General features: G+C 41.6%; 4 protein-coding genes across 11 annotated transcripts; all 4 read left to right on the top strand.

The window, feature by feature from the left end:
* Positions 1–12,432: 12,432 nt before the first annotated feature.
* scaf1 (SR-related CTD-associated factor 1) lies at positions 12,433–57,006 on the top strand. 2 transcript variants are annotated; one of them, XM_033644451.2, is made up of 6 exons: positions 12,433–12,603; positions 21,815–25,349; positions 28,019–28,101; positions 31,992–32,225; positions 55,768–55,896; positions 56,174–57,006. In XM_033644451.2, exons 2-6 carry the CDS (start codon positions 21,914–21,916, stop codon positions 56,330–56,332), a joined length of 4,041 nt encoding a protein of 1,346 aa, XP_033500342.2. In that variant the 5' UTR covers positions 12,433–12,603; positions 21,815–21,913; the 3' UTR covers positions 56,333–57,006. The 2 variants fall into 2 exon arrangements, with proteins under 2 accessions (XP_033500342.2, XP_033500341.2); XM_033644450.2 differs by having other exon boundaries at positions 31,914–32,225.
* A 37,202-nt stretch (positions 57,007–94,208) lies between these two features.
* On the top strand, positions 94,209–115,422 carry snrnp70 (small nuclear ribonucleoprotein 70 (U1)). Its single transcript, XM_033645093.2, has 10 exons — positions 94,209–94,427; positions 94,826–94,979; positions 95,090–95,152; positions 102,023–102,077; positions 102,178–102,242; positions 102,354–102,416; positions 104,662–104,743; positions 111,515–111,616; positions 113,911–114,010; positions 114,097–115,422. The coding sequence occupies exons 2-10, from the start codon at positions 94,833–94,835 to the stop codon at positions 114,827–114,829; spliced, it is 1,410 nt and encodes a 469-aa protein (XP_033500984.1). The 5' UTR covers positions 94,209–94,427; positions 94,826–94,832; the 3' UTR covers positions 114,830–115,422.
* Positions 115,423–115,566: 144 nt separating this feature from the next.
* On the top strand, positions 115,567–158,670 carry lin7b (lin-7 homolog B (C. elegans)). Of its 3 annotated transcripts, XM_033645094.2 has the most exons (6): positions 115,567–117,247; positions 126,007–126,125; positions 143,439–143,510; positions 150,725–150,934; positions 156,900–157,063; positions 157,912–158,670. In XM_033645094.2, exons 1-6 carry the CDS (start codon positions 117,172–117,174, stop codon positions 157,931–157,933), a joined length of 663 nt encoding a protein of 220 aa, XP_033500985.1. In that variant the 5' UTR covers positions 115,567–117,171; the 3' UTR covers positions 157,934–158,670. The 3 variants fall into 3 exon arrangements, with proteins under 3 accessions (XP_033500985.1, XP_033500986.1, XP_033500987.1); XM_033645095.2 differs by lacking the exons at positions 156,900–157,063; positions 157,912–158,670 and adding an exon at positions 152,800–156,655; XM_033645096.2 differs by lacking the exons at positions 156,900–157,063; positions 157,912–158,670 and adding an exon at positions 152,800–156,655 and having other exon boundaries at positions 150,725–150,962.
* A 13,838-nt stretch (positions 158,671–172,508) lies between these two features.
* Positions 172,509–247,883, top strand: LOC117268534 (cytosolic phospholipase A2 gamma-like). Of its 5 annotated transcripts, XM_033645074.2 has the most exons (14): positions 172,510–172,738; positions 187,415–187,525; positions 194,038–194,180; positions 201,824–202,010; positions 202,099–202,204; positions 202,288–202,428; positions 208,985–209,050; positions 209,180–209,320; positions 212,684–212,830; positions 212,948–213,031; positions 222,802–222,956; positions 240,182–240,353; positions 246,848–247,016; positions 247,285–247,883. In XM_033645074.2, exons 1-14 carry the CDS (start codon positions 172,631–172,633, stop codon positions 247,301–247,303), a joined length of 1,749 nt encoding a protein of 582 aa, XP_033500965.1. In that variant the 5' UTR covers positions 172,510–172,630; the 3' UTR covers positions 247,304–247,883. The 5 variants fall into 5 exon arrangements, with proteins under 5 accessions (XP_033500967.1, XP_078017483.1, XP_033500965.1 ...); XM_033645075.2 differs by lacking the exon at positions 187,415–187,525; XM_033645076.2 differs by lacking the exons at positions 208,985–209,050; positions 209,180–209,320 and having other exon boundaries at positions 172,509–172,738.
* The last annotated feature ends 40,475 nt before the right edge of the window (positions 247,884–288,358 follow it).

Genomic DNA, 288,358 nt, shown 5'->3' with positions numbered 1-288,358 from the left:
GGGCTTTATTAAATGTTCTTCCCTTGCTTTCTTTACGATTTTTGGAATTACACTGATTGTCACCAATTCACATCGTACCGCTTCCATTCAGACTGCAGCCGAGATAGCGTTTGTATTCCCCCAATGTCAGTTTGTGCATATTCAATATGTACCTAGGAACCTTTTGCAAGCACTGGTTTCTTGTAGGACCCATCGGAGTGACAACTACATCCGGTTCATGGAAGCTAACGCTTTGGCTAACAACCGCTGTGTGTGGAGGCTGCAAATTTGGAGAAATTGTCCAATATGAGGTAAGCTGTGCTAAGGTAACAATATGTGCCAGCTTATTGTTTGCTTCTACAGCTGACATATTGGAATAGACTTCATGTGACGAATATTTTTTACATGTTTTGAAGATTTATGTTTGTCGCGAATTTGCTACATACACAGCATAGAAATGATTCAAGGATTCAAGGAAGTTTATTGTCATTACCGGAACATGTTGGTACATGAAGGCAACGAAAAGTGTACTCAGGTCCCGCTGAGGGAAACAAAGATAAAAGAAACAGTAAAACACTAGAGTAGAGAGAGAAAAAAAACAAGGCACTAAAAATAACTATCTATCAAGTAACTAACAATAGATATCAATAAATAATAACATAAATAAGTGTGTAGAAGTAGTGTGAGGATGTAGCACCATAATTGCACATGCCCATTAAGTGCATAGTTAAAAGAAAATAAATTTAAAACATAAATAAAACAAAAAACATGTAAACAAAATATAAAAAAGGACCAGCAGCATTTAAAACCAGCAGCATTAAAAGTTCTCAAGAAGTCTCACAGCTTCTGGAAAGAAGCTGTTTTTCAACGGGGTGGTTCTTGCCTTTATGCTGTGCAGCCTTCTTCCTGAGGGGAGGGGGGCAAACAGTCCATTGGCAGGGTGGGTGGAGTCCTTCATGATGCAGAGGGCCTTCCTACCTGGTGGCATAGATGGGTACAGGGTGGGTAGGCTACTGTCAGGGTGGGTAGGCTACTGTCCGCGATCTTCTGGGCAGTCTTCACCACCCGCTGTAGAGCCTTCCCGTCTGCAGCAGAACAGTTTCCGTACCACACTGTGATGCAGGAGGCAAGGATGCTCTCCACTACACACCTGTAGAAGGATGTTATGGCTGAGCTGCCAAGTCCAGCCTGTTTCACTTTCCTCAGGAAGTAGAGGCGCTGGTGGGCCTTCTTGATGATGCTGTATTTAGATGGATTTCAGCACTCATATGTGTTTTCTTTGGGATATGCCATTCTAGTTAATTCCTATAAACATTACAAAAATAGCATGCTGGGGTATAAATGAAATTTCTGTGCTTTTTCACAACACAGAACAAAATGAATGCATCAATGTTCTATAGAGTACCGAAGTCAAGCCCCTTCCGGTGAAGCTCATGGGACCTTAGATCAGAAAAAATATGAATGGCAGGAATGAGGAGAGAAATTATCTTTTGAAATATAAGCTCTTGAAAAAAACGTAATTAGAAAAACTACACAGGAGGCGGTCGCGTATGTGACGTCATAGCTTTCGCTCGCTTCCTGCAGCTTGGAGTGACTGCAACCTGGCACAAAACACACAGACGTCTTCAATCATAAATCGATTAATCATAAAACAGTGGAATTTCAGCAAGGAAGCTAAGCTGCAGGAAGCGAGCGAAAGCTATGACGTCACATACGCGACCTCCTCCTGTGTACTCTTGAGTCTTTCTAATTAAAAAGCTTATATCTCAACAGTTTTACCACAAAGTATGACTTTCTTGACCTTAAAATGTATGTTTTAAATTCATTAACAACATATTTAGATTTCATGTCGCAACTCAAATGGGAACAAAAGATAATATTGCTCTCCCCATTCACTGCCATTCATATTTTTTCCGATCTAAGGTCCCATAACCTCTACCGGAAGGGGTGTGACTGTCTCAGTGACAGTGGGGATAGTGATGGACTACACTCCTACATCAGGTGATGAAAATGGCAGTAACAGAACCGTTGGCCCTATCCACTAAGCTACCGACACGTGGTTTCATCACCTGGTTAGGAGTGTAGTCTGTACGCAGCATGCACAGGCACCATGCACAGAGGCACCGCCTCACCGTAGCGGTCGCTGGCTCGATCCCAGCCTGCGGCCCGTGTCATTCCCCCATTCTCTTTTTCCCAACTTCATGCTGTCCTAAAGCAAAAGGCCAAATAGATAATCTTATTTAAAAAAACACAGCAGTAATAATGCTATAATTTTGTGTAGAGTTTCAGCTTTTGCCGTTTACATATGGCCTTATATTTGTGAATGTAACCATCATCCACCAGTTCCTGGTAGCTACTAGGCACACTTCCTCTCGTCCATGTGCTCTTCCCAGGGCACTGTGAGCTCCAGAATGATCAGCTGCTTGGTGGAATCGGACACGATGATCATGTCTGGTTGAAGCCGTGTTGGTGTTATCCTGGCTGGGAACTTCAGCTGTTTGCCAAGGTCCACTTCCAGTCTCCAGTCAGTGGCGGAGGTGAAGAGGCCTGACTTTGCCCGTGGTTGTATGTTGGGCTTCTCTTCAGCTCTGTGGAACATGATGGTCTTTGGCTTGTGGTAGCCCTTGATGGTGTTGATGGCCATGGATATGCTGTCAGCAACTGCTCTAAGCACCTGGTCATGGCGCCAGCGATAGCGCCCGTCTGCAAGCACTTTTGGGCAGCTGCTAAGGAGGTGTTCCAGGGATCCCCGTCCTGAACACTGAGGACAGGATGGTGTGTAGGTTTTGCCCCAGATGTGGAGGTTGGCTGGACTTGGAAGGACATCATAAACAGCCTGGACTAAGAACCTGATGCGATGGAAGTCTGCTTTCCAGATGTTGGACCAGGTGATCTTGCGTTGCAGAACATTCTCCCATTTGGTCCATGCTCCTTGTTGCCCCATTCCCACCATCCTGCTGGCTCGTACTTCCTCCACGCCTGCCCGCACTTCCTCCTGAATGAGATGTTGCCGCTCTTTGCCTTTAGCCTTGTCAGCCCTAGTTGCTGGGAGGTAGCCAATGCCTGCACACCCTGTGGCTATGAGCCCCACCAGAGCCTTCTGCCTCAGCCTTGACTCAGCCACCTCCAGAGCTTTGTCTGCCCTCCATTTCCGGCCTGTTCACACCTGGATACCAGCCAATGCCACCTTTGGATCTCTGGATTCCCTGTACTGCAATGCTTCCCGTGTTCTGGACACCATCAACTCTTCGGTGAGGCCGCTGATTGGGAGCTGCAGGATGTTGCTAGTGCTATACAGGGCGGAGCTGCTCAGACTGCGTGAGAGACCGAGCCATCTGCGCAGGTAGCTGCTGATCTTTCTCTCCATGGCCTTGACTGTTGTAATGGGTACTGTGTACACCAGCAGAGGCCACAGGATCCAGGGCAAGATGGAGTGCTGGTAAATCCAGGCCTTGAACCTCCCTGGCAGGCCTGATTTGTCAACCCGACTCAGCCAATCCTCGAGCTCCTTGCTGGTTTTCTGGTTGGAAGCAGAATCTTTGAGGCTGCAGTCAAAGTACTTCCCGAGGCTCTTAACTGGCTGCTCTGTGATAGATGGGATGGTGGCTCCAGACAGTGAGAAGCGGAACTCGTCCACTACTTTTCCCCTCTTGAGCACTAGAAACCTTGATTTTACCGGCTTAAAGCTCATCCTTGCCCAGGTGATGAGCTTCTCTAGGCCTTGGAGGATCCATCTACTGCCCAGGACGGACGGGGTGGTGACAGGTCATCCATAAAGGACCTTATTGGGGGCTGGCGTACTCCTGTTTTCGTCAAGGGACCCCTGCACTCCACCTCTGCTGACTTGACTATCATGTTCATGGCAAGAGCGAAAAGGATGACTGAGATGGTGCAGTCTGTTATTATGCCTTTCTCCAGCCTGTGCCAGTCCAATGTGCCTGACCCAGCAGTGACTCTTAGCCTGAAATTAAAGTATTATCATCAACAATATTACAAACTCTGAACGTGAAATCAATAAATAATGCTCTCAAACTGATATACCACTCTCTTGAATAAAGATAGGGATAAAGCTCCAAGCTCCATACAGCCCCAGCCATCACAGTCCTCTGAGGTTTCCTCTTAGCTGGCTGTGGGGAGCAAGGCATGTATAGTCGATCCATGCACTCAGGTGTCGATCAACCAATAGGCGAAAAGTTCACCCCATGACACACTTTGGACAGCCCCCTCATTTGCATTTACATTTCTTCACGTGGCAGAGTAAAAAAGTAAATGCAGATGAGGGGGCTGTCCAAAGTGTGTCATGGGGGTGACACACTTTGGACAGCCCCCTCATTTGCATTTACATTTCTTCATGCCTTTCTGCATGCATGAAGAAATGTAAATGTGAAAAGAATTCAGGAAGGAATGTAAATGTATAAAGTGTATTAAATGTCTGAAGGAATGTAAATGTACAAAGAATGTGTGAAGGAGTGTAAATGTATGAAGAAGTGTAAATGTATGAAGAATGAGTGAAGGAATGCCTATGGGCTGAAGCTTATTTTCCTGTCTTTTAAAGTGCTTGATATGTTTTCCATTGTGATTTATGTGCCACTTCTTGTCTTTTACTGTGTGTGTTATGCCTTCTTTTCTGATCCATGTGCTTTTATATGTGCTGTATATTTTATTATTATTACGAAATGTCTATTGTAATGTTTTTTTCCTTTTAGCTGGCATTTAACACCTTGCCTGGGGACTGCAGTTAGAAACTAGCTACACAGCTAAAACTGGCACATTTACAGAAATGTTCATTAGTGTGCACGGTCCCTGTACAAATAAACAAATACATGAAATGAAATGAAATGAAATGAAATGTAGGAATGTAAATGTACAAGAATGTGTGAGGGAATGTCAATGTAAAAAGAAAATACGCATTTTATCAGTTAATTAATGCCTACATTTATGTTTTATGCATTTTTGGTGCAATTTAATGGCATATGAATTTATTTATTGACTCATTTTTTTATTTATGTATTTATTTTTAATTTTGGCAGTTCCAGTTCCATTGTTGTTGTCTCTCCTTGTTGTTATTTATTACGTTGTTTTCTATTGTACAGTGATCTTGTCATGATCCTCATCATGGCAGCCCCTCCCTCTCCCTCATGTGTGTGTGTGTGTCATTCCCTGTCTGTATTACTCCTCCTGTGTTTCTCCCCCTGTCTGTTCTGTGTGTGTGTGCATGTGGGCGTGGCTTCCTTCCACAGGCAGTGCCAGGTGAATCCACTCCAGTAATCAACCTCTCCATAAAGTCTCTGGATTCCTCCCTACTCGTCGCCAGATCGTTTCATCAGTCTGCGTGGTAGTTTGTATCCTGGCTCCTCTGTGTTTTTGCCCTCGTGCTTTGTTAGCTTGTGTAGCTAATGCCTCTGTGTTTCTTCCGCCTCAACTCAGATTGCTGTGCTTGCCTCGTGATCTCGTGTGTGCTACTTCACTGCCTGCCTGTGGACCTTCCTGCCGCCGTCAGCTCTCCTGTGTTTCACCTCGGAGTGAGTACGCTCGAGAAGACGGAACCTACTGCGCCGTGCCGCAGCACCGCCGCCATTACCACGTGGCGGACGCCACACCACGGACACTCTCAATCTCCTCCTCACCGGTGCCTTCACGGAACACGTCGGGATCCTGGGACCACGCTCCACCCCTCCCCCTTGCACTATTCTGCACATTCGAACATTAAAGACTTGTTATTCACTGTGTACCTGTTTCCTGAGTCGTGCTTTTGGGTCCAGGCTTTAAACCAAATCATAACAGAACGATCTGGCCATGTTGGACCCAGCCGACTCAGACTCAGGTTCACCGGTGATGAATCTGAGACATGCTGTTTCATCCCAAGGGATAATGCTCGGACATCATGACCAGACGCTGCGAGAGATCATAGACTCCCTCTCCAATCTTACCTCCGGTCTCGCTCGAGTTGAGAACCAGCTGCAAATAAATAATCCACCTGTGTTTAATCTCTCCCCAGCAGTACCAGTGGGCACACTGCAACCCCGTGAGCCGTACATTCCTGCCCCTGAACGTTAGACGGAGCCTTAGGTGACTGTAAGTCTTTTCTTTTCCAGTGTTCCCTAGTGTTTGAGTTACAACCACAGACTTACAGTTTTGACAGATCCAAGATTGCCTATGTGTTGGGTTTGCTCACGGGGAGGGCTAGAGCCTGGGGAACAGCCTTTTGGCATAATCCACTCACTGCTCAAGCTACTTTTGAACGGTTCTCCAACGAGATGATGTCTGTTTTTGACCATCCCATTACCAGTCATGACACCAGTAACCAACTGTTGAGCCTGCGCCAGGGTTCTCTTAGCGCGGCCAATTATTCAGTCGAGTTCCGTACTCTGGCGGCTGAACTTGGGTGGGATGACAAAGCACTCCAGAGCATTTTTTTGAGAGGACTTAATGAAACTGTTATAGACTGTCTCGTGGGTAGGGCAGAGCCCAAGAGTTTACAGGAGCTAATCACGTTAGCCATTAAAGTGGACAACAGGCTAAGAGAGCGACGCAGAGACAGAGCACAGGTTGTGAGATCCCCTGGTACTGCTGCTTCACCTATTGCTCCACGTTGGCCTGTTGAAACTACTCCTGCAACTAATAACCAGTCTGTTGCTCCCACAAGACAAGAGGAACCCATGCAGTTGGGTCTTAACCGGCTAACCCCAGCCGAGCGCAGTCGGCGCTTCAAAGAGAGACTATGTATCTACTGTGGACAGCCTGGACATCAACTCGCCGCATGCCCTCAATGTTTAAACCCAAGTGCTCACCAGTCGCAGTCGGGGTTCTGGTGAGTAGCACTGTGGTCCCTATGTTACCCCGTAAACGCATTAACATTGAAGCCTGTATTTTGCTAAAAGGTGAAACCTTTAAACTGGAGGCTCTAGTTGATTCTGGCTCTGATTCCAATTTGCCTGATTCCCAGTTTGTTGAACAAACCCTGATTAATACTTTCCCCATTGACACACCTCTCGTGGCTAATGCATTAAATGGGGAGTTACTGGCTCACATCTCCCATCAAACAGAGACACTATCACTGTTGCTGGCCGGTAATCATCGAGAACAAATATCTTTTCGTATCATGCCATCCTCTCACGCCCCTCTAGTACTCTTTTACCCTGGTTCCAAAAACATAATCCAGTCATCGATTGGGCAGCCGGTAAAATTACAAGTTGGAGTTCATTCTGTCACACCTCATGTCTCAAGTCTGCTCTTCCTCCAAGCTCAAGTAAACCCAGTACAACCCCACCAGAACCTCCAGACCTCTCCTCAGTACCATCCGTGTATCATGACCTGGCTGAGGTGTTCAGCAAACAGCGGGCTCAATCATTACCACCTCACAGACCTTACGACTGCGCCATTGAGCTGCTGCCCGGAGCCCCCCTTCCCACCAGCAGGCTCTACAACCTCTCCGCACCTGAGTGAGAAAGCATGGAAACCTACATAACAGATTCCCTGAACTCAGGTATCATACGACCTTCCTCTTCTCCACTTGGTGCCGGTTTCTTTTTTGTGGGAAAGAAAGATAAGACCCTGAGACCCTGCATTGATTATCGGGGCTTAAACAACATCACTGTCAAAAATAAATACCCATTACCCCTCATTAACTCTGCGTTTGAACTTCTCCATGGTGCAACTATCTTCACGAAGCTGGACCTGCGTAACGCCTACCACCTGGTGCGTATGATGAGTGATGAGTGGAAAACGACATTCAACACACCCCTGGGACATTTTGAGTACCTTGCGATGCCGTTTGGTTTAACTAATGCTCCAGCCGTTTTCCAAGCATTAGTTAATGATGTTCTGAGAGACTTCCTGAATCATTCTGTGTTCGTTTATCTGGACGACATTTTGATTTTCTCCCGCAACCTCGAGGAGCACATTGTGCATGTGCAACAGGTTCTGCAGAGGTTGCTGGAGAATAAGCTGTTTGTGAAGGGGGAGAAGTGTGAGTTTCATGTGACCTCTGTTTCCTTCCTGGGGTACATCCCAGAGAGCAGGCAGGTGAGACCAGATCCCGCGAAGATCCAGGCAGTGACGGACTGACCCCAACCCAAGTCTCGCAAGCAGCTCCAGAGGTTCCTGGGCTTCGCGAATTTCTACTGGCGCTTCATCAGGAACTACAGTCAGGTAGTTGCACCTTTAACCCAACTCACTTCTTCTTCTATGCCTTTTGTCTGGTCTCCTGTGGCTGAGGATGCCTTCAGGGAGCTGAAGAAGTGCTTCACCTCGGCTCCCGTCCTGGTTCAGCCAGATCCTGCCCGCCAGTTCGTGGTTGAGGTCGACGCCTCTGACGTCGGGGTGGGCGCTGTTTTATCCCAAAGAGCTGCAGGAGACAACAAGCTCCATCTTTGTGCATTCTTTTCCAAGAAACTGTCACCTGCGGAGCGAAACTACGACGTGGGAAACCGGGAGTTGCTGGCTGTCAAGTTGGCTCTGGAGGAGTGGAGACACTGGCTGGAGGGAGCGGAATCACCTTTTACGGTATGGACTGATCATAAAAATTTGGCTTACATTCAAAGTGCTAAACGATTGAACTCTCGCCAAGCCCGGTGGGCTTTGTTTTTTGGCCGGTTCAACTTTAACCTCACTTACCGGCCAGGGAACAAGAATGTTAAGCCTGAAGCCTTATCTAGGCAATTTCACAATAACGGAGGCAGCCCACCTGTGCCAGACACCATTCTCCCCCCATCCTGTCCTGTTGGTTCTCTGACCTGGGAAATTGAGTCCGTGGTTAGGACTGCTCTCCGTACTGACCCAGATCCTGGTGGTGGTCCCCAGGGTCGTTTGTTTGTGCCTGTCTCTGTCCATCCTCATTTCCTCCAGTGGGGGCACACATCCCAGTTCGCCTGCCATCCTGGAGCCTTCCACACCCTGACGCTCCTACAACGCCACTTCTGGTGGCCCACCATGTCTTCAGACACCCGTGAATATGTCAAGGCCTGTACTGTGTGTGCCCACGGTAAAGCGACCCATCGGCCACCTGCTGGACTCCTCCGTCCGCTCCCAATGCCCGGCCGTCCATGGTCTTGACAAAGCTAAAAACTTAAAGAGCTTAGGCATCTTCATCAACATCATCCCTGAGGCTGTACGGCAAAGAAGAAAATAATTACTTCCAGCAGTGAAGGCAGCTCGGCAAAGAGGTGACATTGCATACTTAAAATATAACTCATTGTCCATCCACCTGACCGAGACCAACAACGAAAAAAGTCAGGATAACAATTTGACACTATAGGCTCTTTACCATGAATTAAGCTATGACCCTTGACTTTTTTTGTCTCTTCTTCTTTCTAATTATACACCATATTAGAAATTACGCATATTATGGACTACAACAAATCCAATTTTGAAAGCCAGATTTTTAATCCTTTTGATCACCTTAACTTTGACTCTTATTGTAGGAATATCGACCAACGGCCTGTATAGGTCCGGAACAGTATTCTTGCACTGTTCCTCCTTGCAAAATTTGACAGGATGTCAAACAGGGAGACAGAGAAGGACAACATGGAATTCAGTGAGGGAGAGGAATGGACGGAGGGTGGTTGGGAGGTTGCGAAAGACAGGGGAGAAAGGAAGAGTCGCCATGAGAGAAGGAAAGAAAATCAAAGCTCAGGTGGAACTGAGAGTGAGAGGAGTGAGAGTGAGGAGGAGGGATCGAAAGCAGGAGTAGGCCTAAGTAGGTGTAACTGTCGTAGTAGTGAGATTTGAGGGAGAGGGAGGAGTAAAGAAAATTGATCCATTGAAGCTAACAAAAATCATCAAAGGACAAGTGTGAAGTATGCAAGAGTTTTGAGTGATGGAAACTTGCTGATAGGATGCAGTAATCAAGTGCAGATGGAAAAGGCAAAGAAAATGAATACTGTTGGAAAAGTTAAAGTATCCAGAGTAATAAGAGTGGGAGAGAAGAGGGCTGAGGGTGGATGTAAGGGGGTGATTTCTGGAATACCTCTGTCAGTCAGCATGAAGGATTTGGTGGAGAACTTTTTTTTTTTTTTTTTTTAATTTTATATACTTTATTAATCCCCGAGGGGAAATTCAATTTTTCACTCTGTTGTCAATTACACACAGGTCCGAACACACACATGCACAAACTGGACCTATACATGCACTAAGTAGAGAGATGTCAGAGTGGGCTGCCCATGACAGGCGCTCTGAGCAGTTGGGGGGTTCGGTGCCTTGCTCAGGGGCACCTCGGCAGTGCCCAGGAGGTGAACTGGCACCTCTCCAGCTACCAGTCCACGCTCCATATTTTCGGTCCGGACGGGGAGTTGAACAGGCGACCCTCCGGTTCCCAACCCAAGTCCCTATGGACTGAGCTACTGCCGCCCCCAACTTGGGGGAACATAATAGTCTAATCAAAAGTGCTAAAAGAATGGCTAGGGGAGCAGAGAAGAAAGAGACTGAGACCATCTTGATAGAATTTAAAACAAAGGTTATTCCAAGTGAGCTACACTGTGGATTCATGAAATACAGAGTTAGGGAGTTCATTCCAAAGCCAATGAGATGCTTTAATTGAATTTGGGCATGTGGCTATGGTATGTAAAGGTAAGAAAAGATGTGCTAGCTGTGGAAGGGAACATGAATATGGGATGGGACATTTTTTTTTTTTAATGTTAAGTCAACAGTTTTAAGTTAATTTGACTAAACTGTATAAATAAATTTCACCTTATTAGTTCAAGGTCAATTAACAACACTATCATTGTACACTTAACATTGTGGCGTGTTTGGGCTAAATGGGTGGAGATTCCCAGTATGCCGTGAGCCAATGTGTTTTAAAGCCATAAGCCGAATGTATATGTATTACACAATGGTTCTAATGGGCTACAGTTAATGGTGTGGTGAAAGACATTTTACACCATGAGTGAAGTTGTATACACAGTTAGGCACAACCCGCCTGTTAGTATTAGAGTGTTTACCATAAAGTTATTCTGAGGTGAATTAAATAGAACAAATAGCCTTATATTCTAACAGTCTAATAATCAAGAAACCAAAGCTTGATACACTATGTTTTTATAGATCCATGAAAATAAAAATGTTGTAAAATGTGTATACTCAATGTTGTTATGTTCATATGACATAGAATTAAATGCTCAAACAACAACAACAACAAAAGTTACGGTAAACTAACATAAAATGCTTGTCAGATAAGGGTCATGTTACACATTTATTTTGTGCCTGGTGTACTCAAAAATTTTGTTACTGTATTGTAGTAAACTTAAAGTTTTGAGTGCAAGCTGTTTCCAGAAAAATTAGAAGTTGATTGAGCAAGTTAGGGTTTACTGGGTTGTTTGGTACCTACAGTATATATACTCACATCGATTAAAACAAACAGAGGTTATCAGTGGAAAAAAAATGCGAAATCAAACTCAGTTAGATCTCGCACTCATTTCTAAAGGCATCATATAACTGCATTAAAGTTTTTCTACAGTTTGGATCTCACAATTAATAGCAGCACATCAACACAATTTGACCTCTGAATCTATCAGAAGTTGCACATTGAAAAGACTCCAGATGTGGAAACAATGAATTGCCTCTTCGGCACCACTTAACCAGGTTTCAATAACTGCTCCAAATATCCTAAACAAAACTCCTTTCTTCTTTCCCGGAAGCAAAGCTGAAGCTTGAGTTAACTTTTAAATCATGTTTGAAATGTCAGTGTTTCCCATAACGGGGAGGAAAATAGCAACAAGTGGCTTCACAGTTAAATATTTTGTGTAAAAATATTAATGTGCCTGATTTAAAATGCATGGTATTTACATGGCTTAAACAAGCATCTATTTACAAATGCATAAGGGAGAGCAATGAACAGTTGTTGTTTTATTTCTAGAACTTACCTTTCTTTTACACTTGCCCCAAGAAGTGGCAGAAGTGAAATGTTCCTGTAACAGGCAGAGGGTTAGTTGTAACACTTGCTGAAAAAGTCTGTTGATCATGATTAATTAAAAACCATTCTATCTACATACTATAGTTCTAGTCTCTTTATAGATCTGTCTATGATAGAAAGGCTGTCCAAACATTTTCCATCCCTCATCTAACCACTAATGCTTCATGAATGGAAAGGTCAACACATGAATGAATAAGTAGTATGTGTGGATATGATATCGTTTTCTATTCTCTCTTTTCATCCATGATAGATTGATGGATAGATGTTTGTCGATACCTATCTCTCCATCTACTTCGGGGTAAGGATAGGTAGGCCTATCCATTAGGGATCTATCATAATATGGCATGTCATATAGCTCAACTCAAGCCCCTGAATTTTAAATGTTGTTGTTTTTATTGCCTCAGGTAAATAAAAAAAATGCAAAGAAAAAAATCCATCGCAATTTTCTTAGTGTGGACATCTCTAAATTGAATTAAACTAAAATGTGATTTTGCAGATAGCGCTGATGACTGTGACTTGGCACAAAACTCTATTTCCCATCGCCCTTTGCTGTCCAGTGTGAGGGGAAGGAAGATGGCGGCGATTGATGGAGTGGGACTGCTGCTGTTGCGCTTTTAAAACGACAAAAACAGAAGCAGTTAATGCTGAATTTTAGCGGTTGATTAAATGTAATGCAAGACGGTGGCATTGATCTGAGATTGCACATTACCGGACTAAAGGTAAGGCTAATTCATTAGCACACAGCCCACTGTTGCTGCCTTTGGCTAACAACGTTAGCTACTTTAAGCGAAATGAACAGTGAAGCTAATGTAAGCTAGCTAGCTAGCTTAATATCTGCTGCCGACACGTCTTTACAACCATTTCACAAATCAGATGTATTAGCGAGAAGCGATCCAGTTGGATTACAGATAATACAATGCATGTGGCGTTAGCTGCAAAGATGTTCATTTTGACAGCCTCCGTTAACCCTAAAGCCTTAGCATCAAGGCTCATCTTAACACTGGCTAAGACTCAGCACAGAAACGATAATTGTACAGAAAAGTATTGAACACGAAAACACAATGTTTACTTATTTATTTCCCGTCAACGAGAGCCAGAAATTACACATACACTGACAGTGTACGGTAACGTCACACAGAAAAAAGAAAAATTGCTAAAGCTTAATAAGAGTGTCAGTTAAAAGTCAATGGCTACACAACATCGCATAATGGGTTATAGAGAATTAACGTTACATACATTTGTTAATACACTCAAGAGCAGTTTTTGCCATGATGCACTGTCCAACATTGGATTTACTCTCTGCAAGCCGTCTTGAATAGCAAAGATAAAGCATGGATTGCTCATATTATTTGATATTAATTACTAATTCAATGCTGGCGTGCTGCTTCGATCTGTTCCTTACCTCGCACATTTTGCAAGCTTTATTAGAGTTTAACTTGCATTGAAATCTTAGTTATAAACAGAGTGCAACTGGAACTTCTGTCTTTGAGTAAATGGAGATCTTCAGACTTAACCTGTTTGATTTTTGGTGTGTCTAAGGGACACTCATATTGAAGTTGCTATATCTGTAGAGACCCTGTTCCTTAGATGCAAATAACCTATTAAAGGCAAACTATGCCCAAAATTCATACATGTTATTTCTATGATCTGACTAAGACAGTTCAAATATATCAGTAAACATGAACATCTCTCTCCCAGATCCAAAAACTATTGTGATGTCATTGGATATAAAGTTGGGAGATTCCCAAATAGACAATGAATAGACTTAATCACAATGTTTATTCATTATCATCACTATTTCTGGGTAGAAAATCCTTGTGTCACATACATTGTATTAAACAGCGCTGAGCAAACCTGACTCAGTTAGTTAGCATTTAGCCATCTAAAAAGGCCTATCAAAAACAATCAATGTCAGTTTGAAGTATACGCTATATTTAGAATAAATATTCAAAGCTTTACCTTGCCATCAGACAGCCTTTTCAGACGGGGAATTGACCCTGAATGCGGACAGGCCAATCATTGTGTAGCATCAGCCAGCTCCAACAATGGTCCAACAACATCAAGACTGTGCTCCATAGACTCTTATGCAGTTGTTCAAGATTTTCTTCATTTTCACACTAGTTTTTTGTGGATTTCAAGTTAAACGTTGTGTCATTATAATAGTGAATAAAGACCTACTCTGCTCTACGGGGACCAGTGAAGGGAAGCAGGGAAACTTGTGTGTCAGATGAACTGGTTTGGCTTTGCCCAGAGCTCCTGCCTATCTGGTGGCGGAGGTCCGGTGGTGGATAAATAATGATATGATTATTGTATTTTTTGATAATAATGTCTGAAGTCATTAAGCCCTTCATTTAGTGCTGCACGATTAGTCTAATCGCAATCGCGATGTCAGGCTGTGTGATTACGTAACTGCATAAAAGGCTGCGATTTGCGATTTAATGTAGGCTAAATAAATGTTAATGTGTGTGCCTGTGAACGTGACTGCCTCTCCTGTAGTGTGTGGAGTTTGTTGACATCACGCCCACAAGCTATCCTGGTGCGTGCAGGCGGCATGCAGCAGTGACCAACACAGACGCTGAAGAAGAGCATGAGCTCGACCCCGAACAGGCTGAGTTGGCGGCGAAAAAAACGTCTGTTACATGGTGGTACTTTGGATTCAGGTACAGCGACGTTGAACAGAAAGACGTGCTGTGTAAATGTAAAAGTTAAAGTCGCCACGTCCCGTGGCAACACGACCAATCTATATCAGCACTTGAGATGGGACGTGGCGACTTCAACTTTTAAACTTTTACACAGCACGTCTTTCTGTCCAACGTCACTGTACCTGAAAGACGTGCTGTGTAAAAGTTTAAAAGTTAAAGTCGCCACGTCCCGCGGCAACACGACCAATCTATATCAACACTTGAGACAGCACAGCACAGGGAAAAGTAGAAAGAGTGCATGCGAGAGAAAGCCGAGCCATGTAACATTAAGACAATGAGACAACTGAAAGCCGCCAGAGCCTCATCCAACAACAAAACAACATTCAAGCACAGTTAAGCAAACATTTGTAAGTGTCACAGGGAAATCATGGACTCCATAACAAATGAAAAATTGAGCAATTTTGCTGGGGTTCGGCCCACTCGACATGCTGCTGTGTTGTGCTATGACGCTGGAATTTGTCATTTACGTGACAACGCCTGAACGCAACATATACTCGCTCCGCTGTGTTTACAGTTCTGTGCTGCGCTGCTGTGTGAGCAGCATGTTTGACTGTGCTCAGTCTGTTGATGGTCATTGACTCACTGTCTGTCCATAACAATAACTGTCAGGTCAGTGCCCCCCTAATATAATGTAGGGGAAACACTGAATCAAGCAAAAAGACTCATGATACCATTTATTTATTACATTTTATTGTAATTATATTGTAATCGCAATTGCAAATCCAATTTCAACACATCAAGGAACAGGCTGCAATCACAAATCGCGATATTGTCCACCATAATTGCAATCGACATTTTTCCCAAATCGTGCAGCACTACCTTCATTACACTACTTTGAATGAGCCTAAGTTTTATCATATACATTTATGAAACAACCGTTAAAATAACCTTTCTTCACTTTATTATTTTTTTTTTAAATAACTGCGTCAAAAGCCTTTGTACCATATAAGATATATCATAATTTCCACTCTAGTTTTTATCTTATATTGCTGTGAAAACCAACACATTTCTTTTTCAAACAGCTGTATTTATTCAAGTTTCTCACCAAAAGTACATTTTACAATATCACATTGAACAAATCATGAGATCGTAATAATTTACGTCCACCATAACCCTTAACATAACTCATGCAACAATTCCGGGAAGAAGGGTAGAAAGAGTAGAAATCACGGCGTTGTATCAGTGGGTTACAACACCTAAACAATAAAATCAGGTCTGCACCTGCAGAAAGGCTCAATAGCTGATTAACTATCACAGAACATGAGGATGATTGATTAATTTCACCGAGGTGTCCACAGTTGGCATCCAAATATAATTGCGTGAAAAAAAAAAAAAGATACTGGTGAGAATTACAATTCTGCAATCATTGAAAAGGTCCTTCTTAAAAGGACAAGTCTATGTAACTCAGTGTAACCTCTGTTAGCTGTTAATTGTGGCCACTAACTGCTAAGTGCTAACACCTAATGTTAATTAGTTCTCCACCTGCCAATTTCAACACATCAAGGAAACAATGGAGTGCGTCCTCTGACATGAGGATAATGAGTTTACTGAGTCCTTTTGTCCTGAAAGTGGCACAGGGAAGATCTCTGTTCTTACGAAAACCTCTGTCTTTTATTTAATTTTATGATTATGATTATTATTATTATTATTATTATTATTATTGTTTTAATTAATTTATTACTTTTATTTTTAGGGCTGTAGTCAACTAAAGAAAATCTTGGTCGACTAAAGTCGCACATAATCTTCAAGTAATCAATTAGTTGTGGGGGAAAAAAATCTGCACGTTATTTTTACTTCTGCGGTGGTGTGTCTGTGTCACTCTGCAGTTACACATTAAATGTGGCTTAATAGAGACAATTTCAAACACAAGTATGCAAACTGGCTTCACTATAAACCACAGAACTGACAGACAAACACTTGTCTTTATCTGGACACATTTCCCCCACCAATACAACATGCTAACGTTATTAGCACAAGTCTATGGTGTTTACATTGTATAAATTAGCCTAGCAGCTAGCGATCTTTTCCTCTTCTCATATAAAACCAGGGACAACAGCAGCATCTAACAAAGGTAACGGTACATAATTTGGCTCCATTACAACTCACAACATTCACCGAAAAAACAACTGTCTTATACTTAACACGTTTTCCAAGCAAATACAACATGCTAACATTATTAGCGCCAGCCTATGGCATTTTACATTGTATACATTAGCCTAGCGACGAGCGGAGATTTCCTCTGCTCATATGAAGCCAGGATAAATCCCGAAGTATAAATCCCTGAAGGATAAATCACACACACGACTTAAAATGCTATTTTAGTGGAGGCTTTATTGTCTTCACAATTTATTGTTTCTTATCAGTGAAATACAAGTAAATACAAGCTCCGTTTCCACTGAGGGAAATGGTGTCAGTATACAGACAGGAGGTCTGTGTCATCGCGGCGCCAGAGATATTGGATAAAGCGAGATACCCCACCGTAGGCTTATCCAATGTTAAGAAAATGGTTACTCTTCCTGTCTCCTAAGTGGGCGTGGTTAGCTCTCCCTCCAATCAGAGCCTGTTCTCCCTCAACCCCCCCCCTCCCCACCACTGTGTTGAACAGAGGCTCTGTGGATGTCTGTGTATGCGGATCGAGAAGCAGGTGGAATGAAAATACATTCTTCCTATTATTGCAGCCTATTGCGACACAAAGCTTGGACATTTTTTATTTATTACTAGCGGTAAATAACTGTTTGTAAGCTAACTGTGATTTTACCGCCTGTTTATCAAGATCACAACATCTCACAAGAACTTGTTTTCTGAGACGGACAAGTCTCAAACAAAGTTAATTTTCTCTTGATCTGTGCGGATGAAAAATGCAGCTTTAGTGTCAGAATGTTGCTAAGATGTGTGGCTTGTGGAAAACGAACCCAATATTTACTTTAGTGACTATAGGGCGAAAGAATTGACCATAAATTGTGATCACGTTCATTTTCCTCATTGACGATAATACATTCAGAGCTGCCCCAAGTCTCCTACGGGGGCGTGGCGCTGACGTCACTGAATCAGGAAGTGAGCTGAGTGGGGTATCTCGCTTTATGCAATATCTCTGGCGGCGCTGAGCGTGAGGGTGGGCGAGTCCAACTTTCTGTAAACAACAGGGGTGTTTTGAAAACACTCCCATTTTCACAGGTAACTTAGCCTGTCCCCCCGCCGCAGGAAATAATGGATTAATCCTGGAATGCTGTTGATGTAGCACTTTTCTCCTTATGAAAGTAACACAGCGATTATTTGACTAATGAGAATTTGGTCGGATGACAGCATAGCGACCAAATAATCGACTAGTCGACCAGGAGACTACAGCCCTATTTATTTTATTTTTTATTTTGTATGTATGATTACTGTGTATTTATTCATTTATTTTTATTAATCTGTCTTCTTAGCTGGCATATTCTTCTATTCTGTCACTTATTTATTTATTTTAACTTAATTATTGACGGATCTAATTCGAATAAACACAAGAAGTTTGTGCTCTAGAAAAGGATCAGCACTCAGTCAATAACCTCCTAAGCCCTATGATAAGCTATTATGGCAAGGCTTAACTATACAGACCAGTGAGCAGTGATAACTAACATGTCTTTGGGGTCATCGGGTGGGAACCTCCTTTCACCAGTGTTTCGTCTAGTTGGTCCCACGACACCTCCAGGAGGCTAGAAAGTGATCTCTGGTGCCCCAGAGACACTCCCCTAATGCCAGGTCTCACTGCTCCCCACACCAACCCAATAACCTCCTTTACCTTACTTACACATGGCTTTCTCAGCCCAAACAGCACTGCCACCTTCAACCAAACCCAGGCTCTGTACATGCGAGCTCCAGGTAGAAGCAATGCTGATACTACCTTTCCTAGCACATTCACCATACTCTATTTCACACGCTACATAGCATAACTACAATATAAGCTAAAGTTAAAGGAGATAAATAAACTTACAGGATCAGCAAACACACTCACCTTGCAGCATGGTCTCAAACAAAAGGGATTCAAATAGGCCACTCCCACATTAAATAACCTTCCTCTTCCTGAATTTCCTCCTTACTTACACATGGCTTTCTCAGCCCAAACAGCACTGCCACCTTCAACCAAACCCAGGCTCCGTACATGCGAGCTCCAGGTAGAAGTAGTGCTGATACTACCTTTCCTAGCACATTCACCATACTCTATTTCACACGCTACATAGCATAACTACAATATAAGCTAAAGTTAAAGGAGATAGATAAACTCACAGGATCAGCAAACACACTCACCTTGCAGCATGGTCTCAAACAAAAGGGATTCAAATAGGCCACTCCCACACATAAATAACCTTCCTCTTCCTGGATTTCCTCCTGAGAGGAAGTGGATCTCTCCACCTGATCTCAAGGAGTGATGTACTCTGCTTAGTAGTTCCCCCTGCTGGTCCCCAACTGACATTATTTCTACGCTTCCAGATCCATTGGCTACACCTAATTGATTCATCTGACATTTCCTTCACTGTCTTCCTCAAACTCTGTCCCCGCACTCCGAGTTCCCCCAGGAGCGAGACAGCTGATCTTGCTATGAATCCCCTACACCCCACTTCCACTGGACAAATCCTAGTCTTCCATCCTCGCTGCTCAGCTTCTGCTCCTAAGTCTGCATATCTAAGCTTTTTTCTTTCATAGGCGTCTTCCACTGAGTCTTCCCAAGGAACTGTCAGCTCAATGAAATAGACTATCCGTTGACTCACTGACCGCAACACTATGTCAGGCCTCTGCTTGGTACAAACTATTTCCTGGGGAACAACAAGCTTTCCCCCTAAATCTACTTGCATTTCCCAATCACAAGCACCTTCTAGGCGGCCACACCCTTGCCTCCTTACTAACTTATCCCTTCTGTATTTCTCTCCCTCACAGACAAACTGAATTCCTAAACTCCTATCCTTCTGAATTCACCTGTCTTCGTTTCCCTTCGATGCCTGCAGCTAAACATTTCAACACCTGGTTATGTCACCATGTATATTGGCCTTGTGACAAGCTAACTTTACAGCCTGACAAAATATGCTTTAAGGTTGCGGTACCTGAACACAATGGGCATGATGGGTCCTCATTTACCCACAGTTTTAGATTCTGGGGGGTTGGTAGCACATCGTATGTAGCCCCTACCAGGAATCTAATACGATTCTCCTCCATACTCCACAGGTCCCTCCAACTAAGCTTCCTCTTCTCTACACTTTCCCAATTCAACCACTGTCCCTGTTTAGCCTGGGCCACTACCTTTGCACCCCTTACTATCTCCTCCTGTCTACGTATCTGTTCCACAACCAGCTTTCTTTTATCTTTGAGACCTGCTGTATTCCATACCAGTTTGCCTTAGCCAAGCCCCAGGCCTCCCTGGCCAAACTGAACATTACCAACATTAACTAACTAACTAAAATTGTTCTATTCTATTTTAAGTTTTTATCCTGGGTCTGGTGTTTCCGCACTCATGATAGCATTTCCTCAGTTCCTCCATTTCCTCAGTTCCTTAGTTCAAAAAGCTTGTTATAATTTTAGTCCTTACAATTACAGTCTTTAAATGTGTGTGTGTGTGTGTGTGTGTGTGTGTGCGCGTTTGTTTTTATTGTGTGAAGCACTTTGTGTTGCATTATTTTTGTATGAAAAGTACTATATAGATAAAGTTTGATTGATTGATTGGGACGACAGGATGCTGTTAGTCATCAAGTCCCACTTTTTATCTTGATGTGACACAACAAAAAAAACACTGGTCACTGCCATCTGTGAATGTCATCTTATTTGCTGACAGGCAGAGGGCAGTCAACAAGGCAATTATTGGCCGATTAATTGCTGCACCCCTATATCTCTGGTGAGCTAGTATGAGCCAGCAGCATTGGTTTTGCCAGTGTATTGGTTGAGCTTTGATATGGACAAACTGGATGTCACTCATTATCTAAAAAAAACCCCATTTCATTTCCTCAGTTGTAGTTGATCCAAATTAACCAGCTTATATCCCTGCAGAATCATTTTCACACTCTAAAGCACTATTCGGACGGGATTAGTTTTACATGGGCACGTGGGGTAATGTCACTTTACCACAGGACGTCTGTAATATTAATGGCCGATTCGCACGGGATAAGAAGTATCAGTAAAACTACCACAAGTGGGAGGGGTAAATCCATTCACGCACCACCCCTCCTGCCATCATGTGCGTATGATAGGACTGTCACAAGCACCATGAAATTGAGTTAGAATATTTTCAAATTAATTTAGTAAAGCAAATAATATTAGAATTTATTATTATTATTATTATTTATTTTACTTTTTTTTTTTTTTACAAAAAAAAACAAAAAACAAAAAATAAGATGCTTATTGCTGGCGCAATATGAATGTGACACTCAGATGAAAACACCCGTTGTGACCTCACTGAAGTGCCAGGTATGATCAACTTCTGCCTTGTTATTTGAGCAATGTTTGGATACTTCAGTGCGCCTGTAGTTTTCCACCACAACAGTGGATCCTGGCCGGCTCGTAGTGGTGTCTCATTCTGGTAACGTTTCATCTCTTCTTCAAAAAGGGTAGGCAGGGAGGCAGCAGGTGCAACACTCTCCCTGTATGTCTCCCCGAACAGGTCACACATCGCGGACAGCGCAGTGGGAGGTGTTGGTGCAGCGGGCTCCCCCGCCCGCGCCTCTCCCTCCATCACTGCGTCCCTCTCTGGCCCGGCTTGTGAGCGAGCCATTTTCGCCCGAACAGGATTCGCCGTGATATACACCATTATTGATAGTATTAATTTATTAATTATTAATGATATTCGAAATATCAAATTTAGGTTAAAACTTATAAAAAAATATATAGGCTATATTCGAATATATTTCTAACGTCAATTTTTTTTTTTTTTTGACAGCCCTAACACACATATTTACTGCTGGTCTATTTGCACGGGATTAGTATTACCTGAGGTAATTGTCCGGGACCCTTTTACAGAAGGTAAAAGTCGTAGTAATCTTTACTGACATCGTGCAGTAATGATTACTGACATGGCACATTCGGACGGGACTAAAATCTCTGGTAAGTATTACTTTACCCCACGTACCTATGTAAAACTAATCCCGTCCGAATAGGGCTTATGTGTTCACAAATGATAACCCAGTCTACATCAGCCTCTGTGCTTTTAACATTTCCAGTTAGATTTTCATTAAAATAAAGACTGCACATGTTCTACCTTTTCTGCTAGGTTTATTCCTGGATGACATTATTCCGGCGTGGCCTTGCCCATCGCTGCTGGCTTCCAGGACCTACTGTGTGAACTCTGCACTACTAGTATTCCTGGCCCATGGACTTAACTCCAGCATCAGGCTTCAAAAGGAGGCCTGCTGCCTCCTCTTCCCCAAGTGGAGTTAAAGAGATTTCCAGAAGCCCTCTTGCTTGCTCTCCCTCCTTGTCTTTGTCATCTCCTTCATCTGATCCATCTTCGCCCCTGTCTACATCCTCCTCTGTTTGTGCCAACTCGTCAGTTTATCAGAATCATGTCAAAGGTCAGACACAAGGGACAGAGCTGGCCAGGGTATCCTCTACTTCTACCTCTGTAACAATGCAGTCTCTCTCCACACCCAGCACCACCTCCTCAGAATCCTTTCCTCACACGTCCGTGCAGCCACCCGTTGATTGTGAAGAAGAGAAAAGAGAGATGTATGATCCTTTCCATCCAACTGAGGGAGTGAAGGGGGAAGATGGGGATGGGGAGAAATATGACCCATTTGACCCCACTGGTTCCCCAGCGTCAGATGCTGATGATGGAAGTGGTAAAGTGAGGGGGATGAAAAGAAATGCTGAGAGAGGAGATCAAGAGGAGAAAGAGGAAGAACCTCCAGATTCCACAGACACATTGACTGACCTGCCAAGCCCCTGTCTGACCACCCAGCATCCTCTAAGGAGGAGAGTGGACTGTAGCACTGCCAAAGCTGGAGAGCAGAGGGAGAGTGCTGACTCCGATCACTCCGAGATAGAGGAGGGAGAGATAGTTGGGGCTGCTGACAGAGATGGAGGCAACAAGAGACCTGCAGGAGAAATCCTCCCCCTGAATTCTCCCAGCGTCTCCTTCTTTGGTTCAAAGCCAGAGCGCATCCTCCGGGTGCTGGATGGGGATGGCTTTGTGTCAGTGCGTGCAGAGAGCAACTGGGAGGTGGACAGAGAGCCCAAAGAGGAGCCTGTCGTAGGAGTAGAGGATCTGAGAAGGAAGCTGGTCAGCAGACGGAAGGAAAGATATCTCTCCTTTCCTGCTTCTTCCCCACTCTCTCCTCAGCCAACACCTCCTCCCTCCCATCCTCCAGCTTCTACACCCTCTCCCCCTCTCACACCTCCGATGGAGCAAAGCAGCAAGAACCGCAGCAAGTCCTCCAAGAGCTCCAAGGATCGTGAACAACAGAAAAGCAAGGATAGGAAAGCTGGGGAGAAGGAGGAAAGAAGAAAGAAGAGTAGAAAGGACAAAGAGGGAGGTCGGGAGAGGAGCAGAGAAAAGGAGCGAGGGCACAAGATAGGGAAGGAGGTTAAAGGAAGGAGGAGCACCAGGAGCAGTAGCCGAAAGAGGAAGAAAAGACAGCACAGCAGCCCAGAGGCTTCACAATCCTGTAACTCTTCAGGAAGAGGCAGCCACACTAGACACTCCTTTTCCAATCTATCAGAAGAAAGACACAGAGAGAAAAAAAGAGATAAAGACAGAGACAGAGGAAGAGAGAGAGTCAGGGAAAGGGAAAGGAACAGGGACAGAGACAGAATGCAACACCGGACCAGTAGCCATAGAAGAGATGGAAGAGATCGAGATTCTAGCTCCAGAAGGGAGGAGGGGGAAAGGAAGGGAAGACAACATTCAAGCAGCAGAGAGCGGGGCATTTCAAAGAGGTCCAGAAAAAGCAGGGAAAAGAGGGATGGTGATAGAGACAGGCAGCGTGAGAGGGAACGCCGACGGGATGGTCGTCCTGTTGTTCCACCATCTATCCAAGACCTCAATGGGTCTGACCTCTTTGCCATTAAGAGAACTATCACGGTCACCACCACCACAACCACCACCACTGTACCTGGCTCCCCAAGACTTGCCCCAACCTCCCCGTGTCGGCCCACACAGGACTCTGACAAGCCCCACAAGAGGAAGAAGAAGAGAAAATGGCACTCAGCTGGAGAGATGGACGACCAGGGAAGTTGTCACAGCCAGTCACAGTCACTCTCACCACCAAGGTATCACAGCTACGAGTCAGACCGCTATTCAGACAAATTGGAGATTGACGTGTTGTCTTTGGATGGTGAGGCTTTGGACTCAGACTACCCATCTTTGGAGGATACACCTCCCGCTGCCCTGCCTCCAGAGCCACTCATCCCCAGCCCCAAAATTAAAACTACCCCAAAGACTGGACGACATCACCCAAAAAAGAAATCTCGCACAATAAAGAAAATTGGTCAGTCAGAATCCTCCTCCTCCTCTTCCAATAGAACCAAAAGCAAATGCCTCTCCTCACTGACAGTCACTTCAGGCTCTGCCTCCGCCTCATCTGGTTTTCCCTCAGCAAAGCGAGGTAGGAAGATGGGAAAGGACAAAGACCGCGACAAAGGCAGCAGAAAGGATTTGGGTCGCTCTGGCAAATCCAAGAAAGAGAGCAGCAGCAGTCAGAAAGGCAAGCTCCAGTCGAAAGTCTCTGTGCTGGTACGTGAGGGTGTGAGCAGCACCACAGGGGCTTCTGTTGGGTCAGGAAAGCTGGGTATGGACCTCCTAGGACCAGGAGGTGCAGGGGGTGTTGCTGGGGGCTCTGTGGTGGGTGGCTCAATAGCGGTAGTCTTCTGCAGGGACAATGAGAGCAGGTCTCCATTCCTCAAACCTTGCTCAGAGCCACTGTCACTGGGCAGCCGCAGTAAAGATCTGGCCAGTATGGGAAAGCGAAGTAGCCTGGTTGCACCACCATCCTCCTTAACCAGTCCTGCAGGACTTAAATCCAAAAAAACAAAACCAAGCTCCATCACATCCACTTCTTCCTCTGCCTCCTCCCCATCATCAACTCTGGCAACCAAGCGCCGTCGTCGTCTTGCCAAGAAGACAAGAGAAAAGACTGTGGCTGTAGGGTTGACAGCTGGAGACGACAGCCAAACAAAAGCACTGTCTGAGGGCTGGGGTGGAGCCTCCTTAGATGTTCAGTCAGCCAGTGGAGATGGGAGCAAGTCAGTCAGTCCACATACTAGCCAAGCTGGCCCTGCGCCCTGTTCCTCCTCCTCTTCCTCCTCCTCTTCCTCCTCTACCAGTGTACTTCCACCCTCTTCCTCGCCACCCCACACACCTCCACCGTCTATGGCTCCAATGCGGGACACCAGGGAGTCTTCGCCAGACTCTCAGACTGTGGACAGCAGCTGTAAGACCCCAGACCCATCATTCCTAGCCGAGGACTGTCCAACTCAAACCAGCCCCACACTCCCGGCATCCAGTCCATCCAGCCTTTCCACCCCCCAGGGATCTGGCCTCGGCATTGCCTTGTCTACACCCTCTGCCAAGCCCTGTACTCCAGATGACGCAACCAAATCCCTGGCCTCGCCCCCGTGCACATCCTCTTCCGCAAGCTGTGGTCTCACTTCCGTTTCCCTGCCTCTATCATCTTCATCAGAACCCTCTTCCTCCTCTGTGTCTTCCTCATCTGCTAGTAAGCCCCCCCCCCCCCCTCCTCCAGCAGCGCCTGCCCTCCCCTGGAGTCTGCAGACCGGGGTGGACTGCACAACTGGAGGAGTTCTAGCATGTGAGTTCCTTCCAGTAATGTATACCATTGTTATTACCAAACATTTACACCTTATTTGGGCATACAAATGACTACATTATAAAGTGAAATGAGTACTTCACCCACAAATCAGTCATGTTGTTTTACCTTGAATTTGTGAAGAAAATGTTCTTTTTCTCACATGACTTCATAAAAATGGCAAACGTGTTGATTTATTGATCAACTGGGGACCACTTTTAACTACAGCAGAACTATATCAAAACATCTGTTTACTAACTCGCACACAAAGATTTTACTGGAACATTTATTTATTTATTCATGTGGGTTATCTTGCACCAGCTGGCACCCAGGAGAGAGCCATAACTGTTCACAGGTTTCTTCAGTTTTGTGAACAACAACAGTAACTCAGAGTGAGATTCAGTTTCTGTATACAATATTTATAGTTTGACAAAATACAGTCTACGACAAATTACACATTTAAACAGTTCCCAAATACAAAAATTGTCCCCTGGGATAAATCAACAGGCGATTTTCTTCTCTTTCCGTTTTTCTTTATTTTCCTTTTTTTCCCCTATCTGGACCTTTAAGCTCTGCCATTTTGCCTCTGATCATCACGCTGTAACCTGTGACAGGCTGTGATGCTATGATAACTGCTGCATGTTCACATATATGTAGTTGTTTGTCGAGCCACATGTAGGTTTACATTACATAAGATTTAATCACTTGAAGACACTGACTCCTGTGTGTACATGGCAAGAGAGGAGAGGAAGAGACGCTGTGCTGCTGCCGGCAGAGTCACTGAATGAGTTCACTCTGAAGTGAGGGTAACTCGGGGTAACTCGCTTTAGAGTCTGAGAAGTCCTGGGCTGTTCATAAAACATCCAGGACGCCCAGGCCTGATGACGCCACAATTAATTCCATGTTACTGAAGTAGCTCCTCTTTTTGGAACCACCGTGGAGTCAGTAATTATTTTGCTTTCAGCCATGCTTGTTGTTGCCGTGGGTAACAGTATGTCGTCAATATGTCAACAAGTCAAAATATTGTGACTAGTATTGTCACGATACCAAAATCTTTGTTTCGGTACCAATACCAATATGAATTTCGATACTTTTCGATACTCTTTGGTACTTTTCCTAAGGAACAGTCCTTTTGGATACAAACCTTTAGAACAATAAATAGTAGGGGAGTAACTGTACCAAAAAAATCATGGTTCGGTAAGTACCTTGGTACGGACGCCACGGTTTGGTAACTCAAATGTTCCACCAAGTTTGTGTTGTCTCGTGTTGTCTCCCTTTGCGAGGCAGACTTTCTCTTGTCTTTTTTCACGTGCGCCAGCTGCGAGTGTTGATACAGGTGTTGTCATACACACAACTTGCGCAATCTGTGCTCCAATAGGAACAAGAAAGGCGTTTGCATGCATAAATGAGTAAAATAAATTAATGAATTGAATCAGTTTCAAAGTACCGGTATTTTCCAAATGCAGTATAGTACCGTATGGAATACTCTAGTACCGTGGTACTATTTTAGTACCGGTATACCGTGCAACACTAATTGCGACTATCACACAATGAATTTTTCATATGATATTAAAAATTATACGAGTATTGTCATGAATGAGATGATATGGCCCATTTCTAATATGGATATATTGATATCGGTTATTGGCAAAACGAGTTGTTATTTATTGGCATATCGGATATCAGAAAAAAAAATTCCAATATCGTGCATCCCTAAAAATAATATGAATTCTTCACGAATTCAAGGTAATGCGGCATGAGTAATTGATATAAAAACGGTCATTTTGTGGGTGAAGTATTCCTTTTTATACACTTTATTTTATAGACAACTACCAGATTTAGGTCATTTCATTTTTATCATATAAATAAACAATGTTCAGAGGCTTGAAATGGACCCTTGTGACAGAAATTCATCTTTTCAAGTTTTGTTACCTTTGATCTTTGAAAGTGTTTTTGTTATTACAGTGTGGTAATGCACTGCATGAATTTCAGATTAATATGCACTTTGAACTTGGAGTGACCGATGTGTTTTTATCAGGGCTAGTACTATTTAATAATCAAGGGGACCGATAACTGAACTGATATACATTTGCAGTAAAAATGAAACTCTTAAAGGAATAGTTCAGATTTTTTGAAGTAGGGTTGTATGGGGTACTTATCCATAGTCAGTGTATTATATACAGCAGATGTCTGTCAGTACGCCCCTAGTTTGAAGAAGCAGGCTGGAGTCTGACATGGAAGCTCAGCAATGTACTGCTGTGGAGGGGTCAGCAATAGAACGTATATTAGCCACCTAAAAGATGACTATCTGTTTAAGTAAGCTATATTAAGAGTATTTTTTAGCGCTTTACCTTTCCATCAGACAGCCTGGTCGGACGCAAAAGCAGTTAACAGCTTTAGTTCCCTATCTATACTCTCATCAAAGCCACCAGCCTCCATGGACAAAAACCTTCTATTGCTGCTTTAATTAATTAGTTAGTTTGTGTTATTTTGTGACTTTGGTGAATTTGAACTAACCCTTTTAAATGCCAAAGTCACACAACAACACAAATAAACTAACAGTTGGAGGCAGTCTTCGACCAGCAGCTCCTTTGTTCAGCTATGTTAAATCACCGTTTTTCTCAATAGAGTCCTTTTCATGACATAATGGTCTTTCTCATTCTTCCTCTCAGTGACTGCTCTGCTTTTTAAAATGGAGGAGGCCAATATCGCCAGCAGGACGAAAGCACAAGAGTTCATTCAAGCAACCAGCCAGGTGAGAAAGTAATGCTGACTGACTGTCTTAACCAAGGAACAAAATTAGGTTCAAGGTTCAAGGTTTCTTTATTAATACCGGCTGGTAAATTTGTTGTGCAGACAGGCACTCGGCGATGCCAGTATAAAAAAACATTCACACCCAGACATCATGACAGACAAATCACAAATAAAAAAACACAATATAATCAAAATACGTGGTCATAGTCATAGGAATAGAAGTAAAAAAGTGCTTCTACATAGAAAAGTGCTTCTACATGTCCCTGGGGCCAACTAAATTCAATATGAACAAGATCACCTTGTGGCTTTACTGTTCAGCATTACAATTGCTGTGGGTATGAAGCTACTTCTGTACCGTTTTGTCCTGCCCTTAGGGGCCACAAAACGACAGCCAGAGCGAAGGAGCTGGAACTCGCCATGCAAAGGATGTGAGCCGTCGTTACGAATAGCGCTGGCTTTATGCTGCAGCTGTGTGTCATAGAGGGCTGCCATGGTGAGCTGAGGCTCACCAATTATCCTACCAGCCCATTTGATAATCTGGTTCAGGGAGTTTTTGTCCTGCAGTGACAAATTACCAAACCAGGACACCAGGGCAAAAGATAACATGGACTCAATAAAAGCTCGATAAAATAGCCTGAGCATAGTTTTGTCAATGTTAAAACTGGACAATTTCCAAAAATTAGCACCATCCTCCAGCCAAAACTGGTTAATTATGCCACAGGGAATGGCTGGTAACATTTGAACAGTCTCTAGCCATTAGGGATGTCCTGATAAAGTTTTTTTTGACGCCGATCTGAGTCATTTGATATGGAGTACCTGCAGATACTGAGTCCCAATCCAATACTTTTTTCCGAAATAATACAGCTGCGAAGTACCTTAAAGTTATTAAAATCATTCCGATGTATATGTCTGATTGAATAGCTGCAGTGCAGTGCATTTTTAAAAAAAAACAAAAAACCTGCATTTAAGCTGCCCTTGAATGTTTCATTTTTCCTTTTATTTTATTTATTTTTTATTTATTTTTTACAAAAAAAGTATAAAATCACAAACCTTCTTTTTAATCTTTTTGGCCTTGTCACTGTCTCAAGGGATTTTCTCCTCCCTTTTAGAGAGTATCCTTTAGTGTTTGTTGCTTCAGTGCAGCATTTGTTACCTGACTGAAGTGTATTCTGTTGACTGTGTTCTTTCGTCATCTGTTCATGCATTACATTAATAAATTAGTCTGCTCTTATTGGCTCTTAGCTTGTGGGGCTTTTGTTGTACTTGCAGTGGCGTGTTGAGTGTGACAGACCACTGTCTGTCTCTCCTCCGCCCACGGTGAAACATGATGCTCTGGAGATGCCACAAAGTAAAAGACAAGAGACTCACTGAAACGAGTGCTCATAATTTTGGTAAATAACATAGATAAACATCGTGTTTTGCTGTTGTTTATGGTGTGTGGTGTTTCGCTTTGGCCGAGGCTCAGCCCCTGCTCTTACATATACAGGAGCTCAGCAGAAGGGAGACAGACAGCGGAGACTTGAAGACTTGTAGACAGCTCCACTCGTTGCCCCGCTGTGCATGAAACCATCAAGGGTAAAAATACCTGCGTAACAGTTAATGTTAAACGAAGGATCAGATCAGGCTCTATATAGCTCAATATAGCTGATCCTGATCAGTTAAAAAGTGCCTTTATCGGCCGCGATACTGATATTTGAGATCAGATCATCTCTATAAGCCCTTTGGCCAGTGGACAAAATTTTTTATTTTGTACCCAGAGTCTTAAGCCATCATTCACCTCAGTCTTCATTTGAAAATAGCTTTTAATGTAACCAAGAGGAACCTTAAGGGCATTAAAAAAACAAACAGTATGTCTGTAATTTGGCTGTTTTCTATTGTCGAAAAAAAGCAAAGGCAAGTTTCAGAAACACTGGCCTTCATTTATGAAATGCGCATACGAAATTTGAGTCAGTGTGGACTTGCAGTGCAGCACAATTAATCAGGCTGAGTTGAAGTACTGTTCTTGAACCACAATCTGACTTGTATCTAAGTATTTGCAGCTACATATTATTTACTTAAAAATGTATAGTCGCTATATGGAGGTGCTCTCTATCATAGCTGGCAGCTGCCTGGCGTTGTGGGACTATCTCTAGGCTGACGGGAGGTTGGACACCATTGGTGGCTGGCTCCAATATATCTAGGCTATTAATGTTTCTTTTTTTTAACACTGACAAAACCAAAGCATGTGTAGTTCATTTGTCATTAAAATAGCACAAAAAACTGCAACAGAGTAATTATTTAAATACTAGTAGTATGGATTATTACATTTGTACTGTTGCGGCGGCTCAGGTGGGTAAGACACAGGTGGTAAGTCTGTCTCTCCTCATTCACTTGTTATGCTGAAATGGAAGCAGACCCTATATGAGCGGCCACACTCTTCTAGGTCTGGGTCAATTATAAGCTTTAATATGAATTACAGTTACAACAATATCAATATTACATAATATATAGGCTAGTATTATGTCCTGCCAAACAGCATTCCTTCCTCTCTTTTGCTTGTATTATTTTGCTGTGCAGTTATAAAACAAGAATTCGAACATATTTTCTTTAATATGCAGGGCTGTACAGTGCGACATATATGTTGCACGTGCGATGGAAAAAAATGTTTGTGTGATGAATTTATTTGCCTAGTAGCATGCGTGCGACAGACTGCTTGCGAGCTGCTTGTGTGTGTGTGTGTGTGTGTGTGTGTGTGTGTGTGTGTGGTCCGTTTTTTTTTCTCGTGTTTTTTACAAGAGGACAAGAGCGTTCACTGCCGTGCATCGTCTGGCAGCCAGGTGAGTTGGTTCATTAGCGTAATGAACGGAGGGAAAGCTCTTGTCATTGAGTGTCTTTATCTCTGTGGGGAAGGCGGGGCTATGGGCTACACACACACACACACACACACACACACACACACACACACACACACACACTGCGATCTTCGTGAGGGGGAGACAAGGCGGAGAAAGAAAAAAACAGTTGAGCGTAAGAGAAAGACAAGGAACTTGTTCCTAAACCAAATGCCACGGCCCCTGTGTGGGAGTGTTTTGGATTTAAACCAAATGACAGAGTGGAGCCCATTAATTTGGATGAGCCGGTGTGCCGGGTTTGTTCTAAAACCATCTCAACAGTAAGAGCGAATATGACCAACTTAACTGCACACCTGAGAGTGAGAGACTGACAGTCTATTTTTTTGTATTTATAAGGTCTTTATTTATTTTGGTATTTTTACATGTTATTTCAGATATTTAAATTTTCTTGTTTTGCATTCATAAATATTGTGAAATAAATGTTCATTTCTCTTTAAAAGGGTGTACTTGCATCATTATGCCTTTATTATCATTATATAAGTTTAAAAAATGGTCTAAAAACAGCAAAATTACAACAATAATAAAAATGGTCTTAAAAGCACAATATTGCGCAATATTATCGCCTATCGCAATAATTTCTGACGCATTTAATCTCCCAGCAGAATTTGTTCTTGTGACAGGTGCCTCAAACTTTCTAGCCTGTGCTACAAAATTATCACCCTCTGTAGCACCAGTGCTATGGGCTAAAAAAGTTAACGTACAGCCCTGATATGAGGTCAAAGCCATCCTCGTTCTCAGACTGGCATGACAAGGACAGAACATTAGAGCCTCAGGATTTTGCATAGCAAAATTCGGTCAGATTGAAGAGGGTGGGTCTCTTTGTTAATTAGAAGCAAATGTGTTTCGTCCTATTCCTCAGAGAAATGGACAGGGAGTAAAATCTGGTATGACTGTACTGCTTTGTCTCATGTCTCTCATGCAGATTCTCACACAGGCCAATCAGAACCAGTCCCAGCAGCTTGCCCCTCCCTCATCAGCCTCCTCCTCCTCCTCCTCACAGATCCCTCCCCCTCCCTCTCTTCCTCCGCCTCCTGGTCTGAGCCCAGCCCAGTTCATCCTGCACAGCTCTCTTCCATTGGTCGGCTGCACCAAAACTCCACCCTCTCTCCTGCACCCCTCCATAGGTGGTGGATGTGCACAGACCCCGCCCTCCATCATGCCTGTGGGGCTGTCTGGAGTTACTGGGAGCTCTGGTGACACTGGTTGGGACAATGAGAGCAAAGACCCTGATAAGGTAAAGTAGAGTTTGCTCTCCTGTGTGTCATGCAGTATCTCACATAAGTGAGTACACCCCTCACATTTCAGCAACCATTTTATTATATCTTCTCAAGGGACAATACTATAGAAATGAAACTTGGATATACTTTAGAGTAGTCAGTGTAAAGCTTGTATTGCAGTATAGATTTACTGTCCTCTGAAATAACTCGACACACGGCCATTATGGTCTAAATAGCTGGCAACACAAGTGAGTACACCTCACAGTGAACATGTCCAGATTTTGCCCAAAGTGTCAATATTTTGTGTGAGCACCATTGTTATCTAGCACTGCCTTAATCCTCTTGGGTATGGAATTCACCGGAGGTGCACAGGTTGTTAGGGATGCACGATAACTTTTTTCCCCCACCGATACTGATGCCGATAACGATAACCGATAACATTTTTCATAGTTTATATACACACCTGTGGTAAAGAAAGGCAAAGATGTAGTGAGTAAAGATGAATTTAACATTATAACTCTGCCTCTGACTTATCAAAATAATGTAACAGATATCACTAGGGTTGTAATCACAACAAAAACAAGAAAAGTTATGACTAAAATAAAAAACATTTATTTTTGCTTCACTCAGCTGCATCAGTCAATAAAAAAAGACTTTACAGAACAAAAACTCTGCAAAAATAAAGTGCATCACTCTCCATACAAAAATAATGACTTCTAACAAAAGCCTTGTGTTCCTTGAGAACAAAACAAAATCATTTTTCATTTTAACCCAAATAAACAAGGTTTCCCTAATCCACAACAAGCCTGATTAGGTCTACATTCCCTCATAGAAGAACAGGGGTTAAAGTTCTCTGGCACAGCGCCGGATTTCCGGCGTGGCGAAGTTTCTGTCCAGCACAGGCAGAAGTGCTCTGCAGTGCGAGCATTTCACTCGCATTTGCCCCTAAAAATATATATATGTGCGAACCGGGAAAATGATTTAGGCGCACAGTGTGCGAGTAAACACAACCTACTGTTTACCATAATCGGCATCGGGCGTTTTTTCATCAATAACCGATCAAATAAATGTATTTTAAAACTCGCTCCTTTGGCTCTGATACAGCCGTCTCCCTGCCTGCAGTCCCCACTGCACTGGGCTTTGTAACAATGTCCTGCCTACAGCCCCCTCTGATTGGTTACATGGCACAAGTGATAGCCAATCAACGTCAGTGTTGATTGCCTGTGCATGCTTTCACATCATGTCACATTGAGACACAGAGCACAGACGGAGCGGGAGAGGCTCCAGTAAGCCAGCGGTAATTTTGAAGGTAAGGTAACAGGAACCAGACAGAAACAAAAGCTGCAATAAAAATCCTCTATGCTGAAGTTAAAAAGTCACCACCACAACATTATATGATCCATTTCAATGATGACATGCTTGCCCAGAGGCGAAATTTCGACTTAACTGCCTGTTTAATTCACATCAAGCGCAATACAATTTTGCAAACAGCCTAAATGATTTAGTTTCTAAAAATAAATAGCACCAAGGCAAAAAAGAGTCAAAAAGTCTGGTAACCACTGAAAGTTTAATCTTTATTTATAAACTCATTATGCTATAAAAGTTTAATCTGAAAAGTAACTACTAAAGCTATAATCTTTTTGTTCATTTTGATAATAAACACGTTCTTTTGCAACACATACATTTCTATTTCTTCATTTTGTGACCGCAACACCAAGCCCCCTGGCTCCGGAAAAGATTTCAGATTTCAGGCACACAAATCTTCTGTGCTCCACATTTCTGGCACAAAATTTTTTCTTACTTTAACCCCTGGAAGAACCTTTACAAAGTACATTTTCAAATAGTTTTTCTCTTAACTTTAGTTTAGTTCCTGTACAAGGATCTCTCATTTACTGGCTTTTCTTTCTTTCTTAATTGTGGGTGGAGCAAGGGGCGATTTTTCTTGACAAAAAGTAGCATCTCTGCCTTCTCGCATACAATTCGGTTTCTTTTCTCATCAATTACGTGTGCAGCTGCAGAAAACAAACGCTCGCCATTGATGCTAGTGCAAGGTTGACAGGTATTTATGTGCAAGTTGGGCCAGGCTTGGGAAACGGGACTTGTTAGTTCTCCAGTATTCCAACGGTGTCTTGGGGAAGTTCTCGGGGTTCCTGGGAAGTGTGGGCTCTGACAGATATCCTGGTATCTAACAGAAGAACAAAATCACATTATTAAGATCAGGGTCCAAAACTAACACTCGCCACTCACCAATTACGGGTAGATTTTGTCTATGGCTGGTAAATTTTTAAGACCACTCGCCACTCTGGCGAGTTATTTTTTTACCAGCGAAAAATGCATTTTTTGTTACTGGATAACGATGCTGGTATCGGCTGGTTTCCTGGCAGAGTAATGTGTATTTCAGGCAGAGACGATCTTGACGATCATGTAAGTGCGTCAGTCATAACGCCATCACAGCGTGCCGAGGTGGATAGCTGTTGTTGTTAATAGGCTCGTTCGAGATGAACTGCGCCTTGCTTGGAAAGTAGACGAGAGCAGGCAGCCGCAGCGGGGGGTGGTGACAAAAAGCTGCGGTGAAGTCGGACAGTTTCCCGACAGTTTCCAGCAGCCTTCAGTCCGTACAGGAAGTCACAGACACACTTACATCCTGTCTCTAATGATGTCAATTCATTAAAAAAGTGATCAGACCCATATATCAGTTTGTTTTCAGTCTCCAGTTCTTTTAATTATGATAGATTAATTTATTAAAATACTTTACAGGTGATCTGTAGTTTATGTTCATGGTTTATTCTCCATTTGACATGAATTCTCCTGTAAATCAGCATCATATCAGTTTGACCTGTCCCCTCAGCTACACAGGCTAAATAAACTGTGTTTGACTATAAGGTTCATATTTTCAGAGGAAAAAAAATACTAGACAACAGCTTTCATTAAGGCTCAGTCAGACACTTCACATCTGTACACATGTTATTTTAAGAATCCTCACATCCCACTGACCACAAGTCTCTGTGTTGCTAAATACTTCAATAATTAAAAAAGTCCAGTGTTAACATACAGTAGACTCTGTATAATTTATGATAAATGTATTTAGTCTCTGACAACTAAACTTCACCATCAGTTACACAACATGTTTTCTGTTCACAGAATAAACCTTCAAACCAGACAAATACAATCTTAATCTCTAAAATTCAACAAAAATAAAAAGTGTATCTAAAACGTCATATTGTTAAGTCAACATCTGAACCAATCAGCTGTTAGATCAGGTGAGAGCCAGGCGGTGCAGTCAGTTGAGAGCAACTGCAGCGCCTGGCTCTGAAAACTGCGGCCGCCTCGCTCTCGCGGTTTTATCACGGTCCATTTTTGTAATACGTCAGAGCAAGTTGGAATGAAGTCGGACACAAAACTAACCAGCATGTATTGTGCACCAATTGCCGGTGATCGAATCTGCGCAGGCCTGGCTCATCTCGAACGAACCTAATGTACCTCCATGCTCTGAACCCCCGTAGAAGAAGAAGAAGTAAGAAAAAGTATCATGTGGCGATGCTAGCCAGGTATTTTGGAGCCTCCCGCAAAAAAACTAAAGCAAAAGAACCTGCTGAGGCTGAGATTTTACCGACCGAAGACCAAGAGACAGAGGTTAATGTTGCTGTTGCTGCTGCTCCCGCTCCCGCCACCACCGCCCCCCAGTCTCATCCACCGGCAGCATTAAGTGACTTGACTTTTTTTCCTTTAAATTATTATTATTTGGTTGGCTGGTAAAATATCTGCCTGGCTGGTAAAAAATTTCACTTACCTTTGCTAACACACATTTCACATTATTAACAGCAACGTAATGCACTAATTACATTTATGTGCTTTTTTTTTTACCACCCACAAAATTTAATAAGTGGCCTTACTTTTTAGATAGACAAAATATTTAAAATCTCTTACCCTGTGCGTCATGGTCCTCCTGCCTGCTCTCCAGCTTCTCCTGTAGCCGTTCCCTTTCTTCTCGTTTGGATGCAGGGCTGAAGTAATGGTCCTTATATCTCGGATCCAAGAATGTTGCGAGATAATACAGGGACGCTGCATCGATGTAACCAAAACGATTTTCAACGGCCTCTAACAGGGTGCTCTCTTATCTTATTTGTATCTTATCTTATCTTAAAGTTTTCACTCCGTGGTCTGTTGGAGCGGTCTTGTTTAACAGCCGCTTTAACACTTGGATAGCGGGGATCACGTCTGCAGCTGTGGCTTTAGCTTTGCTTATATCTTTGGTCAGCTGTTCACACGGATCGAGAATGGACAACATGTTTTCAATTAGGGTCCACTGGTTTGTGCTCAGAATTGCAAGCAATTCATATTCTGCTCCATAAGCTGCAAGGGATTGCTTTTGCTACAGCAGACACCTCAGCATATAAAATGTACTATTCCATCGTATTGGCATGTCTTGTTGGAGCCGTGCAGGTTTCATACCCAGTCTTGTCTGTAACTCAGCCAGACGGGAGGTAGCTAGCTGAGAGTGCTTGAAATGACCTACTATTTTCCGCCCAATTGAAATACAGTCACTTACACTCCTTTGGCTTATCACAGCCACGTGTACGGCGAACTGTAATGTGTGCGCCATACAGCCCAGATGCGCAAGTCCACAATCATCCATAGCCTTGATGATGTTAACGTCCATTGTCCCTCAGGACAACGTGCACCATCTTCTTGGATATATTCCATTGTCGAAACACAGCCTCAAATGCCTCGCAGATTGCTGCTGCTGTGTGCAACCCCAGAAAACTCCTGCGAATGCAGTGTTGTTTTGATCATGTTATAATCTCCGTCCAGCCACTGCGCTGTCAAACTTAACATGCTGACTGGACTTACAGTGCCACCAGAAAGTATTCACACCCCTTCACTTTTTCCACATTTTGTTATGTTACAGACTTATTTTAAAACTGATTTGAGTATAGTTTACTTTTAAAAAATCTACATAAAATATCCCATAATGACAAAGTAAAAACACATTTTCAGACATTTGTGTAAATTTATTGAAAATGTAAACATTTAAACATAACAGGTACATAAGTATTCACACCCTTGGCTTAATATTTTGTTGAAGCACCTTTGGCAGCAAACACAGCCTCAAGTCTTCTTGGGTATGTCTCTATGAGCTTGGCACACCTGTTTTGGGGCATTTTCTCCCATTCTTCTCTGCAGATTCTCTCAAGCTCAGTCAGGTTGGATGGGCAGCGTCGGTAGACAGCCATTTTTAGTTCTTTCCAGAGATGTTCGATTGGATTCAAGTCCGGGCTCTGGCTGGGCCACTCAAGGACATTCACAGGCTGCTCCTGAAGCCACTCCTTTGTTATCTTGGCTGTGTGCTTCGGGTCATTGTCGTGTTGAAAGGTGAATCGACGCCCTAGTCTGAATTCCAGAGCACTCTGGAGCAAGTTCTCTTGAAGAATCTCTCTGTATTTGGCGGCTGTCAGCTTACCCTCTATGCGGACTAGTCGCCCAGTTCCTGCAGCAGAAAAACACCCCCACAGCATGATGCTGCCACCACCATGCTTCACAGTAGGGATGGTGTTAGCCAGGTGATGAGCAGTGCCTCTTCTTCTCCAGATATGACGCTTGCAGTTCAGGCCAAAAAGTTCTATTTTGGTTTCATCAGACCAGAGAATTTTGTTTCTCCAGGTCTGAGAATCCTTAAGGTGCCTTTTGGCAAACTCCAAGCGGGCTGCCATGTGCCTTTTAGTGAGAAGTGGCTTCCGTCTGGCCACTCTACCATAAAGGCCTGATTGGTGGAGTGCGTTAGCAATGGTTGACCTTCTGGATGGTTCTCCTATCTCCGTAAGGGAACACTGGAGCTCCGCCTTAGTGACCATAGGGTTCTTGTGCACCTCTCTGACCAAGGCCCTTCTTCCCCGGCTACTCAGCTTGGTCGGACGGCCAGATCTAGGAAGGGTCCTGGTGGTTCCAAACTTCTTCCATTTCCGAATAATCGAGACCACAGTGCTTTTCGGGACCTTCAGTGCTGCTGAAATTCTTTTGTATCCTTCCCCAGATTTGTGCCTTGACACAATCCGGTCTCGGAGGTCTGCAGACAATTCCTTGGACTTCATTGCTTGGTTTCTGCTCTGATATGCACTGCCAACTGTGAGACCTTATATAGACAGGTGTGTGCCGTTCCAAATCATGTTCAATCAACAGAATTTACCTCAGGTGGAGTCCATTCAAGTTGCAGAAGCATCTCAAGGATGATCAGTGGAAATCAGATGCACCTGAGCTTAAGTTTGAGTGTCATAGCAAAGGGTGTGAATACTTATGTACCTATTATGTTTGAATGTTTACATTTTTTATAAATTTACACAAATGTCTGAAAATATGTTTTTACTTTGTCATTATGGGATATTTTATGTAGATTTTTTTAAAGAAAACTATACTCAAATCAGTTTTAGAATAAGTCTGTAACATAGCAAAATGTGGAAAAAGTGAAGGGGTGTGAATATTTTCTGGTGGCACTGTATATCACTCGTCCAAATGTTGGTGATTAGACTTATGTCCTGTGTGTTGTTATGGATGACCGTTTGAATGTGTGTTGTGAGTACATTATATAGTTCAGGCAAGTAGTTTCTCAAAAGAAGCGGTGGCTTGGAAGTTTGTAGCGCAGCTCCAAATTGAGAAGCTGGCAAAATCCTGGTTCTTGAACTACGGAGAACGGCTGGTCGTCCAGCACCATAAACTCAGAGATTTTTCCGTTAATTGCCTTGGCCCGTGGGTCGTCTCTCTCAAATGGCTTTGTTTTGTTTTTTTCAAATGCCATATCAATAGGCAGAAGACCTGACACTCTAGACTCCTTCTTGCTGGCTGGCGGTGCAGTGTTAGCCGCAGCAGTCTTCGCATCCTCATACTCTCTCCATATACCGTCGTTTCGATGGTGAAACTTTAAGTGGCTAATAAGGTTGGATGTGTTGAAACTGGTAGACATTTTACCCCCTCTCAGCACTTTGGCTGAACATTTATTGCATACTGTAATCGCATTGTCTTTTTCAGAATCAGTGAAAAATGCCCACACTGGTGATGGCGCCGCCATGTTTATGTTTGAGGTGGCGCATCAATATGACTGTCTCTTCACAAGAAAGCAAACAGAAAAAATAACGCTGACAACCAGTAAAGCCAGAACTCAAGGTGGATGTGTGGCAGTCAAAAAAAGGATTTATTTATCTTTGATCAAATAAGTGAACAACAAATGAAGGCTTTGAAATGTGGGGGAAGGAGGAACTGTGGGGGTTGTGCCAAACAAATGAAACAAAGAACAACAAAATAGGGCCTAGCTCAGCTCTTTCTGTGTAGAAAGGAAAAGAAAACAAAAGGCCTGACTACCTTATCTACAAAAGTGACTGAACACAAAATTACAGCGGTGGCATCAACCCATAACCTAGTTGAGTAACAGTTACTTTCTATGTGTGTGCAGAATGTACAGGGTACCCCAGCCTTACCTCAGTCCTACCTCACCACCACAAACCTTCCTAGTATGCAAATCAAGAGAGAGCACAAACAAGGAGCTAGAGAGGCTTTAAAAAGGTTTCCTCTATCTCTGATTGGCTAACTGGCCAGAGTGTGAGCCAATACTTCGCTCTTCTGGAGCTCACAGGTGGCAGCCAATCTTCTAATTCCCACCTGCAGGAAAAGATGAGGAGAGAGAGACACACACATAAAACAAACAAACAAACCTTCCACTCTATACACGTAACACCCCCACCCATACAAGTCCAACCAAAGGTTTGGACAATCAACTAATCCTGTTTGTCACTATAGTGCACGAGACAAGGCGTCGGCAAGAACATTTTCAGACCCTGTTTTATGCACAATCTCCAGGTTGTAGTTCTGAACAATCAAGGACCAACGCATTAAGCGCTGGTTATTATTGTACATCCTGGAAAAGAACACTTGAGGGTTGTGATCAGTGAAAACCTTTATAGGTTTAACACTGGACGCAAGGTAGACCTCGAAATGTTGCAAAGCATACAACAATGCAAGAGTTTTTTTCTCAGTCGTTGAGTACTTGAGTTGGTGTTTGTCAAACTTTCTTGAAAAGTAACCTACAGGATGGTCGATGCCCTGGAGATCCTCCTGCAGGAGTACAGCTCCAGCCCCAACAGCACTGGCATCAACTTCGAGCTTAAAGGGCAAGGAAAAGTTTGGAGCAGACAAGACAGGATTACAACTGAGAAGGCACTTAAGATCGTCAAAAGACTGTTGGCACTCACTAGACAAATCAAAGGGCTTCAACGGACTGGTTAGCGCAGTCAGTGGGGCTGCCACAGTAGAGAAGTTTTTGCAGAACCTGAGGTAGTACCCAGCCATCCCAAGAAACCGTCGCAACTCCCGTCTGGTGGTTGGCACAGGAAACCCAGCAATTGCTGTGATCTTTGCATCCGCAGGGCACACCTGGCCTTGACCAACCTGCTGACCAAGATACAAGACAGAACCTCTCCCAAATTCACATTTAGGATGGTTGAGAGTTAGTGAGGCATCAACCAGACGTTTGAAAATGTCCCTCAAGGTAGCTTTGTTTACTAGTTTCTGAAATGTAGCAGGCGCATTGCACAGACCAAAGGGCAGTACTGTGTACTAAAGAAAACTGTCCGGGGTGACAAAAGCTGAGATTTCAGAGGCATGTGGTGTTAATGGAACCTGCCAGTATCCTTTTAGCATGTCAAGTTTGCTGACATACATTGCTGGACCAATCTCATCAATACAGTCATCAATAAGTGGCAAAGGATGTGCATCAGGGACAGTTACAGAGTTCACCTTACGAAAGTCGGTACAGAATCTTGGACTGCCGTTTGATTTCTCATCCAGGAGGCATGGTGAGCTCCATGGACTGGAGCTGGGCACAGCGAATCCATGTTCCACAAGGTAGTCCACCTCTTTCCTCATGCTCTCCCTCTTCACAGGATTAACCTGGTAGGCATGCTGTTTGATGGATCTTGGGTTAGTTAGGACAATGTCATGAGTAATGACATTAGTTTGAGAGGGAATATCATTAAACAAGCATGGGAAATCAGAAATTAGTTTCTCAACATCACCATGATGATCATCAGGAAGGTGAGCCAAGAAGTGGGACAAATCAGAAAGCAGCTCAGAATTCTTCAGTCTTACCCCCTGCCGTGTGGCATTACGCATAACCAGCCCATCCCCTTCAGCGGAGCTCACTGTTGAGAAAACAGCTACTGGTGACACAACGTCTTTTACCTCTGGGACTACCGACGTTCCACTTCCATCCTCTGGTGTGAAGTATGGCTTCATCATGTTCACATGACACATTCTGTTTTGCCGTCTGCGATCAGGTGTCTGAATAACAAAGTTAGTGTCACTGACTTTCTTCTCCACAACATAGGGACCAGAAAATTTTGCAGATAAAGCAGACCCAGGGATAGGAGAAAGAATCAAAACCTTGTCACCAGGTTGAAACGAGTGGGCAATGGCTTTCTGGTCATAGTGTTGCTTCATTTTTACCTGAGAAGAGGATAGAGAGTCTTCGGCTAAAGAGCAGGCACTCTGAAGACAAGCTCTGAGTTTTGTAACATACTCAGGGATGTTATGGACTTTCCTCCCTTCTGGAGAGAGAAGCTGTTCTTTTAGAAGTTTTAAGGGGCCACGAACCTCATGCCCAAACACCAGTTCGGCAGGACTAAAACCGAGTGACTCCTGTACAGCTTCACAAGCAGCAAACAAAACAAATGGCACAGCATCATCCCAGTCCTTTTGAGACTCAAAACAGTGTTTCCTGAGCATGGACTTCATGGTCTGATGAAACCTTTCTAGTGCCCCCTGGCTTTCAGGTTGATATGGGCTTGAAGTTACATGCTTAATGCCTAAGGTTTTCAATACCTGGGAAAACACTCGGGATGTGAAATTGGTACCCTGGTCAGTCTGAATCACCTTAGGAAGACCAAAAATTGTAAAAAATTTCACAAGTGCTTTAGTGACAACCGGAGCTGTGATCTTCCGTAGCGGAACAGCCTCTGGGAACCTAGTGGAAACACACATAACAGTCAGAAGAAACTGGTTGCCAGATTTGGTCTTTGGCAATGGTCCCACACAGTCAACAATCACTCTTTCAAATGGCTCACCCATCACGGGTATGGGACAGAGTGGGGCAGGAGGAACCACTTGGTTTGGTTTGCCAGTTACCTGACACACATGACACAAGCGGCAATGGCGCACCACATCAGACTTGAGTCCTGGCCAGAAGAAATGTCTAAGGACTCTGTCATAAGTCTTCGTGACACCCAGATGTCCAGCCCACGGATTGTCATGAGCCAGAGACAATACCTGAGAACGATATGCTGTTGGGACCACAACTTGGTAGGTCGCATTCCAGTCCCCACCTTCCAAGACATCACCACTCCAATGGCAAATCAGCAATCCATGGTCTATGAGGAAAGCCACCTACTTTCTCTTTGCCTCCTCAATACTAAGAACAGAAGATAAACAGTTTAGTGTTTCATCACTCTGCTGGGCTGCAATAAACTCATCTCTTGTGGCCGGCAGCTCCACTGCCTTGGTACTTGAGAAACCAGATGGCTCACGGTTAGGTTGAAACACTGACTGATCCTTAGACTCTGGAGTTTCAGCATCAGCCGACTGGTCTGCAAAGAGGAAAGAGTCAGACAGGTCAGGTCCATATTTCTTTGTCTGAGCCCTTGTGACTGCACAAGCAGGAAAAATCTCAGGAGATTCCTGGCTGTCACCAGCAGTGTCCAGAGTTTCCTCTACATGAAATTGATCGTGGCGCACCACCACGGCAAAATAAAAGCTGCCACGCCTTCAGAATGCTGTTTTTTTCCTTTTTCTTTCAGATGTTAAAACAATGTAAAGTATATTGTATGAATAGTATATATATTAGGGCATTAACGACTTTGATTTTTTTCAGGTTGCCTTATCTGTCAATAAAGTCTAAGTCAAGTCGACAAGTCATTTGATGATGTCATCACATTGACAGATCACATTGGCGGAGGAAAGTATCTCCACATGTGATGTGTATCTGTCACTCTCAAGGCCAGAACATACTTGAGCACACTTCCGCGTTGTAGTTTCCTGTAAAAATGTCCGTGAAAAATCCCCGCGATGTGAAAAATATATGCCGAGCAGTCACTGGTGCGCGGAGCGGAGTCTGCGTGGTCGTAAAATCTGAGCTTTGCGCGCACAGGGCTTGCGGACGTCCGCTTTGAGTCTGCGCGGAGTCCGTTCCGTGTACGTTCCGCCCGAGTATGTTCGGGCCTTCAGGCATTGTCTCAGGCCTATCACCTTCTACGTTCTCTATACGTATACATATATACATATGTATATTAATTTATATATACATACATATATATATAGTACAGGCCAAAAGTTTGGACACACCTTCTCATTCAATGTGTTTTCTTTATTTTCATGACTATTTACATTGTAGATTCTCACTGAAGGCATCAAAACTATGAATGAACACGTGTGGAGTTATGTACTTAACAAAAAAAGGTGAAATGACTGAAAACATGTTTTATATTCTAGTTTCTTCAAAATAGCCACCCTTTGCTCTGATTACTGCTTTGCACACTCTTGGCATTCTCTCGCTGAGCTTCAAGAGGTAGTCACCTGAAATGGTTTCCACTTCACAGGTGTGCCTTATCAGGGTTAATTAGTGGAATTTCTTGCTTTATCAATGGGGTTGGGACCATCAGTTGTGTTGTGCAGAAGTCAGGTTAATACACAGCCGACAGCCCTATTGGACAACTGTTAAAATTCATATTATGGCAAGAACCAATCAGCTAACTAAAGAAAAACGAGTGGCCATCATTACTTTAAGAAATGAAGGTCAGTCAGTCCGGAAAATTGCAAAAACTTTAAATGTGTCCCCAAGTGGAGTCGCAAAAACCATCAAGCGCTACAACAAAACTGGCACACATGAGGACCGACCCAGGAAAGGAAGACCAAGAGTCACCTCTGCTTCTGAGGATAAGTTCATCCGAGTCACCGGCCTCGCAAGTTAACAGCAGCTCAGATCAGAGACCAGATGAATGCCACACAGAGTTCTAGCAGCAGACCCATCTCTAGAACAACTGTTAAGAGGAGACTGCGCGAATCAGGCCTTCATGGTCAAATAGCTGCTAGGAAACCACTGCTAAGGAGAGGCAACAAGCAGAAGAGATTTGTTTGGGCCAAGAAACACAAGGAATGGACATTAGACCAGTGGAAATCTGTGCTTTGGTCTGATGAGTCCAAATTTGAGATCTTTGGTTCCAACCGCTGTGTCTTTGTGAGACGCAGAAAAGGTGAACGGATGGATTCCACATGCCTGGTTCCCACTGTGAAGCATGGAGGAGGAGGTGTGATGGTGTGGGGGTGTTTTGCTGGTGACACTGTTGGGGATTTATTCAAAATTGAAGGCACACTGAACCAGCATGGCTACCACAGCATCCTGCAGCGACGTGCCATCCCATCCGGTTTGCGTTTAGTTGGACGATCATTTATTTTTCAACAGGACAATGACCCCAAACACACCTCCAGGCTGTGTAAGGGCTATTTGACCAAGAAGGAGAGTGATGGAGTGCTGCGGCAGATGACCTGGCCTCCACAGTCACCGGACCTGAGCCCAATTGAGATGGTTTGGGGTGAGCTGGACCGCAGAGTGAAGGCAAAGGGGCCAACAAGTGCTAAACACCTCTGGGAACTCCTTCAAGACTGTTGGAAAACCATTTCAGGTGACTACCTCTTGAAGCTCATCGAGAGAATGCCAAGAGTGTGCAAAGCAGTAATCAGAGCAAAGGGTGGCTATTTTGAAGAAACTAGAATATAAAACATGTTTTCAGTTATTTTACCTTTTTTTGTTAAGTACATAACTCCACGTGTTCATTCATAGTTTTGATGCCTTCAGTGAGAATCTACAATGTAAATAGTCATGAAAATAAAGAAAACGCATTGAATGAGAAGGTGTGTCCAAACTTTTGGCCTGTACTGTATATATATAGCAAGGGCCTTGCTTTACAGAGGTTGCCATCTTGCGCCGCCATATATGTACGGCAGCCCGAGCGGATAATCCAGCCAGCCAGAGAATGCGTTTCGCATGTATAAATAAACCAGCGAAGACAGCGGAAGGAAGGAAGAAGGAGGAGGAAACAGCAGAGAGTGTTAGTAGTTCGTCGATAGAGAGTAGTGAAAGGTTTTTTAGTTATAAAGTTTGCAAATGGACCACACTTACCACGCAACAGGAGAGAATGAACCCGAACCGTCATCTGTGAGGAAAAGAAGACGCAACTTCACTCCTTGTGATGCACTCTCTGCGGCGCTTTTCCTCCTGATGATATATCTCCCCAACGATGGTAGCACCGAATCCCATTCTGTGCAGCAAAATGGGAGTGGAGGATTCAGCCTCTCTTCTCGCCCGCTCATCATCCAACACATGGAGTTCCTCATCTGTATGCTCTGGCTCAAACAGGTATGGCTCTAGATCTGTGTCCGCTACAAGAAACTCTTCAAAATCGCATTCAAAGTCGTCCATTCCAGCTACTATAGTCCGGAGATATTGCTAGGCTAAATAAACAGCTGAGTTTTGTTTACAGGCTACGCTGTCAGTCAGTGTGCAGGCTAAAGCAGAGAGGGGAGGGCTGCCCCGCTGGGTACTGTAAACGAGTATGTGTGTATGAAGTGTGTGTGTTACGCTAGAAGAGTCAGAGTTTGGGACAGAGTCTTTTATGTGCTATCCCCTGGAGTGTTACCGGAGTTTTTGGAGTGCTCAAATAAACGGGCCTTTTTCCCGAACGCTACTTTGGTCTCCTGCTCGTGAGTAATTCATTACAATATCGTAACATGGTTTAGATTTCTAAATAAATATTCACCTCGTTGTTAGATAGACCTACTCCTGAAAAACTTGTGTCTGCGCAAGGCTTTTTGTCCCTACGAGGCCACCGTCATTTACCCGACGAGAGGGGTGAGTGAGTGAGCCCTGCAATCTAGAATTTGACCACTGATGTCACTGTTTTCAACGGTTTTCAACCCATTTTACACACTGGCCCTTTAACATTCCTGCTGTCTCTTCCTGTCAATTTCATCACGCTGTCATCATCTGAGCAAATGGCATTGAACTTTTCCGTGCTCTCATAGCTCCTTAGCTTTGTTTTAAACTCGGTGAAACTTAACTTCTCATCACTTTGTGTAATATGGATGGAAAATGGCTTAAATGAGTCCGGCAGGCCCGTCCCGTCCCTCTAACTGTAATTATGAGCCCGAACCTGGTTTAAACCCAACATTTTTTTAAGGATACGAACGTGGACATTGAAGGCTGACTCTCGTCTTTCTTTGCATGGCAAGCCTTTGTCATGTGCCTCTGAAGTGTTGAGGTCCCCGTCTTTTTGTTGTCATATACCAGCATTGTGCTGCACTTGGTACACTCGACGAAGCCTAAACACACATTGTCACCGTCAACAACTCACATGTGCACGGCCAGTGGCGCCGTCAAGGGGGGGCCATTTATTAATTTGCAACACCGGCTACTTGTTTACTACGCCCCCCCCCCCCCCTCCAGACAACCTGGTCAGTGTAAGAGCACATTCAGGATCAACAGTATTCGACACACTTTTAATTGTTTTTATGTGTAGGTGAGGACAGACCTGAGGAACAGGCAGCATCAATGGGCCACCTCATACGACAGAGCCTTAGAGCTCTTTTTGAGAAAAATCAAGAAAAATGAAGTGCTCTCAACCAGGCTGCAAACTGTGCCATTAGATTAGGCTACAGTTATGTATATAGTTGTGTAGTGAACAAATAATGTATTTATAAAAACATTCAGTTTTAAGTTGTCATAATTTCACATCAATACCCCCCGTCCCCACCTGTCATCACCGCTCTCAGACTGTTCAGTAACAAGTGTTTTAATCAAACCTACTTCCTTTTGCTGAGGAACTGAGGGTAACTGCTGTTTTTGTTTCAATGACAGACAGTTGGCAATGACATGACCTCTTTTGTGACAATAGAAACACTCACGGATCTCTTGTGGAGGTGATGGGGGTCCTTTGGCCTTTTCAGGGGCCAAATGGCCAGAATCAAGCCTTGCAGGACGTGAAACAGAGGTTCTGTCAGATCGAGGGGAAGATACAAACACATTTTTATGGGTTAACACAAACTCATCTGCAAGGACAGCAGCCTTGGATAATGAAGACACTTTCTGTTCATTCAGAAACATTACCACTTTCTCTGGCAAAGAGCTTTTAAAGTCTTCCAATAGAACAAGCTGACGAAGTGACTCAAAATTGTTTTTGACATCATTAGCGGCACACCATTTATTAAAGAGGATGCCCTTCTCCTGTTGCAAACTCAACAAAACTCTGACCATTAGATTTCCTGGGGTTCCTAAACTTTTGTCTATAGGCCTCAGGAACGAGCTCATAAGCACACAAAATGACCTCCTTTAACACATCATATGGCATACTGTCTTCTAAGGAAAGGGCAGACACTACCTCTTGTGCTTTACCTATCAGCTTGCATTGGAGGAGGATAGGCCACATGTCTCTTGGCCAGTCGAGTGCTGAAGCTATTCGTTCAAAAGCACTGAAATATGAATCAACTTCTGCCTCTCGAAATGCTGGCACCAAAGAAATATTTTTACTCACATCAAAACCTTGTTTACTGGATACTGAAGAGAGTTTCAGAGCTTCAACCTCAAGTTGATTTAGTTTTACTTCTTTCTCTGCTTCAGTTTCTAACTTTCGTACCTGTAGGCGGAGATCATACTCTGCTTTACGTACCAACTCCTTTTCCTGGGCCTCCAGCTGAAGGCGGGTTAAGCAAACCCTGAGCTTAGAATCCAGACTGAACCCCTGAGACCAGGGCGTAAAATTAACACCCGCCAAGCGCCAATGGCAGGTAAAAAATGAGTTTGGCGTGTAAAACAAAAACACACACCCGCCAGTGGCCAATGGAAAATTTTGAATTGCATGTGGGTTTTTTATGTGCTTCGACCATTTCTGCCAGCTGTGTCCAGGGACGGTTTTTGCTATGGGCAATGTGGGCGACTGCTCAGGGCAAAAAAAAAAACTCGCCAGTTTTCTAGACTACCATTCATTTCCACGTCAAGTTAGTGGAGTGGGCGCTGGGCACCCCTATTATCACGTTTCAACCAGCAGCAGAAAGGAAAGGCGAATCCTGGTGGTTGTGGGTTGAACGGGGGTCGCAGACAGGAATACGGCAGAGGCTCATAGTGCTCTGCGGAGAAGATAATGGCTTACCGGCGACAGAGAAGTCCGATTCCAGGTCCAGTAATTTCGTCTTTCGTTGGTGTCATGACTGCCCAGTAGTACCTGGACAACCGAGCTGTGGCGACACACAGGTATGTGGCATGTCAGAGGAGAAACGAGCTGTTCACATTTCTCTCTTTGCGCCGAGGGATGGTTCGCCCAGGGCGTAAAACTAGCCAGGATCGCCTCTGGGTGTCAGACTATTTTGACCCTCACAGCTTATTGTACATGTGCCGGGAACGCATGACGTCAGCTACCGGAACTTGTTTCTCGGGCATTCTATGGTAACTTCTGAGCAAGATGTGGCGACACATTTCTGCCGTGAAGCCACCGCCAGAAAAGAGGAAAAACGAAGATGAACATGTTGGACTTGGACAAGAAGAATAGACAGTTAAATGGAGTACAAATGTTGCATGGCATTTTATTGAAAAACAGAAACTAGACGAGGCTGGCCAGCCGCGGTCATGGCTGACCTATGACCCACACACCAACATGATGAGCTGCAGCCTTTGCCGCAAGCACACCAAAGAAACACAGAGGACAGGGTTGGATTTTCATACTAAAAACGTAAGGTAATTATTTTTCGTCAAATAAGGCACAATTTTTTTATTTGGCCGGTGAAAAATATGTTTGGCCGGTAAATTTTTGGAGGTCACTAGCCAATGGCAAATGAGGTAAAATGTTAATTTTATGCCCTGCCTGAGACTGTGGAGGAGAGAAAAGGTCAAAACGAGGTAGAGTAGCAGGAGCAGTTCTCCCAGCCTGGTCTGCAGGAGGTGTGACTAATGTGGCTGCCTCCTCTATATTTTGAGACGAAACACCTGCTGTAGTAGAAGGGACATCATTAGCTGAAACCTCAGGGCTGGGCAGGAATAAGGACATTTAGATCAACCAACTTTTCTAGGACCTGTTTCTTGATTTCTTTCTTAAGACCATACTTTTGAACAGGAATGTCAAAGTGTGCTGCAATACACAATAAATCATCCTTGCGACACACATCGATCTTTTCAAACGAGGGATTGTCAACAAAGTCTTGCAAACTCATTGCCAATCACATGCCAAACAAACACCATGAGTAACTTCCTATTGATTGTCAGAAGGAAAAACAGGAAGATATCCCGGACGAGCCCCCAGTTGTTACGTTTCTCTTTACAAGAAAGCAAACAGAAACAATAACACTGACAACCAATAAAGACAAACTCAAGGCGGATGTGTGGCAGTCAAAAAAAAAAAAAGGATTTATTTATCTTCTTTGATTAAATAAGTGAACAAATGAAGGCTTTGAGATGTGGGGGAAGGAGGAACTGTGGGGGTTGTGCCAAACAAATGAAACAAAGAACAACAAAATAGGGCCTAGCTCAGCTCTTTCTGTGTAGAAAGGAAAAGAAAACAAAAGGCTTGACTACCTTATCTACAAAAGTGACTGAACACAAAATTACAGCGGTGGCATCAACCCATAACCTAGTGGAGTAACAATTACTTTCTATGTGTGTGCAGAATGTACAGGGTACCCCAGCCTTACCTCAGCCCTACCCACCGCAAAGCAAGAGAGAGCACAAACAAGGAGCTAGAGAGGCTTTAAAAGGGTTTTCTCCATCTCTGATTGACTAACTGGCCAGAGTGTGAGCCAATACTTCCCTCTTCTGGAGCTCACAGGTGGCAGCCAATCTTCTAATTCCCACCTGCAGGAAAAGATGAGGAGAGAGAGACACACACACAAAACAAACAAACAAACCTTCCACTTTATACACGTAACAATGACGTTATGCGCACGACAACAGCAGGCAGCAGCAGCAGGGCAAACAAACGGTCTAAAAATGAGCAAAATCAAGGCAGTGTTGTCTATTTATAATTGGATCTAGTTATCGGCAAAAAATTTCATTATCGGACTTATCTGTAGCCCTTTTTAAACGGGAATTGTGCAAATTTGCAGGAAAGCCCAATCAGTCTTCTTTCAGCATTGGCAGTATAAAAACAAATCAGGGAGTGCAGCAAAATGCTGCCTACCTACTTTTGTTTATACAGAATGCGCCTTTTCCAGGGCAATGGGATGCGTGAGCAAGTAACAAAACGTGTAGCTCAGCGTGTGACGTCCAAGATAACAGGAAGATTAAGGAACATAATGAATTAAGGAGGGTGTCTGTCAGTATGTTTCCTTTACAAGTCTTTTTGGAATAGAGATCGCTATAGTACTTCTTGAAACAGCTCTGGATTTCCTGGATTTTATATTTTAACTGTTTAGTAATTGGGTCTTTAATTTTATATATCACACTTTCTGTTTTTTGCTTTTTTAGTTTATAGGCCTAGAATTTGGTTGATTTTACTACCATTTTCGTAATATCTTTGTTTCATGAATACCAGTTTCTTTTGAATCTGTAGAGAGTGTAGATCATTTATTTGATTTTTTATTTCTTTAATTTTTTTGGGTCGTATCAAGATTAGTTTTGTCTTTGTTTTTTCTTTCCAGATTATTCAGTTCTAGTTCTAATTTAATTTTTCTTGTCTAAGGTCTTCTTTTGAAGTGCCAATTTTGCTACAATTTTACTTCCGATCTAGGGCTGTCAACGAATATTTTAAATTCGAATTTGAAAAAAAAAAAAAATGGACCTTTGAATGTGAAACTTGATATTCGATTGTGGAGGAAAAAAACACCACCGCAACTGTCCTCTTTGCGAGTGGGCATTGGCCTGGGTCGCTGCACTGAACGTACTGCATAAGGCCACATCGCCCGCGGAAGTGCTGCGAAGCGCAGCGCACCGAAATATAATATCGTCAAATATATGTTTATAAAATGACCATTTAGTGGCTAGAGGTACATAAACATTTAGCAGGGTGACCTCCGTTCCTTCTAGTCTGAAATTATGTAAAAGGGGGGTGGGGGGGTGGGGGGGCGAGTGAGAGGTCTGCGGTCGTTTATAACGTAATGTTATAGATAATTGTTTTATGTGTTTTAATGTGTAGGTATGTAAATGTTAGTAGTTATGTTTCCTTGTATTAATACATATACAAGTATGTTTCCTTGTATTTGCCCTCTTGTGGACATAATGCGAAAAAAAAAAATTTGAATGGTTCGAACCTGAGTTATTTTTAGAAGGAATATTCAAATGTCATTTTTGAGCAATTTTGACAGCCCTACTCCGATCACAGCTTTACAGGCATCCCAAAGTATGGTCGGGGAAACCTCCCCATTGTCGTTTTCAGAATTTCATTCTCCAACTGTTGCTTTGTTGGCCCTTTAAGTATATTAGAATTCAATATCCAAGAAAAAGTGTTAATTTTATTTCTAATGTCCAAGTCCATGTAAACAGGGCTATGATCTAATATAGATCCATCACTCCAATCTTACAATTTCTTGTTCTACAGATGTCTTTGTTGTACATAAAAAAAATAGTCTAACCTAGAATAAAATGAGTGAGGCATTGAGAAAAAAGTATAATCCCTAGTAGTCAGATTAAGCTCCCTCCACACATCACAAATTCCCATTTCCTTTAACAGCCCTCTCACTTTCCTACTTAGCGGATTGTTTAGATTGCGACCACTTCCTGAAGCATCCTTCACTGGATTTAGCCTTAAATTGAAGCCCCCCCACATATTATTAATCCTTGGGCCCGGGTTATCATTAAGTCAAATATATGTTTATAAAATGACCATTTAGTGGCTGGAGGTACATAAACATTTAGCAGGGTGACCTCCGTTCCTTCTAGTCTTCCAATAACCATATTATATCTGTCCTCTTTGTCTTTAAATTCAGAAAGTTTTTCAAATGCAATTTTTGCAGATATCAGTGTCGCTACACCTCTTCTGCGCCCTGATCTATACGTGGAGGGGAAGACCTGATTAAAGCCCTGTCTTTTGAGTTTAAAGTGTTCTTGTTCTGTAGAGTGGGTTTCTTGTAAATACATAATTTCTGCCTTATCGTTTTCATTTTCTGTAAGATTTTGCTCCTCTTAATGGGATTTAGGACACCTTTTACATTATATGTTACTACTCTGACTGGTACATGTTCCTCCATTCAATCCTGAATTTCAAAGACATTTTTATCCATATCTTAACCCCTTTTGCTACTCTTGTGTACACTGAACAAAAAAAGAACAGAACAGTTAACAATGAAACAATAAAGTGATATGAATATGAAAAGTACAACTTCTTCTGTTGGGGTCTTCTTTGTGACCCTTACCGAGCCATGATGGAATGATGGCTCGGAGGGATTTTCTCCGCCCCGTTCAGGTTGAGGAGAGCCCTCCCCTGTTGCTCCGTTATGTCTATGCATATAGTCACTCACTTAAGCCCCAACAGTGACCCTTAAGTGGCAGTATCTTCAAGTGTCTGGGGAAACATCTGCATGCAGTTTCATAAATGTCTTTTTCACCACAACAGAGTTTGTGAAATTTTTAACCCTTTAGAGGTTTTTAAAACAAAAGTCAGAACGAATTTTAACTCGGTGTGGTGAAACTCCAGTCTTAAAGTAATGCATGTCCAACATTAAGATTAGTCTTTTTTTAAGGCCTCCTTTTTCTTTTTATACCTCATCTGCAAAGTTTCTGCAGGATTCACCCCTTTTTTTTGAAGCCTAGACGCTGTTCCACATTAGAGTTTTGGTCTTGTCTGGCCAGCTTGCGGGGGGTTTACAAACGGTCAACTGGAGTCCTCATCTCGCCATGTCTTTAGTGGCCTCAGCTGCTGAGTTATAGACAGATGTTTCATTTTCATCAAATACTTTCAGTTTGGCCAGGAACGGTGTTTAAAAAGCGCAGTTTATTCTCCCTCAGTACCGTCTTAGCCTCCGTGTATTCCCGGTGCTTCTTGAGTACTTCAGGAGCATAATCGTGATCCAATATCACTTTTCTTTCTTGATGGGTGAACCCCCTTTTCTGCCAGGCTAACTTTAAGACGTCCTCTTTGGTTTTACAACTCGCGAATTTGACCACTGTGGATCTTGGGGTGGTCTCCGGAGGTGGTTTTGGACCCAGGGATCAGTGTGCTCTTTCAATAATAAGTTCAGTGGTGACAGGAATCTACAATTTCTCCCTGAGCAAGTTTTCCACAAAAGTGGCCATCAACAGGGAAATCTCCTCCGCTCCCTCTGCTACGCCGTGGAGTCTTATGTTGTCCCTGTGGGAGCAGCCCTCTTGATCGGTGATTCTGGCCTCCAGCTTCTCCTGTACTTTTAGCAGCTCCAGTAGGGCTTCTTCCATCATTTCCCTGTAGGTTGATTTGTATCCTACAAGTGGTAAAAGCCATTTATGTGCTGAGCTACGCCCCGTCTAAAGTTCATTAGTCAATATCATCAAAATGCAATGACATATCAAAAAGTCTTTGATAACTTTTTTTGACGTTCCATCCCATGATGATCCACAGAAAGTTTGGTACAAATCAGACCTACTTTTATGTCTGTTGGGGAACTCTGGAGCGTAGACATGGGATGGTCTTACAGAAAAAGAGATAAGAGTGTTGCTGTATCACCTCTGTACATATACTACTACACATCCACAAACACATCTGTATTTATAACTTAACTTGGATGTGGATATCAACCAAACTCCTCTCCCCCAGGGTTATGTAGAAGCTGTGTCCTTAATCAATCTTGGGAACCGTTGTATAACTGGTGTCCATTTACTATTGAAAACATCAGTCCTCAGTTGGAGCTTGGCCGTAATGCTTTCCATCAAATATATACTCCTTCATCTTTCCCTCTGTTGTTGGACACTTGGTGGTTTTACATTTCTCCACATTACAGTGATAATTTTTTTGCAATCAACGGCAACACCCGAAGCAAAACCTATTGGTTTTTAGTGTCTGTATCTTATTTTTAGTGTTTTTAGTGTCTGTATCTTTTTATGTCTCCCAGTATAAAGAATGCTGGCCCTAGAGGTAGATCTACCCCCATGATTTGCTTAATCTCCACCTGGATGTCTTTCCAATATTTCTCCAATTTGGGACAATCCCAATAATATGGGTGTGGTCACCAATTTTTCCACATTGTCTCCAGCATAATTCAGAGGTGTTACTGTATCTTGCTAACATAAGAGGGGTCTTGAACAATCTCATTCTGCATTTCCATTCACACTCCCTCCAGGTAGGGCTACTTGTTAGCTTGTGACCTTCCTGGCCTGTTATTTATTTTATAGAATTTTTCACTTACATGTTATGCAGCTGTATATTCTCAAACAGGGAAAAAATCCCTGTCTTTGCATTATTTGATCACAGTCTGTTTTATCAGAGTGCTTGTGACATCTCAACTGTGGCTTTGACATGCAAATGAACATGTAGCCCATTTTGGAGAAAATACCGAGATATATATTGTGTGTTGTCATTCTGGCTGAAAAGACCGAAGTATGAATATTTGTCCATATCACCCAGCCCTAAATACAAATTAATCAAGCTGACCTATACTACTGCTATAGCAGCTGCCTAAAAAACTGCAAAAAATTATCAGTAATGTCTGTGTATCAGCCGATATTGGTACCATCTGCCTTTTGTAATTTATTTTGAGGAACAAGTCACTTAATTCAATATTCAATATTCAATATTTTATCTAAACATCATCATAGATCTATAAATGTTTGAACCCGTTTAGTTGGGGGCTTAATGATAAAGTCCACCCCTGATTACCATGATTGTTCTTACATTTTCTCATACAGGGTAAATGAAAGGTGTCACTTTTACAGTCAGGGCTAGTCCTCAACTAAAATGGCCCTCTTAAATCTTTAGGCTCAAAAGGGACTGTCTGAGTTGTGCATTTCAAATAATCCTTTATTTTATTTATTTTTCTAAGATTATCTTTTTGGCCATTTTGCCTTTATTGGACAGGATAGCATGAAATGGAGGGAGAGAAAGTGGGGGGATGACACGCAACAAGGGGCCACAGGTTGGAGTCGAGCCTGCAGCCCCTTGCTGCAGCGAGGCAATGCCTCTGTGCATGGGGCGCCGGCACTATCCACTGAGCTACCGATACCCTGGAAAAATAATCCTTGATTTGAGATGATATAGGTTAAAATGATCTGCTTTAGAAGTTATTAATTCCTTCCTGTATTATGTGACAACTCCACCAACTAGTGGTGCTACTGAAAATAGCTACTGTGTGTAAAATGAACAGGTGAGATTGGAATTAGAAAGTTGTTGAGGCCGTTTCATTCATCCAAACTGTCTGTACTTTGTTGCAGTTGTTAGACTATAAAGATGGCTTTGTGAATATTAAGAATAGCAACCCCATCATCATCATCATTATTATTATTATTATTATTATTATTATTATTATTATTATTATTGTTGTTGTTATCATGAATTTAACATGTCTGTTACCTGAATTGCCCAGTACCTGAAAAAGCTGCACACCCAGGAGCGGGCAGTGGAGGAGGTGAAGCTCGCCATCAAACCTTACTATCAGCGAAAAGACATCAACAAGGATGAATACAAAGACATCCTCAGGAAAGCAGTGCACAAGGTCAGCCTCAGCACACACATCAAGGGACACATGTACAGTAGCATAGCAAAACACCGACTAGTTAAATTAGTGTGTGTATCTTAGTGCATATCTCACTTAATGTAGTTCACAATAGACTCAGGTTTACTACATGCTTTTTGGGTAATGCTTCAAAACAAGCCATGGCTAATAAAGCAGCAGTAGTATCTATTCCTACTATATAAATACATAAACAAAATAAAAACGAATGTCTCTGGATTGAAACAGCCTATTTAATCACACTATGTCAATGTCTCAGATCTGCCACAGCCGCACTGGGGAAATCAACCCTGTCAAAGTCAGCAACCTCGTAAAGCTGTATGTTCAGCGCTACAAATACTTCCGGAAACATGGACGTAAAATGGATGAGGAAGAGAGGGATGACAGGGAAACAGGAGCGCTGCAGTCCTCTGCCTGATAGGAGACTTTTAAAAATGTTCCCCTCACCATCTTGATTTGGAAGATCTGGGCAATCCACTGATTGTTTTTGTCTGATATTTTTATTGTTTCACAGCCCACCTTGTCTATGCTTTTATGTGATCTTTCTGAAGCTTCTGCTCTTATCTCTATGATCTCACTGTAAATATGTCTCGCATAGAAAATGTATCATCTATACAGTGTTCAAAAAGTGGATACTATCGCACACCTGTGTGATCTAAAACAGTTCAGTTAACCAACCCTGCAATAAATCCTGTCTTTGTGAAGCTTATAGTTTTTAAATTTTGTTGACTGTCCATTGAAAGTTTCACAATGGTGGCACTAATTGCAGGGCTTTTTTTTTTCAATAGTATTGGATTAGGTGTTGATGCTGCTTTGTCTATCCCATCACAATGTATATCAACATCCAAGCCAAGGAGAGATGTAATGCCCAGTTACATAACCAAAATATGTTGTACTATAGTGTAGGGATGCTACACCACATTTTCCCTCCCTCCCCTTGTCTCTGCAGACAGTATGATGGTACAAATACATTGACATCTCTCAGTACTTTGATTTAGCGATCTGTTTTGTGTGCATGTTAGGTTGAGAAAATTGCTAAATCTCTTTATAAAAAGACTTGACCAACAAGATATAAATGTTGCTTGAAAACCAGTATGCAATAGAATGACCTTATTTATTTAGTCTGTCTTTATTTATTTTTTTGTTTTCCGGCCACAGCTATTGCTGGTGCAGGGGCGTTATTATTTCTGGGTTGTCCTTCCGTCTGTGCCATCCTGAACATGTTATCTCAAGAACACCTCAAAGGAAATTTGTCACAAATGTCCACTTGGACCCAAAGATGAACTGATTAGTTTTTGGTGGTCAAAAGTCAAGGTCACTGTGACCTTGTCTGGCATTGTTGTAACTATCTCAAGAATGCCTTAAGAGAATTTCTTTAAATTTGGCACAAACATCCACATGGATTTAACGATGAAGTGATTAGATTTTGGTGGTCATAGGTCAAAATTCAAGTACATGTGACCTCATCTGTCTCATTCTTGTGAACATGATATCTTAAAAACATCATGAGGGGAAATTCTTTAAATTTGGCACAAATGTTCACTTGGACTAAAGAATAAACTGAATTTTGTGGTCAAAGGTCAAGGTCAGTGTAACCTCACAATATGTTTTTGGCCATATCTCCAGAATTCATATGCTAATTATGACAATACTTAACGCAAATGTCTAATAGAATAAGGTAATGAAGTGATGACATGTTATGTCCAAAAGGTCAAAGGTCAACTTCACTGTGACATCATAATGTTCTACATTAAACATTTATTTCTGGAACAGAAGGGGAAACATTTGGTCAGATACTTAATTGGTGGCACTCATCTTGCGTGTCCACCTTGAAACTCTGCTGATTGTATAGATCTGTGCTGTTGGGAGGACAATGGGTGTTAAACATCCATGTTTTCACAGATATGGATTGACTGCTGTGCAGAGGCATACAACCGTGGGGAGGTAATTCTAGTCTATATTTGCATTTCAGGTCCTCTAGGACTTAAAGCCCCATTTCCACCAAAAACTTCAGGTATAGTACCTTTAGAACTGATAGTCCCTTACGGACATGTACCTAGACCCTAGGTCTGTTTAGTGTTTCAACCAAACAAACAGTACTCTAAAATGTGGGCAGGTTTCTTTGTTACTCACTGCTCCTTCCAGCTCTGACTGTATTTTCTCTTCAGTTGTGATACAGAGGGAGGTCTGTACCTCATTTATCGTCCACAGAACGGGGTTGCATGCAGACGTTTTCAGAACAAAAAAGAACAGAGTGACATTATGACATTATGAGAGTCTCTCTCATAATGATATTTAAAAATAGCGGGTTTGCGCATTTAGTCCTTGTCAGGCAAGAGCACGGTTGTAGTGCTGCTGGAGCACAAAAGTACGATGTTCGGCCACATTTTTTCACCAAGTGAGGTTTAGAATATGCTGGGTTTCCACGGTCATGGAAAATCTGTGGAAGGTCATGGAAATTCACAGTCACATTTTCCAGTCCCAGAAAAGTAATAAAATTAGTAAAAATTTGTCAAAGTTTGGAAAAGTCATGAAATAATGTGAGTAATGAAATTGTTTTAGTATTCTTCTGTGGATAACCTTCTATATAATGTAACATAACAGCAAATTTATTTTTTGTATGTGCTGACATAATGTAGCTCTAATATGCATCGTTGTGTGAGGTTTTCTTTACCATCACATACGTTTCTTCATTTTCTCCCTGCTTTGCGTCTCTCAATTTATGTATGCCAGCTAACTGAAATTAGTTTGAAAAAACATGCATATATGGTATACATACATATATACATATATATATATATACATATATACATATATATATATATATATATATATTCATTATATTTATTATATTTATTATGGGTCCTTAAAAGTCATGGAAAAGATTTGAAATTGTGTCCATGAAAATGTGTTGAAACCCTGTATATATGCAGTCTCATAATCTGGTCAAAATTCAGATATTCATTTTAAACACTCAGAAGAAGATCCAACCATCACAGGAGAGACAGTAAAAACAAATGGTCAAAGTTGTCATATTGACATTTACGGTGTGCTGATGGAGTCATGTCCTCAGCTCATGCATTGAGTAATATTACAAGTAAATGTTCTACCTTAAGGGTTGCCTACAGATGGCCCAGTAAATTAAATAATTTTTTTCTCCATCTGTAAGTTGCTACTAGAAGCAGCAAAGCATCCTTTCATTTTATAGTATAGTTTACTAATGTATGAACAGAGGTTACTTAAGCTTCAAAACCAGCCAAGACAGACTGTGCTCTATTGACCAATCAACGGACTGCAGTGTTTCTAGCTCCACCTTTTAGTAGCTAGTAGCTAATTAGTATGACTCACACATGGAATCACTGTCATTTCAAAGTGATCCGTATTTTCTGTGTGTATGACCACACACTCCGCTACAATTATATGAGTAGCGGATCTGATCTGATGAGCTGCTTGTGGAGACATTAATCCAAATAAATGACATATTTATCTAACACCTCCCAAGCTCTGCTGGCACAGGTTTCATTGAAGAGGCCCCACCCTCCCTTCCAGCAAACTGTGTGCAAAGCATTGTGGGGATTTTATACCTGCAGAGGATCCACACATGCATCCTTGGAATTTCCCTGAAAGAAGGACTCAGTCCTTTGTGAAACTCGGAAGGATCCTTGACATTGGAACAGTCCTTCGGTGGGGTGGATTACGTAGCGTCCTTCAAATTAAGCTGTTTGAGTGAGGATCCTTCCTTGACTTTGAGAAACACCCAGGGTGTTGTTTGTTTGTTTTTCAAAAATTCAAATATATCTGAAACACATTACACATTACCACAAATCCAATATGTTAGCAAAGATGAATCAGTCTGTTTATAAAAAGCTATTTGATTTACAGTACACAACATTATTGATATGCTAACTGTTGTCCATGAAATCCTTGGCAATCGTGAGCTAGCTAGTGCCAAATCAATGTGCAGACACTTATTCATAACAGCAAGGTGAACCAGAAACATTTATGTACTACTGAAACATACTGGCCAATTAACTGTAGGCTATTATTATTCCAAGTCTAAGACAGTCCTGTGAGTTGCTTGTAACTTTTTTAGCAAGACTCTGAAATCACTGTCTAAAGTGCAGAGGGTGAATGCACCAATCCATGTTACAGCTGCTGCTACTGACTCAGCAGCTACAGGCAAGCACAAATGTGAGAAGACCCAAAAGTATTCAGAGAATTATCACAAGTTTAACTCAGTTTTATTCCTGCTCCATCCCTCTCTTAGGTAAGGTGTCCTTGGCTTGAAAAATGTTAAAGAGCCCTGGCCTAGAATATATAATATGGTGCAGACTAATACATGCTCAATAGAGTATAATAAATATTAGTATGTATAAAGTTGTGCATTATTTGCAGATCAGTGCAATGGACAGACAATGGAGAGGGACACTAGAGTGGGTCTCACGTGCGCCAGGCCCTGTGGAAATTGTGTGTGTTAAGGCATGCTACCACCTCAGCACACCACAGCAAGTCAGGACAAATTATGGTCATTTTTTATTGTGGTTCTCCCATAATGTAGGTCAGGTGCCACTGACACCTCTCTGGATCTCACACCTTAACTTGGATTGAGAAGTAAAGATTTAATGCACACATCAAATATAGAAAATAATATACAAAAAAGTAAAACTATTTTAACAGCTGGCTTCAAAGAGACTTATCTATATGTGGATGCATTCTGCTTATGAAAATGAAGTTTATCCAGATGTATCTGCCCAGCCGATTTATTAGATATACCAGACAAATTAATCAAGAAAATTAATCAAAACAATTTCAATTTTGTACGGAAAAATATACATCATTATATAAGAGAGAGTGATATTTTAAAATCTGTTGATTAAGGGGGTATAAATGCCACTGACTTTGATCAAATAAATGGCACTATTAAATTAAAATGGTTCCAAAATTGCCTTAGAAAAGGTGAGTGTTTTTGATTTGATTTTTCATCTAAAATCTATAGGAATTTTGGTGGTATAGATTTCTTATTGACATGTGACTTTGATATGTCTAAAACACCTATTAAGCTATTTGCCTTTCATCAACAAGTCCTCCGTTAGGCTATTGGAAATTAATATATTAGCATGACTTTCCTCCTCATCTATCTTGTTTGTATTGACAGGCAATGTGACACAGTAATTAAGGCAATTCCACAGCAATGATTTAGTTAATTAGAGGCCTCCTGATTTATTCTACAGTTATTCCACAAGAGCCATAGCTACAGATGGATGTGGATTTTTAGATAAAACTGCAATAATAAATTCTTAAGGAATGCTCTCACTTCGTTTCCCAGCACCCTGAAGGGGTGTTCCAAGGATACGTGTTCCAAGGATACAGCAGTAATTTCACAGGTAAAATGAGAACCAGATACCTGTCTTTTTCAATTCCACCTCAGGCTGACCACTTCCCCTAGAATTTTGGTTTAAACCCCCATCAATGCTGAGTGCTGGGGTACGTCCCAAGCGGTCCCAAGTCTCTTAATTTTATACTGCTAACTCCTAACTCCTTACTTGAACCGGAAGTCGTTCGAGGTCCGCCATCTTTAAGGCCATCTCATGTCTCTTATTCTTGCCAGTAAGGAGTTAGCGTTAGGAGTTAGGAGGGATCTGTTAGGTGCGATGAGTAAGGCCCAATTCCAATCCGGCCCCTAAAGACTCAAGCCCTGAACCCTCACTGACTTAACTGACGTCAGCTGTAAGTGATTGAGTGTGAGAGTCTGAAAGGGCTCTGGATGCTATAAATAGGAATGGGACAACACTTAAGGTAACACGAGAGGTTCCTAACAGGAAGTCTTTTTCAGCTTGAGGCCCTGACGTATAAATACCCGCCCCCTACATCTGGCTCATTTGAACGAGATGGCGGAGAAACAGCGCAAGTGTACCCGTTACATGCATTCTTTGCAATGAAACGCTGTAATTCACATGCCTACGTGACTACAAAGAATAACGTTAATGATATTTTGTGCAAGACTGTCATGTTGTAATTAAGTTTATTTCATTCACAACCCGTTGCGTTGTTCAGTGGACTGTCGGTGATGTGTGGCTGTTAAATGTGCAACTGCTCATGTCCAGAACCACACGTGTTGATATAACACCACACACACACACACACACACACACACACACACACACACACACACACACACACACACACACACACACAAACAAACACACACACAAACACAAACACAAACAAACACATTTGCCCATCATTAATTGTCCTGCATGTCATGTGAGTGGAATAATGTTTAATAGCTTGTAGGTAATATTAATTATTAATATTAATTAATATTACTTTCATTAATGTTGTTGTAGGCTACTGTCATTACCGTCTGTCCTGCATCTCTCTGTCTCTGTCTCTCTCTCTGTCTCTCTTTCTGTCTCATTGTGTCATATGGACTACTGTTAATTTATTATGTTAATCTGTTCTGTACGACATCTATTGTATGTCTGTCCGTCCTGAAAGAGGGATCCCTCCTCAGTTGCTCTTTCTGAGGTTTCTACCGTTTTTTTCCCCATTAAAGGTTTTTTGGGGAGTTTTTCCTGATCAGCTGTGAGGGTTGTAAGGACAGAGGGATGTCGTATACTGTAAAGCCCTGTGAGGCAAATTGTGATTTGTGATATTGGGCTTTATTAATTAAATTGAATTGATTGAGGTAGACTGACAGGTCTGATATGTCTTATTCACTCAGCAGCTGACTTGTTGAATGATGGCGAGTGGATTTAATAATAGTGATAATAATGATGATGATGCTCATCACAGTGGCAGGGCTACAGGCCGTTCTTTAATTGCGACAAACTTTGGCAAATGACTCAATAACAATGGTAATACATGCAAAAGTGTGTGACCAAAGTCATGACGGCAGGGGGTGGGGGTTACGGCTTTGATCAGCGAATATAATGTGACTTGGGATGTACGCCATACACTGGCTCCTTTATGCAGCAGATCCAGCTGTGCCGCCGTCATCAGAAAAGGACATTGCTTTACGTGACGCTTCAGAGTAAGGCCGTCTCATGTCACGTGCCTCACAGGGCTTTACAGCATATGACATCCCTCTCTCCTTAGGACCCTCGCAGGGGATAAGGAAAAACTCCCCCCAAAAAACCCTTTAACGGGGGAAAAAACGGTAGAAACCTCAGGAAAAGCAACTGAGGAGGGATCCCTCTTCCAGGACGGACAGACGTGGAATAGATGTCGTACAGAACAGATCAGCATAATAAATTAACAGTAGTCTGTATGACACAATGAGACAGAAAGAGAGACAGAGATAGATGCAGGACAGACGGTAATGACAGTAGCTTACAACAACATCAATGAAAGTAATAACATTAAGTAATATTAATATTAATAATTAATATTACCTACAAGCTATTAAACATTATTCCACTCACATGACATGCAGGACAAGTAATGGGCAAATGTGTTTGTGTGTTTGTGTGTGTGTGTGTGTGCGCGTGTGCGTGTGCGTGCGTGGTGTTATATCAACACGTGTGGTTCTGGACATGAGCAGCTGCACATTACAGAATTACAGCGTTTCATTGCAAAGAATGCATGTAACGGGTACACTTGCGCTATTTCTCTGCCATCTTGTTCAAATGAGCCAGATGTAGGGGGCAGGTATTTATATGTAAGGGCCTTAAGCTGAAAAAGACTTCCTGTTAGGAACCTCTCGTGTTACCTTACTCATCGCACCTAACAGTTCCCTCCTAACTCCTAACGCTAACTCCTTACTGGCAAGAATAAGAGACATGAGGCAGCCTTAAAGATGGCGGACCTCGAACGAATTCCAGTTCAAGTAAGGAGTTAAGAGTTAGCACTATAAAATAAGAAGCCGTCTCTCAATACACAAGTTCAGCAGTTCGGACTTGTGGACTTGGCAAGTCCACGCAAGAGTCCAGACTTCCCAAGAACAGGAGGATGGGAGGACGGGAGTACAGTCATTTCTGCTCGCCTTGGCTGTTGTACTGTGTTGTATACATGCATTTAGAATAAAACAATATGAACACAGCCCAGCCCTGCATCTTTTCATAGACATTGTAAGAAATTAATGTATATATGTTTTTAACGTTTCAACATATATAACTGACACACAAAAACATATAAATAGCCAAAATAGTTTCATAAAATATCTTATAAAACCTTTTCCCCACAGCTTGATCATATTTAATCTATAGCCTATCCAATTCCCGCACCTGGCCTCTGATAATAATCAAAAGTCAGGTGCGGGGGGAAAGTTTGTGGAGAGTTGGTGGTTATTGTGATCGTGAGCATTGGTGAGATGAAAATCAAAAATCAATAACGGACATGGATCGGAGAAGGCGTCTTGGTGCATGTTATTGCAGCAGCATTGCTGTACCTGCAGGCTGACGAGGAGGCTGCCCAGCTGAGGAGGCGGATCCGAGAAAGACAGAGGAGAATGAGGTGGAGAATGAGGTGGAGGATGAGGATGAGACGTGATGAGACGAATGACATGAATGAATGAAAAGTTTAAAAAAAAGTTAAAAATTACTCATTATGCAGAGTGACCCAATGTCAAGTGTTATCATCATAAACATTCTTACTGTCCATCACTGCATTTGTCTCATCATTATGCTTTCTGTCTACATTTTTATGGAGACTTGACAGTTTACTTGGTACACCTAGAAAAAACAAAAGCAGTTTAATATTGTATTAAGTCTAACATTTTATTGAAGCGTTGAGTTGTAGATTGTGGTGCTGTTGAACTGTACTGGATTATACTGACAGCAGTTTCTCATTTAGTCTGTCCTCACCAATATAAATGGATCAAACAGGTCAGATGTTAAGAGGAAAATTTTATTTAGCCACACTTCAGACATCAGGTATACAATTCATATCAGATAATCAATATTTAAAATGCTGTTGAATAAATACTACAATAAATACAATTAATCACTAAATACAATAAATTAATTATGTTGGGATTCACAGGACCACAGATGATTTATTGTTTGATAAAATCTAAATTGGAGATTTAAAGGCTTTTTCCTCTGCATGCTCTTTGTGTTCAAACAAAGAGGCCGTTTACACGTTGCCGGCTATTTTCATAAACGGACATTTCACCGTCTCCGTTTTCAAAAAGATCTTCGTTTACACTTACCTGTGTATATATACACAAGAGCATGCCAAACCTGTAGGTGGCAGTGTAACGAGAAGCTCAAGCCTTCCATGTATCCATTGTCACCATAGCAACATAGGTCGCACTTTTGAGACAGGCACAAGTTCCGGCGCATACTGTGACGTCGGCTGCCTATAACTCCGTTTATATCCGTTTATCTCAGTTTACATGCAAACACGCAACCGGAGTTTTCCAAAATCTCCACTCTGGCCAGAGTTTTTAGAAAGACTCGTTTTCAGAGGAGAAATCTCCGTTTGCGTGTAAACGAAGGGCACAAACGAAGGAAGATGTCTCCGTTTATCAAAATCACCGTGTACGTGTAAATGGCATCAAAGAGAGCTAGGTGACACCCATCTCCACAGGAGGTCTCACCTCACACCTCAGTGAGACACAAGTCTAACAACTTGATCGGACAGGACTTTTACAGTGACATGTGACTCTGTGATGTCACAGGCATCTATACAAGGTCTGCTCCCTCCAAGCCTTTTCTCTCTCTTGCTCTGGAGCTTCAACAGCTCACCCCTGTTTCCGGCTGGGCCTGGAACAGCACAGAGGCCCAGACCCTTGCTCCGTAGCCCAAACCACTAAAGGGAGGGCAATTGATCACAGACTCTCTTGCAAACACAAGGTTTGCAACTAGCTTTCCAGCAACAAGGAACTAAGTGAGTTAGCACCCAGCGTCTAACTCTGCTAAACCCTGAGCGACCAGCTTCCTCTGAGTTTCACCTTTGGAACAAAGGACCCAACAAAGACTGCACCCAGAAAGGACAGCTCTTCCCAGCTTTCTTCTGCCGGCTAACAAAGCAGTACACCACCAAGTGATTCTTTCTCCCATCCATTCAAGGATCGGTAATGTAACAACTGGGCATAGCGTATCACAGCTTTACAGGCTAAGCAAAACGGTTTAACTTGTTGTATGTGATTTGATGCTGTCATTGAGTTATTGTTGTGATAGGTTGCAGTTAGGTCATTGATTAGTTGGCTTCGCCAAAGCTAAGTGTTTAGTTTGCTAATACTGTTCACAAACAGATTCTTGCACACAACTAAACAATCTCTGCACTAATCCAGACCATTTGCAACACATATCACATTGACATAGACTCATTAACAAATAGGCTTTCAACAGAGCTACACCCAAACAGGCATCTCAAAGTTCCCGCTTCTTTTCCTTTGTCTTTGTCCTGACCACACAGTCAGACAAACACCTCCCCCGACCTGAAGCAAGCCTTGATTTGGCCATTTTGGTAGTTCTCTGTTGTCAGCCATTTTGTTTTGTAGGCCAAATGGCTCTTTGATCACCACACCCGCCTTTGTCTTTCTTTCTTTCTCTTCTCTCTCTCTCACACACACACAACACACATATACACACCAAGCTTGTATATAGTTAGTTAGAATTTGTGTGTTTTTGTTTGTTTTGCTAGTTTGTGAATAAATATAATTCTCTGGAATCATGCTTGCTGTCTGTTTAATGTTGCACAAGAGTGAATGAATAGTCAACCTCTGCTGCGTCAAGAACTCCGAAATCCTTCAGGCATTACTGTTAATTTTGGTTGTTGTCATTAATTTAATTATTAATCAAAACTCCAAATTAATAGTTTAGCCTATTTTATGAGACTGATATCTTTAACTGGCTATCATTTTTCCCTTTATGGGAATGGTGCCCCACGAGGTGATTTAATGTTAATTAAGTCACATTATTTAACATGATTATTAATTATTGATAATAATTATTAATTATTTCCGATAGCCAATTGAATCCCTACATATTTGGTGCCCCTTGGTGAGACCAAATGTGTTGACCCCAACATATTTGGTGCCGCCGTGTGAAGCCCGAATTTATGTTCCCAACATTTTTGGTGCCTCCGTGTGAAGCCTAATGTGTTGACCCCAACATTTTTGGTGCCCCGTGTGAGGTGTAGTACTGTTGACATTCATTCATATTTGTGCAATATTAATATCAGCATACATTTTTGGTTCACACCAAAAATCTTTGATTCCATTCTTGGACTACCCAAAAGTCTTTACATTCACCATTAGTCTGCTACAGCAGTAGACATTCAGCTGTACTTACAAACAAGTACATTGTGGTGAGAATTATTTTATTCACAAAGACAAAGCAATTTGAGAGACATTGTGTAACTGATCACCACTATTTTAAGCCTCATAGTGTTACACTAGAGTTGCCATTGCTGCTAGCTTTTCAAGTTGACCTACTCTGTAGAAACTTGTAAGATTTTGGTTCAGCATTTGAATACCACATATTCAATGCAGTCTGGTCAAGCTGTCAAACTTTGCAGTTGATGCTATTGTTCCTGTTTTCCTTTGAAATTCATCACAGCGTGCCACCGGCCCTGTGACACAGAGAGTTTACATGAGAACTGGCTGTTACTGCCAAGCATTTCAGCCTAAGTAAAAGATTGAGTTTGTACCTTGCTGTTACGATCTAAGTTCCAGCTTGAGTTAACTTTAAGAAACAACTCTCTAACTGATACTGCCACGCATTTTAGTTAGTGCATGTTGTTATCTTTGCAGGCAAATTTACTGGCCAATCAGGGCTATCCAGATTTGCCATCATTTCATGTCCTCCTATGTGCCTGTATTTTATATAAATTTTTATATCAATGAAAAAAACAAATCTGTGTGACTAAGTTCTTACATTTTTACATGTATCTCACCATAGCAAGTTGGAAGAAGACATATTCTGCCATATATGAAGAGGGGAGACTCTCTGGAATCTGGCAATATAAGAACCATGATGGTGGGACATTCTGTCACTTCACAGCTGTCCAAAACATATGGTTTGTGCCAGGCGGAAAATGATTGCCAGTATTTTTTCATTATTGCAAGAAATTCCATTGAATCATTCACAAGTCAAAAATGTGTTTTATCTGAAGGAAACATGCAATATGACATCTAACATAATAGAAAAATAGTCAACCAAGTGCAATGATGTCCTCCAAGATAATATTTGCCACTTTGTTTGCAGTAAACAAAGTTTGTTGTTGTTTTTCAGTTTCAGTTATATATTGGGGGGCATTTTGGGCATTGGGGGACACACATGTCCCCCTCAATGTACATGGTGACTACGGCCCTGTCGTGCATGCATAATTAGGCTGCAGTTGTCTGGGTGCGCAAAGGTGAAGTGGCTGGTCTTGCCATACAAAGTTTGATGGAGTGTCAGCTGGACAATATGGAGATATTTGCATCTTGAAAGCTGGACTACAAATGTGGATAGACAGGGAGAAACACACGCAAGCCTAAGACGTGGTAAGATAAGATATTCCTCACTATATGAAGTGACTGATAACAAGATCTGGATGATGGATTTTGAAGAAATTCGTCAGGTTTTTATTTTGTAGACAATAAATCTGGATTTATAGCGTGATGGGATGACAGTACAATGATGTGTGTGGCATCACTGGAAAGCTCTGCTCCTGCGCTTTCATGTGATATGCGTGGCATTTCTGTGCCATGCTGCATTCGCGAGTAATCCATCCAACAGTAATGTGTGTGCAGAGCTGTATGAAAGCTCTGTTATTCATCATTTTAGTGTAATTTTATCATTGTTTTCGCTATGAAAACATTGGACTACCGACAAGTGCTTTGTCTTGTCGGAAAGCTACAATTTCGCTGTTTCACGTGATATGCGTGGCTTCTCGCTATGACGCACGGTCGCGGAGAAAATCAATAGAGAAGAACAGGTGTGAATTTGGACGCACAATGCGTCGTTCGGGCCCATAGGTTAACATTTGACTTGTACTATGATGGACTGAGAGTCTCATCCTACTCTCTAATGTACTATGTGTGAGCTCAGTCCTGCGTGTTCTTTAATGAAGCAATAGGAGAAGATATTCGGTCTCAGTTAATGTAGTTTATTAAGCAGTAAAGGAATAAAATTACAGAGCTCTGGGTCTCAACTTCACGTCCCTGACGAACAACAAAGGTGTCTCAGTTCACGAAGTCTGACCTCCTGTCCTTCCCCTGACCCAGTATATTTGAGCGTAACAGAGTGTCATTGTGCACGCAAGGCGTTGTCCTCTTCTCATTGGCAGTTCCACTTCCTCCTTCACCACACCACGCCCCTGCCTCGTGTTAATCTGACTCCTTCCCGCTGGCGGTGGGGGCGTGGTTCCTGTTTTGAAAGACAAGAGAACAACACAACTCCCTACACTTGCTGTACCTTACTATCTGTATATCACTTTCTATTCTTTTTACCATATATGAAACTAATTATCTAAGTATGTGCTCCTCAGACTTCATGTCTCTTCCTCTCCTGTACTTCTCCACTTCTGCAAAGCAAACACATTCAGATCAGCTGAAATCATCTCAGTATTCTCATTGTTCACACATCTAAAACTTATATATTGAAACACAACTTATAGTAAAACACGTAACATCATTCTATTCCCAACAACTAATACAACCTGTTTTAGCCTTACCCTCCTTTTAAGACCTAACAATGGCGAACCCCTGTTTAGAACAGTTTATTCATTCCATTGCACAGAGCCTAAACTCTGGCTGTCCAGAACTCATCAGCAGACTGAGTTTCGGGGAATGCAGGGACGAGAAACTCTCTACTCAGCGACAACTGTGATGCGCAGACTGCATCCAGTGGTACATTGTTAAAATGCTTGCTTCTGATCTTTCACAGGCAAACCACCCTTGCCTTTCAGAGCAAATCAGCCTTAGAAAAGGAGGTAGAAAGTTTAAGGCCCTGTGTCCACATAGCGTCCTTTTCTGGCAGAAAGGCGCTGGAAGGGTGCCGCTGTCACCTTTTCAACACATCAATATCTTCGGATTCCATTAAAGTAATAATGGTTATAATAATAATGTCAAAATATTATTTACAGACTGATTTAACAGACGATCACTGCTGCCATGATCACTGGAAAGTCTGGGCCAGAGGCTTCCACAGAGGAGCGCCCAGTTTGCACCAGCTTTCTAGCCTGGTTCCAGACCATAGACCCCGCCCACTCAACTGAGTAGGCTTGCATCTCTGGTCTTGCATACTTCAATGAATTTGCGATTTATCTTGTCCAAACGCTGGACGGACCAATGAACGCCGGGGGTCTAGCGATTAGCCAATCAGCGCCATGCTAATGTCAAGCTGTACGCTGGTGGGTAACTGGTGAGGATAGCAACAATGGCGACCACTACAGATCCTACAGACCACATTAATGATACTATCGAGGTATTTCGCCACTACTCGCGTTAATGGAGGACCAAATTAAGGAAGCTGCTAAACTGGATTTAACGGCAATGCAGCTGGGTGTGCACGACGACGGAGACATTTTAAACGGGCAATGCTCGCTTGTTTATCGGCACCCCCAAGGCATGGATACTAATGACGTCAGATTCTGGGTGAGTCGTTGATCTCTACTGATTGGTTAGGGAAAAAATCAAATTCCCTCCCCCTTGTAAATCGCCTTCAATGGAAGCCATGTCAGACTGAAGGTTCTGGGAGCTTCAGTCTGACACTCAGGCTACCAGCTTTCTATAGACGTTATTTACTTCACTCAAACTGCGTGTGTGTGGCTATTAGCGCTGGTGTTAGTGAATTAGACGTTGTTTATCAATGAGCCTCATTTGCATAGAAAGGGGCAATTTTTGCGCCAAATATATGCATATTACCTCATTTAAATATGTGCAAATAACACCGGAGCACCGAGACACAATCTGCTTGGCAGCGCAGTTAGTGGAGCATTTCACCCTCTGCGCGTGCTTTGTGAATTAGACGGTATCTGTTTGCTCCATTTTTACTGGTTTAGCGGCCGCAAAAGCCACGCAATCCTTTTGTGAATTCGGCCCTCTGTTCCAAGTAAATGCCATGTAGTCATAATCTTATTAAAGTAAAAGTGCAAAAGTATTAGCATTAAAATATATATTACCAAAAGTAAAAGTATTATTGCAGAATGGCCAATATCAGAATCATGTTCAGACTCATGTTTTATGTATTACATAACTGGTTTATAGTGATACATATACTGTGTTAATCTTTTAATGCTACAGCTGGTGAAGTCATCATCATGTTTTATTATCTTTATTATTTTTCTCTGCCTTTCTTTCCTTTCTATACTTATCCCTTAAATATTTCCACTTGGACTGGCAACGTTCACCTATAATCAGATATTAACAATAAAAGGAAGCACATTGAAACCAACGGCAATAACGTAAAAACGTTACGGTTAACGGTTAATAATGTTAATGGTTGGCTACAGATAAAAACAAGCGTACTGCGTGTAGGGTGATAAAAGCACAAAACTCACCAGCAACATTCAATGTGCGGCCGATCTCCTCCCACAACTGAGCTTTTTGTCTCTGTTATGGTAATGTCTGTGTGACATGTCATACAACTCCGGATAGACGGACACGGCCAGCACCAGCTTCTCCTCCATTTTTTCTGGTTACCAGGGTGACAGATTCCGCGATATGATTGGTTGCCTGGAAAAAGCACCGGTGACGACACCAGCGCCTCTCTGAAAAGTTCAGAGATTTTCAACTCAAAACTACGGTGGCCCTGAAAGGTCACAGCACTGCAACTTAAGAAAACACATGCAAAAAGACAAAACAAGCAAATTTAGAAAACATTTTCATCAATTTGACAACACGTGCGCAGCATTTAGAAAACGCGCTGCAAAGACCACAACACAACACACTGAAAAAAGCAATGCAAAGACCACAACACAACACATTAGAAAAACACGCTGCAAAGACCACAACACAACACATTAGAAAAACGCGCTGCAAAGACCACAACACAACACATTGAAAAAAGCGATGCAAAGACCACAACACAACACATTAGAAAAACACGCTGCAAAGACCACAACACAACACATTAGAAAAACGCGCTGCAAAGACCACAACACAACACATTGAAAAAAGCAATGCAAAGACCACAACACAACACATTGAAAAAAGCGATGCAAAGACCACAACACAACACATTAGAAAAACGCGCTGCAAAGACCACAACACAACACATTAGAAAAAGCGATGCAAAGACCACAACACAACACATTGAAAAAAGCGATGCAAAGACCACAACACAACACATTAGAAAAAGCGATGCAAAGACCACAACACAACACATTGAAAAAAGCGATGCAAAGACCACAACACAACACATTGAAAAAAGCGATGCAAATACCACAACACAACACATTAGAAAAACACGCTGCAAAGACCACAACACAACACATTAGAAAAAAGCGATACAAAGACCACAACACAACACATTAGAAAAAAGCGATGCAAAGACCACAACACATTACAAAAACGCGCTGCAAATAGACTGCAACACAACGGAAGTGTTTCCAGGGGACACTTAAATGTGATGCACACGTCCGGACAGGCTTGTTGTTGACGCGGATTTCGAGTCATAGCTCAGCAATAGTATCCAGCTGCAGCCCCGGAGCAAGTAGCCCCTGACGTGACACAAGCCTCTGGCTTGTCGGAAGTGCCCCTGGCGTGACAGAAGTGACTTTTCTCTTTTTTAAAATAACTTTTTAAAGTAAAATTGCTTAACATAGCGTCTATGAATTGATGAATTGTCCATTTATTTTACCTTTATTTAATCATACAAGTCAACTTTGTTTTTTGTTGTTTGTTTTTGACCACCACGCGATGTTTAAACCATCAATAAAAGAAGCTGCGCTCAGTGGACGCTCCTTCTATATTAATATTCATATGCTTCGTTAACTACGACCTTTATTTATTTAGGTCGGACCTTTCAAACTACAAATATTTCACCATTCAATGTGAGAAATCAATGCTAACATTCAAAAATAGCTGACTGTTACCATATTTCGTGTGTAAGTGTGCACAATGAAGAGACAAAAGTCAATTTGACAAACTTTATTTACAAATTTCCACAAACAATATCTGATGGCCAGTCCGCTTCTCCTGGCAGCCAGCAAGAGACAGAAAAGACGATGAGCACATAACTTCAAGAAACAAATCCAAACTTCACCGCTGTATTTTTTTTTTTTGTTTAGCATTTCAGCTGTCTTTTAGCCAGATTGAAGGCTTTGGGTCCGTCACTCTGCTTAATTTAGTGTTGTAACGGCCTGACCTCCGCGGTCCTCTTCGCTCCCCTCACCCACACTTGAGCACCCGTTCTGGGATACACAGTGTCGGCCCGCCCGGCCTGACCTCCGCGCTCCTCTCCACTCCCCTCACCTACACTTGAGCATCCGTCCAGGCCGCGGAGGTCAGGTCGGAGGGCCGCGGAGGTCAGGCCCGGGCGGGACCATAGGTGAGCCCTGCCCTCGCCACTCACCAGGGACCTCTTCTTACGGTCACAGAATAAACAACATAGCTATTTTCTGCCAGTTTATTCCAGTTAGCTTACCTGAAACCTACTGCGTTGAGATGCTATGTCCTGCGAGCTCAGTTCCACACAAAGACCGTGACAGTACTATCCAGCAAAACACGTCACCTCCGTCATGCTAGGGGCACTTCCGTCAAGCCAGAGGCTTGTGTCACGTCAGGGGCTTCTGCTCCAGGGATGTAGCTGAATCCGCGTCAACAGGCTCATTCGAGATGAACTGCGCCTCGCTTGAAATGTAGACGAGAGCAGGCGGCCGCAGTGGGGGGCGGTGACAAAAAGCTGCGGTGAAGTCGGACAGTTTCCCGACAGTTTCCAGCAGCCTTCAGTCCGTACAGGAAGTCACAGACACACTAACATCCTGTCTGGAATGATGTCAATTCATTAAAAAAGTGATCAGGCCCATATATCAGTTTGTTTTCACCATCAGTCACACAACATGTTTTCTGTTCACAGAATAAATCTTCAGGTCAGACAAATACAATTTTAATCTCTAAAATACAACAAAAATGAGTAGTTTATCTAAAACGTCATATTGTTGAGTCGGCATCTGAACCAATGAGCTGTTAGATCAGGTGAGAGCCAGGCGGTGCAGTCAGTTGAGAGCAACTGCAGCGCCTGGCTCTAAAAACTGCGGCCACCTCGCTCTCGCGGTTTTATCACCATCCACTTTTGTAATACGTCAGAGCAAGTCGGGATGAAGTCGGACACAAAACTAACCAGCATGCATTGTGCGGCGATCGCCGGTGATCGAATCTGTGCAGGCCTGGCTCATCTCAAATGAACCTAACAACACGCCTGTCCGGACATGTGCATCACATTTAAGTGTCCCCTGGAAACACTTCCGTTGAGTTGCGGTCTATTTGCAGCGCATTTTTGTAATGTGTTGTGTTGTGGTCTTTGCATCGCTTTTTCTAATGTGTTGTGTTGTGGTCTTTGCATCGCTTTTTTCAATGTGTTGTGTTGTGGTCTTTGCATCGCTTTTTCTAATGTGTTGTGTTGTGGTCTTTGCAGCGCGTTTTTCTAATGTGCTGTGTTGTGGTCTTTGCATCGCTTTTTCTAATGTGTTGTGTTGTGGTCTTTGCAGCGCTTTTTCTAATGTGTTGTGTTGTGGTCTTTGCAGCGCGTTTTTCTAATGTGTTGTGTTGTGGTCTTTGCATCGCTTTTTCTAATGTGTTGTGTTGTGGTCTTTGCAGCGCGTTTTTCTAATGTGTTGTGTTGTGGTCTTTGCATCGCTTTTTCTAAATGCTGCGCACGTGTTGTGAAATTGATGAAAATTTTTTCTCAATTTGCTTGTGTTTTGTCTTTTTGCATGTGTTTTCTTAAGTTGCAGTGCTGTGACCTTTCAGGGCCACCGTACAAAACGCTCGGAGCAGCCGCACAAAAAAGGAGGAGCGCTAGGAAAAAAGAGGCGGCCGCATGCAGCCGCAGACTCTCTCTCCTCATTGGGAACAATTGAAAAAAGAACTGGCCTTCTTCTGGCGCTCAGAAAAAGGCACTATGTGGACATAGGGCCTAAGAGCGCAAAATGCTTCCCTTCTCCATGAAGCACAGATGACTAACAAGAAAGCCATGCGCTATATAGATGATTTGCATTCAGCAGAGTTAGACCTCTGCTCACATAAAGAAGAACTGTTTAGGCTTAGATCAGAACATTGTGATTCCAGCTTTTCTGATTCCCACTCCTCCCTGGATGAGAGGATAGCACCTCCTTCACTAAGTAAGTGGAAATCTTTCCCACTAGACCCTAAGTCTTTGGGAATCAAGCCAGCTCCCCAACCTCCACCAACAGACAGAAGTAGGATTTTCTGTCCCATGTATTCCTCTGTCCCATGTATCCCCCCCCCCTCCCCCACACACACACACACACAGAGTCAATATAGTCAATAACATGGCTGGGTACTGAGGAACCAGGTGAGGAAAGGACCACCTATGGGGAGCTCATCCACACTGAGAGGTGCCACAGCCTACGGCCACAGGGAGCGCCACCACAGAGACCACCCCGACCCAGACAGACTAGGGTGGACTCCACACATAGTGCAGAGCCGCCCAGTCCTCTGGACCTGTGGGATCTCCAGGACGACGTCCCCGCGGGCAGACCAGGTACACCTCTCAGTGTGGAGGCCCCCCATGAGGAAACACTGGAGCTAAAAACTAAAAGACTAAAAGGCAATATAATGAGATAAAACAAGTATGAGATAAAATAATAATAAACAAATAAATGAAGATTTAGAAACTTAATAATAATAAAATGCATAAAGATTAAAAATAAATCATTTAAAAGCATTAGAAATTAAAATAACATATAAGAATTAAAAGAGTAAAAGAAATCAGTTAAAAGCTAAATTAAAGAGGTGAGTCTTGAGCCTCCTCTTAAAAACATCAACAGTCTCTGCAGTACTGATGCTCTCCGGCAGGCTGTTCCATAAGTGAGGGCCATAATGGCTGAATGCAGCCTCCCCGTGGGTTTTTTTCCTCACTTTTGGAACAATTAAAAGGCCGGTGCTGGAGGACCTCAGGATCCGTGAGGGTTGATATGATAAAAGCAGGTCAGATAAATAAGATGGCCCAAGACCATTAAGACATTTAAAAACTAATAAAAGAACCTTAAAATTGATCCTGAAACACACGGGGAGCCAATGCAGCAATTTTAAAACTGGTGTAATGTGCGCCCGCCCTCTGGTCCTCGTCAGCACCCGTGCGGCTGAGTTTTGAAGTAACTGCAGGTTAGAGATACTCTTTTTGGGAAGACCAGAGAGCAGGGCATTACAGTAATCTAAACGACAAGAGATAAAAGCATGCATCAGCACCTCCGTGTTAGCCTGAGAGAGAAACAGGCTTCTTAAGATGATAAAAATCTATCTTTGTTACATTTTTTAAAAATCACACCCAGGTTCTTCACACATTGTGAAAGTTTAAAATCTTGTAGTTTTGGTAAAAGTTTCTCTCTCTTGCCTTCAGGACCAATAATTAAAACCTCTGTTTTGTCCTGGTTGAGCTGTAGGAAATTCACTGCCATCCATGACTTGATATCTAAAATACAGTTTAAAAGCGTATCAATCGGCCCTGTGTCATCAGGAGACACGGCGATGTACAACTGTGTGTCATCTGCGTAACTGTGGAAGCTGATGCTGTGCCTCCTGATGACGTCCCCAAGGGGAAGCATATATAGATTAAAAAGAAGTGGACCTAAAATTGACCCTTGGGGCACCCCACACCTGATTTCATGCATTCTGGAGGAACATGTATCCATACTTACAAAGAAACAACGATCTGTGAGATAAGAGCTGAACCAGTTAAAAACAGTACCAGAGAGGCCCACCAGGTTTCTGAGTCTGTTTAATAAAATGTGGTGATCTACTGTATCAAAGGCAGCGCTTAGATCCAGTAGTACCAAGACTGTGAGTTTTTGTGAATCTGCATTAAACCTGATATCATTTAAAATCTTTAAAAGGGCTGTCTCTGTACTGTGGTTCATCCTAAAACCAGACTGATATTTCTCTAAAATATTGTTTCCTTTTAAAAAATAATTTACTTGGTTAAAAACCAGTTTTTCTAAAATCTTACTTAAAAATGGTAAGTTGGATACAGGTCGTAATTATTAAAAGTGTTGGGATCTAAATTACTCTTCTTCAGAAGGGGCTTCACCACTGCCGTTTTGAAGTCAGTGGGGAAGACACCTGTCTGAAGAGAGTAATTTACTATATTTAAAATCTGTTCCTCAAAGAATCCATAAAATGTTTTTAAAAGTGATGTGGGAATCGGATCTAAAAGGCAGGTTGTTGGGTTTATCTGGGAGAAAACTCGACCAAGTGTCCTTGCATCAACCAGGGCAAAACTCTCCAGTGTCTGCAGGTAAAAGCAATGATCCAGGTGTGTTAAAAATTACATTCTGTTGGTATAAAAGACTGGATCTGATGTCATCGATTTTACTTCTGAAGTGGTCTGCAAAGTCCTCGCAGAGGACATCTGTTGAAATCTTGGCTGTATTTTTAAAATTGGTGCTAGTTAAAAGATCGAAGGTGGAGAAAAGGAATTTGGGGTTGTTTTTATTATCTGTAATGAGTTTTGAAAAGTGGGATATTCTTGCCTGTTTGACTGTATTATTGTAGGTTTTGAGTTGTTCACATAGTATTTCATAATGAATAGTCAGTTTTGTTTTTCTCCACCTCCTCTCTGCACTCCTGCATTTTCTTTTCAACTTTTTGATAGCATCATTTCTCCACGGGGGTGTAGGTTTTGTTTTTATTGTTTTTGTTAAAAGTGGAGCCACTGAGTCAAGTGTTAACTTTAATTTACTGTTAAAATTGTCCACAATAAAATCACAGGGTGCAGGTAAAATTTCAGCAGGAGTGCTCTGTAAAATCTGGATAAAATTTGCAGCCACTTCAGAAGTTAGGTAGCGTTTCCTCACTGTTCTCACCGGGGCCTCCTGATGGCTAAAACTGGTGATGTTAAAATACACACAGTAGTGGTCAGACACAGCCAGGTCAGCAACAGAGGATAACACCAGTGGACAGGCCATAGGTTATGACCAGGTCCAGGGTGTGTCCTCTGTTGTGAGTTGGCTGCGTGACGTGCTGTTTAAAATCCATGCAGGTTGAAAGGTTTAAAAATTCTCTTGACATTGTATCCGAGGTATTATCAACACGTAAATTAAAATCACCAGTTATTAAAATCCTGTTGTAAGTGGTGTGTATGATTGATAATAACTCTGAGAATTCACTGATAAAAGAGGTAGAATGGTGGGGTGGTCTGTAAACTGTAATGCAGAGAATAGGAGGACTGCTAAAAACAAAGGCATGATGCTCAAATGATGAGTAACTGTTAAAAGAAACTTCATTTGAGTGCAGTGTGCTTCTGGTTATAGATGCAGTTCCGCCTCCTTTTTTACCCCCCCCCCCAGTAGAGAATAAAAAGTTAAAATGTGCTGGGCAGGCCTCGGTGAGAACAAATGGTGCGTCAGTGCCAAGCCATGTTTCTGTTAAAAGAATACTGTCAATATTATTGTCTAAAATCAGGTCATTTATAATAAAAGTTTTATTTAAAAGAGAGCGCACGTTCAGCACAGCCAAGTTAATGTTGGTGCCGAACGTGTGCTCATCACCTGAGCGATGTATAGAAGTGGGGTGCAGGATGTTATAATCACGAGGTTTGCTGTGTGGACGGGGTGTTCTGTACCTTATGATGGTCTCTATCGGGAATGTTTCTGGTGAGAGTGTTGGTGACAAATGAGGCCAGTAGGGGAAGCTGGCAGGGGGAACAGTACTCGGTGCCGCTACTGATGCAGGTAGAGGTAGAGTTTCCGTGGAGGGGGCGTGTGATGTCAACAGTCAGTCATGTGGAGCAGATTGAACAGCGTGCTGAATGTTTGCGGATAGCATGTGGCTACCCAGCCTGTTGGGGTGAAGTCCGTCGGTCCTGAAGAAGGAAGACCGGTTCCAAAACAGATTAAAATTGTCAATAAAACCAAGGCCACGGGCACTGCAGGCGGACAGAAGCCAGATGTGGAGAGAGAGAGGGGGTCCGCGAGAAGCGGCACGCTCCACGCCAAAGTGTGGGGATCGGGCCGGAGATAAAAACGGACTTTCCACAGCTGCTTAAAAAGTTAAAAAGGGCACTGAAATCCTTTTTGGTAAGCTCAGATTGTTGGCGAGCTAAATCGTTCGTCCCAACATGTATAACCACTCGGTTAATGGAGGACGGTAGTGATCGCAGCAGCCCCGGCAGCTTATCCAGGAGGACCGGGACTGTGGCTCCAGGGAAACAGCGAGTGGCAGCGTTAAAGAAATGGATGTTTCTCACTATGGAGTCCCCCACTATCAGTGTGTTTGGGGGGAAGAGGGGATGAGGAGAGGATGGCTGCGGCTCACTGGGGGAAGACGCCGGGGGCGGGCGGCGTCCGGACCGTATGCTGGGGTCACCAGGAGAGGAGTCGGAGCAGACGAGTGTTGCGGCGAGACAGCGGCACCAGTCCCGTGAGGAGGATTATCTCCCGGTTTAGGGCAGTGGGGACCTCCAGAGCGTCTCAGCACAGCCTCCTTCAGGATCTTACGCCGAGATGCGGAGGTCGTTGCCCGGGAAGACAGCTGCCAATGTGGCCCATCGGCGGAGCGGAGAGCTACCGGCCGAACATCGCCTGCTGCCGGTGGAGAGGAAGCGGTGCTTGGAGAGGGGTCCAGGTCGCGACGAGACGGAGCCGGATCATCCCCAGACAGAACCGCAAAGCGGTTGGAGAGGCTCAGGCGAGGAGGCGAAGCGGTCCCTTCCACCGCTGTCTTACGACCCCAGACTGCCACCTCGGCCCAGGACAACTGATGGTGAGGTGTCGAGCAGGAGGAAGGCCGGGGACAGGTGGAGGGGTCCCACGGAGCTGTGTCCTGGAGGGCTGCGGTGAGGGAGACAATCCATAGTGACTGCTCGTGCGCCACATCTAAGCAGCTAGCCAGAAGCGACTCCTTGTTTTTCAATTCATCCGAGAGCCGGCGGATGTCCTCTTTAAGGTCAGTGATTGTTTTGTTTGCTTTCCTCAGCAGCAGATCTTCTTGACGTTAGCTGTTCCGGCTAGCTTAGCCATCAGGCTTGATGTGTTTGTGCGGCGGGCTTTCCAGTCCACAGGCTAGCTTTTAGCTGTTTATTCAAAAGCATTTGTCTCTGCACACTGGTTTGAGGTGGTTCCAAAAAGAGGAGCAGCTTCCGTAGTGTAGAATAAACCGGACTTCTCAGACTCTTTTTGTGAGCTCTCTGTGTTGTCGTTGATATGTTGTACACAAACCTGCAGTTACACCTCCAAAACTCAACACCGAGTGGCGTAACCACTTCAACCTCGGCCTTCCAACCTCAGAGACCTGCAGCATGCGATTCACACCTCCTTAGTGTGGTAGGACGGCACAGTCCGTCTCCATTCATGTTGGTTGTGTGTATGTGTTGGATCGGTGTGAATGGCGGTTTAGGCTCACTCCTTTGCTCCCCGCCCATTGGATGCTGCTGAGCTGGGAGCAATTATCCTATTCCACCTTGATTACTGGGCGGTGCTGTGACAAGCTTTATCTGGGGGAGAGCTACGCAGCTCGGATGTGCGTCATCCTACCTCTTCCTGGAGCCTGAGTTTCGCGTCGGCAGCGTGTTTGGCGTGGCTGTGTTGGATCCACGTGGCTGTCTTGAGACGCTTGTTGTCGGACTTCCTCCGTTCATTGTTGCAGGTATGTTCCGATGAGCTCGCTGCCTTTCTGGGTAATATTGGTGGCATGTCTGATGCGCTTTCTGCTTTCCAGCAGAGTCAGCTTGTATTCGGGCCGGAGGTTGGGAGTCGGGAGTGTGCTAAACTAAGCCCTGGGTGTGCATGCTTGCTGCTTTGCACACCGGGAGTAACTTCCCTTGGACGAGAATTGAGTGTTGCACCGTATGTGGTGTTGTCTCTGTAGAGGAATTAAACGCAGTGTAGAATATAAAGCTGCGCTGGAAAGACTGATCCTCATCAGCTAACCTATCAATCTTTGGTTAACTATTGTTTTTTTTTGTATTGTAACTGGATATTCCTTGTTATTGTTTGCAGATTTTGTAATCATTCATTCATTTATTATTTTCTGTAGATTTCGTGTTTAGTTATTTAGTTATTTTTTTTGTGTAGAATTTGTTTTTTCTTTTCTTCATTTTTTTGTTTTGTTTATTGGGTTAACTGTGTGAGTGTGTGTGTGAGTGGTAGTTAAAAGCACAATCAACCTTGGTGGTGACCTTCTGGGCCCAGTATAGTGTGGTGTCGGGGCAGTTTATTTTAATTTTTTTCTTGCCCCTTTGCCCTGACTAACAGTTTGCTTTCTTTCTCTTTGGACAGGAGCTGTTGGGCCAGGGTGTGCGAGTGACTGACTGATCCCCGCGGTGGTGGTCGCTTCACTTCCTGTACAGTAGTGCACATGGGTGTCATTCAACGGTGTGGTTTTTTTTCTTCACGTGTGGTGTGTAGCGTCAGGACCCTTCCCCTTCCCCTCAGTTAGTCATCTCTGCCTCTGCCTCTGCCTCAGCCCTGTGCCAATTTGCTGCACTCTATTAGCAAACTTAACCAAACCACTAGGAGGCCCTAAGGGATTGTGCAATATTCGGCCACTTATTATTATATTCTTTGTTTGCCTCACCACCAAGCGATTTTGTCCAAGGTTGGGAATTTTAAAGTGTTGTTAATAAAACTTTCTTGTGTATAAATTTATCTTGGAATCACGTCAGTCTCTTGTGTTGTTCGGACCTGTGTGACCTTATTGTCAGATCTAGAGTGTTGGTCCCCTCTAATAGATTTGCTGGGGTTGAAATTCCCCTAGGTGGTGTTGTTGGACACTGGTTAACTAACAAAAGTAAATCTAACCCTCGTAGCTTTGCCACATTCTGAATGCTAATTTAGTCTTGCCTTCACCAGAGAGGACATCTGACTGCTCTTGCTTCGAAGTGCTTGAGTTTTTAGCTAAAGACATTGAACTGTTTGATCCAAACAACTGTGATCAACATGTTGATGATTATTTGAGAGAGCTTGACAACTGTCTAGTTGACCTGCCCCAGGCAACTGAAAGGGAGAAGATTAAACTTTTGTGGAAGACCAGCTCCAGAGCTGTCCACAAGTTTATTCAGTGCCAGCGTCCCAGTGTTAGAAATAACTACAGAAAGCTCCGTCAAGCAGTGACAGAGGAGTTTTCTTCTACTGCTGACGAGATCGATTCTATGGTTGCAGTCCTCCAAATTAAACATGGACGTCTTGAGAATCCTAGGGAATATTACAAACGTTTGAGACACACATACATTCAGGGCAAGAATGCACCAGGCTTGGAAGAGAACCCAAGCTTCAAGTCCTTGTTCCTGCGTAACCTGCATCCTTGTGTACGCACTCACATTGTACTCATGACCTGTAATGGTATCCCATCCATGCATGAGCTCAGGAAGTTGACACAGGTAGCTTGGGAAACTGCTGTCCCTTCCAAAGCCACAGGGATACCAACCGAACCTGCTAGTTCAAATCCTGCAGTGTCACACAGATCTTCTGCCCCAAAACACCACCCTCACAACAGCTCGAAGGGGGTTGTGAAAAGACAGCAGGGAGACAAGAAGCGTAACCGCTATGTCCCCCAACTGCGTTGAGATGGCCATTCACACAACAGAAGCTGTAGAAGGCCATACTCAGAGAGCCCAGAACTGTGACCTGCCAACTGACCAGTCACATGATGAGCACAGCATCTCTGACATGTCTGACCACAGTTCAGACGACAGTCAAAATCTTTCAGACAGTGACAGCACCTCTGAATGCCTCTCTGCCTCTAGCTATCGGGAGCGTTACAGCCCTGAGCCACCAGCTAAGCACAGGCACTCCAGAGTTCGCCCCTTGTTTAGTCCACCCCTGTACTGATAGTAACGCAAATGCTAATCCAAAGTACCTTGTTTCTTGCAGTTAGGCAGACTTGAGTTGCCAGCAACAGCAGCAATCTCAGTAATTCTCAACTGTAATAGCCAGACATCCTGCTATTAGTTTAGGTAGCCTATATTCTGATTGGACTGAGACACCACTGTCCAACTTTGCAGGTACACTTGGATTATTTCTGTAAATTCTTGTCAGTTACACCCCTAGTTTCAAAACACTAGGTTAGGACACCACATTATGACTTCACACACATATTCATACACACACCCTTCTCATTGTAGGTGACTCCCTCTCTCCATCTCACCTAACACATTTACATAACTAACTCCTGTTCTCACTAACACCTACTGAGAAACTCAAGTTAGTTATTTTACACCATGCCAGTGTCATTGTTGTTTATCTGGAGTTGTTCTGTAACCTGAAGGTTTTGTTTTGTACTTAGAGACTATTCTTGCTTAGCCAAGATAGATAGTACCAACAAATGCCCAGTTGGTTAACAAACTGCCCAGATGTTACAATGTGAATGGACTGACAAATGAACTTTTTCAACTGTGGACTGAAGATGTTTTGCCCTCAGGATCACACATCAAGTGCAATCCTCACACCAAAGGGGGGATGTTGGGATTCACAGGACCACAGATGATTTATCGTTTGATAAAATCTAAACTGGAGATTTAAAGGCTTTTTCCTCTGCATGCTCTTTGTCTTCAACCAAAGAGAGCTAGGTGACACCCATCTCCACAGGAGGTCTCACCTCACACCTCAGTGAGACACAAGTCTAACAACTTGATTGGACAGGACTTTTACAGTGACATGTGACTCTGTGATGTCACAGGCATCTGTACAAGGTCTGCTCCCTCCAAGCCTTTTCTCTCTCTTGCTCTGGAGCTTCAACAGCTCACCCCTATTTCCGGCTGGGCCTGGAACAGCACAGAGGCCCAGTCCCTTGCTCCATAGCCCAAGCCACTAAAGGGAGGGCAATTGAGTTAGCACCCAGCGTCTAACTCTGCTAAACCCTGAGCGACCAGGTTCCTTGGAGATTCACCTTTGGAACAAAGGACCCAACAAAGACTGCACCCAGAAAGGACAGCTCTTCCCAGCCTTCTTCTGCCGGCTAACAAAGCAGAACACCACCAAGTGACTCTTTCTCCCATCCATTCAATTGGTAACGTAACAACTGGGCCTAGCGTATCACAGCTTTACAGGCTAAGCGAGACTGTTTAACTTGTTGTATGTGACTTGATGCTGTCATTGAGTTATTGTTGTGATAGGTTGCAGTTAGGTCATTGATTAGTTGGCTTCGCCAAAGCTAAGTGTTTAGTTTGCTAATACTGTTCACAAACAGATTCTTGCACACAACTAAACAATCTCTGCACTAATCCAGACTGTTTGCAACACATATCACACTGACATAGGCTTTCAACAGAGCTACACCCAAACAGGCATCTCAAAGTTCACGCTTCTTTTCCTTTGTCTTTGTCCTGACCACACGGTCAGACAAACACCTCCCCCGACCTGAATCAAGCCTTGATTCGGCCATTTTGGTAGTTCTCTGTTGTCAGCCATTTTGTTTTGTAGGCCAAATAGCTCTTTGATCACCACACCCACCTTTGTCTTTCTTTCTTTCTCTTCTCTCTCTCTCACACACACAACACACATATACACACTAAGCTTGTATATAGTTAGTTAGAATTTGTGTGTTTTTGTTTGCTTTGCTAGTTTGTAAATAAATATAATTCTCTGGAATCATGCTTGCTGTCTGTTTAATGTTGCACAAGAGTGAATGAATAGTCTGTTAGGATTGCACCTGGTTTTTTCCTTTCCCTCTTCCCTTCCCCCCTCCTTTTTGTGTGAGTGTGAGCAGGTGAGGCAGGCTGCAGCAATCATCTCCACACCTGCAATCATTCAGCAATCCACCTGGAGTATTTGAGACCGGCTCTTCTCTGCAGTCGTCGCCAGTTCGTTGTCAGCCTTTGTATGTTTGCATCTCCGGAACTTCAGCTGCTGACCTGCCTCACCTGCTGCTGTCTGTGCCCGCTGCAGTCCAGCCTCAAGCTGCATCCTCCTCAGCCTGCTCTCCTCCACTGCCTGCTCCACTCCTCTGACACCCAATCCTGCCCTGCGTTCCAATACCCATACTACCATACTATTTAGTATGCCAGAGAAAGAATTAGTGTGTCCCAATACATAGTATGTCAGATGCAGTATGCCAAAAGTACCAGGATGTTCTACTACATCCGGTCATATTTCGCAGTATGCATGTCAGCATGCTTCTTTGGCCATTCTGACCCACAATCCATTGCACAGCGGAAGTTACGTCGCACTGACTGAGCTGCGTGTACAACCAACGCCCACACTTCCTTTCATACATGGTTTATTTAATTTGAGATACTAAGACACTACATATTAGGACTGCAATGATCTGATTATATACTGTCACATATCATACAGTTTTGCAAGAACTCAGTTACAACATTCAACTTTATTGTGATTATAGTATGATCAATGTTAGGGTTCAACTATGACTACAATATAGATTCTACCAGTATAGGCAGTGGTGTAAGTGTGGTATAAATAATGAATGAATATGACTAAATATGAATACACTATGGGCCAGGTATGAGCAGTATAGACTAGTAATATATAAATAGTAAAAGTCAAATACATATTAAGTAATGTAGTAAGAATATGCAAGTATGTTACACTACAAATAAAAGTAATGTGAATGTAAGGCTGCTTCACATGCAGACAGAATATAGTGCCAGCAGCTACATAGCTGTAAATATATTTAACAACAAACATCTGCCAGCAACAGAGAGCTATGTGTGAAGGGGGTTAATATGCCTACTGGTGACTAGTTTAATAGACAGGTCACTAATAATAGGCTTGGGACTGTTTACGTGAACACGTCAGTTTATTAGAAACAACAACATACATTACGACATAACAGCAACAGAGCTCTCCGGCACCTCCGACGGTATGCACGACTCTGGCGAGCTCGACGAGAGGAGATTCACTGCATCTCCTAAGTGCAGCAAAACAAAATATTCAAATGTGGCGCTACGGACGGCGGCGGAAGTGAGCAAGAGGGTCGGAGTTCAGGGAGCACTGTGATGGCGGATATAGTGTGTCCCAATACTATGCATACTGCATGCATACTGCATGCTACACTACATACTTTTTAAGGGCAGCTGCAGTACATACTAAAAGTATATAGTAGAAGTATGCAATTTGGAACGCAGGGCTGGATTTCCCCCACCCTGCCTCAGTCCAGCTCCGTCCTCTCCCTGGTCCTCCTTATCTGTGGTACCAGCTAGTGAATACTACTTGTCCATGTGGCCCAACAGCAGTGTTGCTGCCTTGCATGCAGAAGACCTCGGTTCAAAACCCACTCTGGAATACTAGTATACTACTATTTTATGAGACCGATATCTTTAACTGGCTATCATTTTTCCCTTTACGAGAATGGTGCCCCACGAGGTGATTTAATGTTAATTAAGTCACATTATTTAACATGATTATTAATTATTGATAATTATTAATTATTTCCGATAGCCAATTAAATCCCTACATATTTGGTGCCCCTTGGTGAGACCAAATGTGTTGACCCCAACATATTTGGTGCCGCCATGTGAAGCCCGAATTTATGTTCCCAACATTTTTGGTGCCTCCGTGTGAAGCCTAATGTGTTGATCCCAACAATTACAATAAATTCTTAAATTACAATCATTATTGAATGGTAAGAACACATAAATAAGCAAAAGAATACATACAAAGAACAATTACATTAACTATGTTACAACATTTAATAATATAATAATATATCTTATATACTGAGACTGAATGTTGCCCATTAGACAGTCCCCAAACGAATTACATTTCATATTTAACCACTACAGAGATATCAGTGACAAATTTAAAAGGACTACCCGAGAGAGGCTGCTCTCGGTGGGGCAGCCTGAGCGCTCATACATATATGTTTATTATGTATGAGTGCTGACACCGCTGTCATCTAGCAGACCTCACATTCAAGTGGGCTCTGTATTAATACATCAACCATGGGTCTGAAGTTTAAACTACTCATGAAAACACTACGTTCCCTGAATACACAACAGTAACATATCGGTAATTATGGCTTACAATTGTGCGCCTTTCCCTCACTTGCCATTTCTGAAGATTGTTGCGAAATGCATGCTGGGATACCTGACTGTCTGAAGTCCACACAAGTCTGCTCCGATGCATCTCCGGTAAAAGGGGCGTGGCGAGAACACATCCGGGCATTTGGACTGAACTTGGCTAAATGTGAACTTTGAATTGGAACAGTACTTGGGCTGTGACTGATGACGTGTCACAAGTCCACAAGAACACAAGTCCGCACAAGAACGCATATTGAGAAACGGCTAGAGACTTGGGCTGCGGTGGGAAAGTCTTTTTTGCTTAGGAAGGTTCCTAGCTGAGTGAAATGACCCAGAAGTATTTTAGTGGCCGCCATGATAAGAGCTGTTCGAATTCTCTAAACACTAAGGAAAGGAGGTTCAATGCTTCCTTTCAGATCTCCTTTAGCATAGGATACATTGGCCCTTCCTAAGTGATAGGAAAGGAGATAATTTAATCCCACAATGCTTTGCGGGAGCAATATTTAAAGCGACTGACCATTCATGGAGACAAACGAATAAACCCAAAGAAGTAGGAGAAGAAGAAGAACGAAAGAAGTGACGAAAGGAAAAGAAAAAGAACAACCGGCTCTCAACATGACTGAAAAGTCACGGAAATCACCATGTAAGTCACCGTTACATGAAGCTTTGCCCATCTCATGCCATAACTTGATAATATGCGTAACGTTATATGTTCCAGACTCTCAACAATATGTTAAACCCATGCGAACTATAAACGTCACGCTACTGTTACCCAATTCAGGTTAATATTGTGGTGTAAGATATGCTCAGTGTGCATTAATCATGTCACTATTTGAGAGTTGTTGAATCGCCAGCTTTTAGCAATATCATTCATTCATTTTTCTTCAGTCACAGATGCTGACATCTCTGCACTCATACGGGCACGTGTGCGGCTGGAGCACCTCTTCAGCGGGAGGAGGAATGCGGCCAAAGCCGGCTGGGATTAAGTAGTCATACTTGTGGGTCAAAATGTTGATATAGCCTAATGAATGGTGGCAAATTAAGCTAATTCTGACCTACAGGCAGGTGGTGAAAGAAATAGGGTTGGAGGGGCAGGTGTCACCCATGCAGGTGGCAAAAAAATGGGATAACTTAAAGACAAAATACAAGGTAAAGCAAATCAGGTGGCTGGGAACTGTGGTAGGCCAGTGTCTGTGGGTATTATGTTGCACACTAAATTGCATTTCTTGTACATTTTGTATAGTATTTTGTTCATATTTCTTAGCTATATTGTAAGCCCATATTCTTTACATTTCTGCCTCTTACTATTTCTCACTATTTCCATATTCATTTATTGTTTATTGCTGCCACAAGAACTGACATCTCTGTCGTGGAGCTAATAAGGGAATCTTTAATTCTTTAATGGCCAGTAACAGTTAGATTATTCCATTATTGGTCACTATACGTTCTACCCCAACTGCCCTTTCACTAACATTGTGTTAATCATGTTAATAGGAGCTGAAAAACCCACCCACAGGCACGGGCACAGACAGGGGTGAGGCAACAGCAGCTTCCTAGCCATGGTTCAGTGACAAGCATGAAGCACTTGGGGGGAGGCCATCCATTCACCCTCCCTCCCTTGTTGCCTCATGCTCAATGCCACACCATGGCCAGGCTGCTGCTGGAGCCTCATCCCCTGTCTGTGCAGAGGCCTTGCCAGCCTCCCTCCCCCCTGAGACGGACAGTGAAGAGGAGGAGGCTTCTCCACCACCATCCACATCTACCTGCTCCCAGGCATCAACCAAGAGGCCAAAGAGGGGTGGGGGTGTATTGGCCTTCCTGAGGGAGCAGGCCCTCAAAGATGAGGCGAGAGACCAGGCTTTCTATGAGCAAAATGAAAGATTCCTCGCAGCCCTGAAAGACATGCATAATAATGAAGGAGCCTGGGCTTGGTTGAAGTTGGCAGTGCTGTTTGGGCTGAGATCACTGTCCAGCCTCCTGGAGGTGTCATTGTTGTGAGGGCTCGTCCTGGGGAGGTAGACTGTACAGCCTAACCCGGCGGGGGAGTGTGATAGCCTAACAAGGCTTCCTTCCCTGGGTCTACCTCCTCTGTGGTAGTATAGGTAAGGTAAAGGAGGTTGTTCGGTTAGTGTGGGGAGCAGTGAGACCTGGCATTAGGGGAGTGTCTCTGGGACGCCAGAGATCACTGTCTAGCCTCCTGGAGGTGTCGTGGGACTAACTAGACGAAACACCGGTGAAAGGAGGTTCCCACCCGATGACCCCAAAGACATGTTAGTTATCACTGCTCACGGGTCTGTATAGTTAAGCCTTGCCATAATAGCTTATCGTAGGGCTTAGGAGGATTATTCACTGAGTGCTGATCCCTTTTTTTTTTTTTTATTAGAGCACAAACTTCTTGTGTTTATTTGAATTCATAATAATAAAGACAAATAAAAGAAAAGTAAACCTTTGAGTCCTGTTGTGTTAAATGCAAGTGAAAACAAAGGTGTTCAGTTACTGAAAAAATGGACTAGTAATGACCAACACATTGCATCAGTCGCCATAATGCCACTTTATTATTGAGGTTGTAGTGGGTGTTGCTGGTGTACATTATATTGTAAGGTGTTAAATATTTTACCCACTCTGTTCCTAATGTTTTGCCCCCCTCATGTTAATGGAGTGGGCAATATATTGGGAACAATGTTAAATCTAGCACACTCCAGTACACCACCACCACCCACTGTGACCTCAGTTGTAAACAAAGTAGAATTATAACTTTCTGACAATGTTAGAACTGAAAATGTATAGCCTAAGCTTAAGAATAGACGGAGTTAAATTCTGGTTTAAATACTCGGCATGATCTTAATACCTATGAATTATGTCATGGTGTATACTGATTTGGAGAGACTTCAGTTTTCATTGTCCTCTTAATATCAACTTTGTTTTATTTGATTTATTCCCTGTGAAGAAATTTGATATGTGGGAATATGAGTTCTATGTATGGATACTCCTCAAGCTGGTGATCAAAATAAGGAAAATATAAGAAAAAAATAGACTGTGGCAGAGTTGTATTGGTTTGCACAGGTGTACCTGATAAAGTCACAGAAAGATCTACTATAATATGACAAACACTGTGTGAAAAAAACTGAAGATGGGTTCACTGGGATGGATAGAACTCAGCTGGGAAGATGGGTGATTGCCCAGAATTGAATGCAGTGGTGTTGGGCCCTTAACTGCCTGATAGTAGCCTAATATCTTTGGGGAATCAACGTCACATTACATATCCACAGTCTGTATCAACCATAATAATTTCAAGGCACAATCATGTCAACATTTCAAGGTGTTTACTGAGTTTTGTGGTCGTTTTTAAACTATTGTAAGCAAATGACAGATGATGATTGATTGACATATTAACACAGAAGTTTGTGTTTCAAGAAAAAGGGATATGAAACGTTTTTATTTAAATGTTTTTAATTCAACATGTTTGCAACTTAAGAATGATATGTACAGTAGTAGATTTGTAAGCCTAACATATTTGCCTCTCTTGCATACACTTGAACATTTGTCATAAATAATCGCAATAATTCAGGAGGGTGAGTGTGAGCAACCATTTTCAGCTTTTCAGTTTTGTGACTGTCTAGCTATCTTTTTTAAGTCATATTTTTCACTGTGCTGTCCACGTTTATATATCCTGCATGAAGCAACATGGTAAGTAGGCACGGGGCGGAGTATCTGAGATGCGCTTTTTGTAGTCCATCTTCGGTAAACTGTAGCAAAGAGCATAGATACCAAGAGGCGAGGCTCCGTTGAATTTTTGCCAACAGCCACTAGGGGCGCTGCGGTAGCGCTGCCGCCATTTTGGACTGTTGAGCTTGGACTGTTGTTGGACATCTAAGATGTCAAGGAGAGAGTAGAAAAAAAGGAACAGTGTAGTGCAACTAGAGAAGCAATTTCTGAAGAAATTGCGGGTGTGAATGCTGCGAGCTGAAGCCACGCTGCAATGCTGCCTTGAATACAATGAAGTTTGAATGATTTGAATGTTTGAAAGTTTGTTGAAAAGCTGACTCCACACTGAATAGCTGCCTTTAATAAAATAAAGTTTGAATGATTAGAATATTTGAATGTTTTACTGAGATTTATGAAATCCAATATGGCCGCCGCCTAGTGACGCCACAATATGCAAATTAGATGAGTTAATTTACTCCCATCAGATTCCTCTTCCTTTATTTTGAGGATGAGACAACAAAAACAGCACAAAACAAAAGAAATGTACTGTGTAAACATGTTCAAAATGCTGTTTTACTGAGATTTATGAAATCCAATATGGCCGCCGACTAGTGACGCCACGATATGCAAATTAGATGAGTTAATTTACTCCCATCACAAACTTTGGGTCATGATGAATAGTTTTCTCATTTACAGTATGCCTTTATCTCTAACCACTTTCATGCGAAAGCCTTTTGAAATGTTGAAATGAATATTTTCCTCAAATAACTCTGGCAACTAAAGGGTTAAAATGGAGATTGTGCCCCTGTCATGTCTGCATGTAAGATGTAGACACACACACACATCATGTTTCTGTGAGTTTGTGTGGCACAGCGGTTGCCATGGTAATAAACTAGGTGCACCTGGCAGAAGAGCAGAGAGAGACAGACAGAACACAGAGAAGAGAGCTCTTTTAGAGGAGATTTAACTCCTCGAACAAATTCTTCGCATACCCAAAGCGTTGGTCCCATCATGAAAATAAAGTGATTGTGAGAGACAGCCACTTCTCGTGAACGTACGTGTTGTGTTTTATATTTCTCGAGTCCAAAATGGAGTCACCAGAGTGAGTTACAAATGTGTTGCACCTCAGCTGTTTCCAGAAATTTCTCCTCTCAGATTACATGGGAGTGAATGAGAAAAAAATCGGCGCTCCCTTTGCTTTGGAGCCGCTCAGCAAAAATGTGTACATGTGACAGATTCCATGTCAACATTTCTGTGAGCAGGACAAATTTTCCTACGTTTTGTGGTATAAAGTGTATGTACAGTGAAAATTGTGGCCGTATGAGCAAGTTGAAGAGAAAATTCAAGTATGAGTAGAGGGCTGTGTGTGTGTGTCTGTGTGTGCAGCCGTTGCCATGGCGATTCCTGACTTGCCTGCACTTGAGGGGCACACACAGACAGCTCATGAGAGAGCAGATGAGCAAAGGCTGTTTTTAATGGGTTTTCACTCCTCGAACAAGTTCTTCCCATACCCAAACCGTTGGTCCCATCATGAAAATAAAGTGATTGTGAGAGACAGCCACTTCTTGTGAACGCATGTGTCGAGTTTTATATTTCTCGAGTCCAAAATGGGGTCACCAGAGCAAGTTACAAATGTGTTTCACCTCAGCTGTTTCCAGAAATTTCTCCTCTCAGATTACATGGGAGTGAATGAGAAAAAAATCGGCGCTCCCTTCGCTTTGGAGCCGCTCAGCAAAAATGTGTATGTGTGACAGATTCCATGTCAACATTTCTGTGAGCAGGACAAATTTTCCTACGTTTTGTGGTATAAATTGTGTATGTACAGTGAAAATTGTGGCCGTATGAGCGAGTTGAAGAGAAAATTTCTTAATTAATTTTCAGCTGCTCTTCACTCTAGTGATGACATCACTCACTCTAGCTCACGCAATACACACCCATTATAAAGTCTGGGAAGGGCTGAAAACTTTTAAAACTTTTTTTAACTTTTTTTTAAAAATTTTAAACTGACTTTGTAGAAAAATTAAAAGAGATATTGAAAATTTGAATTAGTTCCTGAAAGTCGACAACAGCGTCAACATTTGAGAGTTGGAATGGAGTTTCTACGTCAATGTATGAATTCGTGATGTGTGGGTGAAGATGAGTGAGTTTGAAGGATTTTCTCATTGACTTCCATTATAACAAAGTTTCAGAAAACGCTGAATATTTTTGAAAGTTTGAATGGGATTGAAAAGTTGAATCATATGTAAAATGTCAGCAAAATGATGAATATTTTCCATTTTGAATGGAGTTTCTAGCTGAAAGTATGAATGGGTAGTCACAGTTTGAAAAAAGGTGAATTTTTTAGATTTTTGAGGATTCCGTAATGCATTCCCAATGGGAAAAGGATTTGGGAAAAATCGGAAGTATCTCGGAAAGTATGAATTTTAGGAAAAAAGTGAATACATCCGTGAATGTCCTAATTCAGCTGAACGTTTTCATGTTTGAACGGTTTTAATCGGTTGAAGTTTGTAGAACTAGTAGAGGTCCAACCGTTTTTGCTCCATCCGCTTTAATAGAAGTCGGAATTTTAACGTTGAATTCCCGGGAAAATATGAAGGTTATGGAAAAATTTGAAAGTTTCCGATAATGTCCTAATGAAGCTGAATCTGAAGAAGTTTGACTGGTTTGAATCGGTTGAAGTATGTTGAAGATAATTGATGTTGAAAAACGCGGCGGAAGAATAATAATAAGAAGAAGAAAAATAAAGAATTTTGGTAGTAGAAGAACATAGGTTGTGAATGCTTGCAGCATTCACACCCAATTAACTGCAACAACTATCAGTGGAACACCCCGCACCTGGCCTTCCACCGTAGGATCCCGACATGTAAGAATTCATATATATGTATATATATACGTCGCCATTAATGTGTTTCTAGTTAAAATATTGATTTTTTTTATTTTTTGGTAGATTGGCTTATGGGGTGATTTTGAAGGAGTAATTAAGTTAATCTTCTCATAAGTGGATGTAATATGTAGAGATGCCATCTCGGCCGTTTTTCTTCGTTTTCTTTTAAGTCTATATTTTGCTTTACAAAAACGTGAAAAAGCAGCTGTGACCAAGCTATCACGAGGTGAGTAGCACTGTCAGCATAGTTTGTCTGTGTGTTTTTGTATGTAAGCGGGTCTGCTGACAGTCCAAAATGGCGGCGGTAGGACGAAACCATGGGCGACTCTGTTGCTATGGGGCGTTCTATTGAGCTTCACCTCTTGGTATCCATGCTCTTTGTCCATGCTCTTTGACTGTAGTTTCACCGGTCGACCTACGTCCCTGACATCCGCCGTCGTATGATGACGTAGCCCAGCGTAAGTGCGGTCGGATTCTCTCAGCTCCGCGGTTCTCTTTTCCTAAGTCCTTATGAATTCTCCTACTCATCTTTCCTTGACCTCGTGACGTTTCCCACCGAGGTCAAGGAAAAGTGGTTAGGAATAGACGATAGGAGGGACTTTCCGACCGTAGCCTTGGGACGTACCCCAGGAATGATTGTCGCCGCCGCGGTTTACGTCAGTTGTTGTCGTTTTACGGCATCCGGCCATTTTATTTCTTCAGAACAGAAGCAGCAGGTTGCACACATTTCACTGTTTTGTCTCCGCACGGCCCGGGCACGTTGAGCAGACCGCCTTAACTAAGTGTTTGTCCGCTTATGTGAGAGTAAGTTGGTCTAGGGGACCTATATGTATATGAGGCGCATCTTGCTTTGGTTCATGGTCTGACTTTGTGAAAACGGTGAAGGAGAGAAGGTAAGAATCCCGCTGAGGCTCCTTGTTAGCATTGTTAGCTTGATGGCTAATATAAAAAGCTCCACTAAAGTCTCAACGCTACACTGTAGAGATGATAGCTGGAGTGATAACGGTTAGCAAATTTTATTATTATAATTATTATTATTGTAGCGGTCACACTGTTTGTATATAACATTAAAGAATTATGTTTGGTCAAGTTATCAAACGTGTGCAAAGTGGGGACATGCTGTGGGGAAGTCGTTTTAATGAAGACAAACATTTGGCACATCAAGCTAACGTTAACTGTCTTGGGAGCTTCCACTCTTGGTGTTGGCTTGCTTTTAAACATTACTAGTAGATTTTTGCAGCATGTCAGATATTTGTTATAGTAACACTTGTACGTGATATTGGTAATTCAGGTGAAAGATGACGCAGTTTTTACCCCCGAATTTGCTGGCCCTCTTTGCACCGCGGGACCCGATACCCTTCCTGCCTCAGCTGGAGAAGTTGCCCCACGAGAAACATCACAACCAACCTTACAGTGGCATTGCTCCGTTCATCAGACATTTCGAGGTGAATATTAAACCTTCTGAAATATTTGTTTGCTTTCATTTATGTTAACATTTCTTCTTCTGCGCCACATTTCCCATGTTTTCTGAATTAATCTTTCCTTTTGTGATCAGGATCCTAGAGATGCTCCTCCACCAACAAGAGCCGAGACTAGGGAGGAGCGTCTGGAGAGAAAGGTGAGATGAAATGAAGGACCTTGACATGTGCTTAAAAGGGGCATTTTAAGACTCCTCTCTTCCATCTGTGAAGATGCTAGTTCTGATTTGGGCTGCTACACGAGCCTTTGTATTTGACTCCCTATAAGACTGTGCCTGGTGCTGTATTCAAAATGAGACAAAAACAGAACACAACAGAAGTCACTTGAAGGGCCAGTGTGTAAGATTTATGGGGATTTTAGTGGCAGCTTGCTGTGCGGATTGCAAATGTAAACAATGGCCACTTAAGACATTCTTTTCAGGGAGCTGAATTATCCACAGAGGTCTCCCCAAAACAAATGAACCAGGTGATTAAAACAGGTAAAACACTGCATAAAGCATTATCACATTACAAATCTCTGTCTCCTACTGTGTCTGGCATGTCATAGATGGCCTGCTTGCACAGTGACTGCTGATGTTTTGTCTGATAACTTAAACATGGTAGTGCAATATGGCAGTATCCATAAATTGAGACCTGGGGCCTCATTTATAAAGCTTTCTTAAGCACAAAACGGGGCTTGAAAGTGGCGTACGCCACTTCCCACGCAAAGGTTGTGATTTATAAAAATAAACTTGGTGGGAGAATGTGCGCACCTGTAAGTCATGCGTGTGCACATTTTGGAGACACTAGGAAGTGGCGACGCAGATGGCGAGGTGGAGAAGTGGAGTCAGATTTTTATTGACGTCTCACACAAATTTAATGTCACACTATATCCACCTTAGATCCACGTTATCATTGAAATTAAATCCAGCAGCCTTATTCTGCGCTTGGAGTGAGTGATAATTGTTTCATAAAAACGTTGTAAAATCCAACTCAAATCCTGAATTGAAATTCTTTCTAAATACGTATTTAATCCACACTGCCTCTAATGTCTCATTGTCCACTCTGTGAACGCAGGAGGGGGAGAGGACAGTGCGACTGCATGGAATATATTTATTTAGCTAAATATTTCCAGTGCATTTATCATGTCTCGAAATACAGCCATGAAGCACAACGGTTACACTCATTTCATCAACCCTACTTAGACATTTGCTGTCCATGACAAAACCGGCATGAAGAAACATGTTCGCCTATTACACTTTCATCTTTGAATTGTATTTCAAATTACATGTTGTATTTTGGGACAGGGATGCCACTGGTTCATGCTGTAATTCAGGCCGGGAGTCTGATCAGACTAATTGCCATAAACATATAAATACTGCGGTGACCCTCGTGTGTAATTGCACAAGATGGCACTGGCACATACTCCCTTTTGCCTCCACCTTTAATAAATATGATTCTTTATGTCGCAATGTCAAACATCCTCAAATTTAAAAGCAACACATTAACTACATGTTGGTAAAGGAGTAGAAATATTTGGTGTACCTTTAGATCAGACCACTTTTTTTTTTCTCTGTCACTGTCCGTGCAGTCCCACAGATATAGCAGACAGCATCAGCAGCGTTGATGTGTTGCCACTTTTTTTTCGCTTTCTTTTATTAGTGATCCCGCTGCTATGGCCAGCAAATAAAATCTTTCTTCAGTCCTCCACTTCTCGTTAAAGGGTCTCTAGCTCAGTCTCGGAGAAATTCCATTTTTGGTTTGTTTCTCACACCTGTTGCCATGACTCACAACGAGAGAACACTCACATGCCGGCTTATTATTTGCAGATCGCATTCATGAGGTGATTTGCATGACCATTTATGGTTGAACTAGAGCGTGTAGAGGGCGGAATATGAGGCTGATCTGGGTGCGCACAACTCCAGGAGGTCTGTGATTTATAAAGAGAACATTGCGTGCAAGTGTGCGTGCGCACGGTTTTATAAATCAGATTATTTTTTGGCGCACGCCATTTTCAGCTTTTGGGCGCACGTCAATTTTTAGTATGAATCCTTAGCACTCTTTTATAAATGAGGCCCCAGCTCCCTACGTAGATACAAAAGGTTCATTTTGTGGTAATTAGAACAAAACAGTTTTTATTTTCAGATGATTATACCCTAAAGAAAACACAAAATGGTATTGTATTCCATTTGTGCCAATATATCCCCCTAAAATCCTACACCCTGAACATTTAATATAAAACAAATCCTTGGCTGTTGTATAACTATATGTTGTAGCATGGTCAAATTGTAGTTTCACTGACAGTGTATAAATAGACGCTTGGATTGATCATGGTCAGCAAACACTTGGATGAAGGAGCTACTTATTGAATATTATTCTCTCTTAAAACAAGTCTGAAATCAGTTATGGCATCCCTTTGTGGGACAGAAACAATAATTTAGCGTTACCACTTTTGGCTTTGACATAATTTAAGTGCTGTGTTGAAACTCACTCATAGCCAGCATTTGTTTTCAGATTTAAAAGCTGGGGTAGGAAGAAATCTGGAAAAGACACCTTTTCCCTGCAGCTCTCCCCCTCTGTCCTAAGCCCCTCCCACCAGACCCCTTTGAGCATGTGCACATCCTTCATAGGTAGATTTTCACTCCTGTCTCATCCCACTCCACAAAAAAATCCTGTTCTGTCCCAATCCTGCTCTCGTGTGGTGTTCTTAAATAATAACGGAACTAACATTTATTTGTCTTAGAACTACACATTAATTTTTAAAAACAAAGCATATTCAGTCAACTACATAGCACAATGCTGAAATTACTCCTCAAACACAACAGCTGAAAGAGCTATATAGTAAATATTTGTGACATTGTAATATTTTTATAGTATCTTTTTCATGTTGTATTGTAATTTTTCCATACTATATTTATGTTCCTGACTGTTGCAGTTCTTTGCCTTTAATTTTATTTCCCCCTTAATATGTTTACTATATGTATATTGAATGTACCAAACACCAAGGCTGATTTCCTTGTAAGTGAAAACTGACTTGGTAATAAACCTTATTCTTAGTGGAAAGCTTAAAGCGGATTTATAGTTGTGCAATGGCTCTACAGAGAGCCCATCTTGGTGGTCTACGCTGTTGTTAGCATTTCTGCTTGCGTGGCAGTGTGTCTGTCACCCTGCACCTCCAAAACACTAGTTGGCAATGGGGTTTCTGTGATGTGCTGTAAAATTTGACTGATTCAAAATACACCTAAAACACATTAAACATGGCTTAATAGCGACAGGCTCAAACACAAGTACACAAATTGGCTACAGTATAACTTGTAGGATACACAGACAAACACTTGTCTTTTACTGGACACATTTTCCTCATAAATACAATGTGCTAACATTATTAGTAAAAGCCTTTTTGGCATTTTCCATTGTAAAAATTAGTCTAGCAGCTAGCAGAGTTGTCCTCTATTTATATGTACCTGGGGACAACAGCAACATTTAACAAAGGTGAAGTTACAAAATTCAGCCCCAGTACAACTCACAGGGTTCATCAACAAAACAACTGTGTTATACTAGACAGGTTTTCCCCACATATACATATGCTAATGTTATTAACATAGGCTTATAACAGCTTACGTTTTATAAATTAGCCTAGGGGCTAGCAGACTTCTCTTCTACTTATGTGAAGCCAGGATAAATCACACACAGGATTTAAAATGCTATTTTGTGGGGGCATTGTTGTTTTCACAATTTTTTATCTATGAAATATAAACAAGTAAAAGCTTTGTTTCCACTGAGGCAAATGGTTTCCAGCTTATAAAATAAACAGGTCTGTGTTGCTGCGACATGCAGTTACGTCTCTGGGGATGTGCATGTCAGGCTGCAGCGTAGGGTAGGGATGGGTCACAATTTTCGAATAGTCGTTTTATTTTGAAAAATCGATTTTTTTTTAATGCGACTATTACTATTCGCCGTCTTATTTCCCCCCTTTATTTGACATGCAATTCAGCTCCTAACCGCACGAGGACAGTATAGGATTGCTACAGTGGTGTGAGATGGGCTACCAGCTAGTTTGATGCTCTTCTACAAACAAGAGAAACATGCAGAGACTACTACAGTCATCAAAAAGTTCCGTGTGGAACAACTTCAACAAAATAAACGAAATTGAGGTGCAGTGCAAACTCTGTGAGGCAAAGCTTGCGTATCACAAATCTACAACAAGTATCCACAGTCATTTGAGAGCGAGGCACGCAGGAGGCGGCGAGGGACCGTACGGCCGGGCTCAGCGGCGCGACACGTCTGCAGCGCAAGTCCCGTAGCAGCTCACCCCCCTGTTAATCAATTACAGCGGGTCCCCCGGCAACGGGAGCAGCGTGACAACCCCCGGCTGTCGCGCAACAACTCTATTTTACGCGGCTCTTCTATTTTTGTCGCGCTACGCTCCCCTACGCGACCCTCCAGCAGATAAAAACTACATGAAATAGTGTGCTACACGAGCACAATGTGTTTTTAAATTAATAAACCATTATCAGAGGTGATATGTGATGATTTTTTTTTCATGCATTTACCCATGTTTATCCGTGACATTGTGTAAATGTCCGTGGCGGACATTTGAAAGCGAGTAGATGACAGTACAGTAAACCTGTAGATAACTCAAATACATGTAATAACTTAGGTGGAAAATGCTTTAACATTTCATGCAGCCTACATGCAACCTCTCGGCTCAGCAAACGGTAAACAATCCCGCTGGCTTCTCTACGTGTCGCTTCCGTACGCAGTCAGTGGAGCCCAAATGGCGATTATTCGAAAAATCGTCGAATAGTTGCCATGATTTTCGAATAGTGTTTTTGCTTGTGCTGCCCATCCCTAGCGTAGGGTACAATTCTCCGCAGAGCCTATACCATTGGTACAATGTTGATTCTTCGATCAACAGAGTTTAGATCGGGCCCAAACAATCCAGCCCGACCCCGTCCGAGCCTGTGCATGTTCTGTCCGGGCCCGGCTTGTCCCTTTAACTGTAATTATGAGCCCGAGCCTGGTTTAAACCCGACATTTTTCCTTAAGGATATGACTGTGGACACTGAAGGCTGACTCTTGTCTTTCTTTCCATGGCAAGCCTTCGTCATGTGCCTCTGAAGTGTCGAGCCCCCCGTCTTTTTGCTGTCATATACCAGCATCGCGCTGCACTTGGTACACCCAACGAAGCCAACACACACGTTGTCACTGCCAACAACTCACATGTGCGTGGCCAATGAAACAGTGACACTGTGTCCCAATAGCAAACAAGCGGCCAACTGTCTAAATCTATTGAATCTATTGAATACACACTTATGTTACATCATGTATACGAAACATTGAATTATCAGCTGTGCACTCGGGATCACACTGGAGATGTAACCAACTAAAAAGATGGGTGTGTAGCGTCAATAAACTGACATTTGATCAACACATCACCGACATTCACAAAAGGTCCCAGCAGAGACTCCATGTCATCCGCAAGCTCCGTGCCCTCTCTGTTGCCCCCCACCTTCTGTCACTACTGTACACCAGTGTCATTCAACCCATCTTTCTGTACTGTTCCCCCTGTTTCTACAACATACTGTCCACCACTAACGGGAACAAACTAACAAAAATAACACACCGCATCCAAAATCATAAACCATCCCACACCCAACCTCACAGAGCTCAACCACCGAGCTGTCACACGTCTCGCACGAACAATAACTAATGACTCAGATCACCCTCTCAACCCACACTTCACACTGCTGCCGTCTGGGCGCAGATACAGGACCCTGAGGTGGAGACGGGCACACTTCAGCAAGAGCTTTGTCCTGTCTGCCATCTCTGCACTCAATAACCTCCCCCAATAACCTTGTATGGACCCAGCCCTCCTGAGTGTGATATGTGTGTTGGTTGTTCAATGTCTGGTGGTGTTTTTGCATTGTGTGTGTGTATTCATATGTTGTTCAATGTTTGGTGGTGTTTGTGCATGGTGTTTGTTGGCAGTGTTTTGTGTATCCAAATGTGACAGATTGTGACAACAAATTTCCCCATGGGACAATAAAGGCTATCTATCTATCTTGGTACGTTCCTGTGTTTGTAATGTTAATTTTTAAAAACAGAAAACACACGGTTTTATAATGTAAAATGGAATAAAGATTCTTGAACTTGAACTTGTGATAGAAAACACAGGTCGAGTCGGGCTCGGGCAGAGAATCTAAGCTCTAGCTCTCATTTTAGTGTAGAGCATGAGACTGAATTCACTAACACGCCATGTCAGGTCACTCACTCTCCGGGACCGCAAGTGTTACTTGAATAAGTAAACACTGTCGTGTTTTGCCTCCAGCTAACAGATTTAAGTCATTGTGACGTAGACCCTAAAAGGGTATATAATTGAATTAGGTACCATGAGTGTGATATTATCCTAAACCATTCATTTAACTGGACATGCTGAACATAAAACAACATGTGTGCTCATACTTACAGGCAGTGTGTGAAATTCACTGTTTGACTCACTGACCAAGGGGGCTGGTAGATTAAAAAAAAAATTTCCAGGCATGTTTTTTATTAGCCAAAATAATAATTTGCGGTTTTTTGTGTCACATATACAAGTTTTTAATACATTTCATACAGATAATAAGGTATTTTGTTGAATACAAATGTAAAGAGGCAGCCAGAGCAAAATATGAAGACAGTTATTTTAATATATTGAACAACTCATTTCCACAATCTCAGCATGTGAATAAGTTCCCAATGGTAAGAAGTGATGTAGTGTAGGGATTTTATTGTGAAATTTAAGAACGGAAGGAGTGAAGCTGTTGACACTGTGGGAGGCAATAAAGAGTTTGCCATCTTAGATCAGACTGCGGAGCTTCTGTGCTATTATTTCATCACCTTCCGAAGTATGTGCACAATGCTAGCAGCAGACTGGGACAGTAATTCTAAACCAGCACTAGCATTTTCCTGAGCTTTGCCATTTACAGAGAGCCCTTACTGAGTGGTTGTTGAGGTTTGACCCTTACCTGCTAAATGTTTTGCTTTTGTAGAGGCGAGAGAAAATTGAGAGGAGGCAAGCAGTGGTGGAGACAGAACTCAAGCTATGTAAGTTTTCACAGTGACATACTGTACACTGCAAGCTCTTTTTACTGGATATGGTTTCCTGGCTTAAACTAATTCTGCTTTCATATTTGCATTATATCAGGGGACCCTCATAATGACCCCAATGCACAAGGAGATGCCTTCAAGACATTGTTTGTTGCACGAGTGGTATGTTAAAATCACACATTAATTTGTTTCAAGTGTCCTTACATCAGGCCTGAAGAGACAGCTAATGGGATTATTTTGTTGATGTCTAATTTTATTCTGTCATTGCTGTAGAACTATGATACTACAGAGTCCAAGCTTCGTCGTGAGTTTGAGGTCTATGGCCCCATCAAACGGGTAAGTTTAGCTGCTGTTTCTCATTTGTATAGATCTGTTCACATGCTTACAATAAGAGTACAGTCCTTTAATTTCACCCTCTGTTTCTATGATCTGAAGCCCTATTGGTTAAAATCTCAGTACAGGTACTGTATCCCTGCCTACCTGCAGGGCCTGGAGGTCTTAAAAATGTTCACACTGGTTTGATATTAAACCAAACACCTGACCGAACCAGAATGTAACATAATGACACCATGTCCCAACAACAAACAAGCGGCCAGCTATCAAAATCTGTTGAATACACACTTATGTTACATCATGCATATGAAACACTGAATTATCAGCTGTGCACTTGGGATCACACTGGAGATGTAACCAACTAAAAGATGGGTGTGTAGCCTACTTGGTACGTTCCTATGTTTGTAATGTTAATTTTTAAAACAGAAAACGCACGGTTTTATAATGTAAAACGTAATAAAGATTCTTGAACTTGTGATAGAAAATAAACACAGAGTGGCCGTGCTAACATGATACACCAGTTAAACAAAATAGAAAGGCATACTCCTCTACTTGATATGGGAAAGAAGTCTGTTGCCTGGTTTTAGCAATTTACCCGTGTTTAAAAAAAAGCCTGTGTACACACACCACTTTTGCTGGAAAAGGATTACAAGAAACACTGCAAATGGTCAGGAATGATGACCATGTAAAAATTATAAAAATATGCAAGTCACTGGAAAAATAACTGTTCAGTGTAGCTAGGGCTGCACGGTATATGCGGTAGACGGTAGAAATGATATAAATTTGGCCCACGGTAGAGATTTGCGCTCTACCGTCCTATCGTCGATGACATCATCGCCCCTGCCTCAGTGTGAAAATGGCTGCGAGCACAGAGACAGTGGAGCAAGAGGAGCTGGTTCACGTCCGTGATTTAGCGTAGCACGTGCAACATGTGTTGCTGGAGTGCGTGAGTTAATGTCTTAAGAACAGCCCCGGACTTCTCAGACTCTTTTAGCGACTTAACCGCTCAGAGGGAACTCATTCAGTGTCTCCTCTGGCAGCAGCACAGCGTCTCTCCCTCTCCTCTCTCGCCGTGCGCACACGGGAGTTGGTTTTCGGCAAGAGAGTTTGTCATAAACCTTTGGTAATGTAAACCTATGTGATGCTAGGGGCTCCACAAAAAACGGCATATGTGAATGTGTGATAGTTGTGGTATCATAGCAGCCTGTCACAGGTTACAGCCTGATGATTAGTGGAGAAATGGCAGAGCATAAAGGTCCAGGTGGAAAAACACAACTCAGTCATTTAGGATTTTGCTAAAAGAAGGAACTTACCTTTTGATATAGATCCCAGGGGACATTTTGCACCATAGAGTACTGGGTTTTAATTTTGAGATCTGCATTCTGCACAATAAATGCTCTGAAAAATACATTATATCTTTGCTTTTGTTATTGTTGTTTTTTTTTATCAATTTAGCTTTGCTAAGGGACTACAAAACCCATTCAGAAACACTTCTATTATAACTTTTACACTTAAATTTATACCGCGATATATACCGTTACCGTGAAGGGATTCGATTTATACCATGATATGAATTTTAGGTCATACCGCCCAGCCCTAAGTGTAGCATAGTGTCTGTGTAGCTGACTTGCAATAAATAATATAACTAGCAGTAGTTGGGTCCATGTCATTGGTCCGACAGCCCATTGGTCCAACATCCCATTAGTCCGACGGTCCGCGGTGCTGAACGGCTCCCGGCGGGCGTATTTCTGCCTTGACGGTGCACCACGACCGGCTCTGGGTCAGTTGGGAAAGGCTTGAGGCGAAGCAGGCTCACAACTTATGTGTTTGTCACTTTCTTTTTCATTTTAACCCACACCATGATCTTTTCCTAACCCTAACCAAGTGGTTTTTGTGCCTAAACCTAACCAGACCTTAACCACAGGGCATCATGATGATTTCGGAACGGACTTCGAAACAATGGGTTTAATATAGTCGGACCAATGGGCTGTCGGACCAATGGGCAGTTCCCCAGTAGTTAAGCATGACTGACCTGCAATAAATAGCGCACGTATGAAGCATATTTCTCATTTTTTGTTAAATGTGTCAGACTGTCTGATTGAAGTTTGTGGCTTTGGATCGCATGACACTGTGATATATGCATACAAACACAGTTGATGTGGCCTGAAAATATATTGAAGTTTGGCAGGTCTGTTTGTATTGTGATGATTCCACTGTCAACCAATGTCTCCATCCTTGTTTTTTCCAGATTTACATAGTCTACAACAAGAGGACGGGAAAGCCACGGGGCTATGCATTCATTGAGTATGAGCATGAGCGCGATATGCACTGTGAGTACCAATGTAGATTACTAAACCAAAATTCATTCTTTCTCTCTTCACATATTCATGAAGACTGATCTCTGTGACATGCAGGATGGTTCTTCAGTTGGTACCTTGTCCTTAATTTTATATAGATATTTTGGTGATGATACTGGGGTGGCAACATTCTCTCACACTTTAGGAGGATGACTATTACCTAATGAGAAAGTGGATGTGTATGCAATCAGAGGTATCAGAGTACTCTTAACGTGTTCTGCAATTTGCATGTTGAAATCCAAATGTGGTGGTTGTGTGATGTGTGTCTGTGTTTGATGCGTGTCATCAGTTGACATCAGTCAATAGTCTGCTTGAGGAGGGCAACCACTTGATTCAGTGGGGCATCCTGGGAAAAGTGTGAGGAACAAGAGGTAGAACTGTGTCTTTCACCTGTCAAACTGAACATTTTTCCTGTCAAAGGGCACATTGTCTTTTAACTGTTAGGCGTTGTAGCTCTGTGGAAGAGCAGCTCTCCTGGTTGGACTGTAATGGTAAGCACAAGGTCACCAAGCACTGAGTGGGGTTTTTTTTTGCTAGAAATGTGTCAGCAACTATGGAACTCCATGTTGTGTATGACTTAGCTATTGCGCTTGTTTGTTTTTATTGGTGGTCTTCAACCCTGGTCATGGTGAGATTAGTTCAATTCACCACACTAGCAAGAGATTTTAAGCCGGTGGTGATCCTACAGTGAATAATGGAGTACTGTCTCATTAGACAAGGGAATGGTGCCATCTAACACAGTGACACCATTCTAGGATATTAGTGTGATCGGCTCTTCAAGACCAGAGTTGCTGAATCACAGCAAACATGTAGTCCAAGCAGGGGGTGAACTGAGGGGGGATGTGGGGCTAAACAGTATATTAACTGTGTGTTGTTCTCATTGCCACTGCAGCCGCCAATCTGTGATGGCTATTGGCCAGAGCTGGCTGGCAGATGATGATGGTTATGATACATCTACACCCTACTACCACAGCTCAGTATATGGTTGGTATAATGGGTTTGTATGATGGGTAAGATTTCTTTCCACCCTCCATCTCCTACATAGGGAAGAGGAGCTACGTTCAATGGGTAAAGCATCTTTTTTGCAAGCCCTGAAGAGCTTTCAGTGCAATTACTACTGTTTGGATCTTAGGCTTTGACCATTGAACGCACCCCTGACCACTAGTGTATAGAGTGTTTCCCAATGATTCTGCCCTTATGTCAAAGCCTCCTCAGGTTGCTCAAGGCTCATGCTTAGCAATAGCAATGACATAGCTGGGCGTGGGCGTGCGCGCGCATAGAGGCAGAACAGAGATTAGAAGAGAATTGTAGATGGCGCGACCATGTAGAGACAGAAATGACATGCCGTCGTGTAAATAAGATAAATAACATAAGGCTATTTAGTTTGTTTAATAAAAGGACAAGGTATAGACCTGTTCTATAGGACAGGTAACCTTAAATGACTTCTGTTGTGATCTGGCGCTATTTAGAAAATATAATTAAATAAAATTAACCTGACCTTCAAGGGGGGGCGGGGCGCCCCTCTAATATAATGGTAGGGGAAACACTGCATCCTTTTGGACCATAGGATGAATTGATTACAGAGACATTTGGTCAGATACTTCATTGGTGACGCTAATCTTGGGTGTCCACCTCCAAACTGAGCTGAACTGTATAGCTCTTCTCTGCTGCCGGGGGGAGGATATTTGTGAAGCATCCATGTTTCCACAGACTTGGATGTTAACTGTAACTGCAACTTGACTGGTGTGCAGAATATAACCGAGGAACAGTATTTCTGGTCTTCAGTTATTTATTTATTTTTGTTCCATCATGCGGCCTGTACACTGCAGACTAGATGCACTACCCACTTTCACATGAGTAGGAGGAGTGCCATTTCCGCCATCAATGCTAGATTCAGTGTGAATGGTAACATTGGAAAGTGATCATATCGCCCCATCATGTTGTTAGGCTTGTGCTCTGCTATATATCAGTGCTAATCATAAAGGCACTGCAAGATGTACAGTACAGGCCAAAAGTTTGGACACACCTTCTCATTCAATGCGTTTTCTTTATTTTCATGACTATTTACATTGTAGATTCTCACTGAAGGCATCAAAACTATGAATGAACACATGTGGAGTTATGTACTTAACAAAAAAAGGGTGAAATAACTGAAAACATGTTTTATATTCTAGTTTCTTCAAAATAGCCACCCTTTGCTCTGATTACTGCTTTGCACACTCTTGGCATTCTCTCCATGAGCTTCAAGAGGTAGTCACCTGAAATGGTTTTCCAACAGTCTTGAAGGAGTTCCCAGAGGTGTTTAGCACTTGTTGGCCCCTTTGCCTTCACTCTGCGGTCCAGCTCACCCCAAACCATCTCGATTGGGTTCAGGTCCGGTGACTGTGGAGGCCAGGTCATCTGCCGCAGCACTCCATCACTCTCCTTCTTGGTCAAATAGCCCTTACACAGCCTGGAGGTGTGTTTGGGGTCATTGTCCTGTTGAAAAATAAATGATCGTCCAACTAAACGCAAACCGGATGGGATGGCATGTCGCTGCAGGATGCTGTGGTAGCCATGCTGGTTCAGTGTGCCTTCAATTTTGAATAAATCCCCAACAGTGTCACCAGCAAAACACCCCCACACCATCATACCTCCTCCTCCATGCTTCACAGTGGGAACCAGGCATGTGGAATCCATCCGTTCACCTTTTCTGCGTCTCACAAAGACACAGCGGTTGGAACCAAAGATCTCAAATTTGGACTCATCAGACCAAAGCACAGATTTCCACTGGTCTAATGTCCATTCCTTGTGTTTCTTGGCCCAAACAAATCTCTTCTGCTTGTTGCCTCTCCTTAGCAGTGGTTTCCTAGCAGCTATTTGACCATGAAGACCTGATTCGCGCAGTCTCCTCTTAACAGTTGTTCTAGAGATGGGTCTGCTGCTAGAACTCTGTGTGGCATTCATCTGGTCTCTGATCTGAGCTGCTGTTAACTTGCGATTTCTGAGGCTGGTGACTCGGATGAACTTATCCTCAGAAGCACAGGTGACTCTTGGTCTTCCTTTCCTTCGGTCCTCATGTGTGCCAGTTTCGTTGTAGCGCTTGATGGTTTTTGCGACTCCACTTAGGGACACATTTAAAGTTTTTGCAATTTTCCGGACTGACTGACCTTCATTTCTTAAAGTAATGATGGCCCCTCGTTTTTCTTTAGTTAGCTGATTGGTTCTTGCCATAATATGAATTTTAACAGTTGTCCAATAGGGCTGTCGGCTGTGTATTAACCTGACTTCTGCACAACACAACTGATGGTCCCAACCCCATTGATAAAGCAAGGAATTCCACTAATTAACCCTGATAAGGCACACCTGTGAAGTGGAAACCATTTCAGGTGACTACCTCTTGAAGCTCATGGAGAGAATGCCAAGAGTGTGCAAAGCAGTAATCAGAGCAAAGGGTGGCTATTTTGAAGAAACTAGAATATAAAACATGTTTTCAGTTATTTCACCTTTTTTTGTTAAGTACATAACTCCACGTGTTCATTCATAGTTTTGATGCCTTCAGTGAGAATCTACAATGTAAATAGTCATGAAAATAAAGAAAACGCATTGAATGAGAAGGTGTGTCCAAACTTTTGGCCTGTACTGTAAATGATGGAAGCTGGCAGTTAACTCAACTGCCATACTGTTGATACTGTAACACATTTTCCTCAAACTGCCAATTTTCTGAGTAAAACTTTGTAAGGCTGGCAGTAGGGCCTACTTATCTTTATACAGTTAACCATAACATTTACTGCTAAAAAGTTCAAATCTCACCTGAGAGGTTGATGCATAATACTGTCCAAACTAACAGGTCTGAGCTGGCTTTAATAAAAATGGCAGATGAGGGAAATTTTCTTTAATTCAGCTGAATGGGCTATTCATACATTATTTATTCACTACATAACTAAAGGTAGATAGTAGTTAGCCTTGCATATTAAGTCATAACAATAGTAAGTAAGGTCAAGGTTTTTTAAAGAGAGAATTCCTACAGTTTCAGTTTATGACATGTAAGTTAATAAGTTTAGACACTGGACTATTGATATTTCAAGCCACTTTATATCGAAGACGTATCAGCGAACATGACTTCATCGAATTCTAAGTGGGGGAAGAAAAAAAAAGATTTTTTTTCTCATGAGTTGTTTGGGGTTGTGGTAAGGCAACTTCTGTAAGAATGGTGGCCCTGATTTTTTTTTTTTTTAAATTTCTTTTTATTTTATTTTGTATTTACAGTTTTTTTTTTTTTTCTTCTCCCAGTTTGTGAGTTTTGGTAGGACTGGTGGGGGTTTGGTAAGGCCCTATCATTTGGATGGGATGTTGTCATCCTAAGTAAACACAGTGAATGAAGGGGTTCTGGTAAGGCCCCCGGTAGTAGTGTTGTGATGGTATGTGTGTTCTGGTGCTGGAGGATTTTGGTAAGACCCTAAGACTGGTGCAGAGACTGTCATAAGGCACATGAGTGAGGGAGTTTGGTAAGACCCTCAGAATGTTAATGTGAGGATTGGGTAAGGCCCTCAGACTCCATGCTATAACTGGTGGGTTTTGGTAAGGCCCTCTTCTTGGACCTAAGAGTTTTACCCTCAGGGATCATCACTTCATCAGTCCAGTGTAGCAGCCAGGATGAGCCACCTGGATCTCGCCAAGTCCACTTCCATCATTCAAGATGGATCAAAAGACTATTGTGTGGTGGGATAAAGTGTAGGATAAAGTCTGAATGTACATGAGGTAGGAAATAAGCTATGTCACATGCTGGAGACCCCTGGTTGATGAAAGCTCCTTCATTGTTGGCTGCTTCCATCATGTTGACCTCACAAAGCTGGTAAAAGGTTCCAGCAGATTGGAGCTGCTGTCACAAAACATTCTATGGCCAGAATATTATTTGTTTGCATATCCTATACTGTGAATAGTGCAAGATACATTTGATTTACCTGACCAGTATGATGCTATTATGGGCACAGTTGTGAATTTAAATAATAAAGGTCAAAATCAATCGTCTGGACTTCAGTCCATAGATTTCAGTCCTGCATAGATTTCAGTTATTCAGAGTGTGCTTTACTGCAATGATAGAATTTTGAGATTGTCAAAGAAGTTACAGTTCACCTGTAAGAAAAATTCTTAGTTGTCGCAGGTGTAACCACACTGTCAACTGTCTTATCACAGTGCGTAAAAAATATACAAATGCAAATCATAAATGTATAATGAAAAGGTGATTTATAACGGTATGCCACATGATCTGTAGTTCAAGGTGTTAAAATTTGTCAAACCTGTGTGAGAGACTTTATGGAAACATGACAGTCCCTCTAGGATTTCGTGAGCTGTTTTGGGGATTGTTAAAGCCTGATGTCTCATTTCATAGTAGCTTTTCTAAAAAAAAAAAAATACGATTCATGTTGACGTGTTCATAGATGTTATTGCCGCCATGCCAGCAATAGCCATGGACTGAGGCATTATGGTTTTGTGTTTTCTGTCCATCTCGTTCTTGGGAACGTGCAGCATGTGAAGAAACCCTCGAGGGAAATTTTTCAAATTTGGCACAAATGTCCACTTGGACTAAACAATAATCTGATTAGATTATGATTGTCAGAGGTCACTGTGACTTTACAAAAAAATTACACAAATGCCTAAAAGGTCAGCTTCACTGTGACAGCATGTTTTCTGGCCATCATGGCGAGGGGGCGATCAGCAACAGCTGATTGCTGACAATCAAAGCAGTGTGTAAGGGCCATCTCCGTGACCTGCTCTCTTTCTACTCCCTCTAGGTGTGAGTGTGTGTGAGTGAGTGATTTGGTTAGTGTGATTTAAATGTCATCATCCTCCCATGTGTGCGCATGTGAATGTGCAGCGCATTTTTGTGACCAAACGGACTGTAGGCTTAGCAAGCGCATCGACTGCGCATGCTCCTCACTCCAGTTCAGTCTAAAACGCTGCTTTTGACCCTGCCGCAGGTGCCTCACACATTAGTTTTAAATGTGATATTTGACTTGACCTTCACTCCAGGCCCAGCAGCATTGTTTAGTTTCACTTTCACACCTGGCCCTCCCATTTACTGCCTGGGGCTGAAGTGGACAGAGTATACTTTGAATAGAACCGCATCTGCATGACCAAGTGGATGTTAAATGCAGAAGGTCTGTCTAAGCCTTGACTCTGTCCTTGGCGAAGAGCTCTTACTCCCACAGCGGTAGTCTCATGATGAATCGAGAGGGAGAGCTGGGAAAAGAGGGGTTAAACAAATAGATGTGCTGCACGCAACTCTTCAATGAAATGAGATTTTACCCATTTTAAAAAGACAGATGTTTTGGTAAAGGTTCTGTATTTGGACAAATTGCAAGGTCGCGCAGAATTCACAGGGATTTGCAGAGTTTGCATTAATTGTTGTGATCACAACATCCCAGAGGGGCTGATTTGAGCAGCAGTTAAATCCACATGATTATCCTTAAGACAACCTGGACGACTTTACATTGCTCCAATACACTGCTATTTAATGTAGACAAAAAGTGAAGCTGAGTATTTAAATGATGCAGTTTAAAGTGTAACATACTTTATCAATCATTCATCGGGTGGAAGGAAGTCTGCTCCCATTATCCTTCGGCTTTTACCCAGAGAGCAGCCATCTCGGCCTCACCTGCTCCTGGTCAGTATAATAATGCACTGTTTGTTTCCTTGGCCACATTGATGCAGCTGTACTCCCATCTCACCCCTGTCTTCCCTCTCCCCATTCGTCTTCTCCAGCTGCCTACAAGCATGCAGATGGGAAGAAGATTGATGGCAGAAGAGTGCTGGTGGACGTGGAACGAGGACGCACTGTGAAAGGATGGCACCCTCGTAGGCTAGGTAAGCTTCCTTTTTTTTATGTTGAGTTTCAGCGCTCTGTAAAAAGCAAGTCTTCACCCAAGACTAACAGTCCCTCAACCAAGAAAATATATTAAACGCAACCAGAACTAAGAGACAGTGCTGAACGCAGCCTGAACCATGAGCCTGTGGTACCTGCTTTGTCTTTTGTGTTGAGATTCAGTGTTTCCCCCTTGGTTGATTGCTTTGTAGTGCTGGATAGGCTCATGAGGGGTGTAAATCACTAGTTTCTAATCACTGTTGTTATTGATTATATTGACTCCAGTAATACATGGCTTAACAAGAACATTTTTCACAATTTTATTTACTTTTGCACCTAACCTCACCAATATCAGTCCTATAGAGTCAGGAGTGTTTTCTCTCTGACAGCTAAAATGGATCAAAGCCTTTTTGTGATCAGAGCTGCTAATGCTCTGGCTAAGACTGCCTTCTGTCCTGTCGGCAGCAGAGCTGCTTGGATCTTCACCACTGTCACAAATTCATGTTGGCCGGTGCATTTAAAAAAAAAAAAAAAAAAGATACATTAGCTTGGTTTTCAGACATTTGGGGCAGTCAACATTGTTGCTCGTAATGTAGCAAGTTGTTGACTTGAGTAATATTCACTCACCTGTCTCTTCTCCTGTACTCTACTACTAGGCATGTTTGTGGATGGGTGAAGCCCCGCCCTTGTTGAAATGGGGAGGAGCCCATAAATTACACAAAATGCAGTAAAGACTCTCACACTGAACTAAACTGAAACAAGAGCACATAAATTAGGTTTCAGGACAGTGCCACACAGAGGTCCCACAAAGGCAAATCACTGATTTCTGAATAAATGAATATTACGCATTAATTTGGGCATTTAAAAAAAAAAGGTTTTTTTGGCCTGGCGGGACGCCTGTTGGCCGGTGGCCAGTCACTGTGTCTGTTCATGTGCCAGCTGAATTGTTGTCACCTAAAAAGCGCCAGCAGATGGCAGGAGCTACATTTGAAGTACCATACATAAACATAAAAGTCACTGATTTCGTAGTTCACTGAGTCACTGAGTTCCTACAAATGTTTCACAATAAAAGCCTTTGGAGGGATTCTCTCAGCTGAGGTTATAAGGGGCTTTTAATTTGAAACAAGTTTAGGAAGTATTGAGTTTGAAATGATGGCACGATGTGTTAACTTTATAAAGACAACAGGAGCGGCTAAAAAGTAAAAATAAAAAGATACAGAGCAAATAATCAATAACGGCCTGTTTATAATGTAGTCTGTTTCAAATGAAGCTGGTAGCCTCTGCAGTTGTGGTGAGTAAAAGCCCCACCACTATTTTTTAATTTTCTTACTTTAAGTCTGGTGAAAATTCTTGTATTTTTTAATATCGCAATATATATTGCAAAAAAAAAAATTGCAATGTCAGTTTATTTCAATATTGTGCAGCCCTACATTCTACTGTAGCCTTTAAAATGTCTTTATTTTTACCAAATTGTGTGGCTGCACTTTAATCTGTGTCTTGATCTGTGTCAAACACTTGATGATAATAAAAAAAAGTTTTATGGCATTCATTCTACTATATACTACGTATTTATTTCTTAATATTTTACATAATTTTAGGAGTTGAGACATAAAACAATTCATATCCCATCAGTTTTTAGTTTACACGCTGGTATCAGATTGGTACTCGGTATCGGCAGATACCTAAGGTTCAGGGATTGGAATCAGTATGGGGAAGGAAAAAGTGGTATCGGTACATCTCTATTCATATCAAACTATCATAGAGCACTCATAACAAAAATCTAATGTAAGAATGGGCATGTAATGATGTAAAGTGATGTGTGACATTATGTTTACCATCATGTACATGCTTTCATTTTCTCCCTGCGTTCTGTCTCTCCCTTCATGTATACCACCTTGCTAAAATTATGTTTAAATAGAGCTGAATTGGATGATGTTACGGAAAAACACAGAGCAATTAGGAAAAAAAATATTATGGAAAGTTTTTGATACTTTGTCTGTGAAAATGTGTGGGCACCCTGTAAATGTTGAACAGGTTTGATGTCCATATTAAGTTCTCTTGTACTCATGGCCATCCCTGGTTCATACCCACTGTCTATGTTTCTGATCTGGGTTAATTTATATTAACTGTAGCTATGCAACCACACCAAAGAAGCCTTATGTGTTTTTTGACATAGTGATGTTTGCAGTGCTCTTTCTGAACACAGCCTGATTGCTTTAGTAACAAGTGTAGTCTGGAAGTCCAAACTAAACGTAATTTGACTTGATCTTATGTTTCGCTTGTTGTTCATAACTAGGTGGTGGATTGGGTGGCACAAGGAGAGGTGGAGCTGACGTAAACATTAAGCACTCTGGCCGAGATGATGCATCACGATATGATGATCGTCCCTTGGGAGGGTGAGTACTTTCAGAGATGCATTGTTTGGTATGTTATTGAGTACTGCTGAGTATAACAGTCCTCACTTTGTTTTGACTGCTCATAGTGATCGGGACCGTGGAGAGCGGAGGGAGCGCAGCCGGGAGCGCGACCGGGACAAGGACAGAGACCGCAGAAGGTCCCGATCCCGCGAACGGCGTCGACGTACCCGTTCCCGGGAGCGAGAGAGGGAGAGAGACAGACAGATTGGAGGGGAGGACAGCAGCAGTAGTAGCCGCCGTCGAGAGCGGGAGAGGGACCGTGGGGGAGCAGCAGGAGACAGCAGAAGTAGGGAGAGGAGTCGAGAACGGAAGAGAAGGAGCAGGAGCCGGGATCGCAAGAGAGACAGGGAGAGAGGCAAGGGGCTGGATGGGGAGGAGGTCAGCCAGGGAGACGCCGCCCCCGAGGGTGGGGAGCGGATGCTGGAGGAACATGAAGGAGAAGTAGGTGAGGGCATGGAGGAGCGTAGAGACAGGGACAGAGAAAGGGACAGGGACCGCAGGCGTAGTCACAGGGACAGAGATAGACGCAGGGGAGACCGGGACAGAGACAGGGAGCACAAGAGGGAGCGGGGGGAGAGAGACAGGGGGGACCGTAGAGAAGAGCGCCACAGCTCCCTACGAGATGACATGGGTCCCCAAGATGACATGGGCAATGAGGATGAAGGAGGAGCGCCGCCACACATGGAGGAGTATAGTCAGGATGGGATGATGATGGACCAGCAGTCAGTGCCATCGGCCGATGGCTATGGCTCCAGTGAAAATGGCTACAAGGTGGAGGCACCAGGAGACGAATACTGAGATGGCCCCTCTCCCAACAGACGCCCACTCAAATAAGTTGTATCATAATATATTTTAACTTTCTGCCAAGGCACAGGAAACCTTAATGATGTCGGGGCCTCAGTACCAGACATCTAGCTAGCTTTCCTCATGTCTGTCAAAAATCTGTTGGAATACTCCACTTAATAATGTCGCACGCATGGTTGATGCATATAAATGATTTGATCTCACTAAAGTTGCATCTTTCCTGCATTGCCCAACTAATCTGTGCCAGTAAATTTTAACAGATTATTTAGTGATTAAAGCTAGGTATGTATTTTTTTTCTTTTCACTTGCTTTGGATGAACTGTAAAAACACAAACTTCATTCTTTTTCAGATGGATAGAGTGTGTTGTCTTTTGTTTCCAGGTTCATAAAGTTAGATTGTGCACTCATTTGGGATCAAGCGACAAATTTCTCCACAATTTATTTGAAGTTGAAGGAAATGTAGTATTGCGTGAAAATTGAGGGCTGTTCTGTTTATTCATTCTGGAATCTTTTTTTTTTTAAATTGTCTGCTGGTTGTATGTTAGATTGGCTAGTTCATTTGAATAAAGATGTGACTTAAAGCCAGAGCTCCTCTATATGTAGATGCCCTTGACTACATATCATGTGACTGTTTTTCTAACCTTCAAGGCAACCATTCCAGTCTTCACCACACAGTATCAAAAAACAGATATAGACATACACCGATCAGCCATCACTTGAATAACTGATCATTTTGTTACAGTGCAGTGCCCTGTTAGAAAATATTGGGTCCTGGCATTTATGTGGATGCCACCTGACATCCTCCACCCACCTAAACGCAGTTTGGGCCAAGTATGCCCCCTCGTGGCAATGGTAGTCCAGATTTTATTTGTACCTCAAGCAAATGTTCCAGATCCCATTCATGGGACGGGCCGGTACTTCTGATCCACAGTGGGGGCTCCTTGGATCAGACTTGGTTCTGACCAATCAAGGCCTGGACACAGGACCTCTGGCCATGTCCTGTGGTGTTGGCCCCGGAGCATTGTTGGCAGATCGTGGGAGTCTTGTGGGTTGCATCGTGAGGTACCAGCACGTTCCAAGAATGCTCCAATGGATTGGGATTTTGGTAAACTGAAGGCCAGGTCAACTACTTGAGCTCTTTATCATGTTCCACGGGTCATTCCTGAACAGTTTATATGGTGTAGTGTGACACAGTGTCGTGCTGGGGGGCCACTGCCATTGCGCAGGGCCAGGACGCATCAAGAGACATTCACCTCTCCCAGCTCTCCTCCTTTCAGAGGTGAGTTGGGAGAGGGAAAACAGTTGGATATGACCAGGCCGAGGTCACCAAAACATCGCTGAGGTTCTAAATGGCAGGACTGTCCTGGTACATTGGATGGGTACCCCAGCACCTGAAATGCCAGCTAGTGTGTGGACAGTGGTTTTAATGTTGCTGTTGGGCACTGATAATCATTAGGGTTATGTAATTTTTACATTTAATTTTGTCATTGAAGTTGTTGCATGGTAATTCTGTTGTAATTGGAAATTGATTTTTACCCTGCATTAGTAATGCGGCTTTTATGTATTGTCTTCACTGTGATGGAGAATTTCATATATCAAGTCCCCATAATAACGAGGGAAAAAAATAGTATAATGTAAAAAATTATTCACTGCTGATTATTGTTGCACAAAAAAATTATTGTGCCAAATCCAAAATACATACTGGATATGGAATATTATTTGTCTGAACAGATTGACAGTCTGTGTTTGTGTAAACACCTTACAAAAGAAATATCAAAATTATTTTGCAAATATGACAGCTGCAAAAACAAATTCCACCAATAAATAATACATTTAATATATTTACAAATAAATGAAGAGCATTTTTATTTCTTTTGATTTGTGGAAGAAGTTGTTTATTCGCAAAATAATTCATGAGTTTACAAACATTTTTTGTATTAGTGGAAGTTATTTTATATTTACATTATACATTTACACTGACTGTTAGTCTCCACACATAATACTGACACTAGTCTATCTCCATATAAAATACCCTTGTAGTTAATTAGCATCTGTGCTTTCAATGTGCGCAGTAGGAGTACTTAAAACATACGTAGAAGATGCTGAGAGGGCTGATGATACAGTCACGCACTGAGCTGTGGTGAGGCTGCTGCGTCAGGTTATACTGGCTGGTCCCCAGTCCAGCATCCCAGTTCTCACTGACACATCTGCTGCTCTCCTACAGTCCGCTCAACATGTCTTCATAAAAGATGGTCCACGCATCGCTGTAAACCAGATTTTCTGCTCTTGGTCGCACTGTGACATAGGTTGACAGCCTGGACTCGGGGGAGCTGAAAATGATGTCCTCTTACTACCACCCTGTCAAGGAAGCAGACATGGCGGCCATGACCGAGCCGCTCTGCCTGGAAAGAGGTAAACGGAGTCTAATAACCAGACCGCTCGACACAGCCCATTAGTTTATGTAGCCTACATGTAGTTTACACATCTGTGTTTTACTTAATGGGTGGCATTGATGAAGTGTTTGTTCTTTGTCTCAAATTACCTAATAACGGCGTTCTAATGTAAAATATTTAATATTTGTAAAACGGAGTTGACAATTTATGTTTAGGTTATTCTTATGCAGATGTTTGAGGGGATGTGGCGCGACCCGCAGTTCAGGCACTGGCACGTTTCTTACTATAGTAAACGTTATTAACTGTAACAAGCTTGGTATAGTCCAGTTTACTACCCGTAGGCCCACATCGACTGACGAACGAATAAGTATCAGACGTGCCTTCGACAGTATGCTTGAACTATGCATAATTCTGCTGGGTGTGAAATGTGGAATTGCTGTCAGTGTCGCACCGTGAAGCGCGAGCGTATGTGGTGAGAGGAGCCGGGCGCACAGTGCGATAAGGTGCGGTCAAGCCAGGGCGAAAAAACTCTCATTCCTCATTGTTCATTTGAATGAAGGAGAAGCAAACTGCATTCCCATTGTTCTGGAAAGCGTCCAACAGTTAACCCTTTAATGTCAACACTAAGAAAAAAAAGCAATGAAAACATTTTTTCCTTGCACTTTCCTCCCTGGGCAATAATAACTAAAACATTTTTTTTTCATTTTTAACAGGCTATAGGTTTTTCTAATATCAACCTCTGCCCAAAGGGTTGAGAAGTCATTTCAAGTTATTTACAAAACAGAAAGAAAAATCCAAATTGCAATCCACACACTGTGATAATGCAAGTAATATTTAACATATATCATTGTGTTACCATGGAATTGGTATTACCAGCATTAGAATTATTTCCACATATTTAATGTAGATATTTACCATCACTTTACTCTGAAAACATCTCAGAAAGGGTGAAAATCACACTGATATTATTTTCATCAAATACAGAATGCAATAACATTAAATATATAGTATTTATTTAATTTTCTTTCTTTTATTCTTTTTTCTAATTTTATATACTTTATTAATCCCCTAGGGAACATTCAATTTTTTCACTCCATTGTCATTAACACACAGGTCTGAAACACACACACATGCACAGACAGCACCTATACATGCACTACGTGCAGAGATGTCAGAGTGAGGGGGCTGCCATGGACAGGCATCCCAAGCAGTTTGGGGGTTTGGTGCCTTGCTCAAGGACACCTCGGCAGTGCTCAGGAGGTGAACTGGCACCTCTCCAGCCGCCAGTTCATGCTCCATATTTGGTCCGGACGGGGACTTGAACAGGCGACCCTCCAGTTCCCAACCCAAGTCATCCTTTTTTTATTTAATAAAGATTGTAAATTTATTATCCTAGCATAACCAACATAATCCATAGACTGTTGAGCATGGCTTTAAACAGTAAAGTTTTAAATACACAGGATGTGATGTTAAGATCCAGAGTGTTGGGGACTCTGCATGGCAGAGGCGTCCTTCTCCCTGAGCCGAGCTTGCGCCTGACCACATACCAAGTTCAGGAGTAGGTGTTACAATCCTTGCATATACCTCAAGAAACTGTTGTGAGACAGATGGTGACATTTTGGGGTTGGGTGGTTGAAGGAGCTAACAATTTCACCGGGGTTGTCAGGTGGGCACCGTCCTTTGGTGTTTCGTTGATGACACCTCCAGAGGGCTCAGCAGCATCATTTGGTGTCCCAGGTGTGCCCCCTCCACTTTAGCCCCTTCCACCTCTCATTCCCCCAATGACAGCATGCTGTTATTTCGGAGCCCAGGTGCTGTCTCCCCTCCTGATCCAGAGCCACTGACTGGCCCTTTCAGCAGCTCCGGACAGGGCTTTGATGGCTTGACATTGTGCCTGGCCTCGGATTCCCATGTCCTTGAGGAGCCTTGTTGTTGACTGGCCGACGAAACCTCTGCAACCAACTTCAACTGGGAGAACTGTGGCTTTCCAACCCCGTTGTTCTGCATCAGCTGCCAGCTCAGCGTACTTAAGCCTCTTGCGCTCATAGGCCTTGCCCACAGCATCCTCCTAGGGCACTGTGAGCTCAATGATGTACACGCTTCGTATTGAAGGGGACCAGAGCACAAGGTCAGGTCTGAGGTTGGTCGTGGCATTTTCCGTTGGGAAGCAGAGTCTCTGCTCAAGATCAGCGAGGAGCCTCCAGTCTCTTGCTGCACCCAGCTGCCCGGCCTCTGATGTTGGTGTGCGGGTCCTGGGTAGCTTCTCACCTTCGCGGACAAACTGTCTTGAGGAAGTAGGGTGGGAGGACCGCGGAGGAAGGGCATTGACAACCCTCCGTCTGCTCTCCAGCGTAGCTGCCAGACACTTAAGTACCTGATTGTGCCGCCGGGTCTATTTGCCTTGTGTCAGGCTTGTCTTGCAGCCAACCAAGATGTGCTTCAGGTTAGCTGGAGATGGACAGAGGGGGCATGTAGGGTCTCCTCCATACCATTGGCTAAGATTCTGAGGAGATGGTAGGACATCGTATATGCCACGTATGATGAAGCTTGATCGAAATGCTTCCATGTCCCTAACTCCTTCCAAGAGATCTTTCGCTTTTTGCTATATACATATATATACATATATATATATATATATCAATTTTCAATCAATTTTATTTATAAAGCCCAATATGACAAATCACAATTTGCCTCACAGGGCTTTACAGCATACAACATCCCTCTGTCCTTAGGACCCTCACAGTGGATAAGGAAAAACTCCCCCCAAAAAAAACTTTAACGGGGGAAAAAAATGGTAGAAACCTCAGGAGGAGCAACTGAGGAGGGATCCCTCTTCCAGGACATGCAATAGATGTCGTACAGAACAGATCAGCATAATAAATTAACAGTAATCTGTATGACACAATGAGACAGAAAGAGAGACAGAGATAGATGCAGGACAGATGGTAATGACAGTAGTTTACAACAACATTAATGAAAGTAATAGTATTATAATTATAATTCTGGCTACTGTGGTACAATATGTTGAAAGTATATATTAATATCTGACAGTATACATATGTGACAATAATCATATGTGTATAACAGTAGAAGTATGACTAATGATAACATCAGCAGCAGGAGGCATCTGGAAGGACCACGGCAACAGCACAACCACACACGTCATGCTATCCAGGCACCGCTGCGATATGAGTTAACCTGAGAGACAGTGGGGCACAAAGGCTCCGGAGAAGAAGCCCAGTTAGTGACATCCAGAATGGCCGAGTTAGCAAGATGCAATAATAGGATGAGAGAGAGAGAGAGAGAGAGAGAGAGAAGGAAAGAAGGTGCCCGGTGTATTATAGGGGGTAAGTCAGCCTAACTAGGGGCTGGTACAAGGCAAGCCTGAGCCAGCCCTAACTATAAGCTTTATCAAAGAGGAAAGTCTTAAGTCTAGTCTTAAATGTGGAGACGGTGTCTGCCTCCCGGACCGTAACAGGAAGATGATTCCACAGGAGAGGAGCCTGATAGCTGAAGGCTCTGGCTTCTGATCTACTTTTGGAGACTTTAGGGACCACGAGTAACCCTGCGTTCTCAGAGTGCAGTGTTCTGGTGGGATAATATGGCACTACGAGCTCTCTAAGATATGACGGAGCTTGACCATTTAGAGCTTTATAAGTTAACAGTAGGATTTTACAGGAGAAATATGATCTCGTTTCTTAGTTCCTGTTTGTAGACGTGCACGTGTATATATGTGTGTGTGTGTATGTATATACATATATATATATATATATATATATATATATGTATATATATTTCTCTCTGTGTGTGTGTGTGTGTGTGTGCAACCTAAATAAATTAGAATATCATCAAAAAGTTGATTTATTTCAGTAATTCGATTCAAAAAGTGAAACTCATATATTATATAGATTCATTACACACAGGCCGATATAATTCAGGTGTTCATTTCTTATAATTTTGATGATTATAACTGATAGCTAATGAAAACCCAAAATTCAGTTTCTCAGAAAATTAGAATTACTTAAGACTAACAGAAATATTGGACTACTGAAAAGTATGAACATGTACAGCACTCAATACATGGCTGGGGCTCCTTTTGCATGAATTACTGCAATAATGTGGCGTGGCATGGAGGCGATCAGTCTGTGGCACTGCTGAGGTGTTATGGAAGCCCAGGTTGCTCTGATAGCGGCCTTCAGCTCTTCTGCATTGTTGGGTCTGGTGTCTTGCACCTTCCTCTTCCCAATACTCCATAGATTCTCTATGAGGTTTAGGTCAGGTGAGTTTGCTGGCCAATCAAGCACAGGGATACCATGGTCCTTAAACCAGGTATTGGTACCTTTGGCAGTGTGGGCAGGTGCCAAGTCCTGCTGGAAAATGAAATCCACATCTCCATAAAGCTGGTCAGCAGAGGGAAGCATGAAGGGCTCTCAAACATCCTGGGAGACGGCTGTGCTGGCCTTGGACCTGAGAAAACACAGTGGACCAACACCAGCAGATGAAATGGCTCCCAAACCACCACTGACTGTGGAAATTTTACACTGGACCTCTGGCAACACGGATTCTGTACCTCTCCTCTCTTCCTCCAGACTCTGGGACCCTGATTTCCAAATGAAATGCAGAATTTACTCTCATCTGAGAAGAGGACTTTGGACCACTGAGCAACAGTCCAGTCGTTTTTGTCCTTAGCCCAGGTAAGAAGCCTTTGATGTCGTCACTGGTTCAAGAGTGGCTTGACACAAGGAATGCAACAGTTGAAGCCCATGTCCTGGATACGTCTGTGTGTGGTCCTTTTGAAGCGCTGACTCCAGCTGCAGCCCACTCCTTGTAAATCTCCCCCAAATTCTTGAATGGGCTTCATTTCACAATCTTTTCAAGGCTGCGCGTTGTCCCTGTTGCTTGTGCACCTTTTTCTACCACATTTTTTCCTTCCATTCAACTTTCCATTAATGTGCTTGGACACAGCACTCTGTGAACAGCCAGCCTCTTTAGTAATGACCTTTTGTGTCTTACTCTCCTTGTGCAGGGTGTCAGTGATCATCTTCTGCTGTCAAGTCAGCAGTCTTCCCCATGATTGTATAGCCTACTGAACTAGACTGAGAGACCATTTAAAGGCTCAAATCAAATCAAGTTTATTTATATAGCACATTTAAAAACAATCACAGCTGTCCAAAGTGCTGTATAAAAGAATGACACACAAATATATAGCAATATAACATGTACACAAATATAAAACAGAATAAAACTGATAAGAACAATTACAAACATGAAAAGATAAGATGAAATGCTAAAATATCAAGATCACTACAGACAACCAAAGGCCATTGAAAACATGTACGTTTAAAGATTTGTCTTAAAAGTGTCAATGGAGGGGCAGCATGTGATTAAGAGGGGAAGACCATTCCAGAGCTTTGGAGCAGCGACTGCAAAAGCACGATCTCCCTTACCCACCAGCCTCGATTGTGAACAGTTAAAAGACAATGTCTGGAGGATCTAAGAGGTCGGGAGTTGGAGTAGGGGCTCAGGAAACCTTTGCAGGTGTTTTGAGTTAATTAGTTGATTAGAGTGTGACACCATTAGTCTTCAATAATGAACTTTTTCACAATATTTTAATTGTCTGAGATACTGAATTTTGGGTTTTTCATTGGCTGTTAGTTATAATCATCAAAATTAATAGAAATAAACTGTTGCAGCCATTACATGGTATGAGTTATTTGTTGATTTGTTATGTTTTTTTGAGCACTGGGTGGTGTATGTCTGCAAAAAGGTATGTAGATGGGCTCACCTTGACAGGTGGCAGTGATTGGGGATGGAGTGAGCACAAAGTTTTTGACCGTGTAGCTATGCACACGCTGTTGTTTGTTGTTTTCTTGTATAATAAACAGTCCAGCAAATAAAATCTTTCTGCAGTGAGTACACGTGTCCAAACTAGTTTCTACCCAGTGTAGCAATCACTCCGTGGCTTTTAGGAGCAATAGTCACCACATAAACACTTGAAATATATCAGTCTGTGTGTAATGAATCTATATAATCTATATAATAATCTATAATATATGTTTCACTTTTTGAATTGAATTACTAAAATACATCAACTTTTGCAAAGCGAGACGGTCATTGGATAAATGCGACAAAATCATCACTTCCAGGGAGGCTCAACTTCCCTGGGACCTAATGGAGCGGTGGGCGGGAGAGGACGCTTGGTGTATGCATGATGATTGGAGGAATTGTCTAAAAGGCTGAACCCCTTTGTAATTGACAGCGCTTTTGAAACACACACACACACACCGGCATCGTTGCATTTCGAGCTCAGTCCCATGCAGATATATCTGTGAGGTTTGTTTTGCTGTGGTTCTATGGCATGAGTGGGGTTGAAAAACGGTTTCAAATAAATGCTCCTTTTATAAGTTACTGCCTCGCTACAATATGACAAATATAGGGAGACCATATTTTGATTTCCAAAAAGAGGACACTCGGCCGGCCACGACATAGCCTACTTAAATGATACTCGCAGTTTACTCAAAGATGCCTTATAATTTTAATATATTTAAAATTTATATGTATGGATAGAAAATTCAGTTATATTACAAAATAATATCTCTCAAAGACAGAAATTCAGATAGGCCCCAATAGGGGACACACACACTAGAGTGTGGCGATCCGAGCCCGACGGTACCCGACGGGTCGGGCCGGGTTTGGTCAGAAATGTAGCTATAAATTGTATTCGGGCTCGGGTCGGATTCGGTCAGCTTTCAGTGAAAATGTAGTGTAAAAATAAATAAAATCCTATTGTCTGTCCTGTTTATTGCTTGGGCACTGTTATTTACGTGACAACACCTGAACATAACACACACAGACACACATTGGCTGTTTGTTTCTACCTCTCCCCTCTCTGGAAGTCTCGGACCTCCAGGCGCCCGCCTCCGCCTTGATTAAACGCTGAAAATAAAATAAAAGAGGGAGACAGGTTTTTTCTATATTATCTTATTTTGTTTTATTTCTCCATCTCCTCCTGCTAGAAGCGTCGGACCTCCCGCCTCCCGCTCCCGTCTCAAACACGGAGGTCTCCCTCTCCGCAGCTGAGCACCCACGGCGCACGCCCGGCCTGTTAAATAGCCTGTAACCACTGTGTGACACAAACTCAGTGCTTTGGTCATTAAATAATGTCGGGCTCGGTTCAGGTTCGGACAGAAATATGCTGCCCGTGCCGCACTCTAACACACACACACAAACACACGGAAAACCGGACATTATCATCAGTTTATAAAAAACCCCCGGACGCCCCGGACGGGATGTGAAAAGTGGACATGTCCGGGCAAAAGAGGACGTTTGGTCAGCCTAAAATATTATGATGTAAAGTTAGAGTGAGCTTCCCCTGTTTGAAAGACCAGCAACCGCCACTATATATATCACGCATCTCTTAAATTGTGTTTTTTTTTTGTTTTGTTTTGTTTGTTCCCTTTGTCATGACCTGGCTCTAAAGCCAAGACAAAAAGGCAAGGGAACGCAGGATAAATGCCAATAATAATTAATTTATTCAAACAAAAGTTAAATCATTTAACATAAGTTGAAGCAATGGAGTGTGGATGTCAGTGAAATCAGTAGTGAAGGTGTGTGTATGCATGGGTGTATAGTGTGTATAATGTATAGTGTGTTGAGAGTGTTGGATGCCTGAAAAGAAAACCAAAGAATCAGCAACAAAGAATGATGGCAAGACAGAGACTGCCAGCCAGGCCAGGCAGCAATAGCCTATAGAATCTGGAAGTACCGGGCCCATGATGACCCCGCCCACGTACCTGCAACTGACAGAGAGGGAAAAAGATAAACAGAAGCAAAACAATATAAGACAGGCCAGGGGCCCTCACACCTTTTTAATTTTTTTTTAATTTTACAAAGTCAGTTTTCAATTTCCCTTTCTTGGGGTGCAGTGTACATTGGTGATCCAATACTATATGTAGTGACTCATTCAGCTCTAACTGCGTTTCAAGACAAATAACAGTCCAGCAGCAGACTAAATCATTTTGCACCTTCAAGGGGTGAGAGGAGCCTCAGAGAGCTTCCACAATGTTTTTTTTTTTTTTAACAAAGTTCAGTTATTCAACCGACTTATTAAGCCAATTTTAACTTAATTATGGCACTAGTTTCTCAGAAATAAAAAAAATACTATACATACACATATTCATACTATTTAAAGACGGCAACATCTAGTGGATTTTTTTTTTTTTTTTTTAATTTTGCTTAACATGTCTTAACTGAATGGTAGAGATAGCTCAGTCAGGTTGGGTTAAGTTCAACACATTTTTTCATTAAGCTAAGGTGACTCAAACTGTGCTCTACCAAACAGTTGAGCAGAATGTTAAAGGACTCTTGCATCGCCTACAGCTGCCAGGAGTTGATTCAATGTGTGGCCAAGTTACAACTTCACACTGAATGAACACCTGAGGGGTGTTTCATGTAGGTGGCCCAAAAAAACATGGCTTACTGTGAAAAGCTGTTCATGAATGAGCATAACAAACTTCTTCTACAGTTACAGGCTCTCATGATTAGGTAGGAGCCACCTCAAAAACCTTTTCATTGTAGTTTTTATTGTGCTTTAGTGGTTATCACTAGATCAAGCAATTGATCAAATTACTTTAAAGTAATTGTCTAAAATACTAATAGTAATTGCCATGCAGTGAAACTGGGGCCTGTGGAGCCCCTAAGGATCTGGGGCATTCAGGGACAGTTGTGTGCTTTTCCCTGTTGGTAATCCAGCCTTCGTGTGTGTTTTGTGTGTGTTAGATGTGTGTAGGGTGATCGAGCTGCTGGACCGGCTGCAGCGGAGCGGGGAGCTGCCTCCTCCCAAACTGCAGGCCCTGCAGAGAGTCCTACAGAGCAAATTCTGTGCTGCCATCAGAGAGGTACACATGTACAGCAGAGTGTGAGGGGAAGGCTGGGGCCAAAATTATTGGTAGTGCTCAAGCCGGTAACACTTTACAATAAGGTACACAAAATTAGAGTAGTTACTGAGGAACTAATGAGTAGTTACTGAGGAACTAAGGTACACAAAATTAGTAGTTACGGAGGAACTAATGAGGAACAAATGAGTAGTTACTGAGGAACTAAGGTACACAAAATCAGAGTAGATACTGAGGAACTAATGAGGAACGAATGAGTAGTTACTGAGGAACTAATGAGGAACTAATGAGTAGTTACTGAGGAACTAAGGTACACAAAATTAGTAGTTACTGAGGAACTAATGAGGAACTAATGAGCAACGAATGAGGAACTAATGAGGAACTAATGAGTAGTTACTGAGGAACTAAGGTACACAAAATCAGAGTAGTTACTGAGGAACTAATGAGGAACGAATGAGGAACTAATGAGTAGTTACTGAGGAACTAATGAAGAACTAATGAGGAACTAATGAGTAGTTACTGAGGAACTAAGGTACACAAAATTAGTGTAGTTACTGAGGAACTGAGGTACACAAAAATAGAGTAGTTACTGAGGAACTAATGATGAGCTAATGAGGAACGAATGAGTTGTTACTGAGGAACTAATGAATAACTAATGAGGAACTAATGAGTAGTTACTGAGGAACTAAGGTACACAAAATTAGTGTAGTTACTGAGGAACTAATGAGGAACTAATGATGAACTAACTATTAGTTTATGGTCAGTTCTTCAGTAACCCCTGATCAAATTTCAGAATTGGTCATCACTGCAAGTGGTCATATATGGGAAAAGATGGTAACCTCTGTCTCTGAATGATCTCTGTGAATCCTGGTCGATGACCTTTGACCTCTTACCAGTGGATGCTGTGAAGTGTCTCTGTTTTTTTTTTTTTTTTGTTAACTTTTTTATTGAGTTTTCAAACATAACACAATACAAAAACAAGGCTTATGGTACACTGCATCAACCAACCCCCTCACCCCTTCAGGGTTCTGGCATAGACATTACAATCCATGATATCAAAGAAAAGACATGTCAGACATAAAGTAAAATAAAAGTGAAGATGGTTTATAAGCATGGAAGTAAGAAGTTCAGTTTACAATGAGAAGGAAAGGAGTCTTCTGCCTCCACAGAAGGTTCTTGGTCACTCCTGAGATCTAAACAGAGACTTTATCAGTCATTATGTGAGTCCAAAAAAGATCCCAAGAGGTAGTCCCATCCTCCATGTTGCCTTTTATCCTGTTAAGCATAGACTCATAGGACGCAGTTTCAACCATTGTGTTAACCCAGTCTTTCAAGTCCGGACATTTAGCTGTTTTCCAGTGTCTCAGAATAATTCTGGAAGCTGTGATCAATCCGACCATAATAACAGAAAAAGTACCTTTTGTTGTGTTTGGGATTTGAGCTCTGTCCCCTAACAGACATAGAGCAGGAGTCAGGGGTTGTTGATCCAAACCAGCTGCTCAGGACCTCCACAACTTTAACCCAAAATGGTGTCACTAACGTACAGTCCCGTAGGAAAGTTCCTACTTCTGTTTTACACTTCCAACATAAATTGCCTTTCATCAGCTTCATTCTATGAAGTCTTATTGGAGTGTGGTAATATCTATGTATTATCTTGTACTGTGTGAACTTCCCCCTTGCTTCTTTTACATATTTTCCACAATCTGGCAGAATATCCAGCCATTTACCTTGTTCAAAATCTGTTCTCAAATCTCTCTGCCAAAACAGTTTCACATTGGTTAGTTCACCACTTATAAAACAGTCTGTTAACCTATAGAATTGTTAAGCAGTGTGGCATTCACATGACATGCTCATATAGTTCAAGATGTGATTTTCTGAAGTCCCATAAAATCTAGCTTACACAATTTCTCATTTGTAAATATTTCCAAAAATTTTGTTTGCCCTTAAGATTGAATTGACATACTAATTCCCCATAAGACATAAATTTATCATCTTTATACAATCTCCTATAGTATGTATGCCACTTAAATGCCATTGCTTCCAATATACAGGTGCTTTTCCAATACAGATAACAGGATTGTGCCATAGTGAAGAATATTTCTGTACATAGTGTGATAACTTATACATTTGGTGTATCTTGGTCCAAACTTCTTTATTTATTTTTTATTTATTTATTTTATTTTATTTTTTTTATTAGTGAAATTACAAGACAACAAACAAGGTGATACAGGACGAATAATAATGCAAAACAATGCAAGCAGACAAGAAAATAACAAAGACAAAACAAACGAAAACAGAAATAAAAACCAACAGAACAAAACAGATAGCAGCTGACATCAGTTTTTGAGTTTGGGGAGGGAGTATATAGGTAGGTGTGTGTGTGTGTGTGTGTGTGTGTGTGTGTACAACAAAACAAACTTAATAGGAGTGTGCTATAACATTGAATAAGATAATATGACAATATGATGATATGATATATAAATATAATATAGTATAATAACATAATAACAAAACACAATCTGATATAGTAAAGCATGAAATAGAACTATAATAATAATAATAATAATAATGATAATAATAATACTGAAGTAGGATAGAGTATAATAATAAAATAATAGATAATAATAGTCATCTTCATAATCATAATAATAATAATAAGAGGAAGAAGAAACAAACAAAATAAATAAATAAATTATTAATAATAATAATAATAATAATAATAATAATAATAATATGGCAAAGAGAGGAGGCAAGGCCAGACCGAGGTAACAGAGAGGCGAGCGAGGGGTCCTCCACCAGGCTCCCAGTGGGACAGCCAGAAGCCCAAGCAGGAGACAGGCGAAGCGGGAGCGAAGGCACCTCTGACCTCCCAACCTCCCTGCCCCCCTCTCCCTTTCTTTTTTTTTTCCTATTTTTTCTTTACCAATGATCCTTTTTTATTTCTTTTTCTCTTCGTTTAGTTTGAATTACTTTTCATTTTAGGGGCGATCCTGCCTTGAGCCGCATCCAGACCTTTAGGTGGATGCCAGCAGTTTGTGTTCCTGGCCACCGCCCTCAACTCCCTTGATATCATCATTTGCCCTGATATTAATAGCCAGTGTTTCTAAAAAAAATTATAAACAACAAGGGGCTAAGAGAACAACCTTGACGGGTCCCACTAGACAGGCTAAAAAATTGTGATATAACCCCATTCGTTATCACTGCAGTCTTTGGCTCCTTCTATAATATCTTAACCCAGTGGGAAAAGTGAGGACCAAACCCAAAATGTGATAAAGCGGTAAAAAGAAAGCTCCATTCCACCTTATCAAAGGCCTTTTCGGCATCTAAAGAAACAGCAGCTATTGTTACATTTTCAGATTGACTCGGCCGCATTAAGTGTAATAATTTTCTTATATTATCAGAGGAGGATCTGTTCTTCATGAAACCCACTTGGTTGGGATTTATAATGTTGGGTAAAACTTGTTTTAGATGTAAAACCAGCACTTTTGTTAAAATTTTACAGTCTAGATTGAGTAAACTAATAGGTCTAAAGTTAGATGGGTCAGTTAAATCTCTGTCCTTCTTAGGGATTAGAGATATCAAGGCTTCATTAAATGTCGGTGGAGCATGACACTTTTCAAAAACCTCTTGATAAACCTTCCGCAAAACTGGAGCAAGAATGTCAACATATACTTTATAATATTCTGCAGGAAACCCCTTTGTAACCTGGTGATTTCCCAGTTTTCATTAGTGAGACAGCTCTCTTTATTTCTTCCTCAGTTATAGGTGACTCCAACTTCTTATCAATGTTAGAGAAAAACAGTTGTTGTTCCTCTTGGATGCTGCTGCAGGGTACTGTTGATGTATATAGCCTCTTGTAATATTGTTGGAATACCCCATTAATATCTTTAGCTGAGGTTACTAGTTTATCACCCTGTTTAATGGCTGATATTACATTTGAGACATTCTTTTCTTTCACTTGTCTAGCTAATATTTTCCCAGTTTTTTCCCCACCCTCGTAAAAGTCTGTTTTTAATCTATATAACGCATATTCTACTTTTTTATTATAAATTTCGTGCAACTTAAATTTGAGCCTACAAAGTTCTTGGTATTGTGAGTCAGAAAAATGTTCAGATAATTGATTTTCCTTTAATTTGATTTCATTCTCTAATTCTTTTATCTTGTTTAGGCTGTCTCTTTTCTTTTGAACTGCATGTGCTATCAGTTTCCCCCTTATGTATGCTTTAGATGCCTCCCAGACTGTTGTAATTTCTTCGGTGCTGCCAATGTTCAGTTCAAAAAATGATTTCAAGTCTTCACCTAATGATGTTCTGAAGGATTTATCCTGCAATAATGAAGTATTCATTCTCCATCTCGTCCTCCTGCCTATGTCCAATTCTGCAGTCACACATAGTTCCACTGCTGCATGATCTGTAATAGCAATAGTTCTTATGTCACAACTGATTACACTATTTATTAAAGGGCTTGCAATTAAAAAGAAATCAATTCTGGAATGGGATTTATGACAGTGAGAGAAAAATGTATATTCCCTCTTGTGAGGGTTAGTAAGTCTCCATATGTTGATAAGACCCATACAGTATCCTCTTTTAGCATATGAATTGCTTCCCTGTCTTCGGTCATCAATATATCCTTAGGCCTGCTTTTGTCTGGAACGGGATCCATCACTTGGTTAAAATCACCTGCCAGTATTATTTGCCTGTCCATGTCTCCCAGGACCTTATTTATCTCATGGAAAAAATCTGGGTCCCCTTTGTTAGTTGCATAGATGTTACATAGTATCACCTGTAATCCTTCTATTAGTGCTTGCACACATATCATCCGCCCTTCTGCATCTTTAACCTCTTTCTGCAACACAAATTGTATATTCCTATTAACCAAAATCATTACACCATTACGTGAGCTCAAAAATGAGCTGTGGAAAATATGTCCTACCCAGCCTGTTTTAAATTTCACCGCCTCATCCCCATTTATGTGAGTTTCCTGTATAAAAATTACATCTGCCTGATTTGTTTTCAAATATGTCATTATCATCCGTCATTTAACCGGATGTCTACTTCTATTAACATTCTAGGACATATATTCAATACATTTCTTAACCATACTTATCCCAGTAGCTCTCCTTACCCATGTCTATTACACTAGTATAGTGTAGTATTTGAATATATCTGGTTGTGACGTCTACACCTCTCCAAGTCATTGATCGTCAATAGGCCTACTGTGTACCCCGCCAAAACATGAACATGTAGTTTGAAAAATGAGCATTTCCAACACAAAAAACACATGAAAAACAAACATCTAACTAAACCAGAGTCCTAACCAGACGATGTCTGGCAGTCCTGCTAAGCTGTCTCACCCCGCAACTTCTCATGTTCCAACTGAAACTGCAACCTTTCCCTTTCCAGTGTGAGCTTCTCCCTCTCAAGCTGCATATACTGCTCCACAGACAGCTTCACACGTGTCCCTGAAAGCTCTACATCAAAATCTTTACCCTGCCCAGGTCCCAAAATACCCTTTGACTCTGCCAAGTCCTCAACAATGACCCTTAACTCAACCTTTTTAGGTACCTGCTCAGGTTTTTCCCAGCCTAAGTACAAAGCTAAGTCAACAAAATTGGCCTTTTAAATTGAGATAGTGTATTACGCACAGGACGCTGCAAAAACTCAGCAACCAACGGATTACTATGTTCACATGACATCCTGTTGACAGAAAAAGGAAAAAAAATTACAACCAAAATTCTGTTTACAACACCAGCTGAAGCAAAACCATACTACAACTCAAACAGTACACAACCATAGAGAGGATTTATCAAGAAAGGAGCCTCCCCCCTGAACTGCCTAGCCCAAATCTAACTAACTCAACCCTAGTCTTCGTATGCGTACTGGTGGTGGGTACTTACGCACCTAAAAACTGCTTGCATTGGGGAAGGCTAACTGTCCCAGCCAATGCTACAGATGGTGCCCCCGAGACAACTGCTGCTAACCACATGGACAACATACAAAAATAACAAACAGCCCTGAAAAACAAACTCAACAATCCCTCCTTATGAGGAGCTGCTGCTACAGCCTATCTGGGGGAACAAACAAATGCTCCAGCCAGAATGACAGGACTATCTGACCAAAACCCTCCTACAGCCAAACACTGTCTGAGCACATGCACCGTTCTGCAACTACAAAAAAAAAAAAAAATTACCCTAAAACACCAAACTACTGCTCACTGAAAACTAGGGTCTACATTTTCCTACCCTCCAGACCTCATTACACAAAGCAAACCATTATCAAACAAAAGCAAAACTACAAGCTACTATGGCACCCCCCCCAAGCATTATTTTTAAACAATTACTCAACCTTGCAAAAATCTAGGGTCCCACACACATACACACAATTATATCTTTAACAAAATACCCCGGCTGTTAAACTGGACGAGCCCCCATTTGTTATGACCTGCTCGTTTAGGCCACAACAAAGAAGGGAGGGCCACACAGAAAGCTTAAGTTTTAAACAATGATTTTACTTGAAATTATAACAAATAATTACAACTACAATAAAAAGGTATGAAATGTTAAGTCAATAATCAGTATGAGATGGAAATGTTGGATGCAATGAAAGCCGTGTGTGTGTGTGTGTGTGTGTGTGTGTGTGTGTGTGTTACAAAACAAAATAACCAAACCTAACAGAAACTGGCAGGATCTTGGCTGTCCAGGTAAGAGAGGGAATGAATTGAGGAAGCCTGCTCTTATAGACTTCCTCACAGGTGTAGCCAGCCAGCAATCTCAGATAGAGGTGGAGCCTCCCAACAAGCAGAGGTAGAGCTTCCCAGCAACCAGGAAGGCAAATGAACAGGAGATCAGCACAGCAGACAGCAGAAGGCCCTGCAAAGCAGCAGTGAAACCAGCCCAAGCCCAGCACCTGTAAAAGACAGCAAACAGCCAGCCAGACAGGAAAACAAAACACGGCCATGGCGTCACAGCAGCTATAAAATTAAAACAAAACAAAAAACCTTGTCTGGTCCGTGGGTTACTGCTCTACCTCCTTTCTGGATGGCAACTCCCTGAGGTTCATCTCCACTCCGACAAAGTCTAACGTTATACTGTATGTCTATGACTCTCCAATGCAGTTACAAATATCCGCTCCCCTCCCTCGTTGTATATTCAGTCTGCACTTTCACCGTTGTCACTGAGAAATTTATCCGCCACTGTTGCTGTGGTAAAACTCAGGTTCTTCTCTTTCCATTTGAACCGCAGTGTCGCTGGATAAGCCAGGGTGTATTTCACGTTGAATTCCTGTAATTTGCGCTTCACCAGGGTGAAAGCCTTCCTCATTTCCACTAGTTCCCTGGTCATATCTGGAAACACAGAAAGTCGGCATCCTTCCCACTCGAATCCCCGCTTTTCTTTTGCTGCAGAAACCACCTTGTCCCTCGCAGACTGTCTCAGGAACCATATAATCACTGGCCTTGGAGGTCAGCCTGGATCCGGCACCCGCATGAGCATTCGGTGTCCCATTAGTGCCAAAAGTCTCCTTCAAACCTATCAGTCGCACGTTGTTCCTTTTGCTTTGATTTTCGAGGGCTTGGATGCAGTCCCACATCACTTCTATTTGTTTGCCTCTTTTGCCTTCATCAGCGTGTAGCCGCTCTGAGGTTTCCTCTAGGCGGACAATGCATGTTTCGGCTTCCGCTAATCTCTCCTGCATGGCCACCACCAATGTTTTCAACTCGGTTGTCGTCTCCTTGATAGTAGAGACATCAGTCGCGACGCTCTTTAATGTGGTGTTCATTTTAAGAATTTCTGAAAATAAACTTTTGAGACAAAGATGCGTATTGTCTGTAGCGTCTTCTCCGGGTGGTCATACAGCCTGTGCTCTTAAAATACTTGAAAGACGCTGACATCTGAATTTAATTTTCTTTCTTTGCTTTCCAAAACGGTGTCAACTTTTGTCTCAGCGAAACGGGGAAAAAGCGTAGTAAAATATGAGCCACTTCCATCAATTTTCTTGAACTTCACATGTCAAAGAGCGGAGAGTCCTTAGCCAGCAGCCATCGTGTTCGCCGTACCCATGTGACTCCCCAGGTGTCTCTGTTTTTGATTTTCATTTGTCTCCCGCCAAGGGTGGAAAACTACTAAAGTGGGTCAAGTACTGAAATCACAACAAATTTATGTAGTCAGCCCAGTAGTTGTGAATCTTTAAGGTCATTAACTAAAACCAAATACTTAGCTATACAAGCTCCCAACCACCATGCAAAGACACAATACCTTTTTCAAGTGAACTGCAGAAAAGATTATGGCAACATGAGAAGGAGACATTATGATTTGGACTTAAAGAGAGGATTTCACAATAATTTCAGAATTGAATTCAATTTATTTTTGTTTTATAAAGCCCAATATCACAAATCACATTGTGCCTCAGAGGGCTTTACAGTATATGACACCCTCTGTCCTTGGACCCTCACTGCTGATAAGTAAAAACTCCCCAAGAAACCCTTTTAATGGGAAAAATGATGGAAGAAACCTCAGAAAGATCAGCTGGGAGGGATCCCATGCAATAGATGTCGTTTGTACAAAACGAATCAACAGAATAGATTAAATGTATTCAAGTTAGGGATGTCAATAGATAACCGTTATTTGGTCAACCGCCGAGAATATTTTTGACCAGTTAGGCATGTCAGGCTATAGGTTAATATTACTACTCTTCGGTTTACTGCACTACACACCTCTGGGGTAATGTTATGAGCAGAGCAACTCATTCAGCTATTACAGCTAGTAACGCTGTCCTGACCCAACAGTTTTGCTGTGGAAATATTGTGCCCACCCTCCAGTAGGGTTGCAACAGTATACTGGTTTCAAGGTATACGGTGATATGAAAATTGACGGTGATCATACTGTGTAAACGGGCTTTTCTACGATATTGGAAAAAAAATGTAACTGGATGGAGAATCTCCCTTTGATTTACTTATTTTTAAAATTAAATCAAATCAAGTTTATTTATATAACACATTTAAAAACAACCGCAGTTGGCCAAAGTGCCGAACAAAATAAAAGAATGACACACACAAATATATAGCAATATAAAATGTACACAAATATAAAACAGAATAAAACCGGTAAGAACAATTACAAACGTGAAAAGATGATAAAATACTAAAATATTAAAGCCACTACGGACAACCAAAGGCCATTGAAAACAAGTTTTAAGATTTGTCTTAAAATTGTCAATGGAGGGGGAGCATTCGATTGAGAGCAGAAGGCTATTCTAAAGCTCTGGAGCAGCGACTGCAAAGGCACGATCTCCCTTACCCACCAGCCTCAATCGCAGGCAGTTAAAAGACATTTTTCGGAGAATCTGAGGGTTCGGGAGTTGGAGTAGGGGCAGTGAAGTTCAGCAATATATTTGGAAATCAGCCCATGTATGGCTTTAAAAACAAATAAAAGAACCTTAAAATCAATCCTGTATTTGATGGGCGTTTAGACGTCTAAATGATTAAACATCTGCCACCTTGCTAGTCGGCACCAGAAATATTAGTTGGTTAAACCCATTAGTGTTTTTTTCATGTACAAGGTTGCATAACTGTCATGCAGCCATCCGCCACTAGTGGGGGCTACAGAGCCGTCAGACAGCAGTCCCCCTCCCCGCAGTAATGCTCGAGTAGACAGGAGTTTTAAAACAGAACAGTGGGAAATTGGAGAGAAAACCAGCGCGGTTTGGCAGTACTTTGATCTAGAAAATGAATTCAGCAGCAATGAATCTTTTTGAGACGTTATATTATTTGTTAACTTTAAGTGAGTTGTTGTCAGATAATGTGCAGGGTTTACATTCATACTGCACGGCGCAAAATGCCTCTCATTTCAGTTGAAATTTAATTATAAAGTAGATGTTGTTTTATTGAATTTTAAGTGAATTGCTATACTTTATGTCTGATTATCTGCAAGGTTCATTGTGCCCCACATTTCAGAGGCAGTTTATTTATTAGGGCCTGAGCAGGTCACAGACCTGCGAGGTCCCTATTGTTTTTCGAATGATTATTAAGGCCCGAGCAGGAGACCTGCGAGGTCCCTATTGTTTTTCTCCCGATTATTTATATATATATTTTTTTTTTTTTTCCACCCATATGATCGCATTTTTCACTGCCTGAACATACACCAAAACTCACCAAACTTGGAATATAAGTCACACCTGGCGAAAAATTTTATAATCTATTGTCGTCCTGAATTTCCACCACTAGGTGGCGCTATTATTAAGGAAAGTTTGTTTTGGCTCATAACTCCCATATACTTTGTCGCACATTCAAAAACCTTATATCCACGCGCATAGGCGGCCTTACCCATGTTTCAACCGTTTCAGTTGAAACGGGCCCCGGCCACCAGGGGGCCCCCAACTGACTGACAAAAAAAATAAATGCCGCAAGGAAGACACAATAATAAATCACTGCCCGCCATCACCTAACTAGCTAGCTAACATGAAGGTGAAAATAAAGACCTTTCTACTGAAACAGCTGGTGATAATGATGACCAAACATTATCGTTTGAAGCACCACATGATGATAGTCCCACAACTGAGACAGGTGAGGGAGATGCCACCACCAGCACTGCAGCCAGGGAGAAAGTCCCACTGCCATTCACAGAGACAGACCCGGCATGTTGGCCAGAGCATATTACCAGTGATCAACGGATCGATATTGTTCGGAGAGGTCCCGTTCAGATAGAGGACTTTAACTTCCCACAGAGCCAAACACGCCGCCGTTTTACTAATGTTTTACTAAAGGATGAAAAATGGAGAAAAAAATATGCAGGTCATGGTTAGTGTATTCAAAATCATCAGATTCAGTTTTCTGTTTCTGCTGTACTCTATTTGGCAAGCGAAATCACAGTCTCACTGACGGGGGTTTCAGAATGTGGGAATGACTCACTCTCACACTCCAGGATCATGAGAAATCAAATGCACACCGTTCCAACATGGACAGCTGGTGCGAGCTGGAGACGCGCGTAAGAACGCACAGTGCCATTGACAAAACATACCAAGAAATACAAATGCTGGAGAAAAAAACACTGGAACGACGTCATGAAAAGGAAAATTGCAATAGTCTGTCACCTTGCAGAACGAAACCTTTCTTTTTTCCTCCGTCTGTCTCTGTCTTTTCATGCAGGTAATGAGCTGTCCATGGTGCTGAAATGATGCGGAGCACTCATTATTTTTGTTGTTAATTTAAGTTGAGAATTTTGAATTTTTGATTTTTTGGCTGAATTTTGAAAACAAATCTGTAGAAAGTTGTTTCTCTTTTATTTCCGTTTCTCTGACCGAGAGAGTGCTCTGACCACAACTGGACAAAAATAATGCGGAGCACTCATTATTTTTGATGTTAATTTAATTTGAGGGGATTGTAAGGGACAATAAAGTATCCATATCCTTATTTGTTGCAAACCAACCTGAATCCTCGCCTTTTCTGCTGAGTCCCGGTTTCTTGCCCTGGTTATGATTTTAACACTTGGTCACAATGTATCATTTTACATGGGAAAATATGTGCGTCCTTGGGACACATGGATGACTTTACTGCGTTCTTTCAGCTTATAATGCGTCACGGACACAGGATGTGTAGCTGGCAAACATAATTATGTTTATGTTTTATGTGGTAGGGCCCCATATTAAGTATTGAAACGGGCCCCCTGATGCCAAAGGCCGCCTCTGTCCACGCGTTCAGTGAATTGTGCTGAATCTTGTGGTATAGGCCACGGCCATTTCCGCCTACCGTTTTTTTCCGCAAATTCGCAAAATGTCACAAACCTACTTTTTCGAACTCCTCCCAGGCAATTTCACCGATTGGCATGAAACTTTGCACACAGCATCTGTGGACCCTCTCGACAAAAAGTTATTAAAAGAATTTCGATATTCCAAACAATACTTATTAAACAATAAGTTATTAAATAGCAAATTCCTGCAGATTTCGATCTAAACAGGAAGTGCTGCATATCTCCACATTGGTGTATCCGAATGACATGAAACTCAGGTTATCACTTCCCCATGAGCCCCTGAGGCTCTGTGCAAAATGTCAGGCGATGACCACCAGGTGGCACTCTTTAAATTGAAGTATTTTATATCTCAACATTGGTTGGGCGGATTAACACGAAACTTGGTATAATTATTGTCAATGCCCTCCTGAGGATATCTGACAAAGGACTTAACGATCCACCACTAGGTGGCGCTCTGGTGGCCGTCTAATTTAATATTTGGCACTGTGCCAACACCATAACACTCATGGAAATAAAATTGATAGGGGTGGTATACACTGGCCCCTGTAACTCACACACCAAAAATGACCAGCAGGTGGCGCTATTTTCAATGCAAAAGCGTTTTTGGCTAATAACTCCCACATAATATGTCGCACATTGTTAAACCTTCTATTTACGTGTTCTCTGAATTCAGCTGAATTGTGTGGTGTAAGCCACGCCCACTTTTGCAGTAACTCTCCATTTGCTAAATCGCGACAAATGAAAAACCTACTTTTTCGAACTCCTCCTAGGCAATATGACTGATTTGCACCAAACTTTGCATGAAGCATCTGTGGACCCTTCTGACAAAAAGTTATTAAAAGAATTTTGATAGTCCAAAAAACGCCCAAAATATAAAACAACAAATTCCTGCACATTGTTTTCAAAACAGAAAGTCTTTCATATCTTGACCAAATACAGTCTGATTACCACAATACTTTTGTTGATTTTATTCCACGGCCCGGTGCAAATCGGCCAATAGGTGGCCTTCTGGTGGCAGTCTAATTAGTGTGAATGGAAGTAAATTGGAAAATCTTCAAATCCTCTTCAAAACTCATTGACTTTCAACCTCTTCTTGTCCCTCATACTTTGAGCTAGAGACACCATGTCAACTTTTAAAGAGTCAGAAGACCTTGAACTATTGGGCATGTATTCAGCTTCTACTTTTTGGAAAAATACATGCGTGGGTTGGGTGCCTACCTGTATACTGGAAATGTAAGTAAGAGATAACGTTTATTTTTTTATTTATTACAGCTGACAAGACTTCTAGGTGCATGCCCCCCCGACGACAGCATGCCCCGACGCACGTGGACTGCAACGGCCCGTTCATCGCTGCTTGCAGCTTTAATTTTAGATGTTATTTTAGTGGTTAACTTTTGACTGAGTTGCCGTTATGTTCACATTAATACCACACGGCGCAAAGTGTCTCGTACTTCAGCGGCATTTAAAATCTGACGTGGTTGTTAAAGATTGTGATTAAAGCCTTCAAAGAGCTCTTAATGTACACACTATTTTTTGGGACAATGTTACAAATACTTAACAATAAATTGTGCTAAATTTGGACTGTTTTCTGAGTGTTTTCCTTTTTTAGACTAGTTGACTAGTCTTAATTAATATTTTCCTTTAGTCGACAGGGAAATTAGTCACTAGGAACATCTCTAGTAGCCAGTGCAGGGACGCTAGCACTGGTGTAATGTTGTCTCTTTTTCTGGCACCAGTAAGGAGTCTCGCTGCAGCGTTCTGCACCAGCTGCAAATGAGACAAAGATGACTGGCCGACACCCAGGTACAGAGAGTTGCAATAGTCCAGCCTTGAGGTGATTAATGCAGTGGTTATAGTTTTCATCTCATTGTGAGAGCTGATGGACTTGAGTTTTGCAAAGTTTCTAAAAGGGAGACTTTTTATTAAAAAATATTTTAAGTTTCAATAATAGTAATAAAACATTCCTTTAAGGGTCATTCTGACTGATAATAATAATTCTGTCATACCATGCTACTGTGATATTTTCTGATGGTTATTGTACCATGAAAATCTCATACCGTTGCAACCCTACTCCCCAGGCTCCCCCCAGCTTGTGCCAGTGAGCAAGAGTTTCAGTATTGAGCTACAAACCCTCTTTAGCATTGTTAACGAAGATATGTTATCACTGATAACTCTGTTAGCACTTTAACCCTCCGGTCCCGCTCGGACGGAAAACGTCCTTTTCAGTCATTTTTCAGTTTTTATTTTTTGATAACTTGGCTGTGTTCATGCATATAGCATGACATTTGGTCAGAAACCTTATTTTTGGTGATATTTTGAAATTTTAAAGCCGCTCCTAAATCAGGCCTAAAATACACAGATGGCAACCTTTTACAACACCTTGCCCTCTCGGACGAAAACCATCCCCATTGAAACCCATTAAAACGACATTTTTTGATTCCCCTTCAATTTACATAAAAAACATGATTTTTTTTTTCTATCTCTGGCAGTCAGGTTGGTTAAAGAGACCCAAGAATGGTAAAAGATAAGATAAGATAAGATAAGATACACCTTTATTGATCACATAATTGAGAAATTCCAGGAAAAAAAGAAAAAAAACCAGATGGGGCCAATTTCCATTTTTTGGGCCCTGCTGTCTTTTCAATACAATTCCTGGTTTGGCACTTGAAGCACTATAGGCCCCTAACAGGGTGGGCAAATGCAGAGTAGGTCAAAAAATGGTCTTGCTGTGCTCATAAGGATGTGATAGTGTGGTCTGTATAAAAATATTGCAATATTAGTTTGTGTGCGTGTGTGTACATGGACTCAAAATACGCAGTGTAAAATCCCTATGTGAAAATATAGCTAAATGTAAAACCATAAATTCTGTATTTGTTCATCACATCCTCATGGCAACTTAGAAACATGAATTTGATGATATTAGTCATGCATTCCAGAGTTAGGGGATCAAAATGGAAGTTTTTACTAAAATCCAGCTGAATCATACATTTTCTCCTGCTTCCCCAGCAGAGCAAACACACACTAAATAATAAGCAGTAAAATTGCCTGTATTTTTCTTCTGTGTTTTCATTATTGTGGTTTGGGAGCCATTGTTGCAAAAAAAAATTAAAATAAATGCTAGGTTAGTGTTGATATGGATGTCTGGGGGCTGTGGCTGTATGGATACTAAAGAAATATTGTGTGTGTGTGTGTGTGTGTGTGTGTGCATGTACATGTGTGTAATTGTGTAGCTAAAAATTGCAAATTATGAGCTGCAGGTTGCTGCAAGTTTACATTACTGTTTTCTCCATCTCTCTCTCTCTCTCTCTCTCTCTCCCTCTCCCTCTCTCTCTCTCTCTCTCTTATACACATACATACACACACACACACACACACACACACACAATGAATATTTGGTATGTATAATCTGAATAGGAGTTGGTTAAAAGATTTAAGCAAAAAAAAGTAGAAAAAAAATATTAATATTTAATATTGTTATGTTGTTTTTCAACAAGGACAGTGTCGGTGTTTATTGAAAAATTGAAACTGCACAAAAAATAATAATGCATCAAAATTGGTGTTGTTATTATTAATCATTCACATATCCCAGACTGTGATAATTAGAAAAAAAAAATTCCATCCAACATTTATTATATAGAAAGTAATTCATAATTCATGTTTTTTTCATAAAAGTAACAGTGAATTCATGTAAAGAAAATGGCATATAAAGGGTTAAAAATCCTCAAAATGAATGAATATTTGATATGTATAATCTGAGTATGAGTTGGTTAAAAGATTTAAGCAAAAAAAGTAGAAAAAATATTAATATTTAATATTTTTATGGTTGTTTTTCAACAAGGACGAAAAACATCCCGAAGGGGACAGGTGTGATTTTTTTATAAGGGGGACCGGAGTTAAGCAGTGTCAGCACAGCTCATGGTGCTAACATAGTCAACAATGTTAAAGGGGGTTTGCAGCTCAAAATGAAACAGGGGTGACCTAGGTGGAGACCAGAGGGTGGTTACCATGTTTCCACAGCAACTCCACCCCACATTGGCACTGGCATTTACAGTATTACCTCCTGTAAATGCCAAATGAGCAGTGCCTGCTTACCACTAGACTAGAGTGGTAAGCAGTGCAAAGTGGCCATGGCTACTGTCAGCTAACAAGTGGAGACTGAAGGAGGGGCAGCGACAACTGTGTTTCACATGTTAACACAGCTAGCCAGTGGTCCATCAGCAGAGCCAGCAAAAAAGAAGAGACAAAATATTTACACCACAAAACATTAAAATATTACCACTTTGAAACAGAAGGTGCTTTGTAATGTGGTGCTAAAGCTCTCTTATTCAATGGAGCACCTGACTAAAAGCAAAGGCCTCTCATATTTCATTTCATTTTGCTTTTTTTTTTTTTTCACTTAAAAATGGACCCGATTAGTTACTGGTTGATGGATGTTGGGCTGTTGAAAGCAAAATGAACCGAAACTGACATCCATAATTCAAATAAACAAGTATTTAATCAGTTTAAGTAAAATAATCAACAAATAAGATATAGCATGTTAATTAGTGAGCTTTAGTGCATTACTTTCTCACTGTGGACAGAGCCAGGCTTCATGTTTCCTCCTGCTTCCAGTCTTTATGTGAAGCTGATGCTAACCACACCCTGACCTCAGCTCTGTGCTCAACATACAGACATCAGACTGATATTCATCCTCTCTCCTCACTCTCCGAATAAAAAAAGCAAGTGACTGTGTTTCCAACTGTTTAAACTATTACCTACCTAACTATTAACTACCTCTTTAAACCACTGTTAAATGGATACTTTGCTGATTTTCAGCCAGCTATGTATCATAACAGACTGGGTAGTATGTGGAAATGAGCTGTGGTAAACTTCCCTCCATCTTGCCCAGCTCAAAGTCGGATTTTCCCAGGCTCTAGGAGTGTTGCTCCAAATACAGATTGTACCTCTGCATGAAGAGTATATAAGTAGATCGAGAAAGAGAGATGCCCCTCTCTCTCTGTCTCAAACTCAGATCAAACTGTAAAACTTAAAACATAAACCAAGATTCTGTTACTGCATGGCTTATATCTCACTTCAAACCTTTAGCTTATTGTTTAACCGTAAGATGAGATTGTTTATTACCAGCATCTCACATTACATCCCCCACCAGCAGGTGTTTATTGGTCTAGTGTGGTGCAGTGCATTCTGGTAGTTGTAGGTTTTCTGCCTCTTTGGTATAAGTGAATGTCACAGCTCCATCTCTGTTTTCTGTGGTCATGTTGCACCAATTACAAAAGTATTTGCATCTTTCGACTGCACAGACAACCCAGCCCAGCCCAGTTTTAAGAAAAGAAAACCTTCTCTTCAGCAGTGAAATACTTCTTTAACCTCATATTTATCATGAAAACTCACACATCAAAGTACTAATCATTAAACTTCTTGGGCCAATATACAGCTTTGTTACTCAAAGGTTTAACTCTTTGTCTTGGATGTTGGTGATACTGTGTGATAGATGATGACCTGTTTATCCATTATATCATTTTACTGCACTCATATGTTGGTCTGACTCATCTGTGCTCTGCCCTGTCGTCCCCCAGGTATATGAGCAGCTATATGACACTCTGGACATTGCTGGAGGACCAGAGGTGCGAGCACAGGCTACTGCCAAGGTATTGCACACAAACTGACAACTGAAGAGCACTTCACTATTACACAAGAGGCATTGTTTCAGAGACATCAGATCCTATTTTAGTTGAAAAAGCACAGCAACCAGCACACAGTGGTAGGTCTTTGGTGCACTGGACTATTTGAGCATCTACAAGCTCGCCTACTATTTTGGTTTAGCAGCACAAATGCAAAAGTGCTGGGTGTAGTGGAAAAACTCAATTTTCAACTCAGCTCAGTTTATTTATAAAGCACATTTAAAAACAACTCATGTTGACCAAAGTGCTGTACAAAAGCAATAAGTTGCTAAAAATACATACATGAGAGGCAACATGACTGTCAGGTATACAGCTCATGCATTTAGAGACACTACACACACAGGCACAGGTCAGCTGACCTGAGGGACCTGGGGGGAAAATAAGGGGTTAGGAGCTCTGCGATGTAGGACGGGGCCAGGCCAGTAAGGACTTTGTAAACAGACAGGAGAACCTTAAAATCAAAAGAGATCAGAGGGTGTGGTGATTAATATATGTACTCTCGCAGAGGTGTGTGTGGTTATTGTGTAGCAGCCTGTTGTCATGTGCATGTGATTTAATCAAGGTAAACACAGCAGATGTCACTGTGCTCTGGGGCTACAATTCTTTATTTCTTTAGGAAACCCACTGACAAAAACATTCATTCAGTCATTCATTCATTCATTCATTATTCGAAACCATCCCGGGGGTGACCTTGTCTAAGGCTTATATTGTGCAGGGGGAAGAAAGAAGAGAAGCTAATGCGCTGCAGCTGACAATGAGGGAGGCAGTTAAGAGTTTGCCATTTTGGTTCAGATTACGAGGCCTCCATGACATTTTACCCTCCTAAGTATGGGTGCAATACTCACTTGGAGCAGACTGGCTACAAGTAATAATTTAGTGGATCATCAGGAAGCATTATGTTATCGGTATGTATATTCATTCGTCCTGTTCTCGTGAACGCGATATCTCAAGAATGCCTTGAGGGAATTTCCTCGAATTTGCACAAACGTTGACTTGGACAGGGGACGGACATGGCCGCCATGAGGTATAGTGGCTGAATCAGTTCAATCAGCTCGTCCCAAATTTAACATATATTGGCTGAGAAAATGACGCTCTATTAGCCTATATGTAAGTGGTGTCGTTCAACGTAACAACAACGGCGACTGGTAAATTAAGAAGGAAAGAACAAACTATATTTATGCTCAAAAGAAAAGGTGAGCCTTCAGCCTTTGTCTTGCGAGCCCTCCTTTTACAGACGCCGTAGGATGCCGCATGGTTTAAAGTCTCTGCGTACGCTACACTTCGGCTGTGCCGCTAAAGTTTTGACTTTCATCTGATTTCTTGAGATGGGGAACAATGCCAAGAAGTAAACAACCGGATTCAAAGCGAGGCCGAGATATGTTGACCTCAAGTGACTCAGATGATAACTTTACTTTTACTGCCGAGGACCGAGAGATGTTGCATGGTATCTCTAACCAGCTTCAAAAACTGGATATCTTAAAGGATTTAAAGTCTGATGTCTCGGAGCTAAAACAGTCAGTGGAGTACACCAACGCTCTCATGGAAGAAGTTAAAAAAGAACAGAAAGTACTGAAGGACGGCATTGTGCATTTCAAAAATGTAACAACAACCCTGGCGAATGAAAATGCAAAACTCAAGCTGACGCTGTTGGACCTTCAGTGCCGGAGCATGAGGAACAACCTGCTGATTATGGGAATAGAAGAAACCCAGAAGGAAACTTACAAAACGTCGGAGGTGCTTGCGAGGAATTTCATGCAGGATCGACTCGGTATTCCGGAGGAAGAAGTTAAAAAAATCCAGCTGGAACGAGTACACAAGCTTGGACAACGTAAAGATCAAGGTAAACCGAGACCTCTCGTTAAATTCATCAACTCCAAGTTTAAGGATAAAGTCCTGGGGCTCAGCAGAGAACTAAAAGGTTCCTGTTTCTACTTGAGCAATGAATATCCAGCAGAAGTGGTTAAGAAGTGACGCAAGCTTATTCCAGTCATGAACTCCTTAAAACAGAAGGGACAAAAAGTTTGTCTTGTGGTTGATAAACTCTATGTAAATGGCGAACTTTACAGAGGTGATGGATCGGGGTAAGCACACAGAAAAGGTGCAGGTCTATGATGTCACCGCTGCCTTGTGTTAGGATAGGTTAAAAGTGTTGTTTACACACCATCCCCATAGTAATACAACCACATGATGAAAAATATCTTAAGGATATGTTTAAAACCACGCTAGATGAGAGCTTTATTTTGGATGCTTCATCACTTCTTTTTTTTTTTTCTTTTTCATTGACTCAGTCTTTTCTTAAATGTTGGACTATAATCTATATTGGGACTGAGACAAGAGCTAACCCATGGGAAATGGACTGCATTGTTTTTAGATTAGGTGTTTTGTGTTAATGTTTTTGTCACTATTAATGTTTTATGTTTTTGATTATTCAGGATGGTGCATCAGGCTTAACCAAAAGGGAGAATTTGAAATTTTGTTTTTGTTATTCCTTTATTGTTATTTTTTGTATCTCTTTCCTCCTGGGGAGAGAGGGTAGATTAATAAAGATATACTAGAACATAAGTACTTAATGAGTTAGTATCGTTAATGAAGAAATAGGAATTGCCAGCTATAACTGTAATGGTCTTTCAGATCGTAAAAAAAGGGTGTATTATTTTTTCATGGCTCAAGGAAAAAAAACAAGATATTTTCTGTTTACAGGAACGCATTCTATCGAGTTAGATGAAATTAGTTGGAAGAAGGAGTGGGATGGCCCAATTTACTTTTCACATGGTCAGAGAAATTCAAAAGGTGTTATGATTGTTTTTAAGAAGCAATTTAATTTTCAGTTATGTTCTATATGCTCAGATTCATTTGCTCAGATGTAATTGTTCAAGGAGAGAAGTTGTGTATTTTGAATTTGTATGGACCCAATACAGATGATATATTTATATATATATTTAATAAGTTGCAGGATATAGAGGAGAAAATTATTATGGTGGGAGACTATAATATAGCTTTGAATAGCACGGTAGATCGAAAAGGAAATCCGCCAATTAACTCTCATCCACATGCCCTTAAAAAAATTCATAACCATATGGATGCTTTAGATTTAGTTGATATTTGGAGATTTAAAAATCCAAATTTAATAAGATATACTTGGAGAAGGCAAAATCAGGCGAGTAGAATTGATTTCTTCTTAATATCCTTTCTCTTACATCTAAAGTAACTGACATATCAATAGAGGATAAATTACGGTTTGATCATAATTGTAGATTAAATCTTTTAATGTGTGAAAATGTACGTGGACCAGGGTATTGGAAGTTTAATCAAAGTCTTCTTCAAGATGAAGAATTTGTTAGCAAGACTAGGAGATTTATTAATGATTTTTTTGTATGTAATATCGGTACAGCAAGTCCTTTATTAGTTTGGGAAGCATTCAAATGTTGTTTTAGAGGACATGCAATTGCTTATGCTTCCTGGAAAAAAAACAAAGGAGATTGAAAGAACAAACAATAGCTGCAGAGATTGAAAAGTTGAGTCTTAATATCGATAGTTCAACTGATGAAAAAATGAATTATATGATTTAGTGGGGAAACGTTTGTTAAGAAGTTATGATTACAAAAGGGCAGAGTGGATGGAGAAAGGTGAAAAATGTTCAAAACTTTTCTTGAATCTTCAGAATATCTAAAAAAATATCTCCAAATTAACTTTGAATAATGGAGAAGTACTGTTCACACAGACAGATATTCTAAGTGAGACAGAAAATTATTTTACTAAGATATTTTCATTTCAGTTGCAACCTCTGAGTAGTTTTCAAAAAAATTTTCCCACAAATCTGTGAAAGAAAATTAAGCATTACGCAGAAACAATCATGTGAGGGTTTGATTACAGAAGAACTTTTTTCTGCTGTAATGGCCTTTAAACCAGGGAAAACACCTGGAATAGATGGAATACCCATTGAGGTCTATCAGAAATTTTTTGATTTGGTTAATGAACCATTACTTTCTTGTTTTAATTTTTCTTATAATGCTGGGTATTTGACTGATTCTCAGAAAGACAGGCTTATTTCCTTGTTACTCAAGCAAGAACCCAGTGGTCAATCCAAGGACCCAGTGAATCTTAAGAATTGGAGACCAATAACACTCCAATGCTATGATGCTAAGATACTTGCTAAATGTATAGCTCATAGAATGAAGAATGTGCTGACAAGCATTATTCATCAAGATCAATCAGGATTTTTACAGGGTCGCTATATTGGTAATAATATCAGACAGTTGTTGGAGATTATTGAAAACTATGAGTTAAATAACAAAAATGGGTTAATATTTATTGTTTATTTGGAGAAAGCCTTTGATAGATTACTTTAGATTTTATTTTTGAAAGCTTGGACTTTTTTAATTTTGGAAAATCGTTGATTAATTGGGTTAAAGTATTATATAAGGATACTAGATGTAGGATTATTAATAATGGTTATATTTCTAAGTCAGTGCCTTTATCAAGAGGAGTCAAACAAGGATGCCCTTTGTCACCATTTTTATTTATAATTGCTATGGAAATACTAGCCATTAAAGTAAGGTGTAACGTGGACATAGAGGGGCTTGAAGTTGGAAATATGGAAACAAAAATATCAATGTATGCAGACACTAGCTTCCTGCTAAGTCCAAAACCTTCTTGTTTGCAAACTCTTCTTGAATTTTTGCAACTTTTTTCACAGTATTCTGGTTTGAAACCAAATTATGAAAAATGTAAAATACTTAGGATTGATGGACTTAAAGGTACAAATTATAAAACGGCATGTAAATTGCCAATTGTCTGGACTGATGAGCTAGTTAATGTTTTGGGTGTTGTGATTCCAGAGAAACTAGACGATGTTTGTACAATAAATTACAATAACAAGTTGAGCAAGATAGATAAAATCTTACAGCCATGGAAGGGAAGAACATTAACACTTTATGGGAAAATTTCCCTAGTTAATTTTTTGATTGTGCCACAGTTTATTTATCCATTTATGTCCCTCCCAACTCCATCGCGGTCCTTTTTTAAGTGTTATGAACAGAAGATTTTTGAATTCCTCTGGGGTAATAAACCAGAGAGGATCAAAAGAGGAGTCCTTTATAATAACTATGAACATGGTGGGTTAAAATTATTAAATCTGGAGGCCCTATGCTTCTCTTTGAAGGCCTCCTTTGTTAAAAAATTATATTTGAACGAAGACTGGTTTTCATGTAAATTACTGGAAAGTACCCATCCATTGTTTCAAAAACGATTATATCCTTTTTTACAGATTCAGCAAAATCATATACATTGTGTGAATAATCTAATTGGAAATGTATCTGTGTTTTTAAAGGAAGCTATTCAGTGCTGGTTATGCTTTCAGTTTCATCCTCCAGAAAGTCAAGATGAAATCTTACAGCAAATAATAAGGTTAAACTCAAATATTGTAATTGAAGGGAAACCAATATTTTGAAAGAATGTTTTTGATCATGGTGTTTGGTTTATAAATGATATTGTGTGTGAAGAGGGGAAACTTATGAAGTATAATCAGTTCATTGAAATTTATGTGGGGATGTTGAAAAATATTAGGAAAGGTGGGACAGGTTTATTGAAGTACAAGGCTGGTAATAGTTTGTATTGATTTGAAATATGTTTTATTTTTGTTTTGTTTTTTCTACCTCTACTGTTAATGGTTTTTGTTGCTTATTTAGGTGGTTAGGCCTGCTGATATACATTGTCATGATATATGTTAAGGCGTGTGTTTGTTTTAGTGTGAGTTATGTCTGATTTGTGTTTATTTATTTTTTTTATTTGTATTTGGTGAGTTATGTATTGTTTTGTCTAAATAAATTAAAAACAAAACAAAAAAAAACGTTCACTTGGACTCAGTGATGAACTGATTGGATTTCAGTGGTCAAAGGTCAAGGTGACCTTGAATCTCTCTCATTCTCATGAATGTGATATCTCAAAATCACCTTAAAAAAATCACCTTAAGAGAAATTTCTTTAAATTTGATGCAAACATCCACTTGGACTGAAAAATAAACTGATTTGTATTTTGTGGTCTAGGGTCAAAGGTCAAGGTTAGTGTGACCTCACAAAATATGTTTTTGGCCCTAACTCAAGAATTCATATGCTAATTATGACAAAACGTCACACAGATGTCTAATAGGATTAAACAATGAAGTGATGACATTTTATATCCAAAAGGTCAAAGGTTAACTTTACTGTGTCATCATAATGTTCTGCATAAAACATTTTTCTGCGCATTATTCAGTGTCTCTCAGGAACAGAAGGGAAAATATTTGGTCAGATACTTAATTGGTGACACTAATCTTGGTTGCCCATCTTGAAACTATGCTGATTTATCTTCTGTGTGTGAAGCATCCATGTTTTCACAGCCATGAATGGAAACTATAAGAGAAACTTGACTGGTGGGTGGAGGCATACAACCGTGGGGTGGTAATTCTAGTCTTAAGTCTGTCTTAACTCTCACACAACTCTGTAGATTAAAACCCTTTTTGCTTGCTGTGATCATAAATCTTGTTTGTACCAGTTAACTGTGAACTAAACAGACTATAACTTTGGGAGATCTCCACTTGATTTGTCTAACTTCAGCTTGACTGTGGATTTGACTTCATATTATGAAGGGATCTGTTTATAGCTAGAATTAGCAGGGTGAAGATTCCCATTGCACTTATGGGAATGAGTATTGTTTTAAGACAGACCTGAAAAAATGTCAACCTATCCCTGAAGCATGATTCCATCATTGTTGCACATTTGCTGCAAGTGCTTTCTTTGACAAAAGCAGACACTTGGTTGTGAGACGTCTATTCCAAGTGCAACTTCTAAGACTCAGTTACCACCTAAATACCAACAGTTTACTTTGCACCACCTAATTTGAATGAACCTCCTACCTGTTTGTTCCTCTCCTCCCACCTCTACACTGTAAACTCTGTGCTGCACACCAAAATACCACACAGAGAATTCAAGATCAAGAAAATACCAAACTGTCAGAGTGCTGCTTGTGATTGTTGTAGCACAAACAGAAAATGAGATCCATTATGTCCGAACCATTTTATCTTATATTCATTTGAAACAGCTTTATGTGATACATTCTTTTGTGTAACTGGAGATTAAAGGCACCTAAACTCTTTTCATGACCATTTTTATGTGAAACATTTTCTATGTTGCTTCTTTGACCAGGCCACAGTGGCAGCCTTTGCAGCCAGTGAGGGCCATGCCCACCCAAGGGTGGTGGAACTGCCAAAGACAGAGGAGGGTCTGGGCTTTAACATCATGGGGGGCAAAGAGCAAAATTCCCCCATCTACATCTCCAGAGTGATCCCTGGTGGGGTGGCCGATCGCCAAGGAGGGTTGAAGAGAGGAGACCAGCTGCTGTCTGTCAATGGAGTGGTAAGAAGCTCAGACCCACTGAGAGGAGGTACACACACTCATTTTCAGGCCAGTTTTTCTAAATAAAGTAACAAATTTGATGTAGACGAATATCTGCATGCTGTTAGCAGAATACTTTGAGTAGATCAGTGATACTAATCATATGGCCTGCAGGCTGACTCTGGCCCTCAATAGAGTGCCGGGTTGGCCCACCTACCATTTTCTGATTCACAGTAAAATAAACTGATTCACACTGGGGATTTGTTTTTGTAATTTGAATGTAAGTAAGGTATCACAAGTGCATATTATGCCTGGTTCACACTACACGATATCAGCCCAATTCTAACCCGACACAGCGATGTATGGTGTCGGCATGGATCGTGAACTACGAGTGTCGTACACTGTAATCTATCGTTTCGTCTCGTGTCATAGTAGACGACAACCGATGCCACGTCTGGGACGCCTCACGACGTTCCAACAGAAAATCTACCTCAAAAGAGCCAACAACATCGCAATAGACTCCACACACCCTGGCCATAACCTGTTTCAGCTGCTGCCCTCAGGCAGACGCTACCAGTCCATTAAGACACACACATTCAGTAACAGCTTCTTCCCTCAGGCCATTACTGCACTAAATTCTAAATAAGCACTGAATACATGCATATTTTGCACATGGACTCACCCAACTGTATATTGCTGATTTGCACTTTGCACAAATTGCACTGAGGACTTTTTTATGTGATGTCTTATTATTGCTGATTTTAATAACTGATGTGTGATGTATGAATGACTGTTTTTATTTATGTGGAATGTTGAATGTGTGCACTTCTTGTGTCTATGCACCATTAGGAGTAGCATCTCCAATCTCGTTGTGTATGGCATACAATGACAATAAAGACTTCTATTCTATTCTAGCATGTTTGATTTTCTTTTTCTCGTTCGCGACTGCTCCCGTCACAGCTGTCACTTTGACCAATAGGAACACAGAGCAATCTGCTGCCATGGAAACTGTATGGCAACAACACTCCAGGGTTTGATATTACCACTGATGTTACCACACAGAGTAAAAAGGGAAAAATTATGGTGTGAAACAGCAGAAGCTCTTTATCAACCTGGTGAGTGCTGTTATCAGCATCAAGCCAGCAAAGAATGTTATTTCTTCATAATGGAGACAGACATAAAGTAAGAAAATTAAAAAATAGTGGCGGGGCTTTTACTCACCACAACTGCAGACGGGCCATTATTTGTCATTCCCTCTGTGTTTTTATATTTTTACTTTTTATCCTTTCCTGTTGCCTTGATATAGTTAATGCATCGCGCCGTCATTTCAAACTCAACGCTTCCTGAATTTGTTTCAAATTAAAAGCCCCTTATAACCTCGGCTGAGAGAATCCCTCCATTTTCTAAAAAGGCTTTTATTGTGAAACATTTGTAGGAACTTGTGGAGGATTCAGTGGCTTGTATGTTTGTGTACGGTACTTTAAATGTAGCTCCTGCCATCTGGTGGAGCTTTTTCGTTACTACAACAACATTTCGGCTGGCACATGAACAGACACAGTGACTGGAATAATAGTAAAAGTAATAAAAATAGGACAAGAATAACCCGATGACATCACACACATTGTGAAAGATGACCGGGGATAATTGGTGAGTACCATCGTGTAGTGTGTCATGTCTGTCGGCCAAGTCACGGCACGATTTTATGACTCCACAATCGTGTAATGTGACATAGTGACTTTCAGAAAGGGCAGAAAAGTCGTGTATTGTGAACCAGGCATTATACTGCTGATATGCACTGTTTCACTAACCTCTTTTGATTGAAAGTTATATGTCTGTTAGACTTGTAACCACAGCCAGCATTAATCTACACTTCTGTGTCACTGCAGAGAAGGAGAGCACGACCACCAGCAGTCACCAAAAACAGCTTCAGCTGGTGTAAGGCATCGATATTGGCCAAAACCAGACATGGACAGTGGTTTATACCTCAATGAGTGCATTTTCATGCACAAAATATTTAGGTGTTTGCCCTTATTCTGAAGAAGACAATATTCCTAATTCCATAATTTCATTGTACCCTGTACATTGACAATAAAGTCTGTTCTATTCTATTCTATTCCTACTAAATTGTTTACTTGGCTAATAAAAATTAATATTTGACTGTTTACATGCAGCTGTGCATACTCAGATTACGGTAATCTGATTACAGTGCCCAAACATGTCATTTATCACATCAAAATTTGGAAAGGTGGAACAGCTGGAGCCATTTGTCATTTTGCCTCTTAATATCAAAGCAGGGTTTTCTTCAAAGTTTCCTACCTGTGGCAGACTTTCACCTTGTGAACACAGTCTCCCTTTTCATTCCTTCAGCCTCCATTCTTGAAAAGGTTGGCATTGTGTCAGTGTGGGTTTTCTCCAGGTTCTCTGGCTTGTTCCCACAGTCCAAAGACATGCAGTTTAATTGGTGACTGGAATCTGGCCATAGGTGTAAATGTGAGCATGAATGGTTGTCTGTCTCTGTGTGTCAGTCCTGCAATAGTCTGCTGGTCTGTCCGGGGTGTTCTCCGCCTCTTGCCCAATGTCAGCTGGGATAGACTCCAGCCCCCCCGTGACCCATAACAGGATAATTGGATACGAAAAATGAATGAATGAAAAAAAAAGCAATTGAATGGAGAATCTCCCCTTTATTTTAGTTATTTTCAAAGGGAAGAATTTTTACACACACTTCCAATAACAAAATGGTTTGAAGTTTCAATTACAGTAATAAAACATTTACTCAACCACCCTTCCTTCATTCCTTTAAGGCTCATTTCAACTGATAATATTATAGATTCTGTAATACGGTGATACCATGAAACCGCAATATTTTCTGAGATGGTTATGGTACCATGAGAATCTTACACTGTTGCAATCCTAGTTGGTTTGTGTTACAACAGGGCTGATCATAAATAGGCAAGAGGCCATGTTTGGCAAACTGTGGTAAAAACCCCAGTTGCAACACATAAGGCCCGTTTCCACTGAAGAAGTTCCTGGTACTATTTGGGGGGCAGGAACTACTACAGGAACGTCCTCTCACTCAGCTCTCTCAACCGCCGTGTCTCCACTGAGAGAGTAGAGTAGGAGGAAGGTTCCTGTAAAGTTACGGGCTCTGGATGTGACGTAATCGTTGTGCGACCATTTTGACCGGGGCGACGTAGGGACGTTGTTAGCTGTTAGCCGATAGCGGTGTCTGTAATAACTCAGTAAATGGCCCGTGAAAAAAATATTTTTTCCAGCGGATGTCTTAGTTACAACATGATTGAGTTAGCTGGAGTAGTTTCATGTCGTATCCGACAACGGGAGGCTTTTAACAGATGCTGTTGTGAGCTGTCCCTGTCAGCTGCAGCCACTACTGATGCTTTCTAGACATCATGATTTCCCATAACTGAATAAATACCACACATAGCAACACAAAACTGCTTTGCTAGCTCAATCATGTTGTAACTAAGATATCCGCTGGAAAAAATATTTTTTTCATGGGCCATTTAGTGAGGTTTTTTTACATTGCGGCGGAAGCTATATGAACGAGCTAACCCTCGTCGGCTGAGTTTTAAAAATGCCGGCTATTTTGTAGCTTTCTGTTCACGTCACATCCCTCCTTAAGTATATCCAGTCAGCACTAAGTAATCCCCAAGCCCCAGCCAGGAGTCTTTTGGGGCCGTTCTGAGTACCTACCCCGAGGCAGGGACTTGTTTAGCCCCTGTAAAAGTTCCGGAACTCTGTCCTTAGGGGGTGGTTCCTGCGGTGGAGACACGCACCAACGGCCCCGGCCCCGTAAAATTACCCCGAAGTTCCTGCGGTGGAAACGGGCCTATATTTTAAATGCACGGTATACATGTACAAATAATGCTATTAAAACCTAAATAATACAGACATCTCTCGCATGTCTTAAGAAAATGCTTAATTCGCAAAAAGACCTAACTCGGAAAATCCAAACAGAATATGCTGTTTACATGACCTGTATCAAATTCAGAATATTGTCAGATTCTGAATAATAAGGGAATATTAGTGTGCATGTAAAACTGGAGTTAAAAGCCTGGTGCGTCTAATACAGACACTAAAAGGAACCTACTGCATTGGTATCAGACCTTGAGGGGCGTGACAAAGTGGCAGTATTTGATTACCTGGGACTGAGACTAGAATGTCGTCACGCTTTCTCTTATTAAAAGCAACTCCAGATACAGATACACTTGAATTTGTGTGATGTGTGTAAATGAGGCCAAACCTAGATTGAAATGTCCAACTGGGCAGTGTCCTGTCTGACATGGTGGTGAGTAGCACAGGAGTGGGCTGGAAGTAATCACCTGTTGCTGAACGTAGCCAAGACTAGGGAGATGGTGATTGACTTCAGAAGGAAGAGGACGGCTTCTCAACCCCTGTGCATACGGAGAGAGGACATCACCATGGGCGAGGACTACAAGTACCTCTGCATCCACATAGACAACTGACTGAATTGGAAGGCCAACACCAATGCTGTGTACAAGAAGGGGATGAGCAGACTCTAGTTCTTGAGGAAGCTGAGATCTTTCAATGTGTGCAGCAAGATGTTGAAGCTCTTCTACCAGTCTGTTGTAGCCAGTGCACTTTACTTTGCTGTAGTCTGTTGGGGGAGCAGCATTGGAGCCAGTGAGACCAACAGACTTAAGAAACTCATTAAGAAGGCTGGCTCTGTGATTGGCTGCAAACTGGACTCATTTGAAGCAGTGGTGGAAAGGAGGACACTGAACAAACTGTTATCCATCATGGATAATCCTGACCACCCTCTTCACCACATAGCCTACTGGACAGACATCAACAGCTCTCCAACAGACTGTTACAGTTTCGCTGTCACGAGGACAGATACAGGAAATCATTACTCCCCCAAGCCATAAAACCTCACCTCTGTCTGTCAGAGAGCACTCACAGCTCTCTACAGTCTCTCCTCTATAGCTTAATAATAATTTCATTACAACCATTTGTTTGCACTGCTGGTAATAACCAATTGCACCATTTTTCTTTCTTTCTTTCTTTCTTTCTTGCTTTCTTTCTTGCTTTCTTTCTTTCTAAATCGGTCTGTTTTTCTGTTAGCACTATTTCAGAGCTGCCAGTTTGTCACCCCTGCTCCCCCGCTTTCCCTGTGTTTTTCCACTCTACCTGCCAGCCACGCCCCCCTCATCAAGACAACTCCACACAGCTGCTTCTCATCAGCAGCTGCTGCCTTTTCCTCAGTGCCAGATTGTTCTTCAGCTCCATGCAAGACATTCCAGCACTCATTCTTGGCTTGATTCCCCGGTACCAACCCTGCTTGTTCCTGACCTGTCTACGTTATCTTTTTCCTGGTAAACTCACCAGCTGTCTGTCCCTGACCATGAGTTCTGCCTCTGTGTGTCTGGTTTCCATCTGCCTGTGGCTGTGTGGTGTTTTCCTGCCATGACTTTTCAGCATCCTACTTCCCTGCTGCTCATCCCTCGTCGGCTCTGCTGCTTCGCTGGACTGCTCCTCTGGTTCCAGGTCCCTCCCCTTTTCAAACTATGCCATCAGTAAGCCCCTCTTTATTAACTCTGCCTGCTTGCCAACTGAACTGCTCAGCCTGGTCCACTCCCTGGCCCCTGAACCTAGAGATTGTGTGTGGGCTCTGAGCCCTGAAGAATGAACTGCTGAACTGAATCTTTGTCAGCTCAAGTTTCTGGTTATTCTGTGTTTAAATAAAGGTCATTACCAACTGTCTGCCTGCCTCTGAGTGCTGCATTTGGGTTCAATCACATCCGTGACAACCCCAAAACATGATCATTAAGAATGTTAATCAAAAGATGTTTTTACATCAGAGCGGACTTAACTAATTCACTTCTCAGCTGTGAACACTGGTGTCTTAATCAGTGAAAGGAACCATGTAGTGACTGGAATAGTACCCTGCAGAGCTTTGGCCCCTCACAGCATGTGGTCTGAGGCTGAGGTGTTTGTGTCCATGCAGAGTGTCGAGGGGGAGCACCATGAGAAGGCTGTGGAGCTACTGAAGGCCGCCCAGGGTTCAGTCAAGCTGGTGGTCCGCTACACCCCAAAGGTCCTGGAGGAAATGGAGGCTCGCTTTGAGAAGATGAGGAGCGCCCGGAGACGACAGCAGCACACCAGCTACTCGTGAGGCTGCTTGTTAGTCTGTATCCAGTCGCCACTATTTAATTAAAGTACATTTGCTGTTATTAAGTGTTGTCCCGATTCTGTCTGAATTATGATCAGATTTCAAAATGTAAATAACATGGGGGGAGCTAACTTGTTTCAGGTATGTGTTGTAAGAAAGTAATCAGTACATGACCCTTTCATGCTGCAGCAGTCCCCTTAGAGTTACCTGAAGGGATGTATGGGCTCTACTTATTTTTCATGTGCTGTATCTTTTTAATGGATAGCTTGAGATTATAGGAAGAGGCGGAGGTAGGTGATCACCTCTTCTTAGGAGTGTGGCTAAATTTAAGTCAGTTGCCACCATGTACCATAGCAACACCATGCTATCTCCGAGACAGCGTTACTAGCTGGCTGGCTGTCAGCAAAGCTGACAACAAAATAAAAGGCAAAATATTTACATCACAAAACATTAAAATTTCATGTACTAAATGAAACGCACCCTGGTACTTCACTTCATTTTGTACTCTTTTTTTCTTAGAAATATAGTGTTTGCTGGTTAATGGGTGTTGGGCTGTTGAAAGCAAAATTAACTGAAACTGACATCCCTAGAGTGGATGGATATATGTACTTCTAACATCTGTGGAAAAAGTTCCACACAAGGACTGACACACATTGTTGGTTATTTAGCTCATGTTTAGTGGGTGAACAAATCATCAAGAAACACATTTGAAAGCAGACAATAAGTTTAACATTGATCATTAACATCTTAACCATAACAACTGTATGTTGTAGTGGCCATATGTGTGGCAGTTCTTGTAGTGTATTTTATCAGCATGCAGCATTGTTTTCTTTCTCTCTTCCTGCAGATCTCTAGAGTCCAGGGGCTAGCTAATCCAATGCCTCCATCCACCTCATCGTCCAACCCTCCTGACTCTTCTGTTCTAGGGGGAGGCAAGACCATAGATGGAAAGCAAAAAACCAAAGTAGCCTACCAACACCTGTTAACCTGAACTTCTTCATGAAGCCAACGCTGCAGTTTAGGATTTTCTTCCCTGCCTCTTTCCCTATTTCTTAGAGAAATGCAACAGTAAGCTTGTTGTCAGACCATGCTTGTATTTTCACCTTTCCAGTGTGAAATCATCCTCAGCATCCTGTTACATAAGGGCAATACATTCTCTTTAGTGAGTGGCTTAACTAGAACCAAGTGTTCACGACTTGAAAATTAGAGTGGTTTTACCTTTGCATTCTCATGTAGTGCACTGCACTCCTTAACCGCACTGTCTGCAGTTAGAGTTGAGTAGCAGAGGAATTATGTGGAAACTGAAACCTTCAGCCTTCACCACCATTTCTCCATCAGATGTCGGAGCTAGAGGGCTAATCATTAGCATTATATCAACTACACAGGAGTCAGTAGCTGGCAAGTGTCATCTTATAAAGTTTATTTGTGTGTTCATTTATTTGCATAATTTATTCATGAAATAAAGTCTGTGTAAATTGAATGCGCTCATCTTTCCTGCTGATGTTCCAAAATCCTCCTCCAGCTGAAGCTGCTCAGAAATTTTGGTGTAGCATTTTTGATTGTATGAAGAAGACAATAAAAGCCTAAAGACTTTTTTGAAAACAAATTTGTGAAACATTGATTTTTACAAAAAAGGACGAATCCAAAGCTGCAAATTGGAAACCAACGTCCGCCTCGTTATTTATTGTGCAGTGGAATAGTCAGGGGTAGGGCTGGATTAACTCACCATCAGACCCAAGGGGCAAGAATTAGCTTTGGGCCTCTATTGACCCCCCTGTTTCTCCAACTCTGTGTGTTGTGTATGCATTAGTTAGCATTTAGGCTTCAAGCCCTGAGGGGGCAGAGCCTTATTATGTTTGTACCAGTTTCAATTCAATCAATCAATTTTATTTATAAAGCCCAATATCACAAATCACAATTTGCCTCACAGGGCTTTACAGCATACAACATCCCTCTGTCCTTATGACCCTCGCAGCGGATAAGGAAAAACTCCCCAAAAAAAACCCTTTAACGGGGAAAAAAAACGGTAGAAACCTCAGGAAGAGCAACTGAGGAGGGATCCCTCTTCCAGGACGGACAGACGTGCAATAGATGTCGTACAGAACAGATCAGCATAATAAATTAACAGTAATCCGCATGACACAATGAGACAGAGAGAGAGACAGAGAGAGAGGCAGAGAGAGAGATGCAGGTAATGACAGTAGGTTACAACAACATTATTGAAAGTAATAATATTATAGTTATAGTTCTGGCTACTGTGGTACAATATGTTGAAAGTATGTATTAATATCTGGCAGTATACATGCGTGACAATAGTCATATGTGTATAATAACAGTAGAAGTATGACTAATGACTAATGATGGCAGCAGCAGCAGGAGGCATCTGGCAGGACCACGGCAGCAGCACAACCACACACGTCACGCTGTCCAGGCACCGCTGCGATATGAGTTAATCTGAGAGACAGTGGAGCACAAAGGCTCCGGAGAAGAAGCCGAGTTAGTGACATCCAGAATGGCCGAGTTAGCAAGATGCAGTAATAGAATACGAGAGAGAAGGAGAGAAGGTGCCCGGTGTATTATAGGGGTGTCCTCCAGCAGACTAGGCCTAAGTCAGCCTAACTAGGGGCTGGTACAGGGCAAGCCTGAGCCAGCCCTAACTATAAGCTTTATCAAAGAGGAAAGTCTTAAGTCTAGTCTTAAATGTGGAGACGGTGTCTGCCTCCCGGACCGTAACAGGAAGATGATTCCACAGGAGAGGAGCCTGATAGCTGAAGGCTCTAGCTCCTGATCTACTTTTGGAGACTTTAGGGACCACGAGTAACCCTGCATTCTCAGAGCGCAGTGTTCTGGTGGGATAATATGGCACTATGAGCTCACTAAGATATGATGGAGCTTGACCATTTAGAGCTTTATAAGTTAACAGTAGGATTTTAAATTCAATTCTGGATTTTACAGGGAGCCAGTGCAGAGAAGCTAAAACAGGAGAAATATGATCTTGTTTCTTAGTTCCTGTTAGTACACGTGCTGCTGCATTCTGAATTAGCTGGAGAGTTTTTACGGACTTACTAGAGCTACCTGATAATAGAGAGTTACAGTAATCCAGCCTTGAGGTAACAAAAGCGTGGACCAATTTTTCTGCATCTTTTCGGGTCAGGATAGGCCTAATTTTCGCAATATTACGCAGATGAAAAAATGCAGTCTGTGAGGTTTGTTTTAAATGAGAATTAAAAGACAAATCTTGATCAAATATTACTCCGAGGTTTCTTACGGTAGTGCTAGAGGCCAGAGCAATGCCATCTAGAGAAACTATGTCATCAGATAAAGAGTCTCTGAGTTGTTTGGGGCCAAGAACAATAACTTCAGTTTTGTCTGAATTTAACATCAGGAAATTGGTGCTCATCCAAGTTTTTATGTCTTTAAGGCAGTTATGGAGTTTAGTTAATTGATTACTTTCTTCTGGCTTCATCGATAAATACAACTGAGTATCATCCGCATAACAATGGAAATTTATAGAATGATTTCTAATGATGTTACCTAAAGGAAGCATATATAGAGTAAATAGGATTGGTCCGAGTACAGAACCTTGCGGAACTCCAAAACAAACTTTGGTACGTAAGGATGATTCATTATGAACGTCAACAAACTGAAAACGATCAGATAAATAAGATTTAAACCAGCTTAGTGCAGAACCTTTTAGGCCAATTAAGTGATCCAGTCTCTGCAGTAGAATTTGATGGTCATTTGTAATTTTAACTAGTGCTGTCTCAGTGCTATGATGCACTCTAAATCCTGACTGAAATTCCTCAAATAAATTATTATCATGGAGAAAATCACACAGCTGGTCTGCGACTACTTTCTCAAGGATCTTTGACATAAAGGGAAGATTAGATATTGGTCTATAGTTGGCTAACACCTCTGGATCCAGGGTGGGCTTTTTTAGTAGAGGTTTAATTACAGCTACCTTAAAAGACTGTGGTACATAGCCTGTTAATAAGGATATATTGATCATATCTAATATAAATCCAGCTTCATGCTTCCTTTAGGTAACATCATTAGAAATCACTCTATAAATTTCCATTGTTATGCGGATGATACACAGTTGTATTTATCGATGAAGCCAGAAGAAAGTAATCAATTAACTAAACTCCATAACTGCCTTAAAGACATAAAAAATTGGATGAGCACCAATTTCCTGATGTTAAATTCAGACAAAACTGAAGTTATTGTTCTTGGCCCCAAACAACTCAGAGACTCTTTATCTGATGACATAGTTTCTCTAGATGGCATTGCTCTGGCCTCTAGCACTACCGTAAGAAACCTCGGAGTAATATTTGATCAAGATTTGTCTTTTAATTCTCATTTAAAGCAAACCTCACGGACTGCATTTTTTCATCTGCGTAATATTGCGAAAATTAGGCCTATCCTGACCCGAAAAGATTCAGAAAAATTGGTCCACGCTTTTGTTACCTCAAGGCTGGATTACTGTAACTCTCTATTATCAGGTAGCTCTAGTAAGTCCTTAAAAACTCTCCAGCTAATTCAGAATGCAGCAGCACGTGTACTAACAGGAACTAAGAAACAAGATCATATTTCTCCTGTTTTAGCTTCTCTGCACTGGCTCCCTGTAAAATCCAGAATTGAATTTAAAATCCTACTGTTAACTTATAAAGCTCTAAATGGTCAAGCTCCGTCATATCTTAGAGAGCTCATAGTGCCATATTATCCCACCAGAACACTGCGCTCTGAGAACGCAGGGTTACTCGTGGTCCCTAAAGTCTCCAAAAGCAGATCAGGAGCTAGAGCCTTCAGCTATCAGGCTCCTCTCCTGTGGAATCATCTTCCTGTTACGGTCCGGGAGGCAGACACCGTCTCCACATTTAAGACTAGACTTAAGACTTTCCTCTTTGATAAAGCTTATAGTTAGGGCTGGCTCAGGCTTGCCCTGTACCAGCCCCTAGTTAGGCTGACTTAGGCCTAGTCTGCCGGAGGACCCCCTATAATACACCGGTCTCTCTCTCTCTCTCTCTCTCTCTCTCTCTCTCTCTCTCTCTCTCTCTCTCTCTCTCTCTCTCATCCTATTACTGCATCTTGCTAACTCGGCCATTCTGGATGTCACTAACTCGGCTTCTTCTCCGGAGCCTTTGTGCTCCACTGTCTCTCAGATTAACTCATACCGCAGCGGTGCCTTGGACAGCGTGACGTGTGTGATTGTGCTGCTGCCGTGGTCCTGCCAGATGCCTCCTGCTGCTGCTGCCATCATTAGTCATTAGTCATACTTCTACTGTTATTATACACATATGACTATTGTCACACAAGTATACTGTCAGATATTAATACATACTTTCATCATATTGTACCACAGTAGCCAGAACTATAACTATAATATTATTACTTTCAATAATGTTGTTGTAACCTACTGTCATTACCTGCATCTCTCTCTCTCTCTCTCTCAATTTTCAATTTTTTTCAATTTCAATAAGCTTTATTGGCATGACTGTAGATTAACAATATTGCCAAAGATATTAAAAATTTACAAATAAAGTACAATAATAAAAGTAAGTCAGAAAACTATAAAAAAAAAAAGATTAAATATATGATATATAATACAAAATACACCAATCTACAATACAATACACCAATATATAATATAGAAAAAAAAATGAATAAAGAAAAATGTAGGTTGTGAGTTACAAGGACTGTAAATATAGACAGGTGTGTCAGGTGTTGTGATGGTTGTCCCTCAGGCTGTGGCATAACCTGACATATTTTGCTGCTGCTAAGCTGCTGACTCTGTTCTCTCCAAGGATGTGTTGCATTTTACTTTGATCAGGCAGAGAATCAAAGTCAGTGACTTTATGTTTTATTTTTGAGAGGAAGTCGGCTCTGATGTGTTCATACTTGCTGCAGTGCAACAGGAAGTGTGTCTCTGTCTCCGCTTGTCTGTGTGGACAGAGCTCACACAACCTGTCCTCTCTGGGCAGCCAGGTCTGCCTGTGTCTGCCCGTCTCTATGGGCCAAGCTGTGGTCACTGAGTCTGTACATGGTCAAAGTCTTCCTCAGTTTCTCATCAGTCACGGTGCTCAGATATTCTGCCACCGTGTACTGTCTGTTTAGAGCCAAATAACACTGAAGTTTGCTTTGCATTTTTGTGGTCGATGTCCAATAGTTAATGTAATGTTCTTTTTGTTTCTCTATAATTTGGTGGGTCCAGATTGTGTGAGGGCTGTCCTGAGGTCTTGTGCTGTTAGAGGAGCTGAGCCTCAGGACCAGCTGGCTGAGGGGGCTCTTCTCCATGTTCTCCTCTTGGCATTGCAGAGCTTTGTAGTGGTAGGAGTTGGGGTCACTTGTTTTAAGGTGTTTATAAAATTTGATGGCTCTTTTTGAATTCTAATTAAAAGGGGGAATTGGCCTAGCTCAGCTCGGCACCCGTTGTTGGGGGTGTTCCTGTGCACTCTGAGGATGCTCTTGCAAATCTCTGTATGCAGGATTTCGATGGGGTGTTTGTCCCATTTTTCAAAATCTTGATTTGCAAGAGGACCCCACACCTCACTACCATACAGAATAATTGGTTCAATTATAGATTTGAATATTTTGAGCCAGATTCTAATGGGTATATTAATGTTTGAAGATTTCTTTATAGCATAGAAAGCCCTTCTTCCCTTCTCTCTGAGATCATCAACAGCCAGGTTAAAGTTTCCCGTGGACATGAGGTGTAGTCCTAAGTATGTGTAGTCGTGTGTGTGCTCCACCTCATGAGAGTTCTCTCTCTCTCTCTCTCTCTCTCTCTCTCTCTCTCTCTCTCTCTCTCTCTCTCTCTCTCTCTCTCTCTCTCTCTCTCTCTCTCTCTCTCTCTCTCTCTCTCTCTCTCTCTCTCTCTCTCTCTCTCTCTCTCTCTCTCTCTCTCTCTCTCTCTCTCTCTCTCTCTCTCTCTCTCTCTCTCTCTCTCTCTCTCTCTCTCTCCTCTCTCTCTCTCTCTCTCTCTCTCTCTCTCTCTCTCTCTCTCTCTCTCTGGTTAGTTTTTCCTTATCCGCTGTGAGGGTCTTAAGGACAGAGGGATGTCGTATGCTGTAAAGCCCTGTGAGGCAAATTGTGATTTGTGATATTGGGCTTTATAAATAAAATTGAAAATTGAAATTGAAAATTAATATATGAGTGTTAACTAAAGGAAAGACCTCCTTAAGTAGCCTAGTTGGGATGGGGTCTAAGAGACACGTTGATGATTTAGATGAAGAAATCACTGCTGTCAATTCTTGAAGAGAAATTGGGGAGAAGCAATCTAAATATATATTAGGTCTTACAGCTGTGTTTGAGGTTAGATAGGTACTATCTGAGGACAAGAGGTCATGAATTTTGCCTCAATAGTTAGAATTTTGTCATTAAAAAAGCTCATAAAATCATTACTGCTAAGGGCTAAAGGAATACAAGGCTCAATAGAGCTTTGACTCTCAGTCAGCCTGGCTACAGTGCTGAAAAGAAACCTGGGGTTGTTCTTGTTTTCTTCTATTAATGCTGAGTAATAGTTTGCTCTGGCATTGCGGAGGCCCCTCTTATAAGTTTTGAGACTGTCTGTCCAGATTAAACGAGATTCTTCCAGTTTGGTCAATCGCCAATTCCTTTCAAATTTTCGCGATATTTGTTTTAACTTACGGGTTTGAGAGTTATACCAAGGAGCGAACTTTCTTTGCTTTTTTAACTTCTTTTTAAGAGGAGCTACAGAGTCAAGTGTTGTTCGCAGCGAGCCTACGGCGCTATCGACAAAATGATCAAAGTCGGTACAGGAAATCTCTGTTACTGAGGGACTTGGTATTGAATTTAACGACGGAGTAATCTTTTCCTTGAATTTTGCGACAGCACTATCTGATAAACATCTAGTATAGTAACTGTTGCTGAGTGGCGTGTAATCGGGTAAAAAGAAATCAAAAGTAATCGGATAATGATCCGATAGCGAGGGATTCTGTGGAAAGACTTTTAGGTTATCAATTTCAATTCCATACGTCAGAACTAGATCGAGGGTATGGTTAAAACAATGAGTGGGTTCATGTACACCCTGACTGAAGCCAATGGAGTCTAATAATGAGATAAACGCGGTAGCCAGGGAGTCATTATCAACGTCGACATGAATGTTAAAATCGCCTACAATAATAACTTTATCTGATTTAAGAACTAAACTGGATAAAAACTCTGAGAATTCAGATACAAATTCAGAATACGGGCCAGGAGCATGGTACACTATAACAAATAAAAGTGGCTGCGAGGTTTTCCAGGTCGGATGTAAAAGACTAAGAACGAGGCTTTCAAATGAATTATAATCTAGTTTAGGTTTAGGGCTGATTAACAGACTAGAGTTAAAAATGGCTGCAACTCCCCCTCCTCGGCCGCTGCCTCGAGGAATGTGGGTATTATTATGACTGGGAGGAGTGGATTCATTGAGACTGACATATTCATCTTGACACAGCCAGGTTTCTGTGAGACTGAGTAAATCAATATGATTATCTGATATTAATTCGTTTACTAACACTGCTTTAGACAATAGAGACCTGATATTTAACAGTCCGCATTTAATTCTCCTGTTTTGTCTTTCTGTCACAGAAGAGGTTTTAATTTTTATGAGGTTGTTATGCACAACTCCTCTTTGTTTAATTTTAGATTTAAATAATGTAGGTGGTCGGGGGACAGACACCGTTTGTATAAAACTATGAAAACTATGGCTGGGTAGTTACCCAGCCATAGTTTTCATAGTTTTATACAAACGGTGAGTTTTTTATATATGCGTGAGTGAGTTTATATGTTTGTGTGTGCGGGACACACACATCGTTTTTTGATATAGCATTTCAAGCTCAGAGAGGCGTATAGGAGGCGTATAGGACTGCGTCTCCGAGTCCTGGTCTCAACTCTGGGTTGTCAGGGATTTAAATTACTAATAAAGTTTGCCAGGTTCCTAGAAATGAGAGCAGCTCCATCCAAAGTGGGATGAATGCCGTCTCTCCTAATAAGACCAGGTTTTCCCCAGAAAGTTTGCCAATTATTAACGAAACCCACATCGTTTGCTGGACACCACCTGGACAGCCAGCGATTAAATGATGACATGCGGCTAAACATGTCATCACTGGTCAGATTTGGGAGGGGTCCAGAGAAAACTACGGAGTCCGACATCGTTTTTGCATATTCACACACCGAGGCAATATTAATTTTAGTGACCTCCGATTGGCGTAACTGGGTGTCATTGCCGCCGACGTGAATAACAATCTTACTGAATCTACGTTTAGCTTTAGCCAGCAGTTTTAAATTTGACTCAATGTCGCCCGCTCTGGCCCCAGGGATACATTTGACTATGGCCACTGGTGTTGCTAACTTCACGTTCCTCAGAATAGAGCTGCCAATAACCAGAGTTTTATCCTCAGCGGGTGTATCGCTGAGTGGGGAAAAGCGGTTGGAAACGTGAACAGGCTGGTGGTGAGCCGTGGGCTTCGGCTTAGAGCTGTGCTTCTGGCGAACCGTAACCCAGCCTCCCGGCTGAACGGGAGTTGCCGGAGGACCGCTAGCAGAGGCTAAGGCTATGCTATGTGGCTCCGCACCGGCTACAGGGGGCTGGCTAACTACCGCAGCTACTGAATGGTTTTCCATGGTGTGGAGCCGCGCTTCTAATTCACTAAGCCTCGCCTCCAACGCAGCAAATAAGCTACACTTATTACAATTACCACTGTCGCTAAAGGAGGCAGAGGCATAACTGAACATTTGGCACACCGAGCAAGAAAGAGCAGAGGGAGAAGCCATCTGCTCATTTGGCACACCGAGCAAGAAAGAGCAGAGGGAGAAGCCATCGCTAGCTGTAAAGCTAATGTAGCTACCAAGGCTAGTAACGTGCAAACAACAGCTAAGAGATTAGCGAGAAAGTCGTAGAAAGGAGGAGAGCTATAAGTGCTTAAACAGAACCACTGTGGGTTAAGACTTGAAGTAGACGTTAAAGCAACTGAAGTGAGAAAGCAGGCTAGCAGAATTCACCAGAGCAGTACAGAGACGCTGTCACAGAAACACCGGAAATGACACAACTCGCTTACTGCAATACGTCAGTTTATTTTTATTTTTTAATCAGGGACAAGTGTCAGTCAGGAAACTAAATAGGGGCAGAGCAGTAAGTTTCTGGTGGACGGCTTGGAGGCAGAGCAAAAAGGCAGAGCAGATCTGGGGGGCGGCAGGGAGGCCGACATGACAGGCAGAGCAGATCTGGGGGGTGGCTGGGAGGCCGACATGACAGGTGAAGCAGATCTGGTGGCTGGTCAGGACTTGCGACTGCTGCGGCCCAGCGGGAACAGGAACTGGATCGTGCTGCAGCTCAGCAGGACCGCCGACTGGGCTCGAGGAGCAGGAGTTGGCCTGACCACCAAATGGACTCAGGAAGCAGGTGTCAGCCGGACCGCTGACAGGACTCAGGGAGCAGGCGTCTGCTGGCCTGCCAACAGGACTCGAGGAGCAGGCTTCAGCCAGGCTGCTGATGCAGGAACAGGATTGGCGTCTGCTGGGACCCCAACGCCAGAACAGGAGTAGCGCCTGCCGGGACCCCGACACTGGAGCAGGAGTGGTTCCTGCCGGGAACCTCAATGCTGGAACAGGATTGGCATCTACCAGGACCCCCTACGCCAGAATAGGACCCCCAATGCTGTAACAAGAGTGGTGCCTTCCAGGATCCCCGATGCCGGAGACTGTGGATTGCTGATGACCTGGGACTGGAAATTGGGCTGATTTATGGTGACTTTGGACTTGAGCTGGTTGCCGGTGACCTGGTACTGTAGCTTGTGGGAACTGGGAGGACAGAACCGAGACTTCTTTATGCGTGACCTGGGAGTCTGGTAGAGGCTCCGAGGATCCCCCAGGGCCAAGCTGGTTCCAAAGAGTGGGTTTACAACTGGAGTTAGCTCTGCTCTGCTGGGTCCAGCAGTACGTTTACATGCAGGCAGTAGTCCAGCTAAGCTCATAGCTCGGCTAATCAGTCAAGTCAGACTTCTTGTCTTGTCTGAGTATAGATGCAGAAGGGAAAATGACATTTCTGACCAAGTACATCTGACTCCGCCCTGATAGGCAGCGCTGTGTCCTTTTTAATATAGTGCGTATTGAACTAGTAATTAAAGGAAGCTAAGAACGAATGAAGATGTTTAGCTCCTTTAGCTGTTGGAGCAGAAATGTAGTTTCCTCATCCGTCCAGAAGTGCGTCTTCTGCTTCTCGGGCTCCATGGTTTTTGTTTGTTTGCTTTTCCGAGAATTACTACACTGCTGCAACATTATCTCGTCTTCTTCCGGGTGAAAGCCCGCGAAAGAAAAAGTGGTGCATGCGCAGAATGCAGAGTCTGACTCCAGTCGGACCAGGAGGATACACGCAACAATAGTTTGATTTTCAATCGAATTATCTAGGTGTGTTAGTCGAGCTATGGATAGTCCAATTTCAGTCGGACTAAGCTGTTTACATGCATTTAAAAGTCTGGTTTCAGTCAGACTAAGCCAATCATTTGTTTTTCTCAAACTGCATGTAAACATACTGCATGTTTTGGTTAGTATGTTCTGTCATGTAGCAGTTCAAGTAGGACCCAAATGCAGATTAACAGGCCGGTCGAGGTGTAAACATAAGGTGAGCTTTAATACACCCAATAAAAAACATCTAGATACAGCAGGAAATTGAAATCTTGATACCAACCTGGACAATATGATGGACTCAAACCCAAAATCCAAACAGAACACCAGGCAGGAAACACAGGGGTGAGCACAGGAATCAATGCTGGAATGAATGCAGGAATGAACCCAGGAAAAACACTGGCCAACTGACAAAAAACAAAGGGAAACACACAGGTATATATACACAGAAAACGAATCACAAGAACGAGACACAGCTGGATTAGGAAGACATGGGCAAAAGGAAGAAAATGGAGATTGGCTAACAACAAGGGTCTGGAGGTGAACGCTAGGGTGGAGCAAACAAGACTAATACAGAACAGGTGTGAAGGGAAGACTCTAGGAACAGGAAAGGACTAACGAGACAGGTGTGACAGAAAACAGGCAGGAAAACACTCAAAGACAGGAAGTAAAACCAGACACGACACAGGAGGAGAGAATCTACAAAATAGAACAGGAAGCAGATTAAACATTGTTGTGGCAATTTTTAGCTGATCTGCTTGGGAGTCAGCAAGCAAGACTGAATAGCTTCGTGCACGAGAGTTTATTCTCTATAGAGAAGGCGCAACCTCAGGCTCAGAGCTCAGAGGTTGTGCCAAGAACAGTGAATACAGGGCATCTTTATACCTACACTCAGATGACAAGATGATGAGAAATCAATCATAGCTTTCTTAGGCTTTCCTGATTTAATTATGTTCTCTTGATTATATCAGAGGAACATACCTGTTGCATTCTAGCATAGATTGGCTGTATCTGTCAGACAGTCAATGCACTGTCTTTGAAAGCGAGATTATAGTGAATGTTAATTTCTTGATGATGTCAAGTAACGCTAGATGTTTACAAGAGGGGAATGCAAAGGCCACACACTTACAAACACATGGGAAGAATGAAACAATATAAGCATATGCATGAAGAAGACAAAACAAAGTCTATAGGATAATAGAATATAAACAAACCCAGGATCATGACAGCAGCTCAAATTGGAATGAGCTACGAACATGAAACTTGGCCCCAATAACTGAAAATGATGTGAAAGAAATGTGACTCAAAGTGACCTTATGGTGCCGCCATGATGGATTTTTTGCTAATTTGCATAATGTGAAAAACAGTAAAATCAATAGACTTTTCTTAATTTTGACTCTAACAACACCAACTTTGCTACAAAGCCTTATTGGACTGAAAGATACATTTCTATCATAAATGAGCAAGATTGGTTAAAATTCATGGCTTCCATCAATCAAAAAACTTTGTGGGCAGGAGTAAATTGGCCATAACCACGTCAAGCTATTTTGCTGTCTCTGTCGAGTAGCTGTCTGTTAGTCACTCACTCTACGGACAGCAAGTAGCCATCTGTTAGTCACTCACTCAACAGCAGGAAACAGCATTTCAGAATAAAAACTCTTTCCTGGAAATTCACTGTACTTAAACAAAACTGTTTTGTTTTTTTTCTCTACAAACTTGACATGTTTGCGAGTTACTTGCGGTCCATTCAGAATGTAAGTGCAAGTATTAACCAAGATCCGATGTGTTCTTATAATTGGTGCATGTGGTCGTAGCCTAGTTGGCATTATTTGTCATATAATGCCTTTGCTCGACATGTGAAAATTAGCACCATAACTGGAAATGGTGTTTTACAGATTTGCTTTTTATTCCATTACCTCAACTAGTTGCCACACTGGAGCCCAGGCCAGTTGATGATGTAGCCTCGTTGTTTGTGAGAGGTAGTTATTGCCATAGAGCTAACTCGTGTCATGTTACAGCATAAAATTGCTGAATCATGGTAAGAGGGCCTCCCCTGTACAACTCAAAGGGGTCACTGCAACCCCCATACCCTTTGACACGTGAAGAGGTTCAGACTGATGAGTTGTGAAGATTAGAAGACTGTGGTAAGTCTCAGTGTCTTGAGATCTGCTGGATGGAGACCTGACTCTATTCTCTAGACCAGGTCTTTAAAAGAGTTATACACACTCTTTGAGATTTTGTTTTCTTGAGTTTTATCCAGCCTATCAGAGAAGTTTTTGATCAAGCAAAACCTGTGCAGCCACTCTTGTGCAGAATTTGCTTCTGCACAATACATTAGAAAATACATTCATTGAGACAATGGAGGCTGACCAGAGGGTTACTTTATTCATTCTGACCTGAAAATACAAGTTGATTCATCAGATTTGACTGTCTAGCAGTGGATGAGAGCAATAGTATCAAATACACTGCACTGCTTCTTATTTGACTCATCAGCCAGAATTTTGAATGAGGAACATTAAAAAGGACAGACGAAGAACAATGTGACAGGAGGTTTTTGTGAACCACAGGCAAACTTTCTACCTACACAAATGCAAGCCTACCTCTGCCTGCTGGAACAGAGTTATTTCCTCTCATGCAGACGCAGAACGTACGTGCTAGCTGGCTGTTGGCTGTGGTCTTTGCGATGCGTTAATGTGCAACTTTTGGAACACAAAGAGCAATAAAACTTGGACACAAAGCCACAATGTACATTTGTCCAAAATATAACAGGTTCAAGTACAATCCACGCAAGATAAATAAAATGCCAGAAATAAGACCATTAGAGGGTTTAACAAACTCACCATCACCTCTGGAATGTTTTTATTTATTCAACATATAATGCACATAACTGTACATATTTCGTCATTGTTTTTATTCTATTGATGTAAATTGGAATGGACATTATAGCATCATACATTTTATATTTCTGAATGCAACACCAGTTTATACAGTGTAATGCAGCACAAAGCACATATCTGTATATTTTTACACACTTACAGTCAGCACAGTGAAGATATTTTTATCCATGATATCTTCAGTACTACTGTTATACATTGTAGCTTAATGCACATTTTTATTCCAAATTCTATTCTATTTTATTTTATGCCATAATATGTACATACTTCTATTTCATTTTCTTTTCTTACTTCCTATAATTCCCTACTCTTTACATCGTAGCGGCTGTAATGATTCACAATTTCCCCTCGGGGATCGATAAAATATTTCTGATTCTGATTCTTATTTAAAAACGACAGTGCAGAGTAAGCAAGGACAAACAGTAGTAACTGTCTGTCCCTGTGCCAGGGCAAAGTAACATCATGTATAACTTCTGACCAACTCACATAACCTCGTTTAAATTTTTTTCATTGTTTGCTATGGTCTTGTCTTGCTTCAACTTTGCTACACTGCCCGCACAATTTTCAGTGGTGTACTGCTTGGTTTTGTCTGTATCCATAAGCTTTCAGAAATATGGACAACTTGAACACAGAGTATGGACAGAAATCGCTGTCTGTGTCTGTATATGTATCTAACATTGAGCATAACTGAGCCTTTAATTAGTTTCTCAGTCTGTCAAACAAAGCTAGACAGTTCTCTGGGCAGGATTCAAATCTGCTTAGAGAATCTTTATTGATTAATTGACTGATGATTCCATAGACTCTTCAAATGATTATGCGATGATGATTATGCGAGACTACAGAGCCACAAAACCCAGAGTGAGGCTCTCAGAGCCCTCCAACATTCTGTAGTGATAACAGCATTGTGAGAAGAAAATAAAATATGTTGTTTTTCAGACAGCTTTGAATTTAACATCTGGTAATGAGAAATACCTTCCTCAGAAGCCAACACATGGAAGAAATCAACAAGCTTGTGTTTGAATTCTGTATGTGGGAAAAACTGACTGCTTGTGTGAATTATTTCTGGATTTACTGTTGCCCAATCATGTACATGCATGCCTGTGTCTGCCCACATGTGATGAAAGCCGGAGCAGCTCCATAAAAGGAGAAGCCACTGAAAAACCAGCAACACCTGATCAGTGAACTGTAACTGCAGAGAAGTCAGGAGGAAGCAGGATCTACCTATGTAATTTTTATTTAACAGTGAGCATTGTTTATACATGCCCAAACATGCAGACTGGAAGTTGTTCCATCTCAGTGATTTTCCTCTGGCTTGTGACTTCAGCAGTGCTAGCAAAAGCAGTGGACAACATGGAGGGAAATACAGCTGCCTCTAAGGTGAGAGATGCATGGCAAAGGATTTAGGCTGTATACTAATAGCATGATGTGTATAATCAACAGTCTATCTAATGTCCAGGAAATGGCACCATGTATCAGGCACCCCTGCCCTGATACCATCTATGTCTAAAGGGGAAAATGAGGCACAACCTTTGGTTTTGTTATGTCATGTTTTTATACCAGTAACATACACATCTCTGCTACAAATGAACACTTGAAGTTTGTTTGTAGGATCGAATGTTCTTGTACAATTGGCAGAAGTAAAATGTTACAACTTACCTCATGGGCAGGGTTAAATGTAACAGACAGAGGGTTAGCTAGAAAAGTCTGTTGGTATGTAATTAAGAAAAAAGCAATACACATAGATGGATAGAAATGGATAGAAAGACAGGATGTGAATATTATTGTATTGTACACATGCAGTGTCCAAAATGAACTTTTGGACTCACTGGCCAAGTGGACTGGTAGATGAAAAAAGGAGAGATGAGATAGTAATGTATTATGTTGATTATAAACTTAAGAAGAGGCCAGAGCAAAATCTGAAGCAAAAGAATTATAATACATCAAACAACTCATCACCACAGTCTCAACATGTGAGTAATTCACCTCTGGTAAGCAGTGATGAAGTGCATATGTCTAAGGCTTTTATTGTGCAAGGGAAGAAAGAAGCAAAGCTAATGCTCTGCAGCTGACAATGAGGGAGGCAGTTAGGAGTTTGCTGTCTTAGTTCAGATTACGAGGCCTTCATGTCATTTTATTGCCCAAGTATGGGTGCAATGCTCACTCAGAGCAGTTGGGCCGCAAGTGATAGTTTAGTGCAGGCATGTCCAAAGTCTGGCCCAGGGGCCAATTGTGGCCCGCAGACCAATTTTAATTGGCCCTTGGCTTGACTTCAAAATATACCATATGTGGCCCTTTACATAACAGTGGTTAATCGAGAAAGATCACTTCACATTTTTACCCTTCACCTCACAATGATAGGACTATCATACGGTTTGTAGACAGGCATCACAAAGTAATAGTTCATTAAAAGGTAAAAAAAATGGTTGCATTTGTTTTTTTAAACCCATTTGATGCGAGAATCAGTTGGCCCCCGGGTATTTTCACATTGTTTTATCTGGCCCCCATTCAAAAAAGTTTGGACACCCTTGGTTTAGTGGATCTGCAGGAAGCAATATATTATCTGTATGTGGGTCAAAGACGTGGCATGTCAATTCTGGTGTCCAAAGCATATTTATAATGTTAAAAATATATAAATATTTCAAAACACTACATTATGTCACTCAACTCTCCCTATTTACTTACTCATATGAGTATTCACTATAAGAAATAAAAATTTAATGAGCTATTGAGCTCAAAAGTACCAAACTGTCCTTCCTGGGTAACGTCCCCGCTTAAATCTAAGTACGAAAATATGCCAAAAATGTCAGAAATCTTAATAAAAGCATTAATTATCTACTGGGGCATAATTGTGTTAATGTTTGCAATGACATCTGCAAATATAGTAACAATGCTAAGCTTATCTACATTTTAACGCAAGAAATACTTTTGTCTCCATATTTGGATTTCCATAATGTCCTTCCTGGGTAACAGACTATAGTGGCTATATATTATATATTATATTTTGATGTGGATAGTCATGTGACAGACTGTTGCATCAGCCAGAAGATTCTGAAGGACCCCCAAAACACATTACAAGGTCAGAAAGTCTCTCTTAAAATGTTGATATTTTGACCTTTTCGGTCACTGGTGCGTTATGTCCTCAAATCATGTGTCTTTCTGGATAACGCTAATAAAACATTTATGATGTTTATATATTTAAAAACTACCTATTTCATGTGAAATATGACATTGATGTGTTGAAGTTTAAGTTATAGTTTTCCACAGTAGGCCTAGTTAAAGCTTGATTATAAAGGGAATTTTTTTTTTCCTTCCTGGATAACAGTATGTCCTCCCTGGATAACAAAGATCTTCTGTTACCCAGGACATGTCCTCTGTTATCCAGAATGGACATGTTTATCAATGCAGCTTTGTATTAGTATATAGCTTTTTAGGCACTGACTTGATATTGTTATATTAATAACAATATTATGTATTTTTTTTAACTTTTATGGCATTTTCTGTTATTTATCTTGAATTCATCTGATTCAATGAACACACAAGTTATTGTCCAAAAATGAACCAATAATAATGCTATAATCTAATATTTATGTTTTTAATAAGGTTTTAATATAGTTTTTGATGTTTCAGGGTCAGTTTTGTTCTTCCAGATGCCGCTGTCCAATAAAGAGAGGCAGAGAGTATACAGGGCCAGGAAGAATGCTGATCCACAAGCTAGGGCTGAGTATCTTGAGGAAAAGAGAGCAAGGTATTGTGATTTAGTAGTGAAGGCAGATCAGTAAAAAGGAAAAAAAAATATCAAAATAGCAAAACTCATTGCAAAAGGCTTAGATGTTTTAGTTAACCTTCCTGTTATGTTGTGGGTCAAACTGACCCGTTTCAAAGTTTAAGAACACAGAAAACATGTTTTTATTAAGTTTTGGAGCATGAAACCGTTTCTGCTGGACTTGATTAGTGTAATGAACATGTAAATGAAAAATGACTACTGACACGGCAGTGATAATGGAGGATGGGTAAAAATATCACATTTCTTGCAAATTGAGACACAAGAGAAGAGAATGGCAGCCCAGGAGGCTCTGGAACATATCCTTGATCAGGATAGTGAAGATGAGGAGGAATTGTCTGAAAATGAAGATGATCTTGAGATCAACTCTGATCACGATGATGAATTTTCAGGCCATCAACTATAACGATGATGTGAAGGTGATGAAGAAGTCTCCGATGACACCATCTTGCTTGCATAAAAAAAGGTTTATTACAAGAAGTACAGCATCTAGAATGCTTGAGAGAGAGTTCTAAACCAATATGAACTGCTCTGAATAACGGCTCAATTTACCCTGCATATATAGGTCGGTTGTTTTGATGAACTTTGAAACAAAATGTGACAAGTGACAGAGAGACAATCTAGATGGAATCCAACCTTTCATCTTACTTATCTAACCTTGACCTAAGCCATGATAAAATCTTGACCTGGGCCCCTAACTGATCATATAAGACCCCGGTCGTCACATAACATGTGGCACGTCAGATACTACACATTCATATCAAAAAATGGCCAAATAGAATATTGAATGCCTCATTTTTGCCAGTGTACTAAAAGAAATCAGTTTGAAAGTTATTTTTTAATGAAAAATGAGTGAATTCTCCTAAGTAAACCATGATCTGTATGGGGTGAAACACTTGATTACATTAAATAATGATTACATTAATGTCAATTGAGCTAACGATAATGTTTATAGAGAAAAATATATTTACCTCCGCCAAGGAGGTTATGTTTTCGCCGGCGTTGGTCTGTTTGTCTGTTTGTTCATTTGTCTGTTTGTTTGTTTGTTTGTTTGTCTGCAAAATAACTCAAAAAGTTATGAATGGACTTTGATGAAATTTTCAGGAAAGGTGGATAATGGGAGAAGGAACAGATGATAAAATTTTGGTGGTCATCGGTTGAAGCAAAGTGGATAAAATAATAAACAAACATAATAAACAGCCTCAGCAGCAATTAAGACGGTGAAAATAGCGCCATCTGGTGGCCGGAAAGCACGTCTTGTTCTACTTGCTAAATATTGTTGTACTTCTAAAGTTGAAATTAATGTTCTGTGTTGGAAAAAAGAAAGTGAAAAATACAAAAAAACATTATATTCTGTGTTGGTACAAAATAAAAACGAAATAAATACACCACAGTGTCTCCATGGTGAAGGCATATATAACCTAATAATGATAGTGATGCAAATAACCTAATTGTGATGCAGGCTGCAAAATCTGATGCAGAGGGGGAGGGAATATCACTTACTTGGCGGAGGTCTGCACTCTCTGAGTGCTTTTCTAGTTTTCAGCTACTTTCAGATGGTTAAATATCCACTGGGTCAATTTGACCCAGGAAAAACATTACATTACTTGATAAATGAGTTACATTGTTGCATGAAATGAATGATTAAAAAACATCTTTTCAGATCTTTAACAGCTGTCAGTCTCTTTGTATTATGTATATTTGTTGAAAAAATGATGTTCCTGAGACAGCCTTTAATGATAAGGGTCCATGTCATTGGTTCGACAGCCCATTGGTTCGACATCCCATTAGTCCGACTGTCCGCGGTGCTGAACAGCTCGCAGCGGGCATATGGTGCGCTGCGACCGGCTTGAGGCGGAGCAGGCTCACGGCTTATGTGTTTGTCACTTTCTTTTTCATTTTAACCCACACCATGATCTTTTCCTGACCCTAACCAAGTGGTTTTTGTGCCTAAACCTAACCTAAGTTGAGGATACAATAACAACCCTTTTACCTTTATTATAAACATTTTAAGACATTTTCCATCTTTTTTCTCTTTTTGGCATGGAAAATTGTGTGATCAACAGCAAATGAACCCATTTCAGTATAAATATCCAAACATATTACATTAATTGTGATGAAAATGTTGTTTTCTGAGCAGTAATTGTTTGTTGAACTCTAACTATTATCTATAAACTTTTATATGCCAACAATGATAGACATTTTAATTAATTTTCAATTCCATTCCCGTTACCCAGGAAGGACATTTTCCATGGGATTATCCATATGATTGACTGAAAAATGTTAATTGCATTTTTAAAATGAATTCTTTTTGTTGAGTTGTATACAGAACACTCTAATAAAGATAGAAAGTGCCTAAATTGCCATTTTTAGCCAATTTGATTTATTTTCAATTTTGAAATCCTTATTCATCTTTGACCCATGTACATCCGTACTTGTGAATGGGATATCTCAAGGACACATTGAAGTAATTTGTTAAAATTTGGCACAAATGTCCACTTGGACTCAAGGATGAACTGATTAGTTTTTGGGGGTGCAGGTCAAAGGTCAAGGTCAATGTGACCTTATCTGTCTCAATTATATGAACGTGATATCTCAAGAATACCTTGAGGGAATTTCTTTAAATTTAGCACAAATATACTCTTGGACTCAATGATAAATTGATTAGTAGTGATGTCCAAATGACGCTTCATGACCTACCAGTTGTATTTGCTGAAGCCACTAGATGGCGCTCTTGGTGCAGTGAAAAAGGCTCAAGGGATGGCAATGCAGTTTGGTTTTAACTAGCAATGGCTAAATAACACTTTATGAACCATTTTCTTAATTTTTTGGGTCCACTCTGGCACTCTTTGCTCAACAAAGGGTTGAAACCAAACTGCATAGAGACAGAGCACAACACGTCATAATCTGAAAGCCACACCCCCAAAGGGGGAAACGAGGCCCGCTTTCCCCTCACACTTTCCCCTTCCATTTCCAGCCTGTTGAGTTTTCCCTAAATCCAAATGCCGAAAAGTTGCTGTGTGGTGGGCTGCATGGCCAATAAGGCTAAAAACCCAGAGCTTAGCTTTTATCAGCTGGCGAGCAGAAAAACGGAACCATGTAGAAGACAAAAGTGGATACAGGCAATAAAACGTGAGGCTTCAACAGGGAAGAAATTGTGGGATCCTGACACTTGGCATACCTATGTGTGCAGCAAACACTTTGTCAAACCCTCCAAATGTATTTTTTAGAGTAACAGTTAACTGTATTTATGTATGTTTAGCTAAAGCATTGACAGTATGAATGCAACTTCTGTATAATTGTGCCCAGCGCTCCGCGATTCAAGCAGTCCATTCCAGCAGTCCGCTCTAGCGGTCCGCTCTAGCACATTTACCAGCATGTAGAGACATGTCTCAAAACAGCAGTGTGTGCCGGTAGTAGGAGCAGGCTGACAGCTGAGCGTGCCGAAATGCTCATCTTCTTAAAAAAGAATCTCCACATCATGCTCTGATTTCTGCTCATGTTTTTTCCAAGACGAGCAAGGTACGGAGAAGGGACACTGAGGTAGACCGGCAATATTAAGCTTATCAATATACCGTTGCCTCTCTGGTAGGCATAGCGTGCTAAAATAATCCTTTCCCATCTTATTATTAGCTAATTATTTGCTAGCTAGCAATTCAGTCATGGAGACTTGAAGGCGTGGCTGGGGAGGCAGAATGACAGCAAACGAGGGAAGAAGCGGAGGGGAAAGCGGGCCTCGTTTCCCCTTTGGGGGCATGGCTTTCAGATTATGACACGTTGCGCTCTGTCTCTATTGCCATCCCTTGAGCCTTTTTCATTACACCAAGAGCGCCATCTAGTGCATTCAGCAAAAACAACTGGTGGTTCGGTGGTTCATGAAACTTCCTTTGGACATCATTACTGATTAGAATTTGGTGGTCAAAGGTCAAGGTCACAGTAAACTTTTGTACATCTCATTTTGTGAATGTGATATCTCAAGAACGCCTTCATGGAATTAATCCAAATTTGGCACTAAAGTTCTCTTAGAACTCAAGGATAAACTGATTATATTTTGGTGGTCAAAGGTCAAGTTCATCTTGGCCTTGCATCTGTCTCAATCTTGTGAACGGGATACCTCAAGAACAACCTAAGAAAATTTCTGTAAATTTAGCACAAACGTCCGCTTTGAGTCAAGGATATATTGATTAAGATAAGAACGACAGTTAAGGCAGCGTAAGACCAAGTAGGGCAGGTGGGGAGGGGTGGTGTAAGGGTCCAACAAACAGACTTTCAGAAGATTATAAAGCTAAACCCTGTTCTTTTTTTTTTTTAAACCTAACCACGTGCTTTTGTTGCCTAAACCTGACCAAGTGTTTTTGTTGCCTAAACCCAACCACGTTCATCAGTAAAAGTCATTATGCCTTGTTGTACTAACGAGGTGCATTTATTGAGAAAGAAAACATAAGTGTAATTTGAAAGAAGACAATGCATGTAATGTAACATGGAGTCCCAGAATGTCAACAACCAATGCACCCAGGGTACCTTTCACGTTGGATCTAGACATGAAAGGTCCACGACCAGACTTTGATTTGTGATGAGGTCGGAGTGAGAACCTTGCATCTGTCTATATTTGTGAAAAAATTTCAACTACTATCTGAAAAGTAAGTATAGCTATCAAATACGTGTAGCTTGAGTAGAATGTACAGTATTTCCCTCTAAGTATAAAGTAGCACAAAATGGAAATACCAAAAGTAAAAGTACATCAAATTTGTACTTAAGTACAGTAGCTACTTGAGTAAATATACTTAGTTATTGTCCATCACTGCATTTGTCTCATCATTATGCTTTCTGTCTACATTTTTATGGGGACTTGACAGGTTACCTGGTACACCTAGAAAAAACAAAAACAGTTTAATATTGCATTTAGTCTAACATTATATTGAAGTGTTGAGTTGTAGATTGTGGTGCTGTTGAACTGTACTGGATTATATTGACAGCAGCTTCTCATTTAGTCCATCCTCACCAATATAAATGGGATCAAACAGGTCAGATGTTAAGAGGAAAATTTTATTCAGCCACACTTCAGACATCAGGTAAACAATTCATATCAGATAATAAATATTTAAAATGCTGTTGAATAAATACTACAATAAATACAATTAATCTTTAAATACAATAAATACATTACAATAAATTCTTAAAATCATTACTGAATGGGAGGGAGACACATGACCTGAAGATAAGATGGCTGCTTAGCTCCATGGCTCCTGCCCTTGCGTCCCCAAATCTTCTAATTAAGCATACCATTAAAAGTTTTTCTGCGTTTTAAATACTAACACCAGACAATGCAGTCACAGAAAAACAAACAGCAGCGGGCAGCCAAGCAAACCGGCTCTAATTCGAGTGAAACAACGAGCGAACCCAGCTGCGACACGGAGGACAAAGTAGCTAGGACAATCAAGCTAGCCATGGTCGAGCAGCGTCAATTCATGGAGTCCAAGTTCGCAGAACTGAACGACACACTGGACAAGTTGCGCCACAACATCTCCACCTGCATGAAGGATGTGTCTAAACTATGTGCCGACACTTCAACTCTTTCTAAACGGATGGATACCACAGAGAAGGCCAGCGATGATAACAGGTGTAAGATAACAGAGCTGGAAGCCTAACTGGCTCATTTAGAGGACCAGGGGTGCCGTAACAATATTCGAATCTAAGGGATACCCGAGGGCACGGAAGGCTCCAATGCTAGCCAATACATCACCACATCCCTCCCCAAATGGTTTCCCTCTCTGAGTGACCAGGATATGGAAATTATGAGAGCTCACTGCATTGGATCCCAGCGCGACAACTCCTCCTCATCCAGAACTCTCATGTGTAACATGCTACAGTTCTCCGACCGCGACCGGATTCTCCAGGCCGCCCAGCGCTCTCCCCTCAAACTCGGCGGCAAGGACATAATCTTTTCAGCGGATTATAGCAACTACACGATTGCACGTCGCCGTGAATTCTCCACGTCTATCGAAGCAGCGAGGAAGCTGGGTTTCCAGGCGTTTCTACTGTATCCTGCCAGGCTGAAACTGACTCGGGGATCTTCGCAACAGATATTCAACACGTGGCAAGAAGCTGAGGACTTCATTAACAAAGAAGGTGAAAGTGGAGACTGAGGACAATTTGCAGATTTCACTGCATAAAGCCCAAGCTATTTGGACCTTTTTCTTACCTTTTTCTCTTGCCTTTTGCTCTGGCTGATGATTGGAAACTCAGGCTAGTGTTATCTGCTTCTCACTGTAATATTTTAAATTGATTCTGTAATATATTTCTAATCTGCTCTTTAAATCACGTGCCTGAGACTTTATTGTGGCAATATTCAAGTTCGGATTGCAATCTGTTTATTCTACTACGTAAGTATTGTTCCACATCTAATTACACTCGTGATGATTCACAATATTGCCCTAGGTTAATTAGGTTGCAACATCATATTATTTTTACACTTAGGTGCTGGACATCTGATACCAGGTTGGATATGTTATTTTTACTAGGGGATTGGGCATTGCTGACGGGGTTTAGCCAGCTTTCTCAGTACCAGGTGTCTTATAGTAAAGGGTTTTACTTAGTTACTTAGTTACACCACTAAGAGTGGTTATATTTCTGTTTCTGGGTTTATTACTGATCATAGCCTAGAGGGTGTTATTGTACCTAGGTATGTTCGGTGGCAGGGAAATGGGATTGTTTATTTTATGGCCTCAAATTTATCTTGCAAAGATATCTAATTTTGTTTTTGTTTTTACTTTCCTCCCTCATTTGTTTTATTTTCTTACTTGCATGTCTGTAAACAGAATCATATTCAGGGTAATGTGGCATTTACTGTTCTCCTGGTTCTTGCTGTTTAACTTGATGACCTCATCTATTTTTTTGTTAAAAACTAGGGCTTCTTACATTTTCTTGCAACCGACAGTGTTATTTTCATCATAACTACGCTACAGTCTGCTAGCTTTAATACAAACGGACTCAACAACTCAGTCAAGCGTACTGCTTGTTTAGATTTCCTGCGCAGACATCAAGTCGATGTTGCGTTTATACAGGAACTGCATTTGAGAAGCAGTGATGTCTCTCGTTTTAGTAACAGAAATTATTATGTGGCGGCTTCAAGCTCTTTTACATCCAAAACTAGAGGTTCTTTAGTGGTGTTGAGGCGCACCTTGTCATTAACCATCTTGGAAAACCATGGGGATGGGGATGGCCGTGTCTCTTGGTGGAAGAAAGGTGGCATTAATTTCTATTTATGCTCCCAATGATTTCGATCCAGATTTTTTTGCTTGCCTAACACATCTTTTATCCAGCATGCAAGAGTTTTCTCTAATATTGGGAGCAGATACGAATGCCACTGCTAACCCCGCCCTTGACCGTTCTTGCTGTTTAAATCAGCACTCCCAGAATGCTCCTTCAGTCAGTCTGAATAAATTTATTACAGATCTTAGCCTTACAGATACGTTCCATGCCATTAACCCTTCAGCGACCCATTATAGTTTCTATTCTCATAGACATAGGACATATTCTCGCATTGATTATATATTCGCTTCTGCCTCACTAATATCTGAAATTCTCAGTGCAGTAATTTTACCTACCCCTCTCTCTGATCACAGTATTGTCCTGTCCAAGATAACCCTCAGAGACACACCTTAAAAAGCTAACCGATGGAGCTTTAACATGCATGTTTTGGGGAGCTTTAAAGGGATTTATACGAAATACTGCAGTATCCTTCTCATCCCATCAAAGCAATATCAGACTAGGTAAAATAAATGAACTGGAGGCAAAACTGAAGGAATTGGAGCATTAACAACAAATTTCTTTTACTGACACCTTAAAATTAAACATTGATGCGACACGATCTGAACTGAATTCGTTATTGAAACAAAGAGCAGAATTTCAGGATTTTTTTCTCTAATCTCTACTCCTCAGAAATAACTCTGAGGAGGAAGGAAGGATTTCCTGGAAGGGCTAAACCTCCCTTCGTTATCTCAGGAAGAGGCAAACCATTTAGGAACCCCTATCACATTAAATGAACTCAAGGAGGCCATCTTTGGCATGAAAAGAGGAAAGTCACCAGGCTGGGACGGGATTCTGCCTGAGTTTTACTCAACTATCTGGGATGAACTTGGGCAGTACGTGTTAGACATGATTCTAGCTGCAATTAAAAAAGGCTCCTTCCTTGATGATGTCAACATGGCCTTACTGGTTGTCTTACCTAAACCAAATAAGGATCCCACGCAGTGTAGTAGCTATAGGCCTTTAAGCATTTTATGTGCCGAAGTGAAGGCGTTTGCCAGGATTTTGGCCTCCAGGATTGAGACACATGACCAAACTTGTCCACCACGACCAAACCGGTTGTATAAAGTCCCATCTGGCAAGTGACAACATCCGCAGATTACTTCATGTGTTACACTTTTCATCAAATCTTAATACGCCCTGCGCGGTGTTGTCACTCGATGCCGAAAAAGCCTTTGATCGGCTAGAGTGGCAATACCTGTGGGAGGTGCTTGATGGATTTGGCTTTGGTCAGGATTTCATTAAGCTAGTCAAGGTTCTCTATAAAAATCCTTCAGCCATGGTGACGGCTAACAACATCTCATCTACTCCATTTGTCATATCTAGAGGATCCCGCAAGGGCTGTCCTCTCTCCCCTCTTTTATTCGCTCTTTCGCTAGAACCTTTAGCTCAAAATATAAGACAACACCCCCTTATTGAACCAATCACCTTCGTCATTTCCTGTCCTTATTTGCGGATGATATTTTACTGTATGTCAATAATGCCCACTCCTCAATTCCCTGTGTTTTAGATGTTTTTGCTCAATTCAGTTCTCTTTCTGGATATAAGATTAACTGGTCCAAGTCACAACTTATGCCCCTTAACTCTTCCCTAATCCATCTTCACTCCCACCTCACATTCCAGTGGTTAAATCTTTTAAGTATCTAGGCGTGGATATTCACCCCTCCCTACAATCTACTTCCACAAAGAATTTCCAAAATATTCTAAGACAAATAGAAGAAGACTTGGAGAGATGGACGAAGTTACCTAACTCTCTGTCAGCTCGGGTCTCCACTATCAAAATGGATGTTCTTCCCAGAGTACATTTTTATTCCAATATGATACCTCTTCCTCCCCCAAATGGCTATTGGGACAACCTAAACAAAGTAATCTCTAAATTTGTGTGGGGTGGTAAACGACTGCGTTTGAAATGGTCTACACTGCAAAGAAGTAAAAGTGATGGTGGCTTGGCTGTCCCAGATTTTAAATTGTATTTTTGGTCGTATGTGTTGCGTCCTGTGTCAGCATGGCTTGATCCCAATGCTCAGGTCTCATTGAGACCAATAGAAGAGAACCTTGCTCGCCCTCACCGGTTACACGACCTAGTTTACTCTGCATTGCCTCCCAAACTTGCTAAACGTCAGCTTGGTCCAATTATGTCATTTTTATTGTCAACATGGCGATTAATAGGAAATCATACTCAGACCTCTTTAAAATGGCACACTCATAGCCCCATATTTAATAATTTCAATCTAATTACAGGAGGAACCCCCTTTCGGTTTTGGCAATGGTCTGCAGAAGGTATTAATACTTTGTCAGATATATGGGATGCTAGAGGAATGAGATCATTTGAAGACTTGTGCTCGATATATAATATTTCTAAAAGGTCATCCTTCTTTTACTTTCGGCTCAGGTTAGCAATGCGAACTTATGGGGTCCCATGGGGAATAGCTTTAAAAACTCATCCACTCCATTCTCTGCTGGATGTGAGAGGTCGAACTAGAGGTTTAGTATCTAAGATATATGTACTATTAAATTCTGTCTGCCAACCTCTGGCAGTCCATCAGATCTGGAGTAGGGATTTTGATTGTTAGGCAGATGAAATTTGCTGGTCAACAGTCTGGGTCAATTTAGGCTCAAAAAATCCCAACCACAAACTGATACATTTTAAATACATCCATAGGTTGTATCTCACCCCCAGGAAGCTCCATCTGATGAAGCTCATATCCTCTCCTACTTGTGAGCTCTGCCCCAATGGAGACACAGGGTCTTTTCTGCACATGTATTGGAACTGTCCTGGGGTAGTGCATTTCTGGAAAATGGTTGCTACAAATTTATCTGACCTGCTTGATGTCAGATTGCCATATTGCCCAAAACTGCTCCTTCTGAATGATACCTCCTCTGTAAACCTTTCATGCCATCAGATGCTTGCACTTTTTGTTGGTCTGACAGGAGCAAAAAAAATGTTAGCTCTTCGCTGGCAGCCTCCACATTCCCTCTCCCGGAATCATTGGCTACAATCTCTATTCGATATATCATATATGGAGATGTCAGTTGCAAGAATGCATAACGCCAAACAATCTACCGTCGATGCCTGGGCTTCATTTACTGACAAAGTGAAAGATCTTCTCTGTGTGAACAATAGGTCATAAACCCTGTATGAAAATTCAATATATTTGACATGCAATTGCTTGTGTAACATTTAGATTTAGATTTAGCATTTAGATTTAACATTTAGATTTAGATTTAATATTTAGATTTAACATTTCGGTGCCACATTTAATATTTAGATTTAACTATTTAATATATTTCTAAGTTAACAAATATTGCTGTAAATGTGGTAAAAGGTTACGTTAAAAAATTCACAACACTTTTTTAAACATTGTTTGAAGCTAAATGTGGCAAAATGTTGATGTTATTTTCAGCGTGAGCCACTTTACAAACCCCATAATTGAACACCTAAAATATCTGTATCTGCCCTGGTATCTGTATGTATATTTATCTTCAACTACATTTATTTTATCCATAGCAACGTACTCATTACTCCTGCACTGCTCTTACACTTTAATTTAATAACCTTACATTGCAATACCTGGGCTGTTGACCACCTAAATTTGCACTACCATCATCAGCATATCTACTGTAGTAACAGCTCTCTGTAGTATCATTTCACTGCTGTGTTTATATTCTAATGTTTTATTTTCTTTTATTCTCTATCCCTGTGTGTAGCTGTGTTTTTGTATGTGCTAAGCTACTGGGTGGCTTAATATCCCTTGAGATTAATAAAGTATCCATCCATCCATCGTAGTTCGCTAGCTAATGTTAGCTATGTTAATTTTTCATGTGCAACGTTTATCTTTGATGTTTTGATAATGAAGACGGGGCAGATAAGAAGCGATGGAGAAGGGTTGGGAGATTATTCATATCTCAGTTGTATAAGCTGTTCTTATCTGTTTAATTAGCTGACCTGCTCATCAAAACACATGCTGTTCTTTCATTAATTTGCACTGGACCGAATGAAAAGTAAAGTAATTTCATAACCAGGTACTTTTTTACTTTCACTTGAGTAGGTTTTTCCAATGGTAATTTTCACTTTTACTTGAGTATTTTTTATGGGAGTAATTGGACTTTAAGTTGAGTATAGATTTTCAGTGTTCTTACCACCACCGTGTCAAGGGTTGAGTGCAGACCTAAATGCAACACACTGAGGCAGGCAGACAGTTGGTAGTTAGCTGTAATGCTTACACCAATATGCAACAGTTCTGGGGTCTTTAAATTTAGCTTGCTTGTACTTACAGCAGTAAGTGAGTGAGACGAGAACAGGCGGTCAACATTTGAGAGCAGTTTGAGAGCTGGGGATTGTACTATGAGTGCAGGTGGGTTTCTCATGAGGCTGGTAGTGAAGTAGCTAGCCAACCCAGGAGAGCTGAGGTAAGCAGGACTGGTGTAGCACCGTGCAGCCACAGAGCCAAGCAGACAAGAACCAGGAAGGGAGCAGGCAAGACTCGGAGTTGGACACACAAGGCTGAGGTGATTACCAGGGCAGAGACGATGGAGGCAGGTCAGGAACAAGCAGGGTCGGTACCGGGGAATTAAATGAAGTGTGAATGCTGGAAAGTCTTGCATGAAGTCAAAGAACAATCTGGCACTCAGGGAAAGGCAGCAGCTGCTTACATGCAGGGAGTGCTGATGAGAGGCAGTTGTGTGCACAGGTGAGAGGAGTTGTTTTGATGAGGGGAGCTTGGCTGGCTGGCAGGGTGCAGGTGAATGGAAATTTACCAGGAGCAGGTGAAGGAGAGACGGAGACTGAGACACACCGGTATATTATTCTATTATATTGTGTGTACTTTGTGGCCTGAATTGTTTCATTTTGATTATTTGAAGCACCGTGTTTTGAGAATGCCTTGTAAATAATGCATGTTCTTACTTAGTTCTATTATTTCTTCTTTAGTCTAATTTAATTAGCTGTATTTGATCATTTCCAGAGACCCATCCGTCAGTCCCAGTCTTTGTGTGCTGGAGAACAAGAATATGTTCACAAGAGAAAACAAGTAGTTCTGGAGTCACTCAGAAGGCTGGGGATCAACTGTGCTGCAGTAAGACAGAAACCTCTCACACTTTCCTTTTTGTCTCTGTCTCTTCCTCTTTTCTTATTTTTTCTTTAGGAATGTGTCATGTCTGAACTAGGGCATTAACAGAAAAGTCGATTTGTCGACATGTTGACGTCAGTGGCACAAGTCGACACCCCCCGGGAGGAGTCGACAAGTCGTGTGTTTTTTCCCTCTCTCTCTCTCTGTGTGCTTGTGTACGGAATGCAATCGCTGCCTCTGATTGGCTTACGCTGATACTTTATCTGTGAAGTGAACATACTCGGGCGTACTATAAGCGGAGCAGACTCTGCGAGGAATGTCCGCAGTCATTTGGGCTTTCATAGTCGAGTGCACTTCCACGTTGTAGTTTCCTGTAAAAATGTCCGTGAAAAATCCCCGCGATGTGAAAAATACATGCCAAGCAGTCACTGGTGCGCGGAGTCCGCACGGTCGTAAAATCTGAGCTTTGCGCACACAGGGCTTGCGGACGTCTGCTTAGAGTCCGCGCGGACCTCCGCAGAGTCCGTTCCGCCCGAGTATGTTCGGGCCTTGACTGACACACATCACATGTGTGGAGATACTTCACTTTCCTCCGCCATGTCAATGTGATAACGTCATCAAATAACTTGTCGACTCGACTTCGACTTTATTGATAGATAAGTCAACCTGAAAAAAATCATAGTTGTTAATGCCCTAGTCTGAACAAATGTCCTCTCTCACATGTACAGTATGTTATAATGATCTCTCTTTATATATCACCAATATCTGTTCTCTACATGACTTTTATAAGCATCATAGACTCTCATGGGAACAGAGTGGACTCCATCACATCCTCAAGTCGTGATTTGGCTTGTTGAAAGTAACTTACATATTCTCTGTACTGAAGCTGTATTGTTGTTTCGTAGCAGATACTGTGGGAAGTTACTAAAAGCTGAAATCTAGGGATGCACCGAATATTCGGTAACCGAATATATTCGGCCGAATATTGCAAAAAAAACACACATTCAGTATTCGGTGGAATAAGTTAAAAGCAAGGCCGAATAATAGCGGTGTGTTTTGATAATGCAATCAAACAGCGTGCCGTGACGCGCAAAGTAAAATGTCAGCAGTGTGGCGATCCGTCCCTCACTGCATTTGCGACTAAAAATAGTTTTGAGCGAGCAAAATAGGCTTAAATCATTCAGCACGCTGTGTGATCAGCCTACAGATTTCAACCACCAGCAGAAACGAAAGGCGAATCCCATCGGTTGTGGGTTGAACGGGGGTCACAGACACAGACAGTAATGTATTCTTGTCAGATACGGCGGCCATCGGCTTACCGGCGATGGATAAGTCAGCTCCAATAATATCCTCTTCTTGGCGTGTGGACTGCCCAGAAGTACATGAACAGCCGAGCCAGCCGAACACAGGTATGTGACGTGTCAGAGGAGAAACGAGCCGTTCACGGCCCACAAACCTCACCGCACTTTAGGGACTGTTCTTTACTTATGAAGGGACTGTCAGGGGAGGAGGGTGGCTGGATGATTTTTATTTTATTTATTTATTTTATTTTGATCCCCCCTATGTTAATCACTCATTGATGCTGTTTTTGAAGTATGAATAAGTCAATAAGTAATTTATTCCATTGAAATATCATTGATGTAGCCTATAATAGAAAAGTGATTTATCTTTTCATAAATGACAAAAGGCACATCTGCCTCATTTTCGCTGTGGTATCGTGATGCTACTCAGAACCGTGATATTTTCATTGGTATCGTACAGTGGGATCCAATTTTGGTACCGTGACAACACTAATCTGGAGGGGGTTCATCTACAAAAACTAATGAAAAACTAAACAATATTCGGTATTCGGTACTCGGTATTCGGCCAAGCATTAAATATTATTCGGCTTCGGCTTCAGCCACAAATTTTCATTTCGGTGCATCCCTACTGAAATCATATGTGAAGATAAGTCAGGTATCTACCTTATTCCTTATGCGTGAATTATGGGTGCGACTTCCAGCACTGGACCAGAACTGGCGTTTTCTAATGGTAACAGGACTGAACAGTATGCTAATCCTGTTTCCTAGAGCGACTAGGAAATTAAACATGTGGAACACCCCACCTGTTACACCTTAGACAAGATAATATGATCATACCTCTGCCATCTCTGACAGCAGTCTGAAAGCATTTAAATCAGGAGAGACTTGTTTTTTTGGTAAAAGAATATTTATCAACATGTGAACATATGAATAAGAATGTGGAAAGTCTTGACGATTAGACCCCGTAGAGATGGTTTGATTTAAGGAGGGTGATGAACCCATAGTCGAATAGGGAACCCCCCTGGTGTCTAGACACTGGTGGTGGTAGAGGTGGTGAAGATGAGATGAGAGGAAGATGGAGAAATGCTGATGATCTGGATGAGCAGAAGTATGAGCCTTTGTTGAGCTTGTCCTGGACTCTGGATACAATGGCTGGAGGTGAATGGGGTGGAGGAGGGTGCGAAGATTCTGCCTAAAACGATGGCTGACAGCAGCAGAAGAGAGAGCAGATTTAAAATTTTGCAGTGGCATCCTGATTGACCGAGAGATCGTGGCAAAGTGTGATTGGATAACTGGAGGAGTGAACACCCATAGTCAGCTGATTAGAAGGAGTAGTGAGAGTGGGATGGAGAAAATGTGAAAGGGTGAGCACGAGAAAGGTCTTCCTCATTGAACTTACGCTGAGCTTCATTAGTCGTTTTCAAGTTTGTGTAAGTCTAGAGAGTATTTTACCAGATTTTATTATAAATCTAACAATAAAAATAACACCCAAAGACTATTAAGTATCAAAAGTACTTTACCCACCCCTCTACAAGAGGTTCCCCTTTAAACCACAAGTAAGGTCCATAAACATAACAGAAGCAAATGTACAAATATAAAGGCGATATTATTTATTTTAAAGGTTTAAAAAAAATTTTTTATTATTCTTATTCTTGAATACACTTTTAAGGTATAAAAATGTTTTCATATTTCAGAAAAATGTAAACCTCTTAAAAATGTACAACACTAATCAGGCTGCAGCGGGGGTACTGAAGCAAAGGCAGCCTGTAAACTCTACGCACTGCAAACAGGACACACGCACACACACACACACACACACACACACACACACACACACAGGATAAGCTAATTTCAAATGAGCACACTAAGGGAAGGGATACACAAGAGCTTACAGAAAAAGAAAACCACTTGCTGTGCAATATATCCCGTGCACATGTAACAGTATGTATGATCCCACTTGCCATGGCTCACACTGCTTTATTTTACTTTCTCTGAAACTGATTTATTTTATGGTCAGTGAACACAACACCCCTGCAGACTAGGGTCGTGTACCCCGGAAGATAGCAACAGTTTGGCTGCGCTGTCTCCCTAGTAGGTGCACGTCATCAGCTCCGTAATTGTTTTGTATTAATTATCTTAACTTTATATCTAAGGGGTTGTATATGTTACCTTTTGTAAGACTAAAGCTCCCGATCGGTTGAGCACGTCCTTCCGTAAAAGTTGACAGTGTTTTTAATTACTTGTGTGTAATGTGGTTAGCATAACTCAGGGTTTAGCTAACTTGCACTCCTTTTTTATTTGATATTCCCAGTGTGAGAGCACGTGTATGAATGAGGCCAAAACTGACTGTGAAAATATTTCCTCTGCCAGGTATGCTTTTTGTGTATTTTATGTTCATTGTAAAAACTAAGAACAGTTTGGCTGCGCTGTCTCCCTGTGTGAGAGCACGTGTATGAATGAGGCCAAGACTGACTGTGAAAATATTTACTCTGCCAGATGCGGGAATAAACGGCGAGTGCCAACAGTGCTTCATGACTGATTTTTCTCGTGATTATACACAATGCAAGAGAGAGTACACAACCGCTACACACACACAGCTGCAACCACTCCTAACATAGGCTTCCACTGATTGATTACAACACTACACAGTGCGAGCGTTTCACTCGCATTTGCGACTAAAAATAGGCGTGTGTGAACTGTAAAAAATATTTAGGGGCACATGTGCGCATAAAAAAATCAGCCGAAGCAGCCTATATTTTTGTCAATAAAAAAAATATGATAATCTAACCGCAAATGTTGGAGGAACTCCAGCCGCCTTCCCTCTTCCCTCTTCCCCGTGTGACACGGTTAAGAGCCACACCGCCCGCGGAAGCGCCGCGAATAGCCTTGAAGCGCCGAGAAGTGAAGTCAGTTTCCTTTCGGCGCCCATGTTAACCGATTGTGTCATCCACACCAGCCGCGCCGCACAGCTCTGCCGCCGGCCCTGCAGCAATCATTTCGGTGTCTGGTCTATTTTCTGCGCGAGCCACGAGCGAATGTGTCAAGCTGGGTAGTTACCCATGATGGAAAAACAGCCCCAAATGTGACGGAGACAACAGCTGGGAGCAGAACCGCTTGTCGACCAGCGTGGAGAAATGCGCGTCTGATGTGAACGGAAGTGCTCTGGCTCGCAGGAGAATTTCCGTGCGCTGCGCTTCACAGGCAGGGCAGGCCCTGGCGTTATGGGCGGTTTTCCAAGCCACTGTCGGCACAATTAATATAACGGCCGGGCTCCACCGGGCACGTCAGCGGCACGACACGTCTACAGCGCGAGTCCCGTAGCAGCTGGCCCCCCTGTTAATCAATTACAGCGGCTCCACCGGCAACGGGAGCGGCGCAACAACCCCCGTCTGTCGCGCGACAACTCTCTATTTTACGTGGCTCTTCTATTTTTGTTGTGCTATGCTCCCCTACGTGACCCTCCAGCAGATAAAAACTACATGAAATAGTGCGCTAAACGAGCACAATGTGTTTTTAAATGAATAAACCATTATCAGAGGTGATATATGATGATTTTTTTTCATGCATTTACCCATGTTTATCCGTGACATTGTGTAAATGTCCGTGGCGGACATTTGAAAGCGAGTAGATGACAAACAGTACAGTAAACTTGTAGGTAACTCAAATATATGTAATAACTTAGGTGGAAAATGCTTTAGCATTTCTTTCAGCCTACATGCAGCCTCTCAGCTCGGCGGTAAACAACCCCGCTGGCTTCTCTATGTGTCGCTTACGTTTGCAGCCGGTGGAGCCCGGTCGTTAAGTCCCACTGTCGGCAACGTGGAAATAAGTCAAAGTGTGGAGGAGACGGACCGGGAAAAACGGCGGACCTCCGGGGAGGCCTGCTCTGTTCTCCCCGCAGTTAGGGACCGTTTGCCACGGTACCGCTGCTGGGCAGGGTGGAAGTCCTGCAGAGTTTCAGAGGACCTGGAGAATGTTTTAGGATAGTAATAACATTATATAAGATAATCATATTGCAAAGATAATATATATAAGATAATAACATTAAAGACAAAATTAACTTGCAATACTTTTTCAAAACTTGATGATTTTACCTTTCTGTACATTTTGTATACAAATTCATTAAATAATTTTGCTTGTAAATGTCTATTTGCATTACGTTTATTACGGAAAACACATTATTTGATCAATTTACATTGTGCCCCTAAAGTTCTTTGTGCGCTCCTTACTTTTTCAACTTAGGAGCACATGTGCTCCTTGGGAAAAAAGTTAGCGTCAAGCCCTGCACTACAATGTTTAAAAAGCACACTATCAAAGAAAACACTGAGCAAAGATGACCAGAGCATACAGTTTTTACACTGTCTCAAACCAAACAACCCTGAGCAGGACAGCAGCAAAGCAATGGAACAAAATACACAAACTAGAAAGGACGGCAGAGGAGAAAACCCATACACCAATTTAGCTGGACTAGAGAGCCACAAAAGGGTCCACAGACTGAGATCAATGCAAAAACAGTCTATTTATTTAAGACATTTGTGATTTATTTCTGCAGTCAGTAAGCCAATAACACACTCCCTCAAAACTTGTGACATCTGTGTCATTGTGTTGTGTGATCACACTGCACATTTTAGAGTGTAATATTATAGTGACCATTCCAAGGCACACCTGTGTAGTAATGATGCTGTGTAATCACCAACTTAATATGCCACACCTGTAAGGTAGATGGATTATCTAGGTAAAGGAGAAGTGCTCACTAACACAGATTTTAACAAATTTGCAACCAAAATTTGACAGAAATATCTTTTGAGTGCAGAAAGGAAAGTCTCAGATCTTTCACTTGAACCTATGATAAATGAGAGCAAAAACAAGAGTGATGCATTTAAATTTATGTTCAGTGTGATTTGATAAGGTTATAGTCTGTCAGAAATGACTGGGAGGAAGAGAGAAACAATTGTTAATACAGCTTCAATCTGATGAGAATTGTGAGTTACTGTCGCACAAAAGAGGACATCAATATATTGTATCATTCCAATGCATGTCTAAAGGGATGGAGAGTTCAAAAACCCAATAACCACTAATAACCTCATAAATAACCATAACAATGAAGTAAAATAATTATGGTAATAATATTGAAGACAATCTTTTACAGCTGACTGTTCAAGGCAATTAGCTTAACAGCTATCAAACTAGCCATCCCTCCCTCATGTTTCCAACAAGGATTCGGTTCCCCACATCGCTCTGTTGGCATCAGGAGGTGGCCAGAGGGCAGCTGTGGGTCTGGTGGGTTCCCTCTATCAGATGGAAAAGGAAGATCTGTTGGACACTCTGCTCTACCTCGGAGGAGTTTCTGGGTCAACATGGTAAAAATAATCACACTTACACACATAAACAGGAGAATGTGTATGCATGAAATCTGAACAGATGGACAAGCCACAGCACAGAGTGGAATCAACGATTGTATTAAATTCTGAGGTTTATTTTACAGCATTTCTTTTTTACTGTGAAGAAAGACAGAGTCTACCTGAGTAGAGATGGTTATGACATGCAGGACACAGGACTTAAGATCTTACTGGTACATGGAATTATAATGCAAATTTAGGAGGCAAATTTTGATCTAATATATTACTATTGATCAAATGCTGTATTTGCATTATGACTGATATAGTTTAGATGCTGGGAGTCGCCATCTTTTAAAATCTGTTATCTTGATTCACAATTTAATTATCTTGGGATAACCATGCTGAAAACCTATGTAACATTTTCTGTGTGATAAGATGATCATTCAGTTGCATATATGTATTTAAAATAACAAGATTAATTTGTGAAAAAGATTAAAAACAAAATTAAGAGTCTATACTCATGCTAGCAATTCTGTGAGGCTGTGCTTAGACACACCTGCACTTTGAGCTTAATGCCAACATCAGCATGCTAACATTTGCACAGTGAAATGCTAAATGTTGACATGCTGATGCATGCTCTTTTGCATTAGCTCCTGTAATTCAATCTCTCATTTAGCATTTTTTCCTTCCGACAGTGCCAATTATGTTCCAGCCTAAATGAGACTTGAAGAGGCTCACACATAGAGTTGCACATTTGAGGGTCCCATGAGAAAAGCTGTAGAATTGATACAGCATGACAATTTATAGTGTCTGACAAACAAGCAGTATCAATTCACAGATTCGTGACACTCCTACAAGCCTTCCCATACATACACATTCTAAGGGCTTCCCATCACTTAAACTGCTGCTTCCTGTTATTCAGATAAACAGATCTGGGAACATTTGCGTCTCCTCTGTTAGCACTTGCCCAGATTTGGTTGGGGTCATGTCAGGTCATCTACACTACATTAGCATGTACACATATTTGGTCGGGCTCAAGTTAGGTCACCTGCACTATACCATCAGTCTTTCTAAAATAGAGCAAAATTCAATTATGCTACTATGCATATTCTAAGATTAATGAACATCTACTACATCACTTGTTATCACTGGTTGAGCAAAGTTTAACAATCGTTAATATCAGAGCTGGTCTGTAGATGCAGAGGAGGTTGCTCCTTCTCTATTTTTGAGAGGCAAGAATGAGATCACAATATTACAAATGGTTAACTGGCTTAACTGGAGTAACTGTTTCCTCAAATTTAGCACAAACATCCACTTGGACTCAATAATGAACTGATTAGATTCTGGTGGTCAAAGGTCATGGTCACTGTTACATTGTATCCATTGTTGGGAACATAAATTCAGGGTGTCACACTGAGGCACCAATTATGTAGGGAACAACAATATTAGGCCTCACCAAGGGGACACCATTAAAGTTGTAAACTGACTATCGGAAATAATTAATAATTATTAATAATTAATAATTATGTTAAATAATGTGACTTAATAAACATTAAATCACCTCGTGGGGCACCATTCCCGTAAAGGAAAAATGATAGCCAGTTAAAGATATCAGTCTCATAAATTACGCTAAACTATTAATTTGGAATTTTTCATTAATTAAATTAATGACAATAACCAAAATTAACAGTAAAACCTGAAGGATCTTGGAGTTTTTGACTCAGCAGAGGTTGACTATTCATTCGCTCTTGTGCAATATTAAACAGACAGCAGGTATGATTCCAAAAATTATATTTATTCATAAAGTGAGCAAAGCAAAACCAAAACACACAAATTCTAACTAGCTACATACAAGCTTGGGGTGTGTGTGTGTGCGCGCGCGCGCACGAGAGAGAGAGAGAGAAAGACAAAGGCGGGTGTGGTAAACAAAGAGCTGTTTGGCCTACAAAACAAAATGGCTGACAACAAAGCACTACAAGATGGCCGAATCAAAGCTGGCTTCAGATCAGGGGAGGTGTTTGTCTGACTGTGTGGTCAGGACAAAGGAAGAGAAGCTAGAACTTCGAGATGCCTGGTTGGGTGTAGCTCTGTTGAAAGCCTATTTGTTAATAAGTCTATGTCAATGTGATTTGTGTTGCAAACAGTCTGGATTAGTGCAGAGATTGTTTAGTTGTGTGCAAGAATCTGTTTGTGAACAGTATTAGCAAACTAAACACTTAGCTTTGGCGAAGCCAACTAATCAATGACCTAACTGCAAACAATCACAGTTACGCAAGAAACAGCATTAAATCACATACAACAAGTTAAACAGTCTTGCTTTGCCTGTAAAGCTGTGATAAAGCTATGCCCAGTTGTTATGTTACCTATCCTTAAGTGGATGGAAGAAAGTCACTTGGTGGTGTGTTGCTTTGTTAGCCGGCAGAAGAAGGCTGGAAAGAGCTGTGGTTCCAGATGTAGTCTTTGGTGTGTCCTTTGTTCCAAAGGTGGAACTCTGAAGAAGCTGGTCGCTCAAGGTCTTTACAGAGTTAGACGCTGGGTGCTAATTCACTTGGTTCTCCTTGTGCTTACAAATCTAACTTCTCTAGTTCAGGTTTAGAGAGTCTGTGATCAATTGCCCCACCTTTGATAGTTCAGGGCAGGTAGCAAGGGTCTGAGCATCTGGGCTGGTCCAGGCCCAGCTGGGAAGAGGTGTGGGCGGCTTGGCAGCTCCGGAGTAAGAGAGAAAGCTGTCTGAAGGGAGCAGAACTTCTACAGATGCCTGTGACATCACAGAGTCACATGTCACTGTAAAAGTCCTGTCCAATCAAGTTTTGAGACTTGTGTCTCACTGAGGTGTGAGGTGACCCCCTGTGGAGATTAGTGTCAAATAGCATGCAGAGAAGAAAAACCTTCACATGTCCAGTTTAGATTTTAACAAAGGACAAATCATCTGTGGTCCTGTGAATCCCAACACCATCTCATTTTGTGAATGCAATATCTCAAGAGGGCCTTGTGGGACTTTCCTCAAATTTGGCACAAATATTCACTTGGACCTAACATGAACTTATCAGAATTTGGTTGTCAAAGATAAAAGCTCTCAGTGGACGATGGAGATGCTGAAGGCTCTGGGCACTGTTGGGCTGTCTTGGCTGACATGCCTGTTCAGTGTCACGTGGAGGTCGGGTATGGTGCCTGCAGAGTGGCAGACCGGGGTGGTGGTCCCCATCTTCAAAAAAAGGGACCGGATAGTGTGCTCCAACTATCGGGGTATCACATTGCTCAGCCTCCCGGGTAAAGTTTACTCCAGGGTGCTGGAAAGAAGGCTCCAACTGATTGTCGAACCTCAGATTCAGGAGGAGCAATGCGGATTCCGTCCTGGTTGTGGAACAGTGGACCAGCTCTTTACCCTTGCAAGGCGGGGGGGGGCGTGGGAGTTTGCCTATCCAGTCTACATGTGCTTTGTGGACCTGGAGAAGGCTTACGACCGCGTCCCTCAGGGGGTCTTGTGGGGGTTACTACGGGAGTATGGGGTTCCAGGCTCACTGCTACGAGCCATTCGGTCCCTATATGACCAAAGTGAGAACAGTGTCCGCATACTCAGTGTAAAGTCGACCACGTTCTTGGTGGGTGTTGGCCTCCGCCAAGGTTGTCCCTTGTCACCAATCCTGTTTGTGATCTTCATGGACAGGATCTCAAGGTGCAGCCAGGGGGAGGAATGTGTCCGGTTTGGGGACCTCAGAATTGCATCCCTGCTTTTCGCAGATGATGTGGTTCTGTTGGCTCCATCACACCGTGACCTCCAGCATGCACTGGAGCGTTTTGCAGCCGAGTGTGAAGCAGTTGGGATGAGAGTCAGCACCTCCAAGTCTGAGGCCATGGTCCTCTGTCAGAAACCAGTGGTTTGCCCTCTCCGGGTTGGAGAAGAGTTACTGCCTCAAGTGAGGGAGTTCAAGTATCTTGGGGTCTTGTTCACGAGTGAGGGTAGAATGGAGCATGAGATGGATCGGCGGGTTGGTGCAGCTTCTGCAGTGATGAGGGCGCTGCACTGGTCCGTTGTGGTGAAGAGGGAGCTGAGCCAGAAAGCAAAGCTTTCAATTGAAACATTTCAACTGGTAGCTTTTCAACCACATCCCACTGGTAGGAGGACCCGGGGCAGACCCAGAACACGCTGGAGGGATTACATATCTCGTCTGGCCTGGGAACACCTTGGGGTCCCCCAGGAGGAGCTGGAAAGTGTTGCCAGGGAGAGGGATGTCTGGAGTGCTTTCTTGGCCTGCTGCCACTGCGACCCGGCCCCGGATAAGCGGATGAAAATGGATGGATGGATGGAAGATAAAAGTCAGAATGACCTCACAAAACATGTTTTTGGCCTTAACTAAGGAATTCATACGCTCCTTATAACAAAATTTCACACAAATGATTAACAGAGTAATGAATGAAGTGATGACATTTTATATCCAAAATGTCAAATGTGAACTTCACTGTGATATCATAATGATCTAAAAAAAAAATCACTTTTCTTGCCATTATTCAATGTCACCTCTCAGTAACAGAAAGGGAGACATTTGGTCAGATACTGAATTGTTAACACTAGCCTTGGGTGTCCATCTTGAAACTGTGCTGATTGTATAGATCTTCTGTGCTGCCGGTGGGAAGGTGTGTGTGAGCTATACAACTGCCAGGTGGTAATGCTAGTTTCTCGCTTCTTTGGGAAAATCAGTTATTGAAATTCTAATTAAAATGCATTGGCAACACCTGCAAGGCAGGCAAGCACAGTCTGTGTGAAACAGTGGTGGGGGCCAGAGGAGGATGGGCTCCAGCTGTCCTCTTTAAAGTGAGATTTCTTATATCAATTTTTATTTTTGATAAATGTAATTTTCAATTTAGTCATTGTTTATTCAACCAGATTGAAATACAGTGTCTATCTTAGTACAAATGGCAACAGATCTTTTTACAAAAAATATCAAAATATAACAGCAAACACAAAACATACTGGAGCCAGGAGCTAAAAAGAAACTTGGAAAATAATGGCACTTGTTACAAGCAATAACATTGTTCTGTATAAACTGATTTTAAAATACTGTCACGAGAGGGCAAAGTTTCCAAGTTAAGCATGTCTTGCAGCTCATTCCAAGCTTGTGGGGCATGAAAGGAAAAGGCAGATTTATTTGGCTCTGCTTGGGTGGCTGGGACCAAGAGAATTTTTTTTCTGATGACCTAGTGTTAGAACTACTTGATTCATTTATCAGTAAACTAGGTGTGTACTGTTCTAATTTACCTGGTAATGCTTTTGCAATGAAAATTAACAGATGGGGTTTTCTTCTTAAACACTTGAGGTCTATTAAACCATAGACTACATCCAGTTATTTTCAAGACAGATGAATATGTATGCATATAAATGACATCATCATGGTCTGATACTAACAAAAGGCTATTTTGGACTAACCTCTTTCTAGCAGTAAAAGGAAATCATTTTTTAAATGAAAATAATAACCTTACTTTGGTCTGAGTTTTTGTAGGAGGCTATCAAAATGAACACCAAAGGACATGTGATGAGTGCCAGCTCAGTGGGTGATGACCAGGAACGCGGAAAAGTCAATAATCTGGTCTTTTTAAAGTTTAAACCAATTTTGATTTAGCAAGTGACATCTCCAGTAACTTTAAAGTGGTCTGTAATAAATCCATTGCCACTTTTAAAGATAACTGTCACACCGCGGTGAAGTTTGTCTTGTCTTGGGATTTTGGTCTTGTCATTTCCTGTTTTATTTTGAAGGCCTTACTCTCCTCTCGTTTCAGAGCACTTGCCCTTCCTCATGTGTCGCCTGTGTGTCTACCCTGATTACCAATTGTCTCCACCTGTTCCCCATTACCTCCGTGTGTTTAAATAGTCTGTGTCTGCCTTGTCTTGTGCCAGAGTGTCTTTGTCTGATCACCTGAGCTCATCTCCAAGCCTTGTTCCACAGCCACAGTGTTGCCTCACGTAAGCCGTTGTTCCTCTAAACTAGTGATTTTTTGTTTGTAACTTTTATGTCTTAGTTTCTTGCCTTAGCTCAGGATTATTTTTCATAGCCGTTTGTTTTCCTCCTTTGGAGCGATTTTCAGTGTTGCCTCACGTAAGCCGTTGTTCCTCTAAACGAGTGATTTTTTGTTTGTAACTTTTATATCTTAGTTTCTTGCCTTAGCTCAGGATTATTTTTCATAGCCGTTTGTTTTCCTCCTTTGGAGCGATTTTGATTTTGTTGTCCATAGTTTACCTTAGGTCCTCCGTTTTTTAGGAGTGAGCTTTTTGAGTCTAGTCTGGTTTTCCTCCTGTCTGAGTTTTTTCTGTTAAGTCTTCACCTAGCCTTTTGTTTGCCTTCTCTCGGAGTGACTTTTAATTTGTTATTTTTCCTAGCCGCTGGTCTATAGTTATTTCCTCCATTTGGAGCATTTTTTGTTACCTTCCTTTTTTTTTAAAAAAAAACCTAGATAAATTTCATAGTCACTGTTTGTTTCGTCACTCGGTATAGAGAACGTTGGTTTTGAAAATAAAGTCAATTTAAACCAAGTCATCTCTGTCTGAGTCCTGCCTTGAGTCCCGGTCTGACAATAATGCCACAGTATAAATACAGAATCATCTGTCATGAAGTGTGCTATGGCAAGATTTAAACCTAAACCAAGATCATTTACATAAATAGAAAATAAATAGTCCTAAAATAGATCCTTGAGGAACACCCATCTTAACTGTTAGAGGTGCAGAGTTATAATTGTCTGTGGGAACACACAGAGTTTTCCCAGTCAATCACTGTGTGAATGACTGGTAAAGTGAATCACTGAATCAAATGCCTTGGATAAATAAAGAGTGCAGCACATTTTTTTTTTTCTATCATCCAAAGCAGTAATAATTTGTGACCAATAAAGCTGTAGTTACAGTGCTATGTCCTTGTCTAAACTTAACTGAGTTTATTATTTAAGGTGTATAGCTGTTCAAAGGGATTCAAATACTTTAGCTGAGACGGACAGTCAAAAAATAGAACAATAATTATCCAGGACAGAGGGATCTCCACCTTAAATGCCCAATGTCACTAAGTCACTAAAACTTCAGCCTACATAAGGATGGCAAATTTTGAAAATAATAATCATAATAATCATAATAAGAAGAAGAACTCCAATATTATTGTTTAGTCAGTATTTCTATGTTACGCTGTCTTTAACAAGCTCAGTTTCCTAAAAGTCTGAAGACCAAAATGAGGGAAGTCCATGAGCATCGAGAAACCTTGGGTAGTTTAGAACTGTACAATGTATGCTGGTTGTCACCAAATTGAGCCTTTTCTAAAATAAATAAAAAATGGTTGCAGATCTGATTGCAAGACACATGTAATCTTAGTCTAAGCAGTGGTTTGATCCTCAGCTTCTGGAAGTCAGCATTTGTCCTTCCTTAAAGGAGGTTTTTTTTTATCTTCTCTTCTATCACAGTTTTACATCAGCTTTGTATAACACAATAGTCATCATTTTTTCACTAGCATTAGTAAAAATGGTCGCCTCCTCATGTTGAAGCCCCAGGTTTTAAATTTAAATGATAAAATCGGTGTATTACTGCATTAACATTTGGCTGGAACAACTTTTATTACTTCCAGAAAAATGCAGAGTTTTTTTTTTTCCATGACAGTTTCTCTTCACCTTTGTGTACCTGTGTCCTCTGACAGGTCCATGTCCTCCATCTACAGTGACCCACAGTGGAGTACCAACATGGACACAGCAGTGTCAAGGCTGTCAGGCCCTGGGGTTGAGCTGGGGGAGGCTTTTGCCTGGATAAATGAGAGGTCAAAGGATGAGTACTTCTCTCTCACTGATGTCTGGGGAGTCTTGACCTCTGCTGGGATCATGAAACAGGTTTCAGGGTGAAAACACACTTTTGCTCCCATGCAACACTCTGATTTGTATGTGTAATCCTTTAGAGAAACATCTTGTGTCTCATCAGATGGACCTACGACATCTTTCAGACGAGGTTAGCAGAAATGCCACCAACCCTTACCCTATCTACAGCGCCATAGAAAAGCACTGCTTCTCAGATGGGCCCATAGAAGGTATACACATGCTTATGCAATGTCGCATTAGGACCTAAGTGAATTATTGAACTGCAAGTGTAAACAGACTTTCTGTCTCTCAGGGAAATGGCTTGAGGTGAGCCCTCACGAGGCTGGTTTCACAGAGTTGGGTCTCTTCATTGAAACATCTCTTCTGGGGAGCAAGTTTGAGGGTGGAGAACTGCTGGAAGAGAAGCCAGAGATGGACATGGTGACATTACAAGGTGATCACTGTGCAGGACGGACAGACAGACACTATATTCAGATTTGGTGACTTGATTGATTCTATTTCTGTGAAAGTAATGTTACAGCACTAAAAGTTATTTCTAATAAATACTAAGAAACATGTTTTCAAAGAAAGCAAGCTAGTACAATGTTAAAGCTGCATCATGGACTATTTAGCAGAATCAGGAAGATTCAGATATTTCTCCCAGAAGTTGGTGGAGACCAAACAGAGCTAAAAAAAAGATTGAAGATTGGACTTACATGAATGACACTGTTCCTCCTTGTTAGATTAAAGAATGACAGGTGGACTCAATAATGCAGACAACCGCAGAGCTCAGTTCAAAAGGGTTTATTTGCTCCACAGAGAGAATAATACTAATAGTCCAGAGTGGGTTTTGAACCCAGGTCTTCTGCATGCAAGGTGGCAACACTGCTGTTGGACCACATGGACAGGTAGTACTCACTAGCAGGTACCACAGATAACGAGGACTGAGGCAGGGTGAGGGGAAATCCAGGATTGGGTGTCAGAGGAGTGGAGCAAGCAGAGGAGCAGAGCAGGCTGAGGAGGATGCAGTTTGAGGCTGGACTGCAGCGGGCAAAGGCAGCAGCAGGCGAGGCAGGTTAGCAGCTGAAGTTCCGGAGATGCAAACTGGAAATCGAGGAGATCAGAGTTAGGAGCAAGGTAAACGACCACAAACAAACATGCACAAAACCTGGTGCAAGATAGGTGCCAAGAGCTTTACCATACAAAGGTTGACAACGAACTGGCGACAACTGCAGAAAAGAGCCGGTCTCAAATACTCCAGGTGGATTGCTGAATGACTGCAGGTGTGGAGATGATTGCTGCAGCCTGCCTCACCTGCTCACACTCACACAGAAAGGAGGGGGGGAGGGAAGAGGGAAAGGAAAAAACCAGGTGCAATCCTAACACTTGTCTGCAGAATGTGTGAATAGGCTAACATGTTAGCCTTAACAACTTTACAGTGATAATACACTGATCAACCAAAACATTAAAACCACTGGCAGGTGAAGTGAATAACATTGATCATGTTGTTACAATACGGTGTTCTGCTGGGAAACTTTTTGCTCCTGGCTTTCATGTGGATACAATTTTACACATAGCACCCACCCAAACACCGCTGGGGACCTAGTACACCGCCCTCCCGTTGTTCTGCTGCAACTAAGTGGCAAAACAACAAACAAAGAACAATGCAGCTTTAAAAAAGGAGTATGTTTTAAAGATTAAGAATTAGGACAGGAGCAACAAAAAGAAATAAATTGCTTAAATGAAAGCACCAGATTTTAGCAACATGGGTGAATTTATACTTGATTATGACTATAATATAATTTATAATTTTGTGGCTGTTTGAGCACTAAGATACACATTTAGTCAACTGAAAGACTAAAATAAAGATCAAGTTCTAATAATTTCTGCTATTAAACAAAAGTAAATCCCCTAAAGATGTGGCTCCAAATCTAGTATTAAAGTAATACTAGTAGTAAAGTATTCTCATTCTATTGACATATTCACAACAACATAAGCAACAATCTAAATTAAAAACACATTTTGATACCATTTATTAATAGTTCAACACAGTGATCCTCACTATTTTTTCTATGAGAGCCACACTTGCATGGACAAAGTCTCAATAGGAGAGCCACTTAAACCATGAAACACCAAACTTGTATGTCATCCCATGACATACAATATATAATGCAGCAAATATAATACTATTTAAAGCTGCAAGCAGTGATAAACAAGCGCTTGCACCTTTGCACACATCAGGGGTACTGGTGGGATGTTGGTTGACACAGTTGTGCATTTCCACAAAGCTGGACACTGCACGCATGACTTAGACAGTGTTTCCAACCCGGAGTGCGTGGCACTGGAAATGCCCAATTGCAAATTTTGTACCATTTTTTTTTTGTCCACTATGTGATGCTAGACTGGAGACCACACCATGTGAACTTCATGTAAACTGTATGATCTTTTGTTACATATGGCTGACTTCCTGTTGTCAGTAGGTAGGCTGTGACAGTGAGGCTGTAGATGTCTTTGGACCTGGACTCTTATTCTGCCTGTCAGATTTAGGGCAGATTGGACTGTGTAAAGTCAAGTTACTTCAACTTCCTCAATCAATCAATCAATCAATCAATCAATCAATTTTATTTATAAAGCCCAATATCACAAATCACAATTTGCCTCACAGGGCTTTACAGCATACAACATCCCTCTGTCCTCACAGCAGATAAGGAAAAACTCCCCCAAAAAAAAACCTTTAACGGGGAAAACACTGTAGAAACCTCAGGAAGAGCAACTGAGGAGGGATCCCTCTTCCAGGACGGACAGACGTGCAATAGATGTCGTACAGAACAGATCAGCATAATAAATTAACAGTAATCCGTATGACACAATGAGACAGAAAGAGAGACAGAGAGAGAGAGAGAGATGCAGGACAGACGGTAATGACAGTAGCTTACAACAACATTAATGAAAGTAATAATATTATCATTATAGTTCTGGCTACTGTGGTACAATATGTTGAAAGTATATATTAGTATCTGGCAGTATACATGTGTGATAATAATCATATGTGTATAATAACAGTAGAAGTATGACTAATGACTAATGATGGCAGCAGCAGCAGCAGGAGGCATCTGGCAGGACCACGGCAGCAGCACAACCACACACGTCACGCTATCCAGGCACCGCTGCGATATGAGTTAATCTGAGAGACAGTGGAGCACAAAGGCTCCGGAGAAGAAACTGAGTTAGTGACATCCAGAATGGCCGAGTTAGCAAGATGCAGTAATAGGATACGAGTGAGAGAGAGAGAGAGAGAGAGAGAGAGAGAGAGAGAGAGAGAGAAAGAGAGGGAGAGAGAGAAGGAGAGAAGGTGCCCGGTGTATTATAGGGGGGTCCTCTGGCAGACTAGGCCTAAGTCAGCCTAACTAGGGGCTGGTACAAGGCAAGCCTGAGCCAGCCCTAACTATAAGCTTTATCAAAGAGGAAAGTCTTAAGTCTAGTCTTAAATGTGGAGACAGTGTCTGCCTCCCGGACCGTAACAGGAAGATGATTCCACAGGAGAGGAGCCTGATAGCTGAAGGCTCTGGCTCCTGATCTACTTTTGGAGACTTTAGGGACCACGAGTAACCCTGCATTCTCAGAGCGCAGTGTTCTGGTGGGATAATAAGGCACTATGAGCTCTCTAATATATGACGGAGCTTGACCATTTAGAGCTTTATAAGTTAACAGCAGGATTTTAAATTCAGTTCTGGATTTTACAGGGAGCCAGTGCAGAGAAGCTAAAACAGGAGAAATATGATCTCGTTTCTTAGATCCTGTTAGTACACGTGCTGCTGCATTCTGAATTAGCTGGAGAGTTTTTAAGGACTTCTAGAGCTACCTGATAATAGAGAGTTACAGTAATCCAGCCTTCTTCCTGTGTCATGTCGAAACATAAAAAAGCCTTTCAACAATATCAGAGCAACTTTACCCCAACTGAGGTCCCATGTTAGGGGGCACTATGGAGCCACCTAAACCCGCATGAACCCAATGACTGTATATTTTTGCAGTCTTCACAGGTTTAGATGTGTTTTTGATTAAGTTTTGTTGGTTTTCGAGTATACCAAGGTGTTACGCCCCGGTCTAGAGGTGTGGGTGCGTAACATAAGGACACACAGGAACACGGGAGTAAATGTACAGGTGAGCAATTTATTGCTACACACTCCACAAACACACTGTACAATATTGCACACAAAATGGAGCAAAAGACGTCAGGGTGAGCCCAGGCCAAAACAGCAAACAAAAACAACCTGTCTACCGACGGGCGAAATAACTAATTCCTAACAAAAACAAAAGAAACAAAAATACAATACTAGGCCTATCTCCCTAGGCTAATGAAAAACAGGAGAAAACAGGTATAACAAAAATAGCAGCTCACCCCTACGCTCCGTGCAAACAATAATATGTGACAATGACTATTTACAATATACACAAACGACTCAGTTGGCCCTAAGGCGCTGGTCTTAACAAAAGAATTAATTATTGAGCAAACAAGCTAAATAATCACACGTGGATCACACAACAAAGTACTTATCAATTACAAAACCAGAGAACGATACAATGTGCTGCTGCCATGTACGAGAGTGGGGCTGTGGCTTCCGTGTGGCCGGCGTTATGAAGGCAGAGCCCCTTGCTCCACCAATCCGGCAGCGGTGATGTCACGCTTGTTATCCAGTAGGCGACCGTTGACACTGAAGGCCGAGCCCCTTGCTCAGCCAATCCAGTCGGAGCAACGTCACGATCGTCCAGAGAATCACCTGCACACCTGTTAACACAACACACACGATCTCCGGACAGAAAGAGAGGTCTGACTCTCCACTAAACATGATGATCAAATCCATAGCCTACATAGACATAAACACATACACATAATAAATACACAGGCGGCCGGGGGACGTAACACCCCCCTCCCTAAATGAACAACATCCCCTAAGATGTTTGTTCACAGAACATAATTACACACGCGAAAGGGCGTCAGCCAACACATTATCTGTACCCTTCTTGTGGTGGATCTCAAGGTTGAAATCTTGCACTAACAAGGACCACCTCATTAACCGCTGATTGGCGTTTTGCATGCGGTTCAAGAAAACGAGAGGGTTGTGGTCCGTGTACACTACAACAGGCAATGGACTGGAACCAATGTACACTTCAAAGTGTCGCAGAGCGAACAGCAAGGAAAGAGCCTCCTTCTCGACCGTGCTGTAATTGAGCTGGGCAGCACTGAAATTCTTCGAGAAGTAGCAGATGGGGTGGTCGATACCCTGCTTGTCCTCCTGCAGCAACATGGCACCGGCCCCGCTGGCACTGGCATCAACCTCTAACTTAAACGGCTGTGTGAAGCTTGGGGCTGTGAGGACAGGTGTGCTGCAAAGAAGCGCCTTACAGGACTCGAAAGCGTGTTGGCAAGCAGGTGACCAAGCGAACGGCTTTTTCTCGCTCGTCAGACTGGTGAGAGGAGCAACAACCTCAGCAAAGTTTCGGCAGAAACTACGGTAGTAGAAAATGCCTTTCAATGCTAAAAGTAACCGTGGGGCACTATAGAGCCTACATGCCACGCCCAAGCCAAACTGCACCACCAAATCAAAAATAATTACTAGAGGGGACATTGGTGTAAAGTTTCATGAGTTTTGTGCATCCTAAAGTCCTCAAACGAGTTTGTAAAATGAAAATTAAAAAAAAAATCTGAGATGCCTGACTTCCTGTCAGGTGAAAAAAAATTAGAGGCTCCTGAAAGTGAGAGCAGCGATCAACAAAGGAACTTTATCTGAACCCTGGAGTGCGGCTGGGGGCACAACGAATTTACTGGCCAAGCCTGGCCCAATGTCTGCAGAGCTTTGAAATTTTTGCTAGTTTTGATGTGTAAGTCAATTTTTGTCAATTATTGAGCATCCTCAGTCCCTAACAAATGTGATTGCGCAACAGAATAATATCTACAAAAACAATAGGTTCCTCTGCCTTTCAGTGCCAAGGACTGTTGGGTGCTTGGGCCCTAAATAAAACCAGGTTTACCTCAGTATTGGGATAAGCAGTAGCAGGCATGCATTTCCTTAATTTTCATCATTGTTGTTGCAATCCTTGTGAGGATTTTAAGATGTACATTGGTGAGTTGGTTTCTCTGTGTCTTCTTGATAGTATTCATGGTTGAAAATGTCGAACAAGTGGTTTCAAAGTGGGAAAATCTGTTCTAGACACCAAAGTGTCAAAAAGTGGCCCACACCTGGTGAGTTGTCTGCAACTCTACTATTTTACTTTTCATAGCAGTGCTGTTAGAAGGGCAGAGCTGCGTGATAGCTGGAGTGAGAGAGGATACATCCACATCAATAATGTTGAAAATAACCTTATGCTCATTCACATCACTGAATCTGAATTGCAATCAGCATGTTTGGAAGCTTATCTCTCTCTTATAGCTGCAAGTTCAGAGTGTTCAAGTGACAGATGATATCAGTCAGAGTGGCTAGCTCCATGTTCTAATGTGGGTCAACTCTGGCTCCTGTTTCCCCTTATTTTTTAGGAAAGCGTGAATCTTGGGCAGGAGGCTCAGAAACTGTTTGAGTACTTTACCGTGGGACGACTATCTCACCTTGCAGTAAAAATGCAGGAGTCTCCGGTTACCATGGAGACAACTCGTATCTCTTGCTGAAGCATGAACTGAAAATGCTACACTGCTCTTTAATTTCTGTCGAATGCCCAACCATAAATCTGGCTTTAGACTTGGATTCTGATTGAAGTTTTGCTAAATTCTGACTGGTCCACAGATGTACATGCCATCACCTCTTTTTGAATTAGCTCATCCCACTTCAAGCTTGTGAGATAACCAAAACTATGGCAAAAAATTTTGTTCACGTAGACCCATCATTCATTGAAAGGAGCTGATGTGTACCTTTGCCTTTGCATCACAGAATACCCATTAGGTATTGATAGTGTAGCACTGTTGATCATACATGCATACAAATCCTCTCTGTTAAACTGTGTGTGCTGAAACCATTCAGGTGTTCTAGGTTGTGCACTGGCTGATGAGGAGACTGTCAAAGTATTCATACCTCCCTGGCTGAATGGTAATTACACTTTGGCATTGTCATTCATACTAAATGTATTTGTAGAATCTACAGGGATAAAACCCTCGCTCTGTGTGTGTGTGTGTGTGTGTGTGTGTGTGTGTGCGTGTGTGTGTGTGTGTGTTTCAGTGCCTGGATATATAGATGCTACTGCTGAAGAGTACCTGCATGTATATAATCGCCTTATTAAACTAGTAGCCCTGACCAGAAGCACCATTAAGGATCCTACTGCTCTTTCTGACATGGACAAGCTGCAGAAGATACTAGAAGGTAGTGGTAATGATGACGATGACCCTGCTCAGACACCTTGTTTGCATTCCGGTGTCACATGCAGCAGCTTGGTCATTGCCATTGGTGTCTGGCACCCTTTAGGATCTGTATGAGTTGAACTCCAATGTAAGCCCATCTGCTGCAATGATGTCATAAATAGAGCATGGGAAGGGAAGGGGTGGAGGACGGGTCAAACAAACACACAACTTTATCCAGACTGCTGTTTATGTTCCATGTGAATCCAAAAGTCAACATTCAGTTTTTATGCCTTTGCGCCACAATAGCCGTGGCGAGTTGTTGAAGACATGTTTTTAGCCATAAATCAAGAATTCGTACAATTATGAAAAATTTAACACAAATGTCTAATAGGATAAAATGGTAACTTTTTTTGTTGCTGGTAATGATAAACAATAACCCTAACCCTGGGAAATGTGGTGTTCCAGGTGTCTATTCAACTGACCCCTGCGAGGTTAGGCCATGGTTCCAGCCAGTTTGGTTGCTTACCAAACTGGCCTTGGTGGCCTACGTTATAAAAAAAAAAGTAGCTGACTACAGCAACTTACCTTTAGCTGGTCAGGATAAAAGTTCATTTATATTTGTGCGCTGATTCAACGCCATAGCTACGGCATAGGCTCCACGTAGATGTAGAGCCTACGCTGTAACCTACGGCATAGCCTGACGTGCACGTCCCCAGAATTTTAATTACGCGTCGCGGTGACGCAGACGTCCTCTCTGTTTCTGTATACTGACACCATTTCCCTCAGTGGAAACAAAGCTTTTATTTACTTTTATTTCACAGATAAGAAACAATAAATTGTGAAGACAGTAAAGCCTCCTCTAAAATAGCATTTTAAGTCTTGTGCGTAATTTATCCTTCAGGGATTTATACTTCGGGATTTATCCTGGCTTCATATGAGCAGAGGAAATCTCCGCTCGTCGATAATTTATACAAAGTAAAATGCCATAGGCTTGCGCTAATAACGTTAACATTTTGTATTTCTTTGGATACGTGTTTAGTATGACAGTTGTTTTGTTGGTGAATCTTGTGAGTTATAATGGAGCCAAATTGTGTGCCATTACCTTTGTTAAATGTTGCTGTTGTCCCTGGTTTTATATGAGAAGAGGGAAAGATCGCCGACCGCTAGGCTAATCTATACATTAGCCCCTTTTCCACCGCAGGAACTTTTCTCATTTACCCGGGATTTTGAAAAACCTCCACGTTTCCACCGAAATTACCCGGGTAAAAAACTTTCCCTCAACCCCAAACTTTCCCTGAAAAAAGTACCTAGTAGGGGGTAGGACTTTTCATATTACCCAGAATTCTTGAGGGGTGGGGCTGTGTGCTGAAGAACGCTGACTGGTGCACACATGCAGCATTCCGCACTTCCTGGCACGGGCAGCTGCTGCAAACTTTATTTAATTTCTACAAGCTTCACATTGTTTGTGTTTTGATTTAGGATGGGTACCGAAACCTGGTAATAAATTAGCCCCAGGGCTACATTATCAAAAACTGTAGTATTGATAAGCGCTACCGGTATCGGTTCTTTTGTGCCGGCGCTGAACTCCTCCACACACACACATCCACACATACACCGACGCGACACGGTAATCAGTGAACAGCTGAACAGCTGCGGTGGAAATGAGGTGAAGATTTAACACGAAAATGACTTGAGTTGATGGAAGCTACACTCGTTACTATAAGTGACATTATACCGTAGCAAGTAAGAGGCCAAGCATCAACATGTAAACATGTAGACAGCAATATTCAATATGCTTCGTCCACAGTCTCTCATTCACCGACACTAACGTTATGTCTTACAGCACGCTAGTTCAACTGACAGTGAATTGTTAAAAATAAGCTCAAATGACAGCTGTCTGTATGTAGACTAACTTAGTTTGACATTTATCTTAAGATACTTTTAAACTTAGCTGCTGGCTGAGACAAACAGCCCCAACTGTCCACACCTACATGTAACCAGCCAAGCTGACGGAGCCAAATACAGGGCACACGCCGAATCATCTACGTCATCACGTTAATTTGAGTAAATTTTCAGGAACTTTGAGGTGCGGTGGAAATGCAAACCACACAGATTACCAGGAATTCTTTTACCCAGGTAAATAAATTCCTGGAAATAAAAGTTCCTGGAAATGTTGGTGGAAAAGGGGCTAATGTAAAATACCATAGGCTTGTGCTAATAACGTTAGCATGCTATATTCGTTTGGAAAACGTGTTTAGTACAAAACAGTTGTTTTGTCAGTGAACTTTGTGAGTTGTCATTGAGCCAAATTGTGTGCTGTTACCTTTGTTAAATGTTGCTGTTGTCCCTGGTTTTATATGAGAAGAGGAAAAGATCGCTAGATGCTAGGCTAATTCATACAATGTAAAATGCCATAGGCTTGTTGTATTGTGGGGAAAATATGTCCAGATAAAGACAAGTGTTTGTCTGTGAGTGCTGCGAGTTATAGTGAAGCTGATTTGTGTACCTGTGTTTGAAATTGTCTCTATTAAGCCATGTTTAATGTGTGTTTAATGTGTGTTTTGAATCAACTAAACTTAACAGCACTTCACAGAAACCTCCACCGCCGACTAGTGTTTTGGAGGTGTAACTGCAGAGTGACACACTATGCACAACCATAAATCACCTTTAAGTGTGACTGGGTAGATGCCCCTGCAGGGCGTTAATTCACTGGGCTCCCACCACTGTATCCAGAAGATTGCAGAGCCTGTGTAAGATAGAATGAAGGTTACAATATTGTAATTCTAGTTCTGTTAACAGAGGCAGAGCCCTCTGACTGATCAGTCAGAAAGTGAAAGACGATGTTTTATGAACCAAAAGATTTGTTGTCAATAGAAACTACTGACAGTAAAAATATATAGAAAATATATTTCAGCTGATGGAAATAGTCTTAAATTTCAATGATACTGTGTTTTAAATTGAGGAAATTCATACAGACTACAACGAAACCCCACACGTTTTAAGCTTCATTTTGATGGACAGGTTGCAGGGGAATCGTTTTGGTGATGAAGACAAAATCTGAAAAGACACTAAGCATATAACGAGCAGAAATTGACATGCCAAGTGTAAAGCCTCTGACCAAGCTGCCAAATTTGATGAGTTGGGAATGAGAACGTGACTCAGATGATTTACTATAAAACTGACCTCTTTATTCATTAAATCCAACTGTTTATTTGCTGCAAGCCAGTTTGCAAGATTGGAGCCACTGATACCCAGAAAGTAATGGCATAAATGTTTTTCCAATTTGCACACCATTTGAAATCCTTTGTGTCTGTGATGAAATAATAACGCAGCAAATGTCTGATTCAAAATGCCACAGTGTTCCTTAGACTCATATCTTTTCTAGGCATGGTAAATCATAATAAGTCAGTGCTGCTGGAGTCAAACAGTTCGGCTGAAAGAAAAGGTCTTTTTCAGCATTGGAGTCTGGAACTGCTGGCTGCAGTAGAGACCTGGAGCCAGAGTCTGGAGGATGGCCCTATGAAAACACATGGTAAGTGTATGCCAGATAAACAGCTAGACTGGTCACAGTTGTAGACAAACAGGCCTATTTTATTTAAACGCAATGTAAACACATCCATGTATTTCCTTCTGATGTATTTTCCCCCAGTCTCTGTGCTTACTAAGAAGGTCCTCCCCATGATTATGAAATGGGAGTGGGGAACTACCGCAAACTTCCTCTACCAATACCCAGGTGAGAGGACAGACTTCTTGCAACTCATCACAATTAAACTTAGTCATAACTGCTATTTTGTTCATCTTTTAGAAAAGGAATAATTTTATAATTTGGATAATATGCTTATTTATTTTCTTCTTGAAAGTTAGTTAAGTAGATCTATCAATCAACTCTGTATGGTAAATTTGAAGCTATAGCCTGTGGCTTGTTATCGTAACTTAAACAGGAAACAGAAAACAGCTAGCCTGGCTCTGCAGGTAACAGAATCCATCTACCAACACCTCTAAAGCTCACTAATTAACATGATTCTGTATATCTCCATGAAATAATTCATACAAAACCCTGAAATGTTAAAATGTGTTATTATGAAAGCGTGCCAAATGATTTCTTGAGCATGTGCAGTAACTTTCTAAAATCATGTCATCACTCTAGGGTTGCCAGGCAACCAAAGGAGCCCTTAGAAAATTGTATAAAATCTGCATAAATGTAGTTGTTCTCACTCTTTGGTTTTTGTACACATTGAACAAACAAGCCCTGAGAGGAGCATTTGGACAGAGCAAGGCTAGTTGTTTTGCTAAGAGAAGTTAACTAGCTGCTGGTAGTACCTTTCTACAACCTTAGTTAAAAAAAAGTCAAGGCGCTGTGTAAAACGTAAATAAAAACAGAATGCAGTGATTTGCAAATCCTTTTTGACCTATAGTCACCTGAATACAGTATATTTAATATTCAAACTTTGTTTTTTGTACATATACACTCACTTTGAATTTGATGTCTGCAACACATTCGAAAAAAGTTGGGATAGGAGTATGTTTACCACTGTATGACATCACCTTTTCTTCTAACAACACTGTTTGTGAAATGAGGACACTGATTGTTGAAGTTTTTAAAGTGACATTATTTCCCATTCTTGCTTACGACTTTAGTTGCTCAACAGTCCAGGGTCTCTGTTGTCATCATATTCAGCGGGAGACAGGTCTGGACTGCAGGCAGGTCAGTCTAGTACCCTCATTCTTTTACTGTGAAGTCACACTGTTAGAAGCAGCATGTGTTGCTCCAAAACCTGTATGTACCTTTCAGCATTCATGGAGCCTTCACAGACGTGAGAGTTACTCATGATGAGGTATTGATTTATTGAAGACCTCAAAATTGTTTCTTTGCTCAGCCTGCCTCAACGCTGTGGCATGATTATCTAACCGTTGTCAGCTGTGTAACTGTGACTTGCTCAACCTAATGGTGTAGCATGATCACTAAATCATCATCAGCTGTGTAACAAAGGTGTGGCCCATAGAACAGATCAGTGTACCTGTGTGTCAGTATGCTTGGTGATCTCATCATCAAAAATAAAAGAAATGCCTATGGAGCCAGAGTGTGCGACACTTGTTTTCTACAATCAAGTCTATTGGCAGTCATTACCAACTCATTATAATTTTTTGTGTGCGTTACTACTTTTATATTTTAAAGTTACTCATGATGCCATGGGCACTCACACACCTCCATACTATCATGCTGGCTTTGAACTTTGAGCTTGTAACAATCGGACGGTCCTTTTCCTCTTTAGCCTGGAGAACACAATGTCCAAGATTTTCAAAAACACTTTGAAATGTGGACTCGTCAGACCAAAGCACACTTTTCCACTTTGTGTCAGTCCAGATGAGCTTAGGCTCAGAGAAGTCAACTTAGTACAGCAGATAAACTCTCAAATTATGAGAAATTGTGCACTTTTTGAAAAAAGCATGAAATTTCTACCATAGTTAGTACATGCCATAAGGTTTATTTTCAGATGTGGAGGGAAGTCAGATTTGACCTCTGAGGCCCGGGAGAGGTCAAATTCAAGATGACCGCCAATAATAATCAAATATGCTTAACTTTGGAACCAAACACAATAGAAAAATATATAAGGTGTCATTTCCAACTAAGTTTAGGGTGCCCATTCAGTTAGTGATACTTTTGAGATCAGTGGAATTCAAGAAAATGCATTTAGGTCAAGGTCAAGGTAAAAATTTGCCTCTTTTTTATTTTTATTTTTTTTAATGAACCCCTAAACATATTTCAATTATTTTTTACCCTCCTGTATTATTCAGTAATTAGTTATCATTAACTGGGATGTGTGGTTATTTTTTCCTGCTAAGCACATCATTATCAGCAGATGGCCCTCTAGAGCATCGGTAGCTAATGCCAGTAGCGATGTAGTCAGTAGGCAACATGATGAGTAGGCTACAGTATGCACAAGTGACGAAACAGGGAGCACTTCTGACATAAATATCCTACCAGGTAAACTGACTGACTATGTACAGACATTGGCCGTATTTCCCAGTTAAGAGCGATCTTAAGACTTAAGAGCACAGTTAAGAATGTTTTTGGTAAGAAGGGTCGCAAAGATACTAGTGTTTCCCAGATGCATTCTTAATGCCCTTCTTAGGATCGCTCTTTTTTTTTTTTAAAGATTATTTTTTTGGGCTTTTGCCTTTAATATACAGGACAGTGTGAAATGGGGAGACAGAGAGAGTGGGGGGACGACATGCAGCAAAGGGTTGCAAGCCGGAGTCGGTGAACGCTGCAGCGAGGCATTACCTCTATACATGGGGTGCCGGCACTATCCACTAAGCTACCGACACCCCAGGATTGCTCTTTAAGAAGCTCTTAACAGGAGCTGTCCACTACCGCGGTGCTGAAACTAAATCAATCGATGTTAGGCAAATCGATCACCCACCACTTAATCAGCGCATAAGTCACACACAGCGCTGCTACCTAACGCACTAATTCCCTGCTGCTCATGTGTATGTGTGTTCTAATAATTCTAATGAAAAACTAAGATGATAAATATTTGTTAATGACCTATTTTCATAACGAAAACAAGAATACAACTGAATAAGAAGTAGTCTCGGTAAGAGAATAATGAGGAAATGTATTATATTTAAACAAAAAAACACAGACACCTTGCTGAGGCCGGTGCCGTCTCCCACCACGTCCAGGAAGCTCCTCACTGCGTAAAAACGCAGTGCAGCCAGGCACTGCACCTCCGGGCTGAGGGCGAAATTGCACCGCGTTGCCCTCCGGGTGTGTGGAGACACTGGTTGATGAGGTGTTGTATCTCGGTACTTCGTTTGGACAGCCCGGTCTGACAGCACGTCAAGTTGGCTGAAGTGCTGACGCACAAATGCATTTACATAGACGGTTTGGTTTTGCACATGGCGATGCTGTTGTATAGCAGCGAGAATATGCTGTAAAGCAGCCATGGTAGACATGTGACATGGTACACATGTGTGATGTGGCAACGCCTTTATATAGAGTAGTGGGTGGAGCATCCCTTGATGACGTTCTAGCTGAGCTCAATTACACCTGTCCGTTGCCTGATATCTGAATGTTGCAGGTTTGTAGGGTGGATGTGTTTCTGTTGTGCCCTGACGCATTTTTTGGGTGCGGTAAACTATCTCATATGTTCATGCAGATGTGGGATATGTGTGGACAAATTATGATAAATGATAGTCATGATTCATTTTATTTGTGTGCCTAATGTGCACAGCACATACAGGAACACATTTATTATTCCTCATACTTATTTTTCATCTTATTATTTTTCTTCCGCCAGATTTCGGTGCGTAACTTGTGCCACAGCTTTGAGCGCATGAAGGGTCTTCATAAAACATATAGATTCAAGATTCAAAGTGTTTATTGTCATATGCACAGTAACTTCTGCACTTTTCAGAAGCACATGTGTTAACAAAAAACTATATTGTTTATATAAATGGATTAATTATACTCATGACAGACATACCTATTCCACTAGTCAGGCAACACTGCTTCATTTTACTCTGCCTATAACAAATTCTAATGCATTGAAGAAATCAGTTATGTACAGAGCTATGTCAGTTTGGAACGCCTTACCTATCACAATAACAGAAACTAAGAGCTCACGTAGACAGTGTGAATTAGCCTATTTGTAAAAGTCGAGATGTCGATAAAACAAGCAGTGTCAATAGAACGCAAGGTCATTTTTGGCAATGAACCCATGACCTGGGAGTAGAACTTTGATGGCTTCTGAAAACCAAACTACTGACGACATCAATCAATCACTCAATCAATCAATTTTATGTATAAAGCCCAATATAATACAGAACAGATCAACATAATATATTAACGGTAATCCATATGACACAATGAGACAGAAGGGGAGACAGAGAGAGAGAGAGATGCAGGACAGACGATAATGTTAATAGCTTACAACAACATTAATGAAAGTAATAATATTATAATTATAATTCTGGCTACTGTGGTACAATATGTTGAAAGTATATATTAATATCTGACAGTATACATATGTGACAATAATCATATGTGTATAATAACAGTAGAAGTATGACTAATGATCACAGTAGCAGCAGGAGGCATTTGGCAGGACCACAGCAGCAGCACAACCACACACGTCATGCTATCCAGGCACCGCTGTGATAGAAGTTAACCTGCGAGACAGTGGAGCACAAAGAATAGGGATGGGTACCAAACCCCAGTACTGAATGTACATTCTTCAAGACCGCAGTATTGATAAGCTCTGACCTTAACGGTTCTGCTATTGGTGCTGGAGCAGTCACGTTTTTTTTTTTTTTTTCTTAACAAGATAAACGTTATCTTGCACATTTATCTCACCAACTCCGTCAATTATCCGTCATTGTATCACAATTTTCGCTATTCTCCCTGAAGATGAGAGATCTGTCTCGCTCACCCTGTTTGACTGCCCTAGCACAGCTAGTTCACCGACGTCCAGTCCAGGTTTGTAACATTATGCTAGCAGCCAACACGTGGAGTTAATAACCATTAGCTATTTTGCGACCCAATTTACTAAATAGGGTTTCAGATTTGGGATTTTATTTGTGTATTTTTCAGATAGTTCTAAATACATGAATATAACCATAATTAGGCTATAGCCTTGGCTGGGTGCGTGGGATTTCCCCCCCCCCGGTCTATATATCCATAGTGAATTATATTACATCACCATATAAAATACCTAGAATACCTAACATACCTAGAATACCTCATATTTTTTACTTATAGGCTAGATTTGTTTATATATGCTACAGTGATTTGTTTTCCACAGAGCTCTACGGTGCAAGCATTTTATTGCATTTGCGACTAAAAATAGTTTTGTGCAAGTAAAAAATCATTCAGGAGCATGCTGTGCGAGTACTGATTTCAACCAGCAGCAGGAGAATCCTGTTGGTTGTGGGTTGAACGGGGGTCACAGACACAGACAGGAATATGTATTCCTGTCAAATACGGTGACCATAGTGCTCCGCGGCGCAAGATAACGGCTTACCGGCGACGGAGAAGCCTGGCTCCAGGTCCAATATTTTCCTCTTTGTTGGTGTCATGACTGTCCAGAAGTACCTGAACAGCCGAGCCGTGGCGGCACACAGGTATGTGACGTGTCAGAGGGGAAACGAGCCATTCACATTACTCTTTGTGGCAGGTAATGGTCCACAAACCTCAGCGCACTTTAGGGACTGTTCTTTACTTGTCAGGGGAGGAGGGTGGCTGGTTGATTTTTATTTTATTTATTTATTTTATTTTGATCCCCCCTATGTTAATCACTTATTGATGCTGTTTTTGAAGTATGAATAAGTCAATAAGTAATTTATTCCGTTGAAATATCATTGATGTATTATAGAAAAGTGATTTATCTTTTTATAAATGACAAAAGGCACATCTGCCTAATTTTTGTTGTGGTATTGTGATACTACTCAGAACCGTGATACTTTCACTGGTATCGTACCATGGGTCCCAATTTTGGTACCGTGACAACACTATTATTTTATGTATTTTACATTTCAAGTTGTAAAAAGTAAAATGTTTTGTTAAAAAACTATTTTGTTGCATAATGAGAATTGAGAAAATAAAGCAATATATGTTCTTAATTTGTTTTTTTTTCTTCCTCAAAAAGTATCGATAAGAGTATCATTACAATACCGGATTGATAAGCAGTATCGATAAGAGTAGTAGTACCGTTAAAATCTAATTAAAAAAAACGATACCCATCCCTACTTGTCATGCTGCATACTACATGTGCTAGAATTACTGAGTACTATGTGTGTTTACAGTACGTTACAATATGTATTTAACAGTCATAATCACAAAAGTAGCAACAGTATTATCAGTAATAAAGGCTAGTAGTATGTGGGAGATGGAAAACACTGATATATAATGTGTACATGCTGTTTCAAATGAAGATTCTGCTGCTGTTATCTCTCCTTTAAAGATTGTAACCACACACACACACACACACACACACACACACACACACACAGGCTTGTGTCTGTCAGAGTGAAGCTATTGATATGCTAATTAATGACTGCATGTAGTTAGGTGAGAGCCCAAGCAGTTCAAGATGGCTTTAAAATTTCTGAAACTAGTCCTTCCTCTTCCCAAACCATGGTTCCGATCATCAATCTAAAGATATCACCAGAGAGATACACTTGTTCCGAATGCAGACATATAAAGCCTTCATGTTTGTGGAGTCAAAAAAGCAATCTTAGTCGCAAGTTTACAATGTCTAGCTCACAGCTGACACATTTGCTCATGTTACTTTCAGAGGCACTAGGTCATTTCCTGTAAGATTAAGGTCAGTGGTGTCAATGAATGATTTGTAGGTCTCGAGGAGACAAAGAAGCCAGTTTTGGTTTGATCTTTCTACATCATTCCTACAGGGCGCAACAGCCATTTTAGTCTAGGTCTAGGTGGTGCAAAAATTGTCAAGAGGTTTTGTGACATGTCACCTTTAAAAGGGCATAAAATCCAAACCGTTCGAGTAATGACAAAGTTGTTCAAAGTAATTATTTAGCAGGGCTTGGTCTGTCATGTGCATGTTTAAAGTCGATACGATAAACGGTGTAGGAGGAAATATTTTTTTAGTAAGAGAACTTTTGAAAAATGACATCTTATTTTGAAAGGACAAATAGCTCTCTTCCTGTTGCAGCGCATGATTTGTAAGTCTTCATGAGACGAACAAGCCAGTTTTGGTTTTGTCTTTCTACAACATTCATACTGAAGTATAAAATAGATCAAAATATATACGGTGCGCACTGTTTCAATATCTCTTTGCTTAGTGTCACCTTAATTTGCCTGATGCGGCTGGATCTGTGCGTTTTGTCGATAAGAAGACTGTTAAGAGTGGGTCAGCTCAATCTTACAACTCCTTCTTCTGGGAAACGTCGCCAATATAAGTATACTTGAGTAAAGCCTTAACATGCAAATACATTGAATTTGATGATTAGCCGGGAATGAGTCTGCCTAGCTAGTTAGCTAGCTAGCTTCTGTGGTAAAAAAAAAATATGCAGGCACTGATCAAAATAATTCTGCTAGCTAAACCAGAAGACAGTCTGGAACATACATGAGCTGAAGTCAGTTGAATGATTGAACAGTGTATGTTCTAGAGATTTCAGCTTGGTAATTTGTGCTAAGTAGGACTATAGCTGAATTAAGGGAATGGTTATAGCAAAGTTGCCTAGTTCAATACTGTGCCGCCGGTATCAAACAGGCTTGAGAGCTAATAGCTGGCATGTAAATGTAGATGTGTTATTACTAATTTCAAAGCAAGTTTCAGTATAAGAAGCATAGTAGGCCCACTGAAATATTGTAAGTAAATACATTTTTAATGATCATTATCATTACTGTTATTATGTTGGAAATAAACCATCTTTTTGCACCCTTTATCTCACTCTGTCTGCATAATTTGACCATGACTTTGACCTAAATGCATTTTCTTGAATTCTGGTGATTTAAAAAGTATCATTAACTGAATGGGCACCCTAAATTTAGTTGGAAATGACACCTTAAATGTTTTTCTACTGTGTTTGGTTCCAAAGTTAAGCATATTTGAATATTATTGGTGGCCATCTTGAATTTGACCTCTCCCGGGCCTCAGAGGTCAAATCTGACTTTTTTCATGCTTTTTTCAAAAAGTGCACAATTTATCTGCTAATCTGCTGTACTAACAGTGTTTTAGATGTTGTTGACATTTGGCTTTCACTTTGCTTGGGAGAGTCTTGCATTTGTAGCTGCAACGATGAGCTGTGTTTACTGACTGCTTTTCCAAAGTGTTCCTGAGCCCATGTAGTAATATCCTTTACACAGTCATATTGGTTTTTTAATGCAGTGCAGTCTGAGAGTTCGAAGGTCACAGACATTCAATATTGGTTTTCAGCCTTGTCCCTTACATGCAGAAATTTCTCTCGATTCTCTGAATCCTTCGATGATATGATGGTTTGCAGATGGTGAAAGTCTTTATTGTGGATTGAGAACTGTTGGACTATTTGCCCACAAAATTGTGTTTTTTGATCATTCTACAACTCAACCAGTCTTCTGTTAGCCCTGTACCAGCTATTTTGAAATATGTTGCAGGCATCAAATTCAGAATGAGGAAGAAACATTTTTAGCAGTTTTAACACCAAATATCTTCTCTTTGCATTGTATTTAATTGATATGGGTTAAACAGATTTGTAAATAATTGCATTGTGTCTTTAATTTACGTTTTACACAGCATTCCAACGTTTCTGGAATAGTGGTTGTATTAAATGAAGAGAAATACTGTCATTAGTCTGTTAAATAGAAAATTATGAAGAGTAATATAAAAGCGACATCAATCTTCTCATCTAACTCTATGCAGGAAAGACAACAAGAATATTTTCTATGGGTCAAATCTCAACATGTATTTAAAAGGATCTGGAAGGATTTCAATTGACTACAATTAACACATTTTAGAACCCACAGATAACATAAGTCTAACTGTGCATTCACACCAAAACATTCAAAATCGCCAGCGGTCGCTCAGGTCGCTGGCATCGCGCTGCCTGGCAGCTCTGGCAGGGCTTGCAGAAGGCTGCCAAGAGGCGGTGCTTTCAAGCTGCGCTGCAGAAGATCTCTTTCTTTCTTTCATTCACTGTCCCGCCTTGAAAATATTCACAGTCTGCAACTGGGTGCTGCTCGCTGCTGCTGCGGCGGCATCGCTGCTCATTTGCATAAAGTTCAGCTTCTCTCAACTTCAGCTTGACGCTCAGGTCGCTGGCATCGCGGTCGCTCGCTGCAGCCGGCGCCAGTGACGCTCTTCGTCGCGAGTGTTCATTGAAAATGAATGGCTACTGGCTGCTTATGACGCTCATGAATCTTTTGGTGGGAATGCACAGTTAGGAGTGGATAAAGAGCTTAAACATATTACTTTTATTTTTTTCACGTGGAAACAAACATTACTGTAATTAGTGCTAATGTTGCTCCATACTGTATGTGTAAAAGCTATTCAATAATGGCTTGTGGTGGCCAAGCAGGAATACTTTTGCAAGAACACATCAGTAGGGTTAAAATAACCTGTGTCAAGACGGTCTAATCCCAGCTCATGTTCCCTATTAGTGGGTGAACAATCCAGTGCTTGGTGAATTTTACTTCACAATGATAGGCTGAGCCGACATTGAAGGATCAAAAAACGATGTCCCTATGAACTCTTGGCAGCCACAAGCCAGTAATGCCTCTATTATGCTTGTCTTACTGACAACTCTGTCTGCTTTTTACAATATTGTCTTTTGTGTTTGGTGAGCCTAACACAAATTTCCACTCATGGTGGACAATAAAGATATATTCTGTTCTATTCTAATTTAATCTCAAATGACCTTTAAGGGAGGTATATGGACATAGTTGCACATGAAAAAGACACCTATGCCCAGAAATTGGCAAATATGCAGAAAATGATAAGTACGTAAGTCACTAAGTAAGTGTATAAATAGGTTCTTAATTCTGTTGTTGGGCAGATTCCATGGTTCCACTTTGCCTCCGCTCTGAAGAAAGATTCCACCTGGTAGACGCTGGGCTGCTGATTAACGTAGCCTATCCTCCATTTCTGGGAGACAAGAGAGACATCGACCTAATCGTTGCACCAGAGTATAGTGCTGGAAACATGTTTGAGGTACTGTAAAGAATGTATGTGTGTGTGTGTGTGTGTGTGTGTGTGTTTCAATCTGCTTGAACCCTGGATTGAAACTAATTGCTGGCAGTATAGTTTTAATACCATATATAGGTCTTTGACTGCAAGCCAATCAGTTCAAAGATATAATGTATGTAACTGGTCCTCAACCTAGGGGTCCTGAAAGCTTCACAGGGGGTCTCAAAGTCCTCTTTATGTAAATATGTGTGAGAAAGCTTAAATGAACATTTACAGTAGGTATATAACTTAGCATTTCATTGATTTATGTGAAGAAATGAAAGAAATGCAAATGTTATTTTATAGGTTTAGATTATTATTCAAGATATAAACTTTTTTTTTTTTAAAAAATGTCACATGATAAGGGCATGGAAAAGTCCTAAACACAACCTGTATTCTCAAAGACTTCACTGTCTTTGAGTAGGCTCATCATGAGAGGTAAAAGTATAGTCTTCCTGGCTGAACTTTCGTGTGATTGTTAAAAATTTAGAAAATATACACAATATAGACAGAGAATTAAATAAAATGTTCCTAAAATGTCAGGAAAACTCATCTCTGATGCAAAATTTACAGGACATTAATGCAAAATTCATCCAAATTGCTCATTTCACACAAACATTCAGCACTTATTGTGTTTACTATTTGTGGTAATTGTACAGCTTGTTCTGTTCTGTCAGTGTTTTGCATTGAATGTACAAAATATCCATAAAATATATCATTTAGGCAGGGGTTGTCAGTTTACTCAATGGTAGAAAAGGTGTCCCTGAAGGAAAAGCATTGGGACCCACTGATGTGAGTAATAGTGAAAAACTACTACTGACCTATAGTTTCAGTCAGTTCAATCAGGAGGGACAGGTGAATGAAATAAGGATAATTGTTTATTACAAGTGTATGTAGTAACAATTAAATAATTATGATTTGACAGACTTTTGTGCTTAGACTCCAGAGGAAGTAAAGTGGGTTTGTTAACGAGGGGCATCTGAGCAGCAGCACGATTAATCCCCAATAGAGTCTAGAAACTGGTTTGTGTGGTTAGTGGTGGGTTAGTGGTGGGTGATGACTAGTGGTGGGTGATGACTCTGAGCCTGGGAGGGTGATGAATCTGTGAAGACCAGGCAATGCTGGAGCGGTGGAGAGTGTGCACAACCGCAGCCTGAAAGAACTACGAGCCGAAAGAGAACCATATTTTAAACGATAGGCAGCAAGGTAGCTAATAGCTAATAGAGGTGTCTCTGTGCTATTGGTCAACTTGTGATCAGCTGATAGAACAGCTTATATCTCAGCTGTCAGACCGAGACAATGACAGTGGGAAATTATGAATGAGCATGCATGTGAAGAGTGAATGGTAGATGGTATAAAGAATAAATTGTTGGCCTACGCATGCAAAAAAAGGGTCAATGTGACTCAATTTTAACAAGAGCTTCCCAGCAAACAATAGTCGTGATTTAAACGTATTGGCTATATTTAGCTCCAATTTAGTCTAGCTACATGTAACCCAAATCTAGCCGATTTAATTTTGAAATTGATTAAATGTAATTTTCGCCATTGCAGATGGCGTGCGGTATGATATTCAATCACAAATGGAGAGTCAACAGTAATTAAAATATGTTTATCTCCATTTTTTTGGACACGGTCTCTACATAGCCGTATAATTGATGACGTCTACACTTTGGCTATGCTTAGATGTCTACCAGATTTTCACTGACAACCCAAATTAAGCCGTGATTTAGCCTAGATGTCAGGTCTTCATGTAGACGGCTATTAGACGTTTTTTAAAGGAAAAAATGCTTGTTGGGTTCATTAATTTTCATCATGGAAGGAAATGTCTTCTACTGGACTTAATGCAACCAAGTCAGTCTATTTTCGATGCTTTCATGCAAACCTCTTTGCTCCAGTCTCCCCACAACCTAGCCCCTTTCTATGAGACTATGTAGCTAAAGTGAAGCAAACTTTCCATTAACATTAACCCCCAGTCAATTTTTGTTCTAAACTTATTGATCACCTGTCCCCTTCATCTGACTTCTGTTTGAAAACATACACTACAAACTGTATACTTCCTTCCTATAGTTCCTTTATTCTATGGTTGGCTCCAACTCTCAATCAATCAATCTATTAATCTATCAATCAAACGATGGCAATGGAATCATACGAGATACAACTCCAGTGAAATGTGATCCCATCAGCTCCTTTAACTTTTGCACTGTAATTTAGTCCTTCTCTTACATTGTTGGCTGCTGTTTCATAATTGTGCATGCTTTCGGATGGTTTTGGTAAACCATAGGCCCTTTTACACTGCCTGTTTGGAGCTGGAATATTGCGCTGTTATGCCTCCTTGCCCTGCTTGGGGACAGAGTGGGCTCACCTCTGAGCTGGGAACGGAGGTCAAAGTCAAAGTATCTTTCTTGTCCCTTTCAGGGAAATTGGTTTGCAGCCAGGAAAATACACAAAACATACAACATACAAAACACTGATGGACAACAACACAACAACAATTTGCCTCACAGGGCTTTACAGCATACGACATCCCTCTGTCCTTATGACCCTCGCAGCGGATAAGGAAAAACTCCCCCAAAAAAACCCTTAAACGAGAAAAAAAAAATGGTAGAAACCTCAGGAAGAACAAGTGAGGAGGGATCCCTCTTCCAGGACAGACAGACGTGCAATAGATGTCGTACAGAACAGATCAGCATAATAAATTAACAGTAATCCGTATGACACAATGAGACAGAGAGAGAGACAGAGAGAGAGATGCAGGTAATAACAGTAGCTTACAACAACATTATTGAAAGTAATAATATTATAGTTATAGTTCTGGCTACTGTGGTACAATATGTTGAAAGTATGTATTAATATCTGGCAGCATACATGTGTGACAATAGTCATATGTGTATAATAACAGTAGAAGTATGACTAATGACTAATGATGGCAGCAGCAGCAGGAGGCATCTGGCAGGACCACGGCAGCAGCACAACCACACACGTCACGCTGTCCAGGCACCGCTGCGATATGAGTTAATCTGAGAGACAGTGGAGCACAAAGGCTCCGGAGAAGAAGCCGAGTTAGTGACATCCAGAATGGCCGAGTTAGCAAGATGCAGTAATAGAATACGAGAGAGAGAGAGAGAGAGAGAGAGAGAGAGAGAGAAGGAGAGAAGGTGCCCGGTGTATTATAGGGGGGTCCTCCGGCAGACTAGGCCTAAGTCAGCCTAACTAGGGGCTGGTACAGGGCAAGCCTGAGCCAGCCCTAACTAGCTTATAAGCTTGTAAGCCTAACTAATAAGCTTTATCAAAGAGGAAAGTCTTAAGTCTAGTCTTAAATGTGGAGACGGTGTCTGCCTCCCGGACCGTAACAGGAAGATGATTCCACAGGAGAGGAGCCTGATAGCTGAAGGCTCTGGCTCCTGATCTACTTTTGGTAACTTTAGGGACCACGAGTAACCCTGCATTCTCAGAGCGCAGTGTTCTGGTGGGATAATATGGCACTATGAGCTCACTAAGATATGACGGAGCTTGACCATTTAGAGCTTTATAAGTTAACAGCAGGATTTTAAATTCAGTTCTGGATTTTACAGGGAGCCAGTGCAGAGAAGCTAAAACAGGAGAAATATGATCTCGTTTCTTAGTTCCTGTTAGTACACGTGCTGCTGCATTCTGAATTAGCTGGAGAGTTTTTAAGGACTTACTAGAGCTACCTGATAATAGAGAGTTACAGTAATCCAGCCTAGAGGTAACAAAAGCGTGGACCAATTTTTCTGCATCTTTTCGGGTCAGGATAGGCCTAATTTTCGCAATATTACGCAGATGAAAAAATGCAGTCTGTGAGGTTTGTTTTAAATGAGAATTAAAAGACAAATCTTGATCAAATATTACTCCAAGGTTTCTTACGGTAGTGCTAGAGGCCAGAGCAATGCCATCTAGAGAAACTATGTCATCAGATAAAGAGTCTCTGAGTTGTTTGAGGCCAAGAACAATAACTTCAGTTTTGTCTGAATTTAACATCAGGAAATTGGTGCTCATCCAAGTTTTTATGTCTTTAAGACAGTTATGGAGTTTAGTTAATTGATTACTTTCTTCTGGCTTCATCGATAAATACAACTGAGTATCATCCACATAACAATGGAAATTTATAGAGTGATTTCTAATGATGTTACCTAAAGGAAGCATATATAGAGTAAATAGGATTGGTCCGAGGACAGAACCTTGCGGAACTCCAAAACAAACTTTGGTACGTAAGGATGATTCATTATGGACGCCAACAAACTGAAAACGATCAGATAAATAAGATTTAAACCAGCTTAGTGCAGAACCTTTTAGGCCAATTAAGTGATCCAGTCTCTGCAGTAGAATTTGATGGTCAATTGTGTCAAACGCCGCACTAAGATCTAATAAAATAAGTACAGAGACAAGTCCTTTGTCTGAAGCAATCAGAAGGTCATTTGTAATTTTAAGTAGTGCTGTCTCAGTGCTATGATGCACTCTAAATCCTGACTGAAATTCCTCAAATAAATTATTATCATGGAGAAAATCACACAGCTGGTCTGCGACTACTTTCTCAAGGATCTTTGACATAAAGGGAAGATTAGATATTGGTCTATAGTTGGCTAACACCTCTGGATCCAGGGTGGGCTTTTTTAGTAGAGGTTTAGTTACAGCTACCTTAAAAGACTGTGGTACATAGCCTGTTAATAAGAATATATTGATCATATCTAATATATGAGTGTTAACTAAAGGAAAGACCTCCTTAGTAGCCTAGTTGGGATGGGGTCTAAGAGACACGTTGATGATTTAGATGAAGAAATCACTGCGGTCAATTCTTGAAGAGAAATTGGGGAGAAACAATCTAAATATATATTAGGTCTTACAGCTGTGTTTGAGGTTAGATAGGTACTATAACATGACATAATGGGCAGATTCTAGGAGGCTTAAAAATAAAAATAAATGAAGATTAATAGGAATATAATCAGCATCAATGTGCAAAGTGCCAATGCAAAGTGCAGATTTCAGCAGCATGAAAAATCTGTGCAAATAGACATAAGCACATGAACAATTTACAGACTATCTGCTATTCAACAATTGAATGGCTGAAGGGACGAAGGAAACCTTAAATCTCTTTGTCCTAAGAGCAGGCACCTTCCACCGACGGCCTGAAGGCAACAATACAAATTCAAAAAGGAGGGGGTGATTTACACACTCCAAAATAGAAGAAGCCTCCCTGACCACTTGCCTACTATATAGGTCAGTAAGCTGGGCTTGACTCCTCCCTGAAACCTTACTGGCCACTTTGATCAGGCTACCAAGCCTGTTTTTAATTGGCCAGAGTCAGGTTTCCATTCCAAGCAACAATGCAGAACAAATAAAAACTGATTCAATAAAACTTCTACAAAAGAGGGTCATCATCTCGGAGGAAACACTAAAAGAAGACATTTTCTTCAGGAAATAAAGCCGTTGCCGGACTTTTTTTGTTGTGGAGGCAACATGACAATCAAAGGACAGATTGTTATCCACAGCTACTCCCAGGTATTTATAGCTGTCCACCAGCTCAATATTTGCACCTTTAATGCTGGTTAGTACTGGGCAATGACTGGACTTCCTGAAACTGATTATCATGTCCTTTTGGACACATTTAGTTGGAGGAAGGATTCATCACACCATGATACAAAATCATTAACCAAAGGCCTGTGATGTTGCTCATCCCCTTCAAGAAGACTCACGATCACCGAGTCATCATCAAATTTAATAATGTGTCTATTAGCATAGTTGCTGTGACAATCATTAGTATACAGTATGAAGAGTAATGGGGAGAGACAGCATCCTTGAGGAGAACCGGTGGAGGAGAGCAGCTGATTTGATAAAGAGCCATTTACCCTCACCTACCCTCAAGCTACGGGTGATCCGAGAATGGCAGATGCTAATGCTAGCAATGGAGACTCAGATGTGGTGGCTAGCTCGAGCCCAATTCTTAACACCATTAGCGCAATGAAAGGAGAATTTGCACTGAGGTTTGACAGCCTGTTTAGTGCTATTGAGGGAATACAGAATGATCTGAAGGCAGTGTCAGTACGTGTTACTGAAGCGGAGGACAGAATTAGCACCAATCAAGACGATGTAGCATCATTGAAAACACAGACCAACACCATGAAAGCGGCTATTGAAGAGCTAGTCTCAAAAGTGGACGACTTGGAAAACCGAGCTCGCCGCTCGAATCTTCGCCTGGTCGGTCTCCCAGAGAAGGTAGAAGGGTCTGATGTGTGTGCCTTTCTGGAAAGGTGGATTCCTGAAGTGCTTGGTGAACATAATTTTCCGCGACCCGTACTGATAGAGAGGGCGCACAGAATCGGCGGAGCCGGCATTAATGATGCCGAGGCAGGGGGCCGCTCTGGTGTGCGTCCCAGAGTTGTAATCATGAAGTTCCTAAACTACACAGACAAATCTCGGGTCATGAAGGCTGCCAGGAGCAAGGGGGGAAATACTCTACGACAACCAGAAAGTCATGTTTTTTCCCGACGTTTCTGCTGATCTGGTCAGACGGAGGAAAGTATTCCACTCGGTGAAGAAAGAGCTGGCTTCCCTCTCCACCCCGACTCTGCGCTATGGGATAATTCATCCGGCTAAACTCCTGGTGACTGATAAGGGGAGACGACACATCTTTGATACCACAGCGGGAGCGAAGGATTTTGTGCATGGATTGAAAAAGAGACAACCTGAGACCTGATTGTATGGCTGGTATGTTTAAGTCACTGAACTATGCTCTCTGATCTCACAGGGAGCCAATTTAAACACTGTTTAAATCGTGCAAAATAGCTGTTTGGTTGCTATAAACGTAGTTTTACTTATATTAATGATATTTCATGCGGGGCTCTGCTACGGTTGTTGGGCATGCTGTTCCTCGCTGCGCTGTGGACGCAGGCGGACCAGTTAGGCTCCATGGTTTGGATGTGTGTACTGTGGGAGGGATGGGTGTATCTCAGTTGGGGATGTACACTCAGTTATGTTCATAGTGTTCTAAGGCATATATTTTTCACTTCATTTCTTTATTATGTTTTGTCTTTAGTTAGTTCAGTCATTTCAAGTTTACTACAGTCAATTTCATTGTCATTACAACATGTCATCTGAACTTCGGTTTACATCTTGGAATGTAAGGGGTTTAAACAAACTTGTCAAGCTAAAAGAGGTTATGAGTAGGATCAAACAGTTAAAAGCTAAAATAGTTTTTATCCAGGAGACGCACTTGACCTCTGAAGATGTAATCAAAGTGAGGAGGAGGTGGCCTGGTCGAATATTCTCGGCTTCTTTCAGTTCACACTCACGTGGAGTAATTACACTGATATACAATTCTGTGCCTTTTCATCTTATTAGTGTGGATGAAGATCGATTAGGCAGATACCTCATTATTCAGCGTGAAATTCTCTCAGTTCGATTAAATCTGGTTAATATATATGGGCCCAATGAAGATAATCCGTCTTTTTTTAGATACCTGTTTTTGTCCTTGGCTACTTTACCTGGCAACTTTATCATAGGTGGGGACTTTAATTGTGCTCTCCAGCCTGGAATGGATAGATCTACTGGAATTGATTCTTCCCATAATCAGACAAGAAAGGAGCTGCTACAGTATATTAAAGAATTTAATTTAATTGACATCTGGAGAGAGAATCATCCTGACCAACTAACTTTCTCTTGTTACTCTAGTACATGTCAGACATTCACCAGAATTGATTACTATTTGGTTTCTGCCTACTTGGTTTCTACAGTCTCACGATCCTGGTATGATAGCATTATAATTTCAGATCGTGCCTCGGTTTCATTTATCCTGAACATGCCCCAATCTTTGAATTACTCCCCAAGATGGCGTCTCCAGGCATTTTGGCTTAGGGATCCAAAATTTATAGAGTTTATTGGAACACAAATTGATTATTATTTTGAAAATAATACAAATCAGACATCAGCTGCTATACGATGGGAGGCCTTTAAGGCCTTTCTGAGGGGCCAGATGATAAGCTTCACAAGCTTTAAACACAAGCAGTGTAGATTGGAGATGGAACAACTGGAAAAAAAGATAAAGGATACTGAAACAAACTACTTTGCAAATCCTTCTCAACACTTATTTTTGGAACTTAATGAGCTAAGAGCTAAATACAATGTTTTATCTACAAATAAGGCAACTAAAAACTTGATGAAACTGAAGCAGTCCTATTATGAACAGGGTGAGAAAGCTAGTAAGCTCCTAGCTTGGCGTATTAAACAGATGGAAACTGAAAGAGCAATAAATACAGTACAAACACATGAAGGCTTGGTAACTAGTGACCCTAAAGAAATTAATAAGACTTTTTCAAGCTTCTATGAAAATTTATACTGTTTGGATTATTCAATCTCAGCTTTTCAAAAACAAAAGGAATTTCTTGATTTATTAGACTTTGTCCCCCTAAAGGAAGACTCTCAGGCTGCTCTAGAGCTTGACCTAGAGGCCAAAGAGGTTTCCTGTACCGACTTTGATCATTTTGTTGATAGCGCCGTAGGCTCGCTGCGAACAACACTTGACTCTGTAGCTCCTCTTAAAAAGAAGTTAAAAAAGCAAAGAAAGTTTGCTCCTTGGTATAACTCTCAAACCTGTAAGTTAAAACAAATATCGCGAAAATTTTAAAGGAATTGGCGATTGACCAAACTGGAAGAATCTCGTTTAATCTGGACAGACAGTCTCAAAACTTATAAGAGGGGCCTCCGCAATGCCAGAGCAAACTATTACTCAGCATTAATAGAAGAAAACAAGAACAACCCCAGGTTTCTTTTCAGCACTGTAGCCAGGCTGACTGAGAGTCAAAGCTCTATTGAGCCTTGTATTCCTTTAGCCCTTAGCAGTAATGATTTTATGAGCTTTTTTAATGACAAAATTCTAACTATTAGAGGCAAAATTCATGACCTCCTGTCCTCAGATAGTACCTATCTAACCTCAAACACAGCTGTAAGACCTAATATATATTTAGATTGCTTCTCCCCAATTTCTCTTCAAGAATTGACAGCAGTGATTTCTTCATCTAAATCATCACCCCATCCCAACTAGGCTACTTAAGGAGGTCTTACCTTTAGTTAACACTCATATATTAGATATGATCAATATATCCTTATTAACAGGCTATGTACCACAGTCTTTTAAGGTAGCTGTAATTAAACCTCTACTAAAAAAGCCCACCCTGGATCCAGAGGTGTTAGCCATATATAGATAGACCAATATCTAATCTTCCCTTTATGTCAAAGATCCTTGAGAAAGTAGTCGCAGACCAGCTGTGTGATTTTCTCCATGATAATAATTTATTTGAGGAATTTCAGTCAGGATTTAGAGTGCATCATAGCACTGAGACAGCACTAGTTAAAATTACAAATGATCTTCTGATTGCTTCAGACAAAGGACTTGTCTCTGTACTTGTTTTATTAGATCTTAGTGCGGCATTTGACACAACTGACCATCAAATTCTACTGCAGAGACTGGATCACTTAATTGGCCTAAAAGGTTCTGCACTAAGCTGGTTTAAATCTTATTTATCTGATCGTTTTCAGTTTGTTGACGTTCATAATGAATCATCCTTATGTACCAAAGTTTGTTTTGGAGTTCCGCAAGGTTCTGTGCTCGGACCAATCCTATTTACTCTATATATGCTTCCTTTAGGTAACATCATTAGAAATCATTCTATAAATTTCCATTGTTATGCGGATGATACTCAGTTGTATTTATCGATGAAGCCAGAAGAAAGTAATCAATTAACCAAACTCCATAACTGTCTTAAAGACATAAAAACTTGGATGAGCACCAATTTCCTGATGTTAAATTCAGACAAAACTGAAGTTATTGTTCTTGGCCCCAAACAACTCAGAGACTCTTTATCTGATGACATAGTTACTCTAGATGGCATTGCTCTGGCCTCTAGCACTACCGTAAGAAACCTCGGAGTAATATTTGATCAAGATTTGTCTTTTAATTCTCATTTAAAACAAACCTCACGGACTGCATTTTTTCATCTGCGTAATATTGTGAAAATTAGGCCTATCCTGACCCGAAAAGATGCAGAAAAATTGGTCCACGCTTTTGTTACCTCTAGGCTGGATTACTGTAACTCTCTATTATCAGGTAGCTCTAGTAAGTCCTTAAAAACTCTTCAGCTAATTCAGAATGCAGCAGCACGTGTACTAACAGGAACTAAGAAACGAGATCATATTTCTCCTGTTTTAGCTTCTCTGCACTGGCTCCCTGTAAAATCCAGAATTGAATTTAAAATCCTACTGTTAACTTATAAAGCTCTAAATGGTCAAGCTCCATCATATCTTAGTGAGCTCATAGTGCCATATTATCCCACCAGAACACTGCGCTCTGAGAACGCAGGGTTACTCGTGGTCCCTAAAGTCTCCAAAAGTAGATTAGGAGCTATAGCCTTCAGCTATCAGGCTCCTCTCCTGTGGAATCATCTTCCTGTTACGGTCTGGGAGGCAGACACCGTCTCCACATTTAAGACTAGACTTAAGACTTTCCTCTTTGATAAAGCTTATTAGTTAGGCTTATAAGCTTATAAGCTAGTTAGGGCTGGCTCAGGCTTGCCCTGTACCAGCCCCTAGTTAGGCTGACTTAGGCCTAGTCTGCCGGAGGACCCCCCTATAATACACTGGGCACCTTCTCTCCTTCTCTCTCTCTCTCTCGTATTCTATTACTGCATCTTGCTAACTCGGCCATTCTGGATGTCACTAACTCGGCTTCTTCTCCGCAGCCTTTGTGCTCCACTGTCTCTCAGATTAACTTATATCGCAGCGGTGCCTGGACAGCGTGACGTGTGTGGTTGTGCTGCTGCCGTGGTCCTGCCAGATGCCTCCTGCTGCTGCTACCATCATTAGTCATTAGTCATACTTCTACTGTTATTATACACATATGAGTATTGTCACACATGTATACTGCCAGATATTAATACATACTTTCAACATATTGTACCACAGTAGCCAGAACTATAACTATAATATTACTTTCAATAATGTTGTAAGCTACTGTTATTACCTGCATCTCTCTCTCTGTCTCTCTCTCTGTCTTATTGTGTCATATGGATTACTGTTAATTTATTATGCTGATCTGTTCTGTACGACATCTATTGCACGTCTGTCCGTCCTGGAAGAGGGATCCCTCCTCAGTTGCTCTTCCTGAGGTTTCTACCGTTTTTTTTTCCCCGTTAAAGGGTTTTTTTTGGGGAGTTTTTCCTTATCCGCTGCAAGGGTCATAAGGACAGAGGGATGTCGTATGCTGTAAAGCCCTGTGAGGCAAATTGTGATTTGTGATATTGGGCTTTATAAATAAAATTGATTGATTGATTGAAAGAATTGTCTGCGGCTATAGGTAGCATGAAGGGGGGAAAAACCCCTGGACCGGACGGGATCCCCATTGAGATATATAAAACCTTTAGAACTAAACTAATACCACCTCTCCTCGAGATGTATTGTGAGTCATTAGATAGCGGATCCCTTCCTCCTTCTCTCAATACAGCAGTAATTACTTTGTTGTTGAAGCCAGGGAAAGACAGCCACTCTCTGTGGATCTTACAGACCAATTTCACTGCTTAATAATGATCTCAAAATTCTTTGTAAAGTATTGGCTAGACGGCTTGAACTGAGTTTGCCGGAAATAGTTCACTCTGACCAGAATGGCTTTGTGCAGGGAAGGCAGGGCTTTCACAATATCCGTAGAGTACTTAATATAGTGTTTAATAAATCTGACTGTACGGACACTGCCATTCTGTCATTGGATGCCGAGAAGGCCTTTGACAGGGTGGAGTGGCTGTATTTATTTGAGACTCTGCAAAGGTTTGGTATAGGGGGGAAATTTCTTGGCTGGACTTCTTTATGCTGCTCCACAGGCTGTAGTTTTAACAAATGGATTATTTTCAACACCTTTTGAACTGCACCGGGGGACAAGACAGAGTTGCCCCCTGTCGCCCCTGTTATTTACCCTTGCTATCGAGCCACTTGCTATGGCGATTCGAAAAAACACCAACCTGAATGGAATAAAGATAGGAGATATTGAACATCACATAGCTTTATATGCAGATGATGTAATTCTGTTTTGTTCTAACTTGAACTCTACCTACTTTACTTTCTCTCATAAACACTTTTGGGGTCTTTGCAGGTTACAAAATAAATAGCACCAAATCAGTAATATTATTTATGAATGAAAATGAGAGACTCAACCCTCCAATTCATACTCCTTTTTTGGTTTCATTGAAAGGCTTTGTGTATTTGGGTGTGAAGATCACTCCTACCATTGACAAAATTGTCCCAATGAACTACAATCCCTTAACAGATAGAGTTACAGAGCTCATAAACAGGTGGACAAGATTACCTATGTCTATGATCGGGCGCATCAATGTTCTGAAAATGTCAATTTTACCTAAGTATTTGTATCTTTTCCAATCTATTCCACTTGCTCCCCCACTTTCTTTTTTCCGGTCACTTGAAAAGCTCTTCTCCTTCATTTGGAACAACAGGCGTCCCAGGCTCAGGCTCACATTGTTATATCTACCATACGATAGAGGTGGATTACAGCTACCAAATCTTATGTGGTATTATTGGGCAGCTCAAATTAGAGCAGGAATATTTTATTTTGTGAAGGACCATCCCCCAGCTTGGGTTTCAATAGAATCTCGCTCAATTAATATTCCTTTGAATTTATATGTATATATTCAGCCAACAAAAACAAATTAATCAAACAGACCAAAAACCCCTTCCTCAAAAATACAGTAATGATTTGGCACAGTACTTTGGTATACTTGGGAGAGACTTCCAAGTTATCACAGTTTTCTCCTATCTTTGGTAATGATGAGTTTCAGCCTGCAAGAGCAGACAGCGGGTTTAAAACTTGGGCATCTCAAGGTGTAGCTAAAATAGCTGACCTCTTTAAAGACAATCATACTTTCATGTCTTTCGAAGAACTTAAGGCCACGTATGGAATACCCTCAAAACACTTCTTTAAATATCTTCAATTGAGAAGTTTCGTACTGGCCAGGCAGTGTAATAGTTTGAAACTTCCCCGACTGTCTGCTCTTGAAGACTTTTCGATGAGATTTTCAGACTCTAAGGGGCAGGTGTCCTTTCTTTATAATTTGTTTGTAAGTAAATCCAAAGAGTCAGCACAAAACATATTACAATCATGGAGATCCGATTTGCAAGAAAATCTAACAGAGGAAGAATGGGCCAGAGCTTGTTTAACAGCTCAAACTCAAACTGTGAATACAAACTCTAAATTACTATAATACAAATGGATAAGCAGACAGTATATAACCTCAAGTAAGCTGCACCTTTTTAACCCAAATATCCCAGATACTTGCATTAAATGTAAGCAACAAAAAGGTTCTTTATTCCATTGCATGTGGGAATGCCCTCTGATACTCTCTTTTTGGAAAAAAGTATTGAACCTGGCCAGTCGAATCATTGAAAAAAAAGTACCTCTCAAACCAAAGTTATGTTTACTGAATATCTACCTGGACAACTTTGTGACCTCCAAAAATGAAAAATCCTTACTCAATATTTGTTTTCTGGAAACTAAAAGATGTATAGCCTGTTCATGGAAAAGGGATAAACCTTGTACTACTTCGCAGTGGTTAACAGGGATATCTTTCTACTTGGCTTTAGAAAAAATAAGCTACACCTCGAAAAATAAGCTTGACAAGTTTTGGAAAATCTGGAAGGTTTTCTGTAATTTCCTTGAGAAAAATGATATTGAAATAGATGGCTGGAATGATGAGCTGAACTAAAGATTTATCTATCTTTTCATTTTAGCTTGATTTAGTATACATATTTAGACTTTTACATACATGTACTGTACATGTATCTGTGTGTATATATATATTAATAGACATATGCATCTATTTTATTTACTTATTTTTCATTTATTTATCTTTCTACCACCATGATTCTTACACATGCAATGATATTTTGTTTTGTGGTTAAAAGTGTACTTATTTTTTTATTTTTTTTATTTTTTTTTTCCTCCAGTTATTTATTTATTTATTTTATTTTCATCATTATTATTGTTATTATTATTATTATTGTTGCTGTTTTCTTGTATGTGCCTTCTTGTTCTATGTTGTTCACCGTTTGTAAATTAACAAAATGTGCAATAAACATATGTTTACAAAAAAAACCCAACAACAACAGGTATTAAAGCTATGGTCTACGTTTAGAAAGACGATGAGAAAGATTTGAAAAAAGCATTCCCCCCACACACACACACCCCTCCCTCTGTGCTCCATGATCCCTCCCCTCCGAGCTCGTGTCCCCCTCCCCTCGGAGCCTCCTAACGACACACCCCCTCCCACATAGCAACATGCAGTTACATACAGCATACAGTTATCTATGTCACAACATCCACAATAATAACGAAATATTACCTGTTCAACAAAAACTCCACTGTATCAGCATCACTTTTCAGGCCCAGATCTTGCCAGAGCTTTCTCCATCGGTCAAAGGAACTGAAGAGACAGAACATGGTGGCGCACAAGAGTGCAGCGGCTCTTACCTTTCTCATATACGTAGTTTTGTCCACGTTTTTGTTGTGTTGCCAAGTGTTGTCACCGTCTCAGCTGTCTACATACCACCGGATGCTAACGTTAGCATTGCTCTTAGTAGCTTAGCAACCATTGTAAACAAAGGCAGCGCGGCCATCCCCAGGGCCTTACAAACCGCTCGTACTTTCAAATGCGAAGGGGGGCTGGGACGAGGCGGGACGAGGAGCAGAGGAGTGTCAAAATGGAGCGAGAGGATTGGACGGAAGGTAAGAGAGAGAGTGCAAATTTGAGCAAGGAGTAACTCCCATGCGGACCAGATGGCTGTGATTGGTCAATTTCTTTGCAGGCCTGCAGCCGCCAGAGAGAATGGATTTTTTTGGTTCCTTTTGCTCTTCACATTGTGTAGCTAGCACTATAGGGAATGGGCACAGTGACGTCACCATGGACGTCATCGCCATGTTGATGGCTACGGGCAGCAGTAAACAAACGCAGTAGTTGAGTCGCATCGAGTGGAGAAAGCGAGGGAAAAGATGTTAAGATGCCAGAAAGGAAAGGGAATTTACCGGGATACATTGAACCACGAAGCCAGAGACCGGTATATGGAGAAAATGAACGCTATAAATGGTTTGGACCTAGCCTTGGACCAAAACGTCTTGAAAACGAACCCCGTTTTTCATTTGGGGGTTCCCGGTCTAGACCGATTCATGTCTCCATAAACGTTCAAATCAAACATGTAATGTACTCACCTCATAGGCACAGATGTTAGGAAGGTGTAAGGGGGTTGCCGTGTGTTTGTATACGTTATGGTGTTCAATAAACATGCATTTTTATCTTGGATGTCTGAAATTTTCTTCACCCCTTCTTCGTCCTGCAATGAATGAGTGCACCGGCTTTCTACTGCGCCACTATAGCGGTTGGGAGATGTATTGCACATTGGTAGTAAGAGGCAATTAACGTCTTGGTCCAAGGCTAGGTCCAAACCATTTATAGCGTTTATTTTCTTCATATACCGGTCCCTGGCTTCGTGGTTCACTGTATCCCGGTAAATTCCCTTTCCTTTCTGGCATCTTAACATCTTTTCCCTCGCTTTCTCCACTCGATGCGACTCAACTACTGCGTTTGTTTACTGCTGCCCATAGCCATCAACATGGCGGCAACGTCCATGGTGACGTCACTGTGCCCATTCCCTATTGCGCCATAACCACCATCTAAATGATGTTAATAATAATGATTAATCTTTCTAAACGTAGACCATAGCCTTAACAGAGCTGAAACAACTTCTCTTCTCTGCAGGCATTATGCAGAGCGGGCTCATGGGTGGCATGGGTGTGATTTTTTGATGACATGTTATGCATGCTACCTGCCGCGGGAGATTAAAGTAGCTATTAGCACATAGCCGCTAAATCAGAGAAGAAGAACAGTGGCTGAAAATGTCTGCAAACTGGGAAAACAATACAGTCAGGGTGCTCCTTACTCCACCAACAGAGGACGAGACCAGCACATTTAAAAGGGATGGTAAATGATTGTTTTTGCCACATCATGCTTTAGTTATTGTTCATAAAAGTGCTGCTGACACGTATGTTACATGTCACACTAGTAGCCAACGCTACTGTGTTACATGTCACGTGTGTCATGCCTCATTCATTGCGTGATTGCGGAATGCAGTGTATAACCGTAAACTGGAGTGGACCATACCTCAACAAGATGGCCACATGGTCGCTCCTCCCGAACACAGGCAGTGCCGCTGTGCAGCCGCCTCTGAACGGCTTATAGCAGTGGTCCACAGCAGGAACAGGACAGTGCCTCACATTCCCACCATCACAACAGTCCTTACTCACTGCAAAGCACAGCACACACACTCTCCTTCTCTGCCAGAGTTCCCTGCTTTGTCAGATCGGCATATAGAAAAAGAGCCACCTGGTTGAATGGAGCTGTCTAGGATTAAGCCAAATTCTGGAGAATCACAGGATATTACAGTTCCTAGTATCCCATTGGAAACTGATGCAGCACGGAGGTTGTCCCAGTTTATTTTGAAATGTCTGTATAATGGCTAGCAGGATGCTAGTTCAGGTGGAGCCCATCTTCTCCATCTTTTTCTCTATGTATACTGATGTTTACATTCAAAGACCTTGACCTGGCTAGCTAGCAGCTACCTAGCAGAAGTAGCAGAAGGAGAGTTTACAGAGTGGTGAGTTGATTTGCTCACTGTGATTAGTGACTCGCTGCCACACACCACCATCCAAAGCCTCCCACAAAAAGTCCCACCAAGTCTTGCAAAATAGACAAAAGAGCCTAAATTTAGCACAAATTTAGTGGAGCTGACAGAGAGGTGACTGGAAGCATCCCCTTTTTGAACAATGGAACCATTCTCTTGGTTGACTGAAAGTGCAAATTTCGAAAACAAATGCGGAATTTTACACATTTCAGCTGTATTCATGTAAATAAACTGATGGATAAGTCTCAACATGACTTACTCCTGCATATACAGTATTTCTCATATAAATGTGGATTATATTCACCCTTACCATTTGTAGACCCTTTCTTTACTTACTGACCACTTCTAAACCCTTTATAAAAGTATGCCAAATCATAAACTCTTACTTGTGTTTAACTCAACTGTAATTTATTGCCCAGACTTTGCTGTGAAACCTGCAAACCAATGTTCACTCTGTGCTCCCTTTACAGACTCTGACTCTTGCAAGAGACTATGCAGCTGAGGTAAGGAGGGCTTTCCCAGATATAAACAACAAAACCCTGGAGGAGAGAGACTGGCCAAAGGATTGCTACGTGTTTGAGGGAAAACAGAATGAGCCCTCAATTATTTACCTGCCACTCTTCAACAGACGCAACTGCAAAGGTCTGTTGTGCACACATATTCTTTAGTATAATTATATCTATATATATCTATCTATCTCTATCTCTCTCTCTATATATATATATATCTATATCTATATCTATATATATATATATATATATATACATACAGTATATGTATATAGTTTCTCATGAATTTACTTCTCAGAGGCAGAACTGCTCTGGAGGCAGATCTTGAGTGCTAATCATGCACCTTTATTCAAATTACCATGACCTGAAATAAGCTAGAAACATGAAACTTGGCACTATAAATGGAAATGCTGTCCTAATGCTTCAAATAAAATTTGATCCTAATCAGCCTGATGGTGGCGCTATAATTGAGAGCCCAAAAAGTGAAAACCTTGAGTCCATGCCCTTTACACCATGAGTCTGATTGACTTGAAATATGACAAACATCTACATCTCAACATGCTCTACAAAGAGCCTCTTGGACAATTAAGGCCACCATGATGGCTAGATCATGGTGGCAAAAAGCAAGACTTTGTGTGTGCAAATATTGAAGTGCTGTATACATTGTAATGATAAAACAAATGTGTGATTGCTCTCACTCCTTATTTTGACTTAATTAACTGAGCTTAAGTGGCTTTGTGAGGCTCAAAACACAGTCGCTGTTGCTTGTGGCTTTTTACTGAGCAGCTTTCGTTTGTTGGTCAAAAAGGGGCTTGAACCCACAATGACCTTCATGACATTCAATCTTGGCAACGAGCAAACTAAACTTTAATTCAAATACAAAACAGTAAGGTACCAAAACTTTGCCATTCATCCTTGACTATGACATTTATCTTGAAAGATCAGCAGACAAGTTTATATGTATTGACCTAATTCAATTCAGTTCTATTCAATTTTATTTATAAAGTCCAATATCACAAATCACAATTTGCCTCAGAGAGCTTTACAGCATACGACATCATTCTGTCCTTAGGACCCTCATAGCGGATAAGGAAAAACTCAAAACCCAAAACCCAAAAAAACCCTTTAACGGGGGAAAAAAATGGTAGAAACCTCAGGAAGAGGAGGGATCCCTCTTCCAAGACAGACAGACGTGCAATAAAAGTCGTACAGAACAGATCAACATGATAAATTAACAGTAATCCGTATGACACAATGAGACACAAAGAGAGAGAGAGAGAGATGCAGGACAGACGGTAATGACAGTAGCTACAATAAGGTTAATGAAAGTAATAATATTATAATTATAATTACAGCTATTGTGGTACAATATGTTGATATATATTAATATCTGATAGTATACATATGTGACAATAATCATATGTGTATAATAACAGTAGAAGTATGACTAATGCTAACAGCAGCAGCAGCAGGAGGCTTCAGGCAGGACCACGGCAGCAGCACAACCACACACGTCACACTATCCAGGAGAGAGAGACAGAGAGACAGAGAGAGAGAGAGAGAGAGAGAGAGAGAGAAGGAGAAAAGGTGCCCGGTGTATTATAGGAGGTCCCCCGGCAGATTAGGCCTAAGTCAACCTAACTAGGGGCTGAGCCGGCCCTAACTATAAGCTTTATCAAAGGAAAGTCTAGACTTGATTGTGGAGATGGTGTCAGCCTCCTGGACCGCAACAGGAAGATGATTCCACAGGAGAGGAGCCTGATAGCTGAAGGCTCTGGCTACTGATCTACTTTTGGTAACTTTAGGGACCACGAGTAACCCTGCATTCTCAGAGCGCAGTGTTCTGGTGGGATAATATGGCACTATGAGCTCTCTAACATATAATGGAGCCTGTCCATTTAGAGCTTTGTAAGTTAACAGTAGGATTTTAAATTCATTTCTGGATTTTACAGGGAGCCAGTGTAGAGAAGCTAAAAGAGGAGAAATATGATCTTGTTTCTTAATTCCTGTTAGTACACGTACCGCTGCATTCTGAATTAGCTGGAGAGATTTTAAAGACTTACTAGAGCTACCTGATAATAGAGAGTTACAGTAATCCAGCCTAGAGGTAACAAAAGCGTGGACCAATTTTTCTGCATCTTTTCGGGTCAGGATAGGCCTAATTTTCGCACTATTGCGCAGATGAAAAAATGCAGTCCGTGAGATTTGTTTTAAATGAGAATTAAAAGACAAATCTTGGTCAAACATTACTCTGAGGTTTCTTACGGTAGTGCTAGAGGCCAGAGCAATGCCATCTAAAGAAACTATGTCATCAGATAAAGAGTCTCTGTATTGTTTGGGGCCAAGAACAATAACTTCAGTTTTGTCTGAATTTAACATCAGGAAATTGGAGCTCATCCAGGTTTTATGTCTTTAAGGCAGTTATGAAGTTTAGTTAATTGATTAGTTTCTTCTGGCTTGATCGATAAATACAACTGTGTATCATCCACATAACAATGGAAATTTTGTGATTTCTAATGATGTTACCTAAAGGAAGCATATATAGAGTAAATAGGATTGGTCCGAGCACAGAACCTTGTGGAACTCCAAAACAAAGTTTAGTATGTAAGGATGATTCATCATGAACATGAACATACTGAAAACGATCAGATAAATAAGATTTAAACCAGCTTAGTGCAGAACCTTTTTAGGCCAATTAAATGTTCCAGGCTCTGTAGCAGAATTTGATGGTCGGTTGTGTCAAACGCCGCACTAAGATCTAATAAAACAAGTACAGAGACAAGTCCTTTGTCTGAAGCAATCAGAAGGTCATTTGTAATTTTAACTAGTGCTGTCTCAGTGCTATGATGCACTCTAAATCCTGACTGAAATTCCTCAAATAAATTATTATCATGGAGAAAATCACACAGCTGGTCTGCGACTACTTTCTCAAGGATCTTTGACATAAAGGGAAGATTAGATATTGGTCTATAGTTGGCCAACCCCTCTGGATCCAGGGTGGGCTTTTTTAGGAGAGGTTTAATTACAGCTACCTTAAAAGACTGTGGTACATAGCCTGTTAATAAAGATATTTTGATCATGTCTAATAAGTGAGTGTTAACTAAAGGTAAGACTTCCTTAAGCCTAGTTGGGATGGGGTCTAAGAGACACGTTGATGATTTAGATGAAGAAATCACTGCGGTCAATTGTTGAGGAGAAGTAGTGGAGAAGCAATCTAAATATATATTAGGTCTAGTGTTTGAGAGCAAATAGGTACTATCTGAGGACGAGAGGTCATGAATTTTGCCTCTAATAGATAGAATTTTGTCATTAAAAAAGCTCATAAAATCATTACTGCTAAGGGCTAAAGGAATACAAGGCTCAATAGAGCTGTGACTCTCAGTCAGCCTGGCTACAGTGCTGAAAAGAAACCTGGGGTTGTTCTTATTTTCTTCTATCAAAGCTGAGTAATAGTTTGCTCTGGCATTGTGGAGGCCCCTCTTATACGTTTTGAGACTGTCTGCCCAGACTAAATGAGATTCTTCCAGTTTGGTCAATCGCCAATTCCTTTCAAATTTTCACAATATTTATTTTAACTTACGGGTTTGAGAGTTATACCAAGGAGCGAACTTTCTGACTTTAACAATCGAGCTCCCTCATGTCAAAATAATAACTTCTGGTATCACCAGAGGGGTGCCAAAATAAAAGACCCATAATATCAAAAGACGCTATAAAAATAAAAGCATGGAGGAAGTGGTTATTTTTATAATACAGCTACTACTATTACTACTACTACTACAACTACTTCTACTACTGCTACTTCTACTTCTAGTAGTCATAGTACTGTTTCTACTACTTCTTCTCCTGAAGACTACTTCTCCTGTCTCCTGTTTTTGATTACTTACTACTTCTACACACATTCAGCGACAGAAACCATTCAAATGTCAAAACGTTAAGCTCTTTAAGGATTTTCAGAAGTTTCCAGTTTCTCACTTTGATTGTTCTACATTTCCAGCATTTTAGCATCCTCTTTTGTTTCAGCATTCAGCATCCACGTGCTTTTTCTGCAGGAAATGCATTTTCTAGTTATTTCAGCAACTTCAACTACTTCTGCATACTTTATGCTATAGACACTGTTCAACTACCAAAACGTTGAGCTCATTGACAACAATTCTACTATGACTTTTCATATTTATACTATTTATACTTTATATGATATTAAGCTTTTTTCATCAATTATTTCCCCTATGTATTTCCTATGGGAAAATCTTCAAATCCTCTTCAACCCAATCCACTTTGAAATGCTACTGCTTACGCATACTTTTAGCTAGAGACTTAATTCAAACCTTGAACGGGTCACGACAACTTCAGCTATTTATCTATAATTCAGCTCTTTGATGTCTTCTACCATTGCAGGTTACATTTTATGCTTTTTGGAGTTTATAATGGGTGTCTATTGCGCAGCTTACGGTGGGTGACATCACTGCTGACATCATTCTAGATCTTTCTGCTTCTCTGCTTTAACAACATCTGAAAACTCTTCTGCAGCCAACAATTTTCACTCTACATACACAATATATACATGCAAATGTAGGCATTTTTGACCTCTTTCAGCTGATGTGTTTATTTTAGCAGTAGGACTTACAGTTTTTTACATTTTCTGCCTCAAGCAACAAGAGCACCCTTCTCCCTCCCATTGGCTGTAATGTTATTTTCTCTCATCAAGTTTGAGCAAAGCCCAAAACTTAAAAAAAAACAAACAAACAAAAAAAAAAACAACTGCCAGATCTCAGTCATTTTTAACTTTGTCCACACAAATTATATATCTTTGTGTTCAGCAACATCTTGGGGTGCTCAAAGTGAAGTGTTGTAATCATGACTCAGCTCTTTCAAACACACACACACACACACACACACACACACACACAAACAGAGGTGTTCAGTAATTACCAACTGTGTGCGTCTTTTTAAACATCCTTCAGGCTTCTCTGTGTTTATCAGCAGGTGATTCTGATGAGCTGATTAGACCTCCTTCAGTTCCTGCCTGTTTCTGTAATACTAGTGCTACTACTGCTCTGACACACGAACACACAGACATATATTCATATTACTACTACTGCTGCTATGACGACCATAACCATGACTTTTACTATTATTGCTATTGCTATTTATTGGGGCGGCAGAAGCTCAGTCCATTGTAGCTCAACCTAAGTCCATGGACTTGGGTTGGGAACCGTTCAAGTCCCCGTCCCGACCAAAAATATGGAGTGTGGACTGGTAGCTGGAGAGGTGCCAGTTCACCTCCTGGGCACTGCCGAGGTGCCCTTGAGCAGGGCACCGAACCCCCTAACCGCTCGGAGCGCCTGTCATGGTCAGCCCCACTCTGACATCTCTCCACGTAGTGCATGTATAGGTCCTGTTTGTGCAGGTGTGTGTGTGCTCGGACCTGTGTGTAATTGACAACAGAGTGAAAAAATTGAATTTCCCCTCGGGGATTAATAAAGTATATTAAAAAAAAACAAAAAAAAACAAAAAACTAATACTGCCTCTACTACTTCTGCCACTACTACAACTACTATTACTACTATGCCTGTACATTTTGTAATTAATTATTACTTCTACATACTTTAATTTACAAAAACCATTAAAATGTCAAAATGTTTAGTTCTTCAAGGATGTTTATGCTTCTATTCATTTGTTTCTACTTTTTATACTTTTTAAAGTGTGAATTACTGCTACTACTAATACTAATGCAACAACTGGTTTTACTACTACTATTAGTAGTACGGCTCCTACAACTACTTCTACTCCTGCTGTTACTACCACTACTACTACTTCTCCTGTACATTTTTTGATTAATTACTACTTCTACATAAATTCAGCTACAGAAACCATTCAAATGTCAGAACGTTTAACTCTTTAAGGATTTTCAGAAGTTTCTGGTTTCTCTTTTTAATATTTCTACATTTCTACAATTCCAGCATTTCAGTATTTTCTTTCATTTCACTTCCTCCCACAGTCCAAATAAAATTGGACTGTAGGTGTGAATGTGAGTGTGAATGGTTGTCTGTCTCTATGTGTCAGCCCTGTGATAGTCTGGTGTAAAAGCTGGCAAAAGCTTGATTGAAACATTTTTGTTAAGTATGTGCTTACATGCTATGATTCATAGTGTGTCCAATGGCCTTCAAAATAAACAACTTTGTGTGTTCATCAGTTGATGTGTAGCACAGAATTTTGGTATATGTTCATACTTTGCAAACTTGGTTCTGGATGTGCCACAGGGTGAGTTTGAATGCATGATAGGTTGTCCTGAAATACAATAATTAGGAGTCTTTTGATTACTTTGCAACACTGATTGCTGAAATTGACAGCTTCAGGGGTTGAAATCAAACTTAAGGGCCCCTACAAATGGATGTTTCCTCTGGTCTGGGGAGGCCACAGAGGACTTGACTAACGATACACAATCCAGAGTAAATCTTAACATGAATAGTAGAAGACTGCATTGTTTTAGATCCCGGAGAAATAAATTAAGAATTTATTTGTACGCAAATGACCATTCATTTTGCCAAATGAAGTTTTTTAGCAAGGCATTAAGAAGAAAGGTGACAGGTAATTGGAGCCTTAACAGATCTTCACTGTTTTCTACAGATGCAGAGGAAGTGAAAGCAAAGATGGAGGAGTTCTCCACCTTCCAGCGTCCCTTCAGCCAGGAGAAGATTGAGTTTGTGTTGGAGGTGGCCAAAGACAACATAAAGAACAACAAAGAAACTCTGCTAAGGGAGATTAACAAGGCTGTTCTCCGCCAACACAACAAGAGGTAGGGATGGGTGGGGGCAACGTCAGCGTAGGTCAAACTGAAATCTCACATCTTGGTACAGCACGTAATCTGTGGGATTACTATGACTCTGTGTGTCGAAGAAACAGATCAAGGGATCCAATGACAGGAGCCTATGTAATACCTGTGTGTCACTGTGCATGTGCTCGACTGAGACAGAGACAAATGTGGAATGCTGATGGCTAAATAACTGACTTATTAGAAATCTAACATGCCCTCTTCCCTTCTTCTTTTTGCTTCATCCCTCCAGGAAATCTATGCAGCACTAGAACTCTGATTCTTGTTTCATCATGATTATAAATCAGATGGGGGTTTTGCTGTGCACAAGTGTAAGCTCTATGCCTCAGGAGGAAGAGAGAACACAGCATAACACAACTAATATGCAATCATGTAATGTTACAACATATCATATCTTTTTCACTTGTAGAGTGTGTACACCATATGGCCAAAAGTATTTGGATTTGGTATTTGGATACCCCCTTTTTCATGTTTTAGGTTAGCCTTCTTAGTTCTAATAAAGGGAAATCTAGAAACAGTAAAAATTGTCAACACTTTGGAGAAGGCCCTGTGCTATCTGATGACAACCCCCTTGCACAAAACCAGGCCCATAAAGAAATGGGTTTCCAGTGTTGGTGCGGAGGAGATCAACCCCATTCAATATCTTTGGATGAATTGGACTGCAGACTGCAAGACAGCCTGTTTCACCTAGTATTAGTGCCTGGTGAACACTGAAGTAATTTCTTATGTGTTTAACGGTGATATGATCTTTATCCATGTGTTCATCAATGATGATTGATTATCTGTAATTTGTAGTCTATGATCATTTAAATACCCTGCCAGTCAAAAACAGATTTTTGTTCTTGCGTCTTCATTTTACTGTTTCAGCTTCGCTATGCAAAATGATGTGTGTGCAGAATTTGTTTTCACATTCATCTGCTGAAGAGGAAAAGTTGTTCTGTGCTCACCTTCAACTCAGTTTTTATGTCTAGGTGTTGGCAATAGCTGTGGCTGAGGGCATTATGTTTTCGGATTGTCCGTCTGTCCATCCATCCGTCTGTCCATCTGTCCCATTTTTGTGAATGCGATATCTCAATAATGTCTTGAAGGAATTTTTTCAAATGTGGCATAAAAATTAACTTGGACTCAATGATGAACTCGTTGGATTTCAGTGGTCAAAGGTCAAGGTCACTGTGACCTTGAATCCGTGTCATTCTCATGAACGCAACATTTCAAAAAGGCCTTGAGGGAGTTTCCTCAAATTTGGTAAAAACATCCACTTGGACTGAAGAAAAAATGAACTGTGCTTAATAGGGCATTAACAGAAAAGTCGATTTGTCGACGTGTCAACGTCAGTGGCAACACCCCCCGGGAGGAGTCGACAAGTCGTGTGTTTTTTCCCTCTCTCTCTCTGTGTGCTTGTGTACGGAATGCAATCGCTGCCTCTGATTGGCTTACGCTGATACTTTATCCGTGAAGTGAACATACTCGGGCGTACAATAAGCGGAGCAGACTCCGCAAGGAATGTCCGCAGTCATTCGGGCTTTCATAGTCGAGCGCACTTCCACGTTGTAGTTTCAGGTAAAAATGTCCATGAAAAATCCCCGCGATGTGAAAAATACATGCTATGTGACGATCTCATCAAATGACTTGTCTACTCGACTTCGACTTTATTGACAGATAAGTCGACCTGAAAAAAATCAAAGTCGTTAATTCCCTAGTGCTTAATGTATAGATCTTCTGTGCTGCTGGCGGGAAGATTTGTGTGAGGCACCCATGTTTTCACAGACATGGATACAAACTGTAAGTGTAACTTGTGTGGTGGGGAGAGGCATACAACCATGAGGCTGTAATTCTAGTTATATAACTGAATTACATAACTAGGGGAAAAGTAAAGTGCCGAGCGAATTGCATTTTCTATTAACATGAGGAAATGTTACTAATTTATTAGAGATGTACCGATACCACTTTTTCTTTCCTGATACCGATTCCGATCCCTGAACCTTAGGTATCTGCCGATACCGAGTACCGATCCGATACCAGCGCGTAAAATCAAAATGGATGGGATATGAATTGTCTTATGTCTCAACTCCTAAAACTCTATGTAAAATATTAAGAAATAAATACATAATAGTAGAATTAAAGACATAAAACTTTTTTTATTATTATTATCCAGTGTTGACACAGATCAAGACACAGGTTAAAGTGCAGCCACGCAATTTGGTAAAAAGACATGTTAAAAGCTACAGTAGAATGTAGGGCTTGTATTAACAAATACAAAAAATTTCACCAGATGATTTAAAGTAAGAAAATTAAAAAATAGTGGCGGGGCTTTTACTCACCACAACTGCAGAGGCTACCAGCTTCATTTGAAACAGACTACATTATAAAAGGCCCGTTATTTATTAATCCCTCTGTGTTTTTATATTTTTACTTTTTATCCGCTCCCGTCACCTTGATAAAGTTAATACATCGCGCCGTCATTTCAATCTCAACACTTCCAGAACTTGTTTCAAATTAAAAGCCCCTTATAACCTCGGCTGAGAGAATCCCTCCATTTTCTAAATAGGCTTTTATTGTGAAACATTTGTAGGAACTTGGTTGTGGAGGATACAGTAGCTTGAATGTTTCCATATGGCACTTCAAATTGAGCTCCTGCCGTCTGCTGGCGCTTTTTACGTTACTACAACAACATTTCGGCTGGCATATGAACAGACACAGTGACTGAATAAAAATAGGACAAGAATAACCCGATGACATCACACACGTCGTAAAAGACGACCGGGGATAATTGGTGAGTACCATCGTGTAGTGTGTCATGTCTGTCAGCCAAATCACGGCACGATTTTATGATTCCACAATCATGTAATGTGACATAGTGACTTTCAGAACAGGCAGAAAATTTGTGCAGTGTTTACCAGGCATAAATCCTCCTTTACCACTTCTCCCTCTTGCATGTTGCTCATTTTCTTTTTCTTTTTTAAAGATACTTTTTGGGCTTTTTAGCCTTTACTGTATAGGACAGACAAGTGTGAAGAGGGGGAGAGAGAGAGAGAGGGAGTGACATGCAGCAAAGGGCCACAGGCTGGAGTCGAACCCGGGCCGCTGTGGCAACAGCCTTGTACATGGGGCGCCTGCTTTACCACTAACCCACCGGCGCCCCGTGTCGCTCATTTTCAGTGTGTGAGTGCAGCATGTGCATGAGAGGGGAAGGGGCTGCTGTATGCTCAGAGAGGCGAGCAACAGAGAGAGAGAGAGAGAGAGAGAGAGAGAGAGAGAGAGAGAGAGAGAGAGAGAGAGAGAGAGAGAGTACACCTCAAAAAGGAAAACATTTCTGTCTTTGCCAAAACACTGAAAGATGCTGCGCTGGGTCGCATCCCCACATGAGGCCAAAAGAACAGAGAGAACAGAACACAGATGGCACCAACCAGGACACAAGGACCAGCACACCGGAGACAAGAAAGGAGAGGTCCACCAAGACCACCACACCAGCACCCACAACACCGCCCTCCACACCACCCTGGACATGGAACAACCGGAGAGCCCCCAGAGCACCACCAAGGAACTCACCCCAGACCCCCACCCTTACTCAACCCCCAACTACCACTGCCATACCCACCCCCACTTCTAACCCCACATTCATGCCCACCTCACCTTGGCCCCTCACCCCCCTCCCAGGAGTGACACCATAGTCACTGCAGGACCTCCATGTTTGTGGAGGTCCTGCAGTGACACCATAGTCACTGCAGGACCTCCACAAACATGGCAGCAAGACCTCCACCCACCAGCACCATCACAGACTCACAGGAGAAGCTATGCTGAAGCCCTCACTGGACCTCCAAGCTCCCATGACATGATGGACATCAGACAAATGCTTACACTCATCTGCACTCGCCTTACAGGCCAGGGGCCCTGGTGAACCCACACATGTACACACACACACACACACACACACACACACACAAAATATGTTATTGTTATTGTTATAAGCTACTGTTATTTTTTTTATTTTATTTCTTTGTTTACAAATTCTATTAACCGATCAATATTCACTAATATCAATGCAATTATATGTTATTAATACTGTTTATCTAAACCAATTCCATACATAAAATAATTTATTAATCCATAGTAGAGGAAAAGGAGAAGGAGGAAAGAAAAAAAGGAAAAAAGAAAGAAAAGAAAGCATTTTAACTTTGTATGAAAACAACAGCTAATTCAATAATTAATACTGTAGCATGACAAGATATGAATCCTTTGTCATCAGCCAATGGAACATCCAAGGGTTGAGATCATCAGCTTTTGGACTTAAAAGTAATAACTCTGAGTTTACTGATGAGCTCAAACACTTGGACATTATCATTTTAATGGAGACATGGGACAGAGGAGACTTGCCCACTGGCTGTCCTCCAGGCTATGGGGAGTTGACAGTCAGTTCAAGAAAGCTTCCTGGAGTAACACAAGGAAGGAGCTCAGGGGTAATACTTACCTGATTTAAAGCTGAATATACAAATTCTATTGAACTTGTTAAAGAAGGTGAACATGATATATGGCTTAAGTTAAAGAAAGACCTGAACTCCAACACCCAAAACATCTATCTATGTGCAATCTATATCCCTCCAGCTGAATCTCCCTACTTTAACGATCAAACCTTTGCTGGTCTAGAAGGTGAAATCAGTCATTTCCAAACTCAAGGAAATGTCCTAATTGTAGGTGATATGAATGCATGCACAGCAGAAGAAACAGATAGTTTAAGTACAAAGGGAGACAGATACATGAATAACAAAACTAACACCTCTCTAACTCTTCCCCCGAGGAATTATTATGATAAAATGACAAACAAAAATGAGAAAGAACTACTGCAGCTCTGCCGGGCCTTCAGTCTGTACATAGTCAGTGGTCGGGTAAGAGGGGACTCCTTTGGCCATTACACCTGCAGTTCTTCTCTTGGCAATAGCACAGTAGAGTATGCACTAACAGATTTGGACCCTTTCTCTTTTAGAGCATTCACACTTAAGCAACAAACCCCCTTTTCAGACCATAACCAGATCAGACTATATCTAAAAAGAACACACTCTAACCAACCATGCCCCAATACCAGTAAATTATTATGAGTTAAGAACTTTGTATCATTTTGAGGGGTGGAGGGAATATGTGCTGATATACTGTTCTGTATTTCCTCTGATAGTGCAGGCTTATATTAGATACAGGGCTTAAAGTTTTTAAGTATAATTGGTAAACATTTTCCTTGTGTTAATACAAACTCAACATTTCAATTAAATTTCACTGAGCAGAAAAAGCACTCACTTGAAATGTGCAAACTATCATATTGTTGTACAGATGCAGCCACTTCAAATTTCCGTTTGATCTATGGTGGAGCCGTGACCTATCTGTGACAGGTCCCTGTTGTCACCTGGCCAGGCTCATAGCTTTAATGAGATCCCCCGCGATGATGTAGAGAATACGGGGCTGACTGCTAACGCCCCTAAGTTTAATTTGTAGAATGGTGCTGTTAGATTGCTGTTACACTACCCCACTCCATTTACAGTATATGCCAAAGACAAGAGGATTTTTTTTTAACCTCAGCGAAAATGTTGTTTTCAGACTACACACCAACAAATATGGACTAAAGCGGAATCTGTCGTTAGATAAAAACAGCTTGTGAATATTGGAAATGATTTCATAGGTGTTTTCTTTTTTAATTATTATTTTGACGTTCGGACTGTATAACGTGCTGCACATGCTCTGCTTGCCGCATGCAGCACGGCTTCACCTCATTGATCTGTCGCAGAAGCTAATGCTGGTTGGATAAACCAGGGAGCAGCCAAGCCGCAGCAGAAACTAAAAGCAAATCCTGCCGGTTGTGGGCTGAACGCGGGGTCACAGACACAGACAGAAATATGTATTCCTGTCAAATACGGCGGCACATGATAACGGCTTACCGGTGACCGACAAGCCCGGCTCCAGGTCCAAGAAGTCTTCGTCGGTGTCATGAATGCCCAGAAATACCAGCCAAGCCCTGGCAGCACACAGGTATGTGACATGTCAGAGGAGAAACGAGCAGTTCACATTTCCACAAACCTCACCGCACTTTAGGGACTGTTCTTTACTTGTCACAGGAGGAGGGTGGCTGGTTGATTTTTATTTTATTTATTTTGATCCCCCCTTATGTTAATCACTTATTGATGCTGTTTTTGAAGTATGAATAAGTCAATAAGTAACTTATTCCATTGAAATATCATTGATGTATTGTAGAAAAGTGATTTATCTTTTTAGAAATGACAAACAGAGTGTAGCAAACACAGAGAGTCTGACATGCTGTCAGTGATAAGCTGCTAGTCATCACAGTCCATGATATCAACTAATAACAGGAGATGTCAGATTCTGTCCCTACATTGCATGTTATTATTTTATTCTACTTTATGTTTATATTGTACAGCGTTATAATAAACTTTATTTCAGACTCAAGTCCATATAAGATACATACAAAAACACAGACAATACAATAAAAACAACACAACAAGTAGGTTTAAAACACTTAAATTTTACTTAAAGTTCACTTCACTTAAAGTATAAAACTTCTTCTCATTTTTATATTGATCCTATCCAACAAAATGATGTTCATTCAGCAAGTCTGTTTTTTGGTCCATGTCTAAAAATAAATACATTTGACATGTGATTTTGTTGTTGTTTGTCTTTTTATTTTATTTTTGCCAGTGCCATACAGCAACAATGCTTGGGGATGTGGTCTTTTACAAATTTGAAAATACTGTAAGAATGTCACTTTTATAGAATTGGCTTCTTTATTTTATAATGTATGATTAATGTCTACATCAACAAATGTTAACCATTGAATCGTATCGAATCGTTCTGTATTAAAAATATATCGTTTTTGAATCGTATCGTAACCCGTGTATCTAGATACATATCGAATCGTCTATCACAGAGAGATTCCCAACCCTAGTCGCTGTCTGTCTAAACAGATTCATGGAAGCGATATTTCACAAGATCTGATGCAAGAGGAATTTGTGATAAAATGTCTATTACTATTTATTAAGACTTTAACTTTGTCACAATAAAACTCTAACATCTCTGCGAAATGCAAGCTAGTTTTGACAGACAGACAGACAGGAAGAAAGACAGACAGACAGACAGAAAAGAGGAAAGGAGAGGGATTTGGATTGTGTAGCGTAATTATGAACTGTAGAAAATGGATGAATGTCGAACAAGCTCTGGCGATGCAAACATTCAACAACACATGGTCACTGTAGATGTCTGAACTACCACATAAAAGTGACATTTTACAATTCTTCACATTATAAACTACATAAATGATTTTGTCTCTTAATTAATGTTAATGTAATTTTAAAATTTAAGTCTCTTATAATGAGCAACTTTTTCAAAATGATTTAAGTAATTATTTTCAGAACGTTTCTCATTACTCTGAGAGACTAAGTCAATATTTTTGGGCCAACTGTAACAACATTGTAGGTTTTCCTGAATAACTAATGTGTTTATAGGTAATGCTGATGCTGCAGCAGATAAAGGTGGTCATTTTAATAAGTTAAATACTGCTGGGTGGCTTATTGTAACCTGTAATAATATAACCTAGCAACAAATTTATATTATTGTACAAAAGTACTGTAACTAACAGGCCAAACTAAATCTTTAAGATCAAAGTAGTGCAATAAAAGTGTAATATTTGCATCTGAGACAGTGGAGTAGATTAATAATGTAGCATAGAAAGGAAATACAACTACTGTAGGTAAAGTACAAGCACCTCTAAATCTTTGTTAGTTTTTGTGTTTCTGTGAGGGAAGCGCCATCTCATGGTGACACCTTGTAATTGAATAAATGGGCACATTACAGTGGAATCCAGGCACACTCCAGGTATTTGGCTGGAAGTTGGCAGACATCCGGAAGGCTGTCGGATGGCGTGGGAAATTTGAAGTGGCTGCATCTGTACTTTCTTGTTAGTAAGAACATCAGAGAGAGACACATAGAAACCTGTTGAAATCTAACAAAAACATGTTGGGATGAGTAGTCCACAACAACTGATATAGGTGGTGTGAAAGGATTTTAAATAGCATGATTAAATTGTTGAAGTGATTAAATTAGTGTATTTATGGGTACATGCAAAGGTTATCTGCATTGCAGTTTTAATTGTAATTATTTGCTGAAGTAAATTCATAAAAAAGGTGATATTACATATTTGTAAACCACGCTTTTCCTCCTCCAGAATATTTTTGTTGATTTCAATATGTGGATGAAGCATAATGATGCACTTTTAGAAAATAAGGGAAAATACAACCTTCACTTTCAGGGAAAAAACACAGGGACACCATGTGAAGTGTGTGCTATAGATATGTTTGACTTATCACCAATACTGTATTCATGGATGAACTTAAAGGGATAGTGGCCACCAGTGGCCCCACTCACTCCTAACGACCGTCGTTCACTAGTGTGACTCACCTGACCCAAACAATGGTCCAGTGAAACTCCACTAACGAAGTATTGTCTTATGAGGGTGGTGGGTGTACACCTCCACAGAGGTTAAAAACCTGAGTCTTACTCCACTGTTTGTCAGACTAGTGAGGACTAGTCAGACTGATACGTTGAGAACTGATGAAGCCGCTTGGATAAGAGGCGAAACGTCTTCTAGACAAAATCAAAGTCCAGTTGCCTACGATTTAATTGTTGCCAGAATTAAAGGGATAGTGCACCCATGGGTGAGTAGATAATGGCTGAAGTTTCATTTTTGGGTGCACTATCCCTTTTAAGTACTGTATATCCAGAGTGTGAATGTTAACAATACTTATACACAGGGTCTGAAATTAGCACCATTACCATTTACCAGCCAAATGCAGGTAAAATATGCAAGTGGCTGGTAGATTTGTTTCACTCACCAGCCAAAAAACAAAGGTAATCTATTGAGTGGCTGGTCAAGTTTTAACATTCACTTGCCATTTGGCCGGTGAGTCAAAAAGTTAATTTCAGACACAGCTTATATATGTCCACTCCATCATGCTGGAGTGTGAATTACTCAAAATTTGGAAAAAAACACAACAGAATCCTTACCACCCATTTAATGTGCTGCATCAAGTCTGTCCGTTTTTGCCCCATAGTTCCTTTTTTGGACTTGAAAAGATCAATGAAGTGTGGGGTGAGTTGGTCTAGGGCTTCATAGAAGACTCCTTCAAGATTCTTACTGGCGATGCAATTAAACTCAGCAAAAACCTGAAAAATGGAGAGGGGAAGGAGGAAGAGGAATAGCAACATCAAGCTGACCATCATTCAATTAACACTGTAGCAAATTAAAAAGCTTAACATATGAAACTACGGTGAATAATACATTACTACTTATATTATTTTCAAACAAACAACATTAGTCAAGGTTCCCACACATTTTCACAGACAAAATTTCAAAAACTTTTCCATGACTTTTCAAGGACCCATAATATAATTTCCATGACCTGGAGAAGGTTTTAAAGGATCTGTAGAGAAGTTTTAGAGGTCCTGGAGAAAGGTTTAGGGGTCCTGGACAGAGTTTTATGGGTCTTGGAAGAAGTTTTAGGTTTCCTGGAGAAGGTTTAAGAGGTTCTAGATAAGGTTCTACGGGTCTTGGAAGTTTTGGGGTTCCTGGACAAGGTTTTAGAGGTTCTGGAGAACGTTTTAGGGGTCTTAGAGGAAGTTTAAGGGGTCCTGGAGGAGGTTTAAGTGGTCCTAGATGAAGTTTGAGGTCCTGGAGAGGGTTTTAGGGGTCCTGAAGGAATATTTAGGGATTCTAGAGAAAGTTCTAGAGATCCTTAAAGACATTTTAGGAGAGATGGAGCTTTTGCAGCCTACTGTAAGATAGCCTAACTTATTACATTACAGACAATACAATCCCATGACTTTTCCCAAACTTTTGATGATTTTACTTAATTTCATAACTTTTCCAGGCCTGGAAAATCACTTTTTAAAATTCCATGACTTTTGCACATACTGCTATTAAAAACAGTTTACTGATTTGTATATAGTGTAAGAGCTATTTTTTCATGAAGATGATGTGTTTTAATATTCCACCAAATGTGTTAAGATATCTGGCCTCACAGCTTTGATATGTTGTGTTCTGACTAACATTTGATCTGCTGGAATCTTTATGGGGGAAGGCAGGCCAAAACAAACAAGTAGCTTACCTGTCTCTCGGTGAAAAGTGCTGGCTATCATTCAACCATTCTCTGCACAACAGGCTCCTGTGTCACTATCTCCCTTCTGCGCAGTGGGAATGTTTGGTCCATCATTTGCGAGACTAGAATGGCATTTTTTTTTTCTTCATTTCCTCTATGACAACCTTCCTGGCATTTTCAAGGCTTCTTTCATCATGTCCGTCAGGTAAATTAGGCAAATAACTGGCTTCACCTATTTTTGGCCTCTTGATATTCTTGCTGGATGATTCTCCCTCTCATAGGCGTTTCTAGCACTTTTCTTTTTTTGAAGTGTATTTTTATTTATGTATTTGTATTATATAATACAGACAAGAAGGAAAAAGGCAGAGACAAACATTGAAAAAGTCAATTACTGTTAATGCGTTAATGTTACATGTTGTGCATTGCATTTCAAATAAAAGTCCAAAAAATAAATCCAAGGTCCATTTTTGGTATTTTTGGTACTTACTATAGGGGGCTGGTTTACTCCAGAAACATACATACTGTTTATGTGTATGTTGAGGAACTGCTGGATCAAAATGAGTTGTCTTCCCCCAGAAATTAGGGTTACGATATGTTTCTTTTATGATTCAATCAATCAGTCAATTTTATTTATAAAGCCCAATATCACAAATCACAATTTGCCTCACAGGGCTTTACAGCATATAACATCCCTCTGTCCTTTGGACCCTCACAGTGGATAAGGAAAAACTCCCCAAAAAAACCCCTTTAACGGGGGAAAAAAACGGTAGAAACCTCAGGAAGAGCAACTGAGGAGGGATCCCTCTTCCAGGACGGACAGACATGCAATAGATGAGAACAGATCAGCATAATAAATTAATAGTAATCCCTATGACACAATGAGACAGAAAGAGAGACAGAGAGAGAGAGAGAGAGAGAGAGAGATGACAGTAGCTTACAACAACATTAATGAAAGTAATAATATTATCGTTATAGTTCTGGCTACTGTGGTACAATATGTTGAAAGTATATATTAGTATCTGGCAGTATACATGTGATAATAATCATATGTGTATAATAACAGTAGAAGTATGACTAATGACTAATGATGGCAGCAGCAGCAGCAGCAGGAGGCATCTGGCAGGACCACGGCAGCAGCACAACCACACACGTCACGCTATCCAGGCACCGCTGTGATATGAGTTAACCTGAGAGACAGTAGTTATAATTACTGAAGTCTGGGGGATGATCTTTGGACCGGTCACTCTTCATAGACACAGAACTGAATAGATCAGACTCTGCTCCATCCTCCTCTTCCTCCACATCACTAATCTTCACCAGTCTGAGAGGTGAAGAAACAATAGACACACACAGTGTAATCAATCCCTATGGAAGCGCATTGCATTCACTGGATAAAAAAAAAAATTAGACACCTTATCTCACAATTATGAGAAAAGATCTCATAATTACGAGATCTTATCTCGTAATTATGAGATCCTGATCTCGTAATTACGAGAAAAGATCTCGTAATTACGATATCAGGAAAGGTGCCACATTAGCCACTGCTTCGCTCAGAACCACATACTACACATCCACGAAGGGGGTCGGAACTACTGTAACCAGTTGCCACTAGGGTGGTGCCATCTTGACTATATCCCATATCTTTATTATAATGTGTATATATTGTAAATTACAACAGAGTATTAGGGTACAACGGAGTATTAGGGCCACATTGAAGAAAAAAAAATGGAGATTTCGAGAATAAAGTCATAACTGAGAAAAAGTCATAATATTACGAGAATAAAGTCGAATTATGAGATTAAAGTCGTTATTTAATGAGATTGAAGTCATAATATTACGAGAATAAAGTCGTAGTTTTTTAAGGAAATAACCAACAACAAACAGAATGTCAGATTGTCTTTCATGCCGTTGTAAGTAGCCTACAGGTTCGTGAACCGGCACCGTGCCGGTGTTCTGACGATTTGGTTCTGTGTCAGTCAAAATGCGCTGTTCGTGACTCCGGGCCCAACTCTGCCACTGATTGGCCAGTCTGACATTCTTCATAATACATAAAGAACGTTAGTGAAACACATAGGCCTAACAGAAACATGCGTTCGTTTGGGGACAAGTTAGTGGTCACATTACTCGTTCCCGAGGCCGGTTCTACGCAGGGGCAAGAGGGGGCAATGCCCCCTTAAACAAATGTCTTGTGTAGTGTAATGTACTGATTTACTGAAGACATATACTGTACCTTTTAGTTGACCTTTAAAAAGATATGTGTTGAAGCAATATAATCTGTGCAACTGACAAATTACACACTGGTTTAATATTTCATGTATTCTTATGACACACACACACACTCATTGAGCACTTAAGCATTGTGGTGGAGAAGTACCTAGGACTCACTGTGAATCATTTCTAAAAATAGCATGAGAATGGGTTCAGAAAACACTAGTGGAAAATTAGGGGAATTACAGCTTGTCCTGAGAATGACCCTAGTAAGAGGAGGCGGTCTTAGATCTAGGAAAAACATTACTCAGCAGAAATATGACACCATTATGGTGGAGAAAAAGTGACTCAGCAGAGGTGGGATATGTTACGATCAGAGCCAAGTGAGAAGGATTAAGGGAAAGAGATGACTCAGCAGAAATTCTACGATAAAAGAGCGAGCGCAAACAAAGAAATTCCAGCCTTGCTCCGGAGCTTGGCTCATTTGGGTTGTGATGTGTTTGTTGCCTGCGAGCACATTAAACTCAGTTGCATCTGATTCTACGTGTCTCCAGTGATTTTTTTTGACCTCTGAGTATCTGAGTTTTTGATATCTAATGGAAGATAAAGAAAGTCCGTTTAAGAGGAAAGGAGCGAGGTCGCGAGCTAACTGGCCCGGCTCGGGACCTTGACTTTTTTGCTTCTACATTATTTGGCGAGTCAGCGTAGGAGGACGAGGAGGTCGGATCCTGAGATCGGGGGCGCTTGGCTGCACATCAGACGTACAGGTGGCCACCAGATAAGGTAAGCAGAGCCTTTTTTCTGCCTAAACCGGGTGCGTCTGAGGTGCAGTTGGGAGCCGCCAAGGTCGGAGGTATTTGACAAATTCCTCTCCTAAAGAACCTAAAATGTGATGTAAAAATTACTAACTAATAACACAACATTGGAACATAGCTGATATATTGCTGGAGACAACTGAATCTAGTGCAACACAGTGTGTGTGTGTGTGTGTAAGTTAGAGAGATAAACATGGAGAGTGAATGTGGGAGGGAGTGAGTGAGTGTGTGTATGTGTGTGTGGAATGTGGGGAGTGAGCTAGAGTAACCAAGCAGGCAAAAGAAAGAGTGAATGTGTGTGTGCTGAATGTACGGTAACAAATGTAGTGAGGAAGGTAGTAAGAGTAAAGTATTTAAAGTATTAAGAGTATTTAAAGTATTTAAAGAGACAAAAGTGCACAATAAGAGAAGAAAAGAGTCAGAGATACTCAAAAGCATATCCGTGGTTACCGCTATTGACTTGACAAACGCATCCTTTAAATCTGTGAAGGCAGGGGCGTTGAGCCAACCAATAGGCTGCTCGGGCGGAATGCAAAAATAAGAGAGTCAGAGGTACTCAAAAGCGAATCCATGGATACCGCTAGCGACTTGCCACACACACCTTTAAGCCTGTAGGGGCAGGTGTGTGTGAGTCAACCGTTGGGACAGCTTAGACGGAGATCTTAGGGAATAGAGATTAAGAAAAGGCCTAAAGTAAAAAGCTTCTGTGGATACCGCCGTTTTGAGGAAAGTGACCTCCCAGCCAAGAAGGAGGGGGAGTCACCGTAGACAGAACGGGACTGAACGGGCAGAACGCTTAAAATGTTGCAACCAAAGAGATAAAGGAAAAGTAAAAAAGACAAAAAACAAGTCAAAACAGTTAACAGATTGATCAAAAGTGTAAAATTGTAAAAACCTAACTGTAAGCTATAAAGTTGCTGTATATACATTGTAGTATATTTAGAAGTAAGTTGTAGTAAACACAGTATAATCTATTTAGAGTAATGCACAAAGCGTTGTATAAAGGGTTGTAAATACAGTAAAGTGTTAAATAAAATGTAACTGTAAAAAGACTGACAAATCATTGGGAGACTGACTAAACAGAGAGCACAAAGGGAGGGGGTGAGGCATGCAGCCAGCATAGAGTGAGGAACACAGCCAACAGAAGTGGGCTTATACAAAAAACAAAGCTTTGTTAAAATTTGATAGTTTGGTTCTGACCTCTATTGGGTTAAAGGTCATTACAAAGAAAAAAGACATTTTGGGGCCTGAATGTTTTATCATAATCTGGTATCTGTGTGTTTGTTTTATGTGATTTGTTTCACAGTTTTGTTACATGAGGTAGTTATTAACAGTGTCTCAGTGAAACAAAACCAGACAAGGGTAACCTAACGGTGCCAACAAAAAGTCCACATGTTTCACTGATTGAACCAGTTGCTCGGGTGAACTCCATACAAACTGGTTGGCTGTTAAGGGGAGAATAAAAAAGAAATATCTGTTATTTTAATTTAATAGATAAATAAAATAAGTGATAAGTATAGTCTCATAAATGAATAGAATAAGTAATAAAATTGTAAATTATAAATGATAAGTAGCTTTAGTTTATATGTATAGTTTTATAATAAATAAAATAAGTAATAAAATAAAGAAAAAGAAGTTGAGATCAAGCTGTTAAGAGTTGGATGGAAGAGGGTGACAGCAGTAGTAATGAAATTTGGGCTGAAGAATATTGCATGACTGATGGTTCAGTGGACACTAGAGGCATAAAAAACACATTTTGGGTTGGAAAGAAGCTACATAAACAGCGAAGGGGGTGAGCAGATAGACAGAATCAAACTAAGCTGTTAAATAAATCAAGTACACGGGCTCGCTGCTGCAACATTGGGAGATCAAATTAGGCTGACTTCACTGGTACAACATCGTGGACCAGAGATAACACAAATAGGGAGAGTAATAAGGCAAACACATACATTTCACCAGTGACAGGTTAAGAGGTGAGATTATACATAACTCACAGAACACCTGAAATAGATGGAAGAGGGAAATGAAGGGAGAGTGAGAATAAGACGCAAGAACCAGGTCAGTATGATGCAGAAGAGGAAGCAGACGACGAGGGAGATCAGATATGGTCAGACACAGACTCAAGGGAAGAATACGAGGAGAGAGCAGTGAAGCTTACAGGATTAATGAAGTCATATACAATGCCATCAGAAAAAGGCAGAGAAGGACAGTACAGAGTCAGCACAGGTTCAGCTGTTAAAACTCCAATTGGAAGATGCACGACGTAAAACCAACGATGCAAAAAAAAAAAAAAAAAAAAAAAAAGCAGAGAAAAAATCAACCAATCAGATGGTTCGGCAGCTTCCGCCCTTCCCCATACACACTCCAGATCTATTTCCGACCCCAGAGTGGGTTGATCCTCGCCCTCCCCATTGGAGTGGCTCGAGAAGAGGTACAGGAGGATTCAGAGGCAGGGGTGGGGGTCGTGGCGGCCCAAGAGGGGGTCAGGGCGGTAGAGGGTGTTTTATTTGTGGAGCCACCTTGAATCTCCCTGTGTCTAAACACCAAATATCATCCTCAGCAGTTGAACTAACTGGGTTCTCGGGACAACCACAAAATCTGCCGCTCACCAAACCACTCACTACCACCATACTCCAGGCTGAACAGACATTTTCACGCAGATATGTTTCTTCTTTGTCATGCCCTGTGAATCTATTGGGGAGAGATGTGCTGCTGAAGTGTGGAGCTTCCATACTCTGCACCCGGATGGGCTGATAGTGACCTTCCCAAATGGCTACACTGTGAACTGCTCATTAACAACTGTGCATTCCTCCTCGCAAATGTTGTTATCAGCGGATACCTCCCCCATGGCTGAAGGACATTGAGCTGATATCTACTGGGGCCTTCTCGAGCCAGAAACCATGGAGACGCCTGGCATTGGCACTCTCTATCAGTCTTGGCGTCCCTGGGTTCAGTCATTAAATCCCTACACGCCTCCTCTCGATCCCCTCCATGTAACTCTTTATTATGACAGGAATGGCAACGAGTTGTATCAACAGGCATTTTATAATGAGATAGAAGGGAAATGTGGGAGATAACATCCACCTGCATACTGGTGGGAAATGGGGGAGTGGCTGCAGCTGTTGAACTGACCTCAGAGCAATTGCAGTGGTATGAGGCGGCGGAGGAAGCCTCCCCTCACATATCTTTGGCAGTACATCAAACATCAAGCCAAAGACTTGGGCCCTATGTGTAAAAAACATTATTCACAGATGGATGTTGTTTTAGACATCCAACGGAGGGACTGAAAGCAGCATATGCAGTGGTAAGACAGACAGAGACAGGGTTTGAGGAAGTGATTACAGAAAGTGTAACAGGAAAAGAATCATCTCAATTGGCTGAACTCCAAGCAATGATTGCAGCATTAGAATGGGCTGAAGGGAAAAGAGAGAACATCTACACAGACTCTGCCTATGTCGTAGGAGCGATCCATGTGGAAATGACACAGTGGATCAGATCTGGCTTTTTAACAGCAGCAAAGACCCCCATTAAGCATGAGAAGGACATGAGGAGACTACGGGAGGCTCTGATGAAGCCGGCACAGGTAGCAGTGATTAAGTGCAAGGGTCACGACAAGTAGGGACAGTTGTCTCCAGAGGGAATGACGCAGCAGATGTGGCAGCCAAAAGAAAGGCAGGATACAGTCAGCAGTATGTAATGCTACAAACAGAGAGAACAGTGCATGACCTCCTGCCGCCCTGTGATGTAAATATGTTAATAGCAGAACAGCAGAAAGCCTCTCCAGAGGAGCTCACAGTATGGAGAGAAAGAGGAGCAGTAAAGACAGAGGGTATGTGGGGGTCTCCAGACGGGAGACCTGCACTGCCCCCAGGGCTGAGGAGATCAGTCCTTCAAGAAGCTCATGGTGTGACTCACTGTCAGAAAATGCAAATGGCGCGATATCTCACTCATTGGTGGCACCCGTTTTTGCCAGCGGTGATTGAGAATCGCATCCAAGAATGTAAGATATATACAGAATACAATGTTAGACCCGCGGTGAAACCACATCAGGGGAGATTTCCCCTCCCCAAACTCCCAGGTCAAGAGGTCATTAATGACTATACAGACATGCTAGAGAGAGTGGGAGAATACAGGTGTCTTCTGGTGGCAGTGGATGCATACACTGGTTGGCCAGAAGCCATACCTGCCAAATCAGAGGATGCAAAGACAGTAATCAAATTTCTGATCAATCAATACATTCCCACGCATGGGTTTCCCGAAAGAATCAGATCCGACAATGGAACCCATTCCAAAAACAGAGATCTACAAGAAGTAGAGAGAGCATTGGGACTAAAACACACATTTGGCACAGTCTACCACCCTCAATCACAGGGAGCTGTAGAAAGAGCAAATGGTATTTTAAAAACCAAAATAGCAAAAATAGTAGTAGATAGTGGAAATAAGCTTAATTGGGTGGATGCTTTACCGCTTGCACTAATGTCTATGCGTTCACAAGCCAGCCGAGTCACGCATCTAACACCGCATGAAATGCTTACGAGCCAGCCCATGCCGCTACCATACTTAAGAGGTCCCCATGAGGGACCGTCCCTGGAACAATTACAAGGCGAAATGTTTGACTATTTACGAAGTCTAACCCGTATCCATAGGGCTATCTCCCAGCAGGTGAAAGGCACCACAGAGGACAGAAGGGTCAAATCCCAGAAGACCTTCAACGCATACTTCCTGGAGAGTGGTTGTACGTCAAGGTGTTCAAAAGGAAGTGGGACCAGCCACGCAGAGAAGGTCCATACAAGGTCATATTAGCTACACCAACTGCCTTGAAAGTTGAAGGTAAGGACGTTTGGTTCCATCTTAACCACTGCTGCAGAGCTAACAACCCAGAGAGGGTGTTGACAGAGAGCACCTCAGAGGAAAACACCCCTTCCTCAGTCGCCACCTGGTAGCCACAGGGCTGAGGATGAGGGCCCAAGCGCAGAGAGAACAGAGAGAGGAGAGAGAGCAGAGGCAGAAAGAGAGCAGGGAGAAGAAAGCAGCAGCTCAGAAACAGGTGAAGATGGTAACCTGACTCAAGTTTACATACGTATGTAGACAGAGACCAACAAGTACAACATTCCAATTGAAACACTAAAAACCTCATCAATTCTTGATTGGTTAGAAAAGTTCTCTGTTGGAAAAATCTTACAGACTATAGGAGTAATATTTGGACTCGGCGTCCTTCCCCTAGTACAGATCCTGATAAGAAGGGCCATGAGAATGGCCACGGGACAATTTATTATGCTGATACAACAGCAGGAAAAGCTCCTCGAGAAAGGCAAATTGTGGAAACTAGATAAACCGTGGGTAAGATCCTATGCACCCAAAAGATTGAACAACAATTTATATGAAACCATGATTGACAATATGGACGTATGTGAGAATATGGCTGACAATATAAACTTATATGAGCCAATGAAGGGGAACCTGGAAGGGGAATACGAGGTTGTATAGAGAGAGAGAGGGAGAGCCGATTCAGGGTAAGAAATAACCAAATAATTGGCAATAGATTCAGGAAAAACCTTGCTGTTACCAAACCCATACTAAAAATCGACTTATTAACATATATAGGTTATCTATACCACAGGGCAATTAGGAGGAAAAGGAGGGAAGTGAATTGAACTAAACAATGTCCTTTCTAACACAGAGATTGGTGCAGAGCATGGCCAGCATGTGGAGATCCCTGTATCCAAAGCAGCAGAATCCAGGGTTGGCCTACCAAGAGCGCCCAGCCATGTCAGAGGACCAGCCCCCATTTGAGCCCAGGCTAGGGATGACCTACAGCGGCAACTGGTCAACCACCACGTGCTGCAACAGAAGATTGAGATGCTGAGGGGATCAGGTGGCGTCCTACTGGCGCCTGCGGATGACTGGTACATCCGCCTATGTGCCCGACGGACAGTAACTTGGCAGCATTAACAGCAAAGATAGCTATGTACCTTGCTTACTGTACCCGGTATATGTGAAGTTATCATGTATTCACTGAAGAAAATACCAGTAACGACTGTAGTCACAACCACTGTATAAGAATGTCATTATGATTAATCATGCAACAAGAAAAACAAAGACATTATTAGGCTAGCTCTTATACTCTATATACATACGAATTATTCGAGGTGATAATCATGAATTGTGTGTGATACCTACGGATGACAAAATGTGTGACAGATACTGCTGTTAATCAATGAAGTATGACTTATGTGCAGCTCTACTGATGTTGATCACTGGAAAATGATTCGTGTGTGATAATAGCCAATCTAAATCTTAATGGTATGGGACTATAAAGTCCCAAAGGGGGGATATATATATTTCCTCCCCCTTGCTGTGATTTAAGATATTATATGGGACTATGGAGCCCCAAAGGGGGGAATGTAGTGTAATGTACTGATTTACTGAAGACATATACTGTACCTTTTAGTTGACCTTTAAAAAGATATGTGTTGAAGCAATATAATCTGTGCAACTGACAAATTACACACTGGTTTAATATTTCATGTATTCTTATGACACACACACACACTCATTGAGCACTTAAGCATTGTGGTGGAGAAGTACCTAGGACTCACTGTGAATCATTTCTAAAAATAGCATGAGAATGGGTTCAGAAAACACTAGTGGAAAATTAGGGGAATTACAGCTTGTCCTGAGAATGACCCTAGTAAGAGGAGGCGGTCTTAGATCTAGGAAAAACATTACTCAGCAGAAATATGACACCATTATGGTGGAGAAAAAGTGACTCAGCAGAGGTGGGATATGTTACGATCAGAGCCAAGTGAGAAGGATTAAGGGAAAGAGATGACTCAGCAGAAATTCTACGATAAAAGAGCGAGCGCAAACAAAGAAATTCCAGCCTTGCTCCGGAGCTTGGCTCATTTGGGTTGTGATGTGTTTGTTGCCTGCGAGCACATTAAACTCAGTTGCATCTGATTCTACGTGTCTCCAGTGATTTTTTTTGACCTCTGAGTATCTGAGTTTTTGATATCTAATGGAAGATAAAGAAAGTCCGTTTGAGAGGAAAGGAGCGAGGTCGCGAGCTAACTGGCCCGGCTCGGGACCTTGACTTTTTTGCTTCTACACTTGCCCCCTCAAATCAAATCCACCGAAAAAGGCACAAAACTGAAAAGTTTTCTCATCTGTCTCCACTCCACTCCGTGCTGTGTGCCGGCTGTGTGTGATCTAACGTTACTGTCTGCAGTCAGCAGAGACCCTTCCCCCAGTAAACCCCCAATCACTATTTAGTATGCAAATGAGCCAAGATGCATCGGCATTAGGTTTCTCAGTCTCACAGAATGCAGCAGTGAAGTGAAGCTCCATTAAACTCGTCATAGCGTCTCGTGTTGTGAGATACTTAATATATAGTTAACAACAAAGTGTGAGCATAAAGAGTGAGCCTGTCAGTGCGAACGTTTCTTCAATCACACAAGCACAGCGAGAGATGAGTGCCTGCTGCATGTCACATACTGAGGACAAATGCTCTGTGTGCCAGACCCCTACATAAAGCCCCGCCCAGCCTCTAGTTCTGCACGCTGTTTTTTGATAAGCACAGCTTTTTTTACAAAGATTTTATTAACTTTTCTCTCCTGCAGCTTTCAGCAGCTCAAAGGAGAGTGGAGTGAAGAGAAATCTGTTAAATTGCTAACAAAAAAAAAAACAAAAAACAACAAAAAATGACAAAAAACAAAACAAAACAAAAAAATATAAAATGTTCTGCTCTAGCCTATATCTGTTATGTTTGTTAGTTCTGTTAGTTTGATAAGTTTTTTTTGGACTAGCTTTGGTAAATACTGGCTATAGTGAGGTTACTGTAATTATTAGGTTCAAATTTATTTCATATGCCTAGATGCCTAATGGCCATCCAATAAGATAAATGTTAAGATGTTGGTTGTTGGATGTTGGTCATATGTGCTTGCCTAGAACCGGGCTTGCTCGTTCCACAGGCGAAGGACCCCAGACACATAGTCTACAGTAAATAAATCGGTTCTAAGTAACTTTTAACATAGCCTACGTGAGTCTTTGTGACTCTTGACTCTTGTCCCCTAACTAACGCTTGTTTCTCTTTCACTAACAATATTTTCACACGATTAAGTCACATCCCATTATTTCCTCTGTAAACGTTACAGCAGCCTACAAGCATACTGTCTCAATAAATCAGCTCGGACAATGTTAGAAATGTAATTGTAGAGGCTAAGCCAACGCTTTAAGCCACTGAGATGCTCCACCACGGAAGAATTAATTGACGCACCACTTAACCTGTTGAATGAATTAAAGTCCAAACGATCTTTGCAGTTGAACACTCGGTCCATTTATTCCACATCCATTGATCTCCAAACCACAGACGATTACCTTCAAAACAGGCACATCTACAGACTGCAGCAACAAGCTGCCTCAGCGTGTGTGCGACCAGGTGAGTGCTAAACAAGTGAGTGTGTGGTCAAAAACTGTTTCAACTTCCGGGTGGCACCTGAACCCACACAGTTTGGTTCCTACTTATAATACCGAGCTCTAATTGGCTCCTACACACCAGCCTCTAATTGTAAGTGGTGGGCAGACACTACAATTCAACACAAAACAATAAAGGAGCCAAATGTGAAAACTTCAATTACATACAATGCAAATCACCATACTTTGATTTACCCCTCTTGGATTAAGCAAAGCTTAGTTACAGGTCTCTCAATAGTGTTATTCTTGGTCTGTAGCTTGACTGAACACACCAGGCACTTTTTGTCAGGAAAAACCTCTAACACCTTGCCAAGAAGCCAAGAACCACATGGAGCTGAAGAATCCATGATGACTACTACATCTCCAACAACCAAACTCCTTTTCCTCTGGTTCCACTTCTGTCTCTCTTGAAGCAATGTCAGATATTCCCGGACCCAGCGCTTCCAGAACAGATCTGAGATATATTGAACCTGTTTCCATCGCCGTTTCCCATACATGTCGGATGGATCAAAAAGTCCGGACGGCAAAGCTGGTTTTCCCGTCAGGAGCAGCAGATGATTTGACGTGAGAGGCTCTAACTCATTAGAATCCTCAGACAGCTTGGTGATAGGACGATCATTAAGAATAGCCTCTACTTCACACATGACTGTGTGGAATCCATCGTCGTCCAACATCTGCTGGTGCAAGACCGAATTGAGAATGCGTCTCACAATACCTATCATGCGCTCCCAAACGCCACCATGATGAGAGCCCGCTGGGGGATTGAAACACCATTCAACTCCAGCTGGCATGAGAGCTCCTTGAGTCTGCTCATGATTTAATATAGCTAGAGTCTCTCTGAGTTCTCTTTCCGCACTGACAAAATTGGTTCCATTGTCTGACCTGATATGGATGACTTGACCTCTCCTGCTAATAAACTGACGTAGAGCATTTATGCATGCGTCAGTCTCAAGCGAGTTTGCCACCTCCAAATGAACTGCTCTACTCGCCAAGCAGGTAAATATCACTCCATATCATTTGCAAATTGATCTACCTTTCTTTACTTCCACAGGCCCAAAATAGTCCACTCCTACATTGGTGAATGGTGGTAGATCTGGGACAACTCTCTCCCTAGGAAGATCTGCCATCTTTTGAGCCATAGCTCTTCCATTATAGCGTCTGCAAAAGCTGCATTCAGAGATGATCTTCCTCACAGCTGAGTTGGCGTTGGTTATCCAAAACTTCCTCCTGAGTGCAGACAGTGTATGGTTTCGACCACTGTGACCCAATAGCTGATGAAAATCTCTGAGAATAAGCATAGAAATATGCTGCTCTTTGGAGAGGATGAGTGGATCTTTTACCTCCAAAGGCATTGCTCCCCTGCTTAATCTCCTGCCAACTCTTAAGAGCCCGTCTTCCAGCATCGGATCCAGCTTATAGATGGAACTTTGTCTGCTCACTGTTCCTCTTTCAGATACCAGGGAGGAAATTTCGTCCTGAAATCTCTGTCGCTGACAATAGCGAATGATTGCCAACTCCACCTCCACGAGATCATTTGGCATCAAGATGCTCCTCCCCTGTGTGATTTTGGCCTTTGGTCTTTCAACTTGACCCGCCTGTGCATTTCCAGAAGCCTTCAAACCTTTTCTCGAACGACTCAATCAATCAATCAATCAATTTTATTTATAAAGCCCAATATCACAAATCACAATTTGCCTCACAGGGCTTTACAGCATACGACATCCCTCTGTCCTTATGACCCTCGCAGCGGATAAGGAAAAACTCCCCAAAAAACCCCTTTAACGGGGAAAAAAACGGTAGAAACCTCAGGAAGAGCAACTGAGGAGGGATCCCTCTTCCAGGACGGACAGACGTGCAATAGATGTCGTACAGAACAGATCAGCATAATAAATTAACAGTAATCCGTATGACACAATGAGACAGAGAGAGAGACAGAGAGAGAGACAGAGAGAGAGATGCAGGTAATAACAGTAGCTTACAACAACATTACTGAAAGTAATAATATTATAGTTATAGTTCTGACTACTGTGGTACAATATGTTGAAAGTATGTATTAATATCTGGCAGCATACATGTGTGACAATACTCATATGTGTATAATAACAGTAGAAGTATGACTAATGACTAATGATGGCAGCAGCAGCAGGAGGCATCTGGCAGGACCACGGCAGCAGCACAACCACACACGTCACGCTGTCCAGGCACCGCTGCGATATGAGTTAATCTGAGAGACAGTGGAGCACAAAGGCTGCGGAGAAGAAGCGGAGTTAGTGACATCCAGAATGGCCGAATTAGCAAGATGCAGTAATAGAATACGAGAGAGAGAGAGTGAAGGAGAGAAGGAGAGAAGGTGCCCGGTGTATTATAGGGGGGTCCTCCGGCAGACTAGGCCTAAGTCAGCCTAACTAGGGGCTGGTACAGGGCAAGCCTGAGCCAGCCCTAATTATAAGCTTTATCAAAGAGGAAAGTCTTAAGTCTAGTCTTAAATGTGGAAACAGTGTCTGCCTCCCGGACCGTAACAGGAAGATGATTCCACAGGAGAGGAGCCTGATAGCTGAAGGCTCTAGCTCCTGATCTACTTTTGGAGACTTTAGGGACAACGAGTAACCCTGCGTTCTCAGAGCGCAGTATTCTAGTGGGATAATATGGCACTATGAGCTCACTAAGATATGACGGAGCTTGACCATTTAGAGCTTTATAAGTTAACAGTAGGATTTTAAATTCAATTCTGGATTTTACAGGGAGCCAGTGCAGAGAAGCTAAAACAGGAGAAATATGATCTCGTTTCTTAGTTCCTTTTAGTACACGTGCTGCTGCATTCTGAATTAGCTGGAGAGTTTTTAAGGACTTACTAGAGCTACCTGATAATAGAGAGTTACAGTAATCCAGCCTAGAGGTAACAAAAGCGTGGACCAATTTTTCTGCATCTTTTCGGGTCAGGATAGGCCTAATTTTCGCAATATTATGCAGATGAAAAAATGCAGTCTGTGAGGTTTGTTTTAAATGAGAATTAAAAGACAAATCTTGATCAAATATTACTCCGAGGTTTCTTACGGTAGTGCTAGAGGCCAGAGCAATGCCATCTAGAGAAACTATGTCATCAGATAAAGAGTCTCTGAGTTGTTTGGGGCCAAAAACAATAACTTCAGTTTTGTCTGAATTTAACATCAGGAAATTGGTGCTCATCCAAGTTTTTATGTCTTTAAGGCAGTTATGGAGTTTAGTTAATTGATTACTTTCTTCTGGCTTCATCGATAAATTCAACAGAGTATCATCCGCATAACAGTGGAAATTTATAGAGTGATTTCTAATGATGTTACCTAAAGGAAGCATATATAGAGTAAATAGGATTGGTCCGAGCACAGAACCTTGCGGAACTCCAAAACAAACTTTGGTATGTAAGGATGATTCATTATGGACGTCAACAAACTGAAAACGATCAGATAAATAAGATTTAAACCAGCTTAGTGCAGAACCTTTTAGGCCAATTAAGTGATCCAGTCTCTGCAGTAGAATTTGATGGTCAATTGTGTCGAACGCCGCACTAAGATCTAATAAAAACAAGTACAGAGACAAGTCCTTTGTCTGAAGCAATCAGAAGGTCATTTGTAATTTTAACTAGTGCTGTCTCAGCGCTATGATGCACTCTAAATCCTGACTGAAATTCCTCAAATAAATTATTATCATGGAGAAAATCACACAGCTGGTCTGCGACTACTTTATCAAGGATCTTTGACATAAAGGGAAGATTAGATATTGGTCTATAGTTGGCTAACACCTCTGGATCCAGGGTGGGCTTTTTTAGTAGAGGTTTAATTATAGCTACCTTAAAAGACTGTGGTACATAGCCTGTTAATAAGGATATATTGATCATATCTAATATATGAGTGTTAACTAAAGGAAAGACCTCCTTAAGTAGCCGAGTTGGGATGGGGTCTAAGAGACACGTTGATGATTTAGATGAAGAAATCACTGCTGTCAATTCTTGAAGAGAAATTGGTGAGAAGCAATCTAAATATATATTAGGTCTTACAGCTGTGTTTGAGGTTAGATAGTTACTATCTGAGGACAGGAGGTCATGAATTTTGCCTCTAATAGTTAGAATTTTGTCATTAAAAAAGCTCATAAAATCATTACTGCTAAGGGCTAAAGGAATACAAGGCTCAATAGAGCTTTGACTCTCAGTCAGCCTGGCTACAGTGCTAAAAAGAAACCTGGGGTTGTTCTTGTTTTCTTCTATTAATGCTGAGTAATAGTTTGCTCTGGCATTGCGGAGGCCCCTCTTATAAGTTTTGAGACTGTCTGTCCAGATTAAACGAGATTCTTCCAGTTTGGTCAATCGCCAATTCCTTTCAAATTTTCGCGATATTTGTTTTAACTTATGGGTTTGAGAGTTATACCAAGGAGCGAACTTTCTTTGCTTTTTTAACTTCTTTTTAAGAGGAGCTACAGAGTCAAGTGTTGTTCACAGCGAGCCTACGGCGCTATCGACAAAATGATCAAAGTCGGTACAGGAAACCTCTGTTACTGAGGGACTTGGTATTGAATTTAACGACAGAGTAATCTTTTCCTTAAATTTTGCGACAGCACTATCTGATAAACATCTAGTATAGTAACTGTTGCTGAGTGGCGTGTAATCGAGTAAAAAGAAATCAAAAGTAATCAGATAATGATCCGATAGCGAGGGATTCTGTGGAAAGACTTTTAGGTTATCAATTTCAATTCCATACGTCAGAACTAGATCGAGGGTATGGTTAAAACAATGAGTGGGTTCATGTACACCCTGACTGAAGCCAATGGAGTCTAACAATGAGATAAACGCGGTAGCCAGGGAGTCATTATCAACGTCGACATGAATGTTAAAATCGCCTACAATAATAACTTTATCTGATTTAAGAACTAAACTGGATAAAAACTCTGAGAAGTCAGATACAAATTCAGAATACGGGCCAGGAGCACGGTACACTATAACAAATAAAAGTGGCTGCGAGGTTTTCCAGGTCGGATGTAAAAGACTAAGAACGAGGCTTTCAAATGAATTATAATCTAGTTTAGGTTTAGGGCTGATTAACAGACTAGAGTTAAAAATGGCTCCAACTCCCCCTCCTTGGCCGCTGCCTCAAGGAATGTGGGTATTATTATGACTGGGAGGAGTGGATTCATTGAGACTGACATATTCATCTTGACACAGCCAGGTTTCTGTGAGACTGAGTAGATCAATATGATTATCTGATATTAATTCGTTTACTAACACTGCTTTAGACGATAGAGACCTGATATTTAACAGTCCGCATTTAATTCTCCTGTTTTGTCTTTCTGTCACAGAAGAGGTTTTAATTTTTATGAGGTTGTTATGCACAACTCCTCTTTGTTTAATTTTAGATTTAAATAATTTAGGTGGTCGGGGGACAGACACCGTTTGTATAAAACTATGAAAACTATGGCTGGGTAACTGAACTAGAAGCTCAGAGAGGCGTATAGGACTGCGTCTCCGAGTCCTGGTCTCAACTCTGGGTTGTCAGGGATTTGATTTACTAATAAAGTTTGCCAGGTTCCTAGAAATGAGAGCAGCTCCATCCAAAGTGGGATGAATGCCGTCTCTCCTAATAAGACCAGGTTTTCCCCAGAAAGTTTGCCAATTATTAATGAAATCCACATCGTTTGCTGGACACCACCTGGACAGCCAGCGATTAAATGATGACATGCGGCTAAACATGTCATCACTGGTCAGATTTGGGAGGGGTCCAGAGAAAACTACAGAGTCCGACATCGTTTTTGCATATTCACACACCGAGGCAATATTAATTTTAGTGACCTCCGATTGGCGTAACCGGGTGTCATTGCCGCTGACGTGAATAACAATCTTACTGAATCTACGTTTAGCTTTAGCCAGCAGTTTAAAATTTGACTCAATGTCGCCCGCTCTGGCCCCAGGGATACATCTGACTATGGCCGCTGGTGTTGCTAACTTCACGTTCCTCAGAATAGAGCTGCCAGTAAGAGTTTTATCCTCAGCGAGTGTGTCACTGAGTGGGGAAAAGCGGTTGGAAACATGAACAGGCTGGTGGTGAGCCGTGGGCTTTGGCTTGGAGCTGCGCCTCTCACGAACAGTTACCCAGCCTCCCGGCTGAATGGGAGTTGCCGGAGGACAGTTAGCAGAGGCTAAGGCTATGCTATGTGGCTCCACACCAGCTACAGGGGGCTGGCTAACTACCGCAGCTACTGAATGGTTTTCCATGGTGTGGAGCTGCGCTTCTAATTCACTAAGCCTCGCCTCCAACGCAGCAAATAAGCTACACTTATTACAATTACCACTGTCACTAAAGGAGGCAGAGGCATAACTGAACATTTGGCACACCGAGCAAGAAAGAGCAGAAGGAGAAGCCATCGCTAACTGTAAAGCTAATGTAGCTACCAAGGCTAGTAATGTGCAAACAACAGCTAAGAGATTAGCGAGAAAGTCATAGAAAGGAGGAGAGCTATAAGTGCTTAAACAGAACCACTGTGGGTTAAGACTTGAAGTAGACGTTAAAGCAACTGAAGTGAGAAAGCAGGCTAGCAGAATTCACCAGAGCAGTACAGAGACGCTGTCACAGAAATGACACAACTCGCTTACCGCAATACGTCAGCACGTCAGGTCAGGGAATGTGTGTAAATGAAGGAGGGCATACTGCTCACACGGCTCACGACTGAGCTCCAACAAGATTCCTTTCAGCCGGAGAAACCATGCCACTGACACTTTGAGCCTTTTCCAGTCTGAGAAGTAACTTATGAGATGATCAGTAGCATCAAGTGAATTGTTACCAACAAAATTCACTAAGACATCCTTTTTTACCTCTGGATCGTTGGCATCCACCTGGACATCACCACCATAATCTGCTGGTTCTTTAGAAAGTCTGACACCTTCACCCCTCTAGAGGCAGCCTCGGCCGGGTTGTCTTTGGAGCCAACGTGTCTCCACTGGGAAGGGCTTGAAACTTCTCTTATGGCTGTGATCCTATTCACCACAAATGTATGAAACCGCTTATCCTCATTATTAATGTACTTCAAAACAGAAGTACTGTCCGCCCAAAACACAGATTCATCAAACTGAAGTTGCAGCTCCAACTTTAGCATCACATCCACTCTAGCAGCCAAGACAGCAGCTGTTAGTTGCAGTCTTGGAATGGTCACAGACTTTAGCGGCGTAACTCTGGCCTTACCCAATAGGAATGCCACATGAGCCTTGCTTCTGGAGTTCTGCAGCCTGATGTAACTTACAGTGCCGTAGCCATCTTTACTGGCGTCAGCAAAATGATGTAGTTGGCTGTGTATGGGTGCACCAAAGTCTTTCAGCTTTATACATCTGTCTACCTTGAATGATGCTAGCAACTGAAGATCAACCAACCACCTTTTCCACTGCTTTTCAATATCTGGTGGCATGGCATCGTCCCATCCACAGCTTCTCCTGCAGAGCTCCTGTTGCATCATTTTTGCAGACAGACTGACTGGTGCCAAAATACCCAAAGGATCGTACACTGAGCTGGTTGTGGACAACATGACCCGTCTGGTCAGAAACTGCTGCTTCACTTCCATCTTGAATTTAAAGGAGTCTGACTTGACACACCAAAGCAGACCTAAAGCTCTCTCCACAGGAAGATCATCTCGATCCAGATTCAGCTCCTTCAGATCTTTAGCCCGTTGGTCTCCTGCAATTGTCTGCAACACTGCTCGACTGTTGCTGACCCATTTCTCCAAAATGAAACCACCTCTTTTACAGAGAGCAGTGAGATCCTTTATCATCTGGATGGCCTCCTTTTCTGATCCCAAGCTCAGCAAGCAGTCGTCAACATAAAAGTTTCACTTGACAGCTTGAACAGTCTCAGCAGAAAAGTCAGACTTGTTGTCATCAGCAGTTCTTCTCAGCGCATAACTAGCGCAAGTGGGTGATGAAACAGCTCAAAACAAATGCACAGTCATTCTGTAGTCCTGGAGCTCTCTGCTCAAGTCCCCTTGTGGCCACCAGAGAACGCGCAGAAAATCTCTGTCCTGTTCTGCAACCTTCACCTGATGAAACATAGCCTGTATGTCACCCATAACTGCTACAGGCTCCTGCCTGAATTGAGTGAGAACTCCCAGCAGTGAACTGGTGAGGTTGGGTCCTTGCAATAGTTCGCTGTTTAATGAGGTTCCCTTGAATGTGGCACCACAATCGAACACCACCCGTAAAGAGCCTTTTCTGGGATGATAGACACTGTGGTGTGGAATGTGCCACACTTTCCCACTGCCATTCTGCAACTGCTGCTGAGGTACTTGCTCCACATATCCTTTATCAATAACCCCGTTGAGACATCTAGAGTATTCCTTGTGCAATGTTGGGTTATTCACAAACCTTCTCCTCAATCCAAGCATCCTTTGTTTAGCCACTGAAAAGTTGTTTGGTAAAAGGACATCAGGTTTCTTAAGGGGCAACTTCAGGGGGTACCTCTCATCCTGTAGCGTTGCAGAGGATTCCATGATTTCCATAAATCTGAGGTCTTCCCTAGACATCTCTTTGTCCTCTGAGGTCTTTCCATTAAAGCCGTGGTTATACTACTTGTTCAGCATGACTTCCAAGTTGGATACAGAAATCCTATTCACCACAACAGAAGAAAGCCCCATGTCAACACTGCTGCCATTTTCATTTAAAGGACCATTGATAACCCATCCCAACACTGTTCTTATAGCGTATGGGCCATCTCCACAACTGTTGACAATTTCCCATGGTTCCAATAACCTGGGAGCGTTGGTTCCTATCAACATGTCAACATTTGCCTTTATGCTGGGGATATGGATTTTTGACAGATGAGGCCACCTTTTCACATCTGCGGCAGTAGCAATGTTGTCTGTGGTAACTGGCATCTTCTTCTGTGTGAGAACTTCTGGGAGAAGATAAAAGTTGTCTTCCTCAAGACCAGACACCTCCAAACCCAATAAGGAGAATGCTTGAACAACCCTTTCCTGTTTCTTAGAGCCATTAGCAGTAGCTTTATTTTCAACAGCATCCATAGGTGTTACTGTAGTGGCAAAACTGCTTCCTTTAACTCCACTCCATGACTGTAGTTTGAACTTGTTGGTCGTATTCAAGCTACCAGGTTTTGGTGATACAGCGTCAATATCTCCAAAGATTGGGTCAGAAAGAAATCTCACATGCCTCTCAAGAAATGTAACCACGTCATAGAAATGAGCTCTGTCCCTGGAGGTTTCCATAATGTCATGGGCCATAGCTCTCCATCGTTCCCTGAGCTTGAATGGTAATTTGGAAATGATCATAAGTTGGCAAATCCAACTCCTGCATGTAATGAAGTTCCTCCATTACATTACAACATCCACGTAAAAACAAAGCATAGGCTTGCAGGGCTTTGACATCCTCAGACTTGATTGCTGGCCAAGCTAAAGCCTTTTCTGTATACACAGCTGAAATCTTGTAATCATTTCCAAAATGCTCTTGTAGAAGCCCCTTTGCCACAATATAGCCACGTTTGGGAGCCATGTGCTGACAGCTATGAACCAACTCCTTTGGTTGTCCTCTCGTGAACTGTTCCAAGTAGTACAAGCAGTCAGCTCTGCTAGCTTTGTCCTCCACTCCTTGCTTTATATTGAAGCGGATCGCCTTCAAATACAGGAATGTCTTGTGTAGGAAGAGACAATAAGCGCTGCTGGTGAACAAGAGCAGCTGGGATTTCATTTTGTTTGTGCATAATAGCAACCACATTTCCAGATGCAATTTCATCATCTTGCAGATTTACATGTTGCCTATTTGCCCAAGCGGCTGTTGTACCAGGTTGTAAACCTTGTGATGTTTTCCAATGTTGTTGATGGTATGCATCAGCATCTTGTTTTGCTGCACTTGAAACCTGCATTTGAGTTTGCTTTGGTTTAACATCCATTGCTGGCTGTTTGTGCTGTGGCAATGACCAATCCTTTTGCTGTGTTTTCCCTGCTACAGGCTCATATTCCTTAGGTTGAGAGTGTTGAGTGGTTCCAGCTTCCTCCTTTCCCTTTCCAAGTACGAGTTCATGCCATTTGGTGCATGAGAGAAACCTTGTCCATCCGAAGCCTGCAAAACTGCTAGCTTAGCAGTAGATGCTGCTAACTCAGTTTCCAATTTGAGCTGATCCTTTTTCCTCATTTGCTGCTCCTGTTCATCCAATGCATGTTGTTCCTTTAAAGCCGTCATTCGAGCAACAAGTGCAGCTCTTTCTGCTCCTGCTTTAATTTGTGCAGAGGAAGTGGTACTTGATTTGTTACTGATGTTACTTTTGTTTGAATGTTTACCCACATTGGACAAACTATCATCAGGAATAATATCATCATCATCATCACCGTTTTCAGGTTTACCTTCATTTTCAAACACACCTTCATTTTCCAAAACCCACCATTGTGTACAACAATCCGTGTATCATTTGTTCATTTGTTTTTCAAAATAAAACCAAATATGAAAAAACAAAATAATGACTTGTTTTTTCAATGTGTTTCCAGAATCAAAATGAAAAAATGGATAACGACTCGTTTTCCGATTTCCGATTTTCTGTTTAAATGAAAAATGGAAAAAAAAAAACGGATAACGGGCCTTTCATGCACTTTCAATATTTTCATCTCTCCAGAAGCCAAATTTTTTTCTTTTGCAAGCACTGGTTTCTTGTCGGACCGGTCGGAGTGACAACTACATCATTCATGGTTCATGGAAGCTAAGGCTTTGGCTAACAACCACTGCGTGTGGAGGCTGCAAATTTGGAGAAATTGTTCAATATGAGGTAGTTTGTGCTAAGGTAACAATACCTGCCAGCTTACTGTTTGCTTCTACAGCTGACATATTGGAATAGACCTCATGTGTTTACGTTATTTGAAGATTTATGTTTGTCGCGACTCACGAATTCACCACATTCAGCCATAAAGGCAGCATAGAAATAATGCTGCATTTAGGTGAATTTCAGCACTCACGTGAATTTTCTTTGGGAAATGCCAGTCTTAATTTCTATAAACATTAGGCTATAAAAGTAGTATGCTGGGATATAAGTGCATTGTTTGTACTTTTCCACAACACAGAACAAAATGAATGCATCAATGTTCTATGGGAATTTATAGAAATTAACTGGAGTGGCATTTCCCAAAGAAAAAGCATGTGAGTGCTGAAATCCACCTAAATACAGCATTATTTCTATGCTGCCGTTATGGCTGAATGTGGCGAATTCGCAAGTCGCGACAAACATAAATCTTCAAATAACGTAAAAATTACTCGCCACATGAAGTCTATTCCAATATGTCAGCTGTAGAAGCAAACAGTAAGCTGGCACGTATTGTTACCTTAGCACAACTTACCTCATATTGAACAATTTCTCCAAAGTTGCAGCCTCCACACACAGCGGTTGCTAGCTTTAGCTTCCATGAACTGGATGTAGTTGTCACTCTGACCGGTCCGACAAGAAACCAGTGCTTGCAAAAGAAAAAACTTGTCTTCCAGAGAGATGAAAATATTGAAAGTGCACGAAAGGCCCGAATCCGGCCCGTTATCCGTTTTTTTCCATTTTTCATTTAAACATTAAATCGGAAATCGGAAAATGAGTCGTTATCCGTTTTTTCATTTTGATTCTGGAAACACATATTGAAAAAACAAGTCATTATTTTGTTTTTTCATATTTGGTTTTATTTTGAAAAACGAATGAACGAATTATACACGGATTGTGCGCTGGCAATAAATTCATCATTGAACATCATTTTTGCCTTAAACCATGTTTCATGTCTTTCTTTCTCATCCCGTGGCAATAAACCCATTATTGAATCATGCATACATCTTGCTTCATCACACAATTCAATGTAATCATCAAGCGCATTTTGCACATCAGAATGTTTCCCATTTTGTATTAAACCTTGTAGCCTATCGTTTTTCTTAAATTGACAGCCTTATTTAGCTTAGATTTCCTACCATTTTGCAACCTGTCAAACCTGCCAGCAAGAGCTTTAGCAGAAAGTTTGACAACTCGCTTACTGCTTTGTATTTCAGTCACAGTGTCCTGTTTGCCAGCAGCTGGCACGCTTGCAGCTGCCGTTATGTCCGTGTCCTCAACACACTCCTCCATGTTTACGCTCGTCCGACAGTCAACAGATCGCAACAAAAGAATCAACACAAAGTTTGTTTCAGCAACCAATGCATTGGAATTACGCCTTATTTGTTATTTTTTGTGTGCACACAACTAAATTTAGATGGCCATCTGAATGTGTGGTACCGCTACCTTACCTGGACGATCCGCAACGTCCGACACTAGGCTCGTTCGAGATGAGCTGCGCCTCGCCTGAAAAGTAGACGAGAGCAGGCGGCCGCAGCGGGGGGCGGTGACAAAAAGCTGCGGTGAAGTCGGACAGTTTCCCGACTGGTTTCCAGCAGCCTCCAGTCCGTACAGGAAGTCATAGACACACTAACATCCTGTCTGGAATGATGTCAATTCATTAAAAAAGTGATCAGACCCATATATCAGTTTGTTTTCAGTCTCCAGTTGTTTTAATTATGATAGATTAATTTATTAAAATGCTTTACAGGTGATCTGTAGTTTACGTTCATGGTTCAACCTCCATTTGATATGAATTCTCCTGTAAATCAGCATCATATTAGTTTGACCTGTCCCCTCAACTACACAGGCTGAATAAACTGTGTCTGACTATAAGGTTCATATTTTAGCTATACAAGACAGCAGCTTTGATTAAGGCTCAGTCAGATACAGTCGGGGCTTCACATCTGTAGCCTACACGTTATTTTAAGAATCCTCACATCCCACTGACCACAAGTCTCTGTGTTGTTAAATAGGCCTAGGCTACTTCAATAATTTAAAAAGTCCGGTGATAATACACAGTAGACTCTGTGTAGTTTATGATGAATGTATTCAGTCTGTGATGACTAAATGTCACCATCAGTCACACAACATGTTTTCTGTTCACAGAATAAACCTTCAGATCAGACAAACACAATCTTAATCTATAAAATTCAACAAAAAATAAAAGTTTATCTAAAACGTCATAGTGTGGAGTCGACATCTAAACCAATCAGCTGTTAGATCAGGTGAGAGCAGGCGGTGCAGTCGGTGGAGAGCAACTGCAGCGCCTGGCTCAATCAATCAATCAATCAATCAATTTTATTTATAAAGCCCAATATCACAAATCACAATTTGCCTCACAGGGCTTTACAGCATACAACATCTCTCTGTCCTTATGACCCTCACAGCGGATAAGGAAAAACTCCCCAAAAAAAACCCTTTAACAGGGGAAAAAAACGGTAGAAACCTCAGGAAGAGCAACTGAGGAGGGATCCCTCTTCCAGGACGGACAGATGTGCAATAGATGTCGTGCAGAACAGATCAGCATAATAAATTAACAGTAATCCGCATGACACAATGAGACAGAGAGAGAGAGAGAGAGAGAGAGATGCAGGTAATGACAGTAGCTTACAACAACATTATTGAAAGTAATAATATTATAGTTATAGTTCTGACTACTGTGGTACAATATGTTGAAAGTATGTATTAATATCTGGCAGTATTCATGTGTGACAATAGCCATATGTGTATAATAACAGTAGAAGTATGATTAATGACTAATGATGGAAGCAGCAGCAGGAGGCATCTGGCAGGACCACGGCAGCAGCACAACCACACACGTCACGCTGTCCAGGCACCGCTGCGATATGAGTTAATCTGAGAGACAGTGGAGCACAAAGGCTGCGGAGAAGAAGCGGAGTTAGTGACATCCAGAATGGCCGAATTAGCAAGATGCAGTAATAGAATACGAGAGAGAGAGAGAGAGAAGGAGAGAAGGTGCCCGGTGTATTATAGGGGGGTCCTCCGGCAGACTAGGCCTAAGTCAGCCTAACTAGGGGCTGGTACAGGGCAAGCCTGAGCCAGCCCTAATTATAAGCTTTATCAAAGAGGAAAGTCTTAAGTTTAGTCTTAAATGTGGAGACAGTGTCTGCCTCCCGGACCGTAACAGGAAGATGATTCCACAGGAGAGGAGCCTAATAGCTGAAGGCTCTAGCTCCTGATCTACTTTTGGAGACTTTAGGGACCACGAGTAACCCTGCGTTCTCAGAGCGCAGTGTTCTGGTGGGATAATATGGCACTATGAGCTCTCTAAGATATGACGGAGCTTGACCATTTAGAGCTTTATAAGTTAACAGTAGGATTTTAAATTCAGTTCTGGATTTTACAGGGAGCCAGTGCAGAGAAGCTAAAACAGGAGAAATATGATCTCGTTTCTTAGTTCCTTTTAGTACACGTGCTGCTGCATTCTGAATTAGCTGGAGAGTTTTTAAGGACTTACTAGAGCTACCTGATAATAGAGAGTTACAGTAATCCAGCCTAGAGGTAACAAAAGCGTGGACCAATTTTTCTGCATCTTTTCGGGTCAGGATAGGCCTAATTTTCGCAATATTGAAAAAATGCAGTCTGTGAGGTTTGTTTTAAATGAGAATTAAAAGACAAATCTTGATCAAATATTACTCCGAGGTTTCTTACGGTAGTGCTAGAGGCCAGAGCAATGCCATCTAGAGAAACTATGTCATCAGATAAAGAGTCTCTGAGTTGTTTGGGGCCAAGAACAATAACTTCAGTTTTGTCTGAATTTAACATCAGGAAATTGGTGCTCATCCAAGTTTTTATGTCTTTAAGGCAGTTATGGAGTTTAGTTAATTGATTACTTTCTTCTGGCTTCATCGATAAATTCAACAGAGTATCATCCACATAACAATGGAAATTTATAGAGTGATTTCTAATGATGTTACCTAAAGGAAGCATATATAGAGTAAATAGGATTGGTCCGAGCACAGAACCTTGCGGAACTCCAAAACAAACTTTGGTATGTAAGGATGATTCATTATGGATGTCAACAAACTGAAAACGATCAGATAAATAAGATTTAAACCAGCTTAGTGCAGAACCTTTTAGGCCAATTAAGTGATCCAGTCTCTGCAGTAGAATTTGATGGTCAATTGTGTCAAACGCCGCACTAAGATCTAATAAAACAAGTACAGAGACAAGTCCTTTGTCTGAAGCAATCAGAAGGTCATTTGTAATTTTAACTAGTGCTGTCTCAGTGCTATGATGCAAATGAATTATTATCACGCAGAAAATCATACAGCTGGTCTGCGACTACTTTCTCAAGGATCTTTGACATAAAGGGAAGATTAGATATTGGTCTATAGTTGGCTAACACCTCTGAATCCAGGGTGGGCTTTTTTAGTAGAGGTTTAATTACAGCTACCTTAAAAGACTGTGGTACATAGTCTGTTAATAAGGATATATTGATCATATCTAATATATGAGTGTTAACTAAAGGAAAGACCTCCTTAAGTAGCCTAGTTGGGATGGGGTCTAAGAGACACGTTGATGATTTAGATGAAGAAATCACTGCGGCCAATTCTTGAAGAGAAATTGGGGAGAAGCAATCTAAATATATATTAGGTTTTATAGCTGTGTTTGAGGTTAGATAGGTACTATCTGAGGACAGGAGGTCATGAATTTTGCCTCTAATAGGCTCTAAAAACTGTTTTATCGCCGTCCACTTTTGTAATACGTCAGAGCAAGTCGGGGTGAAGTCGGACACAAAACTAACCGGCATGCATTGTGCACCGATCGCCAGTGATCAAATCTGCGTAGGCCTGGCTCATCTCGAACGAACCTATGCCTTGTCCTGTGCAGCGGCGTGATGAGAAGCTTGACAGTGTCCTTCACTGCCTCCCCTCTGGCGTCCTGTGCAGCAGATGAGCAGAAGAACGCAGCAGCGTCCTGATCAGCTGATGAACAGAGGAGCTGCAGCCACAGAGCAGCGCGGCAGACGAAGCGCTCCAGCGACCCTCTCACTTTTTCCTCTATCACTGAAAAAACATGACGAAACTCGTCTCAAAAGTCCAACAACCACAGTTTTTGACTGAAATGTAGAGGCTAAACCAACGCTTTAAGCCACTGAGATGCTCCACCAAGGAAGAATTAATTGCCGAATGAATTAAAGTCCAAACAATCTTCGTAGTTGAACACTCGGTCCATTTATTCCACATCCATTGATCTCCAAACCACAGACGATTACCTTCAAAACAGGTTACAACTCACATCTACAGACTGCAGCAAAAAGCTGCCTCGGCATGTGTGCAACCAGGTGAGTGCTGAACAAGTGAGTGAGTGAGGCCCAATTCCAAACCGGCCCCTATTCCCTCGCCCTATTCACTCCCCCTCCGTTTGCGCAGTCACGCGGAGCTCCGCCATATTAAGGGCCGTCCCAAACCAAAGCCGTTTCTCAGTACACAAATTCAGCAGTTCGGACTTGTGGACTTGACAAGTTCGGACTTGGCAAGTCCGCGCAAGAGTCTGGACTTCCCAAGAACGGGAGGACGAGAGTACAGTAATTTCTGCTTTTGGAACAGCAGTGAACTTGATGATGTCACCACCTCCGCTCGCCTTGGCGTGGAGAGTTGGTGGTTATTGTGATCGTGAGCATTGGCGAGATGGAAATCAAAAATCAATAACGGACATTGATCGGAGAAGGTGTCTTGGTGCAGTTATTCCAGCAGGATTTCTGTACCTGCAGGCTGAGGAGGAGGCTGCCCAGCTGAGGAGGCAGATCTGAGAAAGACAGCGGAGAATGAGGCGGAGGATGAGGATGAGACATGATGAGACGAAAGAAATGAATGAATGAAAAGTTAAAAGTACTCATTATGCAGAGTGACCCAATTTCAAGTGTTGTTATCATCATATACATGAATATGTATTGAGTATTAATTGATCAACGTAGGCAGCATGTAAGCAGCATTTAAATGTTGTCATGGTAGAGCTAAATTTTAACACCTTTCACTGGTGTACTAGTCTAATGTATAACAACACACATCAACTTGTAAATATGAAACTTACACCATATAAAACAAACTATCTTAAAAGTAACTATAGTTATCAAATAAATAGCTTGAGTAGAATGTACAGTATTTCCCTCTCAGTATAAAGTAGCACAAAATGGAAATACCCAAAGTACAAGTACATCAAATTTGTAATTAAGTACAGTAGCTACTTGAGTAAATAGTTACTGTCCATCACTGCATTTGTCTCATCATTATACTGTCTGTCTACATTTTTATGGAGACTTGACAGTTTACTTGGTACACCTAGAAAAAACAAAAGCAGTCATGCCATCATTAGTCATTAGTCATACTTCTACTGTTATTATACACATATGACTATTGTCACACAAGTATACTGTCAGATATTAATATATACTTTCAACATATTGTACCACAGTAGCCAGAACTATAACTATAATATTATTACTTTCATTAATGTTGTTGTAAGCTACTGTCATTACCTGCATCTCTCTCTCTCTCTCTGTCTCTCTCTCTGTCTCATTGTGTCATATGGATTACTGTTAATTTATTATGCTGATCTGTTCTGTACGACATCTATTGCACGTCTGTCCGTCCTGGAAGAGGGATCCCTCCTCAGTTGCTCTTCCTGAGGTTTCTACCGTTTTTTTTTCCCCGTTAAAGGGTTTTTTTGGGGAGTTTTTCCTTATCCGCTGTGAGGGTCTTAAGGACAGAGGGATGTCGTATGCTGTAAAGCCCTGTGAGGCAAATTGTGATTTGTGATATTGGGCTTTATAAATAAAATTGAATTGAATTGAATTTAATTTAATATTGTATTAAGTCTAACATTTTACTGAAGTGTTGAGTTGTAGATTGTGGTGCTGTTGAACTGTACTGGATTATACTGACAGCAGTTTCTCATTTAGTCTGTCCTCAGCAATATAAATGGGATCAAACAGGTCAGATGTTAAGAGGAAAATTTTATTCAGCCACACTTCAGACATCAGGTATACAATTCATATCAGATAATCAATATTTAAAATGTTGTTGAATAAATACTACAATAAATACAATTAACCTTTAAATACAAATAATTAATTACAATAAATTCTTAAATTAAAATCATTATTGAATGGCAAAAACACATAAATAAGCAAAATAATACATACAAAGAACAATTACATTAACAATGTTACAACATTTAATAATATAATAATATATCTTATATACTGAGACTGATATTGCCCATTAGACATTCCCCAAACGAATTACATTTCATATATAACCACTACAGAGATATCAGTGACGAATTTAAAACAACTACCCAAGAGAGGCTGCCTGAGCGCTCATACACATATGTCTATTATCAGATAAGGATGGGCCGGGGGGCAGTATGGAGGGCTACAGGACACCACTGTCCCATAGCCTGCCCCATCATGAAGCCCCCCAATCCATCAGTGGTCTGCACCTCGAAGAGTGAATGTATGTGGTGCGTTAAAACTGTGGAATGTGTGGTGGGTGAACTAAATGTGGTTTAGGAGGCCAGGCCAGTGTAGGCCTGGCCCGAAGGCTGGAGGGATGGATGAGAGGGGCTAGAAGGTGGTGCCAACCAGACCCCGGTGCCGCGAGGCCCCCAGCGCCCATGGACAACGGGCCAGGCGGGCCCCAAGGAAACCCAACGGGCCCCCACCCAGCCCCGCCCCCCAAGCAACGTCAGGCCCCCGCAATGGTCCCGACCTGGGCCACACCGCCTGCAGCAAACCGACCCCCAGCAGAGGGACGAGGTGCGCCACTAGGGTGCACGGACGACGAGCCCCACCCAGCCCCCCCCCCGAACCCCGACGTGCAGGAACACAGGCCAACCCGCAACCCCGCCATTGCCCCCCCAGACCACCCCAGACCCAAGGCCAGACCCCAGCCCATCCGACCCGCCCCCCACCGCCGGCCGCACACCAACGGGCAGGCCCACACTGCGCAGCACCAGAACACCCCCCCGCGGGCAGCACCCAGCCCCCACACCAGGCCCCCCAACCCGGGGGAGGACCCCGGGGCTGCCCGAGGCGGGGAGAGAGGAGCAGGGAGGGACGGGGAGAGGGGGGAGGGAGGAGGGAGGGGGAAGGGCGGGAGAGGAGCGAAGTCAGGGTCCGGTGATACACCCAGCTCCTTTTCCCATTTTAAAATTGGTAAATGTATAGAACTGGTCTCTGACAGTAATTTATAAATCTTAGAAAGATTCTTCTTATTTCTCGGAGAAAGCTTTGTAATATGTTTGGCAAATTCTGGTGGCTGCAAAGTGTCCTGAGGCGCTGGAATTCTCCTCTTGATTGTTTTTATCAATTGTAAATACTGTAGAAAATTTCCATTTCTTATTTCAAAAGTTTGAAATAAGTTTGTGTATGTCATAAGTATATTGTCTTGAAAAAGGTGGTGGAGATGAGTTACTCCCTTCATCTCCCATGTGCTAAAATGGAGAGGTCTTTTGTTAATTTCAAAATCCGGGTTGTGCCAAATTGGAAAGAGCAAGCAAGGTTCTATCTGAGAGTTTGTGATTTCTAGTGTTTTCCACCAGGCTGACAAGGTGGAAGCAATCACTGGGTTCTTAAAACAGTTATGACGTCTGAGTGTAGTGGTGATAAACGGGAGGTCAGAGAGTTTTATATTGTTGCAGTCCGCCTGTTCTAGTTCGAGCCAGGAGTTGTAGTCTTCGTTAGGATGTAACCATTTGGATAGGTATTGTAGCTGGTTAGCTAAATAGTAATGTTTAAAGTTAGGACCATCCAATCCCCCTTCCAATTTGTTTTTCTGAAGGGTGCTTAG

The sequence above is a fragment of the Epinephelus lanceolatus genome, chromosome 18, assembly GCF_041903045.1.
Source record: "Epinephelus lanceolatus isolate andai-2023 chromosome 18, ASM4190304v1, whole genome shotgun sequence".
NCBI classification, from domain to species: Eukaryota; Metazoa; Chordata; class Actinopteri; order Perciformes; family Serranidae; genus Epinephelus; species Epinephelus lanceolatus.
Note: the sequence above shows the minus strand (reverse complement) of the source record. Positions and strands in the feature narration are given on the sequence as shown.

Coding starts and splice junctions, on each gene's coding strand:
- snrnp70 (XM_033645093.2), top strand. CDS start 94,833: ATGACGCAGTTTTTACCCCCGAATTTGCTGGCCCTCTTTGCACCGCGG. Junction 95,153..102,022: donor AGGAGCGTCTGGAGAGAAAG/GTGAGATGAAAT, acceptor TTGCTTTTGTAG/AGGCGAGAGAAAATTGAGAG. Junction 102,078..102,177: donor GGAGACAGAACTCAAGCTAT/GTAAGTTTTCAC, acceptor GCATTATATCAG/GGGACCCTCATAATGACCCC.
- scaf1 (XM_033644450.2), top strand. CDS start 21,914: ATGGACTTAACTCCAGCATCAGGCTTCAAAAGGAGGCCTGCTGCCTCC. Junction 28,102..31,913: donor TCATTCAAGCAACCAGCCAG/GTGAGAAAGTAA, acceptor TCTCTCATGCAG/ATTCTCACACAGGCCAATCA. Junction 55,897..56,173: donor TCAGGAAAGCAGTGCACAAG/GTCAGCCTCAGC, acceptor TCAATGTCTCAG/ATCTGCCACAGCCGCACTGG.
- LOC117268534 (XM_033645074.2), top strand. CDS start 172,631: ATGCAGACTGGAAGTTGTTCCATCTCAGTGATTTTCCTCTGGCTTGTG. Junction 187,526..194,037: donor TGGGGATCAACTGTGCTGCA/GTAAGACAGAAA, acceptor GTTTCCAACAAG/GATTCGGTTCCCCACATCGC. Junction 209,051..209,179: donor CATACCTCCCTGGCTGAATG/GTAATTACACTT, acceptor TGTGTGTTTCAG/TGCCTGGATATATAGATGCT.
- lin7b (XM_033645094.2), top strand. CDS start 117,172: ATGATGTCCTCTTACTACCACCCTGTCAAGGAAGCAGACATGGCGGCC. Junction 126,126..143,438: donor TCTGTGCTGCCATCAGAGAG/GTACACATGTAC, acceptor GTCGTCCCCCAG/GTATATGAGCAGCTATATGA. Junction 143,511..150,724: donor GAGCACAGGCTACTGCCAAG/GTATTGCACACA, acceptor TTCTTTGACCAG/GCCACAGTGGCAGCCTTTGC.